Source organism: Phyllostomus discolor, chromosome 1, assembly GCF_004126475.2.
Source record: "Phyllostomus discolor isolate MPI-MPIP mPhyDis1 chromosome 1, mPhyDis1.pri.v3, whole genome shotgun sequence".
NCBI lineage: Eukaryota > Metazoa > Chordata > Mammalia > Chiroptera > Phyllostomidae > Phyllostomus > Phyllostomus discolor.
Window position 1 is genome coordinate 69,002,248 of NC_040903.2, and position 288,358 is coordinate 69,290,605.

The 288,358-nt window shown below is 40.3% G+C and overlaps 1 protein-coding gene and 1 long non-coding RNA gene across 7 annotated transcripts; both read right to left on the minus strand.

The window, feature by feature from the left end:
* Nucleotides 1–79,538: 79,538 nt before the first annotated feature.
* PRKCQ (protein kinase C theta) lies at nt 79,539–200,713 on the minus strand. Of its 6 annotated transcripts, none has more exons than XM_036024454.1 (19): nt 200,613–200,713; nt 148,257–148,420; nt 147,111–147,237; nt 143,817–144,016; nt 141,938–141,998; nt 132,325–132,487; nt 131,176–131,207; nt 130,997–131,082; nt 126,594–126,723; nt 123,195–123,304; nt 122,374–122,491; nt 120,470–120,630; nt 116,839–117,012; nt 98,223–98,314; nt 96,549–96,611; nt 95,280–95,418; nt 90,308–90,496; nt 81,604–81,732; nt 79,539–80,826 (listed from the first exon to the last, which is right to left on the minus strand). In XM_036024454.1, the coding sequence occupies exons 3-19, from the start codon at nt 147,226–147,228 to the stop codon at nt 80,671–80,673; spliced, it is 2,121 nt and encodes a 706-aa protein (XP_035880347.1). In that variant the 5' UTR covers nt 147,229–147,237; nt 148,257–148,420; nt 200,613–200,713; the 3' UTR covers nt 79,539–80,670. The 6 variants fall into 6 exon arrangements, with proteins under 6 accessions (XP_035880347.1, XP_035880353.1, XP_035880332.1 ...); XM_036024460.1 differs by having other exon boundaries at nt 122,416–122,491; nt 143,817–144,014; nt 148,090–148,420; XM_036024439.1 differs by having other exon boundaries at nt 143,817–144,014; nt 148,090–148,420.
* On the minus strand, nt 100,809–114,980 carry LOC118500270. Its single transcript, XR_004902823.1, has 3 exons — nt 114,968–114,980; nt 109,265–109,269; nt 100,809–100,934 (listed from the first exon to the last, which is right to left on the minus strand). It is a non-coding gene; the product is annotated as an uncharacterized LOC118500270 (long non-coding RNA).
* Nucleotides 200,714–288,358: the final 87,645 nt, after the last annotated feature.

The window sequence follows — 288,358 nt, forward strand, 5'->3', positions numbered from 1 at the left end:
GGTGATCTTTGGTGTCTCTTCTTACAAGGGCACTGATCCCATCAAACCAGGGTCCCACCCTCATACCAAATCACCTCCCAAAGGCCCTCCTCCAAATACCATCACATTGAGGATAAAGACTTCAACAAATTAATTTTGGGGGGATACAACATTCAGTCCATAACAGATGGCTGGCCATATACAAACACCAATAGGAGAAGCTCAACCATCATTTTATGAAGACATGTCCTGTATTGCTATTACTGTGATGAACTTCAGTTCTGCTCCAAAGCAACAAGAAAAATAACAACAACAACAAAAATATCATAATGTAACAAGGTCTTCATTCATTCAACCATGTGCTCAATGTTGTGGATAAGAGTGAGAATGTGAGAGTCAGGATTCTTGATCTTACAGCCCCTGCGCCAGTCAACTGAGAGGTACCGGATTAGACAGTAGGGCGGGTGGTGGGGGAGAGGCCTAGGACTAGCTCTGAGAAGACTTTCCAGAGTATGTGATATTTGAACTGAGACCTGGAGGAGAGTAGAGGAGTAGAGAAAGTCCATTGCAGGCACTGGGAAAGGCTGTGTGAGGGTGGTGAAACAGGGATGAGCTTCGTGTCCTTGAGTGATGGCAAGAAGACCAAAGAAGCTGGAGCAGGGAGAGAAAGGAAGGCGCTGAGTGAAATGGGGTAAGGTGGGAAAGGCCAGGGTAGACAGGCCAAATTTGAATATCTGTTTAGTGCTTACCAGGTGCAATGGGAAGTCATCAAAAGACTTTAAGGAAAAACATAATCCAATAATATTTTTAAGCCTGTTATTGTTCCTCAAAAAATTAAACATAAAATCACCACTGATCCAGCAATTCCACTCCTGGACATATACTCAAATGAATTAAGTTCATAGCAGCATTATTCTTAATAGGCAAACAGTGGAAACAACTCACATGTTCATCAGCAGATGAAAGGACAAACAAAATGTGGTCTATGTGTATAATGCAGTATTATTCAGCCTTAAAAATCAATGAAATTCTGACATATGCTATAACATGGATGAACCTTAAACACATTACACTAGATAAACCAAGCCAGATATAACAGGACAAAGACTGTATAATTATACTTATCAAAATTCTCTAGAATAGTCAGATTCATAGACACAGAAAGTAGAATGGTGGCTACCAGTGGCTGGGGGTGGGTGGGTTGGAGAATGGGGTGTTATTATTATTTAGCCAGTACAGAGTTTCAGCTAGGAAAGTGAAAAAGTGATGGAGATGGATGGTGGTAATGGTTGTACAACTGTGTACTTATGCCACTGAACTGTGCACTTAAAAATGGTTAAAATGATAAATTTTTGTGACGTATATTTTACCGCAATAAAAACATTTGTTACGGTTGCTGCATAGGGAGTTGGGGATGGGAAGCCAAATGGAGGCAGAAGAGACTGACCCCGAGGCCCTTGCGTAGCCCTGGTGAGGGAGAAGGACGGCTTGAATCAGGATGGAGCAGCAGAGACAAGGAGAAGTGGATGGATTCTCAATTCACTGTCAAGATTGACTCCACCGGACTAGGTGCTGTACTAGATGGGGTTGGTGGTGAGAGAGGCAGGGAGGGAAATGTCAGGGATGGCACTGCCCTCGTGTCTGATATGAGAAATGAGAGGTTCAAAGTACCATATTGAAATGGTAGACACATGAAGTGGGACATAATGCAAGAGGAGGGAGGTGAGGAGTTGGGGGTTCAAATGTTCAGGTTTAGATACACTATGTTTGAGGTGACTAGGAAAGATCCAAGTGCAGCTGTCAGTTAGGGACTGGATATACAGGTCTGGAGCTCAGAAGGATGTAATAGGTAGGAACTGGGAGATGACAGAAGGTAGATGCTATTGAAAACCACGGGGTCAGATGAGACTGCCTAGGCCAAAAGTGTAGACCAGTGAGAAGAAAATGCAGTCCAAGAAATGCAATTAGCCTACACCATATCTGACAGGTTAAACTTAAATTCTAGTGAATCAGCTTGCTTTTCTCTTTAAGAGATGCACGTGCTTGAATAACCACCAGTGCTTAGATAGTTAAAAAAAAATGGAATCGGGTACACAGGGAAGACTTTGAAGCCCTAGTGCCTGCCAGTCACATGGTCCTCTGAGTCTCCCAGTTGCAAAATGGAATCTGTGGGCTGGAGAAGTGACTGGAGAAGGGGTCAGGGCTGGAGCCCAAGTAGGCTCCAAGTACCATGTGTTTGTAAATCAAATTTAGCCATTCCTCTTTCTTTGGAGAGACTCAACATGAGAAAGAAAGAGAAAAAAAGATGAACTATGATGGTGAGAAGAAGGGTGTAGGGTAGCTAGACCCATGATCTATCCCAGAGTATGAAGTGTCTTCGTGTTCTAACCCGCCTGTGTTTGAATGCACCATCCCCTCCTTTTGTTCAACTAGTCTGACTGAGCTTAGATATTAGCAGGCAAAAGAGTGAACTAACCCAGATGGCAAGCACTCTCATCTCTAAGTGAGATACGATGCTAGTCTCACGCTAGAACAGTCATAAAAATGTCAGCTACTTTACCATGTACGTATAATTAATGGGAATTTACTCCCTCTCTCTCATCAGACTTGTTTTGGAGCTTACAATTACTTTGCATTTCCTGGACATGTATCAGTGAGGAGCTAGTTAGGGAATAATCACGATTTTTCTGAATATGTAAGAACTTTCTGACAGCAAGTGTTACTAAAAATTGGTGTCTCAGTTGAGGAGAATTTACGTTTCCAAACTTGGGCTAGGAAAGTGGCTATAATAATCTATACCGGTGTCCAACCCGAGGAGTGGGTGTCTGCTGGTGAGAACGATGGTGGTGGAGACACTAGGTGGAGAAGGAGCTCAGCTGAAGGTGCTGCGAGGCGAGGCGTGGGAGGGTGTGTTGCGTAGACAGGCTGTGAAGCCTAGAGATCTAGGCCAGGTTGTGGAGCTCAGCTTCAGCGCAGCCTGGAGGGTAGAGAGGGTCCTAATTCCTGAGTCCCAAGGAACGAAGTAGGAAGTAGAGGACCTGCCCTGTGGGTGAGGAGGCGGGCAGGTGGAGGAGCCAACAACACCCTATGTAGGTCCCTGGAACTACGCCAAGGGCACTGGGAGTTGAGTGATATGGGGAGGTGCCAGATACTGGGGTACTGCATCTTGAGAGGTCCTGGGCATGAGAAACACGTGAGGCAGCAGACCGTCCCAGTGAGGGTCCCATAGCTCTCTGCTTTCTGCCTGGCACTGGATCTGTGGTTGAGTACAGGCAGGACCAAGGTAGGATGAACAGGATCCACCTAGAGCAGCCAAGGACAGCTGTGCGCGCGCACGCGTGAGCGGGCCTGCACGTGGTGCTGACTGAGGCAGGAGATGAATCTGGTGGCGTGTGGGTGCCACGTAGGTTCATTATAACTGACTCTGTAACTGCGATTCTGCAGAGGACGTTCTGGGGGCGAAGTGCAGTCTGAAGTATGAAGGAGCCGCGCCTCTCAGATGCGGAGTCACCAGGTCAGCCTAGCACGCTCTTGGCTCCGTTCCCGCCTAGCCTGGTTCCGTCAGGTCAGAGTTGGGCTCCAGGCCAGCGGGGAGGAGGAGCACTGCAGCAGGGAGGGGAGTTGGCGCCTTCGCATTTTTGGTAAGCGAAGAGTGCCGGAGACCAATCTGGCTGGTTGCTGGGCAGCATTGCATCTGCTTTATCTCGTGATCTCCTGGCTAGACAAATAGGGGGATACCCCGGGTGAGGGTGACTTTCTTATTCATTTGTGGTAATATTGTCTTTTCCTCCTAGCTGTAAAAGGACACTAAGGGCATGCCATGCTCTGAGGTCGGTCAAAGGAAAGGACAGTGCTACTGGAACTCTGTTTTGATTAAAATCCGATGGTAGAAAGGCCAGCCTGGAACAAGAGCAAAGATTGCCCCTTTCCCTTTCCTTGCAGTTCCCATCTCCCATTCCATGTGTTTGCCCCCATGAGAGTGGGAAGACAAGTTAAGGGAGTTAGGAGGTAATGACTCATTCAGTAAAGTAAAGCTTAGCTAAATCTAAAGTCGAACTCTACAAACAGAAGCTTGCTAGAGGGCTACCTCCAAACAGGTAGCACCTGCCTACTGGAGAGGAGAAACAAGTGCAATGAAAGTGGCAGGGAGGCAAGGTGCCTGTGGAGCACATCGGTGCCTCCAGTCCCCTCTTTACCTTATTCGTCACCACACAACCCATGAAACCGTCAGGGGATCAAGGACTTTGTCCCAAATCATTCAGATCCAGATCCCAGAAGTGGAATTGCTGATGAGAGCAGGAGCAGGTCAAGTCTGGTTTAACCATAAACGCAAGGGCGGGTTTGGGGGCAGGGAGAAGGCCAGCAGACAGCAAACTCGTGCGGGCAGTATAATGATATGAGGGCTAACTGATGACTATGCCATAAAATTGCCATATTCTTTTATTTTAAGGAACCAGTGACTCTGTGCAAAAGTGATCGGATTTATCTGTATGACTGTTCCAACAAATTAAAAACATAATGTCTTTTCATAGAGAGTGGCTAGAAGAGGTTGGATGCATATACCTCATCACACTGTGAAACTGGGTAGCAAAGAGAGGAATAAAAATGAGGTCCTCCCATTGTATCTTCTGAGTGTCATTTCCCCAAACAGAGTTGAAGTATGGACAAGGAAGAGATCAAGAATAATGAGAAAAATTATTAAGGGGATATAATGAGGGGAATTCTTATTAGGAAATAGAGATTATCAAGTTGGAGCTGAAGATGACTAATACTCCACAGTGTGCAACACTGGGAACTGTTTATTTGGGTAACTGGAAGATTTATCCCAGAAAGAGTTTTTGAAAAATAAACTCATCTCTCCTCTAAAATATTTGAATATCTATCTATCTATCTATCTATCTATTTATCTATCTACTAATCAGGTGTTTCAGGCACTGTGGTAAATACTTTATATGTATAATCCTCACATGAACCCCGTGAGGTATTTTGTCTTCATTCCACAAATTAGGAAATGACATTAAAAATAGTTAAGTAATTTGCCTAAGGTCAAAGAGCTAAATGCAGAATAAGAACTAAACGCATGTCTCTATGGTCAATTAATATTTGACAAAGGAGGCACAGGCACACAATGGAGTCTCTCCAGTTAATGGTGTTGGGACAATTGTACTGGTATATGCACAAAAATAAAACTAGACCACCAACCTACACCATACACCAGAATAAACTCAGGGTGGATAAAGGACTTAAGTATAAGTCGTGATACCATAAAAGTTTTAGTGGAAAACATAGGCAGTAAAATTTCAGACATCCCACATAGCAATATTTTTGCTGATATAGCTCCTAGGGTAAGGGAAATAAAGGAAAAAAAATAAACAAATGGGACTACATCAAATTAAAAAGTTTCTGTGCAGCTAAAGAATCCATCATGAAAATGAAAAGGGAACTGACTGTATGGGAGAACATATGTGTCAATGATACATTGGACAAGGGTTTAATCTCCAAAATATATAAAGAACTCATAGAACTCAATACCAGCAAGACAAACAGTCCAATTAAAAACTGGGCAAAGAACCTGAATAGACACCTCTCCAAGAAGGACATGCAGATGGTGCACAGATATGTGAAAAAATGCTCAACATCAATAGCCATCAGGGAAATGTAAATTAAAACCACAGTGAGATATCACCTCACTCCTGTCAGCATGGCCATCATTAATAACTCAACAAACAACAAGTGCTGGTGAGGATATGGAGAAAAGGGATCCCTAGTGCACTGTTGGTGGGAATGCAGACTGGTGCAGCCACTGTGGAAAACAGTATGGAATTTCCTTAGAAAATTGAAAATGGAACTGCCTTTTGACCCAGCGATTCCACTGCTGGGAATGTACCCTAAGAATCCTGAAACACCAACTTAAAAGAACTTAAGCACCTCTATGTTCATAGTAGCACTGTTTACAATAGCTGAGTGTTGGAAACAGCCCCAGTGCCTGCCAGTAGATGAGTGGATTAAAAAACCTGTGGTACATTTACACAATGGAATACTACACAGCACAAAGAAAGAAGGACCTCTTACCTTTTGCAATAGCATGGATGGAACTGGAGAGTATTATGCTAAGTGAAATAAGCCAGGTGGTGAAAGACAAATACCACATAACCTCACTTTTAACTAGAATCTAATGAATAAAATAAACTAACAAGAAAAATAGAAGCAGAGACATGGAGACATGGAACAGACTGATAGATGTAGGAGGAGAGAAGAGAGGGAAAATGGAGGAAGGACATGGAAGGGATTAGTCAAAAAACGTGTTTGACTCATGGACATGGACAGTGAAGAGGGTATTGACTGTGAATGCTTTTCAGGTGATAAAATACTTCTTTGCTAGAAATATAAATAGCAATTTGGTATATGGGAGAAAATAGTAATGAAAGTTGAGACAGCAATTTGTGGGATGAGGATATTTCTAGAACTGTGACTCAGTGGGCATATGATTGTCAAGAAAGTCAGAAATTTGTGGAAACATTTTGATTCAATAATTTGGAGCTGTCTAGATGCCTGGGATACCAATGTATGAGGCCTGTTGCAATCTGATGTAGGAACAAGATAACTCAGGATTGTTATAAAAATGACGAGACACTCATACATGTTTACATGCATGTCTAAATATTACCACATATCTTATTACAACTTAGTGTTGTAATTTCCATTATTTTTTGTTCCTTGTAACCAGTCAGCATGGAAATACAGTCGTGCAGCCCTGGCTTGTGTGGCTCAGTAGACTGAGTGCTGGCCTGTGAATCAAAGGGTTGCCGGTTCAAATCCCAGTTAGGGCACATGCCTGGATTGCAGGCCAGGTCCCCAATTGGGGGCACATGAGAGGCAACCAATCAGACATTGATGTTTCTCTCCCTTTCTTTCTCCCACCCTTCCCCCTCTCTAAAAAGTAAATATATAAATAAAATCTTTAATAAATAAACAGTCATGCATTTTTGCTGCTTCTGTTAGGGAAGAATTCTTTGTTTTTTATCTGAGAGAAATCACATGAATCTTGGCCAGACACCACCCACAGAAATATACAGGGGTGGGCAAAAGTAGGTTTACACTTGTTCATATAGAAAAAGACATGCAGGTTGCAATTATTACAGGAGCTATATTAACTGTGTTTTGCACACTCACAAGTGTAAACCTCCTTTTGGCCACTCTTATAGTTTCCTTCGATATCTTCCTGCCTCCCTTTTTGGCACGCAGATCAGAGCAGCATTGCTCATTGGTGTCTCTGGTAGCAGACAGCAGAGCTGCGTGTTACACAATTAGCAGGAAGAAAGTGTTATACGTGAAGGAGATTCAAATCAAGAGGAAAAATTGGGGAGAGTTGAACTACATCTGAAAATCAGTGAGAAAGAGCCAGTTTGCTTTGAAAGGATGTAGCTATTTGTCTGTGTTGGCTCATTCTGCTCAGACCTCTGACCCATGCCTGCAGTGTTCCTTAAAACAGGGGCCTCTCTCAGATGGAATGAGAAAGAAACTCAAATTTGAACGTGCCCAGACTAGCTGGAGAGGGCTAGCCTTGATGCCAGTTTACCTCTGTGTGAAAAGGGGCTGCTCGGGGCGCCGTCTGTCACTGCCAAACCTCGCTAATCCTCCTCTGGCATGGCCAGGGACCTCTAGCCCCTTTCTATTTGATGGCTTCGCATATTTAATCAAGAAAAAAGTGGGGCTGAGACAGCATGGATGGACCTGCAGAGCACTAAATTAAGTGGAATAAGCCAGTCAGAGGAAGACAAACACTGTGTGATTACACTCAAGTGTGGAATCTAATGAACAAAATAAACTAACAAGTGAAATAGCAACAGACTCATAGTTGTCAGACAGGAGCAAATAGAAAGAGGCTGCATGAAAAAAGTGAAGGTATTAAGAAAAAAAAAACACATCAAACCTCATAGACCGACAATAGTATGTTTATCACCAGAGGGAAATGGGGGGGGGTGGAGAGGGTAAAGGGGGTATAAATGGTGATGGAAGGAGACATGACTTGGGGTGAACACACAATACAATATACAGATGATTATTATAGCATTGTACACTTGAAAACTATATAATTTTATTAGCCAGTGTCACCCCAATAAATCCAATTAAAAAAAGGAAAAAAGAAAAAAAGTGGGGCAAGAATTATCGGGCCAGCCTTGAGCATTTGGCTGCCTTCTTTTTTCTCTTTCTTCCAAGTTTGTGTGCTCTGTTTGAAATTATACTTACAATTTCTTCCAAAATGAATGACAGAGAGAGCGAAAAGAAGAAGCCACCCAGGGCTGAAAAGTGGTGGCTTCTTACAGCTGACTTCCTGCCTTTGCCAGAGAGGCGGTTGGTTCAGTGTGTCCTCAGTTCACCCGCCCTGGCCACGCTCTATGTAAATGAGAATCTCTTTCCGTGTCTGCCCGTCTGAGGCCCGTAAGTGAAAAAGAAAGAAGGAAAAGAAAAAAAAAACACATCCAAAAAACCCAAGACCAATTAGTTCCAGTAGATTGCAGCAAAGCAGGGGCCCTCAGAGGGGGCACATCCTGTTTTCCATTTAAACTGTCAACCCCCCTGTGAGTAACCTCTCTGATGAACTGTACTCAGTTGTGAAAGAAATCGGGGGTGGCAAAGAATTCAAAGTACTTGCAGACAATTTTTCTAACCTTTGGTCATTTGGAATGCTATTTTTTTTTAAGGCTAATTTGCTTTGATGGGAAAACAGGAAAAGCAAACCTACATTTTAAATGACGCCTGTAAAATCTATTTTAGAGCCAGGCTTGATTGAGGTCAGCTGATTTGGTTTTTGGTCCTGCGAGAGGCATCTTTGCCTTTTAAAAACTATTTATTGTCTGGTGGGACCGCTGCCAGGCAGTAGGGACTTGATATAAGAATACCCCTGTCCTTTGCATCTGTACCTCTAATACCCATGTCTGACTTGAAGCGTCACCACCTAAGCTAACCTAGAGGATTAGGTTGCCACCCAATTCTGTCTTTTATCCCCGGGCCAGGTAAGAAGTGAAAAATCCATCCAGAAAGATTTTGTTTGGCTATGGGTAGAATATATTAACCAGACTGAACTTAAATGGAGAAGGACCAGGATATTAATTTATTCATCTTCAGTCTCTGCCATCACAGATGACATCTTGGACAGATTCCTTAATTCATTCCTTTCCCGTCTCTTTCAGTCCTAAGAATAGTCTCTTTTTAGGTAATTAAGAGTCACTTGCTAGGTCCAGTAGTGCAGTCCAGTCTAATTAAGATGTCAATGGCACACCCAATCCAGAGCCCCTTCAGTATTTTGCGAGTGCCAGGTGAAGTTGGTAAGAATTAATGGGCAGAAATGAAAGGACGTGTTTGCACATCTATTCATTTATTTTTCTTATTTTCTTTTAATTTCTTTTGTACACATTTTAAACTACACCTAAATTTTGGTTCAGTAGGGCATTTTCAAGCTATGCATAAATGTAAATATATTTGGGTGACAAAATAAAAAAATGTTTGGAGTACTCTGCAAAAGACAGCTTGAAAGGGAGTGAAACTAAATTCCAAAAGATCGGCTAGGAGGCAATGCAGGAATCCAGGAGACAGACTAAGGGAGAAGCTAAGGGAGAGACCTTCCTTACAGAGGAGAAGTGAGAGTTGTCAGATTGGTCACTGATTCGGCGTGGGTCTGGAAAGCGGGGACGATGAGCACAGGGGCTTTAGCTCAGGCGATGAGGGAATGGTGTTGCTTTTGTACCTGGTTTTTCCCAGGATTCAGCCTCGGGTGAATATAAGGTCACATTTATCAAAATCTCAGTGCTCCAAGGCCCCATCTGATTGCCTGGCAGGATGTCCAGTCTTTTCCTGGAATCCCCCTGCTCCGCCACTCCCCTTGATTTCTCTCTCACCTGATAGCTGCTGTGTCCTTCTGCCCCAGGTTAATGTCTGGGCTGCTGTGCATGCTGTGCCCACCCACAAAGCCCCCCACCTTTGGGTACCTTTCTCCCTTCTGCGCCATCCTTTGCAGAGGGGCTTTTCAGAGCTGACTGGGCTTGTTTACCTCGCCTGTTCTTCTTGGGCTGGTGTCAAAATAAGATCAAATACACCTTTATGATGCAGGAACTGTGTTCTCGCCATCCTCTGCACTGACCTGCTCAGATAGCCAGACTTCTTCAAAGTCGTTTCTCACGGCCTTATGCAAATTAAGGGCTGTGACTGGCTGGGGACCCTCAGCAGGTTTCAGAGTTCTCAAACATTTTATGAATGTTGCAAAGCCCAGGGTTATGCTGTACTGTTAGAAGGTTGGTCTAGCCAGAACTTGCAGAGGACCGCTTCATGAGGGTGTGGGCGAAATCCGTGTTTCTAACAGAGTCTTGCTCTGACCTGACTCCAAGTACTGATGCCCAAGTATTGATGAAGAGCATAATAAAGAGCAGAAAGTAGGTGTGGGGTGACTTCATATCTGAACAAGTTGAGTTTGAAATGTGCTTGGTGGCTGTAAAGATGGCAATGCCCAGTCACTGGCTCTGTGTACAGATCTGTAGTATAGGAGGGAAATCAGAACAGTACTGGAGAGCAAAAACTCTTAGGTTCAGTATTTGGGGGCTTGCAAATTAAACTCAAACTGACAAAAACCAAAAACAGATTTTAATCCCTTCTGAATGAATGGGAGTTTACAAAGCAATGTGACTCAAAGGGCAGTTGGCATTTGGGGCTCACATACCACCTTAATAGGTGAAGGGCACTTACGGGAAACAGTTTAAACACTGAAACATAAAACAGCTACCTTTTTCTTGGAAAGGTAAACGGTCCTGGAAGAGCATGGGTGGGAGACATGATAATATTGTGCCAATGTCTGAGTATGGTGCGGACTTGTCTCCAGCAGGTCTCTGAGAGGATTAGAGTTGCTCTCCTGGAGGAGGTTTGTGACAATTTAGTCCTTTTAGGATGCTAAGCTTTTTAGATAATGTATTTCAGGAACTCAAGTGCCTTCAGCTAAAATTAGCTTTTATGCTACCATGGCTTCTTCTGAGTCCCTTCACAGAAGTGTTCCATTTGGAGTGCTTCTGGTCACCGAACGGGGACACTGAAACCAGAGCTGGCTGAGAACGTGCAAGCGACCATGCGTCCTTGGAGGAATGGCTGGGCCAGCTTTGGGTCAGGAGCTGTACAAGAACATCTTGTCAGATTAGCAAGAAAGCCATTAAACACTACTGAATCCTATCAAAAGGCCCCAGAAGGTCCTACTGGCAAAAAAATGGGACAAATTGAGCATCACAAAGAATAATGACTTGCTTGGGTTAAAACGCATACATGTGTATTAATCCAAGAATTCATAATGATTTTCAAAACAACAAAACTCATGTTGTTTCCTTTTCGAGGAGTCTGTTACCTATGATTATTCAGAAAACTAGTAAAATAAAAGGAGTGAAATCAAGCATTTATTCTTTTTCCTGTATGAAGTATACTCAGAGTAACCAAGAGTTGATTAGGGAAAGGTCTTCCTTATGGAGAAATCCAGCTAATGACTGCAGAAGGAATGACAGAATTAGAACATCACCATTTTGAAACCTTTAATGAAATGGTAAAGCTGGGTGATTATCAGTGGTGTAATTCTAAAATTACGGGGTGGGCAAAGGTAGGTTAGTACAAATAAATAATAACAAAGTAATTAATACACAGATAATTAAAGAATAAACTCTGTGTTCCATGCACTCGCAGCAGCAAACCCACTGTGCCCCTCCTGTAGTTGGTACAAAGGCTGGTGGGGCACTTTGTCACGTGTGGATCAAGCTGGCACTCCCTGAAACTGCTGGTTAATTTTTAACATAAAAAAAAAAGCAAGATACTATGAACTTCCTGATATAACAGGAAGTAACTAGACCTACCTTTGAAATATACTTGCCAAACAAAAAGTGATACCCAAATCCGTTCAGGCCTGTCACCCTAATTGCAAGTTTTTGGGTGGGACTGACCGAGGGCAGGGGGACATGTTAAATGACACATTGGGGGGTGCGATGAATACAATCGCAGATGTGGGAGATTCTGTAGGACAGATGACCTTCTCTCTTTAATGAATAAAATGTAAGAAGAACAGGTAGAGTGAACCTGTAGTTTAGAGACTTAAGAGATGCAACAATTTAACTGATTTGTAGCCTTTATTTGGGCCCTAATTTGAACAAGACAATTCTTTAAAAAAATTTTTAGGACATGCAGGGAAATTTCTATATTTTTTTCAATCTATACTGAAGTATTTATGGGTGACATATGGTATTTGGGATTTGCTTGAAAATAATCTAATCATGTTGGGAAGGAAAGCAGGGGCAGGCCGTAAAATGAAGCAAAATTAGCCAGGTGTAGATATTTGTTGGAGCTGGACAATGGGTGTTGGTCTTTTCACTTTTGTGTATGTTGTGACATTTCTGTAACAATTTAAATTGAGGAGAAAAGTGGCTTAGGCCTGATAGAGAAGAGGATCCAGTGAAGGGGATAAACTAGGAGAAAACCTGGGCTAAAGAGATGCCTTGGAGGCCCATGGAGGAGTGACCACCCCTACAGACCTGTAAGTTTGGAAATGTTCAGCTGAAAGAAAATTTAAGTTAAATGACCAGACAGAGACCTTAACTTTCACTCCATGTTTGCCTGCACTTCCTGAAGTGTACACCACTTACATGCCTCTAAAATGTGCACATTGTACCACACAAACATGATGATTATAATCATATGCCATGTTGTATGTGGCATAATGTGAGGGTTACACACCTCCTTGGATATTTAGTGGAAAGGAAATTGGACCTGCCTCCTTGTGCCCATGTGCAGTGAGTCAGTCTCCTAAGTGAGGAGTGGCTCTTTGTCTCCTTCGGGGGTAAGTTGTTAGCAAGCCTGGAGGCTTTCACTCACCATTCAGTGAATATTATTGTGTGTGCAGTTGTTTTTCCTTTGGCAGAAACTTTTCTAGGTGCTGGGAATAGACCGATAACCAAAGATACATGGTGTCTGGCTGTCGTGGAGCTTTGATTATAGTAGATACACACATTAAACAAATAATCACAAAAACAAAATAAAATGTCAACTATTGGGTTGGCCAAAAAAGTTTGTGTGTTTTTTTCTGTAAAATAGAAGACACATTTTTCACCAATAACTTTACTGATTTGGATATTTTGAGTATGTCGGCTATCTCCCATATGGTGTAATGTTGATTGTTCTCATTTATTGTCTTGATTTGATCGCTATCAACTTCAACTGGTCTGCCTGACCATGGAGCACTGTCCAATGAGAACTCTCCCTACAAAACTTTGAAAATCACTTTTGACACATTCGAGCATTCACAGTACCTTCTCCATACACTGCACAGATCTTTTATTTTGCATTTCAGTTGTGTTTTTACCTTTCTTGAAATAATAAAGCATAATATGCAGAAAATGTTGTGTGCTTCTTCCATCTTCAATATTAAAATGACTACACAAAAAGTCACCAATTCTGGTTAAGTTTTTTTTAATGCATGATAATATGACAGCTGTCACAGTACAATCTAACAAAATTGTTTTGAAGTGAAGTTAAAGACAACTCAGTGCTACTAGAGCCATCTTATGGAAAAAAGACATACAGACTTTTGGTATAACTCAATATTATAAGTGCAGGGAAGGACAAGTACACAATACTTTTAATAGCTTAGAACAAGGGGACTTGACCTAATCTGCAAAGTTATTTAGGGATAGCTTCCTTCCTGAAGTGACTTTGGAGCTGAGATGAAGGATGACTAAGAGTTAACTAAAGAATGGGAGGAGGGAGGAGGAGGAAGGGAAGGCTTTCCAGGCAGAAACAAGAGCCTGTGCAAAGATCCTGTGGTAGGAAGCAGCCTCATACATGGAGGAACTCAACAAGTCCAGGGTGGTTGTAGTGCACAGAGTAAGGGGGCAGGGAGAGGCAAATGGTGCAATGTTGTGCGTGGGTCACCGGCCAGCAGTGATCATGGAACGCTGCGGATGGCTTGCCGAAAAACACGTGAGAAATAAACAAACATGCACAGAGACAAGACTAGTTTCTGTGGGGAAGTAGGGACAGAATGCCCACCCCCCCTAGTGGGGGGCCCCTGATTTACCATCCATACCTGCTTTTATTGGGCTCATTTTGCATAATAATTCAGGTAAAGTACAGTACTTATCAGGGGGAAGTAAGGAACTATAGAAAACAAGGAACTCTGCTGGTCTATTGAGTCGGGGTCAAAGAGCTGTAAGACTTTGAGGAACAAACTAACTTCCTCCTTGGACCCCTCTCATTCAACTGAGAGCATTCTAAACAAAGAAGGTTTCACAGTAATTTACATGTTCTTTCTTAGGCCTGATCACCCAGGGAATCCACCCTTTTCAGCACAGAGCTATACCACCCTGTCATTGTTTCAGGCTTAGGTGGAGCAAGGGAACTGAGGCAACCAAGAGATAAGGAGTTTTTCTCCCAGATGATGAGAACTCAGGCTATGTCAAAGCCGAGGAGCGAGGGTTCATCACTCCTTTTTGCTGCAGCCCCCCAAGTCCCTCTCCTGGGGGGCCTCCCAAAGTGATCGTGCCTGGCTTAGGTTGTTCCCCCCCGTGGGGAATCTTACCCGTCTTTGGCTAACCGACCAAGCTTTTTGGGGTTCAGTTATGAATAAAGCAGCAGAAGCAGCATTCCTGCCAGGGAGACAAGCCTTTGTCTCCTTGCTGGCCTATGGTTCCAAGGGCGTTCCCTTAGCCTTAGCCTAGGCGGGGGTTTCAGCTTCTGATACCAGTCAGGGCGGTTCCCAACAGTGCAAGAGAGAAGCAGGGACTAGATCACACAATTTCTGATAGGCATGACAAGAGCAATGGGAAAGTACAGGAGTGACTACGGTCAGAGGTAGACGAGGAGAAGTGGAGACAGAGGAGAGGGCAGAGCTGAAAGACACTTAGGTGCTGTGATTCGTGTTTGGAAAGATCTTGCCCTGGCTCTTTGCATTGTCATTATTGGGTGTTCTCTTTACTATTGTTTTTCTCATTTGTCTTGACTAATGAAGATGATTGGGGCTCAAAGATAATGGCTGTTTATAGTGCTCACTGTTTGGCTGCCAAAGGCCATTGGGTTTAGACTTTTTAAGAGGAGTGAGTTTTTTCTCGGAACCAGTGGGGTATTCTGGGCAGCCTGTTTTGTGAAGGTGGCACATCAAGAATTAATGTGTGTCAGATTTAGCAGATCTAAATATGATATGTCAAGTTTGAATTTCAGATAAATAAATAATTTCAGATAAATGTGAGATATAAAATGAATATGTTTCTAATATAGTATGAAGTAATGAATCATTCGGATAAAAAGGTGTCCTATATTTTACATGACATTCTTAACCAGAATATCAGTGTTAGTGCTCAAACTGAGTTTTGAGAAGTTCTCAGAGATGCACATAAATACCCATCCATATCAATCCCTACATCAATGCTGATTCATCAATGACTATCCATCCATGTCCATCCATGTCCATCTGCCCATCCATCCATCCACCCATTGGTTTTTATTGAGCTTCTATTCTGTGCTGGACACTTTTGGGGGGACTAAGGGTACTGTGATCAATAAGACAGACAAACTTCCCACACTCATAGTATATACTTTCTAATGGCAAAATGTTCATTGTAGAGAGAGTATAACAAACCCTTAGAGATAACCTTTATGTCCAGCAATAGAAGAATGGATAAATAGATGAATATATTATTAACTTTTATAGAACCATTATAGAAGTCACAGTTTTGAAGGCTATTGCATGTCATGGGGGATTGTTTCCAATTTAAAACAAAATTAAATAAAACCAGTCCACAAAACCATGCATATTGCATGTAAATTTCATAAATTAGAATTAGAAGGTATGGATATACATGTGTGTTGTGTTAATATCTAGAAGGAAATGCACCACTGGTGGCTATATCTAAGTGATAAATTATGGATAACTTTTTATTAAATCTTTATATATTTTTTTCTTACACATTTCCTATACGAAGTTATAGATTGTTTTTATATTTGGAAAAGTGCTCTTTTAGAAGCTTCACAGCAGCCATGGAAAGACTGAAGACAGGTGTCAGTTTTGGCTCTCTTGTTATTTCTCAGGACAACCCTGAGCAAGCCATGTCACTTCTCTGGGCCTCAGTTTGTTTGGGTTTAAAATGAAGAGACTAAGCTGTGACTTTTTTGTGTGTAATTATGAACCAAACTAAGGTTAAAAAAAGTATGCTTATTTTTATGGAATGAGCCCAGAGACTTCATCATTATATGTTGGTATGTCTTTATGAAGTCTATTGCTAGGTTTGTTTTTTGTTTTTTTTTTTTACTTATCTAGTTGTTATATTGTCCATAAAATTTACTTTTAAAAAGTTTACTTTTTTTAGCCCTGGCTTATGTGGCTCAGTGGATTGAGCATCAGTCTATAAACCAAAGGGTTGCTGGTTTGATTTCTAGTCAGGGCACATGCCTGGGTTGCAGGCCAGGTTCCCAGTGTGGGATGTGTGAGGGGCAGCCACACATTAATTTAAAAAATTTACTTTTTAAGATTTTTTTAAATATCTCAATATTATACAGTGGTATCTCCATGTGTGCTTATGTGTTTGTGTGGTCCTCTATGACAGTGGTCCCCAACCTTTTTGGAATCAGGGACCAGTTTCATGGAAGACAGTTTTGCCACAGACTGGAGTGGGGGGATGATCCAAGTGTGTTATGTTCAAGCTCGCTTCCTGCTATGGCCTGTCAAGTACAGTCAGCGGCCTGGAGGTTGGTGTTTAATTGGTCATATTCCTTAGGAGTGGCTGGTGGTATCAATGGCCCACTGTAAGGATTTAGTGATCTATATCTCTGGTCAGTTTCATGAAGGTTTCCTAATGAACCTAATAAATATATGAAGCTATTTTTCATTGGAGAGTTGAGTACTGTTCAAGATGTGACTTGACTAGATACCCTTAAAGACACCCTTGCCCTGGCATGAAGAGGGTTTAGCAATCCAGTAATGTCAGAAAATTATAAACCTTCAAGTGATATCTAAGCCAGATAGTACACCAATTTGTCCTGTGTCCAAAGATTAATAGAGGGTTCTAATAACTTGATCCAACTAGCATGGTAGCTGAATACGGTTGCTAGACTGTTGGTATACCTGTTTTGAGTTAACATTTCACCGGAAGGTCCAAGTCCTGGTACTTCATGAGTTTACAAGAATGGCTGTTCTGGTGCCTACTCACTGAGAAATACTTCTGTGTGTGGCAGAAGTTGGTCTGGGATTAGCTATCTGAATCACACTTCTCTGAATAGCACAGTAATAATGGATGATGGACCTGTAGCTCTTCCTCACATTCAGTTATTAGATGTGCAGAGTCTGAGAATTTTGAATGACTGGATTCATTCAGGTCATTCAGGTCATTCAACAATAAACTTTACTTTTAAAACTCTTTTATTTACTTGAGTTTCTTAAAAAATTAATACATGTTTTAGGCAAAAATTAAACAGTAAGGGGAATATAAAACATCTCACCAGCCAAACTCCTATTTTTACTAATTAGCTGTATCATGTCTTTATTATGTGTCCTTTTGGGGGAGGTTAGAGCTATGTTCCACAACTTCCCTTTTTGGACTTTTGTGGGCAGTAATTCATTAAAAATGGGATGGGTTGGTAAAGGGTCACCCGAATGCTCAATTTTGATAGATAGCTTGATCCTGCCTCTCCCCGGAGGAAAGGGGGGCTTTGGCAAAAGTCTCGGAAATAACTGGCATCTCTTATTGCTTTCATTTTGATGAGTTAATTTGTATTTATCCACATATTGAGTTTCACTTAAATACATGGAAATTTAAAATGCCAAAGACAGGCAAAATACTTCACAGTACATATTTTTAAGTTTTTTCCTGCTAAACTCAAACCACATGAAAGCTAGGACAGTCACTTTTGGAAAATCCAATTCTAAAGTTGACAGTCAACCCTGGATAGTCATCATGAGTGTTAAGCACTGTAACTGCACCCAGGACTTGACTCTGTACAGAAACTGGTCCCCAATACAGGTAGAGATGCAAAATGAATGCTGGCCATGCAAGGAACTTGGACTAGGATTCAATTTGCTGTCTGACAGCGGCTAGCTGTGGAGGCTTGGATAAATCATGGTGTTTCTGTGTATGACCAAGTCATTATCTATGGAGCAAGACAGGTAAAACTACTCCATTTGGGGAGCAAATTCAGCAAAACTTCTCTTGGGTGACCTTATAAAGACACGGGAAATTGGTGGTGGTGGTGGTGGGGTAATATGACAGACTGAGAAGATTCAGAATTCTGGCAACAACCAGTGTGACCTTGGGCAGGTTGCTTATTTCTCAGCTTTGGTTTCCTCATCAGCAAAATGGAGATAAGAAAGAGCAACCTACTTCATAGGGTCATTGTGAGCATTGTAAATGTATAATCAACTCATTCATTCTAGATGATGTTCTGAGCAGCATAAACCTGTTGAGACACAGCATGAAATACAGTTTTATCTTTGGGGTGTTTATGGTAGGAAATAAGATTCTCTGTCTCTGCAATAGTGCTATTCATATCTACTCATAGTGGGGTTTGGCAATTAAATAAAATACTGGCATATATTAAGTATTTAATGATGGTAGCCTTTTCATGGATCTTTAAATTTTTCCCAGTAAGTTTAGGATTACAGATTTCTAGGATTAGAAGAGATCATTGGTCTCAGGCAAAAGTTGCATCTAAAGTAACCTGAGTATTTAGTTTGTAGACATAATTTTATAAGACTTTTAGCCTTATGATCTAGAACTTAATTTAACTGCTCCATAGTTCACTTTACTGCTGACAAGCTGAGAAGCTACCATGAAAAGTCCACAAAGATAGTTCTGATGGGAACTTCCAGGAAGGACAAAAGGAATGTGAAACTGATGTTCCAGAGGCACTCAGACACCCATTGCCTTCAGCATAGACAGATTAACATCATAGTCCAGGACTGGAGTCTGGATGTGCTTACCAGAGAAACACTAGTACTTTGACCACGTCTAGACATGCTTGGATTTTCCCAAAGCATGTATCCTTTCCAGCCACCAGCAGGAAGTTAGCACTCAAGAGAATTAGGCTGTTGCAATGAAATCCAGTGTGGACCATGATGTGAATAAATCTTGATCTCCCTTGCTGGGCTAAACCAGTCCTAGCATGCACATCCAGACCTTCAGGGACTGCCTATGTCAGACTGTGTAGTGGGTTAAGAGAGGATGGAAGAACTTTGTTCAAGATACAGAGGTCATTTGAGGAAATAGCATTTGCAGTGGCCAGAGAATAGAATCAGGTAATAGGTTAGAAATGAAAAAGGAGGGCAAGGTTAAGGTGATAAAATTTCAGCTTTTCTTAATTACAGGAGCACTTTGCCTCTTTATGCTGTTTTCTACATTTTATTTGTATTATAATTATTTATATAACAGCCTGTCTCTCTTATTAGATTCTAAGCTCCTCACAGGCAAGATCAACATAATTATAGTGTTAATGCAAATTCATGTGGCCATTCATGCTACCATTTATTAAGCACACCCAAAAGACATACCTGATATAGCTGTTAACTATTCATGGTCGAACAACAACTGTTGAATTCTCGGAGTCATGAGAAAGGGCTTAAGGCTCAAACTCTCATGGAAATGTCTCCAAGGACTCCTGTATGGAACAGAAATTGAAGTGGTTGAGGTTTATTTTGGAGTATATGACCAAAACTGTTCAATTTATTTCAACTTTATCTTGTGCAAAGACAGGTGGTATTTTTGTCCAACTCTATGGAAGAGAGTTTTTGAGGATGAACTGTTTTGGTACATATTTTTTTGGTACACATTCTACATTCTCAGCAAATCATGCTATAAGGACCACAACAGAGGCAGAACCTCGACTCTCCTCCAGCTGTGCTGTGTGTGATTCCAGGACAGTTCAGCATCTTGCCGTCATTCTGCCTGATGTTTGAGGTCACTGTGGACCAGATGGGAGTGGGATTCTCCCACTTCGAACTTTGTTCTCACTTTCTGCTCACAGGGCCAGTATCAGAGGAATATGTGGCAGTCACTTAAAATCAATTTATTCACCGTAAAAAGATATTTGCTTGGAAGAAAGTCACAGGCCAATTTCCTGCCAGTTTAATCTTAACCATTATTGAAAAAAACTAGGAGTCTCCTCATCAGCCTTGAAAATGCCTTCTATCTTTTTCTTTATGAAGTGTCAATTTTATTGAAAAAAACGCCTGCTCTGTCTGTTTGCATGTTTCCATTTTTCCTGCTACCATGATTTCAGACTTAAAAAAAATCTCTTATATGGATTTTGGTAGAAAATGCCTGATACCAGCCATCCCTCCATTTTTAGTTCATGTGCTGTATTTAACCATAACTTGCACCCAAACACAGCCCCAAGAAAACCTTCAGCGGCTGCCCAAGATCAAGTCCAAAGGTCTTAGCATGACTTTCAAAGTCTTAATCAGTCTGGGACCAGTGTACCTTTCTGGCTTTTCCTCCTGGAATGCTCTCATGATCCAGTGTCCCCGTTGCCCTTGATGTCTCACCGATTCCCTGATACGTCACGTGCATTCATGCTTCTGTGGCTTTGTTCACCCTGTCCCCTCCATCCAGATTACTGTTCTCTTCCTCCTTTGCCTTGTGGAAACCATTCACCCTTTAAGGCACAGGTAAAGGAATGGAATCTGCACAAACTCTCCTTGTCTAACGTGACTGACACCGGCCATGGCCGGTCAACCGAAAGAGTCAGTTAAAGAAGGCAATTAAGAAATAAAACCAACCTACTTAAACATATCAAGAACATTCATTTATTGCCTCTTTGACGTAAGGCTTTTTGATTATGGTTTTACTGATTAAAATTCTCCATTGACTTTCTTCATAAACGACAGTCAGAAAGTTTTATTCTCCAGTGTGGGTTCTTATAAAGGGTATGAATTTATAAGTACTTGAAAAGAAATCTGAATGTAGAGTTCTTCTAGACTTTTATGATTTCATCCCCAACTTTTTATAATTGTCTTGCTTACTCCTAATTACACAGCATTAAAAAAATCAATTTTGCACAACAATGCAAATGTACTTAATGCCATTGAAATATACACTTCAGAGTGGTTAAGATGGTGCATTCATCTGCTTGGGCTGCCTTAACGAGCCTGAGTTTGGGTAGTTTAAACAATATTTTCTCACAGTCTGGAGACCGGTAGTTCCTAATCAAGGCAAATTTGGTTTTTGGTAAAGGCCCCTTTCCTGGCTTGTGGACAACACCTCCTTGCTGCATCCTCTTATGACCTTTACTCTGTGAATGTTGGGGGGAGGAGGAGTGATCTCTGTGGGTGTCTCTTCTTATAAGAATGTGATCCTGTTGGACAGAGTCCCACCCTAAAGACCTCACTTAACCTTAATTACTTCCTTTGAGGTCCCATCTTCAAATAATAGCCACACTGTGGGTTAGGCCTTCATATAAATTTTGGGGGGGGATACAAACATTCAGTACATAACAAGTAGTAAATTTTGTATTTTACTATGTGCTCTGTTCACCCCACCAAACCATTTCTCTAGAGCTGAACTGAGTGTATTTATTCATCTCTTCCTCACAGTCCAGTGAGGATTCTTAAACTGTCCTCAAAAGTCATGCACAAAATGGATGGAAATGCATCCCTCCAATTTGCTGTTCTTTTCTGTTTGTTTGTTTGTTTGTTTATATTTAAAAGATTTTATTTGTTTTTAGAGAGAGAAGAATGGAAGGAGAAAGAGAGGGGGAGAAACATCAATGTGTGGTTGCCTCTCACACTCCCCCAACTGGGGACCTGGCCCACAACCCAGGCATATGCCCTGACTGGGAATCGAACCAATGACCCTTTGGTTCACAGGCCAGCACTCAGTCCACTGAGCCACACCAGCCAGGGCTTTTCTGTCCTTTTAAATAAAAATGTCTGCAGGGAACTCTTTGTGATGAAATAGCTTGATGCATTTTGAGCTAAACATTAGCTGTCACAGGTGATCACCACTCTTCTCACATCAGACTTCTCTTTTCTCCTTTCTCCATTCCCCTCTTACTGTCCTAGCTTTATGTCGCTGCACTTCTGAGGAGTCTGTCTGTCCCTGTTGACAAAAATGCTTGAGACATACTGTTATTGGATCCCAGGCTCATCCTCAATTTGGCCTCCAAGCCAAGGACAAGTTTATGGATGCAGCAGCGCCATCTGGTGGTTTCCAGGCACCACAGAGGGTACACACCCTCTTCACGGAGGAGGAACTGATGTTCGGGAGGGGCAGGGATTTCTTAATATCAGGCTTCTTCCCTTGTGCTAAATTTTTTTGACTTTCAAAAATAAACTATTTTTCGGAGAAGTTTTCGTTTCACAGCAAAATTGAGGGAAAAGTACTGAGACTTCTTGTATGTTCCCTGTCCTCACACATGAGTAATTTTCCCCACTGTCAGCACCACCTACCTACCACACCAGATGGTGCATTTGCTACCATTGGTGAACTTACACTGACATGTCACTGTCATCGGAAGTCCACAGTCTACATTAGGGTTCACTGTTGGTGTCCATCATATGAGTTTGGACAAATGTCTAATGACATGTATCCACCATTATAGTGTCGTACGGAGTAGTTTCACAGCCTTAAAAATCCTAGACACGCTGCCTATTCATCCCTTCCCTCCTCCAACCCTGGTCTGTTTACTGTCTCCGTGGTTGTGCCTTTTCCAGAACGTCGCATATTTGGAATCAAACAGACTGACTTTTTTTTCTTAGCAATATGCATTTGAGTTTACTCCTTGCCTTTTTATGGCTTGATAGCTCATTTCTTTCTAGTGCTGAATAATATTCCGTTGTCTGAATGGACCACAGTTTGTTTACCCTTTCACCTGCTGAAGGACATCTTGGTTGCTTCCAAGTTTTGACAGTTACAAACATCCATGTGCAGGTTTTTGTGTAGACATAGGCTTTTAGCTTGTTTGGGTAAATCACAAGGAGTGTAATTACTGGATCACAAGGTCAGCGTGTGTTTAGTTTTGTAAGACACTATCAAATTGCCTTCCAAACTGGCTGTGCCTTTTGCATACCCACCGGCAAGGAGAGAGAGTTGCTCCCCAATTCTCACCAGCATTGGTGTTGTCAATGTTCTGAATTTTGGTCATTCTGGTAGGTGTATAAATATGGAATTTCTCCATGAAATATGTAATTTCTCTACTCATTATGTTATTGGGGAGAAGGAAGGGAATAAACAAGTGTTTTTAAAAGAAGGAATTTGTCACCTGAGGGAGATACTGGGACCTCATGCTAAACTTGGGGAAATTGAAATGCTGCTTAGAATCCAAAGACAGATTCCTCCTCTCTGTCCTTGTAATTTACAGATACACAGAAGCTCGGGATTTTTTTAAAAAAGATATTTGTTTGTTTGTTTGTTTGTTTATTTATTTTTAGAGAGAGGGGAAGGGAAGGAGAAAGAGAGGGAGAGAAACATCAAGGTGTGGTTGCCTCTTATGTGCCTCCCACTGGAGACCTGGCCTGCAATCCAGGCATGTGCTCTGACTGGGATTCAAACCAGCGACCCTTTGGTCTGCAAGCTGGTGCTCAACCCACTGAGCTACACCAGCTGGGGCTGTGATTTTTCTGTTCAACTTCATTCAATGTCTATTTTTACTTGTAAAATCTACCATGGGGGCTTCACTTCATCCCAGGGCTGAAACTTCCTAGGATTGGAAGAAGAGGGAGAAAGCTGCCTTTGTTATATCTTTTCTGCTCCAGCTAAGTTGAACAGCTGAGGTCTGTGCTGTTCATGCTGATGGCAGTGTCTGTCCTACCCTGTCATGTCCTTTCTCTCTAGCTCTGTCCTCTCCAAATCCATCTGCCAAAGACTTGTTTATTCTTTAAGCTGCCATAGCCTTCCCTGGTCAGCACAACAGATTGTATTGGTTTCTATCTCTGAATTCCTAGACCTTTTTAAATTAGAAGTTTTTGTGCCTTCACTTATATTATTCTTTCTGGAATTCGTTGTTTCTCTTTTGTTGCCTTGGGAAATTTTACTCAGCTTTAAATGCACAACTAGTATGTCATCCCATATGTAAAAACCTTACCCCATCCCTTAAAAGCAGAAAAATGGGAAATTCCGGCAAGATGGAGGAATAGGTGGACGCACCGTACCTCCTCGTACAACCAAGATTAGAAAACCAATAATTTACAACAATAATTTACTATCAGAATAACACCCAGATCTGGCAGAGGATTTATCTGAATGGAAGTCGGGCAGCCAAGAAATTGAAGTAGACGCGTCCATCCGGACTGGTAGGAGAAGACAAGCTGGCGGGTGCGGGGCTGGCTCAGGTTGGCGGCGCGCGGAGGTCAGGGGAAGGTTTGGTGTGAAATCGGCGCAAAAGCCATCCGGGGGTGCAAGAAGGCAGCGGTGATCCCTGAGTACGCAAGCTGCAGCTGGCAGACCCAGAGGGGTAGCGATTGTGGACCAGGGCAGAACTCGTGGCCCAGAAGCCCAGAAAAGGGTCTGAGTCCAGGGGAACGGAACTACCACCATTGTTTTCTCCCACCCCGCTCCTGCCCCACCCCCACATATAACGTCACAATCTAGTGACTGGGGTGGCCAGCCCCGGTGAGCACCTAAGGCTCCGCCCCCCACCGTAACAAGAGCAACCAGACTGGGGAAAAAAAAAAAAGGAGAGACAGGGGAAAAAAAACCCCAAGTTTTCAACAGGGCAGATCAGTCCCCCAGGACTCATCCTTTTGAGCGACCAAGAATTAGCCAATCTATCAGATGCGCAGTTCAAAACACTGGTGATCAGAAAGCTCACGGAACTGGTGGATTTTGGACGAAATTTAGATGAAAGAATGCAGATTACCATAAAACAGATGCAGGAAGACACGCGGAGGAGAGCCAATAGTGAAAGGAAGGAATATGAGTCTCAAAACAATACAGTGGACCAGAAGGAAGATAGAATCAACCAAGCAGGAAAGCATGATGAAATAAGAATTCAAAAAATTGAGGAAAAGATTAAGAGCATCCAAGACACCTTTAAACGTTCCAATATCCGACTTATAGGGGTACCAGAATTGGAAGGGGAAAAGCAACAGATTGAGCACGTATTTGAACAAATAATAAAGGAGAACTTCCCCAATCTGGCAAAGGGAACAGCCTTCCAAGAAATCCAAGAAGCTCAGAGAGCCCCAAAGAAGTTGGACCCAAGAAGAAACACACCAAGGCACATCATAATTACATTAGCCAAAGTAAAAATGAAGGAGAGAATCCTAGAAGCAGCAAGAGGTAAGGGGACAGTAACCTACAAAGGAGTTCCCATCAGACTGTCAGCTGATTTCTCCAAAGAGACCTTACAGGCAAGAAGGGGCTGGAAAGAAATATTCCAAGTCATGAAAGACAAGGACCTACATCCCAGATTGCTCTATCCAGCAAAGCTCTCATTTAGAATGGAAGGGCAGATAAAGTGTTTCTCAGATAAGGTCAAGCTAAAGGAGTTCATCATCACCAAGCCCTTATTTTATGAAATGCTAAAGGGACTTATCTAAGAAAAGAAGATAAAGAAAAGACATGTATAGTAAAAGGACAGCAAACTCACAAATATCAACAACCACACCTAAAGCAAAACCAAAAGCAACTAAGTAAACAATTAGAGCAGGAACAGAACCACAGAAATGGAGGGCACATGGAGGGTTAGCAGCAGGGGGTGGGAGGAGGAGAGAGGGGGAAAAGGTATAGAGAATAAGTAGCATAGAATGTAGGTTGAAAATAGATAGGGGGAGGGCAAGAATAGTACGGGAAATGTAGAAACTAAAGAACTCATAAGTATGACACATGGACATGAACTAAAGGGGGAAATGTGGGTGGGAGGGGGGTACAGGGTGGAGGGGAGAGAAGGGGGGAAATGGGACAACTCTAATAGCATAATCAATAAAATATATTAAAAAAAAAAGCAGAAAAATGTGGTCACTGCAATAGCACTTCAGTCACACCCTTGTTACAGACAGTGATATGCTGGTAAGCCACCTTGAAACACATACACACCTAACAGCAAAACAATAACAAAACTCTAATGTGTAGTGGCTGCCAATTTCTATAGTGTAAACACACCTACCATGGCTGACTTCAAACTAGCACTGTGACATTTCTGAATGTGGAGTTAGAAAGAGATGTGTACAGTTTTCACATGGACTGTCAAAGTATTGAAGACATGGAGACAGGGAGCATGTCTTATCTTTGCTGATTAGTGCCCAGTTCTGTGTTTGGTATATAGCAAGCACTCAGTGTATATCTGCTGTCAATATTTATGTGAATAACTGAGCGGCCACCATGTCTCTCCATGGACCCATTGGATGATAAATCTTCGGAAGAGGTAACTGTGACTGTCCTGTAACAATCATTAGACAGAGAGGGCACCCTAAAGAAAACCACTTTACCCAGTAAGATATAGAACAAATGCTATACACACAAATGTCCTTAGGCTTGGAACAGAAGACTTCTTCTATATCAAGACCCTTCCACTTCTCTACCAGTTTGCTTCTCGGGGTCTGAGATTAACTTGGATATAAAACGTAGATACAGACGAAACCCTGGATGCAGGGATGTCCCACTGGCACCGTGAAGGGTTGTATGAGAGGCAGGAATGCAGTGGCCACTTGCTGCACATATGAGTTGCCTATATGCGTATTAGGCCAGAGCTAGGCTTTAGCTCTCCTCTTAGTTTGCATGACATGATTACCCTGCAGTGCAGCTGAAAATGATGGTTTTTTATATTTGAAGGCCCCCGGGGAATGGCACATAGGCCAGATGTCAGCACGAGGGCACGAGAAGGAAGGAGAGCAGACAGGGCCGGTCTGCACAGCTGCAACCCATTTTATTCTGCCCTCTCCTTTGCTTCTTTCCATGTGTGTTTGGCTTTGGCTGTTTGGCTGTGACTAAGGTTCCATGACTTTGGCAGCTCAGCAGACACTAAACAAGAAGATACATCTCCCTGTGCACATGGCTTTGCCTGAAGCTCTGTAGGGGAGGGTACATTGGCATTGGACTGTTGCTTTTTTCTTTCTGGTTTCTTGGGATGGGGGTTGCTTTGGAAAAACGACTCAAAGGGGATGAGGTTGGACATTCTAACAAGTTAGGTGAGAAATGAGAGACCTGGAATCTGGTCCTTGTAACTTGCTACCTTGAACTATGAACTCGACAGTCAGTGAAGCAGTCTCTGCCTCAGTTTCCTTTTACCCTGAGCCCCTTTCCCTCCATCTCTGTCAACACATATTTCTCCTTTGACTTCAATCTCCTTATTTTAGGGTCCCCATTCTCCCAAGAGGTCCCCATGAAACTTCCCTGCTATAGCAAACTACTGTGGATGCTCTATCAATCACCTACATGTTAATATGAATTTAAGCTAATGTTTTACCCCTACATGTGACACTACATTTAAAATCTCCAAGCTGGGTACTTTCCCAGGTGCTTCCCTATGAATAGCAATATAAAACTCAACCATTTGCAGGTTTTCTTACTCTGTCCCTAAACACAAGGATAGGAAGGAGCTATTTTGAGATGACTGCAGGAGACTTGGGTTTTCCCTTTTTTGTTTTACATATAGGAAGAATATATTATTCTCTAACTCCTACTCTTTATAGCTTAAAAAAACACCAGCATCTCCTTTCTTGGAAATTTGAGAATATGAGGACTGGGAAGCTGAAATTTTAGCACAGAAGTCTGTGCAGCTAGAACCAAGTTTCTAAAAATGTGCCGTATTATATAATCCAGGGGAAGGGATGGAAAAGTACCAGCTGGAGTGAAGTTGGAGACTTTCCTGCATCTGACTCACTCAGGCAAAAGCACTTGTATTAAGATGCATCTCAGAAAAGCCAAAGAAAACCCATTCATTCTCCAGGGTTTTACGTTCATTGGAGGGAGTTGGACTGTCACCATGGGACAGAGCCCTTCAGGGCACAGCTGTGATTTTTCTTGTGGCCCTTGAGGCCTGCTTCCAGGGCCTTCTGTTCCCCTTCAGATGCCCAGTGCCATCCTGCCGTATCTATGGTTCCCTGCCCCTTGCAGGCAGACCACCTCTGACAACCACACAGCCTCTGACAGCCACCACTGGCTTCCCCTCCCCTCAACACTTGCCTCTTCTCTGTCCTGCGGCCTCAGACCCTGCTTCGGGTAGCACTTGCAGGGTGTTGTCATTAATTGCAGTCAATGGATCCTTGCCATTGTTTCAGCTAACTAATTAGAGTACTTTTAAAAAAATAATGATGTTTTAGTTTAAATCAGTGCATAGCAGTTATGCACTGAGGACAGTGGCTGTCATATCAGGAATGATGAACCTGGGGGAAGGAGGTGTTTTCAGCTCCATGGAGCCTTTTGGGGTTCCTCTAGTCACATGTTGCGTGAGTAGCTATGTGGCTGCCTTCTTTAAGAGATTTATGTGTGGGAGTCTTTGGCATGGCTCTGCACCTTTCCCCAAGCCCTCGGACTTCTAAAGGGTGCCTTTGAAGGAAATAGTTTATCATATAGCTGCTCCATTACAGGACGAACTAAGGACTGGCTGGACTGCAGAGAGCCTGAGGGGGTCTGGTGGAGGCCTTAAAAGACAGAGTGTGCAGTGGTTACTCTGCCATTGGGTTTGTGGGGTGGGGGATGCATGGGCCCTGGCCTCATGAGAATGCTGGGGGGGAAGATGCATTTTCAACCTGGAGCCTGGCCAGCACTGTGCTAGACACACAGCAGGAGGAAGGAAACAGTTTTGCCATGCTAGGAGCTCCCAGTCTATAAGGGAGTTGGTAAAAATCTCTGGAACATGGCTTGCCTGAGACAGGAAGACCAAGGAAGAGAGCCAAGAAAAAAGAAAGGAAAAAGAAGTTAGACCTCTTGCCAACAATTTCGTAGGACTACGGGAGTCCAGCTTCTGAGCAATGATGTGAGAGGCGTCTTGGCTCTGGGAGCTGCCCTGAGGGCCTCTTAGTTCTTCAGATCATTGGGAAGCCTTTGTCTTTCATGACACCAAACCAGTCTCACACACGTCCTATGTCTCAGACTGGGCTAAGAGTGAATGATGAATGGGCAAGCACTGTGACTGACCAACCACAGCTAGTTCCTTGTCCCCAAGGCTATCACCTTGCAAGGCTGATTGAGTCAGAGTTTCTAGGGTCCAGGTATCAGTATTTAAAAGCTCTCCCGGAGATTCTGCTGTGGAAAGCATGGGGGCAGCGGGGGACCACAGCAGCTGCTCCTGTTTTGTAGGCAGGAGAGCAGCAGGGCGGCGGTCTGAGTGCTAACTCTTCAGAGATTGTTATTGAGGGACTCACCAGCTTCTCCCTCCTCAGGGTTGCTACTCATTTCAGGTCTCCTTTGCTGTGGTTGGCTGTGTGCCATGGTCCTCTGGGTCCCCAACTCTCCACGCTCCTCTTGGTTGTGGGAAAAAGAAGGAGACAGAGCCACTCAGGAGGCTGTCCATTGGTGAGTCTAACAAAAGGGTTCTGCACCTGAATTTAGGCCTTTTCCCCTGACATATTGACAGATAGTAACTTGTTTTTCATTGAGCCACACACCCAGTGTTTTATGACATCGCTAATCTGTAAAAAAGTTTGGAAAATGGTATTTACAGAGCCTATTGATAAATGGGTCGGCTGAGTTAGTACATATTCTAGAAGGCCCATTGTCTTACTTCTAGGGTTGCATTGTGCCCTATGACTAATTTTTACTGTGTGGAAAGATGTCAGTTTTGTCCAAGGAAGTCCACAGAATTTCAAAGCTGGAAGACAGTATAGAACTGATATGGTCTAATCTCCTTATTTACATAGAAGGAAACTGAGGTCTGGAGAAGTGAGTCAAGGACTAAGGTCACCCACAGATAACTAGCAGACACAAGACTCTAGTGCTGGTCTTTTGACTTCCAGTCCAGTGATGTTTCCAGTGATAATAAGTATCATAGTGCTTTCCAGAGGTTAACCATGATCCTCTAATCCACCTTAGTCACATTGCCAACTTGATACCTGGCCAATCCACACATGATTCCTGGCCCAGAGCTATCCATCATCTCTAGGCTTTAGCTACTGTTGTTCTCTTCACTTGCACTAGTAACTGCAGGCTTGTGAGTAAAGGATTTAAGAAATATTACTCACCCAGAATTCCACCCATTGAAAATGAAATGTACAGAAGACCTTAAGACATGAACACAATTAAGCAATTATCCATCCACCTTAAGGTTCTGAATAGAACATGTGCTATAGTTAAGAAAATCAGAATCACACACAGTCACATACATACACACATACAACATGCCTATGTATCAATAATCTAATATTATTTAATGAGATCCAAAATCTTACCATGTGCCACTTACTTTATAACACAGATTCTTAAGCTTTATTTCATCTATAGAGACTGGTGAATGTTCTTTTGACTTGAAGAGCTTTAGAGAACAGTAAGAAAGCTTTCCAGTCTTACTTGTAAGAGAATTTAAGCTACACCCAAGCTTAATGTCTCTTTTCTTCAGGTTTGGGTAAGCCATTCATAACTAGTACCATATTTATACTTGTAAAAGTCAATATCACCTTATGTGGAAGTGAGTGACGTGGAAGTGAGTGACATGGAAGTGACCGACCCTGCACGTCTACATTTCCCTAATGGGATTGCAAACAGGTGTTGATAGACTTGAGGCTTGCAGATTTAGTGCTCTGACCCTCACAGACAACTCCTGAATCTGAGAGCTGGGGTGAGCTTCATTTGCATGCTCTTTGTATAGCATTCATCATGTGCTACCCTGTGCTTCTCATATGGCTCACAAGCCTGCTTTTGTGCCTCTGGTCCATGTAGCCTAATCTTCTCTTTCTTGTTTTATTTGATGGTTGGAACTAGCAGAATTCTAAGTATTTTAAGGTGACCATTTGTGTATATGCCCATGAGGGGTTCCCTCCCCAAGCACCAGAGTCCTCCTGTAGGGTTTCAGTAGTTACCGCTTGGTCCGTTTTATGGACAGACAACTTGACACCAGAAGGAGGCTTCCCATGTTACTGTGGGAAAAGCCAGTCCAAGTACCATACTTTCAGACTCTAATCATGTATCCAGATAAGTCACTGGAATCAAAGGAAACCCGGTTAACCATTGTAACTGCCAAGCCATCTGTGGCCTGGTTAGAATGGTTTTTATTTCACCAGAAAGAAGTGGTAAGCACTATGCCTCTCAGTGATGAATCCAAGGAATTCTGGGTTTTTGAAAGTTGGAGTAATAACTTTTGAAATTAAAGAGCTTTCTTTTGCTCAGTCATTGTAAAACAGAATCACAGGATGTCAGCACTAGGGGCACCTGTCCTACTCACCTCCCCTTACTTTTAGGGAGGAGGACCCCTAGACCTCCTAGAGGTTGACTGGTACATCCCATGTCACAGACTGTCAGTATATGAGCAAAGTCTAGAAGCCAGTCATCCTGACTTCTTATAAAAATGTCCCTACAACACCACACACCTCCCTTATAGCTATGTCTTCATGCAACTCAATGTTATGAAGCAAATTAAATTGCACCAGGTTGTGTACTTTGAAGCATTTTTTTTAAAGATTTATTTATTTATTTTTAGAGAGGGAAGGGAGGGAGATAGAGAGAGAGAGAGAAAAAAACGTCAATGTGCGGTTGCTGGGGGTCATGGCCTGCAACCCAGGCATGTACCCTGACTGGGAATGTACTTTGAAGTATTTAAAAATAGCATTATTATAAGGTTTTTATAAACATTCCCTAACAAGAATGGGAAGGCTTTGGGATGGGGGAATGCTCCGTCTTTGGCATACCATAGTGTTAAGATGATAGCCATCATATTTTGAGAATAAAATTGGGGCACATAGTCTGACCATGATTGAATGGAATGGATAGTCTCTGAATATGGAAATTTTGGATTAAGGGAAGTTTTGATGGTTTATGGGGGAGGTACTATAATAAGACACTTGACTCTGGAATGTGTGAAGCTATAATAGATTTCTACTTCAGCTGATTTTGGAAGTGATTATAGCTGGCATTGAGGTGAGGAGACAGGATGAAGGTGATAATAACAGTGTAATTTTGAGTTGGTCTTTTTTAACCGTAAGGAAGTAAAACTCACCTCACCTTACTAAAATGGGGTATTGGGCTGAATGTATGCACACATTTCCCCAGTTTTACCTGGTCCCACTTGCCTTCCACCTTGGGCCCTCAGCCACTTGCTCTGTGTGGGAGCCACAGAAGGCTGGTACCTAATTGCTAGGCCCAACCTGGTAGTCTCATGGTGACCCTGGCTGCTCCCACCAGACTCAGAGGAGATGATGCACTGTGGGATGTGGATCTGGGTTCCCAGTTGCTAACTGGAGAGACTCTACCTGGACGTGTAGGTGAGTTAAGGTATGGGGTGGGGCGGGGGAGGCTTCATGCCCCCACGCCATGAGCTCTGACCAGTGAGTCAGGAGATGGGAACAGTGGCTGTGATCGCTGTTCTGGCGCAGTGACACCTTTGATCTTCCTGGAATTGTTCCACATGAATGAATAGCTAGGTGTGGTATTTTTTTGTTCGTTTGTTTGTTTGTTTTTTGAGGCCACAACAGCTGGGTGGCGTACACCTTGATTTTACATTTCCTAAGTTCTCATTTTCCTTCCCTTTTCTCCTCACTCTTGCTGCCCTGGTGTTGCACCCACCTCTCCATAAAGCATCAACATGGTATGCTTCAGGTTTTGTTTTCTGTGGAGAACAGGCTGTGTAGGAGATTGTTGTAAAGGTGTAAAAGTTTTGTAAGTGTACCCAGTGTACACCCAGTGTACCCAGGTGTATGCCACACCCAATTTCTCTTCCTAACTCAATTTGCCTATGGATATCTGAGGTGACTATAGGGAGTGGATACCCTGGCTTTCTCTGTCATGGTGTGTCTGCTTCTCTGTACGTGCTTGCTTTGGCATCCTCTTTTTCCTGATTAACCAGTTATTTCCATTTATTTATACCAAATCTCTTCAGGAGCCAAATTGATAGGTTTGACCAATGACTCTGACAATTTTGGGGCAAATATAGAGTCAAGTCACACACAAGTGACACATGTCACTTCCTAGGTGGCTGACCAGTGTGTGGATGGGAGGTTCTTGGATTTGTGGCCCTTTCAGGCACAAAGAACACTAGCCCTACTTCCTTAAATTGCAGTCTATTGGAACGGTAGCATCAGCTAGGGGGAGAAGTTGAGTATGACTTGTTGAGTAGAAATTCCAGCGAAACCATGGAGGTGGGTTTTCAGTGATCACTAACAGGCTATCTGGGTGTGTCTTTCACAAGCCAGTGCTGTTTGTTCTTAATCCCTGGCTCTTCACATAGCTCCCTCTTGGCTATTGTTCTGTAGGTAGTTCCACCTCCCATTCTCAGGGATCATTTAGGCTCTTGGACAGTGATTTGTTATGCATTAAGTGATAGCTAAGGTGTGCTGTTAGGCAGGTGAGAATTTCATCTGTTCTATTCCTCAAGAAAATGGTAGCAGGTCAAGGGAAAACTTATCCTCTTGGAACAATTAATCAAGAGAGCTTAAGGAAGATAGTGATATGGAGGTAGTTTAGGAGGATGGGGATTACCTGGTCAGTGGATGAGAATTTGTCCTGGAACTAGGAAGCGAAGGAGAAGAGATCAAGTAATCCACAGGCTGAACACTGAAGGAGGATGAAGCAGGGAGAACGCGAATGCCAAGGAGACCGGTTAGGAGAGAAGCCCTGGTGGCTGTACGGACTTAAGTTCCCCTTCACAGCAGTGGAAGAGGAAGAGCTATGGGGGCCTTGGAGGTTGCGGAAGGAGACTAAAAGCTGTTTGCTTACGCTTATTGAGAGCTTACTTCTTTCACACCTTGCTCTAGGGGCTTTTTGTTTGGTTTCCTTATTTAGCCTTTATAGCAACCTCATGAGGTTTTACAGATGAGGACACTGACAGAAAAAATCTGCAGTAATTTGCCTAAAGTCACACAGCTCGGGGGAGAGAGGGTGAGGATTCCAGCTTTCTCATGTTGTGCCACCCACTCCCCTCCAAACTTCAAACATGGGAAACTTTGACATGTGTTGTGAAGAGCTCCCAGCTCACTATAGAACATGTTTTCAGTAAACATTTTTATCATTTACTGTCTGCTGAAGCCTGTGACATTTCTGTTTAGAAGCATGAGGCACAGTGACAACAGAATGACATTGCCACTTACTAGATCCTGGTGGGACTGCCAATCCATGCAGACTTGGTTATGTTTTATATCAACTATAGATTTAGAATCCCATTCATTTGTTCATCTGTCCAATTATCCAACGCATGTGGCTCGAACTCCTTCCATGTATTATGTTCTCTAGTGACCTCGTGCTGGGCCCTGAGGTTACGACAGCGACCTGGACGACAAGACCCACAATGTTATGGGCCTGTAGAGATGTGCCCCTGTTTGTCACTAGCCATTGCTGGCTATTGAATGCTTGATATGTGGTTAGTCCTTATTGAGATGTAGTGAAAGAATAAAATACACACCAATTTTAAAGACTTAGTATAAAAATGGTAAAATATCTCACTAATACTCTTTTATTGATTATATTTAGACCAATAGTATATTGGGCATAATGGTTAAATACACTATATTATTGAAATTAATATCTCTTGTTTTTACTTTTTAAAATGTTGCTACTTGACAATTTAAGATTGCATATGTGGGTTGCATTATATTTTTGTTGAACAATGGTTGGTGTGGAGAGAAAACTAGATGCTGAGTGAATGATCAGACAAGTTTCGAGCACTGCCAGGGGGGTACTGAAATGTGCTACTGAGGCCGGAGACATGGCCACATAATGCAGTCTAGGCAGCTAAGAAAAGATGGGTCCAAAGAAGCCTGTGTCTCCAATAAATGGTTGAGTTACATTTAGTGATATTTCTAAGAGTAACAGTCTTAATAGTGCAGCTATTTTAAAGTATAGAGCATTCATTAGTTTAACTGCCAGACTTGGTCACAGATAAGGATTAGATTAACTCAGCCCTGTGTCAACGAAGGCCTGACTACATTTTGAGGACACGCTATGAATGGTGTTAACTGTGTGTGTGCATGTGTGTGGTGTGCGTTAAAGGGGTAGTGCTGTGTTTTAATAATGACAGTTCACATTTATGGAGAATTTGCTTTGTACCTCAGACATTTTTTGAAGTGCTATGAAAGTATTACCTCACCTCATCCCAGGAGTAACTCTCTGAAGTGGTGTCTTTATTATCCCCTCCTTACACATTCAAGGTAGGAGTTGGGGAGGTTGAGTACCTTGCTTTGTTCCTATTACCAGTCTTTGGCCAATCCAGGATTCATACCCAGGTAACCTGTCTTTAGTGTGTCACACCTCTCCCCCAGGTTTGAATTTCAGTTCTGCCACATTAACTGACTGAGATTTGAGTAAAATACTCAACTCCACCCTTTATGAAATGAGAGGGATATCTTTGTAGGAGAAAACTTCCCTTTTCCCCAGTTAGTTCTTCTGGCTGGTCAAATAACTGAGATGACAAAGACAGGTTAACAGGAAAAAATATCCAAATTTAATTAGATATGTACATGTAGGGGCTTCATAAGAATATGGACCTGAGGACAAATTGGACAGTTGAGGCGTATATGCCATCTTGAGATAAGGAGAAGGGGCTACTGGTTTGGGACCTCACAGGCCAGGAAGGCAACTCACATAGGGATAGGAAAGCAAATGTTTGGGAAGCAGATGTTTTGTGGGCCATCTTTAACTGTAGGGCACAGGGAACTTTGATCACACAGCTCTTGCTAGGTGCCTCTCTCTCCATCATACTCAGTTTACATTAACCTATAGTTATCTATGATGACAGCACCCTTCCTGCAGCAGGTTGTCTATCTAAATTCTTTTAGGAAGTTGGAGTCTTTTGTTTCTTAAAAGTATTAGCTTAAAATAATATCCTGAAGAGGCTTATTTTTGGGGTGAGAAACTCTGCTCCTGTTCACTTTTCTTGCAGTTAGACTTGGAGGTAAACCATATGTGATAAACACACTGTACACAGCTTAGTGTGTGCTCAGCTAGTTGTATTATTTGTTCTATTACTTGTTCTATTTAGAGGCTCTTGTTAGAGTGAATTGTTGCATTAAAATCTCATATTTGTGTAAAAGCCAGACTAATTAGTGAGCAGCTGCACTGAGTGTGGTTAACAACTAACTAGACAACACACAGGGTCACGTCACAACACTGAAATGAGGGGACACGTCCACCTCCTCTTCAGCCCCAAGTGTGTCCCGAGTGTGAGCCCGTTGGACTATCTCACAGCACGACCAGCTATTTGTCGGATTTTTCTCTCCTGAAAATTCTCTGTGGGGCCTGGCATCACAGGAATTGGATCAGTTTTCTTTGGGAAGGTCACCTTAAGCTGGTAACAAGCAATTGATTTCATAACAACTGAGAACGGTTGAGGTCAACAGAGGACAAATGGAGAGATTCCTTCCATGGGCTTGGAGGCACGAGGAGGCCCCCGCCCAGGACACACTGAGGCTTGTGTTGGAGGTAATCGAGTGTGAGGGGTGGTCACAGCATCTGACCTCATGGAGGTGGAGCAGTGGAATGCTTGAGCAAGGGAAACAAGTGAAATGTTGCTCTATTCCTGTCAAAAATTCTTAAGAAGACAATCTTCTCCAAAACTCAGAGGTCCAGCCCTGGCTGGGTGGCTCAGTTGGTTGGAGCATCGTCCCATGCACCAAAAGTCTGTGGGTTTGATTCCTGGCCAGGGTACATACCTAGGTTGCTGTTTCAATCCCCAACTTGGGGTGTGTATGGGATGCAACTGATCGATGTTTCTCTCTCACATCAATGTTTCTTTCTTTCTCTCCCTTCCTCTTTCTAAAAAAAAATCAATAAACATGTCCTTGGGCAAGGATTAAAAAAAAAGAAAGAAAGAAAGAAAAAAAAAATCCCCCACAAAACTCAGAATGTCCAGCTGTTACAGAACAAACAAGGGGGGCCTGGGACAATATACTATTACTGAAAGAAACCCCCAAGTACATTATGTCTGCTGTCTATAGGAAAGATGCCTCTCAATGCCAGAGATTTGTGAAAAGGAAAGAAAATGTTTATTTAATGCTATACAAACTTAAAATAGTGACCTAATGTCTTCATCAAAATCCTAAATTTCCTTAAAACACCCACAAACAGACACAGTCCTTCCCTCCCCCTTTGCCCAGTCCAGAGTACCATATCTCAGGAAAGGAAATAGAAGTCCATGGCTCAGGCAGGCCTCTGGTTATTCCCAGTACTCCGTGCTAAGCTGGTAGGTCTCCTTCGGTTCCCAGCACCCTCAGCTGTGTTGCTGGGATCTCTGCTAAAGCCAGGTGGTGCTTCCCCCTTCTAAAGCTGCGGGGGTCCCCACTCTGGCAAAGGCACGTGGTCCTCTCTCCACCATTCCAGCCGCGTGGTCCTCTCTCCCAGGGCCATGGGAGTCCCCACTCAGCCAAAACTGAGTGGTTCTCCCCACAAAGCTGTGGGGAAGGGGTCGCCACTTTGCCAAAGCTGAGTGGTGATTCTCTGCTAAAGCCGCATGGAGATTCTCTCTCTCAGGGCTGCGGAAGTTCCTACCCTGCCAAAGCTGCTTGGTTCTCTCTAATGGCTGCTGCGTCTGGGTTTAAATCCTGGTGCCAGTCTTCCTCTGCAGCCCCATTCCAGACTCCTCTTACAATCGGCTACACTTGCCAGAACTTATATCCTTCCAGCTTTACTGGGCTGCCATCATGAGTCTGGGCAGGTGTGGCCCCATGTCATGGAGCCAATCATCTCCAAGTTCCCACACAGGCACTGTAACTCGGGTAGCCTGCCCCCCAGTTACATCTTGGTGGGGAATTTACTTCCATTCCCCTGGCTCAGAGCATGGCCACAGCTATTTAACATATCCATGTAACCAGTCAAATGTTATAGATATGTTAAATGACCACGCCAAGAGGGTAGCTGCAAGGCTGTTGCTATGTGAAACAGCTCTCAATGGCCCTGCTCCATTTGTCCCTTCCCCCAACCCACACTTGGGGGGAGGGGGGGGAGGACATCCTAAAATCTCCTGGACACCTTGAGTTCTGGACCCCATTCCAAATCCCTATTTGGGCCCCCCCTCTTGGCTGCACCCTGTAACACAGCCAGGATTCCTATCAGCAAACACAGTTTACTTCTGTGTTTGTAATTTCTCTGGGTTTTCCAGAGAAACAGAACCAATAAATATATACACATACACCCATGCACATGGGGAGGCAGAGACAGATAGACAGACAGACAGACAGCTAGATATTGATTTACTGTGGGGAATTGGCTCATATAACAAGGGAGGCTGAGAAGTCCCAGGACCAGCCTATCTATGAGCAGGAGACCCAGGAATGCCAGTGTGAAATTCAGTGAAAGTCCGAAGATCTGATGACCAGGGAAGCCAGGGGTATAAACCCCAGTCCAAGGGCAGGAGAAGATGAGATGTCCCAGCTCAAATAATGAGACAGGAAAAAAGGGTAAATTCATCTTTCCTCCACTAATTCAGGCCTTCAACAGATTGGATGAGGCCCATCCACATTAGGGAGGGCCACTTATTTATCAAGTCCACTGATTCAAATGCTAATCCTGTTCAGAACCACTCTCAAAGACTTACCCAGGAATAATGTTTAACCTGGGCATTCATGGCCAGTCAAGTTGATACAGAAAATTAGCCATCACAAACTCTCATGTACCTCATTCATTCATTCATCCAATATTTATAGGGCATCTAGAATGTTTCAGGTAGTAAGTGTGCTTCTGGAGAATCAATGAGGAGCAAAACCAGACAAAGCCTCTGTATCCCTTAAGCTGATAGTTTAGAGGGAGACACTAGTCATATAATCAGACAGGCTCTAGACCAGATACATGATTTCTAAGGTCCCTTGGCAGCTCTCTAAAATTAAATAGTTCTCTTCAGTCTCCGAATCTCAAAACTTATAAAGAAGATAGTCACCAATTCCTGGTAGTCCAAGGGCCTACATTAACAGGAATTTGCCTCATTGGGGAGAGTTTTCTCTCTGGAGTTTCCTTTGGTCAACTGTACCACCCCAAGCAAAAGTCAGGAACTGTCCTTGCTCCACCTCACTGGCCTCCCTTCATTGCCCTGGTTTGTTATTTGTTTGTTTTGGGGGAGTGGATTCCGTGTTTAGTGATGAGCACTTCTTCCTCCATGACACTGCAGAGCTGATGACTGGCCTGTGATGAATATGACATGTCTTTGGCTGAAATCCTGGCTTCTTTTCTGCTCTGTTTGGCCATCAGTTTGTTGTAACCTGGTGCTGCCTCTTAGGGCTGGCCACTAAGCCTAACAGCCACAGCCACTCACAATGGTTTAAGTGGGTTTCTTAGACAAGGGCCTTTTCTCACCCCTTTTCTTTCAGCTTCACAAATTCATGAACTTTCCAGGCCTTTTTGGTGGACTGTAGGCTTAATTTGGAGGCTTTTTTCATATAGATAACAGGTATTAAGAGCCTTCTTTGTTCCAGGCACTGGCTAGATGCGGAAACTCCACAAACTTGATTGTGGGACCTCGATTTCATTAGGAAGAAGGCAGAAGAGGAAAGGTCCCAGTGTGGAGTGCACACATACACTCAAAGCCAAAGAAAAGGAGGGAGGGGGGAGGATGAAAGGATTAGAGTTTTAGGGAAATAGAAGTTTGATACAGAGTGAAAAAGTTTGAGAGTATAAAAACCAGAAAAGATTGAATGAAGACTCAAGGGTCCAAACATAACATTAAGGGACATTTATTAAAAGAAATCTTCCCAAGTCTTTCTACTCTGTGAAAGATAGAAGAAGGAATTTAGAGGAGTTTACAAAAAGAGTCATATCTGAATTGTGTCATAAGCAAATTTTTTTTAAACTTTGATTTTTATGTAGGTTATATGTACATGCACGAAGTCCATAGAGTTGAATGGTTAGTCAAAGTTCATAATAAAACAGTATTTCCCAATTGCACCCTTCTCTTACCTTCTTCATAGAGACCGTCACTTTTACTGTTTATTTCTACTTCTTGTTTTTCAGTCTTCAACACCACTCTGACTTCCCTCCATGGAAGCTAAGGCTTTAGCTCTAGTGCCCCACAACTTTCTCATCCCACGTCCTCTCAAGTTTTGATTAGATTATTTTTTACTGTTTACTCGGGCTATGCACATGCTGAGACATGCAGTATGCTGTATTAGTTATCAATTTCTGCACAACCAAGTACTACCCCTAAACTCAGCAGCTTAAAACAATCAACATTTGTCTCACTGTTGCTGAGGTTCTGATGTGGCTTAGCTGGGACCTTTGACTCAGGGTCTCTCACTGGCAGCCCTGAAGGCAGCTGGCCAGGGCTGGGGTCACATCAAGATAAGTCCCTGGAATTACTTCACTGATGAGCCCCCCTCCTCCATTTCCTCTTGTTGCTTTCTCTATTCCTGTTACTCAGAGAATGGACCATTGGGCTCGTCCTCTATAATTCTTTTCCCTATTACCTGTCTCTTTGTTTTATTTACTTTATATTTTTTCAGCTTTGTGTTCTGATTCTTCTATTGTTTTTCATTTCTGCAATTCTATTTTTTAATTTTTGAGAGTTATTTTCTTTTTCTTTGAGTGTTATTTGTATATAGTACATTATTTTGTTTGTTTCTTATTTGAGCTCTCTGAAGCTATGAGTGATAGCTTCATTTTTGGAACTTGATTTCCACCTTCATACCTAGGCTTTGTTATTGCTCTTCTCCCATTATTTTGATTTGGCTTCTGTTTTTCTTACTAGAGATTTTCTTCAGTTGTCTGGTAAGCTATGGTTGTTTCCTGATGTTTTAGGTGGAAGGCTGTAGCGCCGATAGAGATCATGTGCATGGGGATGGAGCGTGGTAATTGAGCTTTAGAAAAGGGCACTATGGCTCAGTTGCTGAGTTGGGGAATTCCCTTGATTGTCTTGCTCACCTGTCTTCTTGGCTTGGTGCAGAGCCCACAGGAACTCAACCCATCCCTTGTGTGGGGGTACAGGCCTGATTCTGAGTTCTGAGAGCCAAATAGGGAAAGGTGGGGGGAGGTCTCAGCAGATGTATAGATCCACTTACCTCTTTCTTCTATCTCTGTAGTATTTCCCAGATACTAATATGCAAGGAGAACTAGAATATCTTAGAATACATGTGAAAAGGAAGCTGCTCCTGACATTTATATAGGACATTTACTCCCAGATTTTTTCCGGAATTTTATAGTTTTATTTATTTTATTTAAGTCTATGATTTATTTTGAGTTATTATTATTTTTACATATGGTGTGAGTAAAGTCTGCTTAGTTTATCTGTGAAGGTGCCTTTCAGTCTATCCTTATCTTTGGTGGTAGTTGGGGTTTAGCACAGATCTGAGTGATTTTTGACTTTGACATGCTCTAAGCCTTCTCCCATTGCCTCATTGCCTGTGTTTGGAGGCCTGGTCTCCAGATAAGATGTACTGTGTCTCCACAGTCTGCTTGTTGACTCACTGGGCAAACAATATGCCACTGATGGCGTAGGGCCTTGAACTAGATTAGTCATTTATGTAATTTGCCACTTATCTCCTGGAGTAGAGTGAGGAAAAATTATAACACAATATCTATAAATGCAGTACAGACCTATCAAATAATCAGCATTTTGAATGTCAGCTTCAGTGAGCAGCACCATTACTGTTCCTGAGTATGAGCACGGTGTGGGTAGTGTTACGTGCCAGGGGAACCTGCTTTCTCAGGCACTGGTAAATATATGCCCCAAATTGTCACCACACTGGTCAGTCTGTTGAATTAAATGAATTTAGCTCAATAACTGATTGAGAGAAGAGGAAGTTACAGCTGAAAACCCAAAAGGAGAAGGAAAAATACATATCTCTTCTAAGAATATGGGCAATTTAATAATCTATTTTCTCAAAAACAAACGATGAGTATGTTAGAATAAGAATGGTCAATAGTTCAGAATTTTTTTCTCCAGAAATGCATCTTTTATTCCTTCTTTTCATGACTATTTCCTGAAGATCTCCCGTGTGCCAGGACAGTGCTGCTGCCATTATCATCATCATCATCAGCAAGCCCCTGCCTGTCTGCACTGTGCTGAGCATATTTTTCAGAAGTTGTCATTTTGTTTCCCTTGCTCTTACTTCTTTTTTAAAAATTTTCACCCAAGGATATGTTTATTTATTTGAGAGAGAAAGGAGGTAGGGAAAAAGAGAGAGAGGGAGGGAGGAAGGAAAGAAGGGAGGAAGGAAAGAAGGAAGAAAAAAGGAAGAGAGAAGAAAGAAAGAAAGAAAGAAAGAAAAGAAAGAAAGAAAGAAAGAAAGAAAAGAAAGAAAGAAAGAAAAGAAAGAAAGAGAGAAAGAGAGAAAGAGAAAAAGAGAAAGAAAACACTGATATGAGAGAGAATCATTGATTGGTTGCTTCTGATATGTGCCCTGACCAGGAACTGAACCCACAACCTATTGGTGTACGGGACAATGCTCCAACCAACTCAGCCATCCAACCAGGGCTCCCACTATTTTTTATAAGCTATCGTGATAGTTCTTCATAAACCACTGTTATGTTTTCTGAATTTTCTTTATCAATAAGATACATGCATACTTAATGGACTCTGTAAGTAGTAAGACCTTCCAGATCAAGGAACAAAAATATTAGTAGATATTAAAACTGCCTAATGTCAAATAGCTACTTATGGTGATATCATTTCTGCCCTGGGAATGTGAATGCTAATATTATCACACTTGAGTAATACATTTAAAAAAATCACCTCTAAGTACAACAGCCTGAAAATAATTCCCCTTATCATTTGCTAGACTTTAACACTTTAGCTAAGAACAAGTATGTTTTCCCTCAATAGCTGATATTTTATAAACAAGCTTTATTTAGCTATGTAATTCACATACCTCAAAATTTACCCTTTAAAGTACGCAATTCAATGTTTTTTTTTGTATAGTTACAGAATTGTGCAACTACCACCATAATCTGATTTTAGAACATTTTTATCACCCTTGAAGGACTCTCTGTGTCCATCTATAATCTCTCCCTGTCCTCCCCATCCTAGCCCTAGGAAATCACTAATCTATTTGTCTCTACAAATTTTCTGAGGCTGGACATTTCATAAGAATAGAATCATATAATAAGCGGTCTTTTGTGACTGGTTTCTTCCACTTAACATAGCATTTTTGAGTTTCTTCCACATTGTAGCATGTTTCAGCACTTCTCTCCTTTCTATTGCAGAACAGTAATCCATTTGTATATACATTCATCATTTGATGAACATTTGGATTATTTACAGTTTTTGGCTATTATAAATAATGTTGCAATAAAGCTTTGTGTACAAATTATTGTGTAGACTTCTGTTTTCATTTCTCTTAGGCAGATACCCATGAGAGATATTGAGTCATATGGTAATTATATATTTCACATTTAACTGCCAAATGTTGTTCAAAGTCATTGTACTATCTTAAATTCTTATCATCAATATATGGTGGTTCTAAATTCTCCACATCCTTGTCAACAATTGTCATTTTTCATCTTTTAATTTCAATCATACCAGTGTGTGTGTGAAGTGGCATCATATTGTGGTTTTATCTCCATTTACCTAGTGATTGTCTTTTCATGTACTTACTGAGCATTTGTGTATATTCTTTAGAGATCTGCCAATTCAAATCCTTTGCCGCTATTAAAATTGGGTTATTTGTCTTTTTCTTGTTGAGACATAGAGTTCTTTATGTATTCTGGATACTAAGGTCTTATTGAACACATGGTTTGCAAACATATTTTCCAAGTCTGTGGGTTGTCTTTCACTTCCTTGAAGATGTTTGAAACACATTTTAATTTTGATGAAGTCCAATTTATCTATTTTTTCTTTTATCATTTGTGTTTTTGGTGTTATGACTAAGAAATTATTGCCTAACCCACAATCACTCCCATATTTTTTTCTGAATTGTATAGTTTTATTTAGGTCTATGATCTATTTTGAGTTACTTTTTTTCTTATATGGTGTGAAGTAGGGGTCCAGACTCATCCTTCTATATGTGGAATATCCCATTTTTTCCAACAGAATTTGTTAAAAAGATTATTCTTTCTCCACTGAATTACTTTGACATCTTTGTTGAAAATCAGTGACCACTAATGTAAGGGCTTATTTCTGAATTCTCTATCCTGTTGATTTATATGTCTATTTTTATGCTAGTACTACACTATTTGATTATTGTAGTTTTGTAGTAAGTTTTGAAATCAGGGAATGTTAAGTCCTCTAACTTAGTAGCTCTTCAGAAATAAATTTTTATTTTCAAATAAGGAGTTGTTTGTTATACAGTTTGACTAGGTATTTTTAGATACTTAGATTTTGAAAGATTTGAAGAAATCAGTTGATATTCTTTTATGGAGGTCAAAAGCTTTGACACGTCCAACTGTCCAACAATAAAATCATACAACATTTCCTCAGACATTTTTAATAGACATGGGAGTCAGTCTTTGACTGGTTGTGGAGATCTCATTGAAGAGCCTTATTTCAAAAATTTGATGTGTTCAGCATTTACCTAGCATCTCCTACATGTCATGGCCTGTGCTAGGGGCCTGAGAAAGATAAATGGGGCACCGTCTCTTCATTTGGAGTGTTCACAGTGTAGTAAGGAATCAGTCAGAATTTGCTGACTTTTGGAGGTTGCCAACTTAAACTCCCTCAGTTTATAGATATGAAAAAGGGAGACTGAGAAAAAGAAACTGTGTGAAAGCTACGGTGTCCACACAGGTAAATAATTGTGAGCACAGTGCCTTGCACATAATAGGCCATCAGAAAATATTTGCTATGATTGTTTATTAGATGGTGTGACAACTAGTGGCTGGGACATCCAGCCATGGAAGGACAAGTTTAGAGGGCTGAGAATGTGCTCAATCTCTTTCTGCAGGCTGACTTTTATGCTTAAAGGCTTCTTTGTGCTCACTGCCCAGCCTCAGGCGATTGACATTGCTTTTGGCAGTCGGCTTTGCCCTGGAGCCTGCCTTTGCCCTTTCTCTCTCTTTTGGCCCCGGGTGTCTTGAGACAGGTTGAATAACCACCCTGGAGTTCTGCCAGAGTCACAAGATGAGGAAGGGCAAGAAGACAGAGAGCAGGGTGGGGAGGTGGTGGTGGGGGAGTGTAGAGGAAGTTCAGCATCATGTGATTTCTATGGCTCAAATATGCTTAGGCGCCAGTCTTAGTTCAAGCAATTTATACTTTCTGAAAACTTGGCCCTTCCTCTCAGAGTCGTTTGTTTACTTCAGTCTGGTGGGCCTCTCTCGCTATTTCCCTGAACTCATGAACCCTGGGCCTTCATTTGTGCTGGGAAAGTGAGTAATTCCAGGGAGCCCAAAGTCCAGGGTGAAGTCGGCTGTAACCCAAATCAAGTCACCAGTTGTGGCAGATGTTTGGCACAGATGGAGGATACTGAGTTGATAGCAAAAGGATTAGCAGAGTTTCTGTGCCCCTTTGTCATTTATGGAGAAAATGAATTTGAATATGGAGCGAGGCTAGGTGCATTGCAGAAGTGAAAGAGAAGATGGCTTCGTGGGTAAAAGCAGGAACTGGAGGCTGATCGCCTCAGTTGGAATTGGGGCTCTGTTATTACCAGTTATAGATGCTGGACAACCTACATGTTATTTCTGAGTCCAATTTTCTCGCTCAGAATTTATTATTTATTTATTTATTCTTTTTAGTGTTTACTCTCTATCTTTTGTCTTTCTTTTTGTCTACCTTTAGAGAACAGAAATCTTTGCATTTGTGGCTATGGTATTTTTAAGTTCATCCTAAGAATTTGAAAGACTTGGGACCTGTTGTAGGTACTCAGTAAGTAATTGATGAATATGGTTAATAGTACCAACCCCAAGTGGATTGTTATGAAGATTAAATGAGTTAATGCTGGTCGACGTTCAGGCAGTGCCCACCATAGAGTAAGTGCTACATGAGTAGTGTCCCCTATCCTGTTGGCTCGGACTGTCCTGCTTCAGACCCATTTCCTGGCATAATAACTGATAGTATTCCCTTTCAGAAAAAAACAAGACTCATTTCAAATGTTAAACTATATGGGTTTCCTACATTTCAATGTTTTTACGCATTGATTTAAGAAACTTAAAAAAATAATTCCGCCCTGGCTGGCATAGCTCAGTGGATTGAGCGTGGGCTGTAAACCAAAGCATCGCAGGTTCGATTCCCAGCCAGGGCACATGCCTGGGTTGCAGGCCATGGCCCCCAGCAACCACACATTGATGTTTCTCTCTTCTCTCTCTCTCCCCCGCCCAACCCCTCCCTTCCCTCTCTAAAAATAAATAAATTAAAAAAAATAATAATTCCTATTATTCACTGTGTTAGATGCTAAGAGCAGCGGCCATAGCTCCTTCCCTTGGGACTTATGATCTGTGGACTCTCTCACTGGAGCACTTCAAGAACACGATTAAGTAGACAACCTCATGACTTGGACACATGATTTAAAAGAATAATTGGATTTATACCCATGTTGTTCTTTGCTCTTGGAAAGTTCTATATCAGTTTATACAGCAACCCGACAAGGTGGAAACGATTACTATCTCTCTGTTACTGATGAAGAACAGGTTCCGACAGGAAAAATAACTTGGTGAAGGTGCAGGCTAGAGAGCACTGGGCCCAAAGCTCTGACCCCTCCATGTTTTTCTGCTGGGGAACACTGTCTGCTGGGAGCCCTCGGGCCAAATGGCCTCACAGCCCCTGTGTGTAAAGCAATGCAGAATTGCTTTAGGATAAGTAGCTTTTTCTCTATTAATTCTTAAAATGTATTTATTTATTTATTTTTAGAGAGAGGGTAAAGGAGGGAGGAAGAGAGGGAGAGAAACATCAGTGAATGAAACATCAACTGGGCCCGCAACCCAGGCTTGTGCCCTGACTGGCAATGGACTGCTGACCTTTTCGTTTGCACAATGACACCCGACCCACTGAGCCACACCAGCTAGGGCCCTAGTAATTCTTAAAAAATGTATGGATTACACTGATTAAAGGTAGAACACACATTTTGAATTAAAAGAAAGCAGAATAATGTGTGCGTGTGTGTTTTTAAATTTCTAATCCTGCCTGGTCAGCGAAGTACCTCCATTCTCCAAAAGTCCTGTCTGGAATGGCAGCTTTTTCTCATGTTTCTCTGCCTCCCTCTAGTGGCTTGAGCATAGAATTACTGTTATTATGTATAGTGATATGTAATATAATAGTAATATATTTATAATTTATATTATATTTATATAAATATATACTATATTACTAATATATACATATATATTTTGCAGTAGGGATTATTGTTGCAAGAACACAGAAGCTACAGAAAAGCCAGGCCTTATCTACTCCTTCCCTCCTTCCATCCCTCAAGCCTTTTGCATGTGAAACACTGTACTAAATACCAAGGATGCAAAGATAAAAGCCTGAGTCAGCACTTCCCCACTTTGGCCAACCCTCCTTTGTACCAAAAGAAACAAGGAGGACTTAATATTTCAAAGAAGAGTGGGAGTGACTACTCTTTTTGTTTCCAGTATTTCTTATACAAGGTTAAACATTGTTGCACTTGAGACTTGCATTAAGGAAACAGGACCACTTTCTTTTTAATCTGGTATCTACACATTATAAACTGGCTACTTTTGTTTTTCTTTCCTCCCCTCCTCTCTCCTCCCCTTCAGTCCCTTCCCTTTCCCTGTCTTTCTACTGCCACTCCTTTGTGCTTTATCTCCTCCTGGGGATCAACTTTCTAGGCGGTGAAGCCTGTCCCCAGCCTGAGGGTTGCTGTCCAGCAGTTTGCAGTGGTAAACATTCAGAGGCAGGGTGCGAGGGAGTCAGACTTCCCAGGGACGCTGTGACCAAACAAACACTAAGGAATTTGCAATCAGCCACTTAGTCAAAACAAGGCAAGGTTGCTTTCTGAGTCCTGCGGGTCCCACCCTTGGAAACCAGCAAAGGAGGGAGAGGTTCTACAAATGCAAAATTAACAAACAAAATAAAACAAAACAAATGCAAAATGAATAAACAAAACAAAATAAAACAAAACATAAAGCCAAACTGTCTGTTAAAAGTACCCACAGATTCTGATAACTGAGAGACAGTTTCTACCGTGATGGTCACAGTTTTAGAAATAAGACTGAAAACGCTAAAGAAGTTCATCACCACCAAACCACTATTACAAGAAGTGAGAGAGGGTCTTCTTTAAGAAGAAGAAAAAAAGATAAAAAGTATGAATGATAAAATGGCAATAAATACATATGTATCATCAAATGAATCTAAAACCCAAAATAAAGAAGCAGAATGGGAACAGACTCATAGATATAGAGAACATTTGGATGGCTGTCAGTTGGGAGGGGTTTTTGGGGGATGAATGAAAAAGGTGCAGGGATTAAGAAGTACAAATTGGTTGTTACAGAATAGTCATGGGGACGTAAAGCCTAGCACAGGGAATACAGTTAATAATCTAATAACTATATATGGTGCCAGATGGGTATTAGATTTAGGAGGATGATCACTTAGTAAGTTATATAATATCTATTCACTGGGGTATACACCTGAAACTAATATTATATTGTATGTCAACTGAAATTGAAAAATTAAAAATGATTTCAGTTTTCAAAAAATTAAAAAAACATAATCACAGTACCATATTATCACACCAGGAAGATTAACAGCAATTTTTGAAAAAAAATTTTTATTGTATTTTTCTCACTACCATTTAGTCCCCTTATACTGCCCTCCCTGCTGCAATTACCACACTGTTGTCTATGGCATGAGTCCTTTTTCCTTTTTATTTGATCCCTCCACTCCCTCCCTGCCTTAGCTGTCATGTATGAGTCTGTCTCTATTTTGCTTGTTAGTTCAGCTTGTCCATTAGATTCCACACATGAGTGGAATCTGTCTTTCTCTGACTGGCTGGTTTCCCTTAGTTTAATGTTCTCCAGGTCCATTCATACTGTTTCAAAGAGTAAAACTTTCTTCTTTTTTGTGGCTGAGTAGTATTCCACTGGTAAATGTCCCATAGTTGTTTTATCCACTCATCTATTGATGGACACTTGGATTACTTCCATATCTTGGCAATTGTAAATAATGTTTAAATGAACATAGGGGTGCTTATGTTCTTTTGAATTAGTGTTTGGGTTCCTTCGGTTATATTCCCAGAAGTGGGATCACTAGGTCAAAAGGCAGATTCTTTTTTTTTTTTTGAGGTATCCCCTTCTGCTTTCCACAGTGACTGCACCAATTTGCATTCTCACCAAAGGTATAAAAGGGTTCCCCTTTCTCCACATCCTTGCCAGCACTTGTTTGTTGATTTACTGTTGATAGTCATTCTGACAGATGTGAGATGGTATCTCATTGTGATTTGAATTTGTATTTCTCTGGTGATTAGTGACATTGAGCATCTTTTCATATGTCTGTTGGCCATCTGCATGCCCTCTTTGGAGAAGTGTCTATTCAGATCCTTTGCCCATTTTAAAAACTGGGTTGTTTGTATTTTAGATGTTGAGTTTTATAAGTTCTTTATAAATTTTGGATATTAACCCCTCATCAGATGTATATTTTCCCCATTCTGTGGGTTATCTTTTTATTTTGTTGATGATTTCCTTTGCTGTTGAAAATGTTTTAGTTTGATGTGCTCCTATTTGCTTATTTCTTCTTTTGTTTCCCTTGCCTGGGTAGCTGTATCCAATAAAAAATTGCTACAAGCAATGTCTGATGTTTTCTTCTAGGATTTTTATGGTTTCAGGTCCAACATTTAAGTCTTTGATCCATTTTGAACTGATTCTTGTGTATGGTGTAAGAAGGTGGTATAGTTTCATTTTTCTGTTGGGAACTGCCCTGCCTGGTATCAGAAGCTGTAACCCCCACCAAGACTAAGGCTGAGGGAGTGGCCTTTGGACCATAAACCATCAAGGAGCCAAAAGCTTATCTCCCTGGCAGGAGCACTGCTTCTGCTGCTTCATTCATAACTGAACCCCAATGCTTGGTTGGTTAGCCAGTGACCGGTAAGATTCCCCAAGGGGGGAATGATCTAAGACAGGCATGATCATGTGGGAGGCCCCCAAGAAAGAACTTTGGGGGCTACAGCAAAAGGGGATGATGGACCCTCACTCCTCGGCTTTGACATAGCCTGAGTCCTCATGGTCTGGGAGAAAATCTCCTTATCTCTTGGTTGTCTTAGTTCCCTTGCTCCACCTAAGCCTGAAACAATGACAGGGTTGTGCAGCTCTGTGCTGAAAAGGGTGATCAGGCCTAAGAAAGAATATGTAAAATCCTGTGAAACCTGCTTTGTTTAGAATGCTCTCAGTTGAACGATAAGGGTCCAGGGAAGAAGTTTGTTCCTCAAAGTTTTACAGCTCTTTTACCCTGACTCAAAATAGCCCCTCAGACTTCCTTGTTATCTATTATTTGATTCTTACTTCCTAGCAATGAGTAATGAACTTTTACCTGAATTCTTATTCAAATGAAACCAATAAAAAGCCTCTCTGGAGGGGGAACAGGACGCTCTCCCCACCAGAGAGAGAGAGTGGCCATGGCACCCTCCAGGAGAGAGGGTGGCCAAGCGGCGCTCTCTTCACCAGAGAGAGTGGCCATTCTGTTCCTACTTCCCCACAGGACTTGGTTGTCTCTGTGTATGTTTTTAGCATGTTTCAACGAGCATCCGCAGCAGAGATGGATACTGCAGGACAGTATCCACCACATTTTTCTGCAGGTATCTGTCCAATTTTCCCAACGCCATTTATTGAATAAGCAATCTTTAGCCCATGGTACATTTTTGCTTCCTCTGTTGAATATTAATTGACTATAAAGTTGTGGGTTTATTTCTGGACTGTCTATTCTATACCATTGATCTATGTGTCTGTTTTTATGCCTGTACCATGCTGTTTTTATTACTATGGTCTTATAGTGTAGTTTCATATTAGGTAGCACAATTCCTCTCAATTTGTTCTTTCTCAGTATTGCTGTTGCTATGTGGGGCCTTTTGTGGTTCCATATAAATTTTTGAAATATTTGTTCTAGTTCTGTGAAATAGATCATTGGAATCGTGATAGGAATTACATTGAATCTATTGGTTGCTTTGGGTAGTATGGACATTTTAATGATGTGAATTGTTCCTATCCGTGAGCATGGTATGTGCTTCCACTTATTTGTATCTTTTTCAGTTTCTTCAGTGTCTTATAATTTTCCAAGTACAGGTCTTTTATATCCTTGTTTAGGTTTATTCCTAGGTATTTTGTCTTTTTTTTGTTTGTTTTGTTTGTTTTTTAAAAATATTTTATTTATTTATTTAGAGAGGGAAGGGAGGGAGATAGAGAGGGAGAAACATCAATGTGCGGTTGCTGGAGGGTCATGGACTGCAACCCAGGCATGTACCCTGACTGGGAATCGAACCTGCGACACTTTGGTTCGCAGCCCGCGCTCAATCCACTGAGCTACGCAAGCCAGGGCTGTATTTTGTCTTTTTGAAGCAATTGTGGTGTTTTTTAAAATTTTCCTTTCTGTTAGTTTGTTATTGACATATAAAAATGCGATTCATTTCTGATTGTTAATTTTGTATTCTGCTACTATGCTGAATTTATCAATTCTAGTTGTTTCATGGTGAAACATTTGGGGTTCCTTATGTACAGTAGCATATCATCTGCAAATACAGTTTTATTTCTTCCTTTCCAATTTGGATGCCTTTTATTTCTTCTTCATGTCTGATTGCTGTGGCTAGGACTTCCAGTACTGTGTTGAATAAGAGAGGTGAAAGCAGACATCCATGTCTTCTTCCTGATGTTAAGGAGAATGCTTGTAGTTTTTGCCTATTGAATAAAAATGATTTTTCTACATCCTATAGATATGATCATGTGATTTTTGTTTTTCATTTTTTTTATGTGGTGTATCACACTTATTGATTTTCAAATGTTGTATCATCATTGCATTCCTGGAATAAATCCCACTTGATCATGGTGTATGGTCATTCTGATGCATTGCTGTATTTGGTTTGATAATATTTTGCTGAAGATTTTAGCATCTATGTTTATCAGGGATATTGGCTTATAATTTTCTTTCTTTTTAGTATCTTTATCTGATTTTGGAATTAGAATAATTCTGGCCTCACAAATGAGTTTGGAGACCTTCCCTCACCTTCAATTTTTTGAAATAGTTTATGAAGGAGAGGTGTTAGTTCTCGGGATATTTGGAAAATTCACCTGTGAAGCCATCCAGTCCAGGGCTTTTGATTGTTGAGAGTTTTTTGATGACTGCTTTAATTTCACTAGGTGTAATCTGTCTCTTCAGATTATCTGACTCTTCCTGATTTAGTTTTGGAAGATTGTATGTTTCAGGAATTTATCCATTTCATCCAGGTTGTCCAGTTTGCTGCATTATTATTGTTCACAATATTTTCTTAGAATCCTTTGTATTTCTTTGGTGTCAGCTGTTATGTCTCCTCTTTCATTTCTGATTTTATTTATTTGAGTCCTCTCTCCTTTTCTTGGTGAGTCTAGTTAAAGGTTTGTCAGTCTTGTTTATCTTTTCAAAGAACCAGCTCCTGGATTCATTGATCTTTTGTATTATTTTTTAGACTCTATTTCTGCACTTGTCTTCATTATTTCCTTCCTTCTACTCACTTTGTGCTTTGTTTGTTGGTCTTTTTCTAGTTTCTTTAAGTTAAGTTAGATTGTTTATCTGAGCTTTTTATTTTTTGAGATAGGTCAGTAACATATGAATTTCCCTCAGGACTGCTTTTGCTGTGTCCCACAGATGGTGGATTGTTGTGTTCTCATTTTCATTTGTTTCAAGGTATCTTTTGATTTCTTCCTTGATCTTGTTGTTGACCCATTCATTGTTCAATAACATGTTATTTAGCTTCCATGTCTGCATGTTTTTCAGTGTTCTTTATGTGATTGATTTCAAGTTTTATAGCATTGTGCTCAGAAAAGATGCTTGATATGATGTCAACCTTCTTAAATTTATTGAGACTTCTTTTGTGCCCTAACATGTGGTCTATTTTAGAAACATTCCATCTGCACTTGAAAAGTATGTATATTCTGCTGCTTTGGGTGAAATGCTCTGAAGATATCTATTAAATCCATTTAATCTAGTGTGTCCTTTAAGGCCACAGTCTCCTTGTTGATTTTCTGTCTGAAAGATCTATCCATTGAAGTCAATGGGGTGTTAAAATCCCTGACTATGATTGCATTTCTGTCAATGTCTCCCTTTATGTCCATCAAGATTCATTTCACATATTTAGGTGCTCCTCTGTTGGGTGCATAAATGTGTACTAGGGCTATATCCTCTTGTTGGAATCTTTCCCTTATCATCATGTGGTGTCCTTGTTTGTTTTTTACTATAGCCTTGGTTTAAAAGTCTATTTTGTCAGATATAAGTACTGTTACCCCAGCTTTTCACCTCTTTCCATTTGCATGAAATATCTTTCTCCATCCCTTTACTTTTAGTCTGTGTATATATTTCGATCTAAGGTGAGTCTTTTGGAGGCAGCATATATACGGGTCTTATTTCCTTATTCATTAAGCTACCCTATGTCTTTTGGTTAGAGCGTTTAAGCCATTTACATTTAAGATGATTTTTGTTAGATTATTTTCCTCTTTTTTTCTTTTCCTTTTTCTTCTCCTCTTTCTTTTCCCCTTTCTCCTCCTCAGTTTTTTTTTCTTTAAGGTTTGGTTGTTGATAGTTGTGATATTGTTGTCATTTTATTATCCATAGTTTTTGATCTTCTATTTCTTAGATAAGTCCTTTTAACATTTCATATAATAAGGGCTTGGTGATGATGAACTCCTTTAACCTGACCTTATCTGGGAAGCACTTCATCTGCCCTTCCATTCTAAATGATAGCTTTGCTGGGTCGAGTAATCTTGGATGTAGGTCCTTGCCTTTCATGACTTAGAATACTTCTTTCCAGGCCCTTCTTGCCTCTAAGATTTTTTTTTTTAGAAATCAGTTGATAGTCTTATGGGAACTCCTTTGCAGGGAACTCTCTCCTTTTCTCTTGCTGCTTTTAAGATTCTCTCTTTATCTTTAATCTTAGGTAGTGTAATTCTGATGTGCCTTGGTGTGTGCTTCCTTGGGTCCAACTTCTTTGGGACTCTCTGAGCTTCCTGGACTTCCTGGAAGTCTATTTCCTTTGCCAGATTCGGGAAGTTTTCCTTTATTATTTGTTCAAGTAAGTTTTCAGTTTCTCACTCTTCCTGTTCTCCTTCTGGCACCCCTATGATTGGGATGTTGGAACATTTAAAGTTGTCCCAGAGGTTCCTCAGCCTCTCCTTTTTTTTGAATTCTTGTTTCTTCATTTTGTTATGGTTGGATGTTTATTCCTTGCTTTTGCTCCAAATCATTGATTTGAGTCCCAATTTCCTTTCCTTCATGTTGCGTGGGTCACTGGCCAGCAGTGACCACGGAACGCTGCAGATGGCTCGCCGAAAACACGCGAGAAAAAACATGCACAGAGACAAACTAGTTTCTATGGGGAAGTAGGGACGTAATTGCCACCCCCCCCCCAGTGGGGAGCACGCCGATTTACCGTCCATACCTGCTTTTATTGGGCTCATTTTGCATAATAATTCAGGTAAAGTACAGTACTCATTAGGGAGGAGTAAGGAACCATAGAAAACAAGGAAGTCTGAGGGTCTATTTTGAGTCGGGGTAAAAGAGCTGTAAGACTTTGAGGAACAAACTAACTTCCTCCTTGGACCCCTCTCATTCAACTGAGAGCATTCTAAACAAAGAAGGTTTCACAGTAATTTACATATTCTTTCTTAGGCCTGATCACCCAGGGAATCTGCCCTTTTCAGCACAGATTGCACAACCCTGTCATTGTTTCAGGCTTAGGTGGAGCAAGGGAACTAAGGCAACCAAGAGATAAGGAGATTTTCTCCCAGATGATGAGGACTCAGGCTATGTCAAAGCCCAGGAGTGAGGGTCCATCACCCCCTTTTGCTGCAGCCCCCCAAGTCCTTTTGGGGGGCCTCCCAAAGTGATCGTGCCTGGCTTAGGTTGTTCCCCCCATGGGGAATCTTACCCATCTTTGGCTAACCGACCAAGCTGTTTGGAGTTCAGTTATGAATAAAGCAGCAGAAGCAGGATTCCTGCCAGGGAGATAAGCTTTTGTCTCCTTGCTGGCTTACGGTTCCAAGGGCGTTCCCTTAGCCTTAGCCTAGGTGGGGATTTCAGCTTCTGATACCAGTCAGGGCGGTTCCCAACACCTTCACTGTTGGTTCCCTGTATATTTTCCTTTATTTTACTTTGTTTACCCTTCATTTCCTCCTTCATTTTTTTGACCAAACTCAATCATTTCTGTGAGCATCCTGATTACCAGTGTTTTGAACTCTGCATCTGATAAGTTGTCTATCTCCTCATCACTTAGTTCTTTTTCTGGAGTTTTGATCTGTTCTTTCATTTGGGCCATATTTTTTTGTCTCAGAATACCTGTTATGTTGTAAGGGGAAGAGCCTTAGGTATTCACCAGGGCTGAGTAACCTTCTTTGCTGCATTGTGGTGCTGTATGTGTGGGAGGGGTCAGAGAGGGAACAATACTGCTTGCTCAGGGTTGCCCCACTTTCCATCATTTCCCTCGCTTCCCATGAGTGGATTGTGCCATTTCAGGTGCTGATTCCCAAGTGGGTGGGTTTGTGTCCATTCTGAGACCCTGTGGAGTCTCTCCAATGGACTTTCCTGTGATACTGGGAGCTTCTCCTGCCTTCACAACCCCTATACATTTTACAGCCAGAGGTTTTGAGGCTTTATTTACCTACACTGAAACCCTGGGTTTCATGGTCTGTCTCACTCCCCCGTTGTTCCTCCTAGCTTATCCATGCATGAATATGGGAGTGCCTGATGCACCAACCCTTCCCTTGCCTGCATGGTTTGCTGCCTTGCTGTGTGTCCTCTCTGCCCAGCTGCCCATCTCTGCCCTTCCTACCAGTCTGGATGAATGATTCTTTATCTCCTTGGTTGTTGGAGTTCCATGCAGTTTGATTTTTTTCTGGCAGTTCTGGTTGTTATCCTTTTATTTGTGTGAGGAAGCAAAGTATTTCTACCTATGCCTCCATCTTGGCTGTAACTCCCCATCTTGTCTAAAACATTTCTGAAGCTCTCTCTCTGTTTTTCTTTTTGCTGCTCTGCCTGGGAGTATTTTCCTACCTTGTCTTCCAAATCACTGATTTTATCCTCTGCTTCATGTAACCTACTGTTTATTCCTTCCAGTGTATTATTTATTTAGATATTGCATTCTTTATTCCTGACTGGTTCTTTTTTATGGTCTTTTTTTTTTCATACTGTTGAATATCCTTATAATAGGTGCTCTAAACTCTATCTGATAAATTGCTTGCCTCCATTTCATCTAGTTCTTTGTCTGGGGAACTCTCTTTTTCTTTCCTTTGGGGTCTGTCTCTTTGTCTTTCCATTTGGCTGTTTCTTTGTATTTGTTTCCGTGTATTAGGTAGATATGCAAAAACTCTGGTGTAGGCCTTGTCAGATGCTGCTTGTGACTGGCCCCAGGCACCCTGTTTTGAGCTTATCAGGGATCCACAGCTTCTGGCTCCCTCTGCTAGGCCTGGGTGTCTGCACAAAGAACCAGGCTGCACACCAAGGCCTACTTTTATCAGCACCAGCCGCAGGGGATGGTGAGCTAAAATCTCAGAGCTCCCAGAAATCTACCTTAGTTGTTAAACTAATCAATAATATAGTCTCAAGCTCTACTACTTAGCAGCATAACTTACACTTAGCAGCGTAACTTAAGCTCCATAAGGCCAGACAGAGTAATTCCTGCTGGAAGGGCTATTGCTTTCCCTCAGGCTGGTGCCAGTTGAGAAAGATGGTTCATGCAGTATGGGGAATAACTCAGCATGGAGATCCTGGTGGCTCTTCCTTTAGCTGTCTCCTCAGAACCACCAACTCTAGACTCCCTTCAACTATCTCTAGTCCACTCCGTCCTCCCTGTGCTGGGCCCCAGGGTAAGTGGCTGTAAACAAGATTTTGTGGGTTAGCCCTTTCAGAGGTTCTCTGTGTCTCCAGCCTTCTGTCCCTGTCAGGCAGAAACCTGCTGCTTTTTTACAGCTGGATATTATCTGGGTTCCTTTCCTGGCTCTGGTGCTGTAGGCTGAGGAGTCCAGCTTGGGGTTTAGACCCCACACTTCTTAGGAGGACCCCTCCAGAATTTTAGCTGCCTCCTGTGAGAGCCCAGCCAGCCCTGTCACGTCTCAATACTCCCTATCAGTTACATTGTGATGAGGTGAATTCATCCATCTGTTCTTGGTTACAAGCCATTGTGACCTTATTTTGATGATTCAGAGACTTCAGGCTCTCCTGATACCTCCAGTTCATCTCTAGGAGCAGGGGAGAGGGGCTCGATTCAGGCCATGGATGCCTAAGGCAGGGGGGCTCCAGGTTCTGCTGCAGCAGTGTTTCAGGGTCTTAACAGTAATTCTTAATGCCCCTAAATCTTTAGTGTTCAAATTCCCGATTGCATATGTCATTTTTGTTTGTACTTTTTATTTTTTTTTAAATCAGGATCCATGTAAGGCCCATACACTGTGATTAATCGATGCTTAATAAGCTTCTTAAATCTATAATTTTACCTCTCCTTTCTTTTTCCTTGCAATTTATTTATTGAAGAAAACCCTTGTCTTATAGAATCACCACTTTGGATCTTACTACATCACCAGAATGTACTTTGACATAATTTTTTAAAAGACTTTATTTATTTATTTTTAGAGAGAGGTGAAAGGGGAGGAGAGAGGGAAAGAAACATCAATGTGTGAGAGAAATTTTGATTGGTTGCACACACCCCATGGGGGATGGGGCAGGCAACCCAGGCATGTGCCTTGACCATGAATCGAACCAGCAACCTTTTGCTTTATGGGATGACATTCAACCAACTGTGGCATGCTGGGTAGGGCACTTTGACATATTATTCTGTGTTTTGTATTTTCTATAAATTAGTACTTGTACATAGAGGCTTCACCAGGTTCAGATTCAGGTTTGATTTATTTATTTTTTTGACAAGACTACTTTATAGACATTATTTTTGTCTTTCATGAGACAAATAAAATATTGTCTTTCTTTTGAATATGTTAAAAGCTGTTGGCATGTTCTTATATTGCCTTCTGGTTAATAAATTGAACAAGAATTTCTCCAGAAAATGACTGTCTAAATTGTAGGGTAAAGTTATGTTTAACTTTATTAGTCAATGCTTAACTCTTTCCCAAATCCGTTGTTCTAATGTAAATGGGCACCAGCAGAGGGGAGAGTGCTTACAGCTTCCCTTCCTTGTTCAAACTGTCTATCTGCTGGATGTGAAATGGTATTTCATTGTGGTCTTTATTTCCACAGTAACGAAGAGGGGTAAAAGGAAACTTAGTGTAAAAGTTTTATGTGATGAAGGACATTTCTCATCATCCAATCTGAGTCGGTTTAAAGAGGACTTTTGGAAGAAAGAATTACATCCAGGTGTTTGTTGCTCTCTGTAACTTCATATAACAGGACTTAATGTGTGTGTTCCCTCCGTACCCCTAAAGTTAGAGTATGTATTTCTTTTTCACTTTATATATGCTTTCTGGAATTTCTATTTGGAATTCCACTTCAACTATTCCTGAAAGAGCTTTCAAACACACAGTTTTGGTAATAGTAATAGATTTTCTTCCATTTAGGTTTAAGTGAGTAAACCTACAGAAGGTAGCATGGAGGAGATATTATAGCAAGAATGTTGATATACTGAAAAGCTATCATTTTCATGAAGTGGGAAAAACAAGATTAAGGTAGCAAACCAAGAAGAACTTCCTTTGCTCATGCAATTACTTCAATGGCAAAATTACAAACCTTGTAATGTGGAAGGGTTAGTTCATTACACCTTTGGTGAAATGTGTTAAAAGCCTGGTTGATACCATGATAAACCAAAATGAAGGACCTAGTTTGATTTTGGACTGTCCTCCCTCTGAAGAAGTCTGGCAGTAGCTCATTAACTGTAGGAAGGGTTGTGGGCACAGAGAGCAAGCTAGTCCTTTAACACTCTTTGGGTACTCACTCCTCAATAAAATGTCTTCATTTATTGGTTGGTTGAATTTGAGATGATTTGCAATTTGTTCTTATGGAGGGGTATTTGTAGGATTATTTAATATGTTGCCAGTTTGGCAGGATATGCACTTTTCAACTGACATAAATCCTTAACTAAATGACTAAAGTTCTTAAATTGGAATTTCAAGTGCCAGAAATCACAGCTGGTTTGCTGTTTGGGACTCTTCACCACACTGGCTGAGTGAGGCTGACATGAAAATACCTTTCAAAATCTTCAATGCCTGCTACCTTCTTAGGAGGATATGTAGGGCAGAGGGTGGAGCTTTATTCTAGGCCAGCAGCTGCCAAGATTGACCCCAACAGCTTCATGAACAGGGCTTTAAGGGGCAGTAGTGTTTGGAAATGCTCAGGGGAAGTTTTGGTTTTTTAACATGGCCCCAGGGGTGGTGGTAATGGGCTTTACTGCCATTTAGTGCTTGGTAAGAAGATGTAGGAAACTGTAATTGGGCAAAGGAGAGTTCAGTTATCTTGGAATTTAATATATAAAAGAAATTCATTATCCTTAAATCTGTTTATAAATTCAATGCAATTTCAATAAAAAATATCAATGGGAGTTTTAAAAGTGAAATTTAAGCTAATTTAAAGTTTATTTGTAACAGTAGATGTGTGAGAATGATAATGATCAAAATGGTTCCTGGTGGAAGAATAGATAAATAGCTTGATAGATCATAGTAGAGAATATTCAAAGACATGTATGGTAAAATATGACAAAGAAACTACAAAGACAGAATTTTAAATCAGTGGGGAAAGGACAGTTCATTCAATGAGCAGTACTGAGCCACTTGGTTACCATTTGAAAAATCAGTAAGGTTAGATCCTTACTGCACCCCATATATTAAAGAAATTCTTGAGTGGTTGGATCAGTGCTTCTGACCAGTCTGCTTCTCCACTGGTGGAGTGTAAGTGGGTTTCAAGTGGCTTGGGTTATTGATCCCTCCAACAGTTAGGCCAGCTCAGCACAACTGGGTGTTGTCAGAATTCCTAGGTGTATCGCTGTCTTTCAAAATCATTCATGAGCCCAATTGCTCGTGTAGCTTAGTTTGCTGTAAAACGATGATAATTTTTTATGTTTCAACCACTTTAAAAGGTTAGGCTTACCTTGTAAAACATGAACAAATGAACTATAAATATTAACACTTCTTATCAGTGTCAAGAATAAGGAAACCACCTACCCTGCATTCCTTGGGCCCTTCTGTAGCTGTCTGTTATTAAACCTGAATATTTTTAGTCCTCAGGTAGGTATGCACATGGGGAAATAAAAATTATGACACATGCACACATACATAGTTAGGAAGCATTGGATTAAATGTCTAAATGAAAACATAGTTAAAATGTTTGGTATTCCACTTGGACCAAGATAGAGTCACAGGAACTAGATCTACTTTCCTGAATGAAACAACCTAAAACCAACAAAATAAATGAAATAACAGTTCTCAAGACATTGCACATCAGGTACGAATGAGAAGCAAATTAGGTGAACCTCAGGATTGTACCAGCTACCACCTGGAGAAAGTTTCAAGGTCATGGTGAAAGAAGGGGGAACCCAACTAAGACAACTCTGGCAGTTTCCTTGAGTTGAATAGATGGACCCAAGAGCCCTGAGAATCCAAGGCAGCTGGACCTCACAGGACAGTGTATCAGAGCACAGAGAGAGGTCTCCTGAGATTGGGAGAGGGTCCCGCCTAAGTACGCATTTAAGTACTGTGCAGTGTATGCGCATAGGGAAACCGCTCATGGGGGAGAACACCAGGAGGGACAGGGAGAACAGTGCCCAGAGCTCACGGAGAACCTGGGGTAGTGCCTGTTTACAAAAGTCGGGGTGCAAAACCTCAGGTTCCACAAGGCAGTGGCAAAGTATAAAGAGGGATCTCGTCTCAGTAGTGCAGAAAACTAGTCTTAGGCTAAACATTTTTCGAGTCTTGTCTATCAGAGCTTAAAGTGAGATTTGAAAGGATCAAACAGTTCCCAAGTAACTTGATCGCAGCACAGAACAAAGCTCAGATATTTTTAGGAGTACCAAAATATCTGGCACCCCCAAAAGAAAAATTTCAGTGTCTGGCACTCAATAAAAAACTATCAGGCATACAAAGAAACAGGAAGGTAAATCCCACAGTGAGGAGAAAAAAAAAGCCACTTAATCAAAACTGATCCAGAAATGAATTAAATGAAGTTAATAGGCAAGGACATTAAATGTATTATTATAACTGCATTCCATAAGTTCAACAAGCTAGAAGAAATATTGAACATGTTAACTGTAGACATGGAAGGTGTTTTAAAAAGTCAAATTAAATCTCTAAAGGAGGAAACTGCAACGTCTGAGATGAATACTATGTCGACTGGGCAGATTACATATTACAGAAAAAAGATGAATAAACATGAAGATGTAGCAATAGAAACTGAGGTAAAACCCTTCAAGAAAAGTAACCAAAGGAAAACAACAACAGGACATCAGTGTGAACTGCTGGATAACTGTAATTGGCCAAATATATATGCGACTGGAGTTCCCAAAGCAAAGGAAGAATGAGAAAAACATGTTTAAAGATGTAACAGCCCCCAATTTGCCAGATATGATGAACACTTCAAACCCACAGATTCAACAGGCTCAGTGAATCCCATGCACAGGAAACATGAAGAAAACTGTACCAGGACATCTTATAACCAAATTTCTTAAAACCAGTGAGACAGAGAAACCTTAAACCCAAGAAAATACATACAGATGACACTTTAAAGAGAGCTTGGCTCACTTACATTCGAACCCCAGGTTAAGCATGCCCTAATTTAGATCAAGAAGGTGAAGGCATGGGGACAAGCTCATGAGGGGGAGGGAACAAATCACACTGTAAACTTGAGGTTAAAGTTTGGTTACTACCATCCATAAAAGTCCCTCTATGGTGAGAGTCCTGGGACCATGTGTTTCTATGAGTGGCCTGGGATTGTGAGGTCACGGTGTGGGTGGAGCTCCTTGGCTGGCGATTGATTGTCTAGCATTTTTCTTGTTTGAGGAAGGATTGGGTGCTTTCCCTCCCTGGGGTGCACCCACACCTTTCCCATTGTCCCCTCCACTAGCCCCCACTCCCAGCACAAAAATAAAAAAGATTATATGAGTTGATAAGCTACTTGGCAAATATAACTCCTTGGGGAGTCAAACATTCACTATGATAAAATAATTTGAATTGTAGATATGGTTGACTGGACATATAATGAGCTCAAAAATACAAGATTGTTACTTTTGTTCAGCTACTTTAGTCCCAAACTCTGCTAGTAGAATCAACTTTCTTGATAAATTCACCATCATGAACAACAATGGTATAATTTATTCTTGGAGAAAATACAATTTTGGGGCACTAGAGGTCTCCACCTTACCATACAACAAGTGACAACTCCGGAGAAACTTGAAAGAACTTTCCATTGAACTATCAGTGGGTGTCTTGTGGCGGGTGGCTCGGAGGGGAGCGGGTGAAGGAGAGGTGCTCTGTATGACAGTGGGGGCAGTTGGTGCAGTGGGTAGTTTCTGCTCTCTTGAATAGCTGTCATCTGTTGGTGTTTTGAAATACTGACTGAATGTGAGTAGGCTTTGCTGGACTTAGATTTTCCATTTGTTTTTTAGATTTACATCTTTGGTTGGACACCTCAAGCTTCTTAAAGCCTACAACACTGGAAACCACCCCCACCCCCCATAAATATGTGATCATTAATTACTACAAGTACTTGCAGAGAGATTCTTTTTCCCTTTGGATTTTAAACTGATTTTTCCCAAAGAATAGCATTCCTGTTTTTAAATTAATTACATGCTGCTGTTTGCATTCAAAGAACCTTTGGGTTTATTAAAAAAGAAAGGATGCACCCCTAAAATCTGTGAGGCAGAATCTGACTTTGAATATGAACAATTTTTAGGTCGATAAAATTTCTTGATATGTATTCCTTGCCAGAGGCAGCTGATGGACTAGAGAGAACGGATAGGAACACTGGGACCATTGTCCCGTGTAAATCCTCACATCCTCCTTCCTATCCGAGATCAGTCAGGTACTGCTGATTCCTCAAGGAGACAGGAAGCAAAGCTAAGCTGGTTGTTCCTTCTTGTTGCCATCTCTTCCTGCCCTCTCTCCTGTGCTGGAGGACCACTACAGCAAGGGGGAAGGGGAACCTGCCTGCTCCTCCTTACAGGATGCTCCCCAGCCCTTACCCCATTCTTGGCACTTGATTCAGGAGCCATCAGTGCCTGTCCCATCCAAACTCTGATGGCCACTTATGGAACCATAGAGGTTTGAGGGAGTGTTGGTGACAGATTCCACTGTAATTAGAATTCAGAGCTCTAAGTGCCTTTGACAAAGTGGTTATATATTCTGCGCTTGATTAGCTCCAGCTCCTGGGGACTTTCTACCTCCCAGGGCTTCTATTCTATCTATTATCTACCTATCTATCTATCTATCTATCTATCTATCTATCTACCTATCTATCTATCTATCTATCTATCTATCTATCTATCTAATCTATCATTTCTTTCTCTCTTTACTTATGTATATGTTTGTGTATATGAGGGGGACTCCCAAAACCTAGAACTTATTTATTAAAAATTGTGTATTTACCCTGGCTGGTGTAGCTCAGTGTATTGAGCGCGGGCTGGGAACCAAAGTGTCCCAGGTTCAATTCCCAGCCAGGGTACATGCCTGGGTTGCAGGCCATAACCCCCAGCAACCGCACATTGACGTTTCTGTCTCTCTCTCTCTATCTCCCTCCCTTCCCTCTCTAAAAATGAATAAATAAAATCTTTAAAAAAAATTAAAAGAATAGAGGTTCTGATTCCACATCAAGTTCTCTTAAAAAAATTGTGTATTTATTCTTACATGTTTAAACTTCAGTCACTTTCAAAACACTCTCCATTTGATGCAATGCACCTATTGAGACGTTTTTTCCACTGCTCAAAACAGTTTTGAACGTGTTGATTTTGTTGCCTTTCAGTGCTTCTGCCGGGTTTTTTTTTTGTTGTTTCACCTCTTCCACATCAGCAAAATGTTTCCCTTTGAGGACTTTTTTCATCTGGGGAAACAAAAAAGAGGTTGCTTAGGGTGAGGTTGGGGCACAGGGAAGGTGGGGCACAGGGGTCATGCCGTTTTTGTCAAAAATGCTGAACACTCAGCACAGTGTGGGCAGGTGCGCTCATAAATCACCCATCATGAAGTGGGCAAATGTGTTGGAAGAGTCTTCAAAAAAGAAACTCACTGAAGCTGAACGCAGCCTCTCACAACAAAGCCAGCCGGTACACTGGTATAGATGGGCTCCTAGAACACTCAGCTAGTGGGGGAATCCTGTACCACAAGGGGCCTGTCTTCCTGAGGATTTCAGGGTTTTGGGGGTCCCCCCTTATATATCAAATGTGTTGAAAGTAACACATGCACATAGTTTTAAATGTTACTAGCTGTTTCAACTTAATATATCTCAAATAGATCTGTGTACTGCTCTTTCTTGATTTAAATATTTTGAGATTATTTTTTGCTTTTCTACTAATACATAAAAGAATTTAACTACTCCCCTATACACATATTTTCTGCTTTCCCCATATTCTCCCGATTAGGTTACAACTCTCAGTTTGATTAATTTTACATTTACATAATTATGGCATTTGATTTTTACTGACAGTGGATCTATTTAATATATTATGATTATTTTTGCCTTTTAAAGATTAAGAATTTTTAAAATTACAATCGACATTCAATATCATTTTGTATTAGTTTCAGGCATACAGCATGGTGGTTAGACTTTTATATAATTTCCAGAGTGGTTCCCTGATAAGTCTAGTTACCCACCTGATACCGTATGTAGTTATTACAATATTATTGACTATTATCTTTGCCTTTTTGAACAAATTTTTATTTTATCTAGAATTAAACATTACCTCATTTAGTAATCAGCTTGGTTTTCTGTATATCTCTTACTAGTTCACCCTCAAATCTCAGTCAGAACTGAAATCTCTTGTAATGCATCTATATACACCAGATATTCCCGTCTGTACATTTTTGTTTGTTTTTTGTTTTCCCTGGTGAGACCGTTCCCTGTCATCCTGCCGTAGGCTGAACTGGTTGCTCTCTAGGGCTACAGTACAGTGTAGCTACTGTCTTTGAAACTTCTTTTATAATTATTCTGGGAATTCCTTTTGCTTCATTCACTCTTCAATGGGGCCCTCTGTTTCTAAGTTCCTGTACCTTTGTCTTTCTTGCTTAAGTTCCCGCCCCTGTGTCAGTCCCCTTCCCCCACAGACTGCTCTTTGTGATCAAGTCTTTATAGTATCCTAGCACCTGAATGATAGTTTAGTGATGGGATTTGTGTTCATTTGTTTTCTCTCAGCGTTGCGAGGACACTGCCTGTTGTCTTACAGCTTTCATTGCTGCCGTGAATAGTCTTGTATCCTTCTGTCCTCTGTTCAACTGTATGCGGCCTCCTTTTTCTCCATGGAAGGGTTTTTGGATCACTTTTTCTCTCTCATTTCAAGTTATCAGTATTCTAAAATTACTTTATTATATACTCTGATGGGAATCTTATTTTTTTCCCATTGATTTTACTGGGCATCAAAATAATCTGCTGAAACTCCTATTAAGTCTTTTTAAAACTCCTATTATATGGATGTTGAATCTTAGGACTGAGCCTTTAATTTGTTTATCTTTTTTTTTCTAACATTTTCTACTTTCCTGTATATGTATTTTCTGAGAGATTTCTTTATTATTATTTTCTAAGCTATTTGTGTTTTTAATTTCTCTTATCAATTTTGAAAATTTCCCAAATGATTTTTTTTTTCTGATTTTTTTAAAGCATCCAGGCCTTTTTCACAAGTGTAATATGGAAGCAATGTTTCTTTTGTGTCTTTGAAGATTATAATAATTCTTATTTCTATTTAGTTTTCTCCTATCCCCGTATATTCTCTGTTGTCTTTGTTTTCTCTCAGTCCTCCCTGCCCGCCCTCACCCCCACCCCCCATTATTTTGGCTTCTGTCTTTTAGGTTAGATAGAGCTTTTCTTCACGTGCTTGATGATTCTTAGTTGTCTTTGTACATTTTGGAGAAAGACACTGAAATTATGACTGGGAATTTTCAGTGCTTGGGTGGACTTACACATGAATGGAACTCACTTAAGGCTAAAGAGACAGGAACCCAGCCTTTCCCATGAACTTCCCTAAATGGCTGTGTCTATTGGCCTTTTCTCGGGTTGACCAGTTTCCTCAGAAAGAAACCCGATAATCTACAGCTATGGGAGAAATATTTATTCCGGAAATGAGGTAAGGGGAGGTGACTGGGGTGCAGGGAGATCCGCTCATTCAGTATATGGACTTTGACTTAATCTCTCACTTTTTGATACAACAACTTCAGTCCACTCTCCATTGAGGGTCCTGGAGTCCAGATCTCAACGGAGTAAATCTCTCACTTGCAGTTAGCTGCCAGATTCAGCAGCATCTTGGCTGAATGGGGAAGGTAACTCCAGAAGGTCTGACTGCTACCTCTAAAAAGTTGCAGCCTTTACCCCCATTGTCAGCTCCACTTTCCACCATTGCTTTCTAGGATATTTTGCACAACTGACACCTCTGTTTATTTCTGAGATTCTGTGGAATAAATTAGCCTCAGGTTAGTGATATCTCCCTTCAACTGCTTTCTAGCTCCCTAAATTTTGTTAACATCTCTCATTTCTGTTATCTCTTTTCTTGTTCATTTTGCCCTTTTAGGTAACATAGCTTTAAAAAATTAAGTGAGGCTGGGAATGAACTTGTTGAAATGCCATGTTCAATACACTGTGTTCCTTTATTCCTTCAGACAACACAACAGCTAGGAAGAGTCTTTCTTGTTTCAGTTGAGATATAGTTCACCTGTCTTTCTCATATTAGTTACAGTTGCTATCATTTTTACTTGTGCTAGTGTTGTTTTCTCTAACTTCAAGCTAAAGGAAAGAAGGATAATTCCTCTTTCACATAATCACAGCCTTCGCACATCTGTCCGCAGGGCCAAAGCTTCTCTCTCTCTGCTCCGTTGTGTCTTTTCTTCTCTAAGCCAAACAGCTCCAGTTCTTCTGAATGTTCTGATGTGGCATAATTTGGTTTCCCTCCATCTTTTTGATAAACTGCCTCTCAACTAGCTCCAGTTCTTTGAGATGCCTCTTAAAACATAGCACTTAACTGCTTTTCATGGCCTGATAGTTTCAGAATATGGTATGATTGCCATTCCCAGATGCTCTCCTTTACCCTTAGCCCACTACCACATCTCTGGGGAAACAGAGGCCTTGGTGTGCAAGTCTGGGACTGAATAAATCTTACCAGTGGAAACAACACAGTATACAATAATACAGCATTCCTCAAATTGGGAGAGTAACAGTGTTATGAAGGTTCTTGCTACATATTTGAAAATTTTATGTGTATACACATACATGTATGCATGTTATTGACCAAAATAACATGCACATGTGCATGCATATCCATATCCCTGATAAATAGTCACACAGATGACTGCCTTATAATCTAATACTATGAGCTCTCAGAGCTGCACTATCCAACATGGTAGCTACTAGACACATGTGACTGCTAAAATTTAAAGTAAGGCAATTAAATTTAGTTTCTCAATCTTGGTCACATTTCCAGTATGCAATAACCATAAGGGGCTATTGGTTACCATTTTGTACGGCATACAAAAATGTTCATTATTGAGGAAAGTTCTGTTGGATATTGTTGCAATCCAGAGCTTGAGGGGCAGCTTGTTCATGACTGTTTCAGCACCAATGGAATTGGTTCGTCATGTGCTGTAAGGAAGGAGCTGAGGTGCATGTAAGCTTTTATGACAAATGAAGTTCAAATGCATCAAGACACATAACTGATTCCTTTTTGGTAGTTCCAGTAGAGAAAAGCAATGGGTAGACTGAGTCCTCATACCATACATGATCATCTAACCATGATTAAAGTCAGAAGAGTTTGCACTGTGGTAGGATATGTCTATGTCAGAGTGGTGGCTTAGTTTCAGCCTCCCAATGTTATCGTCACATAAAATCAATACTGTTAACTTTAATTTTATTATTTTTATAGTTTAATTTGCACTAACTTTTACAAGTCATACTCTTACTTTGGTTTTATAGCTGTTTGAGAATAAGAACAATAAGGTAGTGTGTGTGTGTGTGTGTGTGTGTGTGTATACATATATATATGGCTTATTCATGTTTAAGTTAGATCCCTTCCTTTGGTGATCAGATGGAATTATTTTTCTCATAACACTGATTTATTAATAACAGTACTGATATGTTAGTGGGTGCCTGTTATATATTAGGTGGTTTTCTCAGTGCTTTACCTGTATTATCTCATTCACTTCTCATAACTCCCCTGTGAGATTGGCACTGTTACTGTCCTCCCTCTAAAAGTGAGGAGACTGAGGCACAGAGTGTTTAAGTGACTTATCCAGGGTTATACATCATGTAGTGGTGCAGCTGGGATTTGAATCGGCCCATCTGACTCCAGAACCCACTTGCTCAGACATGATGCTCTTTTGCATACCTGTGTAGTGATAAAGAACACAGGAATTGGAATGAAAGGCCTCTTTTTTAAGACTCTGAGCAAGATATCTAACCTTTCTGTATTATAAGATGGGGCAACTAGGCTGTCCTCACAGGGTTGTTCTGAGGAATAAGTGAAATAATCCAAGCAAAACACCTTACTTACAGTGCCTGGTTCTTGGCAACACTTTTCCATAAGGAAATCTTTCACTCTGCACTTACCAGCTAGGGGCTGGCCCAATAACCACTTCAGTTGATAAAGTGAACACATTCTAATGATGTTTTTTTTTTCCGTGTCCATAAGTAAAGTTAAATAAAGTTTTATTGGGACACAGTTACAGTCATTCATTTACATATTGTCTATCATTTCTTTCCTGTTACAGCAGCAGAGTTGAGAAGTTGTGACTGAAACCACCGAGCCCACAAAGCCTAAAATATTTGCCCTCTATCCATTTGCAGAAAAAGTTTACTCACCCTGGTGTAGTTGACTCCCTTTTCATCCTGTGGGGAAGGGTCCACTTTCCCTGGACATAATGCTGCCTGCGTGATTCTGGAACAAAATCAGGGTTCTGTTAACAGAACCGGTGGGGAGGGGGATGATACCTATTGGTAGGCACACAACAGTGCAGACTTATTGGGAGTATTATTGTAGCTAATGGTGTCTCTGCTGCCAGGCTGATGGCGCACTTCCCTACCAAATCATTCTGTATACAATGATGTATTTTATTGCCAAAACTTCATCAGCAGTAGAAGTAATATAGAAAGCAGAGAACTGAGAGGCAGGAAATAGGTTTCCTGCTGGGGGCATTTGTTTCCTGTCTCCCTGGTGGGATATCACCCCACCTCCCAGGCAAGTTCCCCATGTGGGAGTTGTTTCCACCCCTCTGAGGTGCTTTCCTGACAGTGAGTTGAGAGCTATGCAGAAACAACCTTGGGGGTTGCCTGCTCTATCCCCAGGTGGGCTTTGGTTGTTTGGGCCCACTCTTAACTACTGTTGCTTTAAAAGACAAAATGAGAAGGGAAACGTTTCTAACCACTGGCAACTGGCAGAGTCAGCAAAAGCCTTATGCAGGAGTTTGGAGCATCAGCAGGACCTTGGGGTTGGGTTGGTTTGGGTTGTTTACCCCAAAAGATGCAGGAGGAGCTCTCAGGCTGGTAGGAGAAAATGAGTCAAAGTTCTGGGATAAGAATACACATCAGGTTTGTAGGGAACAATGAGTCAACCAGTCTCATACTAATAACTGCATGGTGTGTTTTGTAATAGTTGAGTTATTTCTCTCTGTGTTTCTACACACACACACACACACACACGACACATGACACACTCAGGACTCCTGAGTCTCAGGGCTTCTGAGGATACATGGAGAAACAAGGCAGTCAGGACTCAGCCACACTGTGAACCCTCATGGAGAGTGGATGTGTGTCACTGAAGAAATAAATGCATCCAGCACTTCAGTCCCCTGGCTGGCTTTCTAGATGGCGAGTGCTCCCACCTCTGTCAGGATGGCTCCCTGAGTGAGTCAGAGGACCAAGACAGGACAGACTTGATGGCCACTCACAGCATGACCTTCCCAGCTGCCCTGTGGACCCTTCAGTAGTAACTCCACTTGGAATTGGTTAGCTCTTGGTCACTATTCTAGTGGTTCCCTAATGTGAGAGACTGCACTACTACTGCTTCTGTGATGGCTGTCTACCTCTTGGCTTCTGCTCTTCCTCTCTTTGGCTGCCTTGTGGCCTCTGATTTGATGACTTCTCTGTCAACTGATTTCTGCCTCTTCCTAAAATTTCCCAAGAAAAGAATGTGATACCAAAGTTCAGTTAATCACTGTTGGGCAAAGCACTTACTACCAGGCCTTCTCATCAACTAGACTCATATGTGGATAGATGATCATAGTTAGGTGCTTGCCCATAGTCGAATTCATTCATTCAACAGAATTTATTGAGCACCTGCCAGAGGAGTAGGATTGGTGATAAAAGGCAGGTGCATCTGAAATCTCTCATGAAGACTGTGGCACCAAGAGCAACACAATCTCGGCTCCAATACATGTTTATGTGTGTAAATAAGCAGAATTCTTAGGGTATAACAGAATAAAATAAAAAGTCTTTTGTTTTGTCAGTCTCCCTTCAGACCTGTTCTGTGGGGTTGGTTCTTCCAACCTTGGAATCTCATAGGTTTCAACACTTTTTTGGTTATTTCCAGGTGATTGAAAATCTCCTCACTTCTACTTTCCCCTCACATCTCATTTCAGCAACTTAAATGTTCATTGTGATGGAATAATTAAAAATCCATTTAGAGTAAGTCTTCTCCCTCCTATTCAAGTAGGTTGCATTTCATCATCAGCTTCTTTGTGATTTCTCACTTCATGTTTTAGTTCTCTTTTCTGGTTTAGGAACCATGGTTTCTGCTCTCCTGCCCTTTCTCCCAACTTGGTAGAGAAGAGGTAAAGAGTGAGGGATGGTGGGAGAAGTCTTTTTTGATCTGCACTGTTGTGGATGGATTTTGGCATTTTCTAGGCCTGGTAGGTGATTAAAGGGGGTGCTTTCTCTTATAAGGATCTTTGCTGGGTCCTTCCCAGGCAGATGTTCTGAATACTGAGATCTCTGTTTGCACTTTTATATGTGCTGAAAGGTATCTCTCTTCTGGTTGATGGTGTATGACTTCTTCCTCTACACTTAAGCATTTGTGGGAAAAACCCTAGCAGAGCATCTACACTGGGTGGTCTTGCTAACAGGCTCTGAGAAAAGCCTGGCAACCTCTCTCAGTGACCCACATCTTGTAAATGGGAAGTACTCATGCCTCTTCCTTTGTCTTCATGTTCAGTGAAAGGTGCATTACAGCAGTCAAACTCTCAGTCCACATCTTCCTGAAAAACACTGATCTTTCTTTTTCCTGCACCTTTGACTGGGCCCCAAGGAAAAGTTCTCATTTCTACAGGCAAGACTGAGTCTAGGCAGAAGTACAATGTGGGAGAGAGTTGGGGGTGGTGGTGAGATGACCAGGTTTCCATGAGACTGTCTACCTGTACTGATTTCTTTAGAAATGGCGCAGTTAAGGCCAGGTGGGAACCTGAACTGGATGGGTCAGTTTAAAAATCTGTAAATTACAGGATAGAACAGTGCTGGAGAAATGCTACAGGAATACTGCAGTCTGGAATGAGGCAGGATCTGGTCAAATCTCCACTGGGCAACTTTCTAGTGTGACCTAAGATAAGTCACCATCTCCCTGAGCCTCAACCTCCTCATCTATTAAGTAGGCATATTAATAAGCAATTTCAGAGAGCTCTTGTAAGGATAGAGTGATATGTGTAAGTCCTTTGTATACTCAAACATATGAAGCAAACATTAATGTTGTTAGTCACTAACAAGTTTACACAGGCAACATTTGCTGAAATCCAGCTATAAATTAAACATAATTTTGGATATTTTTGGGGTCATACAAATTTGGATGTTCTTATTTCTAAGAGCCAACTCTTAGAAATGTCTCCTGCTGGGGGTGCTGCTGGTGGGGGTTCCCGGGCAGCATGAGAATACTAGATTCCTGGGAACAGGGTGTGTAGGGACCCACAAAGAGGGATTGGAGTGCGGGAGGGAAAGAGAGGGCCGGTGCAGGGCTGCCAAGGGTGGAATCAGTGAGTGTCTGTGTATGTGGAAAGTATTGCTCATCGACCTTTGCAGCTTCTCAGATTAGAATGAGAAAACATTTGTGCTAAGAAGGGACCTTAGATATTATCTTTCCTGGCCCCCTTATTTGGAGTCCCCCAAAGATTAAATCACTTGTTCAAGGTTTCATGGTGAACAAGAAGCAGAGCCGTTTCAGAACAAAGGACCAGAAGATTTGTATTCCTCTACCCTAGCCTTTCTCTTCCCTCAGCCGTTCCCTCGGACGCTTGTCCATTTTCTTCTTCCTTCAGGTGGGTGCATTTGGTAGACATCTGTGTGCATTTTTCTCTGGAGCAAGGGAAGGGGAAGCATCGCCTTTCATGTATAACTGGAGATCCACAGACTTGATATCGTTTCCAGGATACAGTACCCTAACATCTGAATCAATGCTTCTGAAGACAGGCATCTATTTCCACCGCATTTGATGAGGCTCTTAGTGATCATTTCAGCATCATCTCTTTAAAAAAAAAACACAATAGCCTCAATCTAGTCATTATAAATCACGACACATCTATCAGGCTGTCAGCTTGCCTTTATAATTACCTTCAGGTAGTACAAATCCTTAGCCCTTTGGCCCACCGCCATATTTCATTTTCCTTGTCAGGCCGCTCATGTCTAGAAGAGCTCAGTTCACAAGCATTCGTAGATTACTCTTCCTATAGGCCACTGTGGTGCCAAAAGCGAACAAAATATAAAGCAACTGGACAGAACAGTCTACCATAAGTGTAGCTTTACACTCAGGTTTAATTTGAAGTTTGAGGTGGTAACTGTACCTGATTATTCTTTCGTCCTAATCACCTTTTTGGGTTTTAATCACCTCCCCACCACAGTAAGATTAACATGGCTTTCTCCACTTGGTCTTTTCCTAGCCTGAGCTCAGACAAATTGCACACAACTTCCCAACTCACTCCACCTTCCTGGCCCAGGAGGGAGCAGCAGCCACTAAACCAGGGATAAACAAATGTACTCTAATGTCCTTTTTACTGTTCTGAAATGAAGCTACAGGTAAATAATCTGTCCCTGTACAGACTTGCCTGTTTCTTCCAGGTCAAGGGTCTGTTACTTGGTCTTGGCAACTTGTTTCACCTTTAATTATTTCTCTCTTTGATTTATCACATTCAAGGCTGGTCTGATTTAGAAGTGAAATGTTCTGGACCTTATTTTAAATAAGGTGAGGCTACTCACCAGCAGCAGGGGTGTAAGTGCTGTCATTTCTTCTGTCACACAGTGAGTGGAAGCCATAACATGATGGTACATCACCTGCATTTTATAACTGGCTCTGCCCTTCTCTCGAAGGAATTGCGTGTGCTCTCCTTGTCTGGCTCAAACGGAATGGGAAGGCAAGGAGGTCTAGATGTTTTCTCATGGCTGCAGCCTCTGTAAGTAGACTGACTTGTGGAGATGACAGGGAAAGAAGCTCTGAGGAGGAGTGGGAGCAGCATTGCAGCTGGACATGTGCCTGCCTGTCCTGCCTTGACCACTGCACAGTGATGAAAAATGAAAGAAGGTGTTGGAAAGGGAGAGCTTATGGAATTTGAAGTCCTGTGAGGACAGTGATGACGGCTCTTTGTGTGGGATGAAGCTGGGATGGGCTGAGAAGATGGCATGTAGGTTCAGTAAAAGAATGTGGATAGTGTAACTAAAAGGCAGAGGGGCAATGGCTCCATGTGGAAAGAACATGTACAGTGTAGTTTCAAAAGAGGGCAAACTGGGAAAAGCATGCTATTGGGATGAAAGTTGAAGCTCTGTAGTTAGAGAGTTCTGGGTTCAGATCTGCCTTGGCTAATTACTGGCTGTATGACTTTGAGCTGTAAAACAGGGCAGTGAAATGGGGATATCATAATTATAATGCTTAACTCATGGGGTCATTGAAAAAAATAACCTATCTTCTTTCCTCTGGCACACAAGATGCTTTAAAGTGTTGGTTCTTTCCCAACTTCCTTTTCTAGACCAAAGTTCTGCTGTGGAAAGTTTGGAACCCTTATCTCGCCCTGATTTGTTGAGGAAGTCATAAAATGGGTCATGACAACCTCGTACGAGATGTTAAAAAATGGGCTGCTCCCTCACTTACTTTCCAGCTGTGACTTCAGGGTTGTCACTTATCTTCCAGAAGCTTCTATTTCCTCCAAATACAAACTGATGAACTTGTATAGTCGAGTATCCCCCAATTCTGAAATTTGATGAGTATTTGAAGATATACTCTCAGCAAACTTCAAGAACAAAATGCAGTATTGTTAATTGTAATTAGGAGGCCATGGCCATCTGCCTTTGTGGCTCCTTTCTGGGGAGATGGTGAAGATCAAGAGAAGGAAGCAAGGCCCAGTGATCCAAGCTGGATGACTTCCGCCTCTGGAAATTAGAATCTGCGTATAATTAACAAAATACCTTCCACCCACTTAAGAAATCAGGCTGTCATACACAGCTATAAATAGACTCTATAAGTATTATGTGAATGTTTTAAATATGCTTTTGTCACAAAAGCTGTGACATGAATGAACAAAACCAGTATGGACACAAATTTATTCTCAGAGTTCCCACGTGTATCTGAAGGGAAGGTATGTAAGATTCACAGTAACATAAGATGTGGATGTCAGGAAAAAGTAGGGCTTACTATGAAAGAAATGGTGGGATTGTGACCAGGAAGCTGAGCTTGTGCCCATGAGATTAGAGGTTTTAAGGTCTTACCACCTTCCTGCTTCAGGAGAAACCTCAGCTTTCCTGAAAAGGCCAAGAATACCATGTTGACCAAAAATAAAGCTGGCCTCAAGTCCATCCTAAAAATCAGTGTAACAAATACAGGAAGATATTGAAAACTAGTGGGAGGTCCCCTTTCGGCCGATGGGCCAGCCCAGGGAGATTTACATGGGGCAGTCACCTATCTTTGTTGTGCTGGGAGGACCGGGTACTTTCTTTTTCATTTCCCCTCGCGGTAGGAGTGGGAGCCCCTGCTAGGGCAGAGAGGTTTCTGGACTCTCCCCATGCAGGGGTCTGGCCATCGGGGTCTTCCCTTTAAGGAACAGCAGAAAGCTCTTTGTGAACAGTTTCCCTGGGCCAGAGGGCTTCAGCTCAGATAGGGGAGTGGAGGCCAGGGGAGAGGGGGAGTCAGGTGCTTGAACTTTAATTTGGCTCAGCTACTCTGTCACTCCATCTTCTTGGTCAATGCTTTTCTCTTCTTAGACTCTTCCATCTGTGAAAGCTGAATCGGCCTTTCTGGCATTGATGCCTCAGGGAACTCCTGGTACAAAGGGTTTAGGAGAGGCCTGTGTTCCTTTACTCATTAAATAGAAACACATACAAAAGAAGCAGCCCTATGAAATGTGCATGTGGCGAGTTTAATATGTAGGGATTGTTTACCTTATTATATTCATATTTTCATTTTTTTAAATTAAAAAAATTATCTAGCTTCATTGAGGTATAATTAAAAAATTGTATATATTTAAGGTGTACAGCTTGATGTTTTGATCTATGTATACACTGTGAAATTTTCACCACAATCAAACTAATTAATGAATCCATTTATTCACATATGTATCTTTTTTCTTCTGTGGAGAGAACACTTAAGATATACTTTCAGCAAATTTCAAGAATAGAATGCAGTATTGTTAATTGTAGTCATTACGCTATACATTAGATCCTCATAACTTGTTTATCTTGCATAAGTTCAGTGTTTTACCCCTTGACTGGTGTCTTCCCACTTCCTCTTCTTCTAAGCCCCTGGAAACTACCATTCTACTCTCTGCTTCTAGGAGAGTGGTTATTTTAGATTGCATGTATAAGTGAGATCATGCAGTACTCATTTTTCTTTGGCTTATTTCACTTAGCATAATGTCCTTCAGATTTATCCATGTTGTTGGAAATGGCAGAATTTCCTTTTATTAGGAAGACACATACATGCACACCATTCTTTCTTTACCTATTTATCCATTTATGGGCAGTTAGGTTGTTTCCATATCTAAACCATTATGAATTATGCTGCAATGAACATAGGGATGCATATATCATTCCAAATTAGTGTTTTGGATTTCTGTGGATAAGTACCCAGAAATGGGATTGTTGAAGTATATGGTAGTTCTATTTTTAATATTTTTGAGGAAACTCCAAACTGTTTTTCATAATACCCGAACCAGTTTGGGTATTATGAAACCATTCCCAACCAATGGTACCCGAACCATTCCCACCTACAAATGCCCAGGTTTCCTTCTCTGTATATCCTCCTCACCAGCACTTATTTCTTGACTTTCTGATACTGGCCACTCTAATGAGTACGAGGTGACAGCTCATTGCCAATGTCCTCCTCAGATGAATGATCTTATATGCAGAAAACTCCGAGTGGATCTTCACTATAGAAAATCCACTTTCAGGTTGGCAGGAAACTCTTTTACTTTTATTTATTTATTTTTTTCATTTATGTCTCTGGTGTGTAAGCTTCTAGGATTTTGTTGTGCTTTGTTGGCATAATTTCAGTGGCTCTACTATGTTTGTGGAATGACATTCAAACCCCTAATCCAAATTTTTGCAGCACTGGAAATCTGGCTCTAATGGACTTTTCTGTCTTTAACCTTCTGTGTGTCCTGTAGCCCACTGGTTTGCTCACAGTCTCCTGAGAGCCAAGTCCCATGTGTGCAGCTTTTGCAGTAGTGTGGGAAGCTGTCACCCTCCCCAGGGTGGCAGGACAAGAACAGCTGATTCTGACTATGGATGAATTCCTCATCTTATTTTGAAGATAGAAGTGCATCTGCCTTAGTTAGAACTTGGAGCAAAGGGTGCTCTCCAGAAGGAAACTGCAAGATTAACTCCAAAGTGAGCTTCAGGGACATGCTCAAGGAACACTGTCACCACTTAAGAAAAAAGTTTTTAGTCTGTGGGAGAAAAATATGTGGATAAAATCACCATGTTCCTGTCAACTGCAGTTACCAAACTTTGGCCAGTGTTTCGAGCAGCACACATCTTAGGTGGACTAGGGAGGAGAGAAGAAGATTTACAGAGTTCTTTGGGGGATCCCGAAGACAAGCCAGGTACTTCTAGTACATAGTAGGGGCACAGCAAACATTTGTTGAGTGATTTTCTGATTGGAGAGCAAAAAACTGTCTAATGAATAACAGGCTGATTGAATGGTTTTTTGACCTCTTATTACAATGTTTTCAAAAAAAAGCACAAGAGTGTGTTGTTGCATAGAGTATTAGAGTTGTTTTTGTTCAGGCTATCTTTAGGATCAGCTCTAACCTGATGACGTTTGTAGATTCTTTTTCCAAATAAGGTTACATTCATAGGTACCAGGTGGACATATCTTGTGAGGGGCCACCATTCAAACACTACACAGTGTTCATTTATTGACTTGTTCCCTGCAAAACTCTTTTGAGCACTAATATACAAAGGAATTGTGGGAAGCATGAAGATGAACTGGGCAAAGATCCTGCCCTCAGGGGTTTACAGCCTAGAAAGGAAGGCAGAGCATAACTTTTTGTGGTTTGATGGGCAATAGTGGGGGCCACGAGAGAAGCACAGAGAAATACAATATGATGAGAGCTTAGAGAAGTGAGAGACAGATAAACCAGCTTGGGAGGGAGAACAGCAAGGACAGGGAATAACTAAGGCAGACCCATCAACTGAACTGGATCTGAGAGACAGGAACACATTGAACGTGGGGTGATGGGGCATTCAAGGCAGACAGACTAGCATCAGGGAGGCCTGGAGGTGGGGAACAATGGGTGTGGATAGGCAATGCTAAGGAAATCAGATTGCTAGGAGCACAGGTGCGTGAAAGGGAGGAAAAGGGAGAGAGGTTGTCTGGGACAGGATGGGGAGTCCTGAATGGGTTTTAGCCAGTGAAGACAACACAGGGTTTTGAACATGAGTGTGATGGGATAAAACCTTTGGTTTGTGAAGATAATATTTTTGTATTAAAATAATAAAGATTATTTTAAGCTAAAGACATTTAAGATTCAACAGGTGCAAAAGAGGCCTTCTTGGAGCTTTTCTTATCTGACTAAAAGCAAAATCTTTGGCAAAATCAGGAGCACTGTAAATGCCTTCTTTGGGGTAGGTCTGTTCCCAGGAGTGAAACCCAGAGTAAACCTACTTCCTGTAAATCCCGTCTCTGGGGGAGTGTTATGGCCCCAAAGAAGACGAGATGGAAGGATCCCTGAAACATCATCACAAACTTTACCCTGTTTGTTCTCCTGAAACTCATCTATCTTTCCTTAAGAAAACTATTTGTTCTTCTCATAGAAGCCTTTTCTCTCCTTTCCCCTTTTCATGCTCAGTTAGGTATTTCAGCCCCCAGCTCTAACCAGCCCTTCGAGTGGCTGTTACTGCGCACTCCCAGGCATGTGCACCGCAGGTGTGAATAAACCACTCTTCTCTTGCTGGTCTGTCTCCTGTCGGTTTAATTGGCAGGACTGCAGGCATTTGATATGAGAGGGTAGAGGAAAAGTTATTTTTACCTAAAAGTTTATAATATAGATTGTACATACTAATTAAAATAGAGAGACTTCAGATGGAAAGATTGATCCAGGCACGATTAGCAGGAAGGAAAGTAGAGATAAGTATGTGTTTTGGAGATTGCAGAAGCAGAATCATAACGATTGCGTTAAAAAAAATGAGAGAGGGGATAGTCCCCCAGTCAGTGATGACTCTGAGGTCCTGAGCCTGGATGACAGGGCCTATGATGGTTTCATTAACAGGAATAGGAAATACACAAGAGGTAAAGATCACAAGAACATAGAATAGTTCATGGAGCCTGTTGGAAGCCTGGCAGAGAGGCTAGAACTGGAGATGTGGATTTGAGATGAACTGGACCGAGTGAGCCTTAAGACAGGAGGTGGAAGGAGAGAACCAAGGGTAAGTGAGGGCAAGGAGGGGAGGGGGCATTGGAAGTGGTTTGGGGCAGAAAGAGAAGAGGGGGTCTGCCAAGGGGATAATCAGAGTTGGCAGGGTTGAAAGAAGAAGGTGTTGGGTCAGAGTGTCCTAGGGGCTGAGATCAAAGACAGGGTCTTTCTTGGTATAAAAAGCCATAGAAAGGTAGATGAGGACCTAGACCCTTCCACAAGGGCTGGCAAGAAGGTAATTCTTCAAGGAAGCAGTGGCAGGAGAGAGAGGCTGGAAGGCAGAGCTGAATTTGGGTGTAGGAGAAGTAGAGGCAATAACTGTTGACCACTCCTTCAAGAAATCTTGTCATGAAGGGAAAGAGAAATAGGATACCAATGACTTAAGGTTATCTGAGTTTTTCACCCACTTTGGGATTTTTATTGATTCCCCAAATTTAAAACATCAACTCAATGCTAGGTACATTTTGATGACCATGACAGAACCAAGTTTTTAGGTAGACAAGTAGGGAATGAAACTACTGAGAAGCATCTTTCTTTCTTGCTTTTATTCCATGTTTACATGTCCACTTCTTTGTCATTAAGTCACAACACTTTATCAAAATATACAAACAGCACAGATACTTAAAAATGTATAGCTAGAATTCTAATTAAACAAGATTGGCTGCTACAATTAGCATGCATGGGTCTTTTATCTTTAATGATGCTTAAAGAGAGACTTACGAGTCATAGATGCACCAGTAAGGTACAAGGGATTGTTTTGTTTTTTCTTTTTCTCTTAGACGTATTACACACTTAATTTCTTTTCTTGTTACAATAAATGTGAGGATGGTGATGAATGGCTGCCACTGTACTGAAATCATCTGAGAAAGGATTGATGGAAAGGTTTTATTGGCAGAAGAACCATGAATCTATCTTTGTTGGACTCTAAATTTATTACCTATGTTGACAAGATCCACAGAGTAGGTGGGTATTAAAACCTACTCTACAATGTGGAGTACTAAAACCTTCCATAGCAGTGGCAGGAGCCCTTCCCACTCTCCATTTCCCTCTTTCCTGTGAATTCCATGGCTACTCAGAATGAAAGGATTTGTAAATCTCAGGTTACAAGTTATATTTATTTGAAGGATTCCCATAAAGACTCATTGAGGGCTCCACCCCACCCCCACCATTTACACTTCCACAGATATACACAGAATAGAAGGGGTTAGTGGTTACTCGTCCGTCCGTAGCTGAATGGAATCCATTACTACACCAGGCAACATGCTGTTTCAGTCTTGAAAAGTTTGTTCTCACTTTGCTCCTCTAGTCAAATATTTCATTGATCAGCAGTTGGAGCACAAGTGTAGAGCCATAATTTAGAGCACAATTAAGTTTTCAAATCTTTCACAGTGCGAAGAACTATCTTTCAAGTAAATAACTGTGGTTAGTAATGATGTAACTTCAAGAGTGGCTGTGAAAGATGACGAGAGAAACCAAAGGTGCTGTCAGTAGTGAAGTTGCGTTGGTTCTGCTACAGATACAGTCAGTGAGGAGCTGAAAGGCCTCAGCCTTTGTCGTTGAGTGTTTCTTTCTTTTCCAAGTTGAAAAGGAACCCAAGTTGTGCCACCCGAACCAGTGCACAGAGAGAAGGCGAATTCCTTCATGTGTCTGGAGAGGGGAGTCAGGATATCAGCTTCTCCATCCCTGGGTTGATGAAGGAAAAGTTTCTGAACATGTTCTGGTCCATACTGTTGATGAGAGCTCTGTCGGCGAATGACAGCCGGGGTTTCTCGTTTAAGAATTCCTTGTCGAAATTGCTGCAGTCATACGGTGATTTCTTGATCAGAGTTGAAGGGGGCAAAAAAGGGGAAGAAAATCAGCCACTGAAGTCATTAACTATCTTTACTTTTGTTATTGAGGCTATAGTCTGTGTATGACAGAGTTGGTGTTTGCAGATAACTGAATACTTACAGGTGATCACATGTGGGTTTTGTTGCACATCTCTAAGATCCTTACTCATCGATTTACCAATAATATAATTAAATTCATACAAAGGAATTTTATTGTAAACATGCAAATAGGATCTAATGTTTCTGGCTAATAATTTACATGCAGCAGGACTGATAACATTTGGAAAAGTGGTGAGCCCAAATTCGACCTCCCTTCTTTCAGTCTCCAGGGAACGAAGGGTAGGTGGTGGGGGCGGGGTTGTGGGGGGGATGTCAGTGCAGGGTGGGAGCAGAAGGGTGGGGTTTTGCAGATTATAGATATTCCTGTTCTTTTATCTACATCCTTCACTGCCATTGGCTCCTCCACCCACATTAATTTTATTATTAAACATCTTAGACTGACTTCCAAGATAACACAGATTGGGACAAACTCTCCTCAAGCCACCTGGTCCATTTGGTGCCCGTGACAAAAGAGAGAGAATGTAAAAACAAACACTTATTGGTAAATTCTGTTCAGTATAGTGTACAATCCAGCCTTCTGAGATTACCAAAAGTCATCCTTACCTACATAGCAGCACAACTGGGAGTCAGACCCTTCCCCTCCTCAAGGGGACTGGGAGGCAGCGTGGGAATAGAAGAATGGCTGGAAGCAAATGTCTCCTTACCACTTTAGGCCTGAACGGTGGGTCAATCTCCTTTCTTTCAAGCTCTTCCCAGTTGATCTCCCGGAACAAAGGGTGCTGGCGGATATCTCCCCTCACTCCCAGCCTCTTTTCGGGCTCCCTCACGAAGAGCTGAGAAGGAGCAGAAAGGCAGCAGTCACTTCCCCGGGGAGGAGCCCGTTGGCCTCAGAAGGAGGCTGCACTCCTCGTGTGCGAGTCTTGTGAATTTGACTCCACAAAGAAAGTGGCTTTTTGCCACTTGCCTTTCTAACCTTAGATTTTTACTTACCGTTACCAACTGTTGACTCAACTTAGACTGGTGGCTACACTCTCCCTCTGAAACACGCCTTCTGAATGTTCTGGAGTCTGAAATTTTGCTTCATTACTCACTAGAAATTCTGTTTTCTGAGTTGTATATGCCTGCTTTGAAATGGGCTTGGCCCTGGGTTATTTATAGGGCCTCTGGCAAGTGACAGGCAAGTTAGTTTCCGTACCTACAATGCGAGTGAAGTGTCCTCTTCACGGGGCCATTCTGAGGGTTAAATGAAATAACAGCACATACATACACAGACACGCACACACGTGTGCATAATTCCTGGTCTATAAAATCCTATAGACATAGAGTAAGTGATGTTTTATTGTTTGGGTGATTGCCTATTAATCGAGTTTGATTTCTTACAAGGCTGTCCTCTTAGGGTTACTTTGTCACTGTACAGGTGTCATGTAAACTAGTTCCTGACAGTCAGCTGTGAGTAAGGTGAGTCATTATTGAGAATCACTCTTGAATCCTGCGGTTCTGCTGGATGAGCACTCATTCATCTTTTGCCGTCTCTGACCTGTTACACAGATATTTTCCTCTCTGTCCCCTCTCCTGTTACTTTCCCTCAGGAGGTCAAAACAAACATTGGCCAGGACAGGAAAGAAACCTGGAAACTCATCAAACTTAAACAAAACATGTCAAGGGCATTAAGGAACAAGAGAGTCCAAACTTGAAACCTAGGAAAGTCACGGGTCCCTGAATGTCTGGAATAGTCACCCCTCTCTTTTACATCAGCTAGGTATTTATTTATAAAGTAACTGCTAGTTAGAGGGCATCATAAGGAGGCTGTGGGTCTTGGACAGGACCCACGGTGAAGTGCAGTATTTTCCAGGAGACTCTGGCAGAACTTGACCTCCATTCCCACCTAAATTGCAGGGCTCTCTTGCTTTTACCTCTCGAAGAGTAGCCAGTCTGTGTGTTTTAAAACATGGCTCTACTTAAGTTGTCTTACTAGTTGAAAATCTTCAAAGGCTCTACTTTACCAAAAAGAAAAAAAGATAAACAAGATGCTGTAACAAGGTGGAAATCTTTTTCTTTCTTTTTAATTAGGAGAATCTTTTTAGAAGTCTAAGTGAAATGCTTCATGCCACCACCCCAGTATACGCAAGTGGTCAGTCATCGGCATGGTCCTAACTTCCGCTCCCCTTGCCATAGGATGGCTGCTGAGCCCCTGTAGTGGGCACCTGGAGTTCCAGAGCATCTCATTAGAAAACCACTGCACAGTGGAAATAACGTGAGTCTGTCATCTAAGAGGCTTACTACCCACATGGCCTTGAGCAAGTTTTCTGAGTCTGTTTCCTTACTTGTAAAATTCAGGGTGAGGCAGGTGATCTTCACTCCTGTGAGTCCTGATGGCCTCTGAGCCCCCTGGGTGGGTGTTCCAGGCTCTCAGTACCCAAAGGCCAGCACCTGTCCTTCAGTTCTCATTGTAACACTCTCTGCTCTTGTCCACACATGTCTACTCCTGGGATATGCCACCTGCCTTTTCTACCTCTGTCCTTTGCTAGTGACATTTCCATCTTGCAAGAAGGTGCCTTTCCTCACATTCTGTTCCCATTTCCTTCTCTTCACCATTAGATCCTGACATACCTTCCAGGGTTCGGCTACCACCTGTCTCTTTTGTGATGCTTTCTTGAGTGAACTCTTCTTTCTTTTCAAGTCATATTCATTGTCATTGGGTTGATTAGACTCAAACATTGGCTAGATGCCTTACCTATATCATCCTGACTTTAAAAACAAGATTCTAAAAACAGATATTATCTCAGTTATCAGTTGTGGAAACCAAAGCTCACAATAGATAAGAAACTTGCTCAGGATCACAGGTCCAGCCAGTGACAGAGCCTGAATTATAAACAGTCCACTCTTACTCCTGGTATTGGAGAGTCCTCTGCACTCCAGAGAATGTGGGGTTATCATATGTATACACACACACACATACATATATATGATTTTTTCCCACTAGAGGGTAAGCTATGGAGGGCAGACACCATTTATGTTTCTGTTTCTTACAGAATCTAGCATAGTGCCATGCCCAAAGTAGATGGTCAATAAATGCTTATTGAGTAACTGAATGAGCTGTCTTTCCATTTGTATATTTGCAGATTACACATCTTCAGTCCTTATCTTCTGTTAACTTCTTGTTTGCAGCATATAGAACAGCATGTACAAAAGGCACGAAGTTCACAGTCACACATTCTTCTGTAGACTCAGACACAGGTATGAGTTGCCAGATGGAAAAGCAGATTGATTTTTCAGAAGCAGAGGGAATAAGTGACTTTCCCCATATCCCTTGCCTTGAAATGATTATAATAAATTATTGAACTCCACTTCTTAGGGACATTTTGATGAACTAAGACTAGAGAGAAGATGTAAGTGCCTCAAGAATAGCCCCCCCCCCCCGCCCCCCCCCCCCCCCCCGGCCAAACCAGCTTCTGTTGTTATAATTCAATGCTTCAGTGAATTAAGTTAGAAGTAACTGCCAGAGGCCAAGTGTGTCTATACTACATTTTCCATTACATTTTTCTAGTAACATGTCGAATTTGTATCCAGAGGATCATGACAAAGAACCTTCTGAGCCTGTTATATGTACCCATGAAATTTTAAAAAATAAGTATTTTAAAAGATAAAATGTATAATGAGAATCTAATATGACATCCAGTTTTGAGACTCGGTCTCCCTCTCTGGTCCTGAAGATGACTGACTGGTGACCTCATGGAAGGTCATTGGGTCTGTGGCAGGGAATCCGCACCAAGGCAACAAACGTTCATGAAGACAGACTTGCTTTTGTTCCTAAAGCTGTCGGAAGGGTGGTTTACATTGAAAGGAAACAGCACATTGCTTACATAAGTGGCCAGGATGTAGCTGGAGTTTGTTTAAATTTGTTCTGCTGCCTAGGTAAGAAAGCAGTGCTGGGCTTCCGAGGATGGCCCCCAGGGCTTAGCGCCTGTCACTGGACTCCTCTCTCTCTTCATCCCCTCCTCAGATATATCTTTCTATGAAAGGAAGAGGTATTTCTGTTTGAGATCATTAGTTTTCCATTATTTTCCAAACAAATGGACAGCATCCTGGATGAATACATGGGGAAGAAGGGGCACTTCTCTGGTAACCGTCAACTGCACTGCAGGGTCCCGGCTGTAATTCTTGACGGAGCGCAGCCTCTCCGACGGGCAGACGGCTCAGTGCGCTACGTGCATCCATGCGCTCTGAGGGCTAAACAGAGAGTCTGGTACTGACACTGCTGCTGGGACAGATGCCACTACATGCTGCTTTGTTCAGCTTTTCCAGAAGACCCATTACTCCTGGGTTTCACAACATTAAGTATAATTTCCTAGAGGAAGTTTCTCAGAAATATTACTTTTGATTTTTACAAAAAAGGAGCTCAAGGATGTGGGGTCTGTTGGATGAAAGCTATAGAGCAAATGAGGAGCACAGATGAAACTAGAAGCCAGAGTTATGGCCAGAAAATTGCATGATGGATACTTTTGTCAGCCTGGTTGTAAAACATGGGTGAGAGCTACTTTCCCTCCGTGGAGCAAAAGCACAGGATTTTTATTAAGTCACGAGGGACACCAAACTCTTATGGGGGTGTCCAGCCTTTTGGTGTGTCTGAGCCACACTGAAAAAAGAAGAGTTGTCTTGGGTGACACATTAAATACATTGCAACACAAAATAAACTCATAATGTTTTAAGTAAATTTATGATTTTGTGTTGGGCTGCATTCATAGCCATCCTGGGCTGCATGTGGCCTGTGGGCCGTGGGTTGGACACCCCAGGATTTAAAACCTCTTGCATGAACGAGTCCTTTTTCTCTCCTTTATCCTTAATTGTCTTGGTTTCTGCTCTTTAACCACATTTATTTTCTACTTTAGCAACAAATCTTTTTCCTGCTATTAAAACTCTGCAGAAGATTTTTTTTTGGTGTTTGCTGGCATTTAACCTTACATTTTCTTTTGTTTATAAATTTTTATTTTGAAATAATTATAATGTATCAGTATGCTTGGGCTGCTATAACAAAATGCCACAGACGGGGTGGCTTAAACAATGGGCATTTATTTCTCACAGTCCTGGAAGCTGGAAGTTCAAGATCAAGGTGCCAGCAAATGACCTTACCAGAAAATGACTCTCTCCTTGGCTCATAGATGGCCACCTTCTTGCTGTGTGATCACATGGCCTTTCCTCGGTGCATGCACTTGGAGGGAGAGATCTCTTTTCCTCCTTCTATAAGGGCATTAATACCATCCTGCAGGCCCCACCCCCATTACATCATCTACACCTAAGTACCTACCAGAGGCCTTCTTACCTCTGATAACCATCTCATTTTTAATTTATTTTAATTAATTAATTAATTTTTAAATTGACTATCTTTACCATTTTTTTAGATTTTTAAATTTTTATTTATTTTTGGAGAGGGGGGAAGGAAGGGAGAAAGAAAGGGAGAGAAACATCAATGTGTGATTGCCTCTCATGTGTCCCCTACTGAGGACCTGGCCCATAACCCAGGCATATGCCCTGACTGGGAATTGAACTGGCGACCCTTTGGTTCACAGGCTGGCATTCAATCCACTGAGCCACACCAGCCAGGGCTGATAACCATCATATTGAAGGATTAGGGCTTCAGCCTATAAATTCTATGGGAAACACATATACATATAGGTTCACAGGATGTTAAAATATCCCCCAGAGATGCCTGCACAGCCTTCACCTAGTTTCCCTTAATGCTTACATCTTACATGATCACAGTACAATATCAGCACCGGGAACCTGGCACTGGCACAATATGGTACAGTGTGTCTAGTTCTATGTCATTTTATCACATGTGTTGAACTGGGTAACCACCACAACAAGCAAGACAGAACTGTCTTGTCAAAGATTTCCCTTGGGATAGCCCTTCATAATCAGTCTGCTGCCCCCATTATCCCTAACCCCTGGCAACAGAAATCTGATTCCATCTCCATAGTGTCATCCTTTCAAGGATGTTACAGGTGTGGACTCAGGCAGTCAGCAGAATGCCCTTGAGATCCACACAAGTTATCCTGTATATCAATAATAGTTCGTTCCTTTTTATCGCCAAGTAATATTTCATATATGTGACTTTTCATCTTTTCTCTTCCAGCTGGAAGTAATTCTTTCCTCCTACCTAGTCTTTCTCTCCTTTGAAACCATTGCTCTTGGCATCTTTCCAAGGGCTTAACTTCTTCGGAACTCCACCTGGCCCCAGTTACTGCTTCACCTTCACTGCTTGCCCAGAGCTCTCCCAGACCCCAGGTAGAGCTGGCGTGGGGAAGCACAGCTGTTTGGCTTTGTGCAGCCTCAGCAGGTGACGGCGGACTGCAGCTGTAGCTCCAGGGTCTCGAGACAACCCACAGGCCTCTCTCTTACTTCCCTTTTCTGGTGTTATTATTTATTTATTTATTTAGGCTCAGGCCTTCTCAATGTGGTGCTTTGCTGTGGATTAAATTGTGTGCACTCAAAATTTGCTTGCTGAAGCCCTAACCACCAGTGTGAGTACTTAGAATAAACAAGTAATTGAAGTTAAATGAGGTCATCAGGGTGGGGCTTCCCCTGATAAGATTAGTGTTCTTTTAGGAGGAGACAGCAGAGAGTGCTCCGCTGTGTCAGGACCCAGCGAGAAGACAGACTGCAAGGCAGGGAGAAAGGCTTCCCTCGAAACCAGCCCTTCTGGACCTTGGTCTTGGCTTTGCAGCCCCCAGAACTGTGAGTGAATGCGTGATGTTTTGTTGTTTAAGTGCCCAGTCTGCAGTGTTTCGTTATGTCAGCCAAGCCGACTAACACACCTCACGTTAAGTGCTTCAAATAGTTGAGTGTAAAATAAATGTGGCAACTGAAATAATGCTTGAACTTGCCTTTATGTAAGGAAAATTGTTTACTCTGTCATCCTGCTTTTATTTTTACTATTCTCTTCCTTAAATTGGTTAATTTTAAAATTAGCTTTCATTTTATATGTGTTCTGTTCAGTCATTAAAAGTGATTTCATCGATTGTTTGGGGAGCTAAGTTACTGCTGTCGGGATTGCAGTCGGGAAAGGGAAGGCTGGGCTGGGCGTTCAGACTCTGAAACCCAGCGCCTGGTTGGGGGTGTTTCCCGGGGGCTCTGTCCGCACTGCAGGTTCCACACTGTGTTCCTCAGGGAGAGCCCCAGAGTGGCCCCAGCATCTCAGGCAACCCAGACGAGCTGCCAGTTGTGTGAGAGGCAGACGTGTTTGCCCTTTAAATTTACCTCCCCGCAGTTCCTCGTGAGAGAAAGTAGACTAGTGAACAAAGGTGGGCCTGCTAATCTTCTTATAAGTTTACATTTACAATTTATGGATAGCTTCTAGTGTTGAAAGAGTTTGTCTTATTTCCCTTTTCAATATGGGAAGAGGAAGGCTAAAATTTGTTTCCCTACATGATATTTTTTTTTTTAGCTAGCTGAGATCTGAGGTGTCAGAAATCAAAACACTGTTTTGATCAAGACACCTATATTCTTGGTCCACTTTATTTTTTTTTAAAGATTTTTATTTCTTCATTTTTAGAGAGTGGGGAAGGGAGGGAGAAACAGAAGAACATAAATATCGATCAGCTGCCTTATGCAAGTCCCCAGCTGGGGACGTGGCCCACAACCCAGGCAGGTGCCCTGACTGGGAATCGAACCTGGGACCTTTCAGTTCACAGGCCAGAGCTCAATTCACCAAACCATACCAGCTAGAACTTGGTCCACTTCTTTTAGATTTGTTAGCCTCACACTGGAAGGGCCATCTGATCCAGACAGTTGCTGGGATGGCTTGGTAAATGTGGGTGGTTATTATTATTACATGTAATTAGAATGCTGTATTACCATGATTTATTTTCCATTTTTACAAATTGTTATAGTCAGACACTATAGATTGGGGTGTCAAACTCATTTTCACCAGGGGCCACATCAGTCTCGGGGGTGCCTTCAAAGGGCCAAATGTAAGTTTAGAACTGTATAAATGTACCTACTCTTTAACAGTTAAGCGAGAGCTCAGCACTGCCACCAGGTAGAAACAAAGGTGGAGGGCTGGATTCAGCCCCCTGGCCTTCTGTTTGCCACCAGTGCTGTAGATGGAATCTTGCATCCTCCAAAAAGGCAAACTGGGACTCTTGTCTACAGTTCAAGTCTTTAATGATGGCTTTCATAAGTGATGCCTCCTTTGTCTCCACAGTGGTTTGCCCTGGGAGCTCTTGGTTCATGGCCAGTGGTTCTCAGAGCCAAGTTCACATCTGTAGCACTGCACACCAATTCTTAGTGGACCCCAGGCTATCTCAGACAGGTGTCTGACCCCTGTGTTGATGGTACATTCTGGAGGTTGCTGCTGAGATGGTGACGGCCTGCACTTTTTGAGTTTTAGGGTGAAAAATGCATGAATACTCCAGTGGACACAGGCAGTGGAGGTGGCAGGAGCACTGGTCTGCCGGAGAGACCCTGCCTAGCAGGCAGCGAACAGTGAGAGACCCTGGGTCCCAATGGGATGGAGTGCTGCTGGATTAGGGGCTGGTGTGGGAGCAGGCTGAGGAATGCATTGAGTAGCCTGTATCTCAAGGGCTTCAGCCAAAAATGTCCCCAGTGATAGGGATTTTCAAAAGCTCTACTAAAATGCCACACCAAAGTCTTGGCTTTAATAACCTACCAAATTGAAAGAGCATGAAGCCACCAGCCATAAAAGAACAATTCTTTCTCCTTATTATCCCTCCATCCTCTCCCTGCTTTTAACCTGCTTTTAGGGTGAAGCAGAAACTCCTGGTATGGAGAGGAAGAGAACAAAGACACACACAGTATGACCATACTCCCTTCTCCAAAGGTTAGTGCAGTCAGCCATGAACTTGGCCAAGAGGGAGGGAGCAGAAGTCTTTGCTTCAGAGTTAACAGTAATGTGATGATTTATATCTTGGACTGAACAGTTTTAATTTATCAATTGAGGTGGAGTTTTATGACTTAAGAGTGACAAGTGGTTTGTCCTTTACCTAAGAATGAGCAGAAAAGTCATGCATCCTGTCCAAGTTTTCAGACAGGAGCGGGGGAAGATGAACTGGACTGAACAGATTTAACAGGGACTATGGGGAAACAAAAAGTTGAGTTTTAAGCCACAAATGGTGCTTGTTCAATGGATTAATTACATCTCAAAGTGGAGTATCCAAGAGTCATGGAACTGGTTCTTTTGTAAATTATGCACACAAGGGTTTATTGCTCCTAATGTTCATCACTTGGTGCCTCAGTTAAGGCAGAGAAAGTGAGCATTTCTTTTCAGTTCGGTTCAATACAATTATCACTTACTTTATACCATGTAAATCCGAGCTCAGAAGTGAACGGCAATGCTGATCAGAAAACCTAATGCTAACCCAATGAAGTCTCCTTGATTTCACTTCTTACCTTTACCAAAAGGTCCTTGGCCTCCTTCTCAAGCCATCGTGGGTAGAAGGGGCTGTCCATGCGGATGGAGTGGAAGAGCTCTTCTTCATCTTGCCCATGAAAAGGTGACTGACCAATTAGCATTTCATAGAGGAGAACGCCAAAGGACCACCAGTCAACAGAATGGTTGTATTTCTGACCCAGCAAGATCTGTGTGACCAAAAAGCAGAGACATAAATAATAAAAATGAGGTCAATGAGTGAAAACCTTGCATGGGCTTTTCCAAGGCCACTCAGTAAATAATTGATGGCAACAACAGCAGCGTGTGGTTTTAACAAAGATTGCACTGAAAACGGAACCTTTTGAGGAGCTAAAGATTGGATACACACAAGTGGTCAATGCTAAAACTGAGGAAACATTTTTGAGTTTCTATTTCTACTTTTCCTCTGGCCTTAAACCAGGGAAGTTAAACTCATTTTCACCGGGGACCATACCAGCCCCGCAGTTGCCTTCAAAGGGCCAAATGTAATTTTAGGACTGTATAAATGTAACTACCCCTTAACAGTTAAGCGAGAGCCCAGTGCTGCCTTGGGGTAGAAACAAGGTGCTGGGCCAGGTAAAACAAGGTGGAGGGCCAGATTCGGCCTGCAGGCCTTGTGTTTGTCACCTGTGTCTTACACGAAACAACATTGCTGTGTGTACCGTTAGCCTTCACGGCCCATCTGTGATGTGAGGGCTTGGGCAGTAGGTCCAGACCCTAAGATAGCTGGTGTCTATCCCGGCTCCCCAGTGCCTCTGAGGTGGCCAACTAAACCAAACCCAGTGTTGTACTTCTGCTGTCCCGAGTCTTTGCAAAGCTTCTGTAGGTGGCCAAGCATCCAGAGAGGTCATCTGAACAAGTCCATTCCTTAAATCCTCACTAGTTTACAACTCTGACAGTCAAACCTTGTGACTGTGCCATGAGACAGGCTAACATACCAATGTTCTGAGTAGAACCAGTGTGGTCTATTCTTAAGGAAGGTGGATTTATTTTGAAGTCTGGAATCCCACCTGATTTTTAGAAATATTTCTACCCTTTTACAATCCACTTTCTGGCATAACAGGCTTTGTACTTGGGACATTCAGTGACTTCCTTTCTAATGTCGGATCACAGAGAATGTCATGTCACTAAGCTCAGTGCTTTCACCCCAACAAACTGTGCTGTATCCTTCTCTAAAACAGTGCATAGGGCCCTGACCGGTGTGGCTCAGTGGGTTGGGCATCAGCTCACAAACCAAAAGGTTGCCGGTCAGGGCACAAGCCTGGGTTGTGGGCCAGCTCCCTGGATGGTGACATGCGAGAGGCAACCAACTGATGTTTCTTTCCCTCATCTCTTTTTCTTTCCTTCCCCTCTCTCTAAAAAGAAATAAGTAAAATCTTAAAAAAACCCCATTGTATCCATCCATGCATGAATGGAAGATAGTGTGGTATGTATATGAAGTGGAATATTATTCAGCTTTAAAAAGAAAAGAAATCCTGACATGATACGGCATGGGTGAACCTTGAGGACATTGCGCTAAGTGAAACAAGCCTGTAACAAAAACAAAGATGCCATATGATTCAATTTACCTGCAGTACCTAGAGGAGTGCATTTCACAGAGACAGAAAATGGAATGACGGTTTCTTGGGGCTGGGGAAATCAGGGACTGTTGTGGAATGAGCATAGAGTTTCAGGTGGGCAAGAAGAAAAATTTCAGGAGATTGGTTGCACAGTAGGGTGAATGGACTTACCACCACTGATTGTACCCTTAAAAACAGTTAAGCTGGTGTGTTTTACAGTATGTATATTTTACCACAATCAAAATCAGTACATAGTAGGAACACAATTTTTTAAATGGAGAAGAGAAAAATCCTTGTTTTTCATGATTGCTGCTGCCAGGATGATTGAGAGCAAGCTGCTTTATTACCCAAAACGAAATGGAGATGGAATAATAATATCAAAGTACTAAATCTAAAAAGCCAGACTTCACTCTCTTGGGGTTCTTTTCACCCTGCCGCTTCCAGCTTAGCTCGCCTGAGTGAGCACACACACAAACATGAAGTCACGTGGCTGTGTCATTCCTCATCTGAAATGGAGTTTCCCTTTGGAATGGGCCTTTGGAATGAACGGTCGAACTGCAGCACTGATGGCCTTTGGAGAGAAACGTGACATGACAGCTGTAGACATTTCAGTGTTTTCCAGGGAAGCCACGTGTCCTGTTGCTGGTGCAGTTTTTGGTGCAGTAGAATAACGTGCCCGACAGCCAACTCTGGCCCCTGCCTCACCCCGGGCCTGTCCTTGGGAGAGGAGCCAGGCTCAGAGTGAGGCTCGGGCTCACTGTGGAAGCGTCTCCAACATGAGACTTACTAAACAAACAACAACAAAACAGTTGTGAAGGCCATGCAGAACCCTGCAGGCCCTGCTTCTGCCTCGGTCCCTTACTGTGTAGTTTACCACTGGGTTGTGAGGATCCAGTAAAAAGTAGGAAAGACGAAGTGCTTTGCCATATGGAAATGACTGTATGTTATATGGTAAATATCTGTCTTGATTAACTAGTGCCCATTTGTGAAAATAAAGATCAAGTTGCAAACAGGATTTTTCAATCTGCTGCTGACTTTTGGGATAAAAATGCTATCTACTAGCCTAACTCAATATGTGAAAGCTAAAGTTCACCTCAAAGTTTAGAAAAAAAATAAAGTTTGCCTTAAGGAGTAATCTGAAAGACCCAGGGAGAATGATAAAGAAAATAAAAGATGTGCACACATGCACAATCAGTTCAGAAATTGGCCTCGAGTGGGGCCCGGTTCACACGCAATTCCCAGGATACGCCACAAGGGGGAGCCCAAAGCAACCAGAAACTGCTGGTGCATCACCTCTTTAGGTGTAAACAACTTTATTTGGCAGGAAAATGAAAAAGAATTTGGAGGACAGGAGACAGCTGTGGTGGTAATTAAGTCATCTAAGCCTAGGTGATGTTAGTAAAGAATTTTAGTCTTAAGTTAGGAGGAAGAAAAGAAGTAGATTTATACTCAGTTACATACTACTAAAACAGAATGTCTGCAAATGCTTGCTGATAGGGTTTTCCAGGCAGTGCGGGTTTTGTTTACAAGAACCTCTGAGGTAGGTTCTGTTATAGCCAACAAGGGAAATGGTTGGACTTAGGGAGGTTACCTGTGTTATTTAAGGTCTTGTGGCTAGTGTGTTAAAAATTATGTTCTGAAGCCTAGTCTTTGGTTATTTAATCTCATTTTAATGAATCATAAATATGTACTATTAATATACATAACAACATTTAGTTATTTAACACTATTTCATCTTCAATTCAACCTGATTATACTATTCTTTATGCATGTTTTATAACACATACTATATTGGCAAAAATAGATGAAGTTCATATATAAAATAAGTGTATATATACTGAGGATGCTTTTTTTAACAGGTAAGGGAGCAGCTCAAAATGTTTGAAAATATAAGGAGATCCAAGATGGTGGCAGAGTAGGTAGAAGCTATACTAACCTCCTCCGAGGACCAAACTGGAATTATGAGTAAATTACAGAAAGAGCATCCAGAATAACCAACTGAAAACTAGCTGGAGAGAAGCCTTTAACCAAAGATCTACAGAAGAAACCACACCACCAGATCAGGACTGTAATTAGGTCAGAATATCTCTCTCTCTCTCTCTCTCTCTCTCTCTCACACACACACACACACACACACCATTGAAAATATATAAAGATGGACTGGCAGTTGGATGGTGATGGAGAGGAAAGCGGGTTACAGGGTGTCACTGGGGTCCAGACAAGAGGGGCTGGGGGCCTGGAGTGAGGTGTCAGCAAAGAGGATGGGAGGGAATTGGAGAAGTCTGGGGGACTGAAGCAAAAGGATTCCTTTTGAGCAGGGGCCCCCAACCTCCGGGCTGTGGACCAGTACCTGTCCATGGCCTGTCAGGAACCAGGCCTTAGTGTGCCAAGCCCTGCACTTGGATAGAAAGTGAATGAGATTACACTAATCTATGTATGTGACAAAATGGTATAGAACTAAACACACCTCGTACCAATAACCATTTCCTGGTTTTGACTGTGCCACAGATGTAACTATTGGAACAAACTAGGTGGAGGGTGTATGTGAGTGACATTTCTGTATGATTTCTGCAGCTTCTTGTGAATCTATAATTATTTCAAAATACAAAGTTATTAAAAAGGGAATAAGAAACAGCCCCTGATTTTAGAGCAACCACCTAATAGAGCAGGAAGTTTCAAAGACCAAATAGCAATGATGACAACTTATGCCACGGGAAGGGTGCCTGGTCAGGGTGTCTGATCTGCCTCCGTGGTAGCTGGGGTAACTGTAATACAAGGTGGGGGTGGATGGATGGATGCCTCCTAAGCAAATGCTGTTCTCCTTGAGGCTCAGAACATGAGAGCAATGTCCCCCCTTTTTAAACTTTCCTAGGTTCTCTCATCTGAGGCTTGCAGTAACATGTGACACAAGCACTGTCCTCAGTTCACGGAAGAGGGACTACATCAGTGCGCTCAGCAGCCTCTCCACACTCGCACAGCGGCAGCTTAGAAACAGCAGGGCAGGTTTTCCTGGCCCTGAATGACCCTGCCAGACTTACTCAGGTGGTTACTTATGGTCCTGTTCAGTGTCCACCTGGTTCTTCCCTGTTGTTTTCCCTGCTGGGTCTGAGCTGAGTGAAGGTATCTTAAGGCTGGGGGGAGGGTGGGGAGAGGGGAGGAGCCATGATGGAAAGTTCACTCACCACTTAGAGAGAGGCCCTAATTAGCATGAGCACTGTCCTCCAAAAAAAACGATAACAGCAGCCCCTCTGTGCAGCCCCACTTATGAAATACTCAGAAAAACAGATTCAAATCTTGGTCCAAATACTTAAAATCTTCTGATTTTCAGGAAGAAGGAGCATTGGTGCTTGCCCTGGGGCGTGATGGGCTAGGAAGGGGCGCTGCCCATCCCTACCTCAGGGGCGATGTAGTCAGGGGTCCCGCAGAAAGTGTTTGTCCTGGCATCTCCTAACATGTTCTCCTTGCACATTCCAAAGTCTGCGATCTTGATATGTCCGTCTTTGTCTAACAGGATATTATCTAGCTTCAGGTCCCTGAAAAACAAAAGCAAAGCAAAATCTCACTTTAATAATTCCAGTTTTACTAACATGGAATTGCCATCTGAATGGTGGTCTCATCACTCTACATAGGGTGGCCCTCGCCTGGCTGCACCCCAGGGAACCAGGGAGCTGTCCCTAAGTGAACTGTCAGCCTCCTCTGTGAGCACCGCAGCCCAGTAGTAACCGTCTCCATGGACATTCGGGGCTGGGTTAGCAGAGTTGCTGGCATCACTTCACCTTGTCGATGAGTCTGGGTCAGGACTGTGAGCGTCCTCCCCAGGAGAGCACATGGTCCCCCTCCCCTGCGCCCCCCTCCCCTGTGTCCCCTCAGTTGTCTGGCATCCTCCCTTTATGTCAGGCTCTCAACTGTCCCTTCTCTCTGCAGTGGCTGTCCTGGCCTCCAGTGGCGTCAGCCAGCCTCCCCTCCAGCTCCTTTCTTATATGTGTACTTCCCCCCTCATTCTGCAGTGAGTCAGAAACCAGACAACTGAGCTCTTGAAGATTTGTGTGTTAAGTAAGTGCCAGTAACCATGTTTTGAGAAAAGAAGTGAGGAGATTGAGATACAATAGCTCCCGTCTGAGAAGGGGTGAAACGATGGCCTATGGTGGAGGGGCTTTGGACAGACATCCATTCACATAAGAGGCCGCATGTGGTGTTCTGGGCACGTCTACAGGGTGTGGGCTCGCAGGCTTCCGTTGGTGTTCCATTGGGTGTTCAAGGGAGAGCTCCCCTCCACGCCCTCCCCCGCCAAAAAGGAGAACCGTCAATCAACATTTCTAGGCGGCCCAAAGGAAATACAGGCCAAGACAAGAGATGTGAGAGACATAATGGAGAAAGCAGTAATACATCGAAGAGAAAGCAGAGTGTTGGAAGGGAATCAGAAACACGGAGGTGAGGGGATGAATAAGAGTAAGGACTGGAATGCAGAACAGAATAAGATCAGAACCTTTTTGCTTTTGAGATTGGAGTTTCTTACTTGTTTGTGATGAAATCATCACCTGTGTTATCACTACGGGCAGGAAGCCTGGGTGAGACACAAAGACACTGGGGCCTTTCCGTGACACTGAAGGGCAAGGGTCACGTTAACCGGACCGGGAGACACAGTGTCAAAGGGAAACTGTACCTGTAGACAATGCCTTTGGAATGAAGGAACTGCAGACCAAGAATGATTTCAGCGGCATAAAACCTGAGGGAAGGAAAGGCAGGGTTCACCATGAGTGCATGGACAGAGCAAAATTAAACCCCCATTTTGCCTAGTGAGTGCTCCACGCAGTCCAAGGCTAAATGTACACACTCAACTTTGTATGTGCATAATCCCTCTGTGTACACGCGCAGTTTTCTTTCAGCCTAACAGAAGGCAGATGAGAATGAAGCAGAGCTGGTATCCGGAGTTAGTCCTGCCTGCAGCTAGTGCTCGTTTTTATATTTTAAGCTACAGTGCTCAAACTGTCACTTTTTCCCTAGTAAAACATATGCAAATATTAAATGTAATGGTATAGTATAATAGTACAGTATAATATGTATAGTATAATAGTTTAGTAGTAAATAGTTTTCCCTTTTATTTTAAACTCTGCTTTGCAGCCCTTAGACCTGTGCTCAGGGCTATTCCAAATAGAATTGACTTGTTCACGGGCAAGAAACGCAGCCCAAAAGGGGGCGGGGGAAGGATGGGAGAAGATAGGAGGTGCTACGAGGCTCTCCGTCTTCCAGACACCCGGACAGGAAATGAATGTGCACTAGCACTGGGGGGATTAAAGCTAGGGATGAGGGAGAACTCCCTGAAGTGAGGTTTGCTGCATCCCCTGGGTGGCCCTGAGGATACGCCTGTGCCTGGAGGCCTGCATGCCTTGCACAGCTGGAAAGGGGGTTGGACGGAGTGAAACCTTTCTAGCAGAAAAATGCCCGAAGGTTTCTCAGCTGTGGCTACCCCGCAGGATTATCTCTGGGCAGTTTGCTGATGGTTCCTGGAGGCCACGAGATCGGTGGTGTGAGACCCACTGGGTCTCACAGAACGGCCCCTGCAGCAGGGTTTCTGCAGGAGCTGGGGAACAAGCCGTCTCTTTGGCCCAGCTCAAACTCAGCCACTCCAAGCCGTTACTGGGGGTGAGTGAAAGGCTATTGAAGAAATAAAGCTTGTGTGTCCCCAGCATGTTTAAATGGGCCCGCTAGCACCATGTTTTTGGTTGTTGCTGACGGTCACAGTGGTTTTACCACTCAGGAAAGAGGGGCCACAAGGGCTGGGGGTGGGGCAAGCGTGGAGGCAGGTCCTCAGCTGCAGTCCCACCTGAGGGCGCAGCCCGTTCGGTTTCACCTGTGTTTAGAGTTGCCCAGGAAGGTGAAGATTTATTCTCAGACTAAGCACCCCTCCTGGTTTCCAAATTCTCAGGCTCCAGAGCCACATGCTTCATGGCTTCACACTGACCTTCCCACTAAAGGCCACAGCTGAAGCTTCGTCTGGTGACCCCCCTCTTTAAGATCTGCACTCCACTTAACTGGTCTCTTGAAAGGGTAAACGTTTTCTTCCATGCCTGAGGCATGGGACATCTCTTTGAGAAACTAAAGAGTTGATTTCAGAACACAGAGAAATTAAATGAAACTGGCACGAATATAAGATTCACAAACGGGGAACACAGTTGCCCCGTGTGATCATTCTCAGGGTTCCCTTGCCCTGGGAGTGAGGCAAGCTGGGTGCGGAAACAAAAACAGCGCAGGGAGAGAGCGTATTCTGTGGGCACAGTGGGGACGAAGTAACTGCTGAGAGCGATGGAAACCCCCAAACCCTTCAAAGGGCTCTTACGTTGCTCTGGAAAGGTCAAACTTGTGGCAGCTTTGGATGTGGTACATTAAGTCTCCTCCGTTCAGATATTCCATCACAAAAAAGAGGTTTTCCTGGGGAAAACAAAAACAGTCCCAACCTTTAGCTTCCTTAAAAAAAAAAAAAAAAGGAACACGAGCATTACTTTTTAAATGGATTTAGATGATTTCACAGGAACCAATTCTGTCTTGGGATCACTTACAAAAAAAATGTTAAAGTCATTTCACTGATCTATTTCTGACCCCCCAGAAGCCTGGGAGCCTGTAGAATGCTTGCTAGGATGCCCGGGGGCCAGGATTCAGACAGACGAGGCACTGTACGAGCGAGGGTTTAACTGGACTTGCCTGCCTAACCAGGATGGTGTTGGGCACTTCGTGGGTGCTGGTTGTATACCTCTGAAACGAACAGTGTGTAGGATGGTAGAATAAACACAAATAGGGCTCTACTCCAGGGGCAGGGTGAAAGCATCTGTTCACTCAACACTCAGTAACTAGTTCTGAACATAGGTCACAGGCATGGCCCTGTGGGAGAAATGAGCGTGGAGATGCTCATTGCCGCCTCATCCTCCAAAGATGAGGAGACACAGTCCTGTATTCAGGGAACTTGCAGTCTAGTGTAGCCTTATTTTTCTCCAGTGCAGGCTCTGTTTGTGGCAAGCCACAGCTTAAAAGCATGTTGCCCCTAGAAGAGGGCTCCACACTTGCTGTCAGAGCTGGGGCCCTGGACTGGCAGCCATCGAAGGCAAGGCTGAGGTCTGCAGGGTGTGGTCAGAGTTTCAGAGGTGGCTGCGATTCCAGTAAGTCTGAGCTCCTCCTACTACGTGCGACATTCTGCCCTCAATAAGAATATTCATAGTACTTTGAGTGCCCTGATTTTTTAGGGTCCCCATGAGCCACAGAATTAGTAATCCATAAAGTGTGGCATGTCTGTGCATAAATTTGCACCTGAAAACCTCACCTGGGTGATTTTTTAACAGAATTAACCTTTAAGTCTTGATATGAAACTGGCTGTGGCCTAGGGGCACACCCACTGCTGGCAGACACGGCATTCTGGTCTGACAGCCACAAACACTGCCTGCTACACATTCCACAAAACTAAGGAAACCCAGCACTGTGAGGATTATCTCAATAATTCAGGTAACGGCAAGCATCATTCTGCTTTGTCCTAGGTTGACCTTCGATGGGCGGTCACTGGAGCCCACTCTTCCTCTTGTGGACAGGCCAAAATTCTCTACTGACCGAAGTCCAACGTTGATATCTCAAATGTGCTTTGAGAGCGATCATTTACTTCATCTGCACACACCTGCTTTCTCATTAGTACATCTTCCTCCAAGCTCTTGCTGTCATAAGTACCATATAAACAGCTTCTAACCTTTACCCTTATACCCCAAACTGTGATGGCCTATGTACACACAGTGCTGGGGTCTCCTAAATACTCAAGAGAATGAAAAGTATAACAGCTTAGAGTAAGGCCACTTAAAACAGCACTCCTATGGAAGATTCCCTGTACCTGTTAGGATGTTTACAAATTCCTATAAAGTCTGAGATTTCAGGATTTACAAGTTGTCAGCTTGGACTTAGAGAAAGTGGGGAAGGCAACTCGAGGCCAAAGGCCAGCCCTTACCCGTATACATCCCTGCACAGAACCCCGATCCCATCAGTTCCCTTGTCCCAACCAGACTGTCACCCGTGGTGGGGGTTGGGGGACCAAATTTGCGCAGTGAAAGAGCCTAAGAAATCCCAGTGCTCAGTCAGGGTTTACCACGTGGGCTTTCCAAGAAGGCCATGCTGATGTTGTGATTATTGACGAAATAGTAATGGAGATTTGTAGCCTGTGGGTGCCACACTTAATCCTACTAAAAGATATTATGGCTCTACAATAAATCTTTAAAAACAATCTATTCTAGTTCTTATCTTTATATTACACTGGGGGCACTGAAAAAAGCCCATTGGTTGTCTTTGGTTGTTTATGATGGCATTTTGCTTCAGTTTAAGCCTTTGGTTTGGGTGAATATTAGCTAATAATAGGGGCTTTTTAAAGGGGGATAAGGGCAGTCCCTGCTTGGAAGTCCAGCTTGGGTGAGCAGGGTAGGGGGACTTGTTATTCCCCTAGAGGGTGCTATTTTGAGGACCTTTGCCATCTTCTAGGGGTTCTGCTAGCTATTTGGAAGTCTCAAGGACCCGTTCATCCAGGAACTGTTAGGTCCACTCTGGGCCCAATGAGATGGGTCTGTGATGAAATTAGCATAAATGAATGTACATACAGACCACACAATCCTGGGGGTTGGGTTTTGAGAATTGGATTTTGAATGATGGGTAAACCTTTTCAAAGTTGAGTCCCAAATCCCAGTCATAAAAAGTGAGTATGAGCCCTGGCTGGCATAGCTCAGTGGATTGAGCGTGGGCTGCGAACCGAAGTGTCGCAGGTTCAATTCTCAGTCAGGGCACATGCCTGGGTTGCACACTGATGTTTCTCTCTCTCTCTCTTTCTCCCTCCCTTCCCTCTCTAACAATAAATAAATAAAATCTTTAAAAAAATAAAAGTGAATATGATCGCAATAGCCTCAAACTTTCATAAATGGCTGGGAAGGGAGTGCTCAGAGTGAAGGTGACCTGCCACTGACTTAGAACCCTGCAGGACCACCATCAAAAACAAAAGTCTGCCCACTGGGGAAACTCTGCGTTGGGTGGAATACTCCACTTAGGGTGGAGAATTCCACTTAGGGTAATTGTGAAGGTCATGGTCTTTGCCCCTACTTGGACCCAAATTCAGAGCTCTTTTACATGTGACCTTGGAGAAGTTACTTAGCCTCTCCTGAGCCTCAGATTCCTCACTTGTAGAATGGGGGCAATAACATTCCCACCTCCTGGGTTGTCGCTGAGTATTACAGGAGATGGTGTGTGTGCAGTGCTGGCTCAGGGTTGGACTCAGCACGCATATGATATCTGGTAGCTGTTGTAACTATAGGAAACAATTTAAAAGTCAGTCAAAAATAAAATAAAAATAAAAACATACAGCTGCTCCTTCCAAAAGAAAGGAACTGCACTGTCCAGGGACTTGGATCTCCTAGTCTAGTCTCTTTGTTCTGATCCCGCGAGGAAAGAAAAAGCAAGCAGGCTAGTGAGGGCGAGCATGGCCTCCCGAGCTTGTGACTCTCTCACTGGTGCAGCCGGCTCCTCCTTAGTCCTAATGATCCTTTAACTGATGCAAATGATTCTTTTGAGGGAGTGAGAGTCGACATTGTGTGATGTTGGGGGAAGGGATGCCCTGGATGTAGAATTTGTGGACAGCGCTGGCACAGCATTTGTGTTGTGGAGATTCTCATCTGTTGTGTCACTAGCTAGCGGGTGGTCAGGTAAGTCACCCCACCCCTGGGCCTCAGTCTCAACCTCGGCAAAGCAAAAGGTGTCAGCGAGGTCCTCAGCTACATTCCTCCTTCCTAACCTAAAGACCCCCTGATTTTCAACATTTGTTTTTCATAATTTTTCCCCTTTTTCTTGGGGGAAGAGATGAAATTAAACTATGACTATTGAGCACGTTATAAGATTCTGTAGTGCTTCCCAAATGATAAAATAAACATTGGTAGGAAGATGTTATGCTTACAAAATTCTTAGGAGAAATCTTTGTCTAGAAACAATAGATGTTGGAAGTAAAATTAAAGAAGTAGTGATGAGTCCTCTCTGTGAACTTTCCTCACAGGAGGTAAACACATGGCGGGGCTCATGGCCCACCACAATACCTGAGGGTCAGAGGGCCTCCTCCCATTTAGCAGTTCCCTGGTTATGCTGACAGAGCTTGGCTATTGGTTGGGGGCAAATTCCTCTTTGTCCCAAGGGTCCCAACTGCTTTAACATTTGAGTTAATCCCCTATGGGCCAAGAGCCGAAAAGTAGAATGGGTTAGAACAAACTGTGGCTCAGCACTCTTTTGAGTAGACAGCAGGAATGGCAGAATGACTTTTTGATTGGTCTGTATTTTGTTTCTGAGTCTTGCATCTTATTCTTTTAGAAAGAACTGCCAGCCAGCCTGCTGAAGAAGCGTATCATCTCTGATTTTGGAAAAGAATTGAAATAAGGAATGGAGCTCAACCTTTAGGATCCTGGCTCCACTCCAAGCGTTTGGTGAGTTTTTTCACTTTGCCTACCTAGTAGCTCCTTGGAAAAGGGAATTTTATAATGGGAGGGTTTCCTTACTTAGCCAGTTTCCTGCAGGAGGAAACACACTAGGGTTGTCGCAACCTCTGCTGTCAATGCAAACGGACTGTCGGTAAAGTGAATGTTCCTGTAAAGCTTCGTGTTCGTACCATTCATGGTCTTCAGAGTGAGTTCTGTGAGTGCTCTTCTTCATCCACTGATCTTATTAATGAAACAGGCACACACTGAGCATATTTCTGTCCTGCTGGTCAAGTGAGTTTTAGTTGAGGTTTGACAGTACAGTTACATCAGGGTCACTGGAAGAAGTGATTCATTCAATAGTGTTGAAGAACCTCTGGCTAATAAGAATGATTTTGGTATATCACTCAGTAACATTTATCTGTCTATCAGCTCTCCAGGTCACAAACACACCTATGGCATGCACACTGCTTTGTTTGGAGACTATAAAAACAAGAGTAACAGCTTTGTTGTGATTTTCTGACAACTGAAGGCAATAATCAATACTGATGTTCTGTAGATAAATGAGTATCTAAAGCTCTGTGGCAATATTTTTGGGAGCTTTTAAAAATGGTATGTATTATAGTCTTGCAAAATCAATTATATATATATATATATATATGTACAGGCATATATATCTGTGTGTATGTGTGTGTATGTACAGGCATATATCTGTGTGTGTGTGTGTGTGTGTATATATATGTATAGAGAGAGAGAGAGAGAGAGAACTTGCAAGAATTCAAAATAGCCTAGTGTTCTTGTAAAGAATTCTGTGTACAAGGTACTGAATTGTCCAGTTTCCACAAATAATCTTCCATTGCTTGGTTGAAAAAACTGCATAACTGGCTCTTTTATGTTCTTATAAAAATATGAGATCATTTTAAGGAGAGTCTAAATTCCTTTGTATTCATTTTCTTTAGGAAATATTTACATGAAATTTTACTGTAAAAGTGATTTATGCTGGTAAAGTGAAGAAATGAAGGTAATCACTATATATAGTGATATATATAAGAATAGGATATTTTAATAGTTTGCTAATCTAAAAACTGAAAAAGTCATTTTTCACATAAGATCTGTACTAATTTCAGTGGTTTTCAAGACCAAATAATTCTGGTCTGAATTGAACTAAGACATTGTCTTGGATTCTCTACCTTCGTGACTCTCAGTCTATGTACTTACACAGCTGATGCACTAAGTCTGAACTAGTGTCAGAAGTGGAGGTGGGGCCCCCTTCATCAAGGTTTACATCTTTACTTCTACTTATTGTTCCCCCAAAACAAGGTTTTAGTTGAGAATTACAACGTGTAAGAGTTGCCTTTTTGACATCCTTAGCACTATGGTTGTGAGGACATGGAGGGGCTTCCTGTCTTGACATAGACACAGAGCTGGGGTCTGGGCTGCCCCAGCTATGTGCCTGGAAGGGGAACCCAGGTGTGGGGGAAGTTCGCCCCTGGCCACCGTGCCTGGTGGACATGCTGGACTCTGGGCTCAGTCAAAGTCTCCCTGCTACACTTAGACACCTATGTGGGATTGGCCACAACGGCCCTCAGTTTCTTAGGTATATTCGTAATTTAGAAGACTGGAGCAGTTCCGAATCTGAAATTCATTTTCTTTCTTTTCTTTCTTTCCTTTCTTTCCTTTCTTTTCTTTCATTTCTTTCTTTCTTTCTTTCTTTCTTTTCTTCTATATTGAGCTACAAATTAAAACATCCTAGAAAACAGGTTTATGACCTTTTTCATGAGGAATATACCATCAAATAAAATTAACAGATAATCATATACGTACTTTCTATATCTAAATCTAGTGTGTGTGTGAGAAAGGGAGAGAGAGAGAGAGAGAGAGAGAGAAAGAGAGATGGCTCCCTATAGACTAGAAAACTCGTTCGTTAGGGCCCATTTACATTTCTACTATAAATTCAAATTAGTAAAATTCACCGCTTTCAATCAATTCATTAGTACATATCAGAAATAATTGTGCCTGAGTTTCTAGAGATTCACACTTTGCAACAGGAACGTAGGCTCAGTTGATCTTGACTGGCTTAATTGTCCCACAGGGTCTTCCTGCATCAACAAACACATTATTTCCCTTCATCACAGAAATACAAGCAGGACTCCATTCCATGAATTTCAAAACTGTTTTCCCTGACATGATTACGTCTGTAATGAGAGGCAGTAGAGAAGTGAGGCCTATGGACTTTGCTACCAAGCTGCCTGAGTTTGAATCCTGGATCCCCTACTTAATAGCCGTTTGACCTTTGATATGTTGTTTACCCCCTTAAAGGGGCCACCTCATATAGATCAGGGCCACCTGATCTATAGAATGGGGATAAAATAGTGTCTACTTCATAAGGTTGCTGTGAAGATTAAATGCCCTAAAATGTGTAATATGCCTAGAGCATGGATTAGCGCACAGTAAATGCTCTATAAATGTCAGCTGTTGTTATTTTATGACTATAGTTATTACATGTGATATACATGCCATACATGTTGAGAAATATATATTCATAAGCACAGAGGAGTCTCAGGAATAGATTGTTTTAACATAAAAGACAAGTTTTAAGGAATATGATTTTGAGGTGAAAATGGCCTACTGTACTGAAGATTTTAACTAAATTATCACTGCTACATAGAAAAAAAGATGAAAAAAAAGGAGGAAAGGAAATACTAAATAATCCAACTTCTGGGTATCTTTGAATGCTGTAATTAGGAAAAACTTTCTTTTTTAAATAATACTATTGTGTATTTTCCAATTTTTAAAGGATGTTTTGATAGGATTACTTTTATAATGAGGGAAAGTAAGAAATTTTACTTAAAAATTTTAAGTGATTTTTCTACTGTCTTATGTTTATGTGGTATGTATGCTCAATATTTGCCAAGGGAATAGGTTATTCTTGTTCAGATTTAGGCTACTGAAGAGCACATTCCTGAAAGTACGAGGAAGAGCTAGGGCCTTGAACTCTGTCAGTATAGCGATTTCAAAGAGGTCTGGAATAAGTCCGATTCACTGATAGATTCAAATGAGCATTGCTGTTTGTAGTGCTGGCATGGAGATTTGCATTAAGTGTTTGATGTCAAGTCAGGTGCTATCTTTTCCAGCTCACCTAAGTGGAAAGTGGCAGGCTTAATCATGAAGAAAGTAGCACCAGGCACAGGGTAGAAGAGTCATCTGGTTATGAACTTTTAAAATCACTTTTAATCAAAGTAATGCAACTGGAATAGTTATCTCAAAAAAGAATCAAAATAACAGGAAGATCTAAAAAGAGAGTGTCATTAAAATAAAAATCTATGTTTACAATATGAAAGCAAAGTGATTAAATGCAAGATTAAAGTGATAGATTTAACAGAACTGGTTGTATAGCTCTCACAGGGCTATGTCTGCATGCACACTTATTGTTTAGAGAAGTTAAAAGTCTTAGGGCTGACAAAATATATCAACATTTAAAACAAGCTAGTTCTTTAAAAGAACATTTTGTGAATGAATATTCTAGAATTACTAAAGGAAAATGTAAAGGTGGACTCATTATTATTTTTTAGAAGTTTTGTGATTTAACTTCTACACTACTTTTCCCTTAGAATGATTACATTTCTTTTTAATAAGAGAATGAAAATAAAAAGCTTGGGGAATTACTTAGCGACAATGTCTATTCCGTATAGCTAATGATTGCCAAATGTGCGTGGATTATGGGATAAATGAGAACTTTATAGCATTAAAGAAATTAGCTAATGGTTTGATCAAAACAATAACTTTTTTTTTAGGCTCTAGCTCTTCTAGGACACTAATAATTAATTTTGAAAACACATAGACAGCTTGGCAAATTTTACGCAAATGAAGTCAGAAATACCTACTCCCTCTCCAGGAAAAGTAAGGTGGGAAAGGAGGAGAAGAATAATTATAGTCATATTTTGCTACTATTTTTCTTCTAAGACTAGTAAATTAATGTGGTAAATTTTATTGAAGAGAAGATTTGCAATGCCTGAAGAAGAAATAAAATTAGAATCAAAGTATTTGCTACATATTACAAAATATCTAAATATACCAGTATCCTTTTAAAAGTATCACATATTAAGCTTGTGTAAAAAATGTTGTAGCATCCATTATAGTATAATAATATGAAAATTGGAGAGTAGAATTCACCTCTACTTTGGGACATATTCTATTACACCCAATGGAAAGTGTACCCTGAAGAACAAAGGGGAGTTGGTCCATATCTAAAAATTCCAAAATTAAGTGAAATAACCCACATACAGTATTTAGCCTAGTACGCACACATAGTAAGAACTCGCTAGTCCATGTTGACTTTTGCTACCTGCATTGCTTCTCTGTCACACAAGGAAGGGAAGCATTCAGTTGTATTATAGTCAGACCTCAAGGATCACCCCAACACATACATGGTCTAGAGCAAGACTACAAATGCATGCCCCACACCATATGTCTAACATTTTAAGTGTTACAAGTCAACCTCATCAACTGTAAATTTAACTATGTTCTATATTCTCATATTTTTCTCTATATGTGTATGTATAGGTGTTGTGTGTATGTTTTGAGTATATATTGAGGAATATACCGTAATAATAATCAAGAAGGCCAGTGATAAATTTATAATTCCTCCAAATCTTGCACCAGTTAAGTGGCTACTCTCAGAAAGTCCTAATCCCTTGCCCCTACCCGCCCCGCACACACACACAATAGAACCTAGGAAGATGTCTGCACATGCTTCAAGCTATTTGGGTATGGAATTCTGGGGTCCCGGAGCATGGCTTAGAGATGGGGATAGGGGCGGGGGGCGGGACTCCTTGTTCCATGTGGCTGGAGGAAGGCCATAGTGAGGTTCTAAAGTAAGGGGCTGGGCAGAACCCCTTTGGCTTGGGTCTAAGATTTACAACATGTAATAAATAATTTTCCAGTTAAGTGAGTTGTGAGTTGGAATCCGTGTTTAGCCTCCTTGAAATCCGAGCTTTACTAACAGTTTTGGATGGACAGTACAATCTAGAGAAGAGCACTGTGCTGTGGTAGGCTGATCTTCTCCAGATCTCAGTTTCCTTAGGATCACAATGAGGGTATCAGACTCCTTAGGTTTAAAAAAATTTTTACATCTGTTGAGTCTGTCATAAAAAAACCAAACGATTGTAAAAAATCAAATTAGAAGCTGTGAGCAACCAAGATGTCCCCCGATAGGTGAATGGATAAACAAACTGTGGTACATCCAGACAATGGAATATTATGTGGCAATAAAAAAGAGAGCTCTGAAGCCATAATAAGACAAGGAGGAAACTTATATGCTCATTACTAAGTGACAGAAGCCAATCTGCAAAGGCTACAAATTGTGAGTCCAACTATATGATATTTTGCAAAAGGCAAAATTATGGAGAAGTAAAAGGATCCGTGGTTGCCCAGGGGTTTGAGGGCGGGAAGGATGAAGAGGCAGAGTGCAGAGGATTTTTAGGGCAATGAGAAACAGTTGCGTGTGATGCTGTAATGGTGGCTACATGTAATAATCTCATTAGAACCTATAGAATAGTCAATATAAAAAGTGAACAGTAATGTAAACCATGGGCTTTAGTGAACAACAGTGTATCGACATCAACTCATCAGTTTTAATAAATGTACCACACTAAAGCAAGATGTTAAAAAGGGAGAAACTATGGGGCCTGGGGGAGGAAGGATATGTGGGAACTCTGTACTTTCCACTCAATTTTTCTGCAGTCTGAATCTGCTCTAAAAAATTGTCTATTAATTAAAAAAAAAACTAGTGGCAATAGGCTAGCCAATACATTCAAGGTAATGCTAATGTACTTGACTGGAAGAAAAACATCTTTAGATTCTTCCTCATATGGAATTTATACAAATATCAATAAAATAATGACTAAAGAATATGCAGACTAATAAAGTTCTATTAAATTTGTAGGTTTATTTGGCCTATAAAGGTAGAAATTTACACAAGGAAGGTAGCATTGCAGGTTCTATTTAAAATCTTTCTTGAAATGATGACTTCTAGAAACATGTTTTTAATTATCTTGGTTGACAGTATCCACTTAAAATATTTGTAACTGTCTTTTAGAAATAGTTTTTTTTAACAATAGTTTTGTGGAGAATTATTGCTTATTTTTTTTAAGGATTTAAGAGCACACTCCCACTGTGGACAAATACAAATGATGATGTGGTTTAGAAGCCTCACAGTAGGTTTCGTTTCTTTGTCTTGAAGGCTGGTTTCACCTCACCAGTCTCCATCCCTGCGAAATTCCCATCGCACACTTTCTCTTCAAACTTTGGCCCTTAGGTGGTACCTTGAAATTTCTGCTTCTGTCTCTTACTGAATCTTTTTTGGAGCCCCTGTTGCTGACATTTCAAGCCTCTTTGGTGCCTCCAGGTTCTCAGTCCCATTCCTGCCCCTGTCATTTCCAGCCCGAGGTGGTGTCCTACTTTACTGGAGTGATTGCCATCTCTGTGAGCAGCCTCAGATTTCCTCTCCAGCTAACTTAGTCTCCTCCTTTCTTCCTCTGTCAGAAGTGACAACTGTCCTTACCAGAGTTTGTTGTAGTCTTTATGTTAACCCCTTCCTCTTCCAGAATCTTCCTCCTTGAATTCCTCCCTGTTGTCTGGTTTCTTCCTCTGTCTCAAGCATTCTCCATTACTTTTAACTTGTAGACCCTGTGATCATAGCACACTTCCTTCTTCCGAAACACACTTTCTGAAAGACATCTGTATAACACTGAGTCTGCCCACCTGCCACTCCTTATGCCTCTGTCACCTGACATATGCCCTTGACCTCCTACTAATAAGGTACTTCTTTCTGTTCCTCTTACATGTGAACAGTTGGCCTCGTCGCCTCTCTGAACACTGTATTTGCTCTTTTTTGAAATTCTTTCCTCTCCACTGACCCTATTCTGATGGTTCTCCCCTTATCTACCCAGGGGATCCTTCTGTTGCTCTTTTCCCCATCTTCTTCCTCCTGCTTCTGAAGAGAAGGCTCCTCTTGGGTTTGGTGCTTGAGCATCTTTATTCTGACTCTCCTCTGTTCCCACAGTCCCACATTTGTCCCGTCCTCGGGGTGCGTGCCATGGCCCCTCAGATGCCGTGTGGTCATGGTTTAATACGGAACTTCTTTGAGAGGGCCCCATTTTAGGAGAAGTTACTTCTGGAAACAACAAGTATTAAGCAGCCAGGTGCTGCTTATCTTATGTTTTCTCTCAGACTGCTGGCTGAGAAAAGGACACTGACATGACAGGAGTTTTATTGTGGATAGACAAGGAGATAAGAATGATGTGGAGGTCAAGGCAGAGAGTTCAGAAGCTGCAGTGGGTGCAGAGCCTGGGAGCTGGGGGTGAAAGGGAACCAGCGGGCAGAAGGACATGGAGAGGTTGAAGTAGGCATGCCGAGGGTGCACATCCTCTCCTCAGCCTTTCTGGCACCTGAGGATTCTGGTAGATGTGTTATAGTCAACCAGTACAATTCACTGTGGGATGATTTCTTTTCCATGCATTCCACCTCCCCCCCATCAAACATTATCTAGCATTCTGTGAGGAAATGAATAAAAGGAAAAGAACAAAACGTCCTTCTTGGTATCAAGGAAAGTATTATTTACATGGAGAAACCAAGTAGGTGCCTCTGAAAGTAGTTACAGAAAAGGCCAAGCAGTACTGGAACAAAACCAGCTTTCTGGAACTTGTAAGCCGAGAAGCTTCAGGTGGGGAGAGATAATGGTCATTAAACAGGATTTCGTGAATCTGAGCAGTTATGGAGGAGGTAGTCTCTGAGCGAGCTTTCAAAGCAGCGAGCAGGTTCACCGATGACGGCAGGCACTTCCCTACAATAACACTCTTGAAGTAGATGCCAAATGCTCTTGTCGTGAGGGGAGCTGGTGACAGTACTTTTGGGACTTTGAGAGAACAGCTGACAGAGAAACGAACTCACAGTGTGGTTCCGTGAGCCCTGAAGAAGCATGATAAAAGTCACATAAAGGTGAGAAAATATCCGTGATCTTACAGAGCAGGTGTGCAGAAAGGGCGCGGCATTTCACTAGGTGCTGCTTATGGTCAAAGGGTACTGAGTATTTGCTCATTGACTGCTGACTATCTCCAGTATGTTGGGGAGGGGGTGGTGCCGCATGAATTTACCATAAATAGGCTAATTTTTGTACATTTACTGTAAATCGCACATCTGTCAGATCATGCTTGAGTTGCACAGAGAGGGTGTCTGAAGCACACGGAAGAGATGAAACACGCATTTCCAAGCATTCTCACTACAGGAAACTGCAGGAGTGCTTTAAAGAAGGCCAGCCCGTCAGTCACCACAAATGGGGATGACACAAAACATTAATTCTTGTCTTAGTTTGTGGATAATTGTTTTGGAGGATGTGGTTTGTGCAGGGTTTTCTTCCTTTTCTTTTCTTTTCTTTTCTTTTCTTTTTTTTCTTTCTTTTTTGCTAAAATTGTGATAATTGCCAGTGCTCCTAACTCAGCCATCAGAGGGTTTATGGATTAACAAGTGTTGCTGAGAGCTTCAGATGAGGCAGTGTCTGAATAAAATGCTTGAAAGTAAAACCTCCTGGAAGTCTTAGATGGCTTCTTGCTGTCAAGTCATGGAAATATCAGAACGACATACTTTTTAAGACTGCTATGTTGACAAGTTTTTCTTTTATTTCAAATAATAATAAAAATCTTGCAGTTAGTATGACACTTTCTTTATGAAGGATTCAAAGTTCTCTGCAAGTGCTATTTTTGGAGGCCCAAAGAGGACAAGGTTACAAAGAAATGTTTAGGTAACTTGTTGAAAGTCACACAAAGTGTCAGTCATAAATTCATAACCTGAAACCATGAACACAGGGAGCCCATGTGGAGGTCGGCCCAGAGTCAAGCTTTGTGTGTTCTATAAATGGAAAGTGAAACTCAGGCTTCTTTGTCATATTAGAGAAATGTCAAAGTAACACTAAGAAGGTTCAACTGCTTCACAGTGGGAGTGTGGAAGTCAAGGGCGGTGGTATCCATGTGAATTAACACTGGGTTCCTGACTCCTGATACAGCACTGGGCAATCTGCTGGTGGAGACCCACAAAACCCCCACACCTTACGCGCCGCCTGGGGAGGGACTCTGGGATGTTCGCATCACCTCAAACTGCTCTTGGGTGTGAAACTGTAACACTTCTTAACCTAGTTGTTGACAGACTGTAGTACAGATAGAATTTCTATCTGTAGTGAAATTCTACAGAATTGCTAACTTTCAGAATTCAAAGGAGATGCAAAGGCAGGCCATGGTTCACTTTTAATTTCTAAGGAAATTATTTCAAAACAAAATGAGAACACAAAACAGTGTTCTCACAGTGTTAGAGGTTTCTCTTTTTTCTAAACTAATTTTGGAACCAAACTTTCTTATTTTTCCATAGTGTTATCAGAGATAAATCAGAGAAACTTTAATTAATTGATACTTGATTTGATTATTCTAATATTTTAATTTAATGCTTGAATTGATTATTTTAAAACTTGTATTCATTTGTTTAGAGAGATAGAGGAAGAGAGGAAGAAAGAGAGGGAGAGAAACATTGATGTGAGAGAAAAACATTGATTGGTTGCCTCTCAAATGTGCCCCAATGGTGTAAGGGTGGGGAATTGAACCCACAACCCAGGTAGGTGCCCTGACTGGGAATTGAACCAGTGACCTTTTACTTTGCTGGATGACACCCTACCAAATGAGCCACACCGGACAGGGCAAGATACTTCAGTTATTGATCTTTCTTTTACTCTAGCGTAATTAAAAAGAGAGGAAAATTCTTTTTCTCAGTGTTTTGTCTTTCCTGTAGGTCAGCATTTAGTTACTACAGTGATGACATGTCACTAAGATACTTCCATGTTCTGAATACATAGGAGGCCCATAGCTGCATGAAGAGACACATGGTAAAGTTGGAACACTGTTCCCAGTTACCAGGTGAATGGTGACCAAGGTGTACAGAAGCAAAGTACATTATTCTTAGCCTCAGTTTTCTTATGGGTAAAATAGGAATAATCATATCAACATCATTGGAGTTAACAGAATTAAATAAGATAATATATTTAAAATTCCTAGTAAACTATCTGGCACAAAGTAGGCCCTCAATAAATGTAGGCTTTTAAGTTCACATTTTTCTGTATTTTAAAATATACATTGGGGCAGAGATAGCCGGTTGCCTACCTTTCCTTCCTAGTAAAAAATTTTATTCTGGCTACAAAGTGCCCAGCTGAAAGACAAAGTCTTCTAAAGCATTCTCTGGAGCTATAGAAGAGTCAGAGATGTGTGGGCAGAAGTGTTTTGTGGGTCTTATGGAAAAGTAGTTTAATAATAAAAGAAAGACAGCTGGCATGGTCTTGTTTTATTATCTCCCTCTTCCTCCTGCTTCTTGACTACAATGTGGTTGTGAGGGCTGGGCTCCAGCAGCCATAGTGGCCTGAGGAGTTCCCTTGAGGATGGAAGCCCCGTGCTGGGGATGATGGAATAGGGAACAGACTGTGCCTGGGTCTCTGATGAGTGACACCATGGAACTGTCATACCTGCTCTGAATCACACGACTCACTCCCTTTCTATGAAGGGACAAACGCTTCCATCTCATTTCAGTCATTGTTATGTTTTGTCCTCACCACTAGCAGCCAATGCAACTTCTAACTGACACGTTATTTCCCATTTAGACAATTCTGAAACTGGGAGATAGCTTCTAATACAGTTTTTAAAATAATTTTATGGAGAAACGCAATAGTGCATTTAATTATTAGTGGTATCTTAAAATAAATAAAGCAGAATATTGTTTTTCTAAGTTTGGTAGAACTTAAAAAATTTATTTACGAATTTGAATTAGGAAATAGTTTTGCAATATAATCCCCATACAGTTTTCTAAACTTTCCTTTTTGCGGGAAACATACAGAACTTAGAAAGAGTAGGTCCCCAAGAAGAATTTGTTAAATTCATTTAAAAGTTACATTCTAAAATAATTTGTGAAATATATTTTCCAGGTTTTATGATGAATTTGTTTCTAATGATTTTTACTTTACGTGTGAGTACAGTTGAGAATGTATGACAATTATTCTTTTTGTGGACTTTTCCTATTTCTACTTTTTTAAAAAATGCAAATAATAGAAAATAGGTACTGAACATATAGTTTTAAAATCCAGTATGCATGTGAGACTTCACTGGCATACATACTGAATTTGGTATTAAGAGGGACTGTGCACTTCAAGACATGTGGGCTTTCATGTGAGACACAGAAAATAAAATGTTAAGAAACACTAAATGTTAGTATAAAACAAAGAAAAGAATAAAAAGCCATGTCTCCCCCCACTCAGACAGCAACCTCTCATCGCAGTGATCTGTCCAAGACTCTGATGCCAGCGATTCATGTCGCAGCCTGGAGGAAGCACAGAGTTATCTCGATCTGGCACTGGGAAAATTAATTTCAAAGGTTCTTCCTTTTTGAGCCTTGTTCAGGTTCAGATTCAACTGACACTGTCTTGCACACCTACGTCCCAAGCACTGTGCCTTCACACATGGTTTGTGGTTCCCACCCCTCAGCCCCTCTGTGTGGCGATCCCTGCCCTCTACCCGGTGTGTGGCGGGGAAGGGCCCCGGAGTCCCGCCGACAGAGGGCTGAGCTGAGACTACCGTTCCTCAGAAGCCCAGCGCATAGCTAGTTTCACTCTTCATAGCTTCCTAGATGACATTACCCTGTTTTCACACTTCAACAGGTCAAATGTCCCTCACATATGAACTTTAAAAGTCTTTAATGATTTAACCCACAGATCCTGAAAAATTACAAGGGAATCTTGTCCTCAGAATCTCCTGAATAATCTAGCTTTCAACAGGTGGGCTCTGTGGAGGTGGAAAATAAATGAATAATTTTCTCCCAAACCACAGTTCCCTAGAAAAGTAAATAGTCATTTGTCTTACCTAATGTCTCCACTGGTATGCAAAGCTGACTATCGCCTCAAAGAGGCCATTTTCAAAATGTTCCCAGAGCAAATCATCATTCATATCAGTTGTTGCTTTATACACTCGCCTGCGGTGTTTAATTGGCTATGTTGTTGGGCATGCAAGATCCGAATGATAAATCACATCTTAAAAGCAACTCAAAGTCCTTCAGAAAGTGTGATACAAGCTTCCCACCCCCATCCTTCTAAAATGACTCAGTGCCTTGAAATCTAAGTGATGAGCCAGTTGTGTTCGACATTTGTGCACATTCTCTGCCACTTTTTCTCCTGCACTGACTTCCCGGCTCTGGAAAAGCACTACAACAGTGGGGAAGAAGTCAGCAAGCCTGAGCCCTGAGAGATGAGCAGAGATAGCTACGTTCTAACAGAGTGAGACCGATAACAGCCTTCCCCACATGGCATGAAGATAAACAAACAAACAAACAACATCCCAGAGGGGAAAAGGCACCAAGCTCCACGGATTACATAATGCCCTAGAAGCCTGGTCTGAGGTGTATTTAGCATTTAGACAAGCCCCAAAAGAGGAAAAGGGAGACTGCAAACAGTGCCAGGGTGCCCAGCAAACCCAGAGCAGAGACTGGGAAGAGAGCGCGGCTGAGTTCCTCACTTTGTCTTTTGGTAACGTGTGTACACCAGCCCAGACCAATGGATGTTGATGATCTCCAGGAGGAAATTTCTAGCAGGACATCTCTCTTACTCATTCTCATAAATTCCAAACTCCTTCCTGCTCCAGAAAATAAGCCTGCTTCCCTTTAAGCAGCTTCTCGTGCTCCCTTCTTTCTTTTATGCTTTCCCTCCTGTAGCCCCCCACACGTCTACTGCCCCAAAGTCTTTCTGCCTATCCAAATTTCAGTTTCTAGGATTCCAGCTGTGGTGCTTAGCATCTGTGCTCTGCCATGTCACATTAGTCACACCGTCAGAAGTAGCACTCTTGCCGCTTTCTTTCTTTAGGGTGAAATTCTCCAATTTCTCAAGGCCAGAAACCGTATTACACATTTCCATATCCTCCACAGTGTTTTGAGTACAGTATATTTTAGTGAGTGTTCCTTCATGGTCTAGTTTCTCTTTATTTTAGCTATGTGTATTTATTAATTTATTCTTTCACTAAGCATTGGTTGAGTACCTACTGGGGGCTGGAAAGTGGGGATGAAAGCCCTTGTTGCCGTCCACATTTTCTTGTTGCAATCCACATTGAACTGATCAATTCCCAGTTTCCCAGCTAATAGTTTCTGTGGCTGGGGGCATCTGAGAGGCCCTCTATCTTCTTGGTTACATTAAGGCAGTAAATTATCATCAAGGCTTGGAATAGAAGAAGAGAAAAACTTCATGTTCTTTGAACCTTAACCACATGGGTCTGTCTATTATTCTAGGCTGTGTATGATGGGGATGGGGGAAGGAGACTGTGTGTGATGGGGATGGGGGAAGGAGACTGTGTGTGATGGGGACAGGCGGGGGGGAAGGAGACTGTGTGTGATGGGGGGGGGGAGGAGACTGTGCGAGATGGCGACAGGGAAGAAGAATGGAAGGAGAATAGAAAAATGAAGAGAAAAATTGAGCTTGTGCATGAGATCAGGAAGGACAAGGATGTTCACTTTGGTGTTATTTAAATCAGAACAAAAAGCTAGAAATATTCTAATTAGGTAAATCATGGTCTAGAAGAATATCCACGGATGTGAGATGTATAAATAGAGTGTTAAAAATACGAGTTACAGAACAGTTGATATTTACAATAGGCTGCTATTTTTATTTTAAAAAATTCACTGGGGGAAAAATCTAGAATGATGAGCTTCAAAGTATGAATGGTGAATATGCCCGAGGGGTAGGATTATAAATGATTTCCTTCTTTAAGTGTGTAAGTATTTTCCAAATTTTCTAAAAATGATCCTGGATAACTTTTGAGTCAGGAAAAAAGTAATTATTTTTTTTCAAGGAAAAACGAGACCACGATGAGAATATTCCCAGAGCAGGAGCAAGTCCTGACCACATAGCCCCTCCCTCAGTGCTTGGGCCTGGGCTCCTTGGTATGGCCCTGGTACAGATGGCCCCTCTGCTGGCCTGAGAAAGGAAGACAACAGCGCATATGCCTTTCAGTCTCTTACAACTTTTGTCTCTTCAAATAGATGTATGTAGGTGAACACACAGGTGTCATTTTTTTTTTCCCTCACAAGGCATTGCTTTGCCAAACAAGTCACAAAACCACTACAAATCCTAGTTGTTATACAAGTTAAACCATTAAACCAAATTCTACAAATGCAAACAAACAAATCCAGGAGTAAAGCCCTTTCCCAACGGACTACATTAAAAAATTCTAAGTAACATTTCGACGGTATTTTGAGGAGAAGAAACTTGTGTGGATGAATGAAAGGTGGACTGAAAGGTAAAGATGAAACATATAAAGACTGTACCCCACATCTCACAATGAGGGTGCCACCAGGGGCACTGTGCTGGGACAGGCACATTTTCTAGGGGCAGGCAGACCAGGGTTGTCTGCACAGAAGCCATACCTTGGTCTGGAACGTACAGAACATGTGTGTTAGGAATGGGTGCTCCCAGGCCAAGGAGAGAACTCTCTTCTCCACCATCGTGCACTCAACATCGTCGTCCATCAAAACCACGTCTTTCTTTAGGGCTTTTATTGCAAAAAATTGATTCGTTTTCTTGAACTCTGCTAGGAAGACCTAGAAAGAAGGGGAAGAAATAATTTCATTTTAGAATTTGAATTTGCACTCATTAAAGAAGGGACAAGTCTGAGGAAGATGTGAAAGGAGGCTTCCTTCTCAACCCTCTTTGTCCCCTTTATACAGACAAAATAGAGTACTTCATGGTTTAGGATGCCCCCTAACAGTCTCATACTTTCTTTGTACTTTTCCAAGTGTTTCCCAAAACTAGTGTGCAATTGGATGGGTTATTCTCGGTCCCTGAAAAATTGTATTTAAAAAAGTATGCCCTGTCTGCCCAGGATCCTGAGTGTACTGACAGAAGCAGCAGCAGGTAGCAGAGAGGTGGACTTGATTATACTTGAAATCTCACTGCAAATAAGCATAAAACCTTTCCAAGTTTTACCCAGTTTTTCAAGGCAAAAAAAAAAAAAAAAAAAAAAAAAAAAAAGAATCCTTGAGGAATAGAGCTCTCCTGACTTGCTTACAGAACGCACAGCATTGCCCTGGCTGGGTGGCTCAGTTGGTTGGAGGGTCATCCTATATATCAAAAGATTGTGGGTTTGATCCCTGCTCAGGGCATGTATGAGAGGCAACTAATCAATATTTCTTTCTCATTGGCCTTTCTCCCTCTCTCTCTCTCTCTCTCCCCCTTCCTGTCTCTCTAAAATCAATATAAACATATCCTCAGGTAAGGATTAAAAAAAGGCGGGGGGCGGGGGGAAGAACACATACCATCTTATCTAATGGCACAGACACCAATCACAGTTTCAAAACCTACTATGTATTAGGCATTCTGCTTTGTACTTTCCACATGCTATGTCATTTTATTATCTTTTAATTCTTAGCTGAGAACACTCTTCAAGAAAAATAGGAATAAAAAAGTAGGATCAAAGAGAAACTTAAGTTTCTCAATTCAAAATGGAGCTACTCAGTGTAAAATCTAACTCCAAAGTTTACTTTTTCTCTTGATTTTGTGAATCTCACATGAAAGGACACCAGATGGCACCTAACAGAGAATTTCTACAAGTTTCGTCTTTGCAAATGATGCAGCCACAGATGACAGACAGCTGCGAGGACATGGCATTTGGAGACAGAAAACTCCAGCTCGGGTCTCATTTTACAGACATTTCCTAGCTGCGGGAATGTGGGCAAACCAGTTAACCTCTCTGGGCTTCGGTTTCCTAACATGTAAAAGAGAGAACTGCCACCACATTCTCTCACTTACAGGGCCACTGTGAAAATCCAATGGGACGCCACAGGGGAAAGTGATTTGGGAATTACAAAATGCTTTCTAAATGACAGTTACTAAGAATACTTGTCATTCGTTTCATTTATGGACTTTTAGGGATTCTTGAAGTCAATGATGCTAAACCAGTAGTGAAAGTGCATGTCTATGTGTAAAATAATACAGCGCAGACCCATAGCTATGAGGTAGCTGGCTTGATAGAGAGTAAAGAGCTTAGATGCAAATTCAGGCAAATAAATAAGGTGTATAGCGTCAGAAAACATGCCATTTGTTCTCTTGGGCCTAGAAGTAGATACAGAACAAGAATATAGAGGCTACTATTTTGGTGAGGAGCCACACTCCCTATGGAGAGCAAAAAGGAAGAGGAATAGTTTGGGAGTATTCTGTTTTGTGAGCAAAGGAAATGGTTGTCCTGTGGCTTTGATGCCTTGTCCTCCTCTCCATGGGCCCCACAGTGCTGTCCTCCTGGAGTGTAGGGACCCAGGGTACTGATGGCCAGGCACACAGCAGAGGACACGCAAAGCTCTCACTTGTGCCAGGTATTTACTAAGGCTTATAGGTTTAACTTAATGTCTTTCTTATTAACCATGTTCCAGTGAAGCAATACACACAGGAATAAAGAAAGGTAAACATTTCATTAACAATTAAAATGACTCTTTTGGTAACTGCTTCTTGCAATAAAACATCCAAAAACCAGCCATCAAGTAAGGAGCTGAAAAGGTAATTTCCATCTTTATAATGTACTTTCAATTTTTGGTAACAGGTTATGATTGCACATTAATTGATGCTAAATTACAGTGAAGCCTGGCTATAAAATTCCCTATTACACTCAGATTAATGCCAAATGGGCCTGCTGTGGTTCATATTATTGTGGAAATGGACTAAATGAATTAATGGATTTCAGCTACAGTTTGCAGGGCAGAATAAATGTTGTCAAAGGTGAAGCGCTGCTGTTTAGTCCAAACCCCAATTATAGCATGATGGCACTCAGCTGTGACAATAATCAGTTGCCTTTTAGTTTGTTTATTATTAAATAAACTGGGTAAGCTTTCTAGCCAAAGTCTGGTGAGCAGGTGCTGAACATAATGCTAGCTTCGGACATGCATATTCATGGAATAGTAGTCTCTGGTTAAAATTTTCATAGGTGTCATATTCAAGAATATAAATGGAGAGTGCCATTCATACATTAGATATGCTTAATATTGGAAATAACCTAAAATCCTATATTCTGTTTTATTCCTCTTTACAATCACTGGTTTGCAAATATTCTCCCATCACTGATAACTGATTGTAACTTCTTAAATTATGCCTTCTTCATCTCCTCGCCAGCTGCGACTGGCAGAGACAGCCCACAGCTGGAGTGTGCAGCAGGAAGAATTTAGAGGAGGGACTTTCTCCATGAAGCTTTTCCCAGGACTCTCAAGCTATGGCCGTGTTATGGGCTGAATTGTGTCCCTTCCAAAAACTCATATGTTGATGTCCTAACCCCCATAACCTCAGAATGTCCTTGTGTTTCGAGACAGGGTCATTGCAGAGATTATTAATTTAAAAGGAGGTTGCTGAATTGGGCCCTAATCCAGTATGATTGGTGTTCTTATAACAAGAGGGGATTAGACAGGAATGACCACAGGGAGACAAGGAGAAGAGGCACCGACAGGCCAAGGAGAGAGGCCTTAGGAGAAACTACCCTGCTGACCCCTTGATCTGGGATTTCAGCCTCCAGAACTGTGAGAAACTGTTGAAGCAGCCCAGTGTGTGGTATTTTGTTACATGGTCTGCGCCAACTAATATGAGGCTGGGGACTTTTGCAAAAGAAAAAGAATCACATAAGAAATCAAACAACACTGCAGGTTTGAAAAAGGGAGCAAAACAACAACACCACCAACAACAACAAAACACTAACCAAACAAAAACCTGGTGTGAAGTAGGAACTGGCTGAAGCACTTCCTTATTTCTGAGGTGTCCAAAGATATCAAACTCAGAAGCTTGAGGGATGGACACCTTCAAAGCAAAATGGCTTGGGAACGATGATTCCCAGGAAGCAGAGGCTGCTATTCCTTAGAGCCCCTGGGTCTCTACCTATACAGACATCTGAACCCTGTCACAAAACGCTCAGGAACACACTGTGCACACACCCACAGTTCTGGTCCTAAGAGTTTAGTTCCGCTGACCAGGAGCTTTGCTCTTCAAATTTTGGAAGTTGGTGTAGGATTCTATATGGTATCATACCTTTCCAAAACTTCCTTTCCCCAACATTTTGTGCAAGATAAAATCCTCGATTTTTAGTTTCATGTGTAGAGATGGTCTTTCTACGTTCAGTTCAGGTTCTGGACGATGGCACATTTTCTCCATCTCATCCAAGGGAGACTCCCAGGAGATTCCCTGGGGCTCTGAAAATGGCAACCAGTGGTTAAAAGGAAACAGGTAACAACAGACAGTCACTCTAGCTACTTGGAGAACACACTTTCTTTCCCACTTCCCCATTCCAGATCCATCTGCAGTAACGCAGACAGGGTTTCCTGCTGTGCACGAGGGGCCCCTCCTCCCTGTGAGCCTCTCATCAGAACACAAACTGGGCCTCTCTATCCGACAGATTGGGGAAAATTTTAAGTTGAAAAACAATCCAATCAGCAAAACTCCATATGCAACACAGATGAACACTTTTAGTACATGTCAAATCAAGGACAAGTAGGGATTTTAAACCAAATTTCAGGAAAAATGGTTCTCCATAGCTTGTGTGGCTCACAGGCACAGTGGCATCAATTTCTAGGACCTACTAGGGGAGGGAAGAGAAAATGGATAGGACACTGTTAAAGATCTGAATTGCATCACTTGTCAAAGTGTTCACGTCAACATGCTGCCTACTTTGGTCCTCTCTGAGTCATGGTCTGCTTCCCAAATCTAATCCAAACCTTTCTTGAAAAAATTTTAAGTTGATTTATTTCTCACCCCATGTCAGAGGAGGTATAGAAAAACATTTTGAGAGTCTTTCCTCCTCCCTTGTATATGATTTTTCTTTTTTCTATTATAAATATTTGACATATCACATTGCATTAATTTAAGATGTACAGTGTGTTGATTTGATACATATTGGGATACGATTGCCATTGTAGCAATGGTACCACTAGCATGTCCCATAATTATTATTTCTTTTTTTGGTGGCTGGAATAATGATATTTATTTTTCTGTCTCTAGATTTCTCTTTCGTATTTTCCCTAAATCCAAGGAAAATAGAAAATAAGTATTTTATAATGTATGCTGAAACTATTCAGGTTTCAGAGTCAAGTGGCCATAGCCTCTCATGACCGACCTTCAAACAGAAGGCTGGATAGACTTGTGTTGTGTCATAAGGGTTAAGGACTTTGGACACTGCTATTCTTGCCCTTTCTCCTCTTACACCACCCAGAACAATCTCAAAGGTGCGGAATATGACGATTCTGTGGTATTCCCACCACTGAGCTTTATGGTGGATTTATTTCTGTAAAGCCATTAAACAGTAACAGGAAGAAACATTTTAAAATTCTAAGGAAAACTTTACAGTTGTTTTTTCCAGACCTATCCCATTTTCTCCCCTACTTCCAAACCTTCCACCCTCTTAAAAAAGGTTTCCTAATGGTGTGTTTTGGTTTCACTTCTAAGAAGTAGGAGCCTAACAGTTGGTGGTTAGATCTGTAATCTTTTTTAATTGAAATTATTGAGACAACAGGGGTTCACAAAACCAGATAGGATTCAAGAGTGCAACTCAACATCATTGTGCACTGCAATGTGCACCTATCGCCCCAAACAATGACTCTTTCCATCCCCATTTTCCACCTTGCCTTTCACCATCTCCACCTACCCCCCATCCCACCTTCCATCTGGCTATCACCACACTGTTGTCTGTGTGTGTCTATGTGTTTTATATACATCCCTTCAGCTTCTTTTATCCAGCCTCCCCTGCCCAACAGCTGTTAGTCTGTTCCATATATCCATGTCTCTGTTTCTATTTTGTTCCTCAGCTTATTGTAGGCCTGTAATCTTTAAATAGAAAAGAATCAGACCAGGTAAATGGAGAAGTTATATACAGAAGACTCAGGTTAAGGTTAATCAAAATAAACTACTGACATTGATTCTATGGGGATCAGGATAGCTACCTCTTTTCCCCGATGCCAGTACATATGGCAGCCTTGCTTCACCTTTTATGGAGCATGGGGGGCCAATTTCAACAGGACCTTCTCTGAAGATCTGTTCAGTATCTCTTAAGCAGCGAGCCTAGATTACAAACAAAGAGTCAGACCACCCACCACTGATGTGACAGCTCAGCCTGTGATGTCCTTAGGGATGAAAAACATTTAAGATTACTAAATGTGTAAGATAACCAAAGCTCTTTCCCTCAGCACTCTTTGGAATTTATATTCCGTGAGAGTCTGCCTATTTGGATTTTATGTACCAGCAGAATCTATTCACTTTCCTCATATTTTTCTGTGGGCTAACTGGTTTCTCTCATGTTATGCATAGCATTCTGTTGCAAATAAGAATGGAAGGTCAAGTCCTAAAGAGGGTTTGTTCTTGGATATGCAAATTAGGCATCCTAGTCAACCGAAAGGCACAAGCTGCCCTGGACTCAGTGCTCTGAGGGCATTCTAGGGATGAGTCTAACATATAAGGGTTCACCCCAGGCTATTAAATAGCCCTAGTCTGTGGGTGTAAAAAGCTGGCAATGAATCTTCAAAAATTTTAAGGAATTTGTTTCTGTCCCTGATCATTCTATGAATTTAAGACCTTATCAGGTCCATACAATACAAATGCATTAAATAAATATCTCAAAGGGAAGGGTATGGGCATGAAGATGCAAGGGGAAGGGCAAGTGCTCAGAAGGAGACTCCATGTCGTCCCACACACCTGCTGCAGATCAAAGAGCAAAGGGTCTGGAGTAATCCTTGTTGAGCTGAAATTGCAGGAACTTGTCACCTACCTGTTGAGTGCTTTCAATCATTGCCAGTGCTTCAGCCATTAGCTTCTGGTTTATGCCACATAGGTTGGCCACCTTTGTCTGGCATCGGTGATGTACGTTCATGCCACATGCTGAAAGGAGGATAGTGACACCATGAGCCAGAGCAACAGAGCCTACTGCCATGGACTTTGCACATGATCCTCTTTAGGTATGTGTATATTGAAGGAACAGTTGGCAAGCCCATGCCATCTTCTCAGCAGAAGGAGACACTGAATACAAATACATTAGGGCAGTGCTTTCATCCACCTTCCCTTCCTGAAACAGACAGTCACAGACCAGGTGCTCCTCGAGTGATGCTGGGAAGTGATCCTCACTAAACATGCAACCAGAGCTGTGTTGATAGGGGAGGAAATCTGCTGTCAGGGTGCCTTTAGACTGTACCACTGCTGAGAGAGAAAGATTGACGTTGGCTCTCACTGGTGGTAATGTGCAATGCTAGAACTGAAGATTGCTCGTGCTCACCCTAGACCAGAGCCCGAGCATCCTCTTCCCCACACAGGCTGCAAAAGACTTCTCTGCCCTCTAGGCTGAAGCCCAGGGTTCCACCTCAGTCTGCAGAACTGAAAGTGAGATGGTGGGGGGTGGTCTGTGTGCTTATGACTTGAGATGGGAAGAGGGAAAGTGGTTGGATACCACATTCCCAGCACATGGGAGGGTTGGGCTAGCTGAGCTAAACCACCTACAGAGGTGTGTAGCTCTGACAGCCATGATCTTGCAGGAGTTTTCTGATTCATTAGTCCTGAAGATCTGCCCTCCACTTACTGTGACCATGGGAGCCTCCTCGGTTGGGGGGTGTGCACGCCTGTGTGTCTGTGTGAAGACAACTATCGTATCATGTTGCTGATTTTAAAAAATTAAAATTGTGCTTGTAAAACATCACCAGTACAATAAAAGGAAGGTTCAAAAAGATTTCCAAATCCTAGCTAAAAGAACTCTGATCTCAACTCCTTCTTGATTCTACAAAGGTATATCAATAGGGGTTGTTAAAATGGAATTAGGCAGGAGAACATATCAAATCATGCAGTTTTAATCTTATTATTAGCCCATTTGTATGCAAAAAAACTTAGCACAGTGATTGGCATCAAATAGGTGTTCACTAATTACAACTTTCATCTTCATTATATGTTATAATGAAATATGTATTGAAATATCTAGATGAAATTTTAGCAGCCTTCACCTTTAGTTTTAATTAGCCCACTCTTCCTCAGGTAGTTTATAACAAAACACAATAAAAGGGATTTTCTGTGTAAATGAGTATACAGCTATCACTTGTCCCAGTATAAATGCATAGATGTAGTCATAAAAATCCACTTGCAGTGCAATGTTTAATAAAGATGCTGTTTGCAAAGGCTGCTACCCTTCTGAGTTCTGCAACCTTAGCACAGGGGGTTGGGGAGTTTTACTTTGTTCCTTAAAGTTGTAGCCAGATGGAAGCTTGTCTCTGACACAGGGTTGTGAAGAAAGGCCCCACTCCTACTATGACAATGTCATGCATCTTTGTTACTAACCTCTTAGTTGATGACTCGGTCTCTGTGAGTGCAAACAGTTTCTTTTGGTGACTATTTTCATGGGAATTATAATGGAGAGAGAATGTAGGCAGGAAAGAATGAAGGGAGGCCCTACTTAGGAGGGTGGCTTTTAAGAAAGCAAGATAAAGAGAGTATGCAGCAAAGACGAGGGAGAAAGAGATGTAGGGAAGGGATTAGGAAGTGACGAAGGTGAGGGCATGAGGAGGAGTGGCAGCAGGGACTTTGGGGTGTTGGCAGCTAGGACAGAGAATGACACACCTGAGGGGAGAAGAGGGAAGGGAGGAAGGGGGAGGGGAGAGGGGAGAGAGAAAAGAGGGAGGGGGCTACTTGAAGTGCAGGAGGTGGGGCAGTGGAGTCAGGAATGGAATGGAGGAGAAAGAACACTGGAAAAGGACAGAACAAAGCAGGCATGTGAGCCGTGAAATAATGCCAAGAATCCTCGTGGAAGTTCTAAGCTCAGCGTAATCACACTGCTGGGACCGCCTTGGCCTGAGTGGGTGGGGCGTCCAGGCTCTCACAAGAGCAGGAGGCCATCAGATGGGGCTTTGAATATCCATGTCTGGTTTGTAGAATTAGAATATCTGAAGTTACTTCTTGCCTGTGAACTTGTAAAGCTAATTCTGATCAATGCCAGGCCCTCCCATGCATCTCAGATAGGTGTGAAGAAGAAAGTGTACAGCAGTACTTGTGGGCTACGGAGGACTGTTCAGGTGAATTCTGACTACACGTGGGTCTTGTCTTCAGTAATGATTACAAACCTGCACCCCACTGCCTCAGTTAAGAGGTCATTCCAGGCTCCCCAGACACGTGAGCACCATTGGGATGAGCAGGGGGGATGATGCCGATGGTGATCTTTCACCTAAAGTCAGCACTGCTGTCACTTAAAAGACGAGATGTGCATTAGCATAAAATAAAATAGGGCTGCCAAGAAAAGTGGCTTCTATATTTAATAAGTCAAAATAGAAAGTGTCTGCTGCAGCAGGAACCCTCCTTTGTGAAGACATCTGGGCCCCGTCCCCACCTGCTCCCCCAGTCAAAAGGCAGAAGTGCTTCGTCATTGCTACTGGAATGTTTTCCTTCCTACCCTCTCAACTTGGTGTAATAGCATCTCAGTTTCTAAAGGTTACTATTGCCTTGGCAACTTGGCGTTTTCTCAGGGTCAGTCTGAAAAACTTGACCAGTGAAGGCTGCCGGCTCTGGCTCTGGCGGCCTTTGAGGAAACATCAGAGTCAGAGCTGGACTTGGCTTCTCCCTGGGGATTTTGAGTTTGCAGCACACTTTGGTGATAGACTCTGTCCAGCTTAAGTCACGGAACTCCTCTGTGTGGGACCTGCCATCAGCCGAGCAGATGCACCAGGCTTGCTCCTTGATGGGGCCACAGCAAGTTTCTCGCTTGCTGATACAAAGGAGGGGGCAGGGGCACAGCTGACGCTGGCAGAGTGGGGGGCCAGGCCCAGGGAGACAGCAGGTCAGGTCGAAGGAAGTGGTCAGTCAGGGGAAAAATGCTGCCTTCGTTTCTCCCCAGGACCAGGCACAACAACAGAAGGCAACGGGGCCAGGAGCCTTGACATGTAACCTGAGTGACTGTACTTATCTGGGTTCAAGATTAGGGTGTTTGTGTGTGGTATGTGTGTGTGTGTGTAAGAAAGAACAGCAGTGGCTTATTGTTTCAGGCATTTCTCAGTCCCCATCCGGGGCTCCTCCAAGCTGCTGGGAGAGGGCAGCCCTCCACACCCTGCCGCCCCCCCCCCCCCCAAGCTCTCTGTTAAAGCTGTGAATCTGCCCCCTGCAGGTGTTCTGTCAGGGTCCACACTCACTTCCCGATACTCACCGTCACACTTCAGCCCTTGCCTGGCCAGGCCCCACAGCAGGGTGCCACAGTGCTCACAGAAGGTGGGGCTTTTGTAATTGTAGACTTTAAATCTATGCGGCATGTCAATCTTGAACCTCTCCTTGTGGAACTGAAAGAAGAGACTGCGTGATGTCCCCAGCTTTATATGTCTTAACAGATACTTGAGCACAATGAGCAGAATAATAACAACATTGGAACAGTATGCATTTTAAACCATGATTTTTACTAGTCAAACTTCATAGTCACGTCCAAGGAACTCAGGCAGCCATTAGCTCTTTTGGGGTAAGGGGCCAGAGCATGACATGCACATATCAAGTAGCCCGCTGAGGTCTGAGGCATTCCCACCGTGGGGCTAACATTTCAGGAAGAGGGGACGAGGATTATTTATTTAAATGGGAGTCAAGTAAACCTTGCACTTCGCTTCCTATTTTAATATAAATATTTTCTTTTTCAACCCAGAGCTAGCGCTTTAACCTTTGGAAGGTGTTACATAACGACTCCTCTAGAGGACACAAGGCCACAGGGAAAGCGTATTAGAGCCTAAACTGTGAAGCACTTCACACCTGTTATACACGAACTGGGGAGGCCGGGCGTGGATGGAGGTCCTGCCAGGTGCTGTGGACACATATGGCACGTGTACTCTCTTTACACATGGAATATTTCATGTAATCATCAAAATATCCCATTTGAAATAGCTTCTATTAGTATTCTCATTTGACAGATGAGGTATTTAAACACAGAGAGGGCAAGACACTTGTGTACATCACACAGCCAGTGAGTTGCAATACCTGTAGCTTGGCTGTCAGAATCAGAGCCTGTCCTCTTTCACTATTACTCTTCTCTCCCTCAAAATGAATGTATGATTTGGGGGATGGGGAGAGGGAAGACGAGAGAGGGATGCTGGTGGTAGATATTTGTATGGCAGATTTTCTTTCTTTCTTTCTTTCTTTCTTTCTTTCTTTCTTTCTTTCTTTCTTTCTTTCTTTTTTTTTTTTTTACAATTTTCCAGAGTTTATTTTCTCTCCTTTAGTCAGACTTATCTCATGAGCAACAACAAAAAAATCAGGCAGTTTGAATCCTGACAAGAACACCAGCATCCTTATACAGTATGAAAAGTTTTATGTACTTAAGACTTACAATCTCTGCCTAAGTTTTTAATTAAACAATTCATTTGGGAACATACATAGTAATGAAGCCTTATTCATTAAAGTGATGTAGCTAAAGTGCCCGCTGTGGCTCTGGTCAGCATTGGGTCTTTCCCACGGCTATTTAGACATGCTTAAAAGTTGCCCAGCACTTATACTAGCCATTTTCAACCAAGAAAACATAACCTTCAAACTCATTTTGTATATTTGTTTCCATGCGAATATGAACAATTAATGTCCAAATCCAGGCTAGAAGGCTCCCACTTTAAATCATAATCTGCCCAAACATCTGGGAAAAACCAAAGAGCTGTACTTTCCAACATGATAGTCACTTAACCCCAAGAGTCAAATGAATTATGTGCAAGGTGGTGAGAAGGTGTGCTGCAAGTGTAAAATGCACACTCAATTTGAACACTTTCTATGAAAAAAATATATCACATTAATTTTCTATAATGATTACATATTAAAATGATAATGGACCAATTGGGTTAAATGAAATATAATGCTAAGAGTAATCTTGCCTGTTGCTTTTTACTTTATTTAATGCAGCTACTTGGAAATTTAAAATTATACTGTGGCCCTCAAATATACTGTGGTCCTATTTCAATTAGACATTAGCCTTTGGGGTTAACAGTCATGCTTACAATGTGTGATTCTCCACAGAAGCTGAGGCATCAAGTAAAGGGAGCAGGAGGGTGGGTTGGGAGGTGGCAGTTGGATTTAAGCAAACAACAGCATTGGTCTGGGAGACTGAGATCTGAATTTTAGCCCCAATTTTGCTACTTACAGGTGGTTGAGCATAGACAAACTACTTTAACCTCTTTGAACCTTAGCAGAGTGACTTTAATAAAATATTATCCTTTTCTGGCTCTAAATTTTAAAAGAAATTCTACTCTGGGAAAATTCAGTAAATTTGCTTTCTCTGTACCCATCCCTTTGCTGCATAAAATCACATACCTGTGCAGGTTGACACCCTCAAATTCAAAGGGACTTCCAACCGTGCTTGGCAATCCTACTGCTTCTTCCTACTCCCTTCCTTTCCCATTTCTAAGGACAATCATTTCCAGATCCTTCCCCTGAAAGCAAGTCAGTGTCTTTTCTTCCTTCTCGCAATCCTCAGACTCCACTGAGGATGTACGTTGTCTAAGAGAAACTTTCTTATCTATCCATGCCCAAATGTATAAACCTACTTTAATCTAGAGCCATCTCTTCCCTTCCTGATACAATTGATGAAATGTTCATCTGTCCATCAGAGACCCATCTCCACATCCTTAGAACATGTGGATCTTTTCCCCTCTTTCCAAGACTGACTGCTCTGGTCATTCCTCTCTCCAGCTTCATCCACCTGTCATTGCTCCCTAGCTATGGGACTATTTCCACCCCTTGTGTCTTACCTCCTTCCAGCTACTGTTTGACCTCAATGATCTCCTTCACATTTAATCTTCACCATAATATTAATACATAAGTTGTTTCCATGTTATCATCTTCCAGTGCTGGCCAATGAGGGCACCACCTTTATAAATCCTCTGAAATTTCTCTGATCAAGGCCTCCAAAAATCTCCATGTGACCATCATTGTTTTCAGCATCTCAGCTGCACTGAACTAAGCCCTGCCTTTTCACACACTCTTAGTATATGAAGAGCCCTGTCTAAATAAGTTCCTTCTCTTCTACCTAACATCTAATTTTAAATTATTTTGGGATCAGTATTTTGACCCTGTACTCCTTTCTCCCTATACTCACTAGGAAATCTCTCTGGCACCTCTAAATTCTACCCCAATGATAGTTACTCTCAAATATATAGATTTAGTCCATTGGCCCTTTGCATTCCAAGCTCATATAAAATTGCCTATTTGATACTTCCACTTGGATGTCCTTAGGCACCTCAGACTGGCCTTGTCCAAAACTGAAATATTAATTTCTCTCTCCAGATCTCCCCTTCCAGTCTTACTTACATCCTTAAGGTTCTGCTATCTACCCCACGGCTCAAGACAGAAACTCAGCCATCACTCAGCTCTCTTTCAATCTCCACATCTTGTCCACTGGAAAACAGTCACTGGGAATATTGAAATCACCTTAAAATATCTGCTTACTTTGCTCCATCTCTACTATCACCACACTTCTGCCCTGGTGGGACTCCGTCCTCTGATTTTTACTTCCACATCACAACCCACCATTTTCCCTACCAGCAGTCACAAAGTGGACTTTACATTGCAAGTCAAATAAAATCCAACCTCTTTTCCAGGATCTAAAGACCCACTCTCTAGGTTCTGCCAAGTTCCCCAGCTTCATGTTTCCATTCTTGCCCTTGCTGTTGCAGCCACATGCTCTCATTTCAGTTCCTAGAACATGCTGATTCTTTCCTCCCATGGAGCCTGTCAGTCTGTCTAGGGGCTCCTTCCTCCTGCTCTCCATGCAGCTGGCTCCTTTCACCCTTCAGCTCTTAGCTTAAGTGCCCCCTCCCTCGGGAGAGTCCCTGACCTTCAGTCTAAGTGAGCCACTCTGTTTTTCTCCATCATCACACCTTGTTGGCTATTTTTATAGTATCTAATTAATATAAATGGAAACTATACATAGTCATTTGTTAATGTCTGTTTCTTTAGCTTTATGGTCAAGTTCAGAAAGGCAGGGCCACATCTGTTTTGTACTCTGCTATGTACAGAGTACATACATGTATTATACACCCAATAAATAATACTTGTTGAATGAGAGAGGGGAGGGTGGGAGAAGGAAGGCTGCCTGACTTTCTAACTCAGCTTCCCTTCTGCATGAAGTAAAATCTAACTTGTCCTCAAATTATATACCTCAAAGTCCATTCTGAAAGAAATATTTACCCTTAATATGAGAATTATACATGTATCATCATCTTTTTCTAACCTTGTAAATGATTATATCTATATTTTATTATCATTGCCTCTACTCTTTAACTGACACTTCTTGCTATAGATACCACAGGAGTCATTCTCATATAATTGATCAAATTATGCTTTCTGGTCACTTTCTATTATGTTTCTCTAGAAGAGGCACAGCCACTAAAATTCTTATTGTGCTTTTTAAAATTCACACCCTAGTCATGGATCTCAGTAACAATTATTGAGGAGGAAAGGGGTTTAGGGAGATCACCAATAAGCTTAAGGATTCAAGTTCAGGCATTATTAAAAAGAATTAGTGGGCTGTAAAATCTAACATTAGGATACAATCATCATATTTTAGACAAAGAGCAGAATCTAAATACTTACCATGGTTTCTCTGCTATTGACAGCTGATCCTGTGCACTTGGCTATGACTTTATCGATACACTTCTTGTGAATTGCTGCATTACATTCTGAAAAGAAATGATTGCAGCTTAAGATTTTCAGAAGTTAAGGAACCAGTACAAAGGAATGATAGTAATACAACAGAAATCTTTCTTACTTACGTCGACACTGATAGCCCTGTTTGTTCAGACCCCTGCAATAAAGCATAGGTTTGATTTATATGGATATTCAAACCAACAGCAGCACCACAAACACCTGAAACATGATGAGATCTCATGGTTTCCTACTATCACAGAACATTTTCTCATTAGCAGCCCTGGTGTATCATTTGCCAAGAGTGTTAATATGTGTTGTTGTTGTTTTTTTTTTTTTTTTTTTTTTTCCCACTGCTTTGTTAAGTGTCTGATGATAAAATAAATGAACTATCATTAATTGCCCTCTCATTGGTGTATTTTCGAAGTAAACACATAGAGGTTAAAATGCCTGATTGAAAATGCATCACTACCTCCTAGTAGCAAATTTCCATGTTCTGCACTTAAAAATTCATTGTCTCACTAAGTTCAATATAGATCAGCAAAGACATCTGAACATTTCATTTCCTCTTTCTGAGTATCATACCTGAGTAATGTTCACTACGAGAAAGGGAGGAGGAACTTCAGGTCATCAGATTAAAACAGGTTGATAAAAATCCACCAAAAGTTTCTTTGCCCTTGGATACCCTGGTTAAGCTGGGGTTGTGCATTAATGGATTCTGCAGTCATTCAAAGGGAAGAACACCCCATTAAGAAGAAAGCAGCCTGAGACTGGAGATAGGAGTTGTTTCAAGTCTCCACTCTATCATAGCCTTTGCTATGTGGCTACTGAGGATTGAACCAATCTCTGTTCAAGGGCTGTTAAAACACCCAAGAGCACTGTAAACATCTAAACTCATTAGCTCCAATGGGAAAGCTGTTGTCTGTTTGTAGACATTAGTGCCAGCACAGTTAAGCTGTTGAGATGGTGGGAGTTTCAGCTGTAAAACTGTTCTTACAATAAGGATATCTACCTCCTCTGTCCATTCCCTTTTACCCCAGCAGCCTTCCATTTAATCAGAATCCAAAATCCTTGGAACTACAAGAGCCACGTTATAAAATCTTCCATAGAATCACACACTTTAAGTCTTCTCAATCCAGGTGAGGTCACTGAAAACTCTCATGTAGTATTTATTTTGGCATGTTCCCCTGAGGTGGAGCATGCTGGGCCTGGTGGGTTGATAGGATGCAACAAAATGCATAACCTAAAGCTTGGAGTGAAATGCCAAGTTACCATACCAGACAAACTCATGGCAGACAGAGCAGAATGTGGGTTGTGGAAAAAAGGTGGCAGTGAACTCATGGCACTTGACATGATGGACTTTGGCCTGTTTGATGGCTCCTCGACGGTGATGCAAAGCAAAGAAGCCTTCAGTCTCAAATTCACTCATGTCCTTTGCATCTGCAGAAGAGGATAGGGGACAAAATGAAGTTCTGTGATATGGTTGTCACAGCTGGATGGGGAAGGTGAGGAGATAGGGAAGGGACAGAGATGAACAAGGAATTAGACAAATGTTGAGACCAGTAAAATCCCAAGTACTTATTAAGGCTAGTGCAGGCTAAGCCTTTTTCTTTAATTCTTTAATACATATTTCTTTCTTTTTTTTTCCCAAAGATTTTATTTATTTATTTTTAGAGAGGGAAGGGAGGTAGGGAGGGAGAGAGAGAGAAACATCAATGTGTGGTTGCTGGGGGTTATGGCCTGCAACCCAGGAATGTACCCTGGCTGGGAATCGAACCTGGGACACTTTGGTTCCCGGCCCGCGCTCAATCCACTGAGCTACGCCAGCCAGGACATATTTCTCATAGGATTGAAACAGGTTGAATTATTGGTTCAATCCTTCACTGTTCTTTGACTGTGCTGAGTTACTGTCTTTCAATTTTTTAAAACCACAGGTCAGAACTTGCAATGTATTTATCAACCTATCCTGTTCACTGTCAATGATGAGTCAGCCAGAGAAGTCAGGAAGTGGTAAACACTTTTCTGCCTGTAATTCTAGAGAATAATGTGGTTATTGACAGCAACTTGTAAATGGTATTTTTTTTTTTTTAGGTCCCAAGATGCTTTACATCTGGTTATGTAGTATAGTAGACTGGAGGGGACTAGACAGACTTCTGTGTGAGGGCAAAGGAACTTGGGGAATTATTTTTGTTCTGATTCCTGATGTCCACAGTAATCAAACATACCAGCTACAGACTAGACTGTTCAATGTGGAAAGGGTCAGAAACTAACAGATCACTACAGTTTTTTAAACCTCTAGGTAATCCTGGATGTTACCTAGCCATCTATATCAAATCATCACATTCAAAATTCTTCAGTTTACCCTGGGCTTTGGGTATTGGTGAGAGTACTTTATGTGGTCACTGTCCACAGTGCCCTATGCCCTGATGACATCTTCCCAAAAGGCTGGTAGAATTTTGAGAATATCAGTAATTCCCTGGCTAAAGCCCAGGCCCAAAGAAAACACAACAGCAAGGCAGTCATGGTTAAACAGCTTGATAAAAACTACAATATGCAAGAGAGAATAATACAGTAAACAAGAAAGATATAACAAAAATAATCATTATCACTAAAATAAAGACAATGAATTGAATGATTATAACTTCTAGAATTATAAATAGCTCGAAGATTCTTGGATTACATATTCTATCACTTTTATAACTATAAAAATTGATGTTTATCTAGAGTAAGGGGCTCATATTTCACAAATATGAAGAGTTGACAATATTTAAGTGAATTACTTCTATTCTGGCTAAGCAGCAGCAGAGATTCGACAGCACACTTGGGGTAAATGTCCCTGCTCAGGTACTTTATTTTCCATATCTCTAGTAGTGGCCAGGCCAGAAACACAAGGAGTAGACAACAGTGGGGCTGTGTAGATGGAAACTTCCCCAGGAATCCAGCCAAGTCCCAGGAGATATTTTAGGTTTCAGGATTTCTCTACAGTGGTCCATAGGTTGGTTTTATAGCAACTCCAGACTTCCAGATAAAGAGCATCCCCAATAGCCATGTAAAGAGTTCCACAGATGGGGGTATGATACTGCCTAGTACTTTAAGGTTAGGCAATTAAGGCCTTTTCATTTGGAACTGGGCTGGAAATACATTAGGCTTGGTGAATAGGGGGTTAAATTCAGGATCACTGAGGCAACTGCCTTTTTCCATGAGTCTGGTGTAAGTGTGGAGATCTATTTACAACTTATGACTGGTATAGTAGGACATTTGTCATTAAGATCTGACTCACTTCTATTTTGGTCCAGATGAATTGATATGAAATAATATAAAGTTACTTTTAAATTCATGACATGACTTATTTTGGGAACCTTCACTGTATTACTATAAAAATTATATGTATATAGATATATTCTGTGCATCAGACTATAATACTATAAATTTTTAAAAAAGTCAGAAAGTGCTAGAAATGAATTTATTCCCTTGTTCCTTCTTGTGATGTCATTTATTCTCTATTTCAGTCATTACAAGAGAGTAAATTTATAAAAACTCAGAATTTCTTGAATGCTTCTAGTATTTATTATGTTTATTTTTGAAGCAATTTGCTCTTCCATTTATTTATTGGCTTGGAGAAGCTCATTGATTTTTATATCTCTGGTTATTTGTTTTATATTATTTACTTTAATCTATCACTTATTTGTAGTCAGTCCAACCACAAATGTTTCCCAGGCAGCTCTGAGAAAATTGCTATGTTGAATGTCCTAAAGAAATATAAAATATTATTCATAACCTTTAAAAGTGGCTAGCAGTCAAGTCTGGGAGGCTGGCACTCACACAAAGAACGGTATATATGATGGTGTGAAATAGACATGGAGATATGTACATCCATATTTTTTAGGGGGTAGGAAAAGGAATTACAAAAAAGACCACAAAGAGACACCTAAAAAATTAAGAGGAAAACTTGAATAATATCACATTGGCTAGCTAGGAGAGAATGGTTTCTTCAGCATTGAGTTATATAGACATGTCAGGGGAATGAAGGCTAAGAAACAGGAATTTATTTTGAGGATTCATACTCTTGGAGAAAGCCATTTAGCAGATCGGTTGAAATACAAGCTGGTCTCTTAGGGTTCAAGAATTGATGAAGTAGTGAAGAAACAGGAACTAATAATCATAAACTACTTTTTCAAGAAATGTGTCAGGGAAGGAAAGGAAAGAAAAACTCATGGAAGTAAAAAGGTGAAAAAAAAAGCTCTTTTTGAAAATAGAAGATGGTTTATGTCTTTTCAATGAGTTAGAAATCAAAGAGAGAAGGGAAAGTTGAAGATGCTAGAAAGGAAGCATGACTGATGTTACAGAGCTGCTAAGAATCAGATGCAGGAGACCAAGAATGGGAAGGCCTTTCTCTGAGGCAGAAAAGCAGGAAGAGAATGCAGGAAGAAGCAACTGTATTCTAAGTGCAGAGATAAGACAGAAGATGAAGTCTCTTCCAATCATATGGTGAGGGGTTGACCAACCTCCAAGAGTGAGAAGAATAAGATGCCCTCAGAAACCAAGGAGTATGGGAATGTGTGGAATAGCCATTATATGGGAATCAAGAGAAAATAAAAGGAACTTTTAAATGCCAGGGTGAGTCCAACTGAACTGTTCAACAAACATACATTAAGTGCCTCCTATGTACCTGGCATGCAACCGGGTACTGGAGTTAGAAATAAGTAAGATTAGTTCAAACATTGCTTTCCTGCAAGGAATTTAGGGTCCAGAAGGAAAGTAGTAAATTTCAGAACAGAAATATTCACAGTATGCTATGGACCATGAAGGTGAGGAAACAACATCCGCTAAGGCAGGTAGAGTAGGTGGAAGTGACAAAGACAGGAAAATTGGGACAGGGAAGGTACTAGCAGAAATGACTTCTGAGCTGAGTTCTGAGGGATAAATAACTCCTATTAACATGTGGGAGAGGTATTGTGGGAAAAGCAAAAAGTGTCCTCTCTAGATGGAAAGGAATGAACAAGGGGACAGAGATTAGGTATCTTGGGATGCGCATACTGCCAGTGTGCAGTAGGAAGCAGAAAACATCAGTGGTCACATTCAGAAGATGTGGAAGTATCATATCAGTTTGAACATTTTTCCTGTAGGTAATTTACAATAATGAAAGGCAGTAGGCAGGGACAGAGGCACAGAGGAACAGAGGCATGGCATGTTCAGAATGGACTTTTACATGATTTATTCTGGCAACCATGTAGAATGAGTGGGATTTGGCAAGAAATAATGATGATGTAAGCAGGGGATATAATCGAAAAATAATAAATAGACAACATGGACAGAAACTGTTAATGGATTAATCTTGGGGGTTAAAGGATGAAGAGGCTATATAAATTACTTCCAGGTTTCATGGTAGATAAAGCAGTAATTAACCAAGATAATGAGGGTAAAATAAATAGGTAACTGATAAAAATGGTGCAAAGGCACACAGCAGGAGAGGGGGAATGCACAGTTTGGTGATCAGGCCATCTTTGGAAGAAGAGGGTGCTCATAAGAGCAGAGTACTTAGTGGCAAGGGCTTATGGAGGACTTCAGGCTAGGCTAGGAGTTAATGTTACAAGTGGCTAACAAATGAGTATGAAAAAGAAATGAGATTGGGATAGTAGGAGAGAGGACAGAATTGACAAGAGAGGATGGCGTTCATCTTGGAGGATGAACTCCAAGAGAAAAAGGTCTGACTCAGTCCTTGCTGGGGTGGAGAATTCCATGTGAAGACTTGTGGGGTGACTGTAGCTCATTAAATGGATAAAGAAAAGTGTAGGGAGGTGTAAAAATATGAAGTGGGCATATCAGATGGTGATGGTGAACACTGAAGCTACCAAGAGTGATGATAGGAGAGCAGAGCAGAGGAAGAAGAGAAAAAGTGATTCCAGCACTTTTTAAAATAATAGGAATTTTAAAAGATAAAGAATAGACTGAGCTGTATGTGGGGAGCAATGAGCCATTTAATTGTCTACAGAGTAGAAAAGAATTGAGGCTTCCATTAAAAAGGGTTGCAGGAGACATGATGTCATCTTAATTGTTATCCAAGATTAAATTCTTTACCCCCTTTCATTTGTCTGCTCTTCCCATATCCCCCACTTCTACCACTCCTATGATTATTTTCCTAGTCTGTTTTAAGAGATGTCACCAATAGTTTTTTCCTTCATTCAACTTGCATTTTTAAAGACTTATAAAATCACCTTAACTATTTATAATGGGCATACCCTTCCATCTACACTGCCAAGAACTCTTATTTTCTTTTGTTTCATTTCTATAACCACATGCCTAGACCAGCATCTCACCACCTCTCCATGGCAAAAATGACATTTTATAGCCTCTTTCTATATCCAGTCTATTTTCTTTCCCAAAGTCATCATACATTCTGTCACAAGCAATTGCCTCAAAACACTGCTTTCATCATATCATGTCCTGCTCAAGAATGCGACTGTGACTCTTCATTGGTGACTTATCAAAGTGTATATACTCCTCTTGCCTGGCTTCCAAGCCCACTAAGATCTGTCTTTGATTCTTCATCCTGATTTTAGCAGGGGCCCACTGGTCTACCTACACCAATGTCCTCATAGTCCTTTGTCCATTTATATTTTTGCTCAAGCCTACGTTTTATTTTCCTCCCAGAGGATATTGTTCTTCTTTGCAAATTCAGTTCAGCCTATCCTTCTGAATTTTCTGGAATGAAGGTAACACATTGTTTAATTAGTATTTATATGGTTTAGGATTTAATTCTCGAACTGTTTAATCCGCACCACCTCTCTAATTTGGGTTTCAGATCCCTGAGTAAAAACTCATGTTTGAGTTTTCTGAATCCTTCAGAAAACATAAACATTCTTAAAATTGAGATCCTATACTTCTCACCATCAATAAGGAATTTTATACTTCAGTTATTTCATAATATTGCTTGTTAAAAATTAAGGTTTTTGATATATAAAAATTTAGAGATGGAGTTTCAATTTGCGGCTAGTATAAAAATTTTAAATACTACAAAGTTTTATTCTTTTTTAAAAATATACTTTATTAATTATGCTATTCCAGTTGTCCCATTTTCCCCCTTTCACTCCCCTCTACCCTGCACACCCCCTCCCACCCACATTCCCCCCCTTTAGTTCATACATACAAATTCTTTGGCTTCTACATTTCCCATACTATTCTTACCCTCCCCCTGTCTATTTTCTACCTACCATCTATGCTACTTATTCTCTGTACTTCCCTCCTCCCCCTCCCAATCCCCTGTTAATACCCTCCATGTGATCTCCATTTCTGTGGTTCTGTTCCTGTTCTAGTTGTTTTGCTTAGGTTGTTTTTGTTTTTGTTTTAGGTGTGTTTGTTAATAATTGTGAGTTTAATGTCATTTTACTGTACATGTTTTTTAACTTTTTTCTTAGATAAGTCCTTTAACATTTCATATAATAGGGGCTTGGTGATGATGAACTCCTTTAACTTGACCTTCTCTGGGAAGCATTTTATCTGCCTTTCCATTCTAAATGAAAGCTTTGCTGGATAGAGCAATCTTGGATGTAGGTCCTTGCCTTCCATGAGTTGGAATACTTCTTTCCAGCTCCTTCTTGCATGTAAGGTCTCTTTTGAGAAATCAGTTGATAGTCTTATGGGAACTCCTTTGTAGGTAACTGTCTCCTTTTTCTTGCTGCTTCTAGGATTCTCCCCTTAGTTTTAATCTTGGCTAATGTAATTATGATGTGCCTTGGTGTGTTCCTCCTTGGGTCCAACTTCTTTGGGACTCTCTGAGTTTCCTGGACTTCCTGGAAGTCTATGTCCTTTGCCAGATTGGGGAAGTTCTCCTTCATTATTTGTTCAAATAACTTTTCTACTTGTTGCTCTTCCTCTTCTCCTTCTGGTACCCCTATAATTCAGATGTTGGAATGTTTAAAGATGTCCTGGCAGTTCTTAAGCCTCTCATTTTTTTGAATTCTTGTTTCTTTGTTCTTTTCTAATTGGATGTTTCTTTCTTCCTTCTGGTCCACTCCACTGATTTGAGTCCCAGTTTCCTTCCCATCACTATTGGTTCCCTGTGCATTTTCCTTTATTTCACTTAGTGTACCCTTCATTTTTTCATCTAATTTGTGGCCAAATTCAACCAATTCTGTGAACATCCTGATTACCAGTGTTTTGAACTATGCATCTCATAGGTTGGCTACCTCTTTGTTGATTAGTTGTATTTTTTCTTAGTTGTATTTGATCTGTTCTTTCATTTGGGCCATTTTTTTTGTCTTAATGTACCTGTGACGTAGTGAGGGGTGGAGCCTTAGGTGTTCACCAGGGCTGGACAACCCATGTTGCTGGGTTGTGACACTGTATGTGGGTCTGAGAAGGAACAATAGTGCTTGCTCTGCTCTCTGCCTGATTTCAGTCACTCCCCCCACTTCCCACAAGCAAATTGAGCCCTTCTGGTGCTGCTTCCCATGTGGATGAATTTGTATACATTCTAGGACCCTGTGGGTCTCTCCAATGAACTCTCCTGTGAGGCTGGGAGTCTCTCCTGCTGCCTCAACCCCACAAATGTTTCAGCCAGTGTTTTGAGGCTTTATTTCCTTGCTGGGGCCTTGGGTTACACGGTCCATCCTGCTCCTCAGTTTCATCTGGTTTATCTGTGTGCGAATGTGGGACTGCCTGATCCACTAGCTGCCACCTTGCCAGCCAGCTGCAGCCTTGTGTGCCCCATTCCACAATCTGTTGCCTTGTTGAGTCCTCCAGCCACCACCTTGCTGTGAGTCCTCTCTGTCCCGGCTGCCCGACTCCGCCCCTCCTACCAGTCTGGATGAATGTGTCTTCTTTAACTCCTTGGTTGTCAGACTTCCATACAGTTTGATTTTCTGTCAGTTCTGGTTGTTTTTTGTTTTTAAATTATTATTGTCCTTTTTTTGGTTGTGCAAGGAGGCACAGCGTATCTACCTATGCCTCCATCTTGGCTGGAAGTCCCAAAGTTTTATTCTTAAAAAATACTTCCTGGGTTTGTGTAATTATTGTTTGTGAAATATTATTGCTTTTGATCAACCTGAATTTGCTTTTTCATTCTAAGAAAAAATTTGAGTTCCACAGTAATAGAATAAATATCCATGGAGTTATTTTTCAAAAGCAGTGTTCTTTAAGCCATTTACCAAAAATACTTGCATTCTGATGGAGGCCTTTCTTCAATTTACATTGGGCCATGTTTTAAACTAATGGGAGAGGTATACCTCATTTTACCAAAGGATTTAAACAGTACTGGTAATATCATTTAGTCCAGGACTTTCACTTTTTATGCAAGCCAAGTTATTTAGCTGCCTACCATCACCCATTTTGCTGACTCAAAAATAGTACAATCACTTTTGCTATATATCTAGAGCCTCCAGACATAAAAGAAGAAAAGTTTAGATCTCTTTAGAACTTTTTTTTTTAAAGAAAGCTTACTATGGAAAACTCCAAATATATACAAAGTTGAGCAAACCAATTTCCCAGTAGTTATCATCCAGATTCAACAATTTCCAGTCCATGGCTGCTTTTCTAACTCACCCCATTTCCTGCTCGCCCCTACACCAATGGATTATTTGAAACAAATCCCTAGTACTATTTTATCTATAATCATTTCAGCATGTATCTTAAAGATAAGGACCCTTTAAAAATATAACCACAAATATCATCACACTTAAAAAATTAATGTCTCAATATCATCAAATATATGGTGAGTGTTCAATTTTACATGAGTATCTTTTTTAGTTTTTTAAACATATGATCTTTATTATATATATTTTACATTACCATTTAGTCCCCTAATGACCTGCTTCCCTCAGCCACCCTCATACTGCTGTCCATGTACATGAGTCCTTTTTCCTTTTTGCTCAGTTCCTCCACCCTCTAACCTCCCCGCTACCACTAGTTGTCATCTGTTCTCTATCTATGAGTCTCTCTCTGTTTTGCTTGTTAGTTCGGTTTGTTCATTAGATTCCACATGTGACTGAAATCATATGGCATTTGTCTTTCTCTAACTGGCTTATTCACTTAGCATAATGTTCTCCAGGTTTTTATTTTCCAAGGTATTGTTTGAATCTGGGCTCAAAGGAATTGTACATATAAAGCAAAACCCCAGCACCATAAACTAAACTAAACTATAAACTGTAAACTAAAACCTGTTTCTTGGTAGTAAACAAATTTAGAAAATAATTAAATCAGCTTATTATCAGTCAGCTTACATAGCCATTCTGAGGTTTAGGATTTTATAAGTAGTGGCATTTGATTTGTTTAAATAGCACTTTGACCAGAATATAAATGCAACAGAAGGAACTGACAGGCTGTCACAGGCCCCAAGCAACACTCAGCTGTAACTTCCGTGACCAATGTCTGTGTTACATGGAACTGAAACTCTTAGCAATGCATTTTCCTTCCTTGTTCCTGAAAAGATCTGAGGACTGACTTGAAGCCATTAATATTTTACCACTAGGGTTATGGAAAATATCTATTGGTTTCTTATATTTATTTTGTATTCTACTGATAATTTGATAGCTTGTTATATCACATCATTTATACACAGACAGTGTGTATATACATTGCAACACTTAAACAGAGCCTTTTAAATTTATATTACATTTCCAAACTAAAATAAAGACTGACTATAAAAGCACTGAGCATGTGAGTCCGCACAATTAAAAAATACTGCTATAAATGGTTTATATTTTTATGATTCTCTAACTCAGATAGTGTATTGTCAACTACTCTTTGAGCACCACTGGAAATTTTAAGAACATTCCTTGGGCTTCCATTATCTCTTGATTCTTTTCTATTCTTTGCAAAAGACCAATAAATTCAACAAGAGGAGAAGGGACATGCCCTCCTCAACCCCCAAAAGGAAGAAGAAATGTCACTTGCCACTCATTTCCAGGAAGTATCTTGCATTCATTAGCATTCGGCCTTGAGGTTTCAGCTCTAACTGGTTGAGAGAAGGAAAGGAATACCAATTAGAATGTGAAACAAGTGCTGAGGTTAATGACTTCATAACTGGTGAGTTTGGTGATGGCAGATTCCCAAAGTAGAATCCAAGCATTGCTGCCTCTCATTTTATAATTACATGTTATCATAATAGCTCAGCATCTGTGTGTATAGCCTTTCTTTTATTAAGACACCTCAGCAACTCATTAATGAAGTTTACCTGGAGAGGAAAACTTCCATAAGCAAGAAGAAACAAAATTCCCAAACAGATTCTATTTGACTTTCTTGCCAGCATTGCTGATTATCTGGAGAGCTGTAAAGGGGCAGAGTCAGACCTTGTATATGACAATGGAGACACAAACACTGGGACTTGCTCACATGGGCAACAAGTAGGCCTTTGGAAGGAAAGACAAATCCTTTACCGAAGGTGCCTTCACATGCGTGACTAGGCTAATCAGGGTACTAATTGGGAATGGCCTTTTTCTTCCACAGGAGAGATTTTTTTTTTTCCCTTGGGAAAGTGCTGGATGATCTAAGGGAAATTTTAATTCAATTGGTCCAAGCAAGGATTAAAATAATATATTTCAGTGCCATTATGTAGAAAGGATCAGAACAAAGTGACATTTTAAAGGGGTGATGCAGGATATCTCCTGATGTAACATAATGGAAAGAAATGTCAAATCCAAGATAACCTGACCACTATTGCTAATATACCAAAGCATAACACTATATTGTCAATGTGCCAAAAAGAATATGAGAGTGAAGTAAAAGTCATTATTGATTCATGAGCTAACCAGAATAACTGAGAAATAGTAAGAAGTGTTCAGTTGAACCCAGGATTGAATATGAATCATGGCTAAATAATTTACTGGCTGTGTGACCTTGTACAAGTCACTAAACTTTCAAAGATCTCTGAAAAACTGATATAGGATACTTCATAGCATCACTATTATTAGCATTTTATGATTTCTTTCCATTTTGAAAACTGTGACTTGAAAATCTTTTGGGTGGAGTTATTAAAAATCTGAGTTATAGGAAATAAGAAGCAGAAAGGTAAGATTCTCTTCTTTTGTGTAAATGATATGAACACTTGAGAACATTTTCTGGGTTTCAGATGATTTAAAAACAATTTTTACTGGTACATAAATACTTTCGTTTTGTGGGCTCCAGAAATTTTCATTAGAATGTTTATGCTTTCATATTTTATTCTTCTCTTTAACATTTCTAAACATTTGCCACCAAAACAGTTATAACCTAAGTTTTCAAAAACTTGATGTAGTAACATGGATTGTATATGATGTACTGTTTAGTAGAAAGTAAGCTAAATGAAAACACTTAGCTCAAAAAAAAAATTATAGGGACTGGCAAAGTATGGAGAAGACCAAACATTAAATAGATCTTTGCTTAATCCTCTCACTTCTATCTATCATCTTATCTATCTTATAAGATATCTAGATATGTATGTATTTTCTTGGTAAATAGACAACAGTTATATTCCCAAGACAGGGGACATTTGTGATCTTTCTGAACTAACTTTTAGTTATAAATCAATGACACTTGTTCATAGCCTGAGACCTTCTTCACCTTACACAGGAATCAAAGGGATTTGAATATGTCAATATGTTCCATAGTACACAATGAATAATCATGGTCATTATCAAGTCACCAATGAGTAAGTGGTAGGGAGTCTGTCTACCCAAGGCTGATGTATCATTATTTTAGGATGACATTGAAATTTTCAGCTAGTCTTTAGCTAAGACAGTACTTATCACTTAATGGTACATACACTTTAAATAGAGCTCACAGCTCAGATATTTACCCATATTTCTGTCTTCCCATTGTTCTTTCTGCACCTCTCGGCCAGCGAGTAGAGCTCGACAGTAGTTTCAGATATTAAGTCCACATTTTTGCCCTTCACAATGATCTGCATTACTCTTCCCTTGTTGATGTGGGCATCAAAAGTGCTGTCCCAGGGTGGGTACATGGTTGGCTTTTTCTGGATGTACATCTGCCCATTCTCTAGGAACAGAAAGATATGGTCTCATTACTCCTTTAGCCAGCTCTGGGAAAAAATTCAATTCAACTAAGCAGTGGCACTCATTCCATCTGCTCTCTAGGATATAGAATTCTGTTGGGGAGACAAAAATGACACATAAGACAATTAGAGACAATATAGGACAGAATGAGACACTTCCAAGTTCTACATGCAAGGTAATGTATTGAAATGTGAAAGTCAATCTGGATGATTTAGGCAACAAAAATCAGTCAATGCCTTGGACTGACTATGTGCTTTTCCTCTTCAACAGTTAGTTGCTTCACTGTGAGTATGAATACCTGAGCAAATAAAAAGAATTCAGGGACTAAGCCTAGTATATTTCATAGGGCAGAGTGAATTAAACCCCATTCTTTATGGTAAAAGGCAAAACCTTTAACACATAATAAACCATAATTTCCTTCTCTAATTCTCAAATGAGGATACATTTTACATGAACTGTGCATCATGCAACCTAAGCAAAAACTGACAAGAGAGGTGGTGGCTTTCTTCCACCATGGAGTGAGTCTGTGGAGCAGGCTGTAGACCTGCAGTGAGGAAGGGCAGGCCAGTGGGGGTCCTGGAAATGGTTGTACAAGGACCATGGTCAGGATGATGAAGAGGAACCTCCCCAGAGCCACCAAGTGACTGGGAGAGTTTACCAGTGGGAGTTTAAGTAGTGTTGTCATACATTTCACCCAGATTGAATTTCGGTAGTAGTTGTTCTTTAATCATGTCAGAAGCAGAAAACTGCAGCTGTTTGTTTCTTGTGATAATAAGCACAGGAAGCGGCAGATTTAGCAATTCAGAGATGTTGATTAAACAGAAGGTAAAATCTACTTAAAGCCTGGAAACAAAGCAGTTCTGACTCCTGGTGGCCCTTTCTCTCCAATGCACAATGCTAAAATGGAACAGGAATTTAGCATTTGCTAAATTATTATTTGAGAGGAATACAAAGATTTGAATAAACTGAAACTTCAAGGTTTAGATAAACCTCACTATTAGAGGTATAAAATGATAATGATGATAAGAGTAGAACAGGAAGGGGAAGGTTTTTTATTGCTTGTTTACAAGAAATTGAAGTGGAGGTTGGACTTAAGCATGAGCAACGACAATATTAACGATCACAGTAACATTTTACTTCCATGAACCTGGAGCCCCCTCTTCTCATAATTCTTTTTGACCATAATCTTTCTCCACACCTGACAAAGAGCAGAAGTTCCAATGGCAAGGCATTTTTAATAATTTTGTTCACCAGGTTTTTAATCACCTAAAAAAGGACCAGAACTCAGGAGCCTGTCTATTTACAGTGAGTTTCATCATTTTTTCAAAGGTCCCCAGACCCACACCACTGGGTCCCATCTGTCTGTGTTCTGTCCTGTTGACTCATCATGGAAAAGGCCACCTCACATCTCCATGGTGGAAGTGTGTTTACATTCTACAGTATTCTATAGAAGTAATACTTGAATGATAATGTTCAAAGAGATTTCTTTTCAGAACAAAACCAAATCAAAATCAAAAACAAAAACCTCCACATTCCACAGGCTAACCTTTTGGAAAAATAAAGACATCTTCTTTTCTGACAAGGTCTTGATCCACAGGGTTGATTAGACCAAGTTCAAAGGCCAAACAGAGAAGAAAAAAAAAAGCTCTCTGGAGGCAAATGTCAGGGAGACCTGTGGTTGTAAAGAGAACTGGGATCCAGGAGACCCATTAAGTCCAAAGCGGCTTTGAAAAACTCAGACGTTTTACACTTCAAAGATTTCTGTGACATTTGAAAGGTTTTAGATTGGGAGCAAGTGCCAGTCTCACTTTTAACTTAACAGGAGAGAAATCTGGTCAGAAGGGAAATCAGAATGATTCAGAAGGTCTCAGCTTTGACTGCCCTCACAGTGGCAGGAAGGACAAAGTCAACCAGGACACCGAGTCTTTTAAGGGAGGGAAAAGCGAAGACAGGAGTGCTGGGAAGCCCAGGATCCTGAGCGGGCAACATCTAGCTAGCTGAGGTTCTCACCTGTGAAATCAGGTTCCCCTTGCATCTGTAAATGCCACCCCCATAGAGGCCTTTGTGGGACTACCCTGTACAAAATAGTGTATCTTTCTGTCCCTAGTCCTTTTCTCTCCCCTTTCCTCTGCTTTGTTTTTCTTCACTTCACCCTACTCACCCTAGTATATTTTTGTTTACTGCCTGTTGTCCTCTGCTAAAAGAAAAGCACTTTTTCCATCCCAGTGCACAGTCAGAGCCCCATAAATACTTTTTAGGTAAATTGCTCCTATTGTCACTGCAAATCTGTACAAGGTAATCATACTGCTCTACAAAGTGTCTGCTGAAACAAGAAGTGGATGGAGGGAAATAGGGAAGGTGGTAGGACTGAGAAAACCTTGAGGCAGTGAGAAGGAGAGTGGAAGCCAGCTGAAGTGACCATGGAGAGATTCTAGACAGAATGGGATTATTTTAATGGAATGATGTAAACCCACAAAGGGAATTTTGGAAGACTGTCACACTTCCTCACCGTGAACTGCCCGTACACATTTAACTTTGACAAAGCATTGACTATTATTGTACTGATCTAGAGGCTCAGTAAACACAAAATTTCAGGTTTTCTGAAATTTGGATTCTAATGGCTAATTATACATTCTTTGTAACATTCATCAAAGCTTAGCCAAAAGAACAGTGACCAATCTTTAGAGCTAATTCTGAGACCTAATCTATAATCATTGAGAGCAACCAGGCTTCACAATATAGGTCTCATGTTCTACTTTAGCTCCCTAGATTTTTTCCCCACCAACTCCTCACATAAAGTCCTCAAACCCATTTCTCCTTTCCTTTGCTCCTTTTGTTTTTGTGGAAAAATGGTCCAGTGAACTAGAACACAAGGCAGGAGACCTGGGTCTAATTCAGAGGTGATCACCAAGCCCATATGCTCTTGAGGAAGTCCTTGCTTCCCTGGGCATCAGTTCACTGGACTGTAAAATTAGGGTGAACCAGAAGACCTTGAAGACTCCCATGAGTCCTTGCTTTGTAGTTCATAGCAGGATCTCCCTCCACCGCCCCCTCCTGGAGGACCCATTCAAGCTTACCTGATTCAACATACTCTTTGACCAGCACAGCGCAATAAGGGTTAACGGCCTCTCCTTGACAAGGCTGGCAGGACCCACAGTCAAAGTTGGACAAACCAATTCGAAGAAATGGTGACATGGTGGCTCCCTGAAAAAGTGACAAAAGACAAATTCTGTTTGAGGGGCTATAAAATATATTGTTTCTGGTGTCCCGTCTCCACTTAACCGGTGCTTTATCGCTGACAGACACAGCTTCAAATGGCTTAACTATCCATTCAAACAAATGCTTTCACTTCCCCTTCTGCAAAGTACGTTATTGGGCTCACCCCAAACCACAGATGGACTTGCCGAGGAAGGAGGCTTTCTGGAAGTCTGCGTTTATTCGACTTCTTCAGTTAGAATTGTAATTCCACTTTTAATTCAATGTATTTACATTTAATAGTTGCAGAGAGAGGCAAACATTTCCCAATGTTTTATTTCTTCTATTATTCAAGTAGGTACTCAGGAAACAACTAACAATAATAAGAAATGAGTTTATAAAGAGTGAGTCTATTTTAGTCACACCAGTTAAATATGACACCGCAGATTCTTACGCGGGCTATTTATGTGTGTGGTAGAACTGGCTCTGGGCACTTAGCAGCTGATCCCTATTTACTTCAGACATTTCAAAAAGGTTGCTTTCTTCACAGTCAAATAAATGTGTGAACATGTATATATACATACATATAAAATAAGCCTTTGAACATCATGAACTACTTCAAAAAACCCCAAATCACTGACCACCGTAAAAGAGTGCTTTATTGTGTACGGATAAACAAAGTACTTCACAAAAATCAATTAAGTAATAATTATGCTTGCCTAGAGATATAAGTAAAAAATCATAGTCTTGTCCATACATTTTAGGATTTTAGTCTGTATCTACATGGGCTATGTTCCTTTCCTTGCTTGCTCTGGCCACACCTTTCTCAACTAAACATCATTTTTTTTTAAATAAACCTACTTTTCCATGAGGTTCCATTATTTTTGAAACTATCATCTGATATTCAGGGAAAAAGTTACTTCTTTGCTTCTTCTGGATTCTTGAATTGTTTTCTCCTCCTGAATTTTTCCAAACTTTCTTAAGTAAGTCAAAGTTAACAAGATCAAAGCCTGAGCTGTCTTTTCTACCTTTTATAAAGGAAGAAAATGACTCAGAGTAATAGGAATCCAGATGTGAGAATCAATGACATCACAGGAAATCTTGGGTCCAGAATCCTGAATCTGGCAGATTTGTAAAAGTTCCTCAACCTCTGCAATGTTGGCCGTCTTTGGATCTTTTGGGTGTTCTGAACCTAGGGAGAGACAAATAAAGGGCTCTTGACAACTGCTGTTAATTTCAGGGATTTTTTTGATATAATTTTTAATACTTGAGGATATGTTCATTGATTATAGAGAGAGAGGAAGAGGGGCAGAGGAGAGAGAGAGAAAGAGAGAGAGAGAGGAGCGAAAGACATCTGTGTGAGAGAGAAACATTGATGTGAGAGAAAAGCGTTGACTGATTGTCTCCTGTATGCACCTGGACCAGGGACTGAACCTACAACCTAAGTATGTGCCCTGACCTGGAATTGAACCTGTAACCTTTTGGTGTACAGGATGATGCTACAACCAACTGAGCTACCTGGCCAGGAGGATGACTTCCAGATTTGTTTTTAGGAGCCCTCTTCATTCTCTGAATTTAGGATTCTTGGCCAGGAGCTGGGCTAATAACAATACTCTGGAGAAAATTTCTTAGAGACTCCCTTTTCCTGAGCCACATAGATTTTTTTGGACAAATCAGTATTTCTTAGTAAGCAGGAAAAATCACTAGAAACTGTTCTCATTAAGGAATATTTACCATGTCAGAACTCTTTGAAGATTTCCTCAATGCAAGTAAAGATAAGGAAGTAATTCTTATTTGAGTCTGGAGGGATCATTGACTTACGAAGCCTGCTCTGACCTTTAGTGAGGGATGTGTCATTCTGCTATTTCCAGGCTAGGTTCAGACTTAGATGACAGCAGCTCAACATCACCTGGGAGAATCTGTCTGGGATTAGAAAGAAACCTCAAGGGTAACCAGGGTTCCTATGTATGGAAGAAGGATGTAGTGAACCCCCCCCACAGGGCTTCTTAGGCATCACCGGCACCCCTATTTAATCAGATTCATTTGCCATTTACCAGATTCGCTTCCCCTGTCCACTCAGCTGCCAGCAGTTGACAGTTTACTTAATGCGTGCACTTGTTTGAGGGCCAGGCCACTGCCTCTTTCTAAAGGTCTAGTCCCAGTGACCTGATCTGACATTTTGACATCTAGAAGACAGAATCAACATTTGTGTGCTTAACCTCACACATGGTTTAATAAAGACTCAAGCTCAGGGTTGTGTGTTTTTAAGGCCAAAGTTTGCATTTTATTTTTGAGCTACTTAGAAATTTTTCCCCTCCTGTAACAACAAAGTGATCCTTATGAAAAATGAAGAAAACATACAAAATTGGAACATCTCCTTACAGTTCCACCAATAAAAGCAAACTGCTGTTACTGTTTTGAGGTATTTTTACAGTCTTTTTAAACTAACAGGTTTTGTGTGTTTTTTTTTCATGCTCTGCTCATATGTATGTATGAAATTATATTAGGCATTTTAACTTAACATTTTACCATAAAAATGGTCTATGTTACTACATTGTTTTTGTTAGCATCCTTTTAATTCTTGCATGACATTCTATGGAGGGACAGCATATTTAGCCTGTTTCTAACTTTTCCATACTAGAAATATGCTGTGCTAAGCATTTTTATAACTTAAAAAGATTAGGAATATTGCATCAGACTAGATCACTAGAGTATTGTAATATTACTAGATCGAATGATATTACCATTTGTAAGGCCTTGCACATTTAAAGAAGATAATGAAACATAAAGCAAAAGACCTAACAGAGGCAATATCAATCAAAAGTACAATAGAAAATGAGTTAGCATCATTTTAACATAACAAGCATATGCAAATTTGTTTAAATGCTGCCTATGACCCAAGTGCGTAAGTGGTAATAACAAAAACTGTACAAAATACAGAAGATATACTTGTGACTGATTGTATGGAAAAGTGTTCAGCCTTGTGAGCGATTTAAGAAATGAAAAATAAAACAAGATACTATTTAATTACATTTATACGATGTTCTTGAAAAGACAAAATGATATGGAGAAAAAATACCAGTGGCTATCATTTGGGTGGGGCCTGGGTTTGGCTCTGCAGGGACAGCACGGGCAAGCTTTTAGGGGAGACTGAACTGTTCTGCAGCCTGACTGTGGTAGTGCTCACAGAAGTCTACACTTAAGTTCACAGAATTATACACCAAAAACAAAAGTCAGTTTTGCCATATGACAATTTTAAAACCAAATAAAAAATATGCTTTTGACATTTCAAGGCATGGATTATAAATCCAAAGATCATATAGATAAAATACAAAGAATATATATTACAAAACTGCAAATTCACATAATAAAATATTAATTTCAAATCCTAGAGTAATCAAGAGTAGCCTCCTAAATTTACTAAAGGGAAATAGAGCCTTAAAGATGAGTAAAACAATTTTTACTCTGCAGTATTTTAGCTCTTTTGAAAATTTACATTTCAGTGTAAATAGCTAAGAATAAAATAACATTAGAATTTGACAATGCATTTCTTTAAAGATATATTAATATTCAATTCTTAATTTTAAACTGCAATAATGAAAATTAAAATACTTAAAATATAAAAAATAATTTAAAAAATCCTTACCTGAGGATATGTTTATTGATTAGACACATACACAGAGAGAGAGAGAGAGAGAGAGAGAGACATAGATGTGAGAGAGAAACATGGACCAGTTGCCTCCTGTATGTGCCCTGACCAAGGATCGAACCCAAAACCTAGATATGTGCCCTGACTGGGGATTGAGCCCACAACCATTTGGTACATGGGACAATGCTCCAACCAGCTGAGCCATCTGGCCAGGACAAAAACAATAATGGTTTTTTTTTTACCTGCATAATTAGAAAATATTTTGGAAATGTTCTTACCTAATGCTGGCAAGAACAACGTGAATCATGCACTTTATATAGGGGAGTTTGGGATGTAAATTTCCACCATCCTTTTGAGCACATACCACATGTGTGTGTATATGTATAGCCCAAGAGCCAAGAAGATGTGCAATAAGCCCAAAAGGAAGAAACTAACATGAAAGCTTTTGTAAACTGGCTTCTTGTGCTCAGAGCTGATGGTAAGAGAGGAAGGGGATTTCCCTGGGTGCTAAAATAGAAAGGAGAATTGTTTGTGTACAAAAATACATGCAGGGGAATAGGATCTATCAGGCTGTCCTTCCCCAGTTTTTCTATGAGTATAAATTTCATAAGTCGCCTCTTTACTTGCCATTCAGGGTGGTTTCACCCTTTACAACAGACAGCGTGTGTATAAGACTGGCCAGGCTGTACCTGAACCCAGGAGCTGGGCTGCTCTGCAGACCTCTCCTCTGAGTAGTAAGACCACACATTCAGTTGTCTCCTGGACAGCTCCTGGGGGCCCTCCCAAGGGAACTCATTGTCCCCCCTTTCAAATCTGCCCTTTATTTTGCTAGCTCAGTGACTAGTAACAAGACCTTCAGCTTAGCACTCTGTTCAGATGTCACCCTTTTCCCCATGTACCACAAGCAAATTGCCCACCTCCTTCCCCACCTCCTTCCCCTCCTTCACTGTTGCCTTAGCTCAGTTCTGCATCCTCTTTGGTTTGACTCATCCCAGCAGCTTACTCTGGGTCTCCCTATGCAGGCCCGGGTACCTCTCATTCCTGGTCAGACCTCCATGCTGCAGCCTGAGGGACTTCCTCTGGACTGGGCAGAACTGCTGCCATTTCTCTAGCTGCCATGCTGTTCCATAGCTCTAGGCTTTTAGTAATGTAATACTGCTCCCTCTTCCTGGAGTGCCCTCCTATTTCACTCCATCCTCTATCCTCCCCCCTGCCACTTCCTCACCTTTCAAGTTCCTGCTCCATTTCTACCTCCTCTTTGAAGTCTTTCTTCCTCCATCATTGTCCCTCCAACACATCTTGGTGGAATTTACTTGGCCTTCCGGGCTCCCATGGGTGCCTGGGTACACTGTGAGCACCTGTCAAATTTATTTACCTTACCTCTGCCATTTCAAAAGTCTGAGTATGATAAATCCTGTCACTCCCATTTTCCATCTTTGTCTCCCCTCAGTCCTCAATTTGTGGGATATAGCAGAGCCCCACTGGGATTTCTCCTATTTAATCCTTGGGTACCACATGTACTTAGAAGAGAGCTGTGACTCAAACTACAGAAGTCCTTCTAGTTTTATCTGCATTCCATCTAGCAAGCTGCCTCCCCACAGAGTGCATGTGGGTGCCTTACTTCCCTAGACCCTCACTGTGATAAAGGGTTTTCTCTGTTATCAGATTTCTTTGGACATTTTCATCAGCTTTGTGGGGTACAGTGTTCACATAGCCATATTTCCCTGTAACACTTTACTATATTGGGTCATGTTGGTCCTCCCCACCACAAACACATACATAAGTCTGTAAGCTCCAAAATCAGGGACCATGTCTTAATCATGTATGAACCCTCCAGGGCTGATCCCTCTGTCTGGTATATAGCCTATGCTCAATACATTTTTGTTAAAGAACTGAATTTTCAAAAGAGACATTTTACATAATCTCTTAATCTTTATTTATTTCTTTTACCTGCAGGGGTACAATATGGTCCAGTTAGGTAGCAGACAGTTACAGAGGAAGTCAATACAACGGAAGAGTGCCCTGCATTGTTACAGGCGGAGAATCGATGCCATTACCAGCTCAGCTGCAGGAGTTATTTAGCTACTCCAAGCCTGTATTCTCATTTGGGAGATGGTGGTAATACTATTACTTGTCTGAAAGGGCTATGAGGATGAAATGCATAAATACATGGAGGTGCTTAGAACGAGACTGGTGTATTATAAACTCTCAAACAACGTTAGTTGTTGTTCTTGTTGTTGTTATTATTATTATTATTATTATTATTACAGCTCTGACATATTTTCTAATGGACTCTATTGACTTTACTAGTTGTTCCAAAAAAGGGCAGGAAGGAAGTAAAGAGTATCTGGCCTGAATGATGGGACCACCCTCTGTACTCTGCCATTGAGCTCCCGCAAACCCCCATGTATCTCTCCTATAATTGCACATATTACCCTCTCAAAGAGTCGTCTCGTGCTGGCATTTACAATGATGAACTACCAGTATGTCCATGCAATCTTCTGTGCTTTTGCTATCTCAGCTGTGAAATATCATTATAATATGTCCTTTAAATTTGTAGAGAATCTTTACTTAACGTTTTCACCTTTAAGTGTGATCTCATCCATCTGTAACAAGTAGCTATGATTCAGGTAGATGTTCAAGCGTAATTGCTCAGAGGCATGTTTAAGGTCATGCAAGATTAAGTACTGAACTGAGAACTCTGGTCAATTGATTCCCTGAGCGCTGACTCACCTATTTGCTTAGACTGACTCATCTGCCACAATTCAAACCTGCCAACCGCTTTCACAGTGAGGTTTAGGATCACCATCACATAGCAATGGTGATGGGGGAAAATCCCATAGAAATAGAAAGCAGTAGAGCTGCTATGTACTCTCATCAGCTAAAAAAAGGTCCAGGCAGCTCTTCCCCTGCAGCAAATGAAATAAGAATGAGTGTACTTTTTTATTTTTAAAAAAATCCGGACAGCACTTGTATTGCTGTAATTTAGCTGGGGACATCTTGGTAACAGAGGGAGAGTCACACAGAAATACCAAAACCCTCTAACATGAAGCAGGGAGAACACAAAAGAATCAATAGTAACCTTGGAAATGAGAAAAAAAAAAACATTCAGTGGTTTCCAAGTGCATTCGTTCAGCTAAAATAAAATATTTTGGTATTCTGTTATGGTGGCTTGAGCTGACTAATATAATATACCTCCTCCCCCACCTGAAAAACAGTATAGAAATAAAACAAATATTGAAATATAGACAATAAATTACCTGGGATGACATTATTAATATTATAACATTAATTTTAATGTGACATGATACTGTTCCCACTAAAGCATACCTCTTATCAAACCAGGTGTATAAATACTCAAGAAAACTGCCCCAGTCCTCAATAAAAAAATCATGACTTCTCAACCTGTAATTTAAAAGCCTCCACGTGTTGGCTTCATCTTGCCCTCCCCACACAGCACTGCAGACTGGTAACCTATCTCAACTTCTCTGTTTGCTGAATACACATGACTCCCCCTCTCAGTGACTGTTTTCACACCACTCCCCCTGTTGGGAATGCTCTGTCCATCTCTACTCGTGCACAACTGCAGTCCCGCAGTCTTTCTCATCCTACAGGGACCTCACTCATGTGCTGCCTCATCCAGGAATTCTTTCCTGCTCCCCCTGGTAAGTGGGGCGATTTATCTGATGGATGCATTTTAGAAGAATAAACGGTGTCTGCCCAGTCCAGCCCCCTCCTCTCTTCTGGGCAGTCAGCTGATTTCAGAGAGTATGTTCTTCCACTCCTCTCTGCCAGGCCATAAGCACAGTGGGGCCCATCTGCCTCAGTCCTGGCCGTTGTCCAGCACTGCCTAAAACACTGTGAACAGTGACCAACCTATTTGCTTAAACACTTTGGTCACAGTCACCAATCTAGCCTTTATTACTTGTCAAGTTAACATTTTCTTCTCCGTCTTCCTGACTCCTGAGCTGTCTCTCCATTAGTATTAAGCATAGCCCAGAGGGGTTATTTATTAGTCCCCTACAATTCATGACACTTTGCAAAGAGCTTCAGGAAGCTGATACTATTCAATTTTCTCACCAAGCCCACTAGGTAGGTATAATAGGCTCCATCCCACAGATAAGACACCGAGGTATGAGTGGGTAAGCAGTTCGCTGAAGGTCATACAGCCAGGACTGGCAGCGCCTGGGTTCCAGCCTTGGGTGCTAAGTGTCCCACCCAAACTAGTCAATTATTTCTTGTTAGAAAAGGCCTTTTAAGGTTAGGTCGGAGGGGAAGTGAAAGCATGGAGATTTCCCCATAGATTATTTCCATCTGCTCTAACAGTTCCTAACTAGAAAGGGCCCATTACAATTCTCGGCACAAGCTGTCTCAGCACCCTCCCTGCTGACTATGTACTTGCTTAATTACCTGAGGTTCTAACTTGACGTTTCTCATTGTCAGTACATGTGGTTTAATGATCTGTCTTTCTCCTCCGTGGCTGTAATCTGAAGAGTTCAAAAGAGAGTACTGTAAACGGGGTACTATAAACAGAGTTGAAGTTTCTTGGAATAACTCAAGGTCTCTTTCAGAAGTGAGGTCGACACTGCTGACCTTGATAATTTTCCCATGATGCCACCAGTGTGTGTGCTCTCTCACCTCTGTGCCCTTTCCATTCATGCTATTGCTGGTGGCTGAATGGTATCTGTGAGGATTTCTGTGAGCAGGGTTTAGAATAAATCTAACTGCTTCATACAAGTTTGGAGCAAATCAGTCTCTTTGGAACCATTTTCTAACCATAGTTACAGTAATCACTGAGTTCAAAGATGCTGCCTCCTATAGGTAGCAAATTTAATTTCTGGTTCTGTTCATTTCATCAAAATTTACTCTTTTTTTAAAAGATTTTATTTATTTTTAGAGAGTGGGGAAGAGAGGGAGAAAGAAGGAGAGAAACATCAATGAGTGAGAAACATCGATCAGTTGCTTCTTGGATGTCGCCAAACAGGGTCCTGGCCTGAAACCCAGGCATGTGCCCTGACCAGGAATAGAACTGGTGACCCCTCAGTTTGTGGGAGAATGCCCAACCCACTGAGCCACACCAGTTAGGGCAAAATTTACTCTTAAAAAGACAATCTTTACCATATACAGATAGAAAAGAAAAAGGAAAAGAAAAATAACAATATGAGGTGAAAGATGTATTAATTAGTTTGGTTGTCACAATTATTTCACAATGTAGATGTATATCAAATCATCAAGTTGTATACCTTACACATACTGTTTTTAATTGGCAATCATATCTCAATAAATTCAGGGGGAAAAGAGACAGTTTTCTCTATGACTCTACCATCTTATCAACCCAGTAGGTCTAATCAGACACAGTATGCATTGTAATCTTCCTAATACACCAGAGGAAGAGTTCTCGTCCTGCCAGTTAGGTGCTCAGAGAGAAGCACACCACCTGAACCAGGGACGCCAAATCAGAGCCAGGGCCCAGGGTCCCCTGGTCACAGGGCACCTTGACTGAGAAGGTGAAGCTGACATCCCTGGGCACTTGGTCCATTATCCTCTGGCCTTTACATATCCAAAGAAGGGGCACAGGAGTTGGAGGACACATGGAGGAGCTCACAGGTAGGTAAATGAGGGTGTTATGGTATGAAAGCCAGATTTTACCAACTGCGTAGTCTTAGACGAGTGACCTAATCTCTTTGTGACTGTGTGTCTGTATCTGCAACCTGAGGAAAATAATAGACCCATTTCATAGAGTTGTCATGAGGATTAAATAAATTACTTCATGGGAAATGCTTACAACAGTGTTTGGTAAAAAGGTAGCTATTGTTATCACTTAGGACTTTCTGAAAGTATCCTTAGAAATTTTCCATCATGAAAATTAGTTACCGATGATGGTAACTTAGTGGATTATAATGACATGGCCTAGAATACATGGAAAGTACTGGCTAAGTATATGAAGCAACACATACACACCTGTTTTTTGCCATTGTTCCATAAGCATTTCTAAACCTACCTACTATGTATAAAGCACCATACTGGATACAGAAATGTGACGTGGTCCCTGTTCTCTGCAAGCATGGGGAACTCAGAATGGGGTAGACAAGTCCTGTCTAAAAGTGATCAGAGAAGGAGGGAGGTTTGGGGAACCTGGATACCACTTACTTGCTCTCTTATCCAGTGAATAAAGTGGCGTGGCCAGTTAAAGCAGATGGACTTCGTAATAGTCAGAGAAAACAAGAAATGGCGAAGTGGGCTGTCACTCCTGGGTACACCAGTAACAAAACACCCCTGTCCTCCCAGCACCTCTCTGACACCACACCCCACTTCCTCCTGAGGGCGTGTGACACTTTTCAAAGAAAATACAGCATTTAGTAGTATCACCACAGCAAGCGGAAATAGCAATGTTCGGTCCATAGATGAACTAATAATTTTGTACAAAATAATACACACAGAATCCTCCCTGTTTTTGCCACAACAGCCAGTGCTGATCTGGGTACTGTTCATCACATGAGGAGTGCTGCAGATGGGGGGCCAGGGGGGCCAGGGATGAGGGCCAGGGATGAGGACCAGGAGAAGGAAAAGGAAGAGGCAGAGTGAGAGTCCACCAATCTAGGGTAGACAGATGAGTGTAGGTAGAGAGGAGTTGCCCACATCTTCTTTTTGCACACAAAAATATCCCCAACTTAAAAATAAGTAGTTGTAAAAGTATGTCTATAATTGGAGCTTAGAATCCATGGGAACTGTGATATTAGATACTATTTAGGTTCTAAGATTAGCCGAAGATTAGCCATTCTGTTAATTCAGAATGAATTTATAAAACTGAGCACCTTTTGTTGTTCTAGCTCAGTGATTTTCAACCTGTGTGCTGCAAGAATTTTTAAAACATGCAATACCCGACTATTTATTTAGGGCACCGACCTCTTTCTCTCAGATTGTCAAATTAAAAAAATGACAATAGCCAATACAACAACAACTGTTCAGTGTGAATGAATCAAAATTATACCTACTTTTTGTCAGATTGATAAGAAATATATTTTTTGGTGTGCTGCAGAATTTTAGTAATTATTTTATGTGAGCTATGAGATGAAAGAGGTTGAACATGGCTGTCCTAGCTTATGAGAGCCTCTGTTTTTCTTCCTGAGATAGTTTAGATTTACTGTGGGTTTAGTAGCCCATTTTAAGTCTAATTTCTCAATTGAAAAACCACAAATGATTGTGATCCTCAGGGAAACTAGTTTTACTGCATGAGAAGAGAACATCTGTATTCTCGGCCACAGCTACAGTGGAGACCATCATCACCACCAAGACGGGAACCCACTAGCTCAGTTCCTGGAGGGCATCAGCTGGGAACTCTTTAGAAAGGCAAATCTTCCACCCCTACCCTGACTCACTGAGTGAGAAACCAAGGGGCGGGCTCAGCGATCCTAGCATTTATTTATTTATTTATTTATTTATTTATTTATTTATATTGTTCAATTACAGTTGACATATAATATTAATTTTAGGTATACAGCATAGTGATTAGACATTTATATACCTTATGAAGTGATCACCCTGTTAAGTCTAGAGACCATCTGACACCATTCATAGTTATTACTATATTACTGACTGTGTATCCTATGCTGCATATAGTCAGCTGCCCGAGTTTTAACAGACGCTTCCCAAGGCTTGCTACACCCTGAACTTTGAGAAGCACAGTGCTCAAGTCAAGTGCACAAGGCCAGGCTATGTCTTTTTCACTATGTCCTTTATTTGCTCAGCATCTAGCAAAGTGCCCAGCACTTGCTTCTCATTTAGAGTGACCTTGCCTCCAGGGGACATTTGGCAATGTCTGGAGGCATTTGTGGTTTTCACAAAGGGAGACGAATGGTGCCACTGGCACGTAGTAGGTCAGAGTCAGCAGTACTGCCACACAATCTGCAATGCATAGGACGGTTCCCTGCAACAAACATGCCAACAGTGCTGAGGCTGAAAAATCTTGTTTTGAATAAATTTGTGAAATGCAGTGATGCCAAGAGAATTCCCTTACCACTCCTCGCTGTCTGTCATCACTTGCCCCCAGTTAGAGAATTCTAGCACCACAATGAGAAGGGAACATGGTGACTTGGGAAAACGTGTCTCTCTCTTTTCCATACTCTCTTCTCATTTGGGATCATGAGTGGCACTGTGAGTGATATGTAATATGCTCACAATAAGTGTTTGTTTGCTTGTTTATTATTTATTTATTTATTGCTGACTCTATTGGGGTGACATTGGTTAATAAAATTAGACAGGTTTCAGGTGTACAATTCTATAATACAAGTATATATATAATGAATTTGCATTATATTCATATTGTGTGTTCACCACCCCAAGTCAAGTTTCCTTCCGTCACCATTTTTTTCTGCCTCCAGAGCCCATGCTATTAACCAAAACTTTATTCTGAGCCAACATTATTCCATATAACTCATTCTCTCTACATGTCAAAAAAACAACAAAATTAATACAAGGTGATAATGGCGCAGGAATAGTTAGTTTCTACAAATAAAACAGATAATCTTTTCAGATAAAACAGAAATATCTTTTAATATGGAAAAGCTGATACTACCTAAAGGGTAAAATTATCAAATATTAGAGAACAAACATTTCTCATAAATGATATCAGAAAACCTATTCAGCATTATTTTAAAAGTCAGTTTAAATCCAGTTTTACAACACCTACCAGGGTAAAAACTAGAAGGAAAAAGCCCTTAAAAGAGGATTAAGAAGAATTAGAAAAAAATGCACAGATTTGGATATGTAAAAATGTTAAATGGCTGCATGTTTCTAAAAACTCATTTTAAAAAGGTATACAGTAGTCTGGGAAAAATGGTGCAAATATGGCCAGTAAATCTTATTAAAAAGCCATATAAATTAACAAAAATTTAAAAAGACATTAAGTTCCTAATAGAGAAATGAGCAAAAGAGAAAGTACAACTCGTAAACAAATTTGTGAAATAAATGTTCAGTCTAACTAGATTAAAAGAAATGGAAGACACAGAGGGCCCAGAGATATATGAAAGAATGCTGGGCATCACTAGCCATCAGAGAAATGCAAATTAAAACCTCAATGAGATACCACTTCACACTGGTCAGAATGGCCATCATTAATAAATGAACAAACAATAAGCACTAGTGAGGCTGTGGAGAAAAGGGAACCCTAGTGCACTGTTGGTGGGAATGCAGACTGGTGCAGTCACTGTGGAAAACAGGGTGGAATTTCCTCAAAAAACTAAAAATGGAACTGCCTTTTGATTCAACAATTCCACTGCTGGGATCACACCCTAAGAACCCTGAAACACCAATTCAAAAGAACCTATGCACCCCAATGTTCATAGCAGTGTTATTTACAGTAGCCAAGTGCTGGAAACAGCCTAAGTGCCCATCAGTAAATGAGTGGATCAAAAAACTGTTACACAATGGAATACTACCCAGGAGAAAGAAAGAAGGAACTCCTACATTTGCGACAGCATAGATAGAACTGGAGAGCATCATGCTAAGTGAAATAAGCCAGGTGGTGAAAGACAAATACCATATTATCTCACCTATAAGAGGAACCTAATGAACAAAACAAACAAATGAGCAAAATAGAAACAGGAGTATGGAAAAAAATGAACAGACTGACAGTGTCCAGAGGGGAGGGGGATAAGGGAGAAAAGAAGGTCTAGTCAAGGAACATGTATAAAGGACGCATGGACATGGACAACAGGGTGAGGATTGTCTGTGGAAGGAGAGGTGGGCAGGGCAGGGGAGAGCAATGGAGGAAAATTGGGACAATTGTAATAGAACAACAATAAAAAAATTGCAAAATTACAAAAAATCATCTCTTTTACTTATTTTTTTTAATGATACTTTCATTGGTGGAATGGACAAAATTAAGCTGGTATTCTTACATAGAGTGTTGATAGAAAGCAATTCATCATCATATACCAAGCACCATTAAAATATTCATGCCCCTTTACTCAATAATCCCATGTCTGAGAATCTATTCTACAGATGTAATCCAAAAACATGAAAAAATTATATGAATAAGATAGTTGCTGAAATGTTATTTATAATAGCAAAAAACAAGCAAATAATGAAAGAAAAGCAACCCACTTTTCAGAACAGGGAATAGTTAATTATGGAAAAATTACTAGAACATTATACACTCTTAAAAATAATTATGAAACCAATAACATAAAAAACCTCATGTTATAATATCTAGTCATACAGGTAGAAATACAGAGATTTTAAGTTGTTTTAGGACATGGGGTTGAGTCACTATTTTTTCTAATTTCTAAATTTACTCTGGATTTAAAAAGGCCCGAGTTCCAATCCCAGCTGCATCACTTCACCCACCAATCAGTGTGATGTCAGCTAAGTTACATCGCCTCTTGATGCCTCAGTCCTCCCACCACCCATTTATCGCCCTCTACCCTCTTCTACCTCCTGCTACTACCCCTTCCCTCTGGTAATCATCATACTGTTGTCTGTGTCTATGAGGTTTTCTTCTGTGCAATGCATATAATTTTTTATGTGGTAAAAATAGAATATGAAATTTTTGTGATAATGTTTATTTTAAGCCAGCTTAATAATCACCTGTATACATTTTTACTCTTATTTAACCTTACTTTCTCATATTTCAATTGAAGCTTGAATATACAAGAAAACATTTGATCCACAAACACATATTTACATGTAAATTGAAATTTAATTTTATATCATCAAAACATTCATCACCTGTTTGAAATTACTTTTTATGTTATTCTTACAAAAACTAATTGTCCTGAGTAATTTTTATATTTTTGTCTCTAAATGGAAAACCAGAGAGCCATTTTTAGGCTGTAACTTGTAAGTCCTGCTTTGCAAATGACACATGTTGGGAATGGACTCCTGGTTATGCACATGGTCTGAAATTAGATAGCCTGGGTTCAAATGCAGCTGTTATTCACTAGCTGTGTGATATTGAGCAAATTGTGCACCTTGCTTGTGCCTCAGTTTTCTCAGTTGTACAATCAGGAGACAGTAGTAACATCTTTCTGAGAGTTGTTTTTGCTTAATCCCTTCATCTTTTTCACCCAGCCCCACAATCACCCTCCCCTCTGAGAGTTGTCAGTCTGTTCTCTGTATCTATGAGTCCGTTTCTGTCTCGTTTGTTAGTTTATGTTGCTCATTAGATTCCACATATATGTGAAGCCATATGGTACTTGCCTTTCTCAGACTGGCTTATTTCACTTAATGTAATACTCTCCAGGTCCACCCTGCTGAGCAAAAGGTAAGATTTCCTTCTTTTTTATAGCTGAGTAGTATTCCATTGTGTAACTGTACCACAACTTTTTTATTTACTCATCTGTGGATGGGCACTTGGACTGCATTTAAATCTTGGCTATTATAAATAACACTGCAATGAACATAGGGGTGCATATATTCTCTTGAATTAGTGTTTAGGATTACTTTGGATAATATATCCCCAGAGCTAGAATTGCTGGGTCATAAAGCAGCCGAATCTTTAATTTTTTGAGGTAACTCCATACTACTTTCCACAGTGTCTGCAGCAATTTGCATTCCCACCAACAATGCACAATTGTTCCCTTTTCTCCACATCCTCACCAACTTGTTTGTTGATTTATTGGTGATAGCCATTCAGACAGGTATGAGGTAATATCTTATTGTGGTTTTAATTGGCATTTCTCTGATAATTAGTGATATTGAGTATCTTTTCATCTGTCTCTTGGCCATCGGTATGTCTTTGGAGAAGTGTCTATTCAGGTCCTTTGACCACTTTTTAATTAGAATTGTTTTTTTGTTTTTTGGCATTGAGTTTTGTAAGTTCTTTATAAATTTTGGATATTAACCGCTTATCAGATGTATCTGTGAATATGTTCACCCATTCTGGAGGCTGTCTTCTCATTTGTTGATGTAGCACCATTTGTCTATTTTTTTCTTTTGTTTCCCTTGCCCAAGAAGATATATCAGAAAAAATATTGCTACAAGAAGTGCTCAAGATTTTGCTGCCTGTGTGTTCTTCCAGGATTTTTGTGGTTTCATGTCTAACATATAAGTCTTGAATCCAGTTTGAGTTTGCCCTTGTGTATGGTGTAAGAAGGTGGTCTAAATTCATTTTTCTTTTTTGGCATATATCTGTCCAATTTTCCCAACAACATTTTTTGAATAGACTATATTTACCCTGGTATGTTCTTTCCTCCTTTGTCAAACATTAATTGACCATAAAGGCAGGGTTTATTTCTGGGGTCTCTGTTTTTCTTATTGATCTATATGTCTATTTTTATGCCAGTACCATGCTGTTTTGTTTATTGTGGACTTGAAGTATATTTTGACATCTGGTACTGAAATTCCTCCAACTTTGTTTTTCTTTCTCAAGATTGCTGTGGCTATTTGGGGGCTTTTGTGGTTCCATATAAATTTTTGGAGTTTTTGTTCTAGTTCTGTGAAATACACCATTGGTATCTTGTAGGAATTTCATTGAATCAATAGATTGCTTTGGGTAGTATGGATATTTTAATGATATTAATTCTTCCTATCCATGAACATGGTATATGCTTCCACTTATTTGTATCTTCTTCAATTTCTTTCTTCAATGTCTTCTAATTTTCCCAGTACAGGTCTTTTATATCTGTGGTTAAACTTATTCCTAGGCATTTTATTTAATTGTTTGAGGTAATTATAAATGGGTTTGTTTTTATAGTTTCTTTTTCTGATAGTTCATTATTGGTGTATACAAATGCAATTGATTTCTGTATTTATTTTGTATCTGCTACTTTACTGAATTAATTGGTCAGTTTTAGCAGTTTTTTGTGGACTCTCTGGGTTCTCTATATATGGTATCATGACATCTGAAAATAATGACAGTTTTACTTCTTCATTTCCAATTTGGAAAATGCTTTTAGTTTTTGCCCATTGAGTATGATGTTGGCTGTGGGTTTGTCATATATGGCCTTTATTATATTGAAGTATGTTCTTTCTATTCCCACTTTACTGAGAGTTTTTATCATGAATAAATGGGTGCTAGATTTTATCAAATGCTTTTTCTGTTGCTATTGATATGATCATATTTCTTTATCCTTCATTTTGTTTATTTTGGGTATCACATTTACTGCTTTGTTGATATTCTACCAATCTTAACAACATTGCATCCCTGGACTAAATCCCACTTGATCATGGCATATGAATTTTTCTTTAAACTCTCACCCAACAACATGCTTATTGATTTTAGAGAGGGGTATAGAGGGAAAAGAGAGGGAGGGAAACATTGATGTGAGAGAGAAACATTGATTGGTTGCCTTTCATACATGCCCTGACTGGGGACTGAACCTGCAGCCTTGGAGGGTACTCTGACCAGAAATCAAATTCACAACCTTTTGGTGTGCAGGACAACACCCAACCAAGTGACCCACACTGGCTAGGGCTGATTTTTTCAATGTATTGCTGGATCTGGTTTGCTAACATTTTGTTGAGTATTTTAGCATCTATGTTCATCAGGGATATTGGCCTATAATTTTCTTTCTTTCTAGTGCCTTTATCTGGTTTTGGAATTAGGATAATGCTGGTCTTGTTAAATGAGCTTGGGAGTCTTCCCTCCACTTGGATATTTTTAAATAGTTTGAGAAAGGTCTTATTTCTCTTTGAATGTTTGGTAAAATGCAACTGTGAAGCCATCTGACTCAGGACTTTTGTTTGTTGGGATTATTTTGATTACTGCTTCAATTTCACTATGTATAATCTGTCTATTCAGATTTTCTGAGTCTTCCTGGTTCAGTTTTGGAAGATTGTATGTTTCTAGGAATTTATCCATTTCATCCAGGTTGTCCAGTTTGTTGGCATATAGTTTATTCGTAATACTTTCTTATAATCCTTTCTATTTCTTTGGTATCAGTTGTTACTTCTCTTTCATTTCTGATTTTATTTATTTGGGTCCTCTCTCTTTTTTTTCATGATGAGTCTGGTTAAAGGTTTGCTAATCTTATCGACCTTTTCAAAGAACAGGGTCTTGGTTTCACCGATCTTTTGTATTTTTTTATAGACTCTTTCATTTATTTCTGCTTTGAACTTTATTATTTCCTTCCTTCTATTCACTTTGGGTTTTGTCTGTTTTCCTTTTCTAGTTCCTTTATGTGTAAAATTAGATTGTTTATTTGCAATTTTTCTTGTTTCTTAAAATATGCCTTTAATGCTATATGAACTTCTGTCTGAGGACTGCTTTCGCTGTGTCCCATATATTTTGGGGCTGTCGCGTTCTCATATTCATTTGTTTCAGTGTATTTTTTATTTCTTCCTTGATCTCATTGTTAACACATTCATTGTTAAATAGCATGTTATTTAGCTTCCATGTCTCTTTGTGCTTTTCAGTTTTTTCTTGTGATTGACTCCTGTTTTATACCACTATGGTAAGAGAAGATATTTTATGATTTTAATCTTCTTAAATTCATTGAGACTTGTTTTGTGTCCTAACATGTGGTCTGTCCTAGAAAATGTTCCCTTTGTGCTTGAAAAGAATGTATATTCTACTGCTTTGTGATGAAATGCTCTGAAGCTGTCAATTAAATCCATCTGATCCAGTGTTTCATTTAAGGTTTCTGTTTCCTCGTTCATTTTCTGTCTGGAAGACATATCCATTGATGTTAATGGGGTGTTAAAATCCCCCACTATGACTGTTTCAGCATCAATTTCTCCTTTTATGTCCATCAGATTTACTCTATATATCTAGGTGCTCCTACATTGGGTACAAAAATGTTTGCAAAGGTTATATTCTTTTTTTGGATTGTTCCCTTTATCATTACATAGTGTCCTTCCTTGTCTCTTACTATAGCCTTAGTTTTAAAGTCTATTTTGTCTGATATAAGTATTAGTTCCTCACATCTTAAAAAATTTCCATTTGTATTAAGTATCATTTTTCAGTCCTTTACCTTTAATTTGTGTGTATCTTTTGTTCTGTGGTGGGTCTCTTGTAGTCATCATACATATGGGTTTTATTTTCTTACTCATTCAGTTACCTCTGTCTTTTGATTGGAGCATTTAAGCTATTTACATTTAAAGTGATTATTATTAGGTACTTGTTTATTGCCATTTTATATTTTAATATGTTCTTCTTCTCCTTTTCCTTCTTCTTCAAGACCCATTAACATTTCTTGTAATACTGCTTTGGTGGTAACAAACTCCTTTAGCGTTTTCTTGTCTGGGAAGCTTTTTATTTCTTCCTCAATTTTAAATGATAGCCTTTCTGGGTAAAGTAGTCTTGATAGTAGGTCCTTGCTTTTCATCACTTTGAATATTGACATTTTCATGCCAATTACTTCTGGCAAGAAATGGCTCTGTTGAGAAATCAGCTGACAGTCTACGGGAGCTCCTGTAGGAAACTTATTATCTTTCTCTTGCTGCTTTTACCATTCTCTCTTTTATTTAACCTTTGCCATTTTAATTATGATGTGTCTTGGTGTGGTCCTCTTTGGGTTCATCTTGCTTTGGACTCTCTGTACTTCCTGGACTTCTGTGTATTTTTCTTCACCAGGTTAGGGAAGTTTTCAGTCATTATTTCTTCAAATAAGTTCTTGATTCCTTGCTCCTTCTCTTCTCCTTCTGGTACCACAATGATGTGCATGTTGTTATGCTTTATGTTATCTCAAAAGTCCTTTAAATTACACTCATTTTTTAAAAATTCTTTTTTCTTTTTGATGCTCTTTTCTGCTACCTTGTCTTCCAAATCCCTGAAGCAGTCCTCTGTTTTATCCAACCTACTGTTTATTCATTCTAGTGTATTCTGCATTTCAGATATTTTATTCTTCATTTCTGATTCTTTTTAATGGTTTCTATGCTATTTTTCATGCTCTTGTAATTCTCACTAAGTTCTTTAAACATCCTTATAACCCTCTTTTTTTTGAACTCTGTATCTGATAAATTGCCTGCCCCCATTTCATTTCACTCTTTTTCTGGAGATTTCTCTCGTTCTTTCATTTGGGATATATTTCTTTGTTTCCTCCCCATTCTGGCTTCCTTTTGTGTTTGTTTCTATGTATTAGAATGATCCACTTGACTTCCCAGTCTTGATAGTGGGCCTTATGTAGTAGGTATCCTGTGGGTTGCAGTTACGCAGTCTCATTAATCAAGTGAGCTGGGAGCTCCAGGAATCTCCCTCATGTGGGTTAGGTGGGCCTTCCTGTTGTAATTGAGTCTTAATTGCTATTGCCCATTCGTGTGTGGGGCTGACTCTCAGGCTGGCTGACTGTGAGGATCATCCCCTACCATAGCGTACGAATTGCTGTTTAGGTGCTTACCACAGGAAGTTGAATTTGGCTCAGCAGGGTCTGGTGCCTGCTGAGATTTCCTTTGGATATGCTGCTTGTGAAGCTTATTGGATCCTGCTCTGGTGTTGTTTGAAGCTGATCACCAGGTGTGTTGGTTCTGTGGCATCTTTGGAGGGATTTTGGTTTAGGCCAATGTCAGACACTGCCTGTAACTTTTCCTGGACAACCTGTTTGGAGCTACAAAGTGGTCCATGGTTTGTAGTTGCCTCTTCTGGGCTTGGGTGTACATAGGAAAGACCAAGCTGTGCACCAAGGCTGGTGTTTATCAGCACCCAAGTCACCCTGGGGTCCACTTCTACCTGCCTTCATGTGATAGCTGCCTGTTAGGCTCAGTCCCTGAAAGAGCCTCTGGTTGCATGAGGCAGGTTTTCAGTGAATCACCAGGTAGGGATGAGTGGTCACCAGATCAATATAGGTTCAAACTCAGTGCCAGTGCTGGATCTGAGGCCACTCAGCAAATGTCCCAGGGTATACCAAGCCTAACTGCCACCTGCTGGGAGCTTGCACACTTGTGGTGGGGCAGGTCTCAGGAAATCATCAGGATGTGGTGAGCAGAGTTTATCAGGCCCAAACAGATAAAAAATTGGCATTGTGAAGGGAGGGTTATGCAATGGTCTGCAGTGCGATGGGAAAATGACCTCTGTCCTGTTGTCACACAACTCAGTCTCTCCCAGATTCTGCTAGGAAGCCAGTCTTAGCAGGGTTGGGCCCCTGGGAGTCAGGGGGAGGGGATAGAGGACCTTGTGTGATATGGAAGTGCTAGTCAGGCTGGAGAGAAGGTGATGGAATCCCTCACTCCAGAGACACACAACTCAGTCAGTCCCAGATTCTTCCCAGAACATAGCATGGTAAAACCACCAGGATTCTGGAGGGTGTGGTCACCAGGAGCTCAGGGAGTGGCACTAGGGATCTCCTTTGAGGTGGAGGTACCAATTTCACAGGAAAGTAGGGGGAATGGTCCCTGCCCCGAAGCCACACAACTCAGCTACTGACACCTTATGAGTCTGTCCAGACCTCTACTCCCTAGCCCAGGCAGGTGACTCCTCAGCAGAGAGCAAGCTTCTCAGGTTGGGGCAAGAGAGAGCCCAAAGGGTGGGGCTATTGTTTTCTCCCAGATTGATGCCATACAGAGGGGAGTGCTCCATGCAAGAAAGATGGCATATGTGTTGTGGGAGAGGGACTCAACACTGGGATCCTGGTAGCTGTCCCTTTAGCTCTCTCCTCAGAGCCACAAATCTCAGTCTCTTTTCACACGACTCTAGTCTGCTCTGTCCTCTCTCCATCAGATCCTAGGGTGAGTGACTGCAAATGAGATTTTGTGCATTGACCCTTTAAGAGGGAGCATGTGTGTCTAGCTGACTGCTACCTCTTTAGCAGACAGAATCCTCACTGATTTTCAGAGCTACATGTTATATTGGTGCCTATTTCCTGCTCTGGTGCTCTGGGCTGAGGAGCTTGGCTTGGGGTTGAGAACTCATGCTCCTCAGTCCTTTGCAGCTGAGATATCCCTCCGGATTCTCAGCTGCTGCCCATGGCAGCAGGGCCAGCCCTTTTGGCATCTTCACACTTCCTACCAGTCTTTATGTGGCTTCTTCTATAAATCTTTGGTTATGTGATTTCTCTTCAGCTAGTCTTTAGTTGGTTATTCAGGTTGCTTGCTCTCTGTTTTAGTTCACAATAAGTGTTTTTTGAATAAGTAAATGGCTAATTAATAATGAATGAATAAATTAGTGAACCAGGTAGTTGATCTGTTCTTTCTTTTGTTTTTGAAAGCAGAAAGGACTCTTAGTGAATAAGTGATCTGTACTCTCCCAAAGCACATAAGCAAACTGAGGCTCAGAGAAGTTAAAGGCAGGTAGGTGGTCAAAGTTATCCATCCATTTAGTGGCAAAATATTATTAGGCCCCACATCTTCTAGGTCCTTATTCATTCATCTCTCCACTGTGCCTAAATTTTGCCATTGTGGCTTTCACTCAGTAGCAATGTGAGTTGAACAAATGCACAGAATATCAGTACTGCTTACTCTGAAAGACCTTTTAAACCACGAGATGTTAGACGCTTGCCCCACTCAGACTTAATATTCATGAGGTATACTATTTGTTTATTTTGAGGGGTATATCAGCCTCAAATTCAGTAGCCAGGCATTTATTTAGTGAAAGAACCTAACCAAATGTTCATTATTCATGTATCAAAGTGGGTTTTTCTATATTCCCCATATACTCATAAAATGTGAAGAGATTTAAAACTTTGGTTCTTCAAAGAAAAGCATGGTAAAAACCAAAAACCCCCACAAAAACAAAAAAAGAAAAAACACTCGGTAATGGGATCTGTCTGTTGTAAATGCCAAGTTTTGATTTTGCTTGGTGAGTTTTTAGTGAGTTATTAAGATTACTTTGTGAGTTTTCTGAATGATAGAGAATTATCTTCATAACAAAATAGAATTTCACTATTAAACTATAAAAAGCTCTTCTCTTCCTCTGCCTCATTACTCTCCCCCTCTCCCCTCCTCCAGACTGACCAGCCAATTCTCATCATCCTACTCACAGGGGGTAAAAAAGAGAACATGACAATGGCAACCAAATGGGCACTCTCAGTGTCCTGTTCCCTCCCCACAACTGACAGCACAAAACAGACTTGAACCATCTCCTGGGCACAGATATTTTCCTGAGGTTTAAGAATTTGAAATTTAAATTTGTTTGCCCAGAGTAAGAACTTTGGGAGAGAAAGCAGAAGGAAATGTGTAGTGTACCTAGCACCTCTGTCCTGTACTTGGGCTGCAAGAACAAAGAAAATGAACTATGGGGACACAACCTCTTCCTCCTGAAACAAAACAAAAACCTGCAATACCTTAGAAACACCTGCCCCTCATCCTGATTTCTCCCAACCAAGAGGCTCAGTGATAAGTGAGAACTGGTCTTCTCTGTGGGCATTTGTGAGTGGCTTTTGGGAAGGTGGACATTCTTTTTCTTTCTTTCTTTTGTGTATTTTTTAAAACTAACATTTCATCTTGTTTGAAAAAGAATCGAAAGCAATAATCTAGTTTGTTAATCTGTACTTCATTTTACCTCTTAGGGAAATAACTGAGAATGAGGAATAACAAAATCTGACATTTACTCAAGGTGCTTTCACATATGTTTCCTTCATTTTAATGCCACAGTCTTATGACATTTCCAAGTTGATACTCTTACTGTATGTTACAGATAGATCAACAGGTTCAGGGAGGAGAAGACATTTGTCCAAGGTCACACAACTAATTACAGTAGAGTAGGGACTGGAACTCAAGTGCCACAGATGCTAACCTGGGAGTTCTTGGCTATAAATTAGTTCTTTTCCTTTCTCAGAGTCATTCAGAAAGCATGCACAGGTCTTTCATCTCCTACAAGCTAAGTTCTGTTCTGTTAGCAATTGTTTTTAATTATATCTGACTGAGTGAGTTATGTTGACATCTTTGTCAAGAAACCTTTGGGTTCCCACTGAGTTCTCTGCAGCTGGTCTCGACTGCAGAGACGATTAAAAGGTATTATTCATCTAACATTTCTCTAGGGCTCTCAAAGGACACTTTCACCTTAGCTGCTCCCCACAATAATTGAAGCCACACTTCCTGTCTGGGCAGACCTGGGTCAAGGAGAGCAGGATCAGTACTGCCTTTTTCTGCTTCCTCCTCCACAGTGGGTGCCACCTCTCCCCAACACTTCCTCCTCTGGGCCCTCTGTACTCAGTGCTTCTGCTCTGGTGATGCAATGGGAATAAAAAGACAAGGGACAGAAAAGAACATCTGGCCTTCAGGCAAGTAGGAAGGAAGAGAGGAAGGCAGGGGTTTTGCTTTCCTGCCCCATTGCTCTCTAGGACGAACATGGTCTCCAGGAGCAGTGAGAATGGGACTGAGGCTCCTGCCAGCTTCCCCCAGGATCTGGCTGAAACACCTCTCATCTGAGGTTCTGAAGGAGTAGCTCCTCTACACTGAAGGCCCATGTGTCCAACTGCTGGGGCTGTTGTGACTGGGGTCCAGAGGTGGGTGACTTTGGGGGCAGCAGGAAATGGTATGCAAGTCTGGCCCAACTGACTGCAACCAATTCCAGTTATTTTCCTGCTGGGCCTCTGGTAAGCTAGGGCAGCAGGGCTGGTTTCTGACCGGAGGTAGAAGCATTCTAATTGGAGTGACCTCTTAGCAGAGAGAGAAGAAACATGTTATAGAAGTCGTTCCATTGGAAAATGCTAAATATAGTTCTAATTGTTTAGACACTCTTTTCCTGTACTGAAATTTATCTCCCTGGATATCATATCCCTCATTGATCCTGGTTCTGTCCCCAAGGTTACTCTCAATAAGTTGAATAAGTGTACGGCCTCTGCTACAGGAGAGCCTTTTCAAGGGCAGCTGACATGCTTCTCTGCCTTTTCTTCCTGGTAGTAAATACCCTCAGTTCCTTTAGTTATCTTTTCTTTGTCAGAGTTTCTAGGTACCTGGTCTTGATCACCTTTGCAGGGACACAATGAAGTTTTTCAGAGTATCTGAGTCTCTCGCCCTGGCTGGGTGGTTCAGTTGGTCAGAGCATCATCCCATACACCAATAGGTTGTGGGTTTGATATATATAAGGGGTGCATATGGGAGGCAACTGATGTTTCTCTCTCACATCAATGTTTCTCTCTCTCTTCTTCCTCTCTTTCTAAAATCAATAAACATATCCTTGGATGAGGTCTTAAAAAAATATTTGAGTCTCTGCTTTCCATGCATTTGGGTATATACTTAGGAGTGGAATTGCTGGATTACACAGTAATTCTATGTTTAAGTTTTTGAGGGGCCACAATGCAGTTTTCCACAGCAACTGCACCATTTTACATCCCTACCACCTATGCTTTTGTTGTAATTGCCAGGATAATTAACTAACATTTAATGAAGTTTTTATCATGGTAAAAAATATATAAAATTTACCATTCTAAATATGTTTGTATTGTGCAAATATCACTACCATCCATCTCCAGAACCTTTTGTCTTTGCAAATAAACTCTGTGTCCATTAAGCAATGTCTCCCTCCCATCCTCTTCCTAGCCCTCGGCAGCCATCATTCAACTTTTTATCTTTAAGAAGTTTGCCAGTCTAGGTATCTCACTTAAGTGGAATCACACATTTGTCATTTGGTGTATGGCATATTTTTCCTTAATGTTGTCAACGTTCATCCATACTGTAGCATCTATCAGAATTACATTACTTTTGTGGCTAAATAACTTTCCATTGTATGTATGGCCCATATTTTGTTTACCATCCATCAGTCAATGGGTACTTAGGTTGTTTACATCTTTTGGCTATTCCTAATGATGCTGCTATGAACACTGGTGTACAAATATCTGAGTCTCTGCTCTCAATTCTTTTGGGTGTATACCAAGGAGTAGAATTGCTGGATTATATGGTAATTCTGTTTAACTTTTTGAGGGGCCATCATACTGATTTCCATAGCAACTGTACCATTTTTCCTTCCTACCAGTAATGCACGAGGGACCCAGTTTCTCCATAACTCTTATTTTCTGTCTTTCTGCTAGTAGCTATCCTAATGGGTGTGAAGTATATCCCATTATTGTTTTGAGTTGCATTTTCTTAATGACTAGTGATGCTGAGCATCTTTTTCTGTGTTACGATATGCTTTTAAAATATGTCTGGAATAATCAATAATCTCCAGATATTGTCAGATCAACAGACGATAGTGTTCTGGGATCCTGTGAAGATCCATCAATGCAGGCTATGAATAAACTGACTTGAGTGGAAGGTGCATTCTCCTCTTACCTCATATGGAAGTCTTAACTAAAATTCCTGAATCCTCTTCATTAGAATGTTCTAAAGCCATATTTTCCTGCCCTTGACTAGTTAGGTTGTTGGATCTAAATGAAGGCTTTTAACAAAGTTAGTTCTCAGATTGGTGTTGGCCTACTTTTCCTGTCATGTGATCATTTTGACTCTGCCTTCTTTGAACCCTTCTAGTTTTATGTGGTCAGCTGTCAGTTTGGCCTGACTTCTAAGTCTTTACTCAGGACATTTATTCCTACAAATGCTGATGACTAGGGCAGAATCGAGTACAGCCTCCTATCACCTGCCAGTAAAGACCCCTCTTTCTTGAATTTGAAGTGAATTAGTTATTCACTTCACCAGCTAGTTATTTTTTATGTTTTAAAAAATATTTTATTTATTTATTTTTAGAGAGAAGGGAAGGGAGGGAGAGAGGGAAACATCAATGTGTGGTTGCCTCTCATGTGCCCCCTACCAGGGACCTGGCCTGCAACCCAGGCATGTGCACTGACTAGGAATCGAACCAGTGACTCTTTGGTTCGCAGTCTGGTGCCCAATCCACTGAGCCACCCAAGCCAGGGATATTTTTTATGTTTTTAACAGAAGTGTTGTTCTAAATATTTTATTGAAATCAAAATGCTCTCTTGCTAGTATTTCATTAGTCTGGTAGCTATAAAAAGATGGAAATTAGGTGAGTTTGGTATGAAGCCTAGTAAGCCTATGCTGAATCCTGCTGATGATTACTTTTTATCTTTTTTAAAACAACTATACAAAAATTTCCTGCTATATTACAAGTCTTTTTCTCTCTTTTAAGTGAAGACTAGAAAACTGCTACTTTGGGCTCTTTTTAATTATCCTTCTTATATTGACGCTGCATAGTAAACTCACCTCCAACCCTTCTCTTTTCCATATGAAGTAATATCTACTATTAGCTCTTTTCTCCAAAATTAATTCATATTCAAAATTCAAATGATTTCCCCAAACTCTCTAGATAGTATCTGATTTCTGTGTGAACTCATTAAAATGCTGAGTCCATGGACATTTCTGCCCTGTTAACGTTAAGGCCCAGGAAAGCAGCCACACCTTGTCAACATGCCCCTTAATCCTCTGGCAGAGGCAGGAGCCTGGGCTGTGCACGGTTCTAACTGTGGCTTGTTCTTACATTCTCACTAAGAATGAGGAGGGCCACACAAAGTTCAAGGAGGCACTGGGTAAACTTGGCAAAATTTGGGCAAATTATTTCATCTCTGTGGGTCTCATCTTCTTTGCCTATACAATGAGGGGGGTAGAGGTTAATCCCTGCTGTCTATTTTGGTCCCAACACCATATGGTGCATGATGGTTTCTAGGCTTGCTAGCTGTGGTCACCACTTTGCTGACAGCAATGCATTTGCAGACAGAAAGCTGCCATCTTAAAGAAATAGCCATGCATTCTGATATCAGGGGAATAACATGGCACTGATCTGCTCAATAATAACATTCACACAATGAATACTCTGAGCACGATTATCGGTATTTTACCCTCGAACACTTGCATTTTAGTGGAAGCGGTGAAACGTGACCACAGCAGCACTGATTGAAGCCATGAGATGTGAATAACCCGGCGTGTACAGTTTCAGAGCTAACTGTTCTCACTCTGAGACTGGAGCGGAATTCAGCATCTGGATTGGCAGCGCCCTTTGCCACCCACCTTGTGCTGTTAGGTTGTAGCACATGGGGCACGTATGAGGAAGTCAGGAGATCAGCTTAACATTGAATATGATGGTAAAGGTCACTCACCTGATTTGTGCTTCACATTCCTTATCTAAAAAGAATGGAGGTCATAAAGGCTACCTACATCATTCATTCATATATATATATATATACACACACACACATGAATTCATAAGGTGTAAGGTATTTCAAAGTCAAGTTCATATTCTTTTCATTGTTTCCTCTGAACAAACTAACATAAAGGTTTCTTTTTCTATTTTTTGAAAATAAAGCTTTCTTTTTTCTGCTTGGTTTCAGAAAGTCTCAAAGTTAGAGTGAAACCCCACTACCAACGTGTCCTTTCCCTACCTAGAGTTCCTTCAGCAGGCCTCTGAGAGAAGTCAAGTGCTCGGAAGTCAACTCTCCCTCCCAGGGAGAGCGCAGCCCTTTAAATGCCTGGCAGGGAGGCAGCCAGCTCCTGCCACTGTCCTTTGAAGTTGTTCCTTAGCCCAGCAGTTCCCCTATTTCTGTGTGCTCAGTACTTGGTATGCGCACATCCTGCTGTGTTTACTTTTAAAAAGAAAAGAAGAAAAAGTCACATGGGTGGAGCCCACGCATCTGAAGTACAGTCAGCGTGGCACATGCTTCCTCACACTTTCTGCTGAGCCTGCTCTGGTTTCTTTCTGTCTCCAAGTGGAGGAGAAAAAACGAAAAGGGGAAGGATGCTGGTGGGAAAAGGTGAGAGGAAAAAGTAAGCACTAGGTCTGTCATGACTAAACTTACCAAGTTCATTCTCAGATTAAGAGTTCATATATCATCTTAACAGCAACTTCTGCCACCCTTAAGCTATTAGAGAGAAACTAACCGCTATTTTGTGGTTACATTAGAAAAGCAAACACACACCTCCAGACACTTAAACACTGTCATTGATGATGAAATAAACTCACCCCTAACAGTGATCTTGTTTGACTTATGCTTTGTGTAGGCAGTTGTCAGGACTGGAAACCACAGAGCGTTATGGGAAGGGAAGGAGTCATCTCTAGCCCCCTTAATACTCAGAGGGTTGGTTACACATTTTTTCAGATAGTTTGCATGTAGCTTCAAAGGAGTTTGCCATTTTCCCCTCAGGTAAGTAAAATTGATTATATCATTTATCTTACTGTGGTAAATTGGAAACCTCATTAATTCAATCTACCACTCATCCCTGATTAATTTGGAATATGTGTTAAATTTCACAAGGAAGTGATAGACTAAAATTTATCTTTGGGAAACATATTTTGGTTAGGGTTTTGCAAAGTTCTATACCATGACTATTTCAGGTCTCAAGGGGATGTGTTTAAATGTGTCAGTTGCAGATACTTAACGTGGAAATGCAAGTTAGAAATATGATTAGCTACTATTGGTTGAACACTGAATTGCTTTATGCCCATCTTTACAATAAAAACATCCACAGTAGCTCTGCAAGGTAGAAATTGTCATCTCCACTTTACACATAAAGAACCTAGGCAAAAAGGTTAAACATCTTATACACGGATTCACAGCTAAAAAGGGAAGGATTCTGCATCTGAGATCCTTTCCATTACAAGACAGCCAGTTTCTATTTTTAAAGGTGGGTGGTCCTACATAACCTATTCTTAACTATTTAAATTACTTTATATACCATCAAATTAATCAAACATAATTAAGCAATGTAACTATTCTAGACTTTCACTAACTTTTCTTATAATTTGTTTGAAATACAAAGAAGTCACAATAATCTGTATGTTTTGGGACAAAGGCAAGACAGTAAAAATATCAGTGCTCCATTAAGTTGTATTATATTGTTTTGCGCAGGAGTGATGGAAAGATCTGAGGTACTTTTGTGCCCCACACTTCCCCTACCAGGGGGACTAGCTTATTGTATTTGTCTGCAAAGCAACTACTGCCTAATTGCTAAGCCATTCTGTCCTTTGGGAAAGCCCTGCATAGCTCTTACAGGTGAGATCGTGGTAAGAAAATGATGGTATGATATTTCTTTGTATAATATTATGTTTTGCTTTTCCTCTATTTTTTAACAAACTCCCAACTGTGTAGGACCTACACATTATTTTGCTTTCTGGGTTTAGTATACCATAAATAAAATATTCCTTTATTTTCCAATAAGTTATGGTGGGGTTGGTCTCCTTGAGATTTGTAGCGTATGTTTCTAAAACATTCAGAAGCCTATTTTTTTTTTTTTATGGAAGATGACACATTTACTTATAGCAGTTTGGGAAAGCTGTATTGTTTTCGGTGCCTAATAAATATTCACAAAATTCCACCAGTCTAATTTTTCCTAAGAGATAATAAAATAAATAGACTTGACATTATTTTCTACATAATGAACTTAAGCTCATTACTTTCTCAATTTAGATAGGCAAGATTCATTTTATAGAATGTAGGATTTCAAAAATAACTTGACTTTTCTCCCTGAGCATACTTTTACTACATTCTGTCATACCAAAGAAAAAAAGAAATTCTCAAGCTAAATGATGTATGAATTAAATCACTACCTACTATAGCTACTCTGGGGTAGCTATAGAGAGAGAGGTTGGGAAAAAACAATGTTTTAAGAATCAAAAAGAGTGTGAAGGAGATTTTTTCACAGAAATTTTACCAATGGGGAAATCCATCTGATAGGTTAAACTGTTTGTCACAGAGTCAGTTTTGAGTTTAATTCCTGACACTTTACATCCATTCTGGCAAGTTCATGGATGGCTTTATGTTTCCACTAAAATCAACATCACTCAAGGTTCTTCATCAGATTTGCCTCTTTAAGGACCAAGTCACACTGTCAACTAAAGTACCGATTTGCCCATTTTAACAGTGCAGTGACCACAGAATATATTGGTAACAGCAAGGAGCATGACTATAATTAACTCCCAGCGATTACCTCTAATTAATTTAGGCCAAAGGACAATTTCAAATTAAGATAAATGAAAACTGGGACTTCACTTGTGGTTTGATTCAGCCCCCAGTATCTGAATTTATTAGGCCACTGTTCAACCTTCTCTCTTACCTAAGCTATTAGATATCCATTTGCTTAATGGATTATATCAACTTTGTTTTCCTAAGTGACAGGGGTCTGCTATTATTTCCCTTATGTTATTAATCTATGGGGGGAAGGAGTATCAGGAATTGTGAAACAGATGATCGCTTTTATAATGCTGGGACCCTAGGAGCAGATCTCTAATTTACTAAATAAGGATATTTTTCAGTTCAATTAACCATAATACTTATGGCAAACTCACTAAAATGCAAATCAGGAACTAGGGAAATGAGAAAGGCATATTTCTTGCATGTGGTCTTCATGAAAGTTAGGATTTAGACAGGGAAGTGAAGGAACCCGAATTCTTATCTATCATGGTACCATTTTTCATGGCCTAAAGTCCTCACGGCATCTTACAGAGGAGGCCACTGAGGTCTAGAAGGTTCAAGTAGAGTGGTATTCAGCACCCCAAACAGAACAAAATTCTGACACATGCTATAACATGGATGCACCTTGTGGACCTTATACTAAGTGAAATAAGCCAGTCACAAAAGGACAAATACTATATGATTCCATTTATGTGCGAGTCGGAGGATACTCAACTTCAGAGAGATGGAAAGTAGAATACATAGCGGTTACCGAGGGTTTTAGAGGGGGAAGGGGAGTTATTGTTTAGTGGGCACAGAGCTTTTGCTTGGGAAGATGAAAGAGTTCTGGAGATGGATGGTGGTGATCATAGCAAAAGGGTGTGCATGTACTTAATGCCACTGAACTGTACACTTAAAAATGGTTAAGATGGTGTATTTTATGCTACGTATATTTTATCACAATTTAAAAAAGGGTTAAAATAAATTGTCCAAGGGTGTACTGCTAGTGAGTGGAGTGAGGAATTGAGCTCAGAGATGTCTAACATCAAATACGAGGCATTACTGTTTTGCTGGTGTACAAGTCCTGGTGTTTATTATTTTTGTTACCTGCTGTCTGTTTTTATGTATCAATTAATAGTAAACACATTAAAAACAAAAGGATAGTAGAAATGGGGTAGCAGTGTGAACAAGGCAGGGAAGTAAGAACTGCCTCACCCTCTCTCCATTGGGGATGGGGTACCTCTTCAGATAAAGCAAAATGGGGCTGTTGGGAGGAAATATGGGGCTTGATGCAAGGAACCGAAGTAAAGCATTGGGAAGCCAGAGGAATAGTGGCTCTGAGAAGGCATTCTTACCACATTCATTTTAGCTACATCTTGAACATTGTACTGATCCATCCATTTTTCTGTTCATTTATTCATTCATTCACTCACATTTATTGCATGCCAGCTATATGCAAAGCTTACTTGTAGGCATGCATAAGCAGCCATCTGTATTGATCCGGTGTCCCAAGGGCCTAAATTCTAGTTGGGGTGATCAAATATCTCTAAAATTTAAGAAGCAAAACACAGGACTAGGACTAATGAGTAATAGACAATAGGTTGTATACAAAGTGAGTATGCTGGGTCCTCAAGGCAGGAGGGATCCAAGTGGCTTAGGATGGTTTGGGGCTGTATCAGGGAGAAAGCACAACTTGTTTGAGCATCCTGCCGCAGGAGTCATCAGAATTCCTTTGGGTAGGATTTCGATAGGTGAGAGGAAATAGAGGGATCCTGGAAGGGCAGAATGTCCAGTATGAGCCAATGTCAAAGACTGTACTGAAGCAAGGAGTCTGAGCAAGAAATTCAAATAGATAATTCAGATACAGTTAACCTATTATTTTTATGGTAACTGGAGTGACAGCAAAGAACTTGAAAGGCTCTGGGTGAGAAAATATCTTGTTCTAGCTATTAGTTTTTTTACTTATAAAAAATATAAAATTTACCCTCATAACCATTTTTAAGTGTAGAATTCTGTATTATTAAGTACATTCACACTGTTGTGCAGACTTTCAGAACTTTTCATTGTGCAAGACTGAAACTCTATATCCATTAAACAATAATTTCCCATTCCCATTTTTTTACCTCCCTGCAGCCCCTGGTAATAACTATTCTATTTTCTCTTTCTATGAGTTTGGCTACTTTTGATATCTCATGTGTAACTGGGATCAACCAGTATTTATTTGTGTGTGTGTGTGTGTGTGTGTGTGTGTGTGTGACTGGTTTATTTCACTTAGCATGATGTCCTCGAGATTCATTCATGTTATAGCATGTCAAAATTCCATTTTTAAAGTTGAATAATATTCTATTGTATGTTTATTCCACATTTTGTTTATCTATTCATCCATCAATGGTTATTTGGGTTGTTTTCACCTATTGGCTATTGGGGATAATGCTGCTATGAAGATAGATATGAAATACCTCTTTGAGACACTGCTTTCTTTTTTATTTTATTGAATTTATTAAGGTTATATTTGTCCATAAAATTGTATAATTTTTGTGCAATTCTACAATACATCATCTGTACATTGCCTTGTGGACTCACCATCCAAAGTCTAGTCTCCTTCCATCACCATTTGTTCCCTATTTACCTTCTCCCACCTGCCCCTCCCTTCCCCCTGGCAGTCACCATCCTGTTGTAAGACACTGTTTTCAATTCTTTTGGATGTATATCCACTAGAGGGACTCTTAGGTCAGACCATAATTCTATTTTTACTTTTCTTTTGAGGAATTTTCATATTGTTTGCTGCAGTGGCTGTACCATTTTACAGTCCCAACATTGGTGTACAAGGGTTCCAATTTCTCCACATCCTCAACAAAAGTTATTTTGTTTTTTGATGGGAGCCATCCTAATGGGTATGAGGTCAAATTTCATGTGGTATTAATTTGCATTTTTCTAACGGTTAGTGATGTTGAACATATTTTTATACATTTCTTGGCCATCTGTATATTATCTTTGGAGAAATGTGTATTTAAGTCCTTTGAGAACTTAAAATTTTTTTTGTTCAGTTATATATAGATATTAGTTTTTAAATTGCATTACAAAATATTTTAGGTATACAAAATATAAATAATTTAACAGACACATTTATACCAATGGTCCAACCTAAAACAAAAAACACCTAATCCATATATTTGAAGTTGCCACTGTCCTCCCGCTGAGTTCACTTCCTTTCAGACACCCAATACCACCAACAGAATTACTGTCCAGACTTTGGAGTTATTATTCCCACCATTTTTATACATGATATGTACACACACACACACACACACACACTTTAGTGGTTTTAAAACTCAATATAAAAATTGCTTATATTCTCCCACAACTGTGTTTATTATGTTTGTGAGATTCATTCTTTTTCATACATGTAATCTCAATTTATTCATTCATTGCTCTATAGCAGTGGTTCTCAAACTTTTTGGTTTCAGGATTCCATTCCTTTCTTAAAAATTATTGAGGATGTGTCAAAAGGCTTTGGTTTGTATGGATTAAATCATTCAACTTTGCCATATCAGAAAAAACACATAAAAATTTAAAAACAATTATTTATTAACTGAAAAATAGGAAAAACCCATTATATGTAATACTATATTTTCTGATAAATAATATTTTTCAAAACAAATAATGAGAAAAGTGCACTGTTTTACACTTTTGCAAATCTTTTTAATATCTGGCTTAACAGAAAACAGCTGGCTTCTCATTATCTCTTTCTGCTCTCTGTCTGTCGTTATTCTAATATGTGGTCTCTGGAAAACTCCAGTGTACAGAATGAGAGTGAAAAGATAAAGAAAGACTTCATAATACCATGAGATTAGTTTTGACCTGAGAATTCGCTTAGTCTTGAGGATCTCTAGGGTTCCTTGGACTCCGATTTGAGAACTGTTCCATGGTATTCTATTAAAATAAATGCATTACAATCTTTATCTGTTCTTTTGTTGATGTTCTTATTTTTTCTTTTATAAACCATGCTGTTAAGAACATTGTATATTTCTCCTTGGGCACATGTTTGCGAGTTTCTTTAGAATCTGTGTAAAGTGGGTTTTGGTGTATATATGTCTTCACTTTCATACTTATTGCCAAATTACTCTCTAAAATTTAAAATCTGTAAAAGTGTGAATAAATATTTTTTGAGCACCTAAAACTTAACTCAGGGTTATCTCTGGGAGACAGGAAATGTGATTATAATTTTTAAAACTGAACTGTAACTAACTGTATAGAATTGCATCTTATGTGGAGAAAGGTCTCCCAGACAAAAAGATGATGCAATTAGCCGTGGAAGTGGCAAAAAACAGAGCCCCAGTGACAGAATCTGGCCGAGCTCATTCAAATATTTCTAGGGAAAGAACACATCTATCTCCCTCCCCGTCCTCTTACATGCCTGTTCAGCCACCTGTTCTGCTGTGTGACCTTAGGCAATTCACCTTTCTGGTCCAATGTCCTCCTCTGTAAAATGTTAACATCTCATGATTATGTGAATGAAAACACACTATCTTCAAAAAGATATAGTCTCTTCAGGATACAAGACTCACACACAAAGCAACAAAGTCAGTCGGTGCTGAAGTCCACATTGATTTCTGAAGGAATCGCTATTCCTAAGAGAGAAAACTCTGTAGCAGTTGCTTTAGGAGAGCAATGGGGCTTGGAGCTGAGAATTAATGGGCACTGGAATGTTTGAGGGGGATAAGGTTGGGGAAGGGAACAGTATGGAAAATAGTTCCATTTTGATAGCTTGGTCTGCAATATGTGGAGGTCAGTGGGAAATGCTGTGGCTGCTGACATTTCTAGCTAGAGTTCTCCATTTAGAAGACAGCTGGTAAGGCCACTGTATATTGCTCTAGGAAGAGGCACATCTCACTCATCTCCAGGAAGTTTGTCAGCTCTTTCCCAAGAAAATGAAAATGAAAGTTGTGTTTAGTCACAGGAAATGAAAAGGGAAGTTGTATTTAGAAGCTGATTGTAGTATCAGACGTTTCTTCCAGTAAATCTCTTACTATAATTTACTCTTACTGCGAAAAAATTATTTCCATTACAAGTAATCAAGTCCAATTCTATAAGGACTCATTTGAATCTCTTCACGAGAAGAAAAGATCTGTTCATGTCACCTTTATTTGACATGAAAGCAGAGTGGCTATTTGTTTGCATAGCTTAGTTATAAAACCTCTCATCTTTCTAAATGGTGTACATGAGAGATATTTTTAGGAATTTCTATTTCAGACAATATGAATTCAGATGAATAAAGCAATCCTTTGAAACTGAAGCTAAACAGAAAAATATTTACCGAAGTATAATTCTGTGCCATCACAGAATGGAAGAAAGACATCCATTGTTATATATGTATGCATTTATTTATTTTTTAAAAAAGATTTTATTTACTTATTTTTAGAGGGGAAGGGAAGGAGAAAGAGAGGGAGAGAAACATCAATGTGTGGTTTCCTCTCATGCACTCCCTACTGGGGACCTGGCCTGCAACCCAGGCATGTGCCCTGACTGGAAATCGAACCTGCGATGCTTTGGTTCACAGCCTGCGCTGAATCCACTGAGCTATATACCAGCCAGGGCTGTATACATATTTTAAATAAGCATCAAAATGGAATATAAGGGGTTTCAAAGGCTGCCACTAATTTGAATTACTTTAAGGGTAATAATGCAATATACCAATTTTATAACATTATGTTTTATAAGTGAATATCATAGGGTGGATTAAAAAATAGGGTATGGTTAAGAATGACCTCTTCGTCTATAGAACATTATACTAAGAATTATTACCTTCTCATTATTCCCTTTGTTCTCATTTCATGGGTCATGTTTTCATAGGAACAAATGATAAGAGGTACCTAGGAGAGCCAAATGTACCGATGACGCCATTTTTTGTTACTTCTTCTGCAGATGTGGCTCTATCACCTTTCCTTCCACCTCCTCTGCCTTTTGGTGTCTGCAGCCCACCACTCTGCATGTCTGGCTCTCTTAGAGGGCACTGACAATGCCAACTTCCAGATTTAGTGTCCCATTCTTGGTCTTCTTCCTCCCTGACTCCCTTTCTTCCCTCTTGCTGTCCTTCCATCTCATTAGCCTCTCTTCAGTCTAGTCTTTTGGTTCAGTTTTCTTTACCTCAATAAATATGGGATATGTCCAGGTTTTGACTTGACTCCTTCCTGGCCAATCTCACCCCCGCTGATGGCTTCAGCTATCCTCTACTTAGTGGTAGCTTCAACAAGTACATTTTTTGACCTGTAGTTGCACTTCCATTAGTTTTATATTTCCAACCATACCTCTCCAAGTGGTGTTCTACCAGCTCCTCAAAGCACAACCAAAACAAATGTGAATTTTACCTTTTCCTCAATGCCCATGCCTCTCTTCTTTTTCATGTCTTGATCAATGGAGTTACCAGCTACTGAGTCTTCTGAGCTACAAATACTGGAATCAACTGGGAGTACTCCTTTATTTTCATCCCTTACATCCAGTTATGCAAAAAGTCCTGTTGATTTTATCTGGTTATTTCTTTTGTATTGACCCCTAATCTTCAGTCTTTTAGCCTGGGAACTTCAGATATCTTCTCTAGATCATTACAATGAATTTCTAATTAGTATAGATCCCCTTGCCATTGCATGCTGCCTATTTCTCCTCCCTATTACCCATAAGAGCTGTCCTCTTATATCTCTTCCATGTTGAAAAAAGACGAAATACTTTCTTTTTGTGTAAAGTATAAAGTCCAGACTCAAAAGCCACATGATTTCTTTGTTATGGACAAACTTCAAAACTTTAAGGAAACTCAATTGTGGCTGATGATATAGCTTAATCAAGGCACTAAAAAAAGTGTTTGATTTCTTTAAATGTGTTCTTCTCAGTAGTCTTAAATTTGTTTAAAAGAACCTTAAGCAAAACAAATCTTCCCTCACACAACTGTAAAGATGAAAACAGACATCTAATGCTAATGAAAAAAATAGCTTCGTAAACACATGGAGGAGATATATGCAGAAACCCACAACTGATTTAATTTGCAAAACCACAGCTTTAGCTCAACTAAAATAAAGATGACTTAGATAAAATACAACCAGAAAACTTAGATCACAGATATGAGGTAAATAACTGAAGCTGATGGTTTAGCAAGCAAACATTATGGGTATAGTATGAAGGTCTAGGAAATTGCTTTGGACCCAGAAGCTGATGGACTGACTCCACAGAGCTCCTGGGAGCATAATGTTCTGAGGGGAATCCCTGCTTGCTGGAGTAGTGTCCCCTACTGGACCATGTTCCTTTCACTTGGGAGGATAGGGTCACCTTAATACAGGAGGAGAAATAAGATTTTTAGGTTGAAATAGAATTTTTGAGGTTGATATGGAAGAACACTGGAGTTTATTCAGGTTATTTTAGAGCCAGGGTCCAACAGCAGATGCCAAGAGGCTTTCAGTACAGTTTTGCCTACCTCTAACCAGCTGTGATTCCCTGAACATCCAGCTCAGAAACTCTGAGCCCCAGATTCCTTCTATGCATTTCAGCAACAGGCAATATTAAGGATTATTCAGCAACATTAAGGATTATTTTTTTTAAAGGTATAGGTTCTCCTTACTAGTAGGAACCATCATGGTCAATAGTCAGATTCTATGTATCTAGCAACAGATATTTACCGACCGCCCACTAAGTGCCAGGTACATACTAGAAAAGGAACACAGTGGTGAAAATGGAACCATGCCCCAGGCCTTGTCCTCAGGGAAGACTGGAGAAGATCATGGAAGGACAGAATATGCCTTTTCTGTATCTCCCGATGACTTGTCTGCACCCCGCCTTTTTTTCTTTTTTTTGGTAACCATGATTTTGTGGCAGTGAGTGCATACCAGGTATTTTCCCTTTTCCCTGCTCTCCATAAAAAGAGAGAAAATAGTAATGTAAGCACAAGCTGGGTTCCAGAAATCTGTCTATTTAGTTCTTTACTTCCTATGAAACAGCAGTTTCATAGTAGTTGCCATGATCTAAAGCATCTTATTTATGTGCTGTCTACTTTTTTTTATTGTCTTTATCCTCTAAAAAAAAATAGGTTTCATGCAGCCTGGAACCCTGGCCTTCTTTTATCTCCTGTACTTGCAACCCTCAGATTGATCATTGCCAATGACCAATGAAGTGCCTGACCAATAAATATTTGTTGGCTGAATCAATCTCAGCCTTTCCTTTCTCCATAAAATTTTCTCTTTTTTTTGTAAGTTGCTCATTAAGCCACTCTAACATGTGAAGGAAATCTTAGCAGTGCTTGCATTTTTAACAGGATCTGTGTTTCTTAAACTTCTGGTTGGCAGAATTTCAGGCACTAGAATAAAGTGAAGTAAGAACTTTCTGGCAGTGTTATGGAGTATTTTGCAATCAGGTGGGAAGCAGCATTCCAAAGGCAGCTACCCTTTGATTTGCTGGGAAGTCTACTCCAAGACAAGAAAATGCCCCTGTGACACAATAGTTTTTCCCAGCGTCTTTCCTTCCTCTATGGCCGAGTCCATACATCCTGTGTAAGTGCTGGCCATGGGGCAGCTCCCATCAGCAGTCCATGAGGGGCAGAGGGTAAGGTTAAAATGGAAGTTACACAAGTGTAGATACTTTGTTTCTGCCCCCAAGTCAATGAATCATGGATGTTCTGTGCCTTATTTTCCTATTTATTCATTTTCAGGGCTAATGTTTATATATTCAATAAGTTGGTCAGTCTCTGAAAATTGTCCATTTGCTCAAATATTAGGCATCTGTTGCATTTCTGGTGTTATTTTGCAAACCAACCAAAGATAATAAAGTACAGGTTTCTTAAGATTTAAAAAAATATCCTTTGGAAAACATTGGTAAAAGGGATGTTTTCTTGACTAAGGATATCTCCTTGAACTATTTTGGAATCTTGTGCTTCAGAAGCTTGTCAAATAATAATCATGAATAAATAATAGACATAAAAAGGATCAGAACTAAAAAGCAAATTATAAAGTTACATCAGGCATATACTGAAAAACAATTTATCTCACAGTATAACAATATACAACTTTTCTAATTTCCAGAACCATCCTGCAAAGTTGAGGCTGCAGCTTTGAGTGAGCTGCATTTCTCACTCATTTTTAATTAAGCAAACTTTCTTCTTTAGCAGCTCTTTGCAACTTACAGCAGTCTGTATATGTGTGTGTACATATATGATAGAATTTGTCATTTTTAATCTGTTTAATGTATTGTCAAATAGAGTATTAGACACATAAAAGAATTGAGGAGAAAAATGAATAACTATGTAAGAGGAAAGTTTAAGGAGTGTGTCATGGGAGTTTAAGATTGAGATTAATAAAAAATCAGAAGAATAAATTAGGATTCTAAAATATGTTTTTTGAGTTTACTTAAAATGTATTTTTCTTTTACAGTATTTTAGGTCTGGAATATAGCTGGCAGACAGAAAATATAGCACAATGAACCTGGTGTCTGATATTCCTGGAAAGGAGAAATGCAGGCAGGGAAAAAGCAGGGACTAAACAGATGTTCAAGGTTGAGGAAGAAAGGAAGACCAGGCAAACGAGCATGGCTGACTGTGGGCCTCATCTATGTACTTCTGCCCCATGGGAACCTGGGAGTGAGCTGTCAGTGATGGGAGCCAGAGGGAAGCTTGTGGCAGTCTCCTTCTCCCTCATCAGTTTACCCTGGAGGCAGAAGCTTTGAGAGTTCCATGCAGCTTTCTAGCCTTTTAAAAGCATCTCTCTAAATGCCTGGAAGAATTTACAAGCTGCCTAACGTAAGGAGATCCACCCTCTAGGGCCAGTGGCAAATGCCTGGGAAGGATCTAGAAAAGATAGGCTTGAGGTATGAAGCTGAACCCAAGTGAGTATTTTCTGTGTTACTAAAATGAGTAATATATTGCACAGCAAAACAAGGAAATATACCCAAAACAGTAATTGAGATATAAAGAGGGAAGGAAGTTTCAAAACTCACTTCTTAGAATCAATACCAATGTCAGGTAGTATTTTTTAAAAAATGAGTCAGTAGATACAGTATATAACCAAATTCAAGCTTAGTCGAGAGTGTTGAGAACATGGGCTGGGGCATCACCCTGCCGGTCTTGACACTCCGGCCCTGTCACTTTGTTTAGCAGCCATGTCAGCGTGACTTTGAACAAGCTACCTCAGCAAAGTAGCTTCACTGAAGCTACTCTACCTCATTTGTAAAATGAGGACAATAAGAGGAGCTACCTAAAATGAGTTAATGGATATAAAGTTTTCAGAACAGTAGCTGGTATATAGCAAAAAAACAATATTTTAGTTATAATTAGTAGTACTTCATTTATATACTCACTAGTCATGTTTTCTTCTACTATTTAGCAGAAAAAAAATTTTCTCATGACGATCACTCCCTTTTTAGTTTTGTTGTGAAAAGAAGGCTATGGGCTCTTCTAAGGTGGGTGTTCCTTGCTGGTGCTCAGCTATCACCCACTCTCCCCGGTCACACCATTTCCCCTGTACCTTGTCGCTAGAGTCAAGTGCATCACAGTCAGTTTCGCTTTCATGTTCTTCAGTCAGTCCGGACCAGGAGTAAAGAGCAACATCTCAGATTTAGGAATGGCGTTCCATGGTTTTCCCCAGGAGCATCAGTTCCCTTCACTTTGCCCAGCTTCTCTCCTGCCCTCCTAGGTGGGGCAGTCAGTCGCCTGTGGAGAGCTGCCCAGTGTCTGGGGGAGGGAGGTTCTTCCTTGGTTGGATTCTGGGTGTCCCACCTTGTAATTTCCGGTCAGGGGTGCCCCATCTCTGTGGCAGGGTCTGGTCTGAGGCAGTCATATCTTCTCACTGATTCTTTTTTCTTTACCTCGACACACACTTTCTTTCTCATCTAATTGAATTTTCTGTTTGACTTGCTGTGTTTGTTTCTTGTCATGCATTTATCTAGTGCATCCCCTTTATGCTTTTTTTGCAGCTTTGCACCCACTGCTTTAGTTCCCTCACACTGTTTGAACTCCTGGGCCCTGGCCCTCTTCTTCCTCACACTAGCCTTCTTGTTTGGAGTTCTCTGGTCTTTCTCCCAGGCACTCTGCCACTCTGTCATCTGCCTGTACTAAACTGACCTTTAAGAAATATTTACAAGCCCTTGTGTGTGGGATTCTGCTCTAGGGAAGGGGAGATTAGAGAGAATAACATGCAGGACCCTGCCTTTGAGGAGCTTGTGACGTGGTCCTGACAACAAAGGGGAGTGTTAGCACTACCGAGATAGTTTTCTGTACAGGATGCCACGGCTCATGGGGGAAGATGTCTTAATACATTGGGGGTTGGAGGGGTGGGCTTCACAAAGGAGGTGATGCCTATGGGGTCAGCAAAGTGAGGATGGGAAAAAGTGGATCTCAAGTCCCTGGTCCCACATAGAGCTGGGCTAACCAAGAGTAGGGAGGAACTACGAGGTGCTCAGGGCCTCCTGAGGTGGGAGGCTGGAGAGGCGGTCAAGGCACCGGCTGGGAGGACCCAGCAAACCATGTGAAGGGTCTGGGTTTTATTTTGCAGATGGTATGGAACAACCAAAGAGTTCTCAAAGTAGACAGTGGCAGTCAGATTTTTGTTTTAGCCAGAACATTTTGTCAGCAGAGTGAAGAGCAGGTGAAAAGGGTGAGACTAGAGGCTCTGTTTCTGCAGAAAATACACTTGAGGTCGCCTTTATGACATGTTACCATATCAACAGCCTGAATATTTGTGCTAGACTGTGTTTCCAAGGTGGCCACAACCGCACCTGACATTCCCCACTCTTCTTCAAGGCCATTTGGCCATGCCCCTCTGAAGGCTGCCATCCACTGCCCTTCTTGGGGCTTAGCTGGCCTGTGACGTGTTTTGGTCAGTAGAACATGACAGCAGTGACGCTCTGTAACTTCCTAGTTTTGGCCTTAAGAAATCTGAGCTTTTGCCTTTGTGTGTTTGGAACATTCAAAAGATGTCTGAGGCAGCCACATAGACAGAAGGGACTTGGGGTGGTCCCAGTCTTCTAGCTATATCCGCCAAGTACCATATTTGACTGGTTCCATTTCATATCTGACCTCGACCTTGAGAGACCCAAGGTGACACCGTGAGGAACAAAGTCAGTCCAACTTCCTGATCCACAGAGTCATGACCAAATAAACTGTTGTCATTTTAAAGTCCCTAAGCTTTGGGTTGGTTTGTTACACAGTGAATCATATGCAAAGCAATACTTTGAGTCAAATAAATGCATGTCAGATAAACAACAAAATGCAGCATTCACAATTTCAGGGCAATAGCACTGCTTCACTGTCAATATGTGTCTGGTTGTACTTCATCCTTAATTACTTATTAACAAATCTCATTTTGAGCCTATGTCATACCTCACTGATTAGCACTTAAGTTTTTAAGAAAGGAGTTCTTAGAAAATGTAACCCTGTGATTCTGTCTGGCTAAAGGCTAAGAAAATGTGGTGTGTGGATTAAAATTCCCTGGAGTTCAGTGTGAACTTTCCTATTGGTAGTTTTAAGACAAATAGCCACGCAAATACATGTTCCACCTTTTGGAGCTGCAGAACGTTTCCTGATTCTTTTGTTCTGTTTCCTTTGCTGTATGGCCAAGTGTCTCCAGATAGAACAGTACTTGAATAGTGTGATTTTTCTGTAGGTCTAGCTTTTGTAACCCAAAGTCTAGGCTGTTTTTCCATGAGAAAGTACCTACAATATTGTTTAGGAGAAAATTGATTTTTCACATATTTAAATAAACATATATTTTTCTCTACTCTGAATACTTCTAGTCTGTTCTCTTGAGAAAAGGGTCTTTTCTTTCTTTCATTTCTATTGATGTAATACCTTTTAAATATGTTGTGTGTTGGCATTTCTCTCTACTAGCTCCACCAAAGGGAAACTTTTAACAGGTGAGTTTTACTTCATTAATTTCTAAAATTATGTGCTAATTTATGTTTAGCAATATTGGCATTTTTTTGTCAAGTAAGTGGTATTTATTTGATTTTAGTAAGTAATGAAAACCATTTTCCTACTGCTCAGATGCCTTACTAAGTGCCTTTAGTCACAGATCTCAAGTGTACTATAAATATTAACACATCTCCATGCTCAGACCTAGGAAAGAGTCACGGTAGCGAAATCCTACTTTTTATTGGAATGGGAGAATGAAGGTTAAAGAACCTTGTGCTGTGCCTTCGGCAAATACTTAAGCTGCCTTTGCCCCACAACCTAGAATTATGCAAGTTATTTCTGACTGGATTATTTCATCAACATTTAAAGGATTTTAGAAAACTCTCTAGGATTTGCTCAGTTGTATGTAAGGGGCAGAGTAGTTCCAGTTCCTCTTAAGAAAGAGTCTATATGGCTATTCTTAATATCACCCCTTCTATACAGCCTGAATATATCCTGAAAAAAAATACCAATTTCTTTTTCTTTTTGAATGATTAATGCAGAAGAATTGAGATTGTTCCCAATCCCAGAAGAGAGAAGATTCCATCTGGCTGTCATTCTCCATTATCTTATCTTTCAAAGTTCACTAAGGAAATCAAGTTGTTGTTTTGGAGAACCAGCATTTTGAGAAAACTTGGTTGTTACAGCAACCTTCCTTGAATTACCATCACCAACAACACAGCAGAGGAAACATAATTTATAATCATATGAAATTTTGTTTTTGCAAAGTCAAGACATTGTAGTTGAGTGATTTCAGTGTTTGGGTGACTGTAGTTCAGTTTATCAGTAAGGAGTTGCCCATTCCAGTATTAATTATATTTGCTACTCTGTATAGGCTGTTCACCAACACTTATGAACATATTGCCTGGAATCCTTAAAATTTATGTGGTACTGAACCAGCCCCAGTACCCAGGGACATGTGGGTGCCAAAAGAACACCTGAAAAACAGCTACAAAATGGTAGGATCAGAAGTTTCCCCTCATCCAACTCACTCATACTGTGCTCAGTGTGGCAAATCTGGAGTGAGAACCTTGGTCTCCTGGCTCCAATTTCAGTGACCTTTCTTTCCGCCTTCACTGTTTGGCTCTGAAAGCCTGGCATGGCCATCAAAGGGCAGGGCGTAAGCAAGGGGAATGATGCCACACAATCCTACAGCCTCTCCCCAGTCTCTTCTACTGAAAGGGACAATCTATTTTGGATCCCTAATACCTTTGTGGGCCAACTCCCATACTTCCTTGTTTACTGTAGGGAAATTGCAGAGCAATAAGGTGGAAAGACTGGCACCTTAGAATCTGGGAGGGGAAGAAACATCAGGATAAAGGGTAGAGACTGGCTAAACCAAAGTCAACACAGCAGAGGGTAACTGTATACTTGGCTCTATGAACCACTCTCAGATCCCTAAAACTCACCTCAAGAATATGGACAAAAATTGGAGTGCTTGGGGCTCTTAATACGAACAATTAGGCCTGAAAAGTGGACATCGTACTCAGAATCTGTCATGTTGGTGACTGGAGGAAAGTCAGATATATCCCTTGACTCGGAGACACTTTGTGAGCTTCCTTAAGTCTGCAGTCTGAGCTCTGCACCAAGAGTTAAAGAAAGGGAAGGAAGCAGAACACCTGGCATGTGTCCTTAGGGTAGCTTATTTAGGACATAATTGAATTAAAATATCATTATTAAGCTTCAGTTATAAGCTGGAGAGAAACCTCAGGTCCTCAGACACATACAAAAGCAAAAAAGGGAAGTAATCACATGACAAGCTACATGGAACACAGATAACACAAAGGACACCTTTTGTTTTTGGCTAATTGCTAAAAGAGACTCTGGTTGAGAAGAGGTTTTCGTGAACAAAGGGACAAGTACACTTAGGATTTAGGGGGCCACCTAGTTTTCTAATTTGCTAAAGGAAAGCAGGATGCTTTGGATGGAGACCCCAGTAGGGGCTAGAATGCAGAGGACGTAATTTGTAGGCAAAAGTGAGCATAACGATTAGGTGGCCCTTACCTGAGCCCATGTTGACACTCCCTTGCAGGGATGGGTCACAGTGGAACTCACAGTTCATTTCCTCCAAAACACAATGCCATTCATGAAGTAAAGTGCACTCGGAAAACTCTCTGAAATCCCATTGGGTTATGTGGGTTTTTGTGGTACAAGCCAGAAACCCAAGCTCTTGTTTTAGCTCTGGTTTTCTTGTTAGGATCCCATATTTGTGTTCATTTTATTTTATTATTGCTGGGATTTATTTTTTTTTAAAGATTTTATTTATTTATTTTTAGAGAGGGAAAGGAGGGAGAAAGAGAGAGACAGAGAAACATCAATGTGTGGTTGCTGGGGGTGGTGGCCTGCAACCCATGTATTTGGCCTGACTGGGAATTGAATCTGCGACACTTTTTGGTTCGCAGCCGCGCTCAATCCACTGAGCTACGCCAGCCAGGGCTGCTGGGATTTATTTTTAATCTCCTTTAAAAGATTATGTTTTCCCCTCTTTCATTTCATATTTTTGGTTATTCTACCTTCAAGTGAGTCCATAAATAATTTATTACTACTTATATTAAAAACATTTTTCTTTGAATGCTTTCAATTATTTTATCTCTGGCATGCTTTTATCATCCAAATTTTTGAATTTAGTCTTCTACTTTTTACCTTTCCTATTCTTACATGCTTTAACGAGTTTTGAGATAATTATAGTTTTGTTCTGAAGAATTTGTTCTTGAAGTCTTTAGACATTTCATTAAAACTTTTTTTACCTCTTTTATGCTTTAATATTTTTATTAAAGTAACTAATTTTAATAAAAGTATATAATTGATTTCTCAGTAGATCTACATTTAATGTGTACCTTTTACCTCATCTTTTTGCTTGTAGGATACTTCAAATTCTTTTAATGTTACCTTTTATTTTCTGATCATTCTTAGCTTAGTCTTTTTTCCTTTTATTCCTGGCTTTATAATGGTAAGCTTTATAAAGTGAGAAATTAAGGATGATAGAGGGAGAAAATCACACCATAGGCAGGGGGAGAAAGGGTTTTTCCCTTGTAGCAAGTCGCCTGTTAACATTTAAAAATGTTTCCCATTTCCTTCAATTTTGACTTTCTAGTAGAGTTTATTTAGACAATTCTAGGTAGAACCACAGGCAAAAAACGCCCAGGATGATAATGATTCTATTTGTACAGACATTTAAATGACTTGATTGGGATTCTTTTCTCCTATAGCACTCAGTTCTTTAGATATTACAGGTTCTAAAATTTATGGCTTATTTATTTATTCTACTAATACTTATTGAGCACCTACTGTATGTCAGCTATGGTGCAAGATACTAAAGTTTCAACAGAGAATAAAGGAGAATGTGGCCTCTGCTATCATGGAGTTTATAATCTACTGGGGAAGTCTAAAAGTAAAAAAATAATGGCCATATATTCTAAGTGTAGAGGTAGATAACAGTTATTGATTGATTACTACATGCTACACATGGTGCTAAGCACTTTAAATAGATGATCTCATATGTGCTTTAAGAGCATATGGGAGGAAACAAAATCCTAATTTGGAGGATCAGGAAATGCTTTCCAGAGGGAGACATCTAGGCTGGGGACTGATGATCTTAGGAATTAGCCAAAGGAAGGAGAAGTTTAGAGGTTGGGCCAAAAGTTGATGAAGCAGGGGATGAAGCAAGGAGCTGCTTAGGAACCCAAAGAAGCCACACTTGGAGGAGTGTGATGTGTGTGTGGGGCTGGAGAGGTGAGGCTGGAGAAGACAGAGGAGTGTAGATTAACTAGAACCTCCCAATTCCTGTTACAGAATCTGGGTTTCATTCCAACTGTATTGGGTAGCCATTGGAAAACTTAAAGCAAGGAAGTGACATGCTTAGATCTGAGATCTAGAAAGATCCTCTCAGCTGCAGCATGGAGAACAATCCATAGTGAGAGAGACCAGTTAGGAGGTTCTGGCAGTGATCTACAATAGAACCAGTGGTGGCCTGTAAACAGAGCAGAGGCAGTAGGGGCAGGAAAGGGTGGATGGAATAGGGAGATATTCAGTGGGTGAAACCAACAGAACTTGGTTTGGGGTGAGCCTGGAGGTGAGACATTCAGGGAAGAACATTCAGATTTCTGGTTATGCAAGAATGGATAATGCCAGTGCCAGAAACCAGGAAAAATGGGAAGGCAAATGTATGGAAAGAGGAAGGAGGAAGGCGACACATTCAGTTTGGGATATTGTGCTACTGGATGTGCCCATCAACTATCTGTGGAAGAGGATAAGTAGGACTTTGGATAGGTAATGTTTTGGTTACGGTCAGCGAGGACATGGCTGTTGAGGTCCATGAGGAATGAGGTTGCCCATGACATGAGAAAAACTGAGGAATGTTAACCTTCCAGGGGACAGAAAGGAGAGGGGTGACTTGCAAAGGAGAAGAGAGGGAGGAAGGAGAACAGGAAGGGAGAACAAATGGAAACATTGCTCCACGAATGCAGGTGTGCTCAGTACCGAGTGGGCTGCAGAGATGTCAAGTAAGAGATAAGCAGAATTTAGGAACAATTAGTTAAAAAGAGTGTGAGCATGATAGCTTCCTAGAGGCACCAGAGGCAAAGCCAGATATCTGTGGCCAAGACATTTGGAGTGACAGAGCAGCAGGTGGAGAGGAAAATTGAAGGAGTTTGGCTGTGACAAGGTGGAAAGAGAGAAGGAAGTAGCTAGAGGGAGGCAGAGAAAGATGGTCTTTTTCTTCAAAGAAAGAGGGGATTTAAGCATGTTTAATGCAGTGAGAATGGGGCCAGTAATGAGGGAGAAAAGGAAAATATACCATATTTTGCCACATAAAATGAACTTTTTTGACCAAATTTTTGAGGGACAGATAAGGATGCACATTATACCTGGGTATAATGATGGATATAATCCATGTATAATGTGCACAAAAACGTGGGTGTGCATTATACATGGCAAAATATGGTAGGCGAGAGAGGAGATAACCAAGAGAGATTCCCAAGAATGAAGAAGAAATGGATTCCAGAGCATCACTGAAAGATGAACATTAGACAGGAATCGAGTTTTTTTTTTTTATTGTAAAAGAAGGGAAGGTGAACTCTAAGATTCAAGCTAAGATTTGTAGCCCTGTCATCATATACTCAAGGGTTAGGTTGTTCTCATCTGGAGAACTTCCATTTTCAGAGAAGCAGGAAGCAAGGCAAAGTGCCTGAGTGGAGGGGATGGTGGTGGCAGGATAAGGTGTGAAATAGCTGCTGTAGAAAGTGCAAGAGGGCTGACCTGGGAAAGTGTGAGAGCCTGCCTGGAGTTGGAAATCATGGAATTACAGCATTGTGAATTTGCATAGTTCCAAATATATTTTTGTGGTAGAACTCATCAGTCCCTGCATAGACACTGAAAAGAGTAGGCCGCTGGATTCAGCTCCGGTCCTGGGGACCCCAGCTTTAGAAAGGAAAGCACATCATCTCCCAATGTTTGTATTTTCCCAGCAGAATGGGGAGAGTGTTGGGGGAGGAAGGAGTGGCCCTTTTCATCTTTGTCAACTTCTGGTTAAATCATCCCTGGTCTGTATAATCAGTACTATTTCTTCTTAACCAATCCATGTAGGTAGGGGCCACCTGACCTAGAGGGACCTTTTGTTTATCTTTTAGGAGCCGTCCTGCCCATGGTTTCTTTAGTCCTTCAGGGAATGCTTGAGTAGTAATTACTCCAATGATTCTGTACTAGAGAAAGGTATGTAAGCACAAGGTCAGATAGGAAAAAGCAATGAATTCAGGAGTATCATCAGCCTGGAGACCCTGACATCAGGCATGGAATGATTTGGTAAAGAGTTCATTGGGTACCATGTCACACCCATTAGGATGGCCACTATTACAGAAATGGAAAAATGAGAAGTGTCAGTAAGGATGAAACTAAGACCCTTGTGCATGGTTGGTAGGCATGTAAAATGGTATAGCTGTTGTGGAAAATAGTATGAGGTTCCTCAAAAAATTAAACACAGAATTACCACTTAATCCAGCCATTCCATTTCTGGGTATATAGCCAAAAGAATTTAAACAAGACCTGAAGAGATATCTGTACACATATGTTCATAGCAGCATTATTCACATGGCCCAGATGTGGAAGCAACCCAAGTGTCCATCGACAGATGAATGGATAAACAAAATGTGGTCTATACATACAATGGATTATATTCAGCCTTAAAGAGGAAGGAAATTGTGACTTATGCTACAATATGAACCTTGAGGATATTACGTTAACTGAAATAACAAAGCTGCAAAAAGATAAATAGTGTATGATTCCACTTATGTGAAGTATCAAAAGTAGTCAAATTCATAGAGACAGAAAGTGGAATGGTGGTTTCCAGGAGCCAGGGGGAGTGGGGAATTGGGAGTTACTGTTTAGTGGGAACAGAGTTTCAGTTTTGGGTGGATGGACGGTGGTGCTGGTTGGACAGCAATGTGTACAGGGTGGGCAAAGTAGGTTTACAGTTGTGAGCACACAAAACAGAGTTTATTCTTGCATTATTATTTGTGGTACTATTTTCCATTCAAACAACTGTAAACTTATTTTGGCCCACCTTGTATTTAGTGACTATGAACTGTATACTTAAATGCTATGTATATTTCACCACAATTTTTAAAAAGTTAATTGGTAGGTTTTCCAGCTCTGTGGTTTCGAGCAAGGGCTTGGTAGTCAGATAAACCTGACGCAACCACTTATCATCTATAAGAGCTGGACAAGTGACTTAACCTGCCTGAGCCTCCATTTCCTCATCTGCGAAATCAGAAAGATGATGATAGTAATAGCATCTAATTTAAAAAAGTGTTGCAGCCCTGGCTGGTGTGGATTGAGAGCCAGCCTGCAAACCAAAGGGTTGCTGGTCCATATGCTTGGGTTGCAGGCCAAGTCTTCAGTAGGGGGCACGTGAGAGGCAACCACACACTGATGTTTCTCTCCCTCTCTTTGTCCCTCCCTTCCCCTCTGTCTAAAAATAAATAAATAAATAAAATCTTAAAGAAAATCTGTTGTAAAAGCTTTGCAAAGATTAAATGAGATAGCAATGTTTGTCAAATATAAATAAAGTTGGGAGTATATCTAGCACATAAATGATAAATAATGACTCAATAAAATTATGTTTTATTGCTTTTATTGGCTCTATCATTATCATCAATACTATTAGCTTAATGGAAAGTTAGTGTTAACCTCTGCCCACCTGTAAATGTGCTGCCAAAATGAGTGCCTTTAAATATCTGCTAGTTTAATCCCAGAGCAGAAATCTGCAGCTCTGGGCTTGGGATGAGCTGTCCCTAATTCCCAAAACCTCTGATTCTCATTTTGCCCCAAGGATATTCTTAGATGTCAGGAAAACGTGAATTTGTGTATAAATGCCTGACATATTAAAATGAAGAAAGATGTTTCCATTCCTGAAAGAAATGCCTTTTAATTCATCTTTCTGCCTCCACACAGAGCTTTTTCTATGAGCTTTTCATGATTTCTACCTTAACAGCTAGAACAGATATGAAAAAGCAAAGTGACATGCATTGCTGCTTGCAAATGGGGTGATTAAAGTTTCAGAGTGATGGACACAAACAGGAAGAAAGGGCTTGATTCTGTGCTTGTCGTCACCACACTGATTTCTCCACTTTAAATGACAGATTTGACTTGGGGCAATAAAATCACACGAGTATAGAATCACATGGTACATCTGTGCTCTCTGGGGCTTTTCATTACATAACTTTTTATTTTAAACTGTTTGTGGGAATTATTTGAAAAAAATAAAAGATTGAACCCAATGAAAAAGAAATCATCTGAAATCAAATATACCCTTATTAGCAGTCACATTAAATTAATATAACAGCAATAGTTTCAAGGCCAAACACATAATTGGTAACTCTAAAACATGAAATGCATTAAAAAAGAAAGTACTAATTCTAATACTTATTTTAAAGGTCGGCAAATGTCCTATCGTTAAGTACTGCATTATAAGGAGATTTGTGGAGCTTTACTCTGAATGCCAGTCACAGATTTGTACCGTAAACCCACAATCTCAAAAGAAAATCCTGGACCCAATGCACAGGAAATTTTAGATGAAACACTAAATTCATTATAGAAAAGAATTCCATCTTTTCCACAAAAGAGAGAGACTATGTTACAATTTAATGAAGGTCTTTATAGAAATGGCCAAAGACAAAGGCTATTGAAGGGAGTCTCCAGTACCTGCCATGAACACGAGAAATCAAATATTAGTGTTGAAGGGGGCCACTGAGGTTATAAGCAAGACTGAGCTGTGAATAATTGAGCAATGTCCCTGCATATATGAAAGAGAAGAGAGACATTAGCAAAAGGAATCAAAGTTCGAGTAGTTGACCCAGGTATCTTCCAAGCAGACTCAACGAAAGGTTGTAGCAAGGGGAGCTGTAGGAAAGGAGGTGGAGAAGTGGGCCCAAGAGCCCCTTGCCATTCTGAGCTACCACAGTACAAGACAGTGGCAGAAGTGAATATGACAATGTGGAGGATGGTGACAAGACTCCTCCCTGGAAGTTTACAAAAAAAAGTCACAGGAGGCTGAAACAAAGGCTAGTGATGTGGAACAGGTTACTCTTGAAATTAGAAATAAAAGTTGATGCATGCAAACAAAACAAAACAAAGCAAAATTTAATTTAGATTTAATCATTAAGCTGGATGAGTTTCACACCTGAGGCTTTGAAGGTTTTAGAAGCTCTTCCAAGGCTGCATTTTTAAGTATATGAATGTTCATATTTTTGAACAAAACAAAACAAAATAAATATATGTACATTCAATCAGCAGAAGAAAGAGAGAACAAGATCACTCTGAGGCAGACACCTGCCTCAAACAATGGCCCTGATCTGGGAGGGATTTTAAACAGCTGTGCATAAACCTCAAAAGTAATTTGCAACCAAATTAGTAAATGTCACCCTCCTTTGCAGAGACCCAGCATTTTTAAAAGACATCAAGCATCTGCGGGTAAGCCTGCCATTTTATGAGTTGCCAAAGATAAGTTAGGGGGGAAATGAGGACAGTGATTCCCAAGGTCAGGGTGTGTGCTGGGAGTGGGGGCACCCAGGACCTTGTAAATAGGGCTTGTCTGTGAAACATCCTGGTCAGGAAAGGACCTGTGGTGGTCACAGCTCTAGAAAACATCGTGAGGGAGGCAACACCCAGTAGAGCTGCTAGACTCATTTCCAAAAAGGGCACTGGCCCCCGCAGGACCCGCACACTCTCCAGGGAGGGTGGGTCCCACCACTGACAGGGAGGAGCGGTGAGTGCTCATTTTTTTCTCCATGTCCCCACCCCTCCTCCCTGTGCCCTTACTGAGTCATCTTTTGTTACCAACTTTAAGCAGGAGAACCCCCAAGGACAAGGCAGCTCAGTGACACTCACCTTGCTGAAACAACCAGAACCTCCTAGGTAAGCCAGCCTTTGGGTCTCTATTCATGCCCATGGGAGTGCCTACGCCTTTAGCGTAAACAGTCCATCTCATGTTGATAATTGGAGCTTTTAAAAGTCCGGTAAAATAAAGACATTTAACTCTACTTTCTATACATGTGACCCTCAAAGCTGAAAAACAAACAACTGTCCCTCAGTGTTACAGAATTAAGCACCAGAGGGTTTTTTTTTGTTTTTTGGATCTCTCAGAAACCCACCTCACCCTACCCCAGGCCCTTGAAAAGGAACTTAGTTCATTTGGAAGAGTGTTGGTAGCCCTTCCTGCGGCTCTAGCAAATACATACAAATAAAACAAGTTTTCTGTGACGAGTTGCTATCTGTATCAAATATCTTTCCTTACAAATATTTGCCAAGAATATAAAACTTCCCACCTTTTTCCCTTCCTTCCCCCTACCCTCCTTAGTTCAGGTGAGTTGAAAAAAAAAGAAAACCAAAACACAAGAAAGAAGGAAGAAGCGCCCCCAGCCCCGGTGGCCTCCTGGCGGCCAAGGTCCGCAGCATCTTGTGCAATCCACACGCAAGAAACCCCAGGAAACAAGTGACCCAAAGTTTGCTGCACTCGTGTCTCTCTTCGATTTCTCTGTCACCCTGCTCACCCCTTCCTGGAACATGTCACTGCGGGAGCTGGGTCGACCGTCCCCGGTGGACTGTGGTCTTGGACCCATGAAGGCAGACCCCCTTCCCTCCACAGCAGGCTACGAGCGGGCACGCAGGGACCTACCTGCTGGACGGGCTGCGGGTTCCGAGCACGGCTGTTCGCAGTGGCGCGGGCACTGGCAGGACCCGGGCGGTGGGTGCTCCCGCAGGCGGAGCCTGCCAGGGGGCGCTCGTCACCCCGCGCCCGGACCACCGGAGCGCCGCGGACGCCCTCCTCCCCGGGAACCAGCGCCCACAGCACACCGCCGCCGGCCTCCACTCCTCTCGCTCTGCTCGCCCCTCCCTCCAGCCTCGCTCCTCACTGGTGCCTCTCGCCTCACTGCCTCACTACGGCGAGCAGTGGACTGGGATGGGACACCCTTGGGGTGCGATGCTTTGGGAGGGCTAAGGTAGAGCCACTGAGCACGGCCGCAGGCTGAGTACGAGGAAAGGCAGGGTGAGGGGTGGGGAGCAGCCAAACTGAAAAGCGAAAATAATCCTTCAGTGGGAAAGATCAAGGTCAGCCAGTGAAAAGAATTCCATCTGTTTTGTCTGTTTTTACACTAGAAAGGACTTGTGAACATTGTTGTTTTACAATTACTTGCTTGAGGAGGTTTGCGTACAATTCCGTGCCTTGGGTAGTCTTTCCTAGGTTGTGTCTGACCTAGGACTTTGATTTTTCTATCTGCACACTGTTGTTTTATTTATAATGTCCAAAGGTGCCTTCTCTAAACCTGACAGCCTTTGAAGTTGCAATGTCATTTTAAGACTTTTGTGCCTCAGTGATACTAATGACGATTGTGATGAGGATAAGTGGAATGGGTTTTCCTATACTCATAGAATTCTTTTTTTAAAAAATTCAAATTAGAAATTATATATGTGGTTATAAACTATTACAGAGCTATTTATTCCCTCTCAATTATGACACGAAATGATTAAAATGTGCGTTGTTAAGGCTTTTGTTGCTTTAACAAACTTAAGACCTGATTAATCTGAGAAATAAAACAGAAATCCTTTTAAAAATTATTTTTGAGAGAGGGTGGGGGAGGTAGGAAAAAGGTAGAGGAAAAAGCCAAGCCTTGGATCAGAAGCCTGCTGATCGTGGGAGGATAGAGTGCTGCTAGTTGCAAACTTTTAATTTAAAGATGAAAAACTGAGGCCCAGCGGGGCTTGGCGGCTTGATTAACTCACACTGTTGCCTGTGCTGGGAAGCCAGATATGGCAACTATCCCTTAATCTATATGAACTCAGAAAAATGAATATATACACCTTTTAAGGATAAAAATGTATTTCATTAATATTAGTCCTCCTCCCTGTTGTTAATATCTAACAGTACTGAACTGATCACCAGGATCACCCGGATCACCCAAAAGAGATGCTGCCACCTCTTGGAAGATTCTAGCCAGAGCTGTAAGGGTGGTTGGGGCCTCAGATGTGCTGGTTCACCCTGACATCACCGGGACCTGGCGTGTAGTAGGAGCTCACTGTATATTTGCTACTGAAATTTGGTGGAAAAACATATTTATGGCTGGAAACAAGCTGGCAGAGCTGGATCAACGCCCGTCCCACAAACCCATCAGCTCCTCTCTGAAGACTGCAAAAGAGTAACCTTCTAGTTCAAGGCGCCTTCCTCCTGGCTCTTCTCCAGGTGTCTTTACAGAGCGCCTACCACATGGAGAAGAAAAGATGGCAGCCCCGCCAATGGCTGCAGTGCCTAGACAGGGGTGTCAAACTCATTGTTACCAGGGGTCATGTCAGCCTCTCGGTTGCCTTCAAAGGACTGAATGTAATTGTAGGACTGTATAAATGTAACTACTTCTTAACTAGGGTCAAGGAGCTCGGCGCTGCCAGGTAGAAACAAAGTGCCGGGCTGGATAAAACAAGGTGGAGGGCCAGATTTGGCCTGTGGGCTTTGTGTTTGCCATCTGTAGCCTAGGACATAGTAAACTCACTCATTCCCCACTGCAGGGCTTTTCATTGACTATTTGAGAAGGAGGCTCAGTACATATAGAGGCTCAAGGGAAATTCACAGGTCCTTTTAGTTTAGTCAATACTAGTCAGTAGTTTTTTTTAAAGTTTCAAATAATGATGATTGTGTATTGAGTACCTATATACCAGTCATTGTGATGAGCACTTTTGATGCACTATTAAATTAATCCTCATAACAGTCTTATGAGGTAGATGTTACATGATCATCACCATCATCTCTATTTTAGAGGTGAGAATAATGAGGCTTAGAAGGATTATGCAGCTTGCTTAAGTTGCCACAATTGATAATGTCCCATAAGCAGGATTCAACTCAAGCCAGTGCAAAGTAGCCCTGAGAGCACTGTTCAACCCCTCAGCCATTCCACAGCTGTGCCCTCCACTTTCTGCTTCTCTGCCTTTGAGTTAGCTGGTCTCAGAGACCATGTTACTCTTGAATTTTATAACCATATAAAATTGGAAACCCATTAATCTGAAGACTGGATCTTTTAAAGCAATATTCATTATATATCTACAAAGCTTTTTCTTTCTTGAATGCCACCTAAAAGGAAAAACCCAAATCTGTTCTTGATGCATGCTAGGTGTTAGGGTTACCTCTGGAGCCTTTTGGCCCCAGCATTTTGTCTGGCCAGCCTTCTCCTTCCCGAGGCTACAAGGCATTGTCTCGTTGCTTACAAACACGGCTGCTGCTCAGAAGTTCTCCACACCTTTGTTTCCTGGAAGAGAAAATGGCATTTCCTGGAGGGTACTGTTTGTGGGTGGTGAGGTTCTACGCATTACGTTAAACTCACCCGCACCTTCAGCCGGGTGCTTCTTTTCCTCCTTTAGTTTCTGCCCCATAGTTTCCTGGAATCGTCTGAACACAGACCGTGGGGGAGCTGTGTCAGTTCACTGCAGCGGGGAAGACACGATTCCTGCTTTGGATCCAGAGCTGAGGAGTAAGTGACTCCCAGGAATCTAATCCCTGGAGATACCACAATCCGTCTTCCTTCAACTTGGAATTTGCAAAAGGGAACCTGGGCCACCACTTGGCTTTTATTTTGGACCTAGTTGATGATTATGCTGTAGCTCCCAAAGAGACCACCTCTTGCACCCTTCTGTGGATTGACCTTTCATGAAGCATTTAGGACAGAAATTAAAAAGATAATGTTCTATCATGAGCCTCAGTTTGGAGAAAGATGGTGTTGGGGTAGAAGTAGGATATGACAAACAGATCTTTTAAGCACTGGATTAAAGAATACGTATGGACACTTCACTCTCTGCAGAAAGTCACCACTTGAAGAAAATCAGATTGGACTATTTCATGAGGAGTTTGGCTCTCTGGTTGCCCACTTTTCCAAAGGACTGACAGAGACTGTTTTTAAAGTGGGCCACCTGAATCCTTAGAAGAAACAGCATTGATCTACTGAAACGCAGACCCAAGAAACATGTGGAATCTAGTATAAAATTACTCAGAAATGGTCAAAATTATTCTAGGAGCTATGTGTCAGAGTGACAGGTGCAGACAAAACCCAGGTATTTTAAATCTGGAGCTTGGATAAGGGAAAGGGAATATTTTTCCTCTTCAATCCAATTTAGACTTTCAAGTGGGGGGAAAAAAAGCATAATTAAAAGCTAGAAATTGTTATTGCCAGGAGAGAGCTCTAAACTTGAAGCAGAAATTGCCCTTCCCCTTAGGGTGTAAATAAACCTTGATTACTATTGATAATAAGATATCAACTCTTGCAAACCACGAAGGGGAGTGGTAAAAGGTGAATGCAAACCTCACCCTGAGGTGAAAAAGGAACAATGGTCATCATGCGATATGTTTTAAAGTTCCATTGTTATTATACTCGCTTAGTAACATTAAGCTCATTTAAAAATCTAGATGAGGTAAGGGAGGTAAATATTATGTCTTTATTTCAGAGAGAGATAATGACTGAAACTGATACTAGCTGTATTTATTGTGCATTTAGGATGCATGTGAGGGCACAGGGTTAAACACTACTTCAATTATCTCATTTAATTCTTAAATCCTTTGAGACGGGTGATATCCTCTTCACTCTGTAAATGTAGTAGCTGAGTGGTAGAGGTCAAACAAATGACTTTGCCAGGCTCGTCAAACCAGTAACTGGTGGGTATGGCCTGACGTCCGGTCTGCTGACCCCCAAATCCACGACTTTTGTCATCATACATGCAGAAAAAAAGATAAGAGCTGAAATTATAGCCTGACTTTTGAAACAGTAAAACAACTGTATGCTTGTGAATGGCCTGATTAATAAGGTATCCTGAGTTAACACATTTATACATGGCCAGTTTGTAAGTTATGATGTATCGGAACACTCACTCACTAATACAATAGAAAATAAAACAAAATTTAATCTTTAATGGTGCAGAACACTTAGAGTAGATAATTTTTTCCTGAGCATCAGTTGTTATTACATTTATTAAAGAGTAAAATTGAGCATGAAAGTCTTTTATTATTTTTTAAAATATAAGACAGTTATTAAAACATAATATTGTTCCTTTGTGGCTTTTGCAATCCTAAAGATGCTAATTATTTTTTAAGTCATCACTGTCAATAGAGACACTAATTATAACATTAAGTATCTAAATCAGATAGTGAATAACATTTTCAAAGTTGTTTTAACATAGATACAAATTAACACAAACTTGTGATGTGTTTGTAAGTTTTAAGGGTAGATAAAATGAGAACAAGAGAGGAAGGCCTGGTATTTCTAAGGATAGGCAGATAGAATGCTGAATTTGGTGAGTTCAGTGATGTCAATGAGTATGGCTCAAATGGATATAAAATTTTGTCTGAAATTAAAGAGCTACTGATAAGATAGAGTGATTTATACAGATCACTTTTTAGTGAGTCTCTTCTACCAGTGAAAAGGCAAGAGCAACCTGAGTTTGAAAGACTGAACATTTTGACGAGAAATCCTCCTCAGGAAGGATTCATAAATCTGAGATTTTATCTGAGAATCCAGGAGGAAGAAATCAAGATAAAACCTGTCATATTTATAAATTTGGTATTTGCAGTTCTATAATATGACAACGCAATTGCCGGTGGATTTGAAAATCTACCAATGAAAAGGTGCATTATGTTAGGGTAAACTACTATATATCTCAGTCTCTTTTATGAAAACGCAAATGCCATGCCTGCTTCTCATTACTCCCTTCTCCTTCAGCCCATGCCCTTCAAACGTATACTCTTTGTGGTTTTATTCTGCCATTCACATACACACACACACACACACACATACACAATTGGAGGAAGGAGGGGATTTTTTTCATTTTACCAAAGTATGTTGGGCTACATGGGATATTCTTCCAACTACAAAACTCTAAGGATAAATGTTAACTGAAAGAAAGTTCTAACTGTCAGTAATGAGGAATGTAACATAATTTTCTTCTGGTTGTACTCATTGCTAATTTTGTATACTCACTGGTATGAAAACCTCAGATCCTCTCAAGGAAGCCATACACTGATGGTGCAGGAAGACGATGAAAATCATCACTCTCTTGTTTGTGCACAGCTTTCCCGGCTGCATCAGAGCATCAGCCATTCACTTTAAAGCAAAAAAAATTGTGGAGCAAAAATATAAGGGATTTCTTTCTCAGTGGCCAGAACAGTGGCTTAATGAGGCTAGGCTGACCATATTTGGCTGTTGTGTACTCTAGTGGATGGTCAGGTTTTATCCCTCAACCCAAACATCTTCCTCCTGAAATGTTTATTCTTAGCTCCAAATGGCACCCCTCAAGACTGGTTATTTCTTTAAACTTGTATTAGCTTATATGTTGTAAGCAGATTCAAGCTGATGTTTTCGATTTTTTCTTTTTTCCTGGCATCACTAGACAGAGTCACAAACAAAAGAAGTAAAGCGCTGTATTTGGGATTCAGCATGTCATTTGGAGAACAGATGTTTTATCTACATCTTACACATTTGCATGCCCCCCACTTGAATTGTCCAGTAAATAAATAAAATGTACTCTGATGATTAGAGAAAAATATGTAACATTTGAGTAATCATAGTTTATATATTTGTACATTTATGCAACATTAACGACAATGAAAAACAAATTCATCTTTTTGCACCTCATATTAGAACATGATGGAGATGGCATGCTCAAAAAATCAAAGATATGTGATATATTTAAAATTGGAAGGTATGCTCATTTTTCTAAGTAGATTACAAATGTCATACATTGCTTCACAAATCATTTCCTCTAAGTGTTTATTTTAAACTTAATAAAAGAGGAGATGTTCCTATTACATCTTGACAATTCCATAGAGAAGACTGAACAGATAAAACCTCTGAAGTGCTTTGATTTCTATAAACCTTAAGAAGAGAATCCTGTGTTTGGAATGATCAGCTCCTCTTTATGAAACACTTGTATCATGTTCTTTTTTCTCATATGCTCTTATTTAACCTCATAACAATCCTGTAATATGGGTGGTGTTATTCACACTTTACAGATAAGAACATGGAGGTCCAGAGAGGATAAGTAACTATAGAAGATCACATAGCAAGTGAGTGGGGGAGCCAGAACCAAAACTCAGGTGGGTGGCATCCAGGCTTCCACACACATGCACACATGCATTTACACAGCTGGAAATTAAAGTGAAAGGAGGAGAAAGATGATCCATAAGTCCATAACCCAAAGACAAGCAACATTTGGTATATTTCCTTACATTCTTTGATCTATACATTATTTTTACAATTATTTATTTTAAAAATAAATGTTTACTTGTTGCCTGACTGTAAAGTAATGAGTAGTTATCATAGAAAATTTAAAAAACATAAAAGGATATAAGAGAAATTTTAATCTCTCACAATCTCAAAATGCAGAGACAGCTGTTGACACTTTGCTTTCGAACCTAGTCATGGCGGAGAGCACACATCTTGAGACTGAAGCTGAAATTACCTAGTCACTCAATTTGTACTTTATAGTCCACAGCATCATTTATTTTTTTAAAAAAATTGTTTGATTTTTACTTGATTTGCTAATGTTCCATTTTTTAAGGAATCACAGATATGATTTTTGGACTATTCTGATTGCTCTAAATAGAACTAGCTACTTTGCTTTTTCACTAGAGGACAGAAATTACTTCTACACACACAAAACCCTTAAAAATAAGTACTGTTTAAATCTGCCCTTGTAACCTCACAGAATGGCTTCAATTTTCTTCCTTCAAATGCAACTTGTTTTAAGCAGTTCCCCCATTGCAGTGAAAGAAAACCACCAACTCCCACTAACTGGATCACAGACTTTTTACTACAGGAGAAAAGCCTTTGTTAAGACTAAAGCGATTGTTACCGACTTGTCAGATTCCATAAACTGGTTTGGGTGTTACTTGAATTTGGGAGGGCTGCTGAACCGTGGATTAAGTTTTAATCGCACTAAGAAAGTTTATCTTCAAGCAAAAGAGAACAAAGCTGTTGCTTGAGAACCTTGATATCACGTGACCTGCTCTGCCTGGGGAGCTTAAAAAGACTTCAGAACTTAGAACTTAAAAAGGCTTCTGGGTAGAACCCAGCAAGGGGTAATAACTTTATTGCCACGCTTTCACTTTTCCTAGGAAAGCAGCAAGAACAAGAGCTAAAGAAACCAAACAATAAATCAACCAACAGTCTTTAAACATAGGTTCTTGAGGTTATTACAGCCTTTACATGTTCCACAGTGGCAAAGTACTTCAAAGAAAAATTTAAAAAACTATCGTACGTGTATTTACCTACTTTTTGCAGATTCACACTTTCTCTTTACCTTTCAATTTCATTTGAATAGAATGGAGATGTCTTCTATATTGCTAATTTTTTCCTTTTAATTCTTAATTTAGAGAGAAAATTCCAAAAATTCCATGATCTTCTTTGTAACTCCCTGGACATAGTGAGTCCATTATGCATATTATGGGGAAGCTGTGGAGAAAGTGGAATTCTCACGCAAATCAGTATGACTTTGGGAAAATGATTGGCAATATTTACTAAAGCTGAGCATGTGAATACCCTGTGAACCAGGCATTCTGTGAGCACCTACCCCACAGATACATACACATACATGCACTAAAAGACACGTGCCACATCCTCATAAGCACCCCACACTGGAAACAGCCTGAGTGTCCATCTACTGTAGATGTGGGATTAAACTGTGGCCCATCATCCGTGGACCTGATGTGGCAATAAAAGTGAGCAAAGGATTGCTAGTGCGTGAACAGACTTCACTATTGTGGTACCTTGTGAGTAAAGCAGGTCTAAAATAATACAAACTGTTTGATTTCATTGCTGTACAGTTCAAAGCAAGCATGATGAATAAGTGCATGCTGTGAAAATCCAGGATAGTAGTTATTACATTTTTGGAGGCAGGTGGCATAGTGTCTGGGACAGGGCATTTGGATTGTTTATGTTGAGTTGGTGATATTTGATCACTTGACGGAGGAGGTGGTTATGTAGATGTGTCCACTTTGTAAAAATTCATCTTGCTGCACCTATGTGGCTTGTGTGCATTTCTGTATGGGTCAGCCTCAATAAAGAGATTATTTGAAAATGGAATGTAGTATTATCATATTTATAGAGACCTTCCTGTGTAGCCAGAAACAGGGCTGGTGGCCCAGGTAACAGAGAGTTCATCAGTTCAGTGAGTGCAGGCTGTGTGGCAGACGTGGCAATTCCCGCCCTCGGTCTGTATCTGTGTCTGTCTCTGTCTCTGTGCTTCTCTTTCTGTGTCTGTCTCTCTCCTGCTTCTGTCTCTGTTTCTCTCTGTCTGTTCTCTCTGTCTTTCTTTGTGTTATTCAACATGCCAACAAGTTTAGCTTAGTACAGTGTAACCTCAAACAATCATTAATGCTTTCTGAGTCCCTTTTTCTTACTTGGTAAGTGGAGGAGTCAGAGAAGATGGTGTATGACCCCGAGGACACCCCCGCCGCACCAGCTTTGAGCGGTGGTGCACTGATCTCTCCTCAGCTAGAATCTGAGCTGAGCCGGGGCTGTTTTCCTGCCCCTCCCTGCGTCCCTAGTGCCAGGCCTCGTCACAGTGGATAATACAACATATCTGCTCTAAAGACAAAAGTTCAGTAGAGAAGAGCTCAAATCCCACATTATAGTCCATGGGTAAATGTTTCAAAAATTAAAAAAAAAATAGGATATTTTCCAACTTGGGCAAAAGACGCTTCATGCCAATTTCCAATAGAATTGGAATTCCAATAGAATTCAAAAGAGAATGCACCAAGTACAAATGGGAGTGACCCACTCATGTGTTTTTGGTGGTAGCTTGTCTCTGAAATTAAAGGATCATGAAATAACTGCCATAGAGTATAAATAAAGACAGTAAAGAATCATCTGGAAAACTTAATTGCATAAGGCAATTAAAGATGAAGTTTTACTGATAGGCATTCTGAGGATTGATAAAGGATATTGAAAAGGAGAGCTGGATGATACGAATTTGCTTGCCTTCTGAATTGTTCGGATGTACTTAGTTGTATTTTTTTTTTTTGCTTAAAAAGCTCAAAATGTTTATTTCAAAAGATATGTTGCTAAACTGCAAAAGAATAAACATCTATTAGCTTGATATAATTACCCTTTTGAAAACACCACTTTGCTTTATTATCGATTGGTATTTCAAAAATTTCTTTGCCCATGAAGAACCGATTCCATCTGGGATTTAGTGTGCTGAGTGACTGGAACAATGCTGGTTATCTCGTGAGGTGGGCCCTGCATGATGGAGACTGCACACTCTTTCATCACGTATGGTTCACCAGAAAAAACTGAGTTCCTAAAACTGCCAAACCGGGCTCAGGTGCTGGGAGAGGAATCTCTCAAGGAGCAGCCACCCCAAGGGGACAGTTGTGTTGAAAGTGGACTGGACAGAAGGTAGGTCCTGATGGCCCAGGTTCAGATGGACTGCGGCTGCTGCCTAATCCCTGTCCAGCTCTCCCTGAGCCCTCACACAGACCTGGGAGTGTTGCGTGTTCTGCTGCTGTGGGTCGGCCGTCCATTCATACTGTGGTCCTGGGGGGGTTTCTGGTGTTGCTGAGGAAGTCAGAGAAATAGAGAAAAATTTCAAGCTATGTTTTTAGAAAAGTATAAATGTTAATTTATTTAGTTTTTGATTTTCCACTTTCAAGAAATACTATCACCTTCTTTACCTTCAATAGTAGTGAAATCCTGATTAGGAGACTCCCTATGACATTTAAAGTGCCTGCTTACATAACAGGTACATTTTGCAACACTTTCCTGCTTCCATTTACCTACCTCACAGGTAAGAATCAGTTTAAATAAAACATGTGGAGGTTTCTAAGTAAGCACTCGAGGTATCTCCCCCCAACCTCTTCTATATTATCTGCTGTGGGCAGAGTCGAGGCTTGGTGGTGTGCTGGAAGCTTATGAACTCAGAGTAATAGAACTCCAAATTCACGCCTGGGCTTCCCCACTGATAAGCCTTGTGCATGTGGGGAGAGGCATCATCCCTCTGGGCCCAAGTTTCCTCAGCTGTAAAATGAAGTGATGGGCTAGATAATGCTCCTTTCAATGTAAGAAATCCAGAAGGCACAAAATAACCTAACTCTGACACATACTTGTACTCTTTTTTTTTTTTTTTTTGTACTTTGGAAAATGAAATGTGATTTGTATTCAGCTGAGATTGACAACTAAAAGTTATATTTTCAACTTACTAGAATTTATTGCTAATGAGAGAGTGGTAAGTAAGACATTTCCATTGCCAGTGACAGGTACCTAGTATTTTAAAGTCTTCCATTTCATTATTCACTTTAATGTTTTCACTAAAACACATGTGGTTTTCAAACACAGGAAAGAAAACAAGGTAACCTGTGGTTATAATTTCCACTAGAAAATAGAAAAAGTGTAGCTCAGAAAGATCATTTGTGGGGAGTTCCTTTAAACGTGAAAACCCATGTTAGAAAAACCCAAGAGTTTTTCTTGAGAAGAATACTGTTAAGTGTTGCAAGTTTCAAAAGGTGTTGGAAAATAGGCCCTAACTGCATCTGTTGTGACAATTAGGATGGAGCTGTGGTTGCACAACCACAGAGGCTTCAGTGGCTTGGACATTTTTGGTCCTCCGGTATGTTTTCAAGCAGCCACTCTTTTCTTCTTTTAATTCAAATCCTGGAAAATTTGGAGAAAGTGTCTTTCTGGGTGATCCTTCCCATTACCCAAGTAGCTCTAAGTCCCATCCCAAAGCAACTGGCCTGATAAAAATAGCTCCTCCTCTAGCATTTCACTTCACAGTTATTTTCAAGGTTCTGTGATCAGTGGAGTTTACTTCTATCTGAAATTAATTCTTCAGTAAGAATTTAGAGCACACCCACTAAATTCATGATGTGAGCACATGTCTGAATTTTACAGTGAATCAGAAGGAAATGCAAAAAAACAAAAAAAAATCCTCAGAATTTTAGAAAGGTAACCATCTAAAACTGTTAGAGATGTGAGTAAGTTTTATGTAAGTTCACTTTTCACAAGACATTATTTTTTTAACTTTGGTGGCCCTCTTTCAGATGGTTAGGTTACCCAGAGAAGGCCACTCGACTGAATGTCTCGCATGGGTTCAGGAAGCCAGCTGCTCAAGCTGCCAGAGACAAGTGCACAAGTGGAGGAATAACTACATAGTATTTTAAGTTTGTCTTCTGGTTGCCTTGCTGATCACCATCAAATAAGAATATGGTAAATAAGCGAAGCTTTTTAAGTGCATCAAGAACAGATACCAGTGCTTTTCACATTTAGTTTTAGAGGGAACAGCAGCATACATACAACAAGAAAGCAGAGCGAACGGTTCTACCTGTCAAGCTCTTATCTGCCACAGAGATGTTATCAGTGTCTCCGTGTTTATACACAAGCACAGATGTGTATGGTAAAGTATGCGTTTGTATCCTTGTAGCTGGTGCTCCCACTTCCTCTCTTGCTCTACTGCAGCTTGCCCGCACGCCACTTGTGCCACATCCCTGCCCCAGCCCTCCTGGGGCTCCCTTCTCGCTGAAGATGTGTTCCTTCCCCACTCCCCGGGCGTCCCTCTGACTCATCTTCCTCACCAGATCCAGCCACACTGGCCGCCTCATGCTCCTGAACATGCCAGACAATCCTCAGCTCCACAGCTGAACGAGACCACCTTCCGTTCTTGGCCTGAACGTCAGTTTCTCATCCCTTGTCACTCTGTTTAAAATCGCAACTCCCTAGCTCCCGTCCATACACGTCCCTAAGTGTCTCCCCTCTTGCCATCCCTCCTTACTCCACTTCCCAGTTTGTTTCTCCTTTCTGGAGCAGAAGCTCCATATGTTTTCTGTTTTATTTTCTAATGAATCCCCAACAACCTGGCACGTAGTAGTCCTTCAAACAATATTTGTTAAATGTATGAATTAATTAAAGGTAGGTAATCACAATACATTTACATATATATATGACATACATTCACTTATATATTTATATAAATGCATTGCATAACTGTAGATTTAATGTCTACATATCATATGAAGTAGTTAATACATTTACAAGTAAGAACAAGAGCAAATGCTTTATTTTTTATTTATTTACTTTTCCCCAACTTTATTGAGGTATAGTTGACAGTTGAAAATAGTATATATTTAAGATATACAACATAATGATTTGATATATGTATATAATACAATATTCTTCACTGTAGTCAAATTGTTGTACACTAGACCTTGAATAACTGGATGTAATTAGTCCTTCACATCATAAGTAGTATTTAATATGTTCACAAATAAAAACAAAGAACAAATTCTTTAAATAAAATATCTTTTTTGTAGGAAATTGGAATCCAATGACTTCAATAAAAATCAGTAATAAGTCAATAAAAGTATTTATTCATTAACAATAGTGTTGAGCCAAAGCATCACTATTTTCAAATAAGGTGTTGTATTCATTTTCTATTGCTGCTGTAACAAATTACCAAAAGTTTAGCAGCTTAAAATAAAACTAATTCATTATATCACAGTTAGTAGCCCAAGAGTTGAGTTGACTTGGCTGGTTTTTCTGCTTGAGCTTTCATAAGGCTGAGATCGGGGTGTTGGCTCACTGGGCTTCTACTGGGTGTAGAAGTAGAGTCTCTGGGAGAATCTACTTCCAGGCTCATTCAGGTTGGGGACAAAGTCCAATTCTTGGAAGCCATAGAACTGATGTCCCCATTGTGGTAAAGACACAGATGAGGGCAATGCTCAAACAAATTCCAGAAGATTGAATTCTGCTGGCCTGGGGTGCTTTTTAAAGGCACATGACCCCAACCTTTCTCAGTGCTCATCTGGCTGTCTTAAAGGTATCAGCAGGCTTATTCTACCTGGCCTCTGGTCAACTTTAGATCTATTAAGTGTGAATCTTTAATTTTTTTTTAATTATAGTTGGCATTCAATATTATTTTATATTAGTTTCAGGTGTTCAGCATAGAGGTTAAATGATTACATAACTTACAAAGTGAACCCCCAATAATTCAAGTACCCTTCTGGCACTACACATAGTTATTACAACATTGTTGACTCTATTCCTTATACTGTACTTTACATCCCTGTGACTATTTAGTAACTACCACTTTGTACTTCTTAACCCCTTCATCTTTTTCACCTATCCTCTCAATCTCCCTTTCCTCTAACAATCATCAGTTTGTTCTCAGTATCTATGAGTCTGTATCTGTTTTGTTTGTTCCTTTATTTTGTTCTTTAGACTCCACATATAAGTGAAATCAGATGGTACTTGTCTTTCTCTGTTTAACTTATAATACTTAGCATAATACCCTCAAGATCTATCCATGTTGTTGCAAGCGATGAGACTGTATTTTTTCTGAGGAATATGCCATTGGCTGTTGAATATAATGCTATATTAAACATAGGGGCACATATATCTTTTCAAATTAGTGTTTTGGGTTTCTTCATATATGTACCCAGAAGTGGAATCACTGAGTCATAAGACAGTTCCATTTTTACTTTTTTGAGGTAATTCCATGCTGTTTTCCATAGTGGCTCCACCAATCTGCAATCTCACCAACTGTACACAAGGGTTCCCTTTTCTCCACATCCTTGACAACACTTGTTGTTTGTTGATTTATTGATGATAGCCATTCTAACAGGTATGAGGTGATATCTCATGGTGGTTTTATTTTTTTTAAGATAGTTTTTATTTTCAAAGAGAGGGGAAGGAAGAGAGAGAGAGGGAGTGAAACACTGATGTGCAAGAGAAACATCGATATGTTGCCTCTCGCAAAAGCCCCCAACTGGGGACCTGGTCTGCAACTCAAGCATGTAGCCTGACTGGAATCAAACTGGTGACCTTTCAGTTTGTAGAATGATACCCAAACCACTGAGCCACATCAGTCAGGGCTCTCATGGTGGTTTTAATGTACATTTCTCTGATAATTAGTGACATTGAGCGTCTTTTTATATGTCTATTGGTTACCTGTATGTCCTTTTTGGAGAAGTGTCTATTCAAGTTCTCTGGTCATTTTTTTATTTGATTTTTTTTGGTGAGTTGTATAAGTTCTTTATAAATTTTGGATATTAACCCTTTATCAGACTTATTATTGGCAAATATGTTCTCCCATTCAGTAGGTTTTCTTTTCATTTTATTGATGGTTTCCTTTGTTGTGCAAAAACTTTTTAGTTTGACAAAGTTCCATTTGCTTATTTTTTTCTTTTGTTTTCCTTCCTTGAGGAGATATAGCTGAGAGACCAATTTATGTTAAAGAAGCTTATTAGAGATTGATTTATAAATGAGAAATTCAATTAATAATGGTTTTAGCATATTCATTCACACATATTATTAAAGCCTTTTGGTGTCAGAAACTATTTCCAGTACTGCTTATTTACAGTCTAGTAAGGAAAGAGATTGCAATCAAGTAAACAACTAAGGGGAACAAGATTACTTCATAGACTAATGATGCTATGAAAAAGATACTACAGAGTAATGTGATAGAGATAGGGTGTCAGAGTTCTACAGGAAAGCTTCGGTGAGGGAGTGACGTTTAAATAAGACCTGAATGAGGAGTGTGTTGACCTTTGGAATAGCTAGTGAGAAGGAATGGAGCTGCAGAGCTTTCCAGGCAGAGAGAATGACAAAGTCTAACTGCGGACATGAAGGTTTAGACTTCCAGTGTTAAAATGGCAGAGTGAAAGTAGTGTGACTTTTTTCTCCTATCAAAATTACCTAAAAGCAACAGTAACAATGAACCCTTACCTACATCTAAACCATGACATATAAAGAAGCACTGTCAAAGACTTGTTTGAGGCAGGTGGGATGCCTGTGTGTGGACTTTCACTGGCAGAACTAACACTTGAAGAACCAACTCATGGTAGATTTCTGGGTTTGTGGGATCCAAGATGGTGGTGGCAAAGGTAGATATTATACTCACCTTCACCCAGAACCAAAATGGAATTATAACTAAAATATAGAGAAAGAAACCTGAATTACCAAATGAAGGCTAGCTGGAGAGAAGTCTTATAAATAAGGATTAACAGAAGAAGACATAGTGAGACTGGTAGGAAGGGCAGAGAAGCAAAAAATGCTGGCCCTACTCGCATGAGCAGCAGCTGGGATTCTGGAGGGATATCTCAGCTGGGTGGCTTACCCCTGAGAAGCATGGGGTCTCAACCCCAACTTGGGATCCCCAGCTCAGTGCACCAGAGGCAGGAAGAGGGACTTACATGACACCTGACTGTGAAAGTAAGGGGGGATTCTGTCTGCCAGCGAGATACAGGGATTCTCCTGAAGGGCCAATGCACAAAATCTTGATGCCAGCCCCTCACCTTGGGCTCCAGTGGAGGGAGAGTAAAGGGAACTAGAGTCACATGAGAAGAGACTTGGGTTTGTGACTCTGGGGAGAGAGCTAAAGGGACAGCCACGAGGATCCCTGTGCTGAGTCCCTCTTTCACACTGCAGACACTATCATTCTTGGGTGGAGCACTCCCCTCCATATGGCATCAGCCTGGGGTATAGTAATAGCCCCCACATTCTGGACTCCCTGTCAGCCAACACTGTGGAGCTTCTCCTGCTGAGAAGTCAGCTGCCTGGGCTGGGGTGTAGAGGTCTTGACAGACTCAGGGGGTGTCAAGGAAATAGAATAATTCCTAGAAACATAAAATGTTTCAAAACTGAATCAAGAAGAATCAGGAAATCTGAATAGGCAAATTAAAACTAATGAAATTAAAGCAGTAATAAATAAAATCCCCCCCCCCCAAAAAAAAGTCCTGGACTGGATGGTTTCCACAGGTAAATTTCACCAGACTTTCAAAGAAGAACTATTCCAAAAAATTCAAGAGGATGGAATACTCTAAAGCTCACTTTACAAGGTCAGCATTATCCTAATTCCATATAAAGACACCACAAAGAAAGAAAATTATAGGCCAATATGGCTGATGAACATAGACACAAAAATCCTCAAATATTAGCAAATCAAATCCAGCAATGCATCAAAACGATCATATACCATGATCATGTAGGACTTATTCCTGGTGTACAAGGTTGGTACAATATCTACAATCAATAAATGTGATGCACCACATAAACTGGAGGATAAAAATCAAATGGCCATATCGATAGATGCAGAAAAAGAATTTGATGAAATCCAGCACCCATTTGATAAAACTCAGCAAAGTGGTAGAAGAGGGAACATATCTCAATGTAATGAAAGCCATATATGACAAACTCACAGTCAACATAGTACTCAGTGGGCAAAAAACTATTAATAAAAGCATTTCCCATAAGATCAGGAATAAGACAGAATGTCTGCTTTCACCACTGTTATTTAATATAGTTCTTAAAGTCCTAGCTATAGCAATCAGACAAGAAGAAGAAATAAAAGTCATCCCAGTTGGGAAGGAAGAAGTAAAACTCTTCTGCATATTTGCAGATGACCTGACACGGCATTTAGAGAACCCTAAAGATTCTACCAAAAACTACTAGAATTGATAAATTAAAGCAGTAAATTAGCAGGATACAAAATATACAGAAATAAGTTGTATTTATATACCATTAATGAACTCTCAGAAAGGAAAATTAAGAAAACAATCCCATTTACATTTCAATTAAGAAAAAAATAAAATACCTAGGAATAAATTTAACAAGGGATGTAGAAGACATTTGCTTGGAAAATTAGAAGACACTGAAGAAAGAAATTAAAGCTAATACAAATCAGTAGAAGTGTATACTGTGTTCATGGTTAGGAAGAATTAACATCATTAAAATGTCCAATACTTACTATCCAAATCAATTTGTAGATTTAATGCTATTCCTATTAAGATAGCTATGATTTGTTTCCCAGAATTAAAACAAATATTCCAAAAGTTTATATGGGACCACAATATCCCGAATAGCCATGGCAATCTTGAGAAAGAAGAACAAAGTTGGAGGAATCTCAATACCTAATATCAAACTATTCTACAAGGTCATAGTAATCAAAATAGCATGGTACTGGCATAAAAACAGACATATAGAGCAATAGAACAGAATAGAGAGCCTGGAAATACCCAGGCCTTTATGATCAATTAATATTTGACATAGGAGGCAAGAACATGTCATGGGGAAAAGATAGTCTATTTAATAAAAGTATTGGAGAAATTGGACAGGTATATGCTAAAAATGAAAATATACAGCTTTCTTAAACTATAAACAATAATAAATTAAAAATGAATTAAAGGCCAGAATGTTAGCTTCAAATCCATAAAAATCTTAGAAGAAAACATAGGCAATAAAATCTTGGACATTTCTTTTAGCAATATTTTTCTGATATATTTACTCTGGCAAGGAAAGCAAAAGAAAAAACAAATGAGACAACATCAAACTAAAAAGATTTTGTACAGTGAAGGAAACCATCAATAAAAGGAAAAAACAACCCACTGAATGATAGAATACATTCTCCAATACATTTGATAAGGGGTTAATATCTAAAATTTATAAAGAGTTTATAAAACTCAACACCAAAGGAAAAAAAAACCCTGCAAACAATCCAATTAAAAAATGATCAGAGGACCCAAATAGACACTTCTCCAAAGAGACATACAGATGGCCAATAGACATGTGAAAAGATGCTCAAATTCACTAATTATCAGTGAAACACAAATTAGAACCACAATGAGTTATCACCTCACACCTGTCATGGTGGCTGTCATCAATAACTGAACTAACAAGCAAAACAGATACAGACTCATAGATGGAGAGCAGATGACAGCTAGTTGCGGGGGAAGGGAGTGGGTAGAGGGATTGAGCAAAAAGGAAAAAGGACTCATGGACATGGACAAGAGTATGGTGATTGCTGGAGGGAGGGGGTATAAGGAGACTAAATGGTAATGGAAAAAATACAATAAAGATAAGAAAAAAATATCACGAACAAGTGTTGTTGAGGATGTGGAGACAAGGGAACCCTCATGCCCTGTTGGTAGGAATGCAGACTGGTGCAGCCACTGTGGAAAGCAGTATGGAGCTATCTGAAAAAAATTAAGAATGAAACTGCCTATGACCCAGTGATTCCACCTCTGTAAATATACCTAGAGAAACCTGAAATACTAATTAACAAAAGAATACATGCACCTTTATGTTCATTGCAGTGTTATTTATAATAGCCAAGATTTGGAAGCAGCCAAATGTCCATCAGTAGATGAATGCCTAAAGAAGTGGTGGTACATTTGGATTGCTATTCTGTTGTTAAAAAAAAAAACATGAAAAACAAAAACCGAAGAAAATCTTATCTTTTGTGACAGCATGGATGGACCTAGAGAGTATTATGCTCAATGAAATAAGACAGAGAAAGACAACTATCAAATAATTCCACTCATATGTGGAATATAATTAATAAAATAAACTAGGAAACAAAATAGAAACAGTTATAGATACTGATAACAGACTGACAGCTGTCAGAAGAGACAGGTTTTGGGAGGCTGGGTGAAGAAGATGAAGGGATTAAGCAAAAAAGAAAAAAAACTCATGAACACAGATAATAGTGTGGTGATTACCAAAGAGAAAGGAGTGGAGGGAAGTAGAATAGGATAAAGAGGGGGTAGATGGTGGTGGAAGGAGGTGACTTGGGGTGGTGAACACACAATCCAAAATACAGATAATATCTCATAGAACTGTACACCTGAAACCTATATTATTTTATTAACCAATGGCATGCTAATAAATTCAATGAAAAATAAAATAAAAAATAAAGGACCAACTCACACAGGACTTTTATGGTACAGGTAATTCCTGCTAGCTTAGAGCTTAGCTTTGGTGCTGGCACCACAAATGTCTCCTGTGTATAGCTACCCAGTCCAAGGAAGAACTCCTTTATTACTACACTGAATGGAAGAAGTCAAACCCTGAAGAAGAGTGCATATGGTATGATTCCATTTACTTGAAATGCTAGAGCAGGCAAACCTTGTCTGTGGTGGTAGAAATTGGTGATTTTCTGGAGCAGGGGCTGAGGATGGAGATTGACTACAAAGAGGTGCAAGAGACCTTTCTGGAGAGATGGAAAACCTCCATATCTTGAATGGGTGATAGTTACATGATATACACTGGACAAAAGTCATTGACTTATGCAATGAAAATATAGACTTTTACTGTAAGTAAATTATACCTTAATGAATTTATTTAAAAAATTAATAAAACAATTTGTCTTATACCTATTCTTAACCAGAAAAAGAAGTGGAAGACATTATCCCAATGTATCTTCAGAAGCTAGTACTACTTTTTATTTTTAAACATTTTTTTTTGTGGTAGGAACACCTAACATGAAATCTATTTTTGTAACAAGTTTTTAAGTGCGAATACAGTATTGTTAACTATAGGCACAATGTTGTAAAGCAGATTTCTAGAACTTATTCATCTTGTATAACTGAAGTACTACATTGAGCAGAAACTCCCTGTTTCCTCTCCCCCTACCACCAATTCCTTGCAACAATCATTTTGCTCTCTATGAGTGACTATTTTAGATTCCTTATATAAAGAAGTATTTGTTCTGCAGCTGGCTTTTTTCACTTAACACGATGTCCAGGTTTATTCATGTTGTCACATGGCAGGATTTATAAAAGTTCTGTTGTATATATGCCACACTTTCTTTATCAACTCATCTGTTATTTTGAGAAGACTGCAGAAAACTGAAGTGTAACCATACTCATAGGTGCAAATTATGAGCAAAAATTCCAGTAGTATTTAAAATGATAATCCATCATGATTTATTGGTTTTATTCAGGATAGCAAGATTAGTTTAACATTGGAAAGTCAATCAATGTGACTCACCACAATAACTGATTAGAAAGAAAAATGACCCTCATTTTAAGAAATGCAGAAAAAACATTTGATGTAATTTGACATCCATTCTTGATAAAACTCTTAGTTGTGGAAGAATATTTCTTTAAGCTGATAGAGTATCTAAAAAAAACATACAAACTAGAGTGAACTTAATGGCCAAACATTGAAAACTTTTTCCCTTTGGAAACAAAATTATATTTTATTGATTATGCTATTACATTTATTCTGATTTTTCTCCTCTGTCCCCCTCCATCACCCCTCACTCATGCAGGCAATCCCCACACCTTGTTGATGGCCATGGGTAATGTGTTTAAGTTCTTTGGTTACTCCATTTTCTATATGGTACTTTAAAGCTCCATGGCTAATCGGTAACTACCTATTTATACTCCTTAATCCCCTCACCTCTTCACCCATTCCTCTATACCCCTCTCCCATCTGACAACCATGAAAATGCTCTGCATATCCATGATTCTGTCTCTGTTCTTCTTGTTTGCTTAGATCCAAACTTAGATTAGTTTGGTTTTTAGATTCAACTGTTGAAAGACAGGTATTTTTGCCATTTTATTGTTCATAGTTTTGATCTTTTTCTTAAATAGGTCCTTTTAACATTTCATATAGTAATGGTTTGGTGATGATAACCCCTTTAGTTTCTTGTTGTCTGGGAAGCTCTTTATCAGCCCTTCAATTCTAAATGATATCTTTGCTGGGTAGAACAATCTTGGCTGTAGGTTCCTACTTTTCGTGACTGTAGTAGGTATCCTGTAGAATCCAGTACACAGCCTCCTCTATCACCCAAGCTGGGTACTCAAGGTGCACCCTTTGTGTGGGCTGAGTATACCCTCCACTTGTAGTTGAGACTTGGTTGCTGTTGGCAGGTCAATGGGAGGGATTTACCCAAGTCAGTCAGCTGCAAGGACCAACTATGACCACTGACTACTGACCATGAACTTCCACCCTCTCTGGAGGATCAGGTGTGCAGGGGCAGGGTGGTGGTGCTCCGATGTGGTCTGTAGCTACAGTACTGGGTGCACTGGCCCTAGGGTTTCCTGGGTGATACAGGCCAAGGTCAGCCCCCACCTATGTTTTGCCAAGGGCCACCCTTCCTGAGCCATAAATCAACCTGAGAAGGCTACTACTTGTGCTGGGCTTGGAGTTTCCCAGGTGAAGCCAAGATTTGAATCTAGGCTGGCTGCTGCTAGTCCTGGGCCTGGGGCTCACTGAGGCCAGCTGTTGCTTGGGAGGATTTAGGAAGTTGTGCAGTATGAGACAAGACCAGTCATTCATATGGAAAAGCAGCTTGGGTGGGCCTGTAAGTTGTGTAGGATGGAGTCTCTGGGGATCTCCAAGGCAGGTTAAACAGTATTAGCCATGTTGATGGAGTCTCAGATATGGCACCAGCTTGCCGGCTCTGTGGCTCAGTCTGAATGGATGTGATTTCTTTAATTCCATGCTTGTCAGACTTCCATTGAACTTGATTTCTGTGAATTCTGAGTGATGGTTGTTCTGTATTTTAGTTGTAATATTGATGTGTTTGTGCGAAAAGGCAAGCCATGTCTGCCTCTGTCATCTTGACTCTAAGTCTGAAAACTTTCTCATTTGATATGAGGAACAAGGAAAAATGTTAGCTTTCACCACATTTCAACATTATTTCTAGCCAACAGAGTAAAATCAGGAAAGAAAAAAACAAGAAAGGATTAGATACAGAAAAAATGTCCACTATTATTTGTAGATGAGATGATTGTGTACTTAGAAAACTAAAAAGAATGTATAAGTAAATTATAAGATTGAGAGTTTAGAAGATTATTATAAACAAATTCATATATAAAAGTTAATGGATTTTAAAATAGCAATAATTAAATTATAGCTTAAAAAGTTATTAAAATAATTAAAAGTGTTATGGGGCAGAAACTAATAATTACTTTCTCCAGCTTTATTTAGGTACTGCTGATAAATAAAATTGTCATATATTTAGAGTGTACAATGTGATGATTTGATGTATTGAATACATACACATTGTAAAATGATTCCCATAATGAAGTTAATTAATACACCTGTCACCTCACATAGTTATGTTTTTTTCTGAAAATGCTGAAGATTTGCTCTCAGCGAATTTCAACTGTGCAATACAGTATTTTTAACTGCAGTCACTATGCTGTACATCAGAACCTCAGAAATTATAGCTGAGCATCTATATCCTTTGACCAACCTCTTGCCCTTCCCCCACCCCAGCACCTCGCAAGCAATTTTCTACTCTGTTTCTTTGAGTTTGACTTTTTTTTTAAAATTATTATATAGATTCCACATATAAGTTGACATCATATCATGTTTGTCTTTCTTTGTCTGGCTTATTTCACTTAGCATAGTGCCCTCCAGTTTCATCTATGTTGTCACAGATGGCAGGGTTTCCTTATCTAAAGCTGAATAGTATTTTACTATGTATATATATCACATTTGAAAAATCCGTTCATTCATCAACAAACACCTAGGTCGTTTCCTTATCTTGGCTATTCTGAGTAACGCTGCAATGAATGTGGGAGAACAGATATCTTTTCTAGTAAGTGATTTTACTTCCTTTGGATATATACAGGAGGAAGCAAAAGTAGGTTTACAGTTGTTCATATGGAAAATAATACAAAAATTAATAAGTAATTCAAGAATAAACTCTGTTTCATAAACTAGAAACTGTAAACTTACTTTTGCCCTTTCCTGTACAGTCAGAAGTGCAATTGCTGTCATATAGTAGTTCTACTTTTAATTTCTTGAGACCCATCCATAATATTTTTTATAATGGCTGTACCAATTCACATTGCCATCAACAGTGTACAAGAGTTCTCTTTCTCCACATCTTTGTCAACATCCTTTTGATAATAGATATCTTACCAGGTGTAAGGTGATATCTTATTGTGGTTTTGATTTTTATTAGTGCTAACTAGTAATGTTTAGCATCTTTTCATGTATTAATTGGACACTTGTATCTGTTCTTTGGAAAAATGTCTATTAAAGTTTTTTGCCTATTTTATTTTACTTTTTTGATATCAAATTGTAAGAGTTTTTAAAATATATTTTGGATATTAATCCCTTATTATATGTGTACCTTGCAAATATTTTCTCCCATTCCACAGGCTGCCTTTTCATTTTATTGATGGTTTCCTTTGCTATGCAGATACTTATAGTTCAATATAGCCCTACCTCCTTATTTTTGCATTTTTTGCTTTTGCTTTTGGTGTCAAATCTAAAAAAAAATCACAGCCAAGATGAATATCAAGGAACTTAACCCTATATATTCTTCTAGGAGTTTTATCATAGGTCTTACATTTAACTCTTTATTCCATTTTGAATTGATTTTTATGAATAGTGTGAGCTAAGAAAACTGGGGATATCCAGTTTTCTCACTACCAGTTATTTATGAGACTATACTTTCTTATTCCTGGTGCCTTTGTTGAAAATTAATTGACCAGGTATACTTAGTTTTATTTTTGAGCTCTCTATTCTATCCCATCGGTCTATGTGTCTGTTTTTACATCAGTACCATAGTGTTTTGATTACTATAGCTTTGTAATGTAGTTTGGAATTAGGAAGAATGATGTCTCCAGCCTTGCTCTTCTGGTTCAAGATTACTTTAGCTATTTGGGGCATGAAATAGTTAGTAGGATCTGCATCCATTTGATATGTTTGGAGCCCTGGCTGCTGTTTTCTCTGTCTCTTCCCACCATACAGTCATACAGCTCACCTCAGTATTCTGGATGGGGTGAGAAAGAAATGGGTCCCTTTGGCAGCATCCCACACTATGGGAAAGCTAGGGGCTCACTCACAGATTGTTGCTTTCTCCCATGGAAGAAATCTTGCACTGTGAAGATCTCTCTTGTCACTGAGCTCTGTCAGCTGGGGGAGAGGTGACATAGGCAAAGTGAAACTGTTCTTCTCACCTGCTTCAGTATGTCCAATCTTAGATTGTTTTGCTCTAAGAGTGCACCTGAACCTCTTTGTTGGACTTGCAAAGTTCAACTCTTTTCAATGGGTGATTGTTAAAATTGGTATTCTTGGGGAAGAAAGTAGGGGAAGATGGTAGAAAATTTCAGTTCTGCCATCTTGTTGCCATCATTCTCCAGAAGCTGACAATTATTAATCAAAATCTTCCTCTCTTTTGGGGCACATAGCTGGGCTACCTTTCCTGGACTCTCTTAAAGTTAGGTTTGGCCACTTGACTAAGTGAACAGAGAGGAGCAGTATCAGCAATTGGGTTCAAAGCACAAGTTTAAGTGTATCATGCCATTTTTTACCTTTTGCCATGAGAATGGTAGTTCCTAGATAGGGGATGTTCCTTTAGTACAGATACTAGAATTAAAACAATACTCAGAGTAGAGCAGAGCTATAGCTGACTTACAGCCAGTATGTAACATAAAAAAAGACATAAACTTTTGTGGATGTAAGCCCATGAAATTTTGAGATTTCTTGTTACCATAAAATAACTGAATGAAAGTTTGATGGATCATCAGTCTTTGACATACCTGATCACTCTCTAATTCTTGTAATATTTCTTCACTTGGATATCAGGACACTAAACCTCTCATTTCCTCTAACTACTTGATTTTAAGTATCTTTTCCACTCCACCAGCCATAAAATGTTGGGGTGCCCTAGGCTTACTCCTTGGAGTCTCTGGATAACTTCTACTCATTCATCTCTGAGGGATTTCTTCTATTCCTGTGTGTTTTAAAGACCATCTATATGTCAATGAATCCTAAATTTATTTTTCCATCTAAGATCTTTCTTTGAACTTCAGAGTTAAATAATCAAACAGTCAACACATCCACTAACATGTCAACTAGGCATCTAAAATACACCTGTTCAAAACTAAATTTCACATACTGCTTCCCCATATTTGCTCTTTCTTTTCCCAGACTTCTCCAATACTGAAACAGTCAATTCTGTTCTTGCATTCCTCAGCCCAAAATCATAGAACCATCCTTGACTCTCTTTCTTGCATCTCATATTCCTTCCAAATATATCCAGAATCCACTGCTTCCCACATCCAGGGTTGTGGGAAGTTAAGCCAAAATGAATTCCATATAGCAAAAGATGTATAAAGGGGCTAAGAATTTATGTAATAAAGTACATATAGTGAAATTTACTGAGGAATTTAAGTGTGGCAAGGAAAGGAGTAGCAATGTGAGAGGAAGAGGAAGGGTGAAGATGGTGGTATAAGAGATGGACTGAATGTCCTGTGTTGAAGGGTGTTTAAAGGATTGTTGGAGCAAAATACTAGAAAATATGACCCAGGAAGACAGAAGATTATGGTCAAGGAATGGAAAACTTTAGTAATTTGTAATGCAAGGTCAAGAGGAGGATTATGGCAAGTAATTAGTTTTAAGGACAATAAATTGTAGGAGAAGAAGGTGAATGACTAACTATTCCATCAGGTGTCTCTCGGAGCAGGGTGTCTAGAAAGCCTTCCAAGGAGAGATAATGTTGTGAAAAGGATCTGGAAGAATGGGCAGGCTTTCTCCAGGGGGGATAATAAACACAAGTCGTTTCTGGGAGAGGTAACAGCATGAGCAAAGATAAGAATCTGAGAAAGTTCCTATTGTATTTGGAAAACATGGAGACATCTTATTTGAATGGAGTAGCAGATGGGTGTTCAGAAGTAGAGGACATTGAGACTTAGCTGGTGCTAGCAGCAGTGACAGTAGTTGGCTCTGTATTTTGAGAACTGCAAACTCAGCGGGAGAGCCTGGGTAATTTGATTGCATCAACCACCATAGCCCATCCTGTATAAAAAGAGTTCTCTGTAGAGTCATTTACTTTGCTTACTTGGTTGTTAAATTACCGACTGTTCCTGCTGATGGGTTTGTAGAGAAATTCACAGATGTTGCTGATATTTTAAAACCAGCCATGTTGGTTTTGAACAGTGACTGTTTTTGTCTTTTGTGGAAAAAAAAAACTTGCTTGCACAGCATCCTTGGAAGGAGACATTATAAGGTCAAACATTTTTGTTGGATGCCTCAATGTACTGATTGAAATCACATTTTGCTAGTACCTTTGCCTTCCCTTCTCGCTGAAGGAGACATGTCAATGATGGGTAAATATGGTAGATTTTCTTCCATTTCCAGACAAAAACAGCTTTTGAAACTAGACTATTACGTCTCTGATGTGCTTTTTTGTAATTTTTTCTGTAGGTAAAATACGACACCTGATAATGTCACTATTAAATATTTTTCCAGCTTTCACAAAGCTTTTTACTCAGTAGAAACATTAACACAATAGTATCAAAGACAATAGTCTTATTAATGAGTATTGGGGATTTAGTCAATTTTGGAAGTTTTATCAATTGTATTATATCTGTCTAAAAAATCTAAGTATTAAAATGCTTTTTTCAGTGTTGTAGAAAATTTTAGGCTGAGTTGCTGATGTAATAGAATCATAAAGACCATTTGTAAAAGCATAAATAACTGAATCTCAAACAAACTCAAAGCAGAGTGGGAAGAACAAGATAAAAGTTATTATATATTGCATGATTGCTTGACAGAATTTTTAAATACGTGAGAAGATAAAAGGCAGACATCCCAAACAATTGAATAGAATCATGTGAAACAAATAAATAGCTTTCAGTTTGTTATTTTCTTTTCAAGTTAGAGAAGAAGCAGGGAAACCAAATCCATGGAAATTGACTTGACCATCCCTAAATGACAAATAAGTTATAATTTATATTTCTTACAGAAATTTAAAAATTAAATGGAGGCATTTAAATTCTAACTGAAACTGTTTCTGTAGGCAGAGCCTATTGTAATTGCTGAAATTATAACTAGGAAATTAGCTAATGACCTATCACACTGTGGTAAATCTTTTAGTATTTTTTATGATATAGAAAATGAAACTTTGAAAATTTTAAGCCTCCTTTAGTTGGTCACTTATAGGCATTTTTTCCATCACCACTTATGTCCCCTATATCTTCTTCCACTTCCACCTACCTGCTCCCACCTGCAATCACCGCACTGTTCTCTGTGTTCAGGAGTCATTTCTCTTTTTTTTCCTTTTGGTTCAATCCCTGTCCCCAGCACCAATCCCACCCCAAGCTGTCAGCCTACTGTCCATCTATGAGTCTGTCACTATTTTGCTTCTTAGTTTGATTTGTTCACTAGATTCCACATACGAGTGAAATCACATGGTACTCGTCTTTTCTGGGACTGATTTATAAACCGAATTCATATAACAGGCTATGAGATGGGTATCATTTGTGCCATTGGGTGCCAATGGGTATCATTTCTGCCATTTTACAGAAAAAGCAACTGAGGGCCACAGAGCTCACACAATATGCCAAAATTCCATGGCTGGAAAATGCAGTGTGTGAGTGTAGAGACAAGTGTCCCTCACCCTGTGTTCTGGCGGCCTTCCCATGGCCCACAGTAAACATTCAAAGAATACTTGTTGAGTAAGTGAATGTTTTAATGGAATTAAAAATATAAAATAAAAAGGAAGAAGTAATAAAATAAAATATAGAAAATTAAAAAGAGTTCTCTGAGGCCATTCTTCTACTACAGACTTTAAAGCTTTATTCTTGCTCACCTAATTATTTTATCATGTCAACTTTTTGACATATTAGGTGGTTAAGACTTTAATGCTTTGTAAATACCTAGAAACATCTTGTTAAGTCTTAGAATCTAAGGGTCATGGTTCCTGAAAAATCAGTGACTTTGTTAGGAGAAACCGCTGTTATCCAAGTGAGAAGCTTCAGGCTCAAACTATAAGGTCTCACCTTTTGCCTCCCCTGTGTTCAAGCCTTATTGAACGTCTCCACAGCCACATCTTAACCATCTTACTCTTCCCAAGATTTGAGGGGGGGCATTTGAATGAGTGAGGAGCAGACTGTGCCCCCCTTCTTTGTGTTTCCCTATATGAGGTATTTTCTTATTACTTCTGGTCCACAGGCTTCAAGGGTTATTGGTAGTTTGAGTCAACAAATAGTCAATAAGATCCTACTGCTTGTGGAATAAACATCCAGATTTTATATTCTGATCTTTATCTTTCTCCATGGTCTAGTCCCATCCTGACTTCTTCAATTTATCTCCAAAAATGCTCTATCTTCTAAACTATTTGACTAATTATTTCCTGACCATGCCATGTACATTCCCACACTGCACCATTTTTTTCTGGGAGAAGTCTGATGTCAATCACCCAAGGCTTAAGACCCAGAGGAACCATGTGATCTATGGTTGGACCTGCATAGTAGTGAGAAAAGCTGGATGACTTTCCTTTATTAAATTATTCATACTGAAGTTCTACAAATTCTCAAGTTTACTTGTAGGTTGCACTTCGTTTCTAGACCAAATAATTGGGGGCAAAGGGAATGATTTCTTACCGTGGTTTGGCTTGGGAGTTTAGAGGTAGCTTCTCTTTTAAGGTACACAAATCTCCAAAACCCACCTGAATAAATGAGACCAAGCCAGTCTTTCTTGGTGCAAGTTGAGAAAAAACGTGTGAGCGCAGAGGGAGCAAAAGTTTCTGGTTGCAGGGAGTGTGGGGGCTGTTAAAACAGCCTGTGCACCTATTACTGCTGTGATTAGTTCATGGTCTTTCCCTTGCTTTATTGTAAAATTGTGAGGTAATTTGATGATTTCAGTGTAGAAAACAGCACACGTTTTAAAAATGCTTCTGGGAAGGTGGGAAAGGGTGTAGAGAAAACACGACCAGGCTTAGTCACTGGAGAATTGCTTCGGGAGTTCTTGGGATCATGGCTCTGAAATGAATCAAAACAGTCCATGTGTTTGATTTGACGGAAGCACACTCATCTCAAGCTCATTCACATACGTACATCACATTTTAAATGTTTCATTATTTGATTTAATATTAAATGATTATTCTTTGCAAGTCCTCTTAGAGATTAATTGTACAATGCTAGGAGTTAAAGGTAGATGTAAATGGGAGTCAAATCTTTTAATTTGCAACCGCTAATTAATTCTGCATAACTAAGCTTTATCATGTGAAGATTGATGGAAACTTCATAAGCCAGACAGTTTTTCATGCAGCTGTGATGAGTGAGTTTCCAGTAGCAAAGAAAAACACAATTTGCATATGCAAACCAGTACAGCTTGAACAATGGCTTAATTGTTGTTATTTAAATGAGGAGTAATTAATTAGCATTCATATATCATGCAAGCTTTTACTTTGTTAATTGTATAGATCCAAATTTCAAAATCAAAACAATGCATACTTTGCTCCCATTTGCCACATTCAACATAAACTGAGAAATTTTAAATTCAGAAGATTGTCAGGAGGAATTCTGCTCTGGTTAGGACCCATTTCTCAGCATTGCTTCAACTATATATCTTGAATACAGGAGAGAAATATTTCCCTTTCTGAAATAAAATTAAAGAACTTAAAAACAAGAGAAAGTAACCATGAAGAGAAATTCAAAACACAAAAAGATAACAATGAAACACCATTCAGAGCTCAGATTTCTGAGCCAAGGGATACATGCGCTAAGGCTGAATTGACTTCCTCACTTGCAGGATACTGGTTCTGCCTTTCTCTCCGCATTTGCTCTGAATCTCAGTTCCTCTGCAAAGAAGAGATGCCTGGCAGATCCTGACTCACCAATGCAGCCAATTAGCTCCGATTGCTGGGACTGCACTGTTTTCCAGGCAGTGCCTCAATGGTCCCTCATTTAGAAATCCTCAGGGGGGGTGAGCCAGCACTGTGGACTGGTTTCTTCACCTGCCTGCCTAGAACAGAGGCTGCAGTGTTCAAAATTACACCTAGAACTCTGTTGCAGTTAGGTTTTTGGATATGATTCAGGTTCTGCTGATCAGAAACATTTGCTTGGGACTTGAATCTGAGTTGGGCAATGAGCCTTCTTTCTGTTTGTATGGGTCCCTGCAGAGCCAGGGCGGTTCTGAAACCAGCAAGCGTGCAAACAGCTTTTACCCCTCAGATGGCAGCCTTCTGATGTCAGAAAATGGCAGAAGCACAGCTCTGGAGACTTCCAGGCACTGCGATGTAATTTCAAAGTTGTTCTTAGAAGCACAGCCCAGAGTTTGTTTCTGCAGCCTTCCTAATGATTCAGGAATGTGCTTAATAGCCTGTGAGAAGAGTATTTTCTTAAAACCGCTAGCATGGAGTCTGTTCTTGGCAATGGAACTGTTACCTCAGTGGTATCAATATTCCCAAGAAAGTTGTGGGGGGCTTCTGGGGATGGCAGCCTTATCTGTTTGGATGTGAAAGCAGAAAGGGTTTGCTGCCTTTAGAATATGGGTTACCTGTTTTTATTTGTGCCAGCAACCTAATGAAAAAAATACATGATAAGCTCAGGGTTTAAATTCCATTTTTAAGAAACAGAGAAGAAAGGTGTCTCTGGATGCCCTCCCAAACATCTATGTTTTGTAGCCACAGGATGAAGCAACAACTGCAGATCAGATGTGGTTGGCCTTTGTGGGTTGCTGAATGGCAGCAGAAATTGTCCATTTCTAGTGTCACACTGTTTTGTGTGTGTGTGTGTGTGTGTGTGTGTGTGTGTGTGTGCTGTGTGTGTGAAAATAAGATGATTCTGGGAAAGAGAGGATTGGAAGAAAGTTGTTGAGCAGATTCAAAGCCTAATGAAGCTTCCTCCACAGTAGGAGCAGACCCATTTCTCTTATTGCTTCATGTAAAGATCTCACCTGGGACAATGGCCTAACAGAGGGGATGCCTGTTCTCCTCCCAGGTCAACTCACTCTCCACCTTCAGATTCTCAATTTTTCTATTCCTGAAAGCTACTGAGTTGGGCTCCCCAGTAACACACATGTTTTACCAGGAGGCGAAAGCTCACACACTTAACGGATTGCAGGATTTGATATTAGCAGAAACTGGGGAAGAATAGGTGGGAGTGGATTTTAAAGACCCTAGACTAGGAAGAAAAGAACATGATTTTAGATTAGGCTGAATTCATCAATTAGGGGCATGTGCTGGATATTCTGGTTTTGAATAACTGAGAATGGTTTTCAGCATTTACTTGGAGCGTTGACTGAATGAAACATGGGTCTGGGAGGTTGTACCCCATAGTCAAGGACCCTAAGGTGCCAGAAATGCTTTAGCTTAAGGCAGAAGAAGGAATTAAAAGACTTGAGGAGATAGAAACACTGGAGTGGATTTATCATGTCCAATTTGTTCATTCACCTGTGTTAGTGACTTATTGCTGCTGTAACAAATTGCCACAAACTCAATAAATGAAGATGACACAAATACATTATGCTCAGGTTCTGGAAATCAGAAGTTCCAAAATCAAGGTGTTGGCATGGCTGCGTTCCTTCTGGAAGCTCCAGGGACACCTGTTCCTTGCCTTTTCCAGCTACTAGAGGCAACTGCATTCCTGGACTCATGTCACCTTCCTTCATGTCAAAAGCCAGTAGGCAAGCATCTTCAACTCTCTTTCACACACATAAATGTGCTTTCAGCCTCACATCTCCTTCTCTAACTCTGACTGTCCTGCTTCCCTCTTATCAGGACCCTCATGATTACATTGGGTCCAATTTGTAATCCGGGAATATCTCCCATCTCAAGACCCTTAATGTATTCTGCAAAGTCCCTTTTGCCAATCAAGGTGACCTATTCACAAGCCTTGGGATTAGGATGTGGACATCTTTGGGGCAGTTATTCTGTCTACCACACCCCTAACTATGTCCTCTGTGAGGGGCCAGAGAGTTTGTCCTCCATCAAGACATTGAGAATTATGTTAAGGAGGGAAAAGTAAGAGTCTTTAAAAGGCACTGAAGGAGAGGACTCTGAGGCTTGAAAGGCTATGAAAAGGGCTCCCAGGAACCCTGGAACATAAATATGATCTAGCAACCAAACCAACCTTAGTTGATGAGAGACTCAGAAGCAAAGTTCTGTCACTCCAATTTGTTTCTCAGCCCAACTTCCATGAGTGCTTAGAAGAAAAGGGTTGAAAAGAAACATCAACAATTAAAATGAAAAACCCAAATAAAACAATGAGGTGGAGAGAGATATTTTTTAGTTCTGGGAAATGTGATGGTGAAGGTAGTGCATGCAGGGGTGGCAGTCTGGGCCCCGGAAGCTGTCTGTGGCTGGTGGGTGTCTCAGTGCCGTCACGTGGCATTGTTGGTTGTAGGAGCTTAATTCATAGCAAGGGTGGGCAAAATGCCCTCTAAGAACTCAGAGAACTAGGTATGGGGTAGACTTTTAGGGGGACCAAGATTACACAAAAGAATGGGAAACCGTTCTCTCCAGAGAAATAGTACTACTTACTACTAGTAACATCAGTCACTTTTCAGGTGGCAGCCTTGTACTAAGCACTTTAAGTACATTACATAATTTAATCATTATGTTCTCAATTTGTGGGATGAAGGTAAGTGAGATTTAGGAAGCTTAAGTAATATGCCTGATTATCCCCAGCTGGGTAGTGGGGGAGTAGAGACTACCACTGGGTCCTTCTGTACATAGTTGAACAATTTTACCACATTTGACTTAGTAAGTGTGTCCCCCATTTCCCTATGACTGTTCAGCCTATAGAAAGCAAGCTACACTCTGTGTCCATACTGAGGTTTGGGAAGGTGAAGTAACTAGCCAGAGGACATGTGGGCTCTTATTACAGAACTGGGACAAGAATCTAGGTTTCTGACTTCCAGCCTAGTGTTCTTCTGGCAATGATATACTGTCTGATTATAGGCTCATTCAGGAGCAAACAAAGCTCAGGAAATGAAATCAGCCTAGTCTACATGTGATAAAACAGACCACAGATACCCCCCAGTTCTGTGGCATGCCGGATACACGCTTACCCCAAGATGAGAAGAGGCAGAGACCTGTGTGTATGTGTCTTCTGCTTCCACATCCATCAGTCTCACACAACACACTTCCTGAGCTGGCAGCTATTGAATTTGATACCACCCAGGGGAATGCCACTACCCATCATGAATGAAGAGACCTACAAATATCCTTGTGCATAAACTTTACAGTGTCATATTAAGAAGACACTGTAAGTTAAACTAAAGACGAAAGAATTCATACAAAACGACATAATGTACAAAGTTTAGAAAATGTAAAGCAATGTATGTAGCTTTAAGAATATATGCCTGTATAGTCTGAGTATAAAGAAGTGCTGAGGGATGGTAACCCCCAAATTGAAGGGAGTGGTTTCCCTGGGGGGGAGTTGGGTGGAGAAATGGAAGCAAAAGAGACAGGAAGGGTATGATGACAGTGTCTTGAATTCATGGCTGTGAATCTGATGGAGTTTCACTCTTTCCAGCAATGTTATTCAGTTCTCTAAGAGCCATTTTCGGTGTTAGAATCAGTAGGAGTGTGGGGAGGGGTGGAAGATCTTGGCCTTGACCCAGCTATGTCTAGATAAACTGGAAATTTGCCCTGACAATTTTTTTTCTCTATTGTGCAAGGCAGGGCCAAGTGATGTCATCGGGACATGCAGATGTCTCTGTCCTCTTCTTTGACTAGTGCCAAGAAAAATGATCTTTGTAATCAAGTGAGACTCCTTCCCCAACCCAGATCCAGCAGGCTACTACTTCTATACCTGTGGCTACAGGCCAGACTCCTGGAAACTCAAGAAACCTTTTATTTAGAGAAGTCACATTCTGTTTCTTTTAGGTGCAAAAGAGAGTGTTGGCTTAGGTCCAGGATGGTAGAAATGCTGGTTTGCATCTCAGTTCTGTTACCAGGGGGCACATATGCAAAAAGCAAATTAATGACCTCCTTTTATTCAGTTGTATGTTCATTCGTTTAAGGAGTAAATATTTATTTACTCAAGGACTAGAGTAAAGAAACGGGTCCTGCCCTATATCAGTAAGCACAGAAAACAAAGAAGAGCAACCAGGAAACCGACAGCTATAGTACAACATTGTGCAACCACAGAGAAAAGACAGGGAGAAGGGAGCCTGAAAGAGGATTCCCTAACAGAATGAAGGAGGGCTTTTGGGGGAAGGTTTCAGAAAACAGGCCAAATGAGATAAGTCTTAAAGGATTAACTGGAGTTTGCCAGATGGAAAATGGGCAGCAGCAATTTTGGACAGAGCAGCAGGTGGAAAAGGCCAAAGGGCCATTAGAGAACATAATGCATTTTGGGAAATGCTAGGGCCAGGTGTCTCAGTAACGATGACATGAGGATATGGGTTCTAATTAGGATGGTGCTAGTCCTCATCCCCAGAAAGCATGCCCCTGACAACAAAAGCTCCTGTATAAGGACTGCCTATTACATGCTAGATATTGTAATTGGAGTTTTATACACATTCACATTTAATCTCTATAGAACTCCATTGTACAGACAAGGAAGTGGTCTAGACAAGATCTGACCCTGATTTGTCTGTCTTCTAATATCCGCTCTTTGCACTGTTGTCGTGCGGGGTTATAAGATCCACTCTGCCTACCGCACAGTTATTGTGGTGATTAAATAATACAAAATAGGTGAAAACACTTAGAGAACTAGAAAATACTTTCTATATGAAGATCTATTTTTATAAGACAGAACATTAAGAAGAAAACTAGAGAACTAGGTTCTGTAATAATGCACTGATAATTCCCACTGTATTTCCAGCTAGTGGGAGGCCAGGGATTTGAGGGAGTAGAGGTAGCAGGGGGTCAGCTTACACTAAAGTACACATACTTTAATGTTCCCAAAGCAGACAACATGCCCCTGCTCTCACTTACTTATGTGCAAGGTCATCTTTAGAGAATCTATTAATTGTAAGTGTTATCTTGGGGACTCAGGCTAGGGTGAATTCTCATCTGTGCTATTGTGTAGCTGTATTGACGTGGTGGCCAAGGGCAGGGGAAGCTACCCCAGGAATTGGGAAGGGTGATTGGACATAGCACCATCTAAATTCATATTAATAAAATAAGGTTTTCAAATGGAACCCAAGGCTGGGAAAAACATACACATGGCTATTCTTTTAGCATGATATGGCCCAGAACTTAAACTGTAAGCAAGACTGACTTCATAATTTTTGGGGTCTAGCACAAAATAAAAATGCAGGATCACTTGAACTCTGAATGATACAGACTTAAGAATAAACCAAAATATCATACTATACCTAAAGAAAAATCAAACAGAAATTTCTTTAAAATTTTGTTCTATTTTACTTTTTTTGCTTTTTACCTTTTCTATTAAAAAATTTAGGATGATATTGGTAAATAAAATCATATAGTTTTCAAATGTATGTTTCTATAATACAAGATCTATATGTTGCATTGTCTGCCCATCACTTAAAGTCAAATCAGTCAAACGGAAATTTCTTAATGTCACTCAAGATCTACTTGGTTTTTAAATATCTCCAATTATCTCATAATTTATTTTTAATCTTTAGTTTATGTCAGTCAGGTTGCTATTAAATATATTGTGGTTGGTTAAAAAAATTACAGTTGAATTTCACAGAAGCCACAGGAGAACATGAGAGTTTCCCTTCTGAGTCCTGTGCGACTGTGCAGGTAGTAAGCCCTTGAAGCTGACCCCAACTACAAGTTTTGAATTTCCCAAGTAATCTAGTGAAGGGTGTTGGTGGTGACTGAAGCTTGTAGTGAAAATGATTTGTTTTGGGCCAGAGAAAAATAAAACAAAAATAAAGGGGACATAGTATAAGTCAATTTGGAAGACTACATTTTCTTATTTCTCTCTTTTACTTTCAGGTGCCAAACTTCTATTTCCCTTTACTGAGTTGATATGTTATCAGTCTCTTTGTTAATCTATTTCAATGATACATAGCTTTTTAAAAACGTGTTGTTCAATTATAGTTGTCCTAATTTCCCCCCATTACTCTCCCCTGCCCTGCCTACCCCCCCCCCCATCTCCCACATTCAATCCACCCCACCCCCTTATCTTTGTCCATGGGTCCTTTATACATGTTCCATGACTTGACCCTTCCCATTCCTTCCCCTGTTATCCCCTGCCCTTCCCCTCTGGTCACTGTCAGTTTGTTCTTTGTTTCCATGCCTCTGTTCCTATTTTGCCCATTTGTTTTGTTTTGTTGATTAGATTCCACTTATTATAGGTGAGATCATATGACATTTGTCTTTCACTGCCTGGCTTATTTCACTTAGTGTAATGCTTTCCAGTTCCATCCATGCTGTCAAAAAACGTAGGAGCTCCTTCTTTCTTTTCTGTTTCTTCCACTGTGTAAATTTATCACAGTTTTTTGATCCACTCATTTACTGATGGGCACTTAGGCAGTTTCTAGCACTTGGCTATTATAAGTAATGCTGCTATGAACCTTGGGGTGCATATGTTCTTTTGAATTGATGTTTCAGGATTCTTAGGGCATAATCCCAGTAGTAGGATTGCCGCGTCAAAAGGCAGTTCCGTTTTTAGTTTTTTGAGGAAATTCCATACTGTTTTCCACAGTGGCTGTACTAGTCTGCATTCCCACCAACAGCATACTATGGTTCGCTTTTCCCCACAGCCTCACTAGCAGTTATTGTTTGTTGATTTGGTTATGATGCAATTCTGACTGGTGTGAAGTGATATCTCATTGTGGTTTTAATTTGTATCTCTCTGAAAGGATGCTGAGCATCCTTTCATATGTCAATGACACATAGCTTTTATTGGATATCTTCGTAATGCCTAAACAGCAACAAAAGCTAATTCTTTTTGCCTCATTCTCAGGGCAAATCAAACAGTTTATGTGTTCTGTGCTTGTCTTGCAGAGTGTCCATAATCTGAATTTACCTCACCTATTTTCCAATTCTTCCAAATATTCACTTTCTAGGGTCCCTTTTCCCCAATTAAATAGCTCTTTATCTTAAATTCTTATATAATGTAACTCTAATTTTAGTGTACTGATTTTAGAAGCTTTGGTATTTATTGTCAATATAGTTTCATGCTGTAAATAACATTAATAAAAGTAAATTTAAAACCTTTCTTTGAAGTAACTCTATTGAGCCAAATTAAAAAAAAAAATAAAATTCTCTTTCAGCTTAACCTAGTTATTTAGCAGGGATTTATTATAGTTTGATGTGGACCCGGGCTCGTGGGGTCTGCCACATTGTGGATGAGATACGAGACATTCACACAGACTACTGAGTCCTGTGGAGGAAAAGGATGAGCATGGCTTCTCTCTCAAGGGGAGCAAAACCCTCGGCCCTTGCTATGATCAGCCTTTTTTGAGTTTCTCATTACATGGTGGTCCTCATTTACTGTGTACAGGTTTGCTCTAGGTGGTTACTTTTACAGAAAACAAAGGAGCCGATGCTGCTAATCACATCACAGAAGAAGGATATTTGCAAATGAAAAGGGAAAAGTGGTTGAATGGAGGTGAAATTTCAGCCCACAATGGAGCCCACAATGACTATGAGGAAGAGACACTGACATTTGAAGTACTTAAGTCTATCAAGAAGAGATGAACTTGCTTTTATTTTAAAGCAATTTACAAAGGGATTCATACACCTCATTTCAACTGTCGACCAAGGTCTTGACTCACTGCTTTAGGTTGTATAAGTCACATTAACCTAGCAAATGATAGTAAAATGCTGTGTAATAACGTTTAACTGGGACATTTCTAGGGAACCTTTGTTGTTTTATTAGAAGATAATGGATGAGAGTGTAGGGAGCATAGGGCTATAAAAGGCTCTTGCAGTCAACGAGTTTATGCCAACTTCAATACAATGGCTTTCTAAGCCAACTATTCAAATAAATTGACATCATTATGGTACATGAATTTAAAAAGGGACATTATTCACTAACTAATTTTATTTTAACATACACTTAAGAGCAACCAGTTCTTGCTGGGGGTAATAAAAAGTGCTTAGTGAACAAAGGCATTGAGTACAAAGGATGATGTCTTGGATCACTCCTAGGCCTCCACTTACCTGCTGTTTTTCCCTATGGAATAATAGATTTAGAAATTTCCCTCTTCTTATATATGAAACACCAAGCCATTAAATTGCAAAACATTTCTATGCTAATCATTTCTTGTCTGATTGTGTTTGTATTGTTCCTTTTTCAAAAGGCCATATTAAAATTTACATTTTCATTTGGGTGCTTTTAATTGTAAGTAATAGAAGAACAACCCCAAACTATCTTAAACAAAAAAGGGAGATTAATTGGCTAAGAGTGGAGCAGATTGACTGATCAGAGATCTGGTTCTAGCCCCACATGTTTCTCTCCACTTCGCCTTCCTCTGTATGTCTGTTCATCCTTAGTTGCTTTCTCTCACTATAGAGAAATGGCTAACTCTTATAGCTGGGCAGCATGACTCCTGAAAAGACAATAGGTGATTTCTCATGGTTATCTACCATAAATACTGAGTTTCTCACAAACTGGTGCACACCTGTGGACCCATGTGGCTATGGGAATGATATATGTCAACTGCTTAAGAGCTGGGGCACCTCAACCAAGAAGGAAGGGACTATCCTGATTGGCTCAGACCCATCAGCCTTCCCATCACCCCTTGTCTGCACAAGCTGAAAATGGGCCGGACACACTCAAATTGTATGGATGCTATACACAGAAGGAGGGAAGTGTGAATGTTTTAGAGACAACTTCAAAGTCTACTATAGTCTATACCAGTAACCTAGTTACCCTATTGGCAGAAGCCATATATGAGAGTTGTGTTGGGTAGCTGAGCTCCAGGGCTGTTCCATCAATCCTACCATTGACAAAGACCCTATTCTTGATCAAACTCAGGATCCTCTGAGACCTCTTCTTGATTAGGCTTCAATCTTGGCCAACAAAGGCTGAAGACCCTCAGCATAAAGAATTTCATCCAAACCCCTACAACTAGGAAACTTGAACCAGCATAGTTTCTAACATCTCGAGGTTCCTAGGATAACCATAGCCTACTTCAAGTTCTGGAAAAGCTCAAGGCTGACAAATGAATTTACTATTTGCTCTATTCAAAACCTGAACATAGGACCCTTGTCTCCTAGTCTTTGTGGGAGGTCAGGAGCTTAACTTGGATGAGTGCCAGTTAACAAACCCAAATGACATATTCGCATTGACCAACCTTTCCCTCTCTTTTTGTACATTTCTATTTCCTTGACTCTGCTTCAACCCCCACTTGTTCCCCCTCCTAACTCCTGCATTCTCCCTTGAAAACATCCAGTCAGCTATGCACAGATGGAAGATTATGTTGGTTTTTGCTGGGTTTCCCTCCCTATTGCAGTAAGATCTGTTTTCATTGCCTGTAAATAGTATCCAGGCCTTATTTATCTTGGACATCATGATCTTCAAGAATGACTTTCAAACCTCTATTTCTTCCCTGTCCATGCTTTATTGTAATTTCTCTGGGTACATCTAATGTACATTTTATAGTAACACTTACTACTTTGTACTTTAAAAAACTGTTGAATCCTATGATGTATTAATATCTTAAAAAAGGAACTGGCTACAGATCAGAGATGTAATCTGAATTATTTGTTGTCATAAGTGATGACACATTATTGTGAATAAATATACAAAATATGTATAATTTAACTGGTTTTATAATTTAAAAATGATTCATAAGGCTTTCATATCCCTCATCCCTACCTTATGGGTTTACTTTTGGAAAACTGAATTCCATTGAAATAAGTTTCCTGAGGTTTGTGTAGAGATGGGGGAATAGCTCCTTTGCTGGAGAAGCATGGAGGTGAAATTGCTTTCCTTCTATTGGCCGTGAAAAGTTGTAAAGTTCAAGATATTAAGAAATCCCTAGGCAGATAATTTATGAAATATTTCCATCAATTAAGTAATTTATTTATTCTTTCAATGCTCTTTAGCCAATTGCCACCAAGAAACACACAAGTAGTTAAAACAAGTTGAACTTATTTATTTGTTTTTATTGAATTTACTGGGGTGACACTGGTTCACAAAATCTTACAGGTTTCAAGTGTACAACTCAACAAAACATCATGTGCACACTGCATTATGTGCCCACCTCCCAAAGCAAAGTCTCTTTCCATCCCCATTTATCCTCCATTTGCCCATCTCCACTTACCTCCATTGCCCTTTCCCTCTGGCCATCACCACACTGTTGTCTATGTCTATGTGTTATATATATGTTTTTTCTTAATCTCTCCATCTTCTACTTTCCAGTACCCCAAGCTCCCTCCCCTCTGACAGCTATCTGTCTGTTCCATGCATACCTGCATCTGTACTTTGTCAGTTTATTTTGTTCATTAGATTCCACATATGAGTGAGATAAATATGGTATTTGTCTTTCTCTGAGTGGCTTATTTTACATAGCATAATCCTCTCCAGGTCCATGCATGCTGTTGCAAATAGTAGGATTTCCTTTTTTTTAACAGCTTAGTAGTATTCCATTATTTAAATGCACCACAGCATTTTTATCCACTCATCTATTTGTGGGCTCTTACATTGTTTCCAGGTCTTGGTTATTGTAAATGATGCTGAAGTGAACATAGGGGTGCATGTATTCTTTCAAATTAGTGTTTTAGGTTTATTTGGATGTGTTCCTATAAGTGGGATTGCTGGGTCAAAAAGAAGTTTCATTTTTCGTTTTTTTTAGGAAACTCCATATAGGTTTCCACAGTGACTGCACCAGTCTGCATTCCCATCAAGAGTGCACGAGGGATTCCTTTGCTCCACATCCTTGCCAGAACTTGTTGTTTTATTGATGAAAGGCATTTTGACAGGTGTGGGGTGATATCTCATTGTGGTTTTAATTTGTGTCTCTCTGATGATTAGTGATAGTGATATTTTTTCCTACGTCTATTGGCCATCTGTATGTCCTCTTTGGAGAAGTGTCTATTTAGGTCCTTTGCCCATTTTTTAATTGTTGTTGTTGTTGTTTTGTGTGTGTGTGTGTTGAGTTGTATAAGTTCTTCATATGTTTTAGAAATTAAGCTCCTATGATGTGTATTGTTGGAAAATATGTTCTCCCAATAATTAAATAGGTTCCCTTTTCATTTTGTTGATGGTTTCTTTTGCTTTCCAAAAACTCGTTAGTTTCAATAGATGCAGAAAAAGCATTTAATAAAATCCAGCACCCATTTATGATAAAAACTCTCAGCAAAGTGGGAATAGAGTGATCATACCTCAACATAATAAAGGCCAAATATGACAAACTCAAAGCCAACATCATACGTAATGGGCAAAAACTAAAAGTGATTCCCATTAAGATCAGGAACAAGACAGATGTCCACTTTCACCACTCTTATTCCAACAAAATAGACAGAGGCATAAGTACATAGAAAAGACTGACAACTGTCAGAGGGGAGAGGGGTTGGGGGCTGGTTGAAAAAAGATGAAGAGATTAAGCAAAAACTATATACATAGAACACATACGCATGGACAACAGTATGGTGATAGCCAGAGGGAAAGGAGGGTTGGCAGAGGTAGAACTGGGCAAAGAGAGGGGTAAATGAGGATGGAAAGAAATGTTACTTTGGATGATGGGCACATGATACAGTATACAGATGATGTTTTACTGAGTTATACACTTGAAAACTGTATGGTTTTATTAACCAATGTCACCCCCAATACAGTCAATAAAAAACAAACAAATATAGTACTGGAATACTAGCCACAGCAATCAGACAAGGAGAAGAAATAAAAGGCATCCAAATCAGAATGGAGGAAGTAAAACTTTCATTTATAGATGACATGATATTGTATATAGAAAATCCTAAAGACTCCACCAAAAGACTAATAGATCTAATAAATGAATTTGGCAAAGTAGCAGGATACAAAATTGACATTCAGAAATCAGTGGTATTTTTATACACCAAAAATGAACTCTCAGAGATAGAAGTTAAGAGAACAATCCCATTTACTATGGCAACAACAAAAAAAATAAACTACCTAGGAATAAATTTAACATGGAGATAAAAGACCTGAACTGGGAAAATTATAAGATACTGAGGGAAAAAACTGAGGAAGATACAAATAAGTGGAGCATGTACTATGTTCATGGATAGGAAAAAGTAGCATAATTAAAATGTCTATTCTATCCAAAGCAACCTGCAGATTCAACACAATTCCTATAAAAGTAGCCAAGAGTTGGAAACAGCCTAAGTGCCCTCAGTAGATGAGTAGATTAAAAAACTGTGGTGCATTTACGAAATGGAATTCTACACAGCAGAAAAAAGGAAGGAATTCTTATTTTTTTGTGACAGCATGGATGGAACTGAAGACTATCAAGCTAAGTGAAATAAGTCAGTTGGTAAAGACAAATAACATATGATTTCACTCATAAGGGAAATCTAATGAACAAAATAAACTGATGAGCAAAATAGAACCAGAAGCATAGAACCACAGAATAGACTGGCAGCAGTAAGAGGTGAGGAGTGGGTGGGGACTGTTTGAAAGAAGGTGAAGAGATTAGTCAAGAAACATATATGAAGGACTCATGGACATGGACAACAGGTTGGGGACTGACTATAGAAGTGGAGGGTGAGGTGGGTGGAAGGGGGTAAAGAGGGAAATAATTGGAAAAACTGTAACAGCATAAACAATAAGATGTAAAAAATTTACCAATGGCATTGCACACAGATCTGGAACAACTATTCCAAAAATTTATATGGAACCATAAGGGACCCCCAAATAGCCTCAGCAATTTTGAGAAAGAACAAAGTTGGAGATATCACACTACTTGATATCAAACTATACTTCAAGGCTATTGTAATCAAAACACCATGGCATTGGCACAAGAACAGGCATATAGATCAATGAAATAGAATGGAGAGCCCTGAAGTAAACCCACATCTTGATGTCAATTGATATTTGACAAAGGAGACCAGATCATACAGTGGGGTAAAGACAGTCTCTTCAATAAATGGTGTTGGGAAAATTGGACAGGTACATGTAAAAAAAATTAAACTAGATGACTTTCTTACGCCATACACAAGAATAAACTCAAAATGGATTAAAGACTTAAATGCAAGTCACAAAACTATAAAAATCCTTGAAGAAAACATAGGATTAAAATCTTGGACATTTCTCATAGCAACACTTTTGCCAATGTGTCTCCTCAGGCAAGAGATACAAAGGAAAAAGAAAACAAATGAGTGAGCTTATTTTTTATTTTACTGAGTGTGAATACATGCCATGGGGAAAAATACCCAGTAAGAGGGCATTGGGAAGAATCAGCTATCAAATTAGAGTGAGTTGGAGGAGGGCCTAAGGAAGTAGAAGTAGAGGTTTTCTTTAGATTGGATAATGTCTGTGTTTGAGTATCTCAATAAATCCTGCACACAGAGGGAAGCTAAAATGAGAAAAAAAGCTGTAATTGATAAAGAAGTGGCCATCACTTATTTTGGCCAACAGATGAGGATATTTGGTATTTGCAGGTGGCATAGTGGCTTCTTGTTTTTGTCTGTACTTAGACAAAATTATGAAGTTGCTTCATCTCATTTTATCATGGCCTCAGAGTAACCTTGCTAGAGGTTTTATTCTGTGAGACTGTTTATGTCTAATTACCTGTGAGTGCCCGGCCAGCTTCTGAGCAGGCTGCTCTTTTTTTCCTTCTTAATTCATTCAACATTGTTAGTGCTTTTTGTGTGTTGGGATATTGCCACAAATTAGAAATGGTTCCTGTCTTTAAGGAACTTACAATTTAGTGGGCAAACAGATAAAAAATAGACAATTGGCACTTATTCAGTCAGCAAATTTGGGCTGTGTGCCGGCCTTGTGTCAGGCTCTGGTTTGGACATAGCTTACATTAGTGAAGAAACAGCAGAGATTCCTGCCCTCATGATACCCTCATTTTAGCAGGAGGAGACAGTGAACAATAAACTATGTGAGGAAGTATATTATCAATTTTTCCAATATTAATTATGGAAAATAGAAATAGAGAATGAGAACTCTGAGGGGGCGAGCTTGTTTGTAGTATTAAATTGGGTGGGAAGGAGGACATTCTATCACACATATATGGGATCATCAGATGAGGGAAATATATGACCTTTTGGGCATAATTTCAGGATGTTTTACTCATTTTTTGACATTGTATGAATGAGGGAAAAATATGATCTGAGTTGTTTTTTTAATTTTATACTAGAAGTCAAGTTGGATATGCTGGATCAACATGACTTTATAAGAAATATGTATATTCTTTTGGCAATGGAAAATAATTGAGTATGTTTTCTTATTTATGTACATTTTATATTTTGAAACTGCAGAAGAGGAGGAAGAAGCTTGATTGGTTCATATTTGTTTGTTACTGTAAATGCTGTTGACCATTTTTTTTTAGTCACGGATGTTGGACTATGAAATGAATGTGAATATTATTCTCACCATCACCAAACTTGTCTTGTTCTCTGTCAGCTTCAGTGCATTGGGCTCATTTACTTCTCTGACATTCTCATTTCTATCAGTTCTCTTAAAATAATGGAGTGTTGTATTTCCTTTTCATTCATTTACTGTCTGTCAAAACTTTTTCTTTTATTGGGGCTTCTCTGGAGTGAGGAATGAGACAATTTTATGTATATCTTAAGGGAATAGTGGGTCACAGAAGAGAAGTCTGGGGAGCCAGATTCTCAATCAAAATGTGTAGTAAGGAGAGAAGTAATGAGAGAGACCATCTTCTTTAAGTTAAGAAGACAGGCTGTTTTATTTGTTCATTGGCATGTTATCAGCTCAATCCTTTCTTCCCTCCTCCCATTTCAGTTGTTAAGGGCTTTCCTGGGGACACCAAATACTTGTTTTCTTTTTCCTCTCTGCTCTTTGGTGCCTCTAGTGTTTTTGAGATACAGAATATTTTTCAGATTTTGTCACGAACAGTGACAAAATCCTGTGAGTGAGAAATGGTGACTAGATGAGTCTGTCTTCTGTCATCCTAACTTCAATGCTTTTTTCTTAAGAGACAGAGAATCTGATCACCAGAAGGACCTTAAAGGTCTTCTGGTCTACCCTTCCTGTCTATACCCAAGCCCAAACTAGTCATGGAATTCTATGTTGAAATGGCCACAAAAAAAGGAAATTAATTTCTACATTTCCCACTCCATCTTGTCACAACTTTGACTGTGTGTGTTGTAGCATCTACCCATTAATTTAAATACTAGCACTTGGGGTCATGAGAAATATATCTACTCTTTTGGACAACAGGATTTTAGATAATTGAAGACTCTTCTGACGTCTTTTCTTATTTGTTTACCTTCAATTTTCTTTCCTCCAAGATAAGTATCATTAGTTTTTGCTTTTATCTCCTTATAGTATCAAATGGACTCCATTGCTTCACAAACTTGTGAAAATGCAGATCCCATAAAAGAAAAAATAATACTTTATATATTATTGGCTTAAATTAGTTATCATTATTTAAACCTAAGTAAATATAAATGGGATATGAAGTCCTCATATTTATGGTTCTTAAATATGCAACTTAGATTTAACAATAAGGAAAAGTGCAAAATTGATAAAATTAGCAGTATTAATATAATGTGACATATTAAACGTATTTTTTAAACCAAATTATTTTCAATGTGAAGATAATACTGCTATGATGCAAATTCCTTTGAGTTCAGCCTGTGTATATAGAGGCTGCCTTGTGATACCCAGTTCTTTTATCACTTCTTCTGTACATAACATGGGGAATACAGAAAAGAAATCTGTCTCATAGGGTTATTGTGAAAATTTCACAAAATCATGTATGTTAAGAACAGTTCTTGGTGTGGAATAAGTAGTCATAGTGGGAGCTGTTACTATAATTATTGCTGGTACTAACTATAGACTAATGTGTAATAGCCATTTACAGTTTGAGTGAAACATAATAAAACCTGGTTGATAAATATCTTCTAAGTTTAAGGCTAGATTCCACTCTCAAACATGGCTTTTGAAATTTTCTCAGAAATTCCTGGTCATGACTCTTTTCTAAAATAAGCAGGCTTGCCACTTGCTTACTAGAAAGTAAGTCTTCTCATGCAAGCAGGGGATGGTCATAACAACATATAAAAGATAGCCCTTCTTGCTGGCATAGCTCAGTGGATTGAGCGCGGGCTGCAAACCAAATGTTATAGGTTTGATTCCCGGTCAGGGTATATGCCTGGGTTGCAGGCCATGACCCCCAGCAACCGCACATTGATGTTTCTCTCTCTTTCTCCTTCCCTTCCTTCTCTAAAAATAAATAAATAAAATCTTTAAAAATTTTTTTTAAAAGATAACCCTTGCTGTACTTCACTCAGCCAGACATGTTACTTCTATCACAGAACTGAAATGTTATGTTTAGAATCAGGATAAAATTATTGACTTGTCTTCATTACCTTATCTACCCCTAGGATGAATTAAGTTGAGAATTTCTTTCTTTGTCTTTGGATGTATTAAGTGGCAGTTCCCTGAAAGTTTAATGAACTGCTCACAGAATTTTAGTAGTGAAATTTTACAGACAGTTTTTTCCACTTATACTACCTCAAAAAATTGATTTATAGCTTCACTTTGGGTCCTATGAAGATATTACTTTCTATTGTCATTCACGAGAACTTGACTTTAATCACACTATAAGTCAAAGAACACAATAAAATGGACAAAGATATTGTTACATTTAAAGATCTCGTAGAGATAAGGCATCTCCTTGGATTTAATCATCTTTTTGAATTATGATATTTTGAAGCATTAAAGTAATATCAAACTTGATGCTTAGATTCTTACTGTGGAGCAATGGAATATTTTGACTGAACGCCATCCCTGAGCTGGGTTTTTGTATCCAGAAACATCAGTGGAGACACTATATTAGACAAGACCTGGCTAATGCAAAAATACTCAAGGTTGCATTATCAACTCAGTTTAAATTGTTAGTTTTCTTTCACATTCAGAATATTTGTATAAAGACACACTGAAACGCGCACACACACACACACACACACACCCCCCACATGGCTTTCTGCTGTGTACCTAAAATGAAAGTAAAAAAACCTTGGTTGTTTTGAATCGTTCTCTCATAGTAATTTCCAGTAATTTTTTTAATGTCTCCTTCAAGTCAAGAGAACTGAGGAAGGTGTGTTTTTCTTTGGCCCACATTTTTAGAAGTTACATCTCTAGATTCTTTATTCAGGAATATTTCAATTTGCAATTTCCACACTTGGGGATGTATGTTGCATGAAGACTTCAAGGGTGATATATGGACCAGGTAGTTTTCAAAGCATCCATTGCCAGATTCTCGACTGCCATATATCCTTTTTTCTAAAAAATGGGAGTTCTAGAGTCTGAGAATGCCGTTGGGAGAACATTTTATGCTGTTTCCTGTGGCCTTTCCTTCTTCACAATTATGCTTTTCTTACTTGATCATAGAAAAACAGGCTTCTCATTCATCTGGGATGTGTTGCCCTGGGGTCCCAAAACTTCTGTGCCTTCAATTCAATGGCCAATTAAAAATATTGCTGCCCTGGCCAGTGTGGCTCAGTTGGTTGGACATTGACTTGCAAACCAAAAGGTCAAGAGTTTGGTTCCGAGAAAGGGCACATGCCTAGGTTGTGGGCTTCGTCCCCATTTGGGGTGCGTACAAGAGGCAACTGATAGATGTTTCTCTCTCACATCTTTCCCTCTCTTTCTCCCTCCCCTCCTCTCTCCCTAAAAGTAATTAATTAATCATTTTCATTATTTTAAATCAATTAAACAATTAATTAATCTATAAAATATTTTAATAACCAATTAATCAATTAATATTGATGTCTGGAGTCACCAATGAACTAATGGGAGTAGTCTCTGTGGGTGAAGCATGGCATTAGATCAAGGGTATTTTGACTTGAACGACATTCTGAACCCAGGTATGTCACAGAAAATGGGGTTGCCACAGTGATGATGCTTATTAAAATTATTATAGCCTCATTTTTCTACTCCCTGAGTGTTGTCAAATAATGCATCACTTCTGGCAGAAAGTCCAAAAAGAATGAAGCAGGGGATTCAGTAAGCCTGAAGCAGAGCATTGCCATAAAAATACTTCTGGTAGCAACACTTCAGTTCATTCAGAGGGAAAACTCCTGACAGAGTTCTGTGCCTCCATATCCATCTCTTCATCCATCTGTTTATCTTAAAATATTAGGACTTCAACCTTCTGCATGTTCACCATTTTCACTAAGGAGCAGATGCTAGTAAATAACTTCATTCATCCCTATCTCTCTCCAAGTCTCAGTTGCATATTTTGCATGATTTCAAGGAAGAAGGAAACAGTTCCATTATTCCCTAAAAATCACCGTTTTAAGAAAAATATATTAATTTTCTATGCTGCATAACAAATTACTATAAACTTAGTAGCTTAAAACAACACAAATTTATCATCTTAACAGTGTCTATGGGCCAGGAATCTAGGAACAGCCTGAGTTCTCTGCTGAGGGTCACAGGCTAAAATGAAGGTGTCGGTAGGAGCTGCTGCTCTCATCTGAAGTTCAGAGACCTCTTCCCAGCTCATTGATTGTTGGAAAAATGCCTTTCCTTACAGTTGTATGTACTTACAGTTGTAGGTCCTTACAGTTGTAGGTTCCATTTGCTAGCTGCCTCTTCCAGGGACCACTCACGGGTCCTGGAGGCCAGCCACATGTCCCTGTGTGTGGCCACCACAGGTAGTTCCCAGGTACTTGGCTATTTGTTTTCTTCCTTTCAGACCAGCAGCTCCTGCTGCTTCCTTTCTCTGTGAGGATCTACCTGATTAAAGGAGACCCACCCAAGATGTTCTCCTTTTGGCTCCTTTTAAAGTCAACTGATTTGCAACCCCACTGTAAGAGTGTATCTGCTCACAATCATAGTTCAAACTCACAGTCAAGGAGAAGTGATCATATAAGGTGGGTTCGCCAAGGAATCTTGGGGACCATGTCAGAATTCTGCTACCACACTTCACTCTTTGGCTCTCGATCACTTATGTCCCTCCCAAATGCTAAATATATCCACCCTCCAAAGGTTCCCAAGAGTCTCATCCCACTACAGCATCAATTTACCTGAATTTCACCAGCTCAAACCAAATCTGAAGTTGGCACCAGGGGGTAATGAGGCTACCGGATGTAATCCATTGAGTACAGCTGCTGGGATACAATGTCTCATCTCACCATTTGTGGTTATAGGAAACTGAAGTATGTATGTGTGTGTGTGTGTGTGTGTGTGTGTGTGTATATATATATATATATATATATATATATATATAATCTTACTCCCAGCACACAGTGGCAGAACAGGCATAGGATAACAGGTGTAGATATAATGGTTCAAAAAAAAAATGGGAAAAGGGAAGGAAAAATCCTACCTACCTGTTAAAGGCAGTTCCCATGTCCAGCTGACAAATGGGAATTTCTGGATTAGGTTTTAAGGGCTGTGAGTAATTCTCTCGGGCTTATGGATCCTCCTTCTGGGCTCTTGGTTCCATCATGCATTCTTTTTTTTTTTCCCCCATGAAGTATAGCTGTTTGCAGTTTAGTAGTTTTATCAGCTTACTTCTTGCTAGAAAATTTTGGGAGTCCCATAGTCTTTTATTCCCTAACATCTTTGGCCCTTTTAGCCCAAGCTGACAGTGTTTCTGCTGAAACAATTTTCTTAAGAAGTTTGTGGATCTTCAGGGATTTTACTGATTTCACTTCATTTGACGAAAGCCATACCTCCAATGTTTCCAAGATAACCATTTTCCAATCTTAGGCACTGGTGAGATGAATGAAGGAGAATCCCCTAAGCTTCCCAAAGGCCCCCTGCTTTGATTGAAGCACAGCTTTAGACTCTCCAAAGGGCCCTCTGTGTGATTGAAAACCCTAACTTTTCATCATTCTGAGATTTATTCATTCACCAGTTGGTTGGGCTATCTTCAGTTTGGGGCTATTATGAATAAATAGTTGATTACTCATGTGGGTATGTTTTCATTTCTTTTGAGTACCTACTTAGGAGTGGAATTGCTGGGTAATAGGGAAAAAAACATGATAAGAAACTACTCAACTTTTTCCAAAGCAGGTGTACCATTTTACACTCCTACCAGCAGTACATGCAATTTCCGATTGCTCAGTATTTTGAATTTTAGCCATTTTAGTGGGTGTGTAGTGATATCTCTTAGTGATTTTTATTTGCATTTCTCATTGAAAATGTATTGAGCATTTTTCATATCATATGCTTATTGGCTATTAAAATGTGTTCCTTTGTGGAGTGTCCACTCAAGTTGCTTTGTCCATGTTTTTAATAGTTTGTCTTTTTATTATTGTATTTAAGGGATTTCTAAAAATATGCTCTGCATGCATGCTTCCCCCCCCCCCACACCCAGATACAGGTATTACAAATACTTTCTCCCAGTTTGTGGCTTGCCCCTTGATTTTCTTAACAATGTTTTTGATGGGAAGTTTTTATTTTGATGAAATATAATTAACATTTTCTTTTATAGTTAGTAATTTCTGGGTCCTATCTAATAAATACATCAAAAAGATATTCTCCTATGATCCTACTAGAATTTTTTATAGTTTTAATTTACAGTTAGGTCTCTAATCTACCTTGGATTAGTTTTTGCCTGCGGAGTAAAGTATCAAATTATATTTTACTCCATATGGATACCCATCCAATTATTCCATCACCATTTGTCAAAAAACTTTCCGTTCCATCAGTCCCAAGGCTATTAGGGTAGTGTCCTCAGTTAGGAATTCCTGTGGTGCTCACCTGGGCACACATCAGTCATAGGGATCTCCACAGATTTTTCCTCCACTGGAGCCACTACTTATGCTAGGCAAGCTCTTGTGGTTTTTCAGTATGTATGAGGTCTTTCCAGAAGGTATCTAGCCATGTATTCTGAAAAATAGAGACATTTATTGGAGAAGATACAAGACACAAGAAACACTGTACATACAGCAATGACACTTCAGTCCTCTGCCATGTAGGCACCCTGGGACCTCACATAGTTCTCCCAATCACCATCAGCTACACCATCGTATTTTCCTGAATCTCACTGATGGTCTGAAATCTCTTCCCTTTCAAAGGTGATTTTAGTTTTGGGAAAAGCCAGAAGTCACAGGGCACCAAATCTGGGCTGTAGGGGGCTGAGTCATCTGGGTGATTTGATGTTTTGCCAAAAAGTGTGAATGAGACGTGATGCAAGAGCTGGTGCATTGTCATGATGAAGCTACCAATCACCAGATGCCCATAACTGCAGACTTCTGAATCATCTGAATAGTTTCCATGGATGAATGTTCAAGCTTAATGCAAAACTAGATGCAGATTTTTTGCTCTACTCACTCAGTCATTTTGAATGCAATTACCACACAGTACACATGCTCACTCAACAGCATCTACTGCCCCCACTGACTAGTACGGTGAAGTCACTGTTCACACATACTCATTCCCGTCTACTCTCCTTGGTGGCCAGGACACATTGATGTAGCACAAACAGTTCTTGTTATATTAGTAATGGCTGTACTTTTCCCAGAGAGACCTAGTATAATCAATGTAAGAATGGGAATTAAGGTCCAGGAAAGGATACTAGCATAAGTGGAAATGTTTCAAAAATTTCCATTTCTGATGATATAAAGGAACAACTATTTTTTGTTTAGTGACCATGTAACCTTGATAAATTCACATATTAGTTCTAGTAATTGCACTGAGGTTTCCTTAAGATTTTTTAAAAGATTAATTTGTTTTTTTAAAGCAGTTTTAGGTTCACTACAAAATTGAGCGGAAGGTACAGAGATTTCCCATAATAGCCCCTGCACCAACACATATGGCCTCCCCGTTATCAATATACATCCCCCAACCCAAGTGGTCCATTTGTTACAATCGGGGAACCTACTTTGATATATCACTATCACCCAAAGACAGTAGTTTACATTATGGTTCACTCTTGGCATTGTACATTTTATGGGTTTGGACATATGTGTAATGTCATGCATGTATCATATAGTATTTTACAGAGTATTTTCACCTACCATATTTTTTGGACTATAAGATGCACTGTTTTACCATATTTTTTGATTCAAAATTTTTTTCCTATTTTCCTCCTCTAAAATTTAGGTGCATCCTAGGTTCACACCATAAGATGCACCTAGGTTTTAGAGGAGGAAAATAGAAAAACAATTTTTTGAAGCAAAAAATGCAGTAAAAATGTGTCTTATAGTCTGAAAAATGCGGTATTCATATCTCCCTCTTTCCAACCCCTGACAACTGCTGATCTTCCTACTATCTCCCTTGTTTTGCCTTTTCAAGAATGTTATATAATTGGAACCACACAATTTGAGGCCTTTACAGAGTGGCTTCTTTCATTTAGTAATATGCATCTAGGGTCCCTTCATGTCTTTTTATGGCTTCACTGAATAATATTTCACTGTCTAGATGTATGATAGTTTATCCATTCATCTACTAAAGAACATCTTGGTTGCTTCCAAGTGTTGGCAATTAAGAATGGAACTGCTATAAACATCTGTGGGCAGATTTTTGCATGTATATCAGTTTTCAGTTCATTTGAACAAATACCAGGGAAGGAAATTGCTGGATTTTATGGTAAGAATATATTTAGTTTTGTAAGAAACTGCCAAATTAGCTTCTAGAATGCCTGTGCCATTTTATGTTCCCACCAGCAATGAATGAAAGTTCCTGCTGCTCCACATTCACAGCCTCTGATACTATCAGTATTCTGGATTTTGGCCATTCTAACAAATGTGTAGAGTCATCTTGTTTTGCTTTGTATTTTCCTGATGACATATGATGTAGAACATCTTCTCCTATGCTTATTTGCTATCTAATATCTTCTTTTTGTCCCCAGCTTCATGACATATAATTGACTTATGACATTGATGATTTTTTGAGATTTATTCTCTTAGCAGCTTTTAAGTCTATAATACACTATTGGTAAATGTAATCACCATGCACTACATTGCATTTTCAGAACTTACTCACTTTGGAATTGAAAGTTTGTGCCCTGTGATCCCCTTCACCAGCTTCCCCCACCACCTTGCCCTTGACAACCACCATTCTACTCTGCTTCTGAGTTCAGTTTTTTAAAGATTCTACATATAAGTGAAATCATACAGTGTTTTTCTTCTGCTGTCTGACTTTGTTTATTTAGCATAATGCTCACAAAGATCATCCATATTGTTGCAAATGGAGGGATTACTTTCTTTTTAATAGCTGAAAAATATTTCATTGTACATACAGATGTTCCTCAATTTATGATGCACAATGTCCCAATAGACCCATCATAAGCTGAAAATATTGTTAAATCAAAAATATATTGAATGCATCTAATCTGCCAAACATCATAGCTTAGTCTAGCCTGCCTTAAGTGTACTCAGAAAAGTTGCATTAGCCTCTAGTTGGGCAAAATTGTCTAATACAATGTACACACTGTAGGCTAATGATTGTTTACTGCTGTGATTGCAGGGCTGATTGGGGGCTGTGGCCAATGCCCAGCATCATGCAAGAGTATTGTACCACATACCACTAGCTCAGGAAAATATCAAAATTCAAAATGCAAAGTATGGTTTCTACCAAATGCATGTTGCTTTAATTCCATCTTAAAGCCAAAAAGTTGTAAGTCAAACCATCCTAAGTTAGAAACCATCTATGCGTACTACAATTTCTTTACCCATTTTTCTGTTGATGGACACTTAGGTTGTTTCCATGTCTTGGCTATTGTAAATAGTGCTGCAATGAACGCAGGGGTGAAGAAATACCGAGAAGTAAAATTTCTGGGTAATATGGTGGTTCTATTTTTATTTTGGAGGGGAGCTCCATACTGTTTTCCATGATACTGTTTTCCATGATACTGTATCAATTTATATCCCTCTTACAGTGCATATGAGTTTCTGTTTCTTCAAATCCTCACTAACACTTATTTCTTGTCTTTTTTTTATCATAACCATTCTTACTGGTGAATGGTGATATTTCAGTGTGTTTTTGATTTGCCTTTTCCTGATGCCACTGAAAAACTTTCCATGTACCTGATGGACATTTTCATGTATTCTTTGGAAAAATATCTATTTGGTTTCTTTGTCCAATTTTTAATTGGCTTATTTTTTTCTAATAACTCTATAGTTCTTGATCAGATATATGCTTTGTATATATTTTCTCCCATTCCATAGAATGCCTTTTCATTCTGTTGATGTTCCCTTTGCTATGCAGAAGCTTTTAAGTTGGATAGAGTCCTAGTTGTTTAATTTTTCTTGTGTTGCTTGTGCTTTGATGTCATATGCAAAAAAATCACTGCAAAGACCTATGTCAGGGAGCTTTTTTTCTATATTTTCTTCTAGGAGAATTATGCTTTCAGGTTTTACATAAAATTCTTTATTTCATTTTGATATAATTTTTGTGTATGGTGTAAGATAAGGATAATTTTTTTTCTTTTGTATGTGGATATCCAGTTTTACTAACCCTATTGTTGAGGAAAAACTCACTCTTGTTGAGGGTTCTTGGCTCCCTTGTTTCATTTTGGTTGATCGTATATGCATGGATTTATTTATGGACCCTCAGTTTCTGCTTTATGCATCTGTTTTTACTCCAGTATCTTCATTTTTTGATTACTCTAGTTTTGTAATATAGTTTGTAATGAAGAAGTGTAGTTCTTCCAGCTTTGTTCTTTCTCAAGACAGCTTTGGCTATTCAGGTTCTTGTGGTTCTGCGTGCATTTTAAGGTTATTAATTTTTTCTATTTCTGTGAAAAATGCCATTGGGAATTTGATAAGAATTGCATTGAATCTGAAAATCACTTCAGGTATTATGGATATTTAAAAATATGAATTCTTCCAATCCATGAACAGAGGATATTCTTTCATTCATTTATATTACTTCGATTTCTTTAACCAATGTCTTACAGTTTCAGTGCACAAATCTTTCATCTCCTTGGTTAAATTTATTTCTAAGTATTTTATTACTTTTGATGCTATTTTAGATGGAATTATTTTATTATTCTTTCAGATAGGTCATTATTAGAGTATAGAAATACAACCAACTTTTGTATATTGATTGTATGTCCTGCAACCTTACTGAATTTGTTTATTAGTTCTAATAGTTTTTTGGTGGTCTGCAGGGTTTTCTAGATATGATTGTGTCATCTGCAAACAGAAATGTTTTTATTTCTTCCTTTCCAATTTGGATGATTTTTTCTTGCAGTCTCGCTCTGGCTATGACTTTCAGTACTATGTTGGATAGGAATGGTGAGAGTGGGTACCTTGCATTATTCCTGATCTTAGAGGGAAAACTTTCATCCTTTTACTATTGAGTATTATGTTGGCTGTAGGCTTGTCATGTAGGGCCTTTATTATTTTGAGGTATATCCTTCCTATACTCAATGTGTTGGGAGTATCATGAATAGATTTTGGATTTTGTCATATTCTTTTTCTGTATCTTATTGAGATGACCATATGGTTTTTATCATTTATTTTATTAATGTGATGCATTATAATTATTGCTCTGCATACATTGAATCAATCTTACATCCCAAGGGTGAATCCCATTCGTACTGGGATTTGTTTGCTAGTATTTGGCTGAGACTGTTTTAGATCTATGTTCACTAGGGATATTGGCCTGTGGTTTTCTATTCCTATAGTATACTTACCTGGATTGCATATCAGCACAAGGCTTGCCTTGTAAAATGCATTTTGGGTGTTCCCTCCTCTTTAATATCTTTGGAAGAGTTTGAGAAAGATTGGTATTAATTTTTTAAATGTTTGGTAGATTTTACCTGTGAAACCATCTTGTCCTGGGCTGGGCTTTTCTTTGTTGAGAGATTTTTAATTATTGATTCAATCTTTTTACTAATAATTGATGTGTTCATATATTCCATTACTTTATGATTAGATAATCTCCTAGATTATCTGATTTGTTGGCATATAATTATTCATAATAGTCTTTCATGATCTCTTGTATTTCTTTGGTATCAAATGTAAGGTCTTCTTTTCAATTTATAATTTGATTTACTTTGATTTTCCCTCTGTCTTTTTTCTTGGTTAGTCAGGCTAAAGATTTGTCAATATTGTTAACTTTTTAAAACATATGTTGTTTTAAAAATTATTTATATTTGCCCACATATTTAACATTTCTGGTGCTTTTCTTTCCTTTTTGCAGGTCTGTGATTCCATCTGGCATCAGCTCTTTTCAGCCTGTGTAGCTTCCTTTAGCATTTCTTCTAGTGCAGGTCAGCTGGTGCCAATTCTGTCATATTTCTTTTACTTGCAATATCTTTATTGTGCCTTCATTTGGAAAAAAAAAAAAAAACACCCACCTTTTTCCTGGACATAATATGCTGTTTGACGGCTAATTTTTTTTAGAAGTTTAAATGTGAACTTTCATTGTCTTTTGGCCTTCATTGCTTCTTTTGAAAATTAGTCATGGTTGGGGGGGGGGTGATAAGTGGAGCACAGGGTATTTCTAGGGCAGTAAAAACACTCTGTATGATACTGTAATGATGGAGACATGTCACTATCCATTTGCCCTAACTTAGAGAACATATTACACTAAGAGGGTCTCTGATATAAACCATGGACTCCGGGTGATAGTGATGTGTCAATGCAAATCCATCAAACAGTGATAACTGGGGGGGGGGGCTATGCATGTGGGGAGGGTATATTTGAGGAATCTTTGTACTTTCTCTATGTTGCTGTGAACTTAAAACTGCTTTAAAACATCTAAAAATTTTAAACAATAAAAAAGTTAGCCATAATTCTTGCATTTTGTATATAGTATGTCATTTCTCTCTGTCTGCTTTCCAGATTATTTTAATCTTTTTTTTTTTTTTTTTTACTTTTTTTCCTATGATGTGTTTCAGCCAAGTTTGTTTTGTTTTTATCCAGCTAGGGATCAATGCATTTGTTCAATCTATAAGATTGTGTTTTCACTAAGCCTAGAGTATTAAAGAAATTAATGATTAAGTTGTTTTAGAGCATTTAAAAGTGTTTATGGGGAAAAGTTTTAGAACTAAATCTGTGAACAAAATAATGTAGTACTGAGATTATTGCAAGCAGAAATATTGGAAAAAAACAGTATAATGTATCTGATGAAGACTATAATTTATAAAGTAAAATATATTAACATAGAAAAGGGTAAGCCAATGACTTTTAAAAGTAAAAGTGTTTTCTTTGAAATGAATTATAAATTTATTCTTAGTGTAGCTATTATATACATGCATTCCATTCAATGGATAGTGAGATGATTCAGATTCTTGCTCTGACTTTCCCCCTTCTCTTCTTTTCTATTTTGGTCTATTCCCCTCTTTTTTCTTCCTTTTTCTCTGCTTTCTTTTCTTCACCTATTGGCCATCCAAAACCTGGCACTTCTATTATATCATAGCTATTAATTTGGAAAGTACAATAAAAATGCAGGTTCTAACACTGAACATTTAAATGAAGCTTGGGTATTAAAACTAGCATACGTTAACTCCAAATTGAGTTTCATTCCAAATTGAGTTTCATAAAACACAGAGTTTATTGAAGTAATCTTTTGCATATTAAAAAGCTCAAAGAATAAGAAAATAAAATTGATTATAAATCAGAGATATTGTTCATTAAAATGTACTGTAACAGATAAGAGATAAAATATTGACATTAGTGAGAAAAATGTTTTTACACTTAGAAAAGTTATTTATATTAAACCAAGTTCTTTTAAAATGTGAGTCCAAGAAAATCAGATGTCTTTCTCAATTTCTTTTTCTCTAGTCTTTCTAATTGACCTCAGATTAATTCATATTTCTGAAACCTGACAGTCAGGAGACATTTACGAACAAAGAACATTTGTAGTAAAGATGACATCAATCTGACTTTTGGTATATGCTGTACCCTTACATAATGCATTGCACTTACTCAGTGCAATGTTTTAGATGTGGGAGTCTAATTTATAGCAGAAGCAGAAAGCCTGATCAGTACCTGTGTTTCCATTTTGAATTTAATCAAACATTCTTGTATAGGAGGAACCTACACATTGCTGTGAAACCACCAAGCATTCTTTCTTGGTCTATAATTAATGTTAGGCAACCTTTTTTTGTTTTGGATCATCTTTCCTTTCCTTTCACATCCCTAACCAACAATGTATTTATCCTTGCAGCATCTCTAAGTCTGCCGGTCCTCCACCTGCTGCCCGAAGGTCCATTCCTTACCCTGTCCTTCTCTGTTTAGTATTTGACCTCTGCAATAAGTGTTTCTCGGGCTCCCCGGTCAATTAACTTTCCATTGGGTACAGCTAATGGATGAGGGATTACAGGGTGATCTCTGTGAGGGAGGGGAGAAGACAGGGCATTTCTTTACTCCTCCATAGTTTTAGGTAACCTGTCTGGTAGCAGCTACGCCTGTGAGACTTCAGCTCCTACCAGACAGACCTGAGGTAGTTTTAGCTTTCATTAGGTAGTGCTGGTCCCAGGTCTCAGACGGCACTGCTTCTTCCTTTTGTCTCCAGACTCAGCAGTGCCTTCCTGCTATCACTAGCTTTGGGCTTGTCTGCTGCCTCAGTTTGGCTTCTCAGCTCTCCACTTTTCTGTGGTAAATTCCCATTGTTGTAAATGCTCGAAGAACTATTGTTTTCCTGGTTGCACACTAACAGCTGCAATCACAAATTGCCTTACAGTATCTAGTATCATAATCATGATTCTCAATAGTGGGCCATTGAGTGGGCCACCAATACAAAAATTCAAGGTTTTCCTTTAGTTCTTACAGAAAATGAAATGAGACTCCATAGACTAATTTTTATGTATAAGAGCTACTTACTAGTAATCTAGTTGTTGGATTATTAAAGTTTGCAGTCATTTAATATACATATAGGAAAATGCTTTTCATAACATTGGTGAAAATATTTCTAAATATTGTAAATATTCATAGTGGTTTGCCTACATTGATTTATCCATATAATTATTTATAACATGGGATAATATCTCCCCAATTAGCCTGGAAACTTCAAGTCTGATCATGTATTAAGTTTACATTTAAAAAGCAAAATTAAAAATGTTAAATCTTTTGAAAAAAAAATAAAGAGGTTCCTAGAACCTAATCCAGATTTATTAGAGACTTATTGGAGAAGGGGCGGGGGGAGGAATCTGTGCTTTTAACAACCTTCCCTGGTGAGTCTTCAGCAGCTAGCTTCTCATTTTCATTATGGGTGTTTGGGAAGATAGCATATAAGTAGAAGGTTGAGCATAAATAGCATTTCCCAAAGTCTCAGTTGACTCTTTGCTTATTGCTCTTTACTTCTGAGAAGTTTACAGGGACTGGAAATAAACATTGGACCTGATATTTGAAACATCCAAATCCACTTCAGACATTTATGGTGCAATCATTTCCTTGAAACTATTATCTTCTGAGGTTGACTACAAAAACACTTAGTCATTCTGAGGTGTGACTATTTCTGTCTGAAGGACAGGAAAGGGGGAAATTTTTACTCACATCAATTAATAAAGAAGTTCTGGAAAGATCTTATATTTCCAGAAAATAAGACAACCTAGTAACACCACTAGTATTCTTTTTACTTGTTTTGAATTATTTGCAACTCACATTTAGTCTGGGTGAGAAATAAGGGTCCCAGGACAGTATTTTCTAAATGTGAATCCACCTTCAAAGTTCCTGTAAGCTCTTCCTTGGGGTTTTCCATATATGCTCACTGTGGGAGAGATTGTTAGTTGACTTTCAGTGGCCGTTCTCCCCATTTACACTGGTGTTAGGACTTTTAGACAGGCACATGGCTATCAGAACAGGTCTGCATTTCCCAGTCTTGCTTTCTTTTCAGCTAGGTGCAGCCATGTGATTTATCTCTGGCCAGAAGGTTAAGTGTGGAAATGATATATGTAATATCTGGGGCCATAAACGGGGAAGGCTTATGCTTCCAACCGACTTTCTCCTTTCCTCTTCCCTAGGGGCTGGAATGCATATGTGGTGGTAAGTTGGGTGGGCGGGGGGTGGGGACTGGTGGTGGTGGTGATGAGGCAAGAGCAAAAAACAACTGGAGAGGAGGGGCCAGAAATTTGGAGGCTTCTGCAGAGCATAGCCACTGTATCAGCTAGGATTTTGCAAGAAAGAGCAATAAACATCTATCACGTACGAGACACTGGGTCGGTATTGCACACCACCACACTCATGAGCTAACACGGGAATGGAGTTATTTTAGTTACCATTTACCATCTGCTCCAGCAGTTTCTAGACAATGGAGGATGCCAGGGCCTTTGAGACAGTTTGCTTGGCCTTGGATGTTGGAGGGACCTATCGATTGTTGTGAAAGCAATTCCCACCAAGGCCAAAAAAAAAAAAAAAAAACCCAGAGTCTGCTCCTCCAAAGCTCACCAGAGGCTTCTTCTTTATGATGTATATGCCTTTCTGGGTCACTGCTTTAACCAGTGGAACTATCAGCTACCTCTTAATGACAGCTGTGTCACAGTCCCAGGGTGAACATGGCTTAAGCTAATTTCTAGTCAGCCAGTTAGCAAGTAATCATGGAGCAGCTATTATTTTGGGATTTCTGCCACATTCTACTGATACAAAGATCTTAAAGAGAGGACTGTGCCTTTGAGGATATTATTTAGGGGATTGAATATGGAAGTATTAATTTGGATGGCACATTAGAGCTCTTCTAGTTCAATTTCCCAATTTGTAAATGTAGAGAAATTAAGGTTCAGAGAAGCTGTGGCCTGCCAGATCACATATCCTATTCATGTCATGTTGTCTCCCAATGCTGTCTTCTTTTCATCATAATGCATCAGTTATTTGGAACAGGGGTTCTCACACTCTGCTGTGCCCATGAAGCACTGGGTTCTGCTAATACGCAGATTCTGATTCAGTTGATCGGGGATAGAGCCTGGCATTCCATTGCTGCCTTTCAAAGCAGCACCCAGGAGATGCCAATGCTGCTATGCTTTGCACCTGACTTTGAGTAGCAGAGATTCAGAGAAAGTAAAGGAAAAGTGCTATGTAAATGCAAATAGTAACCTTGGAAGAGTTCCTAGTGGGTTGGGGGTTAGAGAGGCATGGAGGAGGATCCATGTATATGACTAGAGTATGGGGACAGCTTTGACTATAGGACAGTAGGATGGAGATGGCTGCCTGCCACCTCACTAGTTGCCTCCTCTGCACAGTACGATCAGTGAACTTCAGGCCCCACCTTCCTCTATTGGGAGAAAACTCCACCCTGGAATCACTGTGTAATTGAGAAGATGGACTTGAACCACACGCCAGACAAGCTGGAAGGAAAGGGTGAGGGGTGGGTCCTCTGAGAACCCAACAGCTGATAAGCTTGAGGAGGAATTGCATTGTCTTAGTTAATTTGAATGTATTTCCACTATTGATTTCCAAGCTTACTGGAAAGGTTTATAAAAGTTTGGACTCCAGAAATTAGCTAGTGCACAAGGAGGGTGTGGCCATTGTCAGTCTGCTCTGGTTGTCATAACAAAATACCACAGGCTGGGGGCTGAAACAACAGACATTCATTTTCTCACAGTTCTGGAGCCTGGAAGTCCAAGATCAAGTGTCAGCAGGGTCGATTTCTGGTGAGAGCTCCTTTTCGTCTTGCAGATGGGCACCTTCTTTCCATGTCTTCACACGGCAGAGCAAGGGCAAGTGAGCGCTCTGGTGTCTCTTTTCGTAAGAGCATTAATCCTGCCATATCAGGGCCCCACTCTTATGACCTCATCTAACCTTGATTACTTCCTTACTCCAAATACAGACATAGTGGGTATCAGAGCTTCAACATACAAATTTTGGGGGAACGTAATTCAAGTCACAGCAACTCGCTTAGAAGACAATCTGCCCCTGACCAGCTTTCCTTCTAGAGATCATTGGAAATATAAACTGTGAGAAGATGGGTATGAAGTAACACTGTTAGGAAATGTGATTTTTGCGAAACTCAGTGTGTGTTTGAGATTGGTATCTTCTTCACGATGCCTTCTTTATCCTTAAAGGACTTCCCACTTTTCTTAGCTTATCTGTGGAGACGCTCAACCTCCAGATTCTGTTTGTTGATGCTTTAGGACCTTTGCTTCCCTTGCTTCAGAGTCTGAAACAAATTACACTGTGCTCTGGGTCAGGCCGGCTGACCTGAGAAGATGTTTCCCTCAGATTTCCTTTGATACAATTAGGGGAATGGAAGGTTGAGGGGAGAGGAGCTCTTGTCCTGGGCTCTCTGGGCAGCAGAAGATGAAGGACTCTGCAGTTACAGGATCCAGTGTCCATGCAGCTGGTGTCACATCCCTTCTCACCTCAGAGTGGTGGAGTTGGCTGTGCCACGGGATGAAGAAGCAATCCTTCTCATTGAAAAGGGACCCAACCCAGGGGAACTTTTACAACTTGAAAGAGAGAATGCCAGATGTTTAGTTAATGCATGAATAATGGAGTGTGGTATTGTATCTAAAAATCATCTAAATTTTAATGAAATAATTCATAATACGACTTTCATGACATTTAACTAGTAATGTTGAAACATGTAATGCATAACAATTGTCCCCAACATGGGACTTGCCTATGCAGGTTTGAAACGTGACAGGTGTGAGGAGGGTAGGAAAGAATATCACAGATCCGTGCAGCAGTAACAGACAGAATGCTCTGACACTCCTTACCTCAAGTTTTATTTGCCTGTATGCTTTTTTTTTTGCAACAGAATTCCAATTCATCATTGCCTCTAAAATTTCAGAAGCCCCTTCCCCCCATCTGTGATGAGCTCATGGCAGGAACTTTGATTACCAATAGCTGCAAATTATTGTGCCAGGAATGGCCATAGATGTTTTACATATATTAGATTGGTACTACCAACAGTCTATGAGACACTGATAATTATGCATGTTTTACAGAGAGGAAAACTGAGGCTCAGAGAGAGTAAGTCACTGGTCGATGTCACAGCTGGAAAGTTACGCTTGGCATCTGTCTGCGCCTGAGCCTCTGATCTTAGCTATTGTGCTATGTTGCAGGTGCTGCTGCTGATACATGGATGGGCTCACATGTCAGGTTACTGGCATGCTGAACCAGAGGGAACCACCAGCCTCCCAGACAGCCAGTCAGAGAAATGAGTCTGTGTTGGCTAATTTACTACAGCTTCCCCTGCAGGAGAGCTGTGACAGCACTAGTTGAGTAGCAAACTGTGGTGGCTGGTCCATTTCTGGTTCTTCAGACAGTGTGTCTTAAATCTGGCTGAGAAGTAGAGCCACTTAGGGAGCTTTTCAAAAGTTTTTGTTGCATGGTCTACAGGGAGCATGTCTGGTTTAATCCATTTCACTGGGACTCAAACAAACATCAGTACCATTTACGAACTCTTCAAATGATTCCAAAGTGCAGCCAAGGCTGAGAACCCTGTTCCAGGCTCATCTGGGTCTCAGAACTTTTTAACAAAGATTTTATTTACTTACTTTTAGAGAGAGGAGAAGGGAGGGAGGGCATCAAACTGACAACCCAGGCTGCTCAGGATTGCAGGCTGACACTCTATCCACTGAGCCACACAAGCTAGGGTGAGTCTTAGAATTTTAATAGATGAAAGTACCAATGTGTCTTGTATACAACCACTTTAATTATGTAAATTAAGTTTGTAACCTTTACAGGAGTCTCAGAGAATGTAGCAGTTGTTAATGATATCGAGGAACTCTGAAATTATACATCTGCTCTGAGGCCCAAGGGACAGGTCCCAGCACTCATATGCACAGCAACTTTGAAGGGAGAAGGGGAGAAAAGTCTCTCCAGGATCCCTGGGCTTTTCATCTCAGCCTAGAATCTCCATTGGCAATGACACTGAGGTCTGCCCAGTTCGAAATCTTGTAAGTCTTGAAGTCACTGCCACCTAGTGTTACTGCTTTTCTTTTTTCTTCCCTTCCTTCTTTACCTCCCTTCTCTGCCCTTCCATCTTTCCTTCCCTCTGTTCCACTCTCCTTCCTTCCTTTTTCTTCTGAAGTGAACTAATGCTTTACCAAGGCTAGGACATTCACTTTGGCATTGATAGAGGGACAGTGTAAGCTCCTATTCTCAGATCCATTGTCAGGACTCCTCTGGTCAGAGTTTTGGAAGTGAGATCCTAAGTGTCTAAACTGCTACCATTCTTTCGTTTTATAGGGGTCCCTCCCAGTTTGAAATAGGTAGCCTATGAGAAATTCCTGTGAGGAATTTGTTTTATGCCATCCATTAATTTTTCCAGAAGGAAAATGGTGCTTAGCACATATTTCTAGAATCTGCTTGGTTTTATTTAGTGTTGGGTTCTCCTTTGTCTGTTGTCAACCCAATCAGGACAATATTACAGAGAAACATTTAAAATTTATGGCATTCTGGACAATGGCTAATTTGTGGCTAAACACTGGTAAAGAAGCTGATTCTATTATCTAGTGGTTTTGACTTAATCTTCTCCTTTCTTCATTCCCCACATCAGGTCTGCCAGCTAGCCCTTTCAACCCCATTTACAAAATATATCCCTAACCCACCACTTCTCTTGGTTCCCATTTTACCACTTTGGTCCAATCCACTATCATCTTTTGTCTGGTATAGAGAAACAGTCACTTACCTATTATTTTTGCATCTATTCATGCATCTCAGCAGACTTTTCTTTACACACTAGCCAGAAATGCCATTAGAAGTAGTTACTTCCCTATGAAAACCCACTAGTTGTCTTTTTTAGCTGTGACCAGGGGGGCTCTGTGTGATCTGCCTCCCTCCTCTGCTGAGACCTCACCTCCTTCCAAGCAGCCATCCTGGCCTCCTCGCCTTTGCTCTTGCTGTCTTCTCTACCTGGAACACTCCTTCCCCAAATCACGTGCATAGATGTCAGTTTTGATGGTGCCTCAGGGTAGCTCTGGATCACCCAAATTTATCTCTTTCATGTTAGCCTCTTTAATTTTTTTCAAAGTATTTATAATTACCTGGAATTATTTTGTATGTTTATTCACTTACTTTACTTTTTGGCCTGTCATACTCTAGCAGCACCTACACTCCATGAAAACAAGAGCCCTGTGTCTTCCTCACCTAGAATTCTAGATGAATAATCTAGTGTCTAGATTAGTGCACATAAAAGGTACTCAACAAAGATATGTAGAATAAATAATTTCTATGACTGAATGAATTTAAGATCGTAAGTGTTTCCTAGGTGTTACTGTGTACTCTGGACTGTGATCAAGGGAAGTAATCTGTTAGGCAGAGTTCTTCTCATGAGAGGGTGTATTAAGACAAAGGAAACATACACAGTAATAGATTTCAAAGTTTATGAAACATACATTTTCAGATAATATCACCAAGTATGATTCTTAGAGTTCCTTTACAGGAATTCTACTTCTGCCCACATTATTCCCAGATTGTGCTGGGCCTTTTCAGGAGATATTCATATGTGTTCTGTGAAATAGAGTTCTTGTGCCAAATGACATTTTTCTTTCTTTCTCTGTCTGCTGTGGGAACCTTCCTTTAAAAGTCTCTTAAGTCAGTGATTTATTTAATTTTGTATTTGTATGAATCTAACCTAGTGCCTGGTACACTGCAGGTACCCAATAAATGTCTGCTGAACAAATGAGTGAGTGGATGAACGAGTTCCAAAGACAGATGTTTCTGTTATGCCCTGACCACCCATGTGTGCCAGAGGAAACTCCAGACGCTGATGCCCTGTGTTTACATTGAGGCCCCAAGTGCCTGATAGCCCTGAATTCACAGGAACAAGGCCCTGTTGCCCTATACCTGAATACTGATATTTTTAAAAATATATTTCCTTGTTATGCTATTAACAGTTGTCCCATTTCCCCACCCCCCACCCTTAGTTCATGTTCATGGGTCGTAAACATAACTTCTTTGGCGTCTCCATTTCCTATACTATTCTTAACCTCCCTCTGTCTACTTTGTACCTACCATTTATGCTACTTATTCCCTCTACCTTTTCCCCCATTCCCTCCCTCTCCTGCTGATAACCCTCCATGTGATCTCCATTTCTATGATTCTGTTACTGTTCCAGTTGTTTGCTTAGTTAATTTTTTTTTTTTTTTTTTAGGTTTGGTGTTGATAGTTGTGAGTTTGTTGTCATTTTATTGTTCATACTTTTTATATTCTTCTTTTTCTTAGATAAGTCCCTTTAACATTTCGTATAATAAGGGCTTGGTGATGATGAACTCCTTTAACTTTACCTTATCTGGGAAGCACTTTATCTACCCTTCCATTCTGAATGATAGCTTTGCTGGATAGGGTAATCTTGGATATAGGTCCTTGCCTTTCTTGACTTGGAATACTTTTTTCTAGCCCCTTCCTGCCTGCAAAGTTTCTTTTGAGAAATCATCTGATTGTCTTATGGGAAATAATTCTGCTATGAACATTGTGTACAAGTTTTTATGTGGACATATGTTTTCAATTCTTTGGGTATATGTCTAGGTATGAAATTATGGACTCATCTCTATGGTTAACTTCTTGAGAAACTTGAAGAGCGTTTTCCAAAGCAGACACACCATTTTACATTCCTACCAGTAACATATGAGAGATCCAATTTCTCCCATTTTTGTCAATACATGTTATTTTCTGTCTTTTTGATTATAACTATCTATCTTAGTTAACATGAGGTGGCATATTAATGTGGTTCTGATTACATTTTCCTAATGACCAATTATGAGAGCATATTTTCATGTACTTATTGAACATGCATGTATCTTCTTTTGAGAAATGTCTATTCAAGCCCTTTGCCCATTTTTAAATGAGCTATGTCTTTTTATTATTGATTTGTAAAATCTCTTTATATATTCTGAATACTAGACCCTTATCAATCTATGGTTCAAAATCTGCTCTCATTCTGTGGTCTGTCTTTATACTATCTTGATACTTTTCTTTGAAGCACAATTGTTTATTTTGATTAAGCAAAATTTATTTATCTTTTGTTATTTGTGCTTTCAGTGTCATATCTAGGAAAACAACACTTAATTCAAGGTCATGAAGATTTCCTTGTTTTCTGTAAAAGTTTTATAGCTTTAGATCTTCCATTTAGGTCTTTGTCTCACTTTGAGTTGGTTTCGTTCATGGTATGCTTATGTAGCCAACTTCATTCTTTTTTTTTATAATTTTTTAAACTTTTCTTCTTTTAATTTATTATTTATTTTTAGAGAGGGGAAGGGAGGGAGAAAGAGAGAGAGAGAAAGATCAATATGTGGTTGCCTCTCACATGCCCCCACTGGGGACCTGGCCTGCAACCCAGGCATGTGCCCTGACTGGGAATCGAACCTGTGACCCTTTGGTTCGCAGTCCGCGCTCAATCCACTGACCTATGCCAGCCAGAGCCCAACTTCATTCTTTTGCATGTGCTTAACCAGCTGCCCCAGCACAATTTGTTGAATAGACTGTTCTTTCACTATTGAAATGTCTTGGCACCCTTGTTGAAAATCAACTGGCCATAAATTCAATGGCTTGTTTCTAGACTCTTGATTCTGTTCCATTGGATCTACATACTTATCTTTATGCCAGTGCCACACTGTCATGATTGCTGTAGCTACACAGTAAGTTTTAACATAGGTAGCTATGAATCTTACAACTTTGTTATTATTTTCCAAAACTGTTCTTGCTATCCTGGGTCTTTTTTTGTTAATTCCTGTGAAAAAAAATGGCAGCTGGGATTTTTTTTCATAGAGATTGCATTGAATCTGTAGAACAATTTAGGAGATACTACTATTTTTACAATATTAACTCTTCCAATCTATAAACAGAAGACGTCTTTGTATTTATTTAGGTATCCTTCCATTTCGTTAGTCATCATTTTGTAGTTTTGAGTGTACAAGTCTTTTTTGGCTGATAATTATTATGTTATTATAATAATATAATTTGAAAATGTAGAATATAGGAAATGAAAGAAATATCCTATTCCACAATTAGATATTTAAAATCATAACTAAAAACATAATGTTCTAAGATTTCATTCAGGGCAAGTGTATTTTTAAAGGTCTATCTGTAATAGCAGGAATCTTGCCAAATTGCTGGGCAGACAGGAGGGAGCCCCCAAGGTGGTGTACAAGAGCCCAGGCCCCTGAGAAGAGAGGGGCCAAGAAGTGCCCAAGGTGGCAGGGTTGAAATCGCAACTGAAACCACGTGACACAGTTCCATACCCTCTGGGGAAAGATAAACAAGCTATTGTGGCATGTGAACCAGCCCAGTGCGCCCAGCATACATTGCCACAGCAACTACCCTGCACAGCAAGACACCACTGAAGGAAGCTGGCAGAGACACTGTGCGGCTTCGGCCAGCTAGACAGACTCCTACCTGCTTCTGGATCATGGCAGCAGGAGGAGGGCCAGAGATGCTGTGTGGGCTGACACATGTGATGGAAGTTAGCTTTGATTGGCTGGCAAGTTGGACATGCCCACAGTGTGCAGGATTTTGGGAAAGAAGTTTTAAATGGAAGGCGTCTGGAAAGTCGTGCTCTTTCCTTCCACTTGTTTGGTGGTCAGGGTTCTGAGTGTTCCTGGCTGGTGGGCACTGGAAGCTGCATGTCCAGGTGTCAAACCTCCCACCCCTCCCCACATGAGAAGCAGTGGCAGCACTGGTAGGCGGCGTGGTGCTGCGCACAGATGCATCGGTGAGCCAATGGCTGGAGGGAGGGGCACAGGTGTTGGGCCAGCAGGCAGCCGCCAGAGGAAGGGGCAGCGCACAGTGAATAGGGCACAGGAGTGCACAAACTCCAAAAGACATCTGGAGCCAGACTGTGACTGGGAACCTGGTAAGCCACCAGGGTAATCATGCTAAACCCGCTGTGTATCCCAAAAGATGGTATTTTTAAATGGGAGAAGGTATTCTAGGTACAGCCTTAAACTGATCTGGCAAAGGGTGGAGGGTTATTTGTCTTTGGGTATTTTAAAGGGAATGGGCTTTGAGGCAGAAACCATTATTCTTCCAAAATTGTATAGCCTTTAAATAAAAGACTCCTTTCCTTTCTCACAAAAACCTCTGCCTCCGGAATTTGTGGGCAGTGAGCAGCAGAATCCCACCTGATTGTTTTATGGTAGCATATCTTCATTAAAATTTATGATATATTGGTTGCTTCTAAGTTTTGGCAATTGTAACTGAAGCTGATGGAAACATCCATGTGGAAGTTTTTGTGTGGATATAACTTTTCAAGTCCTTTGAATAAATACCAAGGAGCATGATTGTTGATTTATATAGTAAGAGTATGTTCAGCTGTATAAGAATCCACCAAACTGCCTTGCAAAGCCGCTGCACCATTTTGCAACTCTACCAGCAATCAGAGTTCCCATTCAGTGTTGACAAGAGTTTTTGATTTTGGCCATTCTAATAGGTTATAGTGGTATCTCAATGTTGTTTTAATTTATAATTTCCTAAGGAAATATAATATTCAACAACATTTCATCTGCTTACTTGCCTTCTGTATATTTTATATGAGGAGATGTATGTTCAGATCTTTGGCCCATTCTTTAATCTGGTTATTTGTTTTCTTATTGTTCAGTTTTAATAGTTCTTGGTATACAAGTATGTTGGATAACAGTCCTTTATCAGATATGTATTTTGAATTATTTTTCCCCCAGTCTATGGCCTATCTTCTCATTCTCTTGACATTATATTTTACAGAGCAGAAGTTTTTAACTTTAATAAAGTCCATGTTGTCAATACGTCTTTTCATCGATCACACCTCTTTTATTGTATCTAAAACCTCTTTACTCCACTGATGGTTATCCAGGTTTTTTCCTATGTTATTTTCTAAGGGTTTCACAGTTTAGTATTTTAATTTACATGTATGATCAATTGTGATCAATTTTGAGTTAATTTTCATGAAGGGTGTCGTGTCTGTGTCTGAACATTTTTTTTTCTGCATGTAGATGTCCAGTTGTTCCACCACCATTTGTTGAAAAGGCTCTCTGTGCTCCACTGTATTGGATTTACTCCTTTGTCAAAAATCAATTCACTGTATTTTTGTGAGTCTGTTTCTGAGCTCTCTGTTCTTTTCCATGTGCATATCTGTCTGGTCTTTTTCAATACCACACCATCTGTAGCTTTGTAGTACTTATCGAAGGTTGGTGGTGTCACTCTGCCAGCTTTGTTACTGTTCTTCAGTATGTGTTGGCTGTTCTAATGTACAAGTCTTGCATTTTTTTGTTAAAGTTATTTTTAAGAATTTTGTTACTTTTTATGGTATTATAAATGAAATTATTTTCTTAATTTCATTTTTAGATTGTTCATGGTTAATGTATTGGAATACATTAACCATGAACAATACAGTTGGTTTTGCATATTGATCTCGTATTCTGCAGCCTTGCTGAACTTGCTTGTAAGTTCCAATAGGTTTATTTTATAGATATTTTTGAGATTTTTCTATACTCCATTTTCTAAGATCATGCCTCCTGCAAATAGAAACAGTGTTACATCTTCCTTACAATCTGGTTGCCCTTTCCTTCGTATTCTTGTTTAATTGTCCTCTGTAGAACTCCAGTACAACATTTGATAGAACTGGTGAGACCAGGCATCCAGGTTTTGTTCCTGGTATTTACAGGAAAACACCCAGTCTTTCACCAACAAATAAGACATTATCTATGTTTGTAGTTGCCTTTTATTAAGTTGAGGGAGTTCCTTTCTATTCCTAGTTAGTTTAGTGTTTTTACCTTTGTGTTTATCGTGATGACCACGTTCTTTTTATCCTCTATTCTGTTAATCTTGTGTATTACCATAGGCTGCTGGTTTTTAAGGCTCTGTGGAGCTAGGGAGAGGGGGATGGGACTAGGGGAAGTTAAAATGGCACGAAGTTTACTGTTTGTGATTTGGGTGTTGGTTGTGTAGGGGTTTATATTTGTCAAAACTTATCAAATTGTACCTTTAAGACCAATGCATCTCATTATATATAAATTTTCTTCAAATAATAAAAATATCTTTCATTGTACCTCTTTGAAATATTTGTCACTTGTAAAAACTCAGATGCTGAAATGACTTTAGAATTATACAGTATGTTTGTGTTAGATCCATAATAGAATTGGGTCTTTGGACTCCTATTTCATGGCTCTATTTCCCAAATTATGTCATGGAACTTGTTTTCTATGAAATGGAAAATATTTCTGTCCAACCATCTACCAAATCAACTCTCTTCTTATTATTTGAAGTGATTACCTAACTACTTGATGAATAAGTGTATTGGAAGTTTGAGAGGAGAAAAGTCAGTATGGCTATAAATATATTTAGGTTATAGATTGATAATAGTTAATGTTAATAGCCCTGAAGAACATTTGGCAAATCAATTTATTATAGCTATACTTATGTATCATACATTGTCTTAATATTTATTTGTTGAGAGATAGTTTCTTATTTTCATTTTTTATATATTTTTTGCTTATTTTAATTATAATATGCCTATATTGCCATGTTTACCTTCCAGTCTTGCCTACTGCTATAGAGGACTGTTGAAAATATTTATTATTTTACTCTTATCATCAAGTTGATAAATCCTTCTCAAGATAACAAGTGATCATGTTTAGAATAAGAATATAAATAGGGACACAGTGTCTCTGAGTAGACATTTAAAGAAAGTTAGTTAAATTAGCAAGTGAGGATGTAGATAATATTTTCATTTTTGTAATGCTCAAGGCATATTCCCTAATCATTATTTTTGTAGGTGATGTAAATATTATGAATCCATAATATCTTATTTAGAATTCTACACTATGCTTTTATAATAAAAAATCTTTGAAAAGGGAGATCAACTTCAATTTAATTTAAATATTTTAGACAATTCAAAATATATTATATCCAGTTGATATTATCATCATAATCAAACTAACAGCTTAATCAACCAAATTGCTTGTGGGAAATTATAGCCTTGGTGCTTGTAAATATTTTGTTAAAAAGGAAAAAGGCATTGGCATAATTTAAAACCATGTTTAAATATGAAGTTGTTTTATTCCTAGTCTTCCAGGTAAATAGAAAAATTCATTCGTGACATTTTGAGATCTTGACTCTAAAGAGAAAAGACAGACTGAGAAAGTCAGTGGTAATAATTTCTTGTAAGTGAGCTAACATGTACACACTCCCCACAAGTATCCACTCATTATTCTAAATAACATGATCCTGATTCACATCCAGCAGTGACTGGTGCCAAGATGGAGTCTATTCCAAGCTAGGTAGATGCGTCTCTTCCTTGAGATACTCAGTTTGGCACTGAGAGGGGGCAAACTTGCTGTCTGTCTTGGGGCTGAAACTGTAAGACAGAAAACTCAAGAGATGTTGTTAGCTGTGTTTCCTGTTATTTGTTTCTGCAGAATGAGAGAGAAAAACAAACCAGATGTTCAGATATGAGCCAAGAACAAGTCAGAGAAAGAGGTCTGACCTTATTCACATTCCTGGTTGTACTGTATTCTGAGGTCTAGTTGCATTTCCATTTTCAGGTTCTATACATGTGTCGACATTCTCACAATACTCTTTCCTTAAGTAAGTCTGAGGGCTTATTTTTATAAGACAAAACTTTTTGCAAAAATGTTAGTATGTATTTGGATATATGTTAGTACATACAAAAATACCTGCTCCAACTGGGAAGAGCTGGAAACAAATGGAATGTCAGCTCATTTACTAGGCAATAAATTTGAATGCACATATGAAGTTACCCTGTTTTTGAAAAGCCCAATAAACAATAAAATGCATTAGAGGCACTTGTCAGAGCTTGGTTTTTAAAAAGAAGACAGTAGACATACAGAGGTAGTTAAAATAGCTTTCAGATGGTTTAGGGATTTTCTACCGTGTGGTATTTTCAAATAAAACCCCAAAAGTAGATGCTTGACATTTGGGAGGGAAAATTTACAAGAGATGTATCTAGAAACCCTTCAAATGCTCCATTCTTGAGACACTACTCTAACATACAGTCTTCTCAGCTTCTTTGTCAGTATAATAGGGTTGCTGATATTTACTCCCCGGATTTACAGTGTGGGCAGAATGAGATTCTAATAAACTGGATGCTGATGTGGCCAAGGAGGCCAGAACCTCTGGAGTCCCAAGAATCTCTTGCCCTCAAATCAAAAAAGAACAATCAGAATTTGCAAATCTTTGCAAAAGAACAATAAAAATTTCTTCCATGTATGGCTCACAAATAGCTGAAGTATGACTGTTAACTCCATAACTTAAAATCAATCCTGTGAATTTAGAATTTAGAAGGGCTCACCATGTTTCTAAATGTGGAGTGCTGGCACACTGGTGCAGGGTCATGGCTCTGAGTGTGTGGGGCCTGATGCACACAGGCCACATGAGCCCAGCCCAGGTTTCTGTCTGAGAGGAAGGTTCTGGCTAAACTGGGGAGGGACATTCATCCTATCAGGGCACCAGAGAACCCCTTAGAGAACTGCTGCGCAATTTGCTGAATGGAACTGTTGTGGTCATAGGCATGTGTGGGAGATCTGCTTCATGATGAGCTTTCTACTTGTAAATACACCTCCTGTGACATTTTCGTTCATCAGTATGTCACTGGTATCCCTTCTACTTTTACATTTTGGGAGTCAGAGAAGGATTCATCTTCTGGAATTCACTTCCGTAATTGTAGTCGTAAGTCTCTTCTGTATATTGAATGTGTGACCTTCTAAACTATCCCACAGATTTACTGAGAGATGCACATAACCTTAAAAACTGTGTAGTGTAATTTTGTGTAATATTTTGTGTATAGCCTTTAAAATTATTCAGTGCAATTTTATGTAGATTTTGCTACCAATATTCCACTGTTTTTCCTTCTTAAAGTTTTGAAGTTAAGGGTATTGCCAAAGAGTTTGAGTTGTGAAATATTCTATACTTGCAGCAAAACTAGGTTTCTATTTCAGTGCCTAAATACTTCCACAGTAGCACAGGATCCCATTTCCACCAGGGGAAAAGTCAGCCTCAGTGTCAGAGGATGGTAGCTCCCCCTCCTGGCCCTCTGTGAGTTTTAAATCTTCCTTTTCTCCATTCTCTCCTTTCCTGCGTTAGATTTAGCCTCTTATAATCACAAGGGAGAACTCTCCAGGTGTTCTGATTGATTATCAACTCATCACAGTCAAGAAATTGCATGTGAAGTGTGCTCTTCCAGGTGCATTGTCTTTTAGGAATTTCTGTGACGGAAGACATGTTCTATATTTGTGCTGTCCAGTAGAGTAACCAGTAACTAGTGAGCACTTAACATGTGGCTAATGCAATTGAGGAACTGAATCTTTAGTTTTACTTAATTGTGATTAATTTAAGTTTAATTAGCCATGTGTGGTTAGTGACTACCATGTTAGACAGTACAGTTCAGACACTAATAACTTCTCTCTAGAAATGCCTCTGCTCTGCTGGAGTGTGGCTCCTTTAATCAAACTTACCAACTTACACCTCAACTGTGCAAAAGTACCCTTTATCAGCCTTGGCTGGCATAGCTCAGTGGATTGAGTGTGGGCTGTAAACCAAAGTATCGCAGGTTTGATTCCCAGTCAGGGCACATGCCTGGGTTGCAGGCCACGGCCCCCAGCAACCGCACATTGATGTTTCTCTCTCTTTCTCTCTCTCGCTCCCTTCCCTCTCTAAAAATAAATAAATAAAATCTTTTTTAAAAAAGTACCCTTTATCCTCTTGGCTCTGTTAGTTCATAGCACCTGCTCCTTCAGATTCCAGGCCATGGACAGGTGGCACCTACAGCAGTAATCTGTGGATAGCTGCTGATGCTGGTTTGGGAGCCACATTTAGTCATAGTAAGATACAGAGCAAAGGAAAAGCAGAACATGAAAAGGAGGGCATTTTGACTTTACTATAGTCTTACCAAGTTTTGTGGTGGAGGTGACTGGAGATGGGAAGATCCTTGAGTATCCCTGCCAACAGCATCTGCAACTGCCCCCCAAAATACTCTAAAGAAATGTACAATTTAAGAAAAAAACAGTGGCTAAGTCTTAAACCTCTACTCCCAACTAGACTTTTACCCATAAGGTCTCTTAATATGAAAGTTCTAGAGCTTCCTCCAGTAAACCTGTTCTGTGTTAAACTGGATTTGTAAAGCAGCTAATGTTGAGGAGTCATGGTTTGCTTTAGAAAAACGACTCATTAAAGGTTTTTTTTAAAAATAGAAAGTCCTTATAAAGCATTTAATGATGCAATAAGTAGCATGACTTTTCGCGGACACGATAGCATGTAAAGTAAGCCTACACCTGTATTTTATAAATCAGTGACTAATACTCTAAACACAAAGCCCATCATGGCCCAGTATTCCTTCAGGTTCCTTCAGAGAGGTACTTATAACTTGGTAACAGCATTACATAATATTGAAAATTGTTTTTGAGACAGTTTGTACTGAAGGCATGAGACAAAAAAAGGTTTATTGCATTATATAGTATTGATTTAATCTTATTCTATCACACACTGAAATTGTTGCTTGTAAGGAAATAGATACCCTTTACTGAGAGTTTCAGGGCAGCTGAGGAATACTTGTGAACAAATCAAGTTTTTAAATTCAGACTTTTCCTTCACTCAGATGGAGAAGATGTGGAATAATTTACAAATGAATGAAAGAAGAGATAGAGGAGACAGGAGGCAATGTGTAGCTCTTGCAGTTGTCATTACTGGCCTCAGACACAAGAGGGAAGCAGAAATTAACTCAAGATTCCTCCTTGTTACCCAATTACCCACAAATAGGTAATCTTTGTATAGTAAAATGGACTAATATTTAAATAAACGAGCTTAATGTCCGCATTATGAAAGAGTTTATTATTGCTCTAATATTGGAAAGACAACACCCAATACCCATTGAAGCTACCAGGGGGAAGTCATAGAAGCAATGCACACAGTATTGAAGAGATTTAGATCAGCAAACAAATTTAAAGTCAGGTGTGGCTAAAGTTCATACTGAGTGACCTTAGACATATCCCTTAGACTCTGAAACCCAGTTTTTTTTTCCCATTGGTAAAACTGGAATAATCATATCTGCCCATATCCCAGAATTGTTGAAAAATACATGAGACAATGTATTGTGGTATTTCCACATACATTGTGGAATTTCCAACCACATATATTCCCACCTACAGCCATGTCCCTAATACATGGTAGCTGCTATAATTTCTCTTTAAAACTTCTGGACACAAGCGTTGTGCCTTTTGTCACTCTTGTGAGAATCCAATAAGAGCACTTCTCTATAAAGAATCCTTGTGTGCTGTGTGCAGGGTCTGGTGGTTTTGTGTGTGTGTGGGGTGTGGTGTTTGAGGGCTCTCTCACTTCATGATGCCACTGCCTTTTCTCTTTTGTCTCCCTCTCTCCTCAACTTCTGGTAAGCCAGAAGAAACCTCCGTTCAGTCTCAGCTGGGGTTGTTCATGGGAACTCTGGGGAGGGGAGTTTGGGGCATGTGTCACTTAAAAATACAGGCTGTGGTTTGCATCCCAGTGAGGGAGCTGGGAAACTCTGGAGCTGGTCACTTACAGTTCCTTTGTGTTAAAGGAGGAAGATTGAACTATATATAGTTTAACCAAGTTGCAAATACATTTTACAATTAAACAAAATGACCCATCCATAAAAATTTTCATATAAATTGTAGATGTGCAAAACTTGATGCTAAAATAAAATTCAGTCAGGCCTACTAAAATTATTTATGATGATTCCTTCTTTTAAGAAAGTCCTCTGTTTACTATATAGTAAATATTTTGAATTTAGTCAAAAGTACAAACAAACCTCCAGAGGGAATGTTTAACATATTAAGAACAGAAATTATTTAAGGGTACATTAGAGCATTGTTCAAACAAAGGGTGATGACTATGAGTAATGGTTTTTCTAATCATCAGAAGAGATTCCAGAGAGAGCCTGTAGTTGGCAAGAGATGATAGCGCATGCCTGCAAAGAAGCACTGGTTACTTTATGTAATCACCATAAGTTATACTGAATTTCTTTAAAACTCTACCAGGTTTCCTCACATTCACCAACAATCAGTGAGCTTTTATTTATTCTCATTTCTCACATTTAGTCATAAATCATATATGTTATTTTTCTCCCTTCAGAGGGCTTTGGCATTTTTCAGTTCTACCCAGACCCAGCTTCCCTTGGCTCCTAACTGGTATCACCACCCCCAGGTAACGTGCAGCAGCCACCTTCCTAAGGCATCAAGTTGCAGGCTCTTGACTTTTCCAATTTTCATCATTATTTTGTCAAATCGAGTTCCTAAACCCATTTTCATTATTCCTTGTCTTTATAATCTTGATAACCTATTTCCTATTTTAACAGTGTCATTTCTTGAGCTAGGCACGATGCCTAGCTAGGATGTTTCCACCTGCTGTGTCTAATCCTACAAGAAGTCTTTACAGGATTATGCACATTTCGGAGATGAAATGCTTGGGGAGGTTAAGTAACAACATGTGAGTGGTATGTGAACACCAGGGCTTACCCCAAAGCCCACTTCTTCCTCAAGGTACTCTCCATCTCATGGTGACACATATGTCAGTTACACTTCTACTTGTCATTCAAGACCTTCTAGAGACTGGTGCAGTACTACCTTTTCTACTGTTTTTCTTCTTTAAGGGTCTTCTCTATCTTTTCAGACCATTGTTATGTTGCTGTACAAATCTATGTTGTATTCCATACTCAAATGTGTCACTCAGAGTTAATGGTCTTTTATTTTCCTAAAGAATCCTTTTTTTGCCTTGCCCATGTTAATTATGGTAGAATATCTTCATAATTTTTATAAACCAGCTTGTTTTAATTTTAAAGTTTAAAATGGTATAAAAACCACAGACAAGATGGTATAAATACACTTGTCCTTATTCCTGCTGCTAAGTACAGCTAAAAATCCTGAACATTATGTATAAAACAAAATAAGAAGGTGGAGAGAAGGCAGACCAGCTCTGGAGACCCCAGGACACCGAGAATGGCACAGTGGTGAATTCCGTGTTATCCTTTTGCTTCACATACCCCAGCCTGGGCCCTGGATAGGCCAGCAATGTGGAAATACTAGTGAGCACAGGCAAAATGAGCCCCCCAAACACTTGCTCTCTCTAGTCAATGGACCAGGGCAGGGATGGCCAAACAAGACAGAAAACTCTTAGACAACAACCACTGTGCTCAAGCCAAATGCCACAGGGGACAATTGCAGGCTCCTGGGGCTGCCCTTCTTGTTTCTCTGCATCTTTATGAGAACCATGGTCCCTCTGCTACACCTGCCAGAGAAGGTTGAGTAGGGAGCTGAGACTTCCATCCTGGAAGGGGTATTCAGGCACCCCGTGGTTTCTCCTGGAGTGGTGTGAGAGAAGGCCAATGGGGACCGTTGTCAGTTAGTCTCTTCCTTAGAAAACAGACAGTGTCACATGTCAGTGTGTCACAGTCCTGGGACACCGAGAATCTACACTTCAAACAGAGAGGAAGTCAGTCTGGATCCAGAAGGCAAATGAGGTGGAATGAAACTTTGGGAGTTGTCTTTTGGGGGAAAGAGGGTGGTGTTCTTTGAACCTTCTGTGGCACTTTATCCAGAGAGAGTAGAAACTGTAGCTCACTGTGTGTTCCAACTCCAAGGAGTACCTGTGCTTTTGGGTGCTTTAACCATTGCTTTTGAGGTAAACAAATGAGGAGGGAGGAGAACTGAGGCCAGACAGGACAGGAACCAGGAAACTGACTGTGAGACTTGCTTAGGTGTTTGCACCGAGAGCCTCAGCCTGAAACATGGAAGATGCCTGGGGCGGTGGCACAGTGTCTGCTGAAAGGCCTAGCATAATAGGACTACAACCCCTTGGTGGTCTATAGTTTGGGAACTTCTAGCCAAGTAGGCTAGCATTTAGAGCACTGCTCTGCTCCTGAGCATGCATTCAAATGCTACCTAGGGAGACTGAGGCAAAAGGCCAATCCTCTGGACTGGGTTAAAATAATGAGAAAGGACGTACACTCTGTGGGCACTGAGTTTTCTTGGGCCCACTGGTTACTAAATCTGTAGACAGCAAGATGAGTTTAAAATGGTAAAAAGTTTAAAATGGATTCACTTCTGCTTCTTGCCTCTGTGGGGACTGGCCCGGGAAAGCACAGGCAGATCCAGCAGCCAGCAGCTGGAGGAAACAAAGTGAGGAGATGTGAGAGGGGCCGACCAAGGTCTTGCGGCAGTTACTGCTGCCACAAAGATAGTTTGCCTACTTGGTTGTCTCGCAGGAGAATTGATGAAGCTCTTATTTTTTTATTTGTAAAAGTATAAAGAATATTATTCCTTTCATTAGTGGTCAAAGGGGAAAATAAACAAAGTCAGTCTTCGCAGTTTCAATCTAGGATGGAAAGGGTTTCCCAGGCCTTGAATCTAGATGAAAAGGTAGGAAAGTTAACTTTACTTGGCTCATGCTCTTTATTCAAGATAAGCTCAAGTTGCAGGTTTCAGAAGGTGTGATGGGACCTAAAGTAGAACTCAAAATGTCACTATTGTTGTAAGTGATAAAGAAGTTAAAGACCTCAGCATTCATAGTGTGGATTAACATTTGTAGATTCATTCATTTATAAAGGGCCTTGAGTGGTGACAATTAGTTTTACGTGGAGCAGATCCAACCTATGTCCTGTTAATGTACTTGCCCACTATTTCTTTGTAGGTAGCTCAAGTTCTCTTTGTTATGGAAAATTCTGACTGAAGTCATGTGAATTATAAGCCATAGTTTTCCCATTCATGGTACTATCTATAGAGTGAGGGGTTTTCTGTCAATGTTAATATCTTTTTTTCTGAAAGCAAGATAGAGAGGATTTAATAATTTCCCTAGAGGACTTTGAGATGCTGGAGGGAAAATTGTTTTCAGAACCCAGATCTTCAGAGCCCTTGGCCACTCTCAGAGGGCTAAACCTAGATTTTGGTACCTCATTTTGCCTATTTGTGAAATAATAGCAGCACTTACCTCTCTTGGCTATTTTGAGGAATGGCTGATGTAGATGTATTGTGAGTATAAAGGACACATACAGTAGGGTGTCAGAGTAAAAGGATTCAAATAAACCCAGGGCAGCTTTGTATAAATGCATGAAAATTCCATTCCCAGGGCCCCCAAATGGATGTAATATGGATGCCGAGTCTGGAGGGAATCTCAAACCCCTATAGATCCTGATTCCCAGATTTCTGGGTACGAAGCTGCAATGAGCAGGGAGTTCTCTTGTCTCTCCTCTGGGCTTTAGGGCATCTTATGCCAAGTTAGAAGATTTTTGGCCTCAGCCCTTCAAATTTAACACTTTTCCCTCTCTTTTTCTTTCCTTCTGGTTTTTCAGGTGTGTTTACAAACTAGTAGCTAGGGTTAGTCTACCAGTCCTAGAAATTCTTCCTTTTCAACTGTTCTACAGTCTTCCCTCTTCTGGTCCCCCACTCTTCACTGTGTTTTGAGCCTCTTGAATTCATATCTCTGAAGATGTATAACACACTAAAAGTGATTTTTTTTTTAGTGGTAGTCATATGAAAACAATGGTGGATGTCATCAAATCATTACACGGGGAGCCTATTTGCCTTGTATCAGCTTTCTATTTGTATTTCCAGCACATTTTTTTCCTTTAAAAATAATTATGCTTCCTCTTGGTCCTCTCTATGAATTTCTATTTGTAGTCTATGTCCTGAGTAGTTCTCAGTTTATTGGCAAAGTGAAGACATAGAAATTTCCAGAATCTGAAAGACAAACAAGACTTAACTGGCTTTGGCCACCACCATCACTTTTCTTGGTTCTCAGTCATTTTCACTTACACTTCTCTCTGAGGGTGGTTTTACAGTGTCAAAACACCTCAAATATATAGGAACATTAATAGTCAAAATTTACATCACACACCGAGTCTGGTAGGAAGGGCAGAGACTTGCAAAGGGCTGGCCCTCCGCCACAGGTGATGTCTCAGATTCTGGAGGGGTATCTCAGCTGCATAGGTTCACACTGAGATGAGTTGGGTCTCAACTCCAAGCCCTGCTCCATAGCCCAGGGCTCCAGTGCCAAGAAGAAACATCCATATAATATCTGGTTGTGAAAATCAGTGGAGATTCTGTGTGCCAGGGAGAAAGAGGAGGCAGCTAGAAACATGGGCTCCCTCTTAAAGGGCCAATGCACAAAATCTCATTTCTAGCCATTCACCTTGGGCTCCCACAGAGAGAGGAAAGAGCAAGTGAGGGTCATGTGAATAGAGACTGGGTTTGTGGTTCTGGGGGTAGAGCTGAAAGGACACCACCAGAATCCCAGTGCTGATCCCTCTCCCACACCGCAGATGCTGTCTTTCTTGGGTGGAGCACTCCCCTTTGTAAGACATCAGCCTGGGGGAAATTAATAGCCCCACACTCTGAACCCCTTGTCACCCCATCCTGTGCAGCTTGTACCTGGTGTGAAGTCAGCTGCCTGGGCTCAGGTTTAGAAGTCTAGGCAATCTCAGGGGGTATCTGTGACTGAGTGGTGTGGCACTGGGGTGGGAGGCATTTCTCCCTACTTTGCCAAGAACCTGACTGGCACCTCTACCTCAGAGGAGATCTTCTAGCTCCACTCCTTGGGCTCCTGGCAGTCCCACACCTCTGACTCATGGTGGCTCCACCCTTCTGAGGTCTGGGCATAATCTGGGATACACTAAGTTGTGTGGCTCTGGGCTGGGGCCACTCTCCCCACCTTCCCCCAAGTCTGACCAGTACCTCCCCGTCATGAAAGACCTACTGTCCCCATCCTCCCTACTCCGGAGGCCACACCCTGCTGAGATTGGACTTCTGGTGGAATTGGGGACAGACTGAGTTTTATGGCTTTAGGGCAGGGTGGTTAACATTTTTCTCTTGCATGCCCAATGAGTGCAGGGCCTTCTCTTTACATGGACAAATCTTGGTTTGTCTGAGCCTAATAAACTCTGCTGGCCTTATCCTGAAATTCTCTGATACCCTGCTCCACCACAATAGTGTGCAAGCACCCAGCAAGTAGCAGCTAGACTTGGTATACCCTGAAACATTTGCAGCATTTGCTGAGTGGTCTCGGACACAGCACTAACACTGAGATTGAACCTGTATCAATCTGGTGAATACCACTCACCCCTACCTGCTGTCTCACTAAGAACCTACTTTATGCAACTCAAGTACCACCAGAGACTCTTTCAGTGACTGAGCCTAGAAGGTAGCTGGCAGGTGGAGACAAGGCAGAGGTGGATTTTGGAGTGCTTGGGACTTTAGCTGAACTTTCTCCTTGCCCCGGTGCTGGTAAAAGTCAGTGTTGGTGCACAGCTTGGTTGTTCCCACACATACCTGGGCTCAGCAGAGGCAGCCGCAACTATGGAAAGCTTTTTGCTCCAGAAAGCTTGCCTGTAGCCAGTCACAGGCAGCATCTGACACTGGGCTACATCAGAGTCTTCCCCAAAAGGCCCCAGAACCAACATACACAGTGGTCAGCTTTATGCAATATCAGAGCAGAATCCAATTAGCTTCATAAGCAACATATCAAAAGGGAGATCTCAGAAGGTACTAGCCCCTGCTGAGGCAAATTCAGCTTTGTGTCATCAGCACCTGCATAGGAGCTTGTACAGAGTGATCAGTGATGATTCTCATAGTCACCCAGCCTGAGGGTTGACCCCATGCATGAATGAACCAGTAGCAATCAACTCGGTTACAACAGGATGACCACAATGACCCACACAAGGGTCAGTCCTGAAGCACTCAGCTCAGGTGATCAAGGAGACTGCACCACACCTACTTTACAGGACTTTACAGGACACCTCCTGCATAAAGCCACCATGCAAAGACTGGGAATCATAGCAGAGCAATCTAATAAATAGAAACAAACATAAACAGATGGTCAAAATGGGGAAACAAAAAAATATGACCCAAATGAAAGAACAGGAGAAATAGCCAGGAAAAGAGCTAAATTAAGTGGAAGCAAAAACAACCCACTGAATGGGAAAACATATTCACCAATGATGCATCTGATAAGGGGTTAATGCCCCAAGTTTATAGAAATCTTACACAACTCAATACCAAAAAAACCCAAACAATCCAAGTAAGAAACGGTCAGAAGACCTGAATATACACTTGTCCAAAGAGGACATGCAGATGGCCATTGTACATATGAAAAGATGCTTAAGGTTATGAATTATCAGAAAAATGTAAGTTAAAGTCAGAATGAGATGTTACCTCACAGCTCTAGATTGGCTATCATTGATAAATCAACAAACAAGAAGTGGTGTTGAGGATGTGGAGGAAAAAGAACCATTGGGCACTGATGGTAGGAATGCAGTCTGGTGCAGCCACTGTGGAAAGCTATATGGAGTTACCTCAAAAAATTAAAAATGGATCTGCCTCATGAGCCAGTGAATCCACTTCTGTGAATATATCCAAAAAAGCCTGCAATACTAATTTAAAAGAATATATGCATCCCTATCATTGCAGTATATTCACAATAGCCAAGATTTGGAGGCAGCCCAAGTGCCCATCTGTAGATGAGTGGGTAAAAAACATGTGGTATATTTATGCAATGGAATACTACTTGGCCATAAAAAATAAGAAAATCTTACCTTTTGGGACAGCTTGGATGGACCTGGAGAATATTATCCTAAGTGAAATAATCCAGCCAGAGAAAGACAAGTACCAAATGATTTCACTTATATGTGGAATCTAATGAAAAAATAAACTGACAAATAAAATAAAAATAGAGACATGGATACATGGAACAGACTGACAGCTGTCTGAAGGGACGGCTGTTGAGAGGCTGAGTGGAAAAGGTGAAGGGATTAAGAAAAAAACTCATAGACACAGACAATAGTATGGTGATTACCAGAGACAAAGGGGGTGGGAGGAGGTAGAAGAGGGTAAAGGGCGGATAAATGGTAATGGAAGGAGACTTCACTTGGGCTGGTGAACAGAGATGATGTATTATACAGATGATGTATTATAAAATTGTACACCTGAAACCTATATAATTGTATTAACCAATGCCACTCTCATAAATTTCAATAAAAAATTTCCATCAAAGAGAAAATAAAGCCGCATTTCTGTCACTCAAACTCAGTATGTCATCCACTGTAGAAAATATGCTGTCCCTGCACTTCTTCCTAATTACCTGTTACTGCTGCTGCCTCTGCTCTAAAAAGAAGGGAACTATTCTGAAAACTATAATTGGGTAGTAGATTATGTCTAACTGAGGCCAGAGGTAATCATTAGTTACAGTAACTAGTAGGTCAATAAAAACTATCTGTAACAATGGAATAGGAAACTCTTTTAGTGAACACAATTAGTTTTTATTCAATTCATGTTTTCTCTTTCTAAATATTGTGTCAATAGAACTAAAAACACATTTTGAAGCAAAAAAATGGTGGGCATATAAAAATTTCTGTATTGAGATTTTTTGTATTTATTTATTTTACTCAGTTGACATAAGCTCTTTTGAGGCAAAACTGTATGTGTGGTCCAGAGGGATAGTGGAGTCAAACCTCAAATGACCTTGTGCCTGATTCTGGCACCTTTTAAAAGTTAATTCCAAAAATACTAGACACTTTGAGAGTCCCTCCTCTTCTGTGAGTAGTGTCCACACTTATGATTATCTTAATTTGGATGGCTGGGGACAGTCAGGAACTTTGTGCTGCAGAAGAAGAAATGGCATAGAGTTAGAGGAATGGTAGAACTGGTGTTCCTGACCTCAAAGTAGGTTTAACATGAAACAAAGCAAGCAAAGCTGTAAATATTTGGCAGGACATTTTGAAAGGGAAAGATAAAATCTTTAGAAAGCCATTTGTTTGGGGCAGTCATGACTTTGAGAACACAGTGCCATCAACTGAGCAGTCACCTGGTCAGTCCTGACAGAGCCTCCACCTGCCTATTCCAGCTCAGTGTCAACTGAATCTGATGCTGGCATTTTTATTTTGTTTCGGTTCTCAAAAGTGATTTAGAAAAAAAAACAAAGAAAATCCTTGCCTTCCTTTTTTCATACTTCCTGAACAACACCTGTCTTCTTTTCTATTCTTTTCTGCCTTTACAATCCCTGGCACACATGTGCTTTGTTGAATGCCAGTTTTAGGTCAACAGATGTGGTCACAAAAAACAAGAACTTGAAAATTAGAAAATGTCACTGCTTTGTGGTGCTTATTAGCATGAGAACGCAGCAGTATGCTTTATATTTTTTAGTAAAGGTCTCCTTGTGGGCATTCTACTCATTGGCTTATGGGCATTATTACTAAGAAATGAATCCTTCTGTTAGATCTATTTAATTAATTAAGAGATGCGTTTGTGTGACAAACAAAAAAACAGCTGAGAATCTGGGATATGATTCCTGAGTTAACTGTCAAAATGCTAAGAATTTAGAAGGAGGTAGGAATCAAGAGTCATCTGTTGTATAGTTCACTCTTCTCTCTTCAATATGGAAATCTCTCTAGCAATATTACATAGCCCTTGAGTTTAGGAGTTGAAGAAATGTTAGATAACAGTACAGACCCTCTATAATCTATGACTTAGTGTAGAAACTCTCTTTAGAATATTCCAGATAGATGGACATGTACCAAATGCTTGTTAAACTTTCCAGGATGGAAATGTGGACAAGCCATACCATTACATTTGGGAAATGTCAATGTTTAGAAACTAATGATTTTTTGGGAGCTGATTTCTAGCCACTTGATGGGTACACATATGGGCCCTGGAGGGGTCCCTTTGGCACGCCACCTTTCAGAGAGCCAAAGGCCACTGGTATCGCTTCTTAGAGTTTCTCTGTTTCTAACTAAAACACTTTTGTTCATTTACCCACCATTCCCATGTCATCTTTACCACCATGCCGGATGACTCTTCCTGGGTCAGCCACAGACTGATCGGTGTTCTCTCTAAAGTAACCTTCCCTGGGTCTGAACAACTACTGGGTGTGGCCTGATTTGTAAAAGTTACCCTTTCTGCAGGACCACCTTTAATTTACATTGAATTGACCACATCCTTCTTATACAACAGTTAACATTCTAAGAACATTTCTAGTGAAGAAATCCTTTATTAATCTGTGCTTCTTAGTTTCTTGTAAACCATTCTGCTTTCTAATTCTCATTTCCCTCCAGATGCACTCCTGCCTTGCTAGTTATTTGTCTTCCTTTGAGAGAGGGATGAGTTTCTGAAGTGGACCACTGGTAATTCAACAATTCCATTGAATTAAAGTTAATATTAAAGAAAATAAGAAGAGACAGGATAAAAGGCTGAGATTTTATTGACAAAACATGTTTTAAAAGTCTACTGTAAGGATCTTGAGACAAAGTATACTAAAACACCACAAATATTAGGTAAACCAGTGGTAGGACTTAAAGACACTTTCAGGCAGGAGAAATTTGAGGTGTTCTTCCAGATAATTCAAGTATCTGACACCTACTGACATCTCTTCACCTACAGTTCTGTTTTAAAATCTATCTTATGACAATTTTACACCAAAAAAATGGGTGTCCGAGAATTCCCTTAGAAAAAATGGTTGCCAGAGAATTAAAGAAAATACAACTATTGACAATAATTTCATGAGTTATGAGTAACATGTTTCTAATTTTTATATTTGTATATTTTTAAACTTTCCTTTTTCAGTATGTTATTTTTATGATGGAAAAATATTCAATTTGAAATTATAATGACATTTTTATGCATTCTCTTTAGTCTGGTATATGTGATAAAATCTAATATAACATATGCAAGTACATAGAAAAACTTTGGGTACTAACAAAAAAAGCTGTCAGAGGAAACACTTCTGAAAAAATTTAACACCAGTTTTGAAGCTATTTCAAACCTTCCCTTTGCTAAACAGCAAATTCTTTGAAACTTGGGTAGTGGTCTCAAAAACAGTACAGACAGACTTATAAGAAAATATTTGAATCCTACCTTAAAATAGTTTCTTTATAAATAAAAAGTCTGAAATAGTTTGGAATTCAGATTCAAATAATTTCCAAAGCATCTTAGATTAGTTTGCTCTGTAAAGGGGAAACTTTAAGCTTTGAGAAGAAAGCATGTTCCAGAAACTCATGAAATTGTCCTACCTGACTCTGAATTTCCAAAAGTGAAAGGCTTACCATAAAATGTATAGGATTTTAAGTTTGCAGCTGCTGCAGTATAGAGCAACACCATGTACAAACTGCCCCAATTTCCACCCTGCAGAGCCAGCTCGGGCTTCCCCCTGTGGTCAGTGGTCATCAACAGGCTACCGTGTGTCTCAGGTCAATGTCACACTCTCATTTGTTCTGTTTGAATTGCAGTGAATGGAAAACAGATTTCTGGTTCTGGGAAAGTTTCTCTTAGTTTCTTTATCTGTGTCATGAGGAATTTGGACTAAATCCTTTTCAAGACCTCTACCAGATATAAAATCCTTATAGATACACCTGCCTAGGAATTCTCAGCAAAACTCTGGAACAGAAAGCTGGAGTATTTGAAATGATGTTGGTTTTATCTTTGACATTTTTAATATCACTGCTACTACGAGTGTTCTGTCTCTTTGTTTATACAGACAGGGGCCGAGCTCTTACAGATTTCTGAGACACCCTTGTAGGCACGCTCTTTAATTCTTATATTTCTTCTTTTTTATTTACTCATGGTTTATACTTTTAATCTTATTTTTTCATTTTTTTGTTTTTTTTCTTTCTGTTTTTTCCTTTCTTGTCTCCTGCTTGAGATTTTGTGAAATTCATTGTCCTTTGGATGAAATAAACACCATGAAAATGCTGACATTTTTCAGTTCCAAAAAGAACATTATTTTTCCACAGCACTAAATTATAACCACTTAAATGTTTGGTGAATCGGTACCATCTCCTGCTCCTTTAATTAAAGTGCAGTTGTAATTGTGCTAGGTCACCATGCTTTCTTTCCTTCCTGCTCATCTGCAGGCTCATTTTACTGTTATTTTCCCTTAAAAACCTCTTCTCACAAAGAGATCTGACATTTCATGAGCATTCATTCTACTTGAGGCCTAATATTTACACTACCAAAATGCTGCTCAGAGAAAAGCTTCCTGGATTTTAAGATTATTTTATTATTTCCATAGTCACACGAAGATTACAGAAGAAATAGCACTGATAACCCTGGATTTGGGAGCCATGACCCTTTCCCTACAGTTCTCCCC

Bases quoted from the DNA above. Each gene is read 5' to 3' on its own strand.
- PRKCQ (XM_036024439.1), bottom strand. The intron at 132,488-141,937 runs GCAAGTGACATT...CCTCTTCTGCAG, and splicing joins ATACTTCCTGGAAATGAGTG to ATGCAAAGGACATGAGTGAA. The intron at 95,419-96,548 runs GTACAGTTTCCC...TTTGTTTTTCAG, and splicing joins TCCAAAGGCATTGTCTACAG to GGACCTGAAGCTAGATAATA.